Raw genomic sequence first — 288,358 nt, forward strand, 5'->3', positions numbered from 1 at the left:
GCAAAACCAGAAAACTGACACCAGAGAGTTGCCAAAACTAACAAACTTCAAGCCAAAATTCCATTTAAATTTGCCAAAAAAGTGGATCAAATATTGAAACTTGTGCTGTCAGCTAGTGAGCATAATTTGAACTAAACTTGCAACTACTGGTGTGTATATAGGGGTTTTAGAGCATTTAGATAATTTTTCGTTTTAAAAATGATCTTCTAAAAATTCTTAAAATTCTAACGAATGGTCAGACATCCAACAACAAAAAAAAAAAAAGAGTTCGAGATTCATTTCACTAACACATATTGTATAAATGCTCCTTTCCTACAATAGTTCACAAATTTTGGAGCCGTTTTGTGTGTGTGTGTGTGTGTGTGTGTGTGTGAGTGAGTGAGTGAGTGAGAGAGTGAGTGAGTGAGAGAGAGAGAGAGTGAGAAAATCGCGTTCGAAGTGTGTTCTGTTCTGCAAATTTTTACACCATATTTCATCTCTTTTTTCTCTCCGATTTCTAAAATATCTACTTTAGAGAGGCCGTAATATCCCCTTACGAGAGTATTCAATACACTCTCACATAATGAATTATATGTACTTTCTCATGAACGTTTTCAATTTGTCATTTTACACCTGTTCCTTATTCATTCCCCTCGGGAAGTAGCCAGAATTTTGTAAGAACATGCAATTTTTTTATAGGATCAAACATAAATAGAATACTCACAGAGTAACCAAACATTATTTAAGAAAGAGTGTATGATCATTTAGAAATTTTCATTGAAATTCCGTTCTCGATGAACTAACAGAATTTCACTAACAGATTCCAAGTGAATATATGCGAGTGTTATTTAATGCAGCATGATTCTCACTTTTCATTTAAGTGGAAACTTGTGCACTTTCGCCGTCTTTGTCAATGCGTACAATAAATATTTCGTCACACCAGTCGTTATACGCGCATCGAAATACACTTTTAAGAAGGAAGTCGCAAATATTCTTCCGCCCTTTGATCTGGGATCCCCAGAGGATTCGCAACTACGTGGAAAGCGAATCGTTCAATCTTGAAAGTGAAGGAGGCTTACGTTAGCTAAATGATGTGCATTCGAAGCCTTTGTATTCACAGTGATATCGCGAAAACAGTATCACGTTACTTGCGACGTTGAATTTCAGTTCTCGAACAAAGATTAGTGGTTAGTTATATCTTCCCCCTTGCATTTACTCTAAGTCTTACATTGAAGCTCCCATTTATTATTAAACAGTAAGACTAACATCACCAAAAGTGTATCGATATAAACCACAGATACAGACCTCGGAATAATGTTATGTTATTTCAGGATTGTTTCGTTTCGTTAAAAACTAACTTTAATGTCCAAAATCACTCATAATAGTAAGTGTTTGAAATTTGAATAATTCATCAGTCTCAATAGTCAGTTCGCAAGGTTGAATTAAACTTTGATCTAAAGATCTTTAGCATAACTTCCATAATTTTGAACGTATAAATTTTCTGAAAACCTGTCGATGGCGTATAACACATATTTATATTATTTGAACGTTGTACATATTATCAAAATGGTTAAATTGCTGTGAACAATGAGGAGCTTGTGATATATAGATATGTTACGGTGGATGTGATAAATCGGTTACTATACATAATGGCCGGTTATTATGCATACTTACCAATCGTCTTGGAAAGTTTGATAAATTTATCACTTTCACGGCCGAAATATGTATAATACCTAAACGTCATTGGCAAATTTGATTAATACTGAAAATGTTATAACATCCAACGGCTATTATATATAATAACCAAGTGAAATTGGTGAATTTTATAAATGTTAAACAAAATTCCAAATAAGTCTTATAGTATGTGTGATGAATATAGGAGACCTCGATATAATGATATAAAATATTACGATCGTATCGCAATATAATGATACAATATCTGTATGAATTAGCATGTGTAGTATATCATATAGTACGATTTATCATAGTTGATAAGGTTTTCGCTGCCATCATTTGATAAAAATTGTTTTTTCGGGTTCGAAGACCGTCGTCCGTTTGAGTTAGTTCTCAACGTTTCCCCAACACTAGTGGTTGGCATCATCAGGAGAATCTGAGAATCTTGATCCAGACGGACGACGGTCTTCGAACCCGAAAAAACAATTTTTATCACGATTTATCATGTTTGCCAATGACACGACGCTTGGGTATGTTAACTTCCAAGGACTAGCCGCGCTTCAAGCAATATATTCCAGGCTTTTTTCAAACGATAACAAAACGAACTTCATTGAACTTAGTATATTCAAAATGCGTAATCGCAATGCAACAGCTTCCTACGCCATTCTTTAATCGATAAATACTGCAGTCTTGCTGTTCTTCACGTTCTCCAAACAGTCACTCGAGCACAAAGTCACGATACATCTGTTCCTTTGTTCAATAGCTACCTATAGGCACTTGCATAATCACAGGTAAAAGTGATTGATTTAGGAAAATTATCGAATATACCAAAGAGTTCTCGGCGATCATGTATAGTAACCGATTATTATGTATAATAACCAATTATTATGTATAATAACCAATTATTATGTATAGTAACCGCATTTGTCACATATACCGTAAAAAATATACATATACTGATCGTTGGTCGGCATCCTTAATTCATTGTTTTTTGGTTTTTTATTTTGATTTTTGTGGAACAATAATTGCACAAGCCAGACTCCCAGAATTAGTACAGTAGATATTTTATTGGCAACAGAGAGAAAGGGGTCATTCAAGTATTACGTCATAATCGATGGGGGGAGGGGGTTTCCGATTTGCTGGCTTTTGATGACGGGGGGGGGGGGGTTTGATGATGCTTCATCAACCACCCTTTATGAAGATATGAAATATTCTTAATGGCGTCTTATTCGGTGCGCCAAAAATGCAAAAAAAATACCTTTAGATAGTTATTGGGCACCTGAACTAACACTTTCCCTAATGATGCGTCCTTTACAGAGCCACTTCAGCGATCTCTAAATGTGCTCAGGAAATGTGTCCGGGTTGCTTAAGTGTTATGGAAATGAGTCCGGGCCGCTAAAATGCTGTGGAACTGCGCTACGCATCACTCAAGTAATCCGTAATTATGCCGAATCACTCAAGTAATCTGGGAATGTTCCGGGGTAACTTGAGTGATGTGTAGAACCGCACTGGGGGGTCACTTAAGTGCTCTAAAACTGTGTCACACTGTGTCACTCAAGGAATCTTTAAATGTGCCACGGATCGTTTAAGTGTTCTGTAACTGTGTCGCGGGTTACTCAGGTGATCTTTGAATGTGAAAGTGATCTCTGAGGCCTACCTCAGTGATCTGAAAATGTGAACGGGCCACTTAAATGCTCTGGAATTGTGGCACGGGTAATTTAAGCGATTTGTAAGTGTGCCGCTTAGTTCATTTTTACAAAATTAGGGTTGAGGGGAAACAAGTCACATCAGATAACCTTCCGGTCCACATTTGGTCCGCGGGTCAAGGGTTTACCATATATGGCTTAAATGGTAGGTCGCAATGAGTTTTTTAAAGACAAATTTTGAGTTCTTACACTTCAAATAGCATTGAAGTTAACAGAAATCGAATATAATAACATATAAAGGTATTTTCTTTCGAAATTTTAATTTTTTTCTTAAAATTTATGCATTAAAAAAATATTCTTTTTTTCATCTGGGGGGGGGGAGGGAGGAGCACGAGCCCCCTATGCCCCCTCCCACGTATGTTTCTGATCCCACCAATATACGTTAGGAAATAGGGTGCCAGTGATAACGAAATTTTGCTGACGGGGGGAGGGTCAAAAATGGCTAAAAATTTGCTTACGTAATACTTGAACGACCCCAAAGGAAAAAAAAAAAAGGTGAAAAATTAAAGACATTAGTAAGTACATGAGAAAATGATTAAGTAAACAAAATGTTACATGGAACCTGGAAAGAGGAAAATAAAGACATTGTACTAAAAGAACTGACTGAACAATAAGCCAGTAAATAAGTAAGCCAATACTTACTTACTGGCTTATTATACATAAATACTCATAAGTAAGTGAAATAAAATTGCAAATAAGTATTGGAAAAATACACACATGTATAAATAAAGAAAATTTTATACAGAAAAAATCAGCTTTTTTGCAGACTAAAAATGTGTTAAGACAATATAATGTTTTCAATTGTAGTACCATCATAGCATACAATGATTCGAAATAAATATTTTTCAGCTACATATTTACTCACGATTTCGTGGAGAAAAGAAAAAGAGAAAGTACGGGATTTTTAGAGAAGATTGAATCAATTGTTTTTTTTCCATTCTAGCAACGTTATTTTTTAGATATTTGATTGCATAGCAGATTATTTCTAATTATGATATTTTACTAATTAATCGATCCTAAAAAAATCATTTAATGTATTTATCTTCAATAAAATACGATTGAAAGAGAAAAATAGCGTTTTTATTTATGAATAATAGTAACCATTTTTTTTTCGTTCAAGACCAATTAGCAATATGTATTTCAATTAGAATTTTCTTTTTCTTTTATCAAGTTCATTACAGGTTTCATGGTTTCGAGGGATTATAATGTAACTGCGGGAAGACGTAGAAAAAAGATGAATATAGTTTTGTTTTTATCTTACGAATTTCAGAATGGAAAGACATAATAATGTGGCATCGATGGGGGTTTTTGTTTGTGGATTTTGTGTGGGTTTTTTTTATATCACTTAGTACGGAAATATAATCGAATGGTTTGACTACACATCAGTACGTTATTACTAAAACAGCATAAATATTGTTACAGAAATTATGTAAACAGTCATTATTTATCATTTATTTTGCCACTTTTTACATGTAAATAAACATTATAATGCGTTTATCTGTAAATCTCACCAAATTAACGACAAACTTGGCACGTTTGGCAACAGAGCCGATAAGTTGGCAACGTCATGACAAGAAGGGAAAGGATGGGAGCTCGCGAGAATATGGAATAGAACTCTCCCGAACCTTTCTTCACCTGTATATTAAGCGCAAACACAGGATAACTAAAAAGAGGAGTTTTATTGAGATTTCTTTTGTCTGCGAGAGAAGCCGCTCTCTGTTTAGCGTATTTCGTCGAATCGCTGCTTGTGAATGCGTATACATAGCTTTTTTGTAAAATACGTATGTGTTATCCTTCGCACTGCTTAGTGCTTTGCAATCTCGAGGGCTTGTGAGAGACATAATCCGTAAAAATATTGATTAATTGAAGAAAAAAAAAAGCACACACACACACACACACACACACACACATTATTTTGTTCCCACGAGGCTGCACTCGTTGTATTTTTTTAAATTATCTCATCGTATTATCAACACAATTCCTCATTGAATTACTGAGCCACAATGCATAATGTTTATCAACGAATTCCTTTAATTTCTTTAAATTTTTAACAAGATGTATCACATCAGTTATTAATACGCCGTCAATCAACTGCTTGAGGATCCAGTATCGTTTAGTAAGGGAAAATTCCGGGTTTTGGTATCACAGGGAGTTTTCCCCTAATAATGCTGTTAATAAATGGAATAGCTTAACTCTTGCGGGTCGTTAATTCTAACACGGTTGGCACGTTTAAAAAGAAGTACGATAACATAGTGGGATAAATTGAGAAGCTATGCGTACTTAGAATAAGGCAACTATCATCTTTCTAATGGGCAGTGTATTACATAGTGCTGATTATTAGTTTTTTTGCTTCCGTGATACGCATATACTTTTAGATTGGGTTGCTTCATTTTGGTTATATTTGACATCCATATTTTTATACTAATCTTTTTTCAGTGGCCTGGTTGGGCATTTTGCCTGTTGTGGCTATATGTTTGTACTTGTATTTAAATGGAATGCATGTACAGGGTGACCATAAAATAACTTTCCCTATATAAAGGTTCCTACTGCGAAAACTAATGGATAAAATGAAGCCTATTTCCACACGCGGAACTGTGAAAGACATGGGGTGATGGATTCCGCAGAAAAATTAATACAGAAGGAGACGGTAGGAGAGATTTTAGTGCTGCTTTCAGGTAAGCGCTAGGAAATTTGAATATCAGGGTAGATTATGCAATTTGCCTAGTGCGTACGTGACAGTAGTGCCGCCACTCATTTCATTCAAAAAGGGAAGAACGAACGTTTAGTCAGCAGTTCTTTGAACTCACTGAGTTGGATGAATTTTTTTTCAGAACGAACATAGACTATAGCCTCCCATAAGCTTCGCTAATCGATACTGCTCCTTACACGCGCTGGGTAGTTCTTTGAATGATTGTTAATTTGTGCTTAATATGCGCCCTATTTTACCCCAACTTCTTTTACTTGTCAAGCTGTTCTACACCAGATAGGGTGAGCAGCCCACGAGACTTTTGACTGAGGGGGTACCGTAAATTCGTTTCGTATGCTGGTGACGTTGAAAACATGCATGCGTTGAAACATAACATATGACGGGCAGTTACAAATAATCCATATTGACCGTCAACATGCGGCAGTACATAACGTCATACACCGGTTGCAATATGTTGTACACCGGGAAGATCAGCACCTCGAAAATGGTGCACGTCGTTCAGGTAACCCTAATGTTGATGAATAGAAGATTATTTTCTGTGAGGTTTGTAAACTCATTCAAAAGTGTATGGTAGGTTCATTTTTCAAATACAAATACAAATACAAATGCAACGCCACAACAGGCAAAATGCCCAACGAGGTGGCTGATAAAAAGATGCCCATAAAAATATGGTTGTCATATGTTTCAAAAATACAGCAACCCAATTAAAAATGCAATTAACACAAATTACAAACAATATATACACATGATAAAATATTATACAATGCCCATAAAGAATACTTATGGTAGTCTTATTCTAAGAATGGATAGCTTCTCGATTTACCCCAACATGTTTATCGTATTTCTTTTTAAACGTATCAATTGTGTTACAATTTACTACCTCCGGGGGTAAGCTATTCCATTTATTAACAACCCTATTGGAGAAAAATTCCCTGCGACACCATAACCTTGCATTGTCCCTCACCAATCGATACTGGTGTCCCCTTGTAAAAGCAGTCGATTGGCGGTGTACTAAAAGTTCATGGTCCATCCTATCCATCCCATTGAAAATTTTGAACACTTCGATCATATCTCCTCGACACCTGCGTTCATCCAGTGTAAACATATTCAAAAAATGAAGTCTCTCTTCATACCTCAAGCCCCGTGTGCCAATAAGGACACGCGTAGCTCTTCTCTGCACCCCTTCAACCAAGTCTATGTCCCTCTGTAGGTATGGTCTCCAAAACCTTACAGCATACTCCAGTCCAGGACGAACTAAGCCTCGAAAAAGCGGAAGAATGACTTTAGGAGAACGCGAAGAGACCTTTTTGAAAATGAGACCAAGCATTCTATTCGATTTTTTGACAACCGCTGAACAATGTTCAGAAAACTTAAGTCGCTCGTCAATGAGAATTCCCAAATCGGTGACTCTAGTTGCATCCGGGATAGTGACACCATTCAACTCGTAAGAGAACCGTGGGTTGTTCGAACCAAAATGAGCGACCATGCACTTATCTACGCTAAACGTCATGCTCCATTCATTTGCCCATGCTGCAATCTTGTTTAAGTTGGTCTGGAGCAACTCCCTATCGCTTTCATTTCCGATTACCCCCATTAGCTTCACATCATCTGCGAATTTGCTAGTAATTCCATCGATACCCTGATCGAGTTTGTCGATAAAAAGTGAAAAAAGTATGGGGCCAAGGACACTTCCCTGAGGAACTCCACTTGTGACATCTGTCCAACCAGAGAATTCCCCGTTCACCATAACTCGTTGCGACCTATCTCTTAACCACGATTCTATCCAATTCAGCAAGTTGCCCCCTATTCCAATCTCATGTAAACGCTTCAAGAGTTTGCCATGTTGGACCCGATCGAATGCCTTCTGGAAATCAAGGTAAACAACGTCGACATTTTTGCTCTTACCCAAAGCCTTAGTCACGTAATCATAGAAGCAAAGGAGGTTAGTTACACATGACTTCCCCTTCCTGAACCCATGCTGATTATCCGACAATACATTATTCTCGTCTATCCACTTCACAAACTGCCTTTTGATGATAATTTCCAAAATTTTCGAGAGGGAGCTCGTCAAACTCACTGGACGATAATTAGACACCACTTCTCTACTACCCTTCTTAAATATCGGAACAACGTTAGCCAGTTTCCAATCTCTCGGGACGATACCCTCAGCAACACTACTCCTGTATATCTGTGCGACTGGCCCCAACAATTCATTAGCACCTTCCCTGAGAACCCTGGGATAGATATCATCTGGTCCTGGTGCTTTGCTTGCACATACATTTCTTAGAAGATTTAGGACCTCCACGTCTTCAACTTGAATATCGTTGAGCGTTTTATTACCCCATGCAACACCCGTATATCGAATATCATTATCTCCATTAAAAACCGACGCGAAAAAGTCATTGAAAGCACTACACATGCCTACATTGCTCTCTACTTTTGAGCCTCCTATCGAGAGGGGGCCAACTGTCCCCTTACATCCATTATTGACGTATCGAAAAAATGATTTTGGGTCAGAGCCAATGTTATCTGCCAACCTAGATTCAACTTGCTTTTTACTATCCCTTATCGCTTTCTTCAACAGTCTTCTTTTATCAGTAAACAATGATAGGTCACCTCGTCCACTTTTATACTCTCTGAATGCTCTTTTCTTTTCAAGATAAAGGTTCCGCACGCTATCCGTGAACCATAGAGGGTGTGATGTACAAACACGCTTTTTTCGAACAAAGGGTATGACGTCGTGCAAAACAGAGGACAGCTTCGTACTAAATTCTTCCCATTGACTTACCACCCCTACTGATTCCAACCGGTCTTTGAAAACTTCCGCTAACCTTCTTCGCAAAACATCAAAGTTAGTTCTCCGAAAACAAGGAACCAGTCTTTTGTTATCAACCTTACCCGAGGAAAAGTTACAGTGAAATCTGACGATACGATGATCACTGGAAGAAAACTCTTCCCCCACCGAAACATGTTCAACTAGATCCTCAGAACTAGTAAGAACTAAATCCAAAATAGCAGTACCCCTAGTGGCTTCTGATACATGCTGATACAAAAAATTTTCGAGCACCAACTTAAGAAAGTCTCTTTCATACTGATTTCCAGATGAAAGGTTCTCCCAATCAATACCCGGGTAATTGAAATCCCCTAGTATGAGAACCCTCTTTCGCTTACACATGTAGGAAATTTCATCATGCATTTTGGCGATATAGTTTTGATCCCTATTCGGTGGATTGTAACAAACCCCAACAATAAGCTTATGACGTCTTTTGTTCTCAAGTTCAACCCATATGGTTTCAATATCACTTCTCTGCACGTTACACTCTCTAGCCTTCAAACATGATTTCACGTATATCAACACTCCACCCCCTTTCCTATCAGATCTACTTCTCAAAAAAGTATCGTATCCGGAGATGTGTAAGAAAGATTCATCCCCATCGTTTGCCCAAGATTCTGTAATGGCTATAAGATCCAAGTCCTCCACAACTATCATAGCTTCTAAAAAATCTTTCTTATTACCCAAGCTCCTGGCATTTATTAACACACATTTTAATTTGCCCGGTGGTTTGTTGTCAATCGAGAAGCCATCCAAGTCAGAGGTGGGTAATTCCCCGTCAGTACTGTTGTGATTATCCTTAACTAACCCGCATTCCCGACTACGTGGTCTGGGAGTAAAAAACCTGACCTAAGACTATCGTAAACCTCCCAGACCCCTCTCTTATTTAGATGGATCCCATCCGAACGAAGCCACCTATCGGTAAATGCGGGAAGCTCCAAGAACGTGACCCCAAGTGAGGAGCAAATGTCCTTCAGGCCTATATTGAATTGGTGGATCCTACTCCTATATCCCCTACTACCCCTTGGCAGCACTGGAATCACTGCCACATCTGAACCCCCCTCCCTAGCGGATAATAGTAAATCCCGGTATTCTGACAGAGACTCACTAATATTCGCTCCTACCTGATTTGTTCCCACCCACAGAATCACCCGCAAGGGCAACTTTCGGCGATGAAAAACGTCTCGAACGTTGCCAATCTTCCCCCCAGGAAGACAACAGCGCTCGAAACCCCGAAAATCCCTACACACTCGGTTCCCAAGTTCCCTAACCATAGAATCGCCGATGATTAAACCCCTATCACTATCCCCCTCTACCTCATCCACGACCACCCATTCGCCCTCTAAAATGTCGTTGTTCGTGGAGATTGCTTCTTCATCAACAGGTGGCTCGACGACCAGAGGGTCCGTTATAACCGGGCCCTCTAGCACCCTAACTTTTTCCCGTAAAGCTTCGACCTCGAGTTCCAGCCTTTTTCTAACCAAGCACCCTTTACAATTGAAACTATCAGCTACTATACCCCTAGACCAGGGAAACCTCCCGTCGCAAGCTCTACACAACACTAGTCGAGGTCGAGGCATACTAACACTATTGCTAAAGCTAGATAATAATAATAATACTTAAAAATAGGAAAATGAGAAACGTTAACTGGAATTTAAAATAATGTAAAATACATTACTATGCAAAATATACGTAAGAGATTATACGAAAAAATTACGTAAAGTAGAATGCTCAGCACTAAATCACGAAGAATAAAATAAATATGTATATAAAGAATACAACACCCTCTAAAAAAAGTATTAAGCTACGAAGTACAATTTATACTTATTAGAATTAGCTAACTATCTCAAAACACTAACCTACAACAATAGGCCCAAATGGAAGGAAAACAACGTTATTGAGAGTACCCGGGAAAAAGTATACACTGTTTGCTAACACTAACGTCCAAAAACCTACGAACTTATATCAAAGAAGCGAGCGAACCTGGCGAAAAAACAACGAAAATGAAATGCGAACGAGAAAAATAAATATAAGTCGATCGAAAATACACAACGAAAATTTAAAAAAAAATGAGAGCAATATAAAAAAAAAAAAACACTTATCTCACAATCCAACGTGCGCTAAAAAAAAAAAGAAAATCACCGCAGAATATGACCCAACAATAAACAACACGCTAAGTAAAACTCACGAGAACGAAGAAAAACACAAAGAAAGACACAAAATGGCGCACTGGCGTGTCGGTGAGCGGAGCGCGATAATGATATTTGCCAATGATATTTCATTACTGAAATATCATTGGAATCATCTATACTCCCTATTCCGTGCGCAAATTATACAAATACAAATACAACGCCACAGCAGGCAAAATGCCCAACGAGGTGGCTGAGAAAAAGATGCCCATAAAAATATGGATGTCATATATTTCAAAAATACAACAATCCAATTAAAAACTAAAAAATAAACTCCCTATCGGAAACTTTTTGCATGTTTCCCACACTCTGTATTTAAAATTTATTTTAACTTTCTTCATTAGTTTTAGCTGCAAATGCTTCCAAATACGGAAATGTATTTTTATGGTCATCATTTTTGTATAAATTCAAAGAAAAGGGTAGGCCTTTATTTCTTGACCCTTTAAATGAATATAGCAGAAATCACTAAAATTCCTATAAATGTTCTATTTTTTCATGAAGTTCACTTTCTCCTGAGTTTGAGCAGGTGCAAAACAAGAGGGGGGGGGGGGGTAGGAAAATGTGATTCATAGAGAAATCAGTTTCATAAAACTTTTGGGTTCGTCACTGCTAAAATGAATGACTTTAAAATGGCGAGATACATGTTCGATTATCGGGAAGCGATATGCATTGCTCTGTTTTTTTTTGTTTTTTTTTCAAACCGAGCACAACTCAGGTCTATTGTCATAGGCAATTCACTACCTCGTGAGTTGTGCCGGAAGTGTGAGTGCGTGCACCCAACAGTCTGAGTGCGTATCTAGTGTTGTGTATGATTTTTCAGTGCTGCCATCTATGTCTCAGAAGTGAAGTGAGTGGTGTGTGGTGACTGAATATTTGTACTGTTTGTAGGACTGTTGCTCTCTGTGGCGAGACTTTTTAACGGGGAGATCGGCTCGCATTTGCGCCTCGAAGTTGGGAACCACAGAAAACCAACTTCAGCCGACCACCATGGTGGGGCTCGAACCCGGGTCCCCGCGATGCGAGTCCATCACTATGACCACTTGACCGCCACAGCGGCATGCATTGCTGTTGCAGAACGAAATTGTTCCGGCTCTGCAAGCACGTCACTGCCTTGCAGACATAATCTACATGCAAGACGGAGCTCCTCCACACATAGCAGTGTATGTTAAGAATGTCCTTAAAACACATTTTACAGAAGAATGTGGCATCAGCCGGTATTACTCTAATGCATGGCCTCCCCTAACCCCGGACATTAATCCATGCGATTTTTGGCTTTGGGGGCATTTGTAAGTCGAGAAATTCCAAAAACTTTACCTGACCTTGAAGAACTTTACCTGATTAAAGGCAGCAATTTCACGCTACAAGTTGAACATTTCCTCGCACACACTTCGGTCAGTTGTGGAACATGCCACCTTGCGATTCTACATGGTATCTGAAAATGATGGCTATCATGTGGAACATGTTTTGTTGCAGTAACAATTGTAAACGTGTGTAAATTTGTAAACGTTTGCATAAATGTGTCATTTCTTAACAAAACGTCCTCTGATGGCAACATGTTCAACTAACTTTTTCCCCCTGAAACAAATTCCCATCACTTTGTGAAGTCATCCACAAAATTTCACAATTTTCCGATGACTAGTTTCACCTGTAGGTTACTTTAAAATAGGGTCATTAAACTATGGACGCCCTGTATATATCGCATCAGCCAGCTGTTACAAAAAACCTTCGTGTATAGTCATGTATCACACGTTGACGATGAAAAAATGGATTTGGTGCCTACTGGACCGTCTTACATCAGCACATCGAACATTGTCCAGGGGAATCTCAAACCACTTCGCGAGTTTGCAGGTCAAAGCCCGAATCATTTCTGCAAACTCTTTGACAATTCGTGAAGTGCCTCGTCCCGTCACGAATTGGCTGCACTTTAGGATTTGGCAGTAACATATGCAATCATAAAATGTCCCATTAGTTCACCTTGAATTATGAATAAACTTAACAGTTTATGAAGAACCGCTTTATAAAATTAAATGTAATGAAAGTTTAAAACTATCGTGATACATCGAAATTTCATTTTGTATAATTGAATCAGCCAAATTAAGCACTGTCACATTTATCGCGATTTCACCAGTCTTTTATTTGCACTTCAGTGAAATGAATAAATAGTACTATTTGTTCTTGATGGATATTAATCACAAAATTATTAATCACAAAAGATATCATTTCCGACTTGCTGCTTCCTTCATAATACTCGTAATTCAAACTTCTTATAAAATTGCAAAATTTTTCTCAAATGCTTTGTACACGAGAAAAAATCTTGGACCAACTAGTGTTGACAAGTTATGTATACACTCTAACAATATAACACAGAATGGGGCTTATGTACCGGTTTTCCCTTGGAAATAGTGGGTGGTTTTGCCGTCTTTGGTAGGAGGGGTGTTTGCGTCTAACGATCTGTCGTGAGGATGTAATCCAGAGTCTGTTACACTACCGTTCATGTAAACAGCGATTTAAGCTCCTGACGTGAAGCGAAATGTTCGATAATCCTCGAATTGGAAGAGATGCTATGCCGTGTTGTGTTATGCTCAGGGCAGAGACATAGAATTTCTCGCTCCCTCTTCCAGCGATTCTCAAAGGCATTTCGCACAACGCGTATACGGCTCGGAGACATAGCGAAATGCAAAGTTTGGTAAGCCTGTATTAATCTCAAGGGTTCATTTGTGGGCTGGCATGTTTACTAAAGCTCCCGCTATAGTATTCATACCCCTGTGAAATTTACCCGGCAAGCTTTGTCTCAAAATTTTGGAAACTTGCACATTCTGACAAGAGAAACACGAGCGGATTTTTACATGAAAACTTCTTGAAACGTGGATGTCTTCAAATACAGAAGGATAAACCAAAATATCATATTATTAACCCAAACAAGCATCATGCGCGATGCATACGTAAAAAAAAGTCATGGTATACAGTACTTTAAAAACAAGCTTTTAATTCAGCCATTTTCGTGAGAAATCTTCATTACATTAATTTATTTCATTAATCTTTAGTTATATCTATTCATCAATAGTTTGATTAATTATGCCTACGTATGTTTAATAAAAAGAAAAGTAGAAATCGAGAAAAACGTTATAGACGCGGTAAACACGATTGGTTGCCATTTTCGTCATAAAACGCAATCAATGACATACTCAGAAAAACGTCCGAAAAAAAGGGAAAAAAAAGAAAGGAACTATTACGTGAAATGCAGTCAATGCGATGATCCGGGTTCGAACCCCAAAGTGGTGGTCGGCTGAAGTTTGTTTTCTGTGGTTCCCAACTTCAAGGCGCGAATGTGAGCCATCTCCCCGTTAAAAAGTCTCGCCACAGAGAGCAACAGGCCTACAACGTTACAAATATTCAATCATTACACTTTACTCACAATTTGAAGTATAGATGGCAGCACTGAAATATCATACACAACTCTAGCTACACACTCAGACTGTTAGGTGTACACACTCACTTTATTCAAGACTGCCACGAATCTGGGCTGGAAGAGATCTCGGCAACGGGATAAGTCCGGTGGCAGAGACCATGGCGTTCATTCATTGAGTTCATACCCAATATACAGCAAGACCCCTCTTAACGGCCACCTCCCAGATGCTGTCACCACCCCCTCTTTTACTGCCAAATAATGGTTTCCACTTTTATAATAAAAGCGTGTATTTCAAAACCTTGATTAACGGTCATCCCTCTTATAATTAGGGGTACGTACCCGCAAACTGCATTTATAGAAATTGTTAGAGTTATTTTCTGGTTTATCACTGCGACTTGCAGCCGTTTGGTTATTACTTTGCACTTCAAGGTGCTCCCACCAGCGGACAGGATATTCCAGTCGTCTCTGTGCCTTATGAAAGTCGGGAGATCAAGACATCGTGGCTCACGCTTCCACGGGGTGCCCCTGGATCCCTTGTTTACCTTCTGGAAATAGGGAACTAAAGCAAGTTCCGGTGCCACACCGGAGCCATCCAATTTTCATCGCAAGTTTCTCATATCAAATACCTCGGTGTCATCCGACCTACGTTGGAACAAACATGTTGACCACGTTTACCAGAAGTGTTTTAACAAACTTTTCTTCCTTCGCCGCAATCTTAAACACTCCACTCGGGATATCAGACTACTCTGTTACCAAACGCGTATATCTACCCCGTTCTTTCCTACGCTTTTTTTTTTTTTAAATAACGTGATCCTCACGTATTTCCAAGGGATCAGCATGATCCGTCCAGGGAATTTGTTAGTGGTTTTCAATTGATATTTTATAATCAATGTTTTATTTTTTTTCATTCCAAAATAAATCTTTATAACCTAGTGTTTTTTTTTAATATTTGGAATTATATTCCTAATTTTGAGTTTATAATCTTGATTGAAAAATGTTCTAGAAAGTACTTTTTAATTAACCCCAAGTTACTCATCAGTTGGATCTGTTTAAAAATTTGTGAAATTTAGGCAATATTACAAGTTTCCAAATTCGAGCTGATCTGCCAGTTAAAAAGTCTCGCAACAGAGAACAATAGACCTACAACTATACAATTATTCAATCATTAGACTTCACTTAGTTTAATTTTAGTCAAATTAAACTGAGAGTTCAGTCAAATCTTACGACAGATGGTAGATCTACACATTACAAGCATTACACAGAAACAGGCTTCACGTTAGGTTCACAACATATACAGCTTCCAGTAGGGCCTAGGTCTTCTTCGATCACCTGCTAACATTTCTTCATTGAGACAGAGCCATGATCTGACTAGGAGGAGCAGGAAATATCACAAACGAAATACATTGAATTATCATATTTATCCATTTCAAAGAGCTAATACCTCATAAAATTTCTTTTTCGACCTTTGTTCCAGAACGAGCCCTTATATTTACTTGAAAAAAAGGTGGGTTTTTTTTTCCTTTTTAGGTTGTTATTAAATAAATAGCTAAATAAATATACTCGTTTCACATATTTTTGCAGAAAATTACCGTGGTGCGGAAAAAAAAAGATCAATAATGATGATCAAATTGGCGTATTTTTCAACTTCAGCATTTGAATTATTGGTTTTCACTCTTTATATCAATCGATACAGATACATAAGAGAAAATGCGATGATATGGAAAAAAAAAAAGGTATACGCATGTGAATAAACTTAATTTGATTGGAACATATTTTGAATTGGGCACAAAATATTATGCGAAAAACGAGGATTCCACGTAACTCTTTGCTTTCCTTTTTTTTTTCTGCAATGATTATATTACTCCACAAAACTTTTTTCTTTTCTGCATGATTCATGATGATTGAACAGAACCTGCGATTCAAACCCATAAGAAATAACAAGAAAAGAAACCTAGAAAATGTTCATCGTCTCCAGTAAATATACTCAACGTGCTCTCATGGTTAAAGAAAAAGTACAAATACATATATATATATATATATATATAAAAAGAAAATAAAGCAAATAAAATGTGCTCTTGTGCGTATATGTCTTCCCTTGATATAAATCTTTTGTTGTACTTTGCTGCCTCTGCTGCCATTACTCTCCTTCTCCGTCTCCTTTTCTTTTTTACATTCTTTTCAAAGCTAACATTCATCAAACCTAACTTTATTTCTTTTCCTTCATAAGATGAATTACTCGTTCTCTTTTTGAAATTATGGTCTTATAAATCCCAGATATAAAATAAAAAATAATAATAATATTATAGAATATATTATAGATTTTGTCTCGTTTATTGGTGACATTTCGTGATGTAACATAAATGTTTTCTTCCTTGTATAAATAAATACAAGTTGACATATTTATGATATGCGTCGCTGATGTATTTACGTTGAGTGCATTCTTTTCTGTGTTAAACGGGGTTTTTTCCGAAGAGCTTTTTCATTTTTTGGTTGTTACAGTGTTACGATCGCTGAAATGAACTTTATCATCATTTGTAGAGTGTTTCTCGGTATGCTATTTCAGAATGACAGCTATTCCCATCATCCTAAAATATAAGATTTCCAGACATATGTCTGGAATTCATGTCCGAAATAGAGTGGAATAGAGTACGGAACTAATAGCTCTTTGAGAAGATGTATGTAGCACCAACAACTCTGCAGGAGTTGTGAAAAATATAGCCTACATAATACTCATGCATCAGCTGTGAAATTTTGTTCATTCTTCCATGTTATTTCTGTTTTAGAATTTGCTCTAATGATTATATTTGCTACTAGTAAAATATTATTATATATTTTTTACTTTTATCTCTATTTTTTTCTACATTCCATTTTCTACTAGAAATGATTATAATATATAAATACAGCAATACCTTTTTTTTGCGGACACCGGTGGGACAAAAAATTGGGGTTTGAAAAGTATTTAGTAATATTCACGGGGATATTATTATTTGGCCATAGAAGAGGGGTGACCGCATCTGAGGTGTGTCCGTTAAGATTGAGATTTTACTGTATGTTATAGTTTATATGCAGATACTATACATTTTAAATTTTATAAATCTATCAAAATTTAATGCTGAATAATTGTTGATAACCGATGTATGTCACGTTAAATGAGATAAATTCGGTTATTATGCATAAATGAAGATTATCTTGGAAAGTTTGATAAATTTACCACTTTTACCGGTGGTTATCATAATACTCAAACGTTGCTGGTAAATTTGATAAATAATAAAAAAATATATTACTTTTACTGGCGATTATGCCTGATACACGAGTGCTGCTGGTAAATTTTATAAATGCAAAAAGAAGTTATGCGTGATAATAATTTGATAAAATGGAACGTAATGTCCGGGTACAATAGAAAAATTTGTTAAATGAAAGTTCGTTGTATCAGGAAACGATAGAATTCGTTTAATAGAAGTTCGTTATATCGAGGATCGGATGTAGAATTTTTCAAATAGGAATTTAGCACATCGGGTTCTAATTGTAGAATTTTGTTAAATAAAAGTTTATTATATTGAGTTCCGATTGTATACGCACAAAAATTTATGAAAAGTCAAAGAATTTCTTAAATCAGAATTCGTTACATCGAGATAATAAAATTTTGAGGGTCATAAAAATTCTCAAATTTATATCGATGATCATCAAAATTCTTAAATAAGACTTCGTTATATTGAAGCCCGATTTCATAATTCGTCAAATCGGAATAATTTCGGCGATGTTCGGAAAAACTCGTTAAGTCAAAGTTTATTATATCAGGTATAGACTCTGACTCATAAATATGTACTGTCATCTAAATAATGAACCTTATCATGGCAATGGCTAGATTCATCATATTTACTAATAGGAAATGGTGATTATGCATGGCAAATGCCAAGAATATTGTTTTACGATTTATCATGATCGCCAGTGACGCTTGGGTAATATGCGCAATCACGGGTAAAAGTGATGAATTTAGGAAAAATTTATCAGACTTACTAAAGTAGTCGGTGATTACGTATAATAATTGGACATATCACATTTACCATAACATACAGGGTAATCATGAATTAATTCTGCAATTTACGAGCCCCTAGCCACCGCAGAATACAACTAATAGGAATGAAATTCATAAAATACCGTATTATTCTACGTCTCAGTCCCGAGCGCATACTCAGAAACACCTATATCTTGAATTTCATTTGTATTAGTTAATTTTTTCCGCCGCTAGGGGCCTATATATCGGCGAAGTTACTTCATGACCACCCAGTACAAATTCATTTCAACTATATACACTTCCAGGTTTTTCCCCCACTTGCTATTAAATGGGTTAATATTTCACTTTTACTCGTGTGAAAACCCATATGGAAATTTCATAAGAATGCCAAAGAAATTATTTACATTGATAATAAATATATCTATTCGTGTGCAGTGAAAGCGTTATGAATAATGTCATAGGTATATTAATTGATTTTTGCTTGTTATTAAATTACGATATTAATTTCTTCGCAAAAAAATAAAATAAATAATTAAATTCTCAGGCCGTATTGTGTCAATACAGTATTATCGGAAATTAATATTTTTCCCGAATGAAATATTATAATTGGATAAAAAATAAAAATTTTATTGTCCGTTTAATAAAAGCTATTCTCTTCGGATATAATAACTTATTTTTCACTTCAAATTGATTTTTTTTAATGTTTTCGAAAATACATTAAATGCTTCATTGAAACAAAATTTCTATGAAAGAATTTCGTTGATCGTTCGAAGCGTTTATCATGTTAAATGAACTCATTAATTGCTTGAATGAAAATAAATAGATTAGTACTTGTAAAATACTTCGGTATTTGCACATTTTTAATTTATTTTTACGGTTGCAATGCTGTTATGAAAATAAACACTTATATACGTTTTCAATTATCAAGATGAAGAAATAAATATTTAATATAATTACGTCTTTTGTAAGAATAAATTATTTTAAGATGGACACTAATCGGAAAAAAAGTTGTTTCGTGTAAATATAATTGAGCAAGATTTTTTTTTTAATCTTTTAAAAAATATATATGTATGAATAAACTCTATGAAATAAATAAGTAAATGATTATGTACATTCATTGAATAAGTATTTCAAATATTAAGATTTTTATTTTTATTTGAATTCGTTTATGCAATAAAAATTAGTCAAGCTAAAAACGGTATTTTTTTCCGTAAAAACTCTTAATTTACGGAAAGTGAAATTTTTCTTTTAATATATACTTATGTTTGCAATGAAAATTTCATTTTCATGTAGTCGTACGAAATGAAATTGGAGACGTCTGTGATACCATTTTCCATACTTACCTATACATTATTAAAATTGTGATTTTTTTAAAATATACTAACTACAATTTCCATTAGATATTTAGGTCATAGTAAAATATACATAGTAAATCACGTGTATATACATAGTAAAATATATACTATGTATATACACGTGCGTATGTATGTGTATGTGTTTATATCTTTATATTATATATACGTGTGTGTATGTGTGTATGTAACACATCTTCTGACAAAGCAGTTTGTGTAGATGAAATTTGTATGCGTGGAATTTCATTTTTAAACTTTCATACTTAATTCATAATTGTGAAAACTTTTTCTACGAAAAAAAACAACTAATTTTTAAAATATAATAAAATTACATTAGGTTAAATTTTCATGTGGGCAATTAGAGAAATAAGGACTAAAATTTTCAATTTTGTAAAACGGGGAGGAAAAATTAACAAGAATGTTTTTTACGTAGGAGTGATTCTCCTCTGGGAAAAATTGAAATAAAATATTCTTTAAGGAAACTCTTTAAGAATATTCAGAATAAATCTAAACTTTGTCCCTTTTCTTCACAGACGCACTTTTATTGAAAATTTAATGTTGCAAAAAATATAGGAACGTCGTTTTGATAAAGTACTTTTTTTGTACAAAAAATGTGTGTAAGAGTAATTTTGCTGTAAAAATTATATTAAAAATAATTAAATTTTCTTCACTAACTACACTTATGCATGCAAATATTTTTTTAGCAGACCTAAGAATTATTTCTCACTTATAGGATTATAGTGTTTCTTTTAATGAATTATTTACACAAATATAAAAAGGATATATTTTTTCATAATCATACTCAATATAATTAATGTTTCTATATTTATCTAAATCACCAAAGATAAGGAGGTTTTAATGTATTCGCGTAATTTTTCAAATTCAGAAATTAAGATGATCATGCAAGCTATGTAATGTTTAGATCTATATATGCATTTGAGGGGATCTCATACCTTTCAGACAAAAAGCCTTAAAACTATACTCTAATACAGGGGTTCTGTATTAGCGCATAGAATCTTATATCTTCCTTAACAAGCTTGAGGTGACCAGCGATAGATGGCGCCTTCATTTCTAGTCAAACCCTTAAACGACAGTAAATTGTGTATTGCGATATGGCTGGAGTTGGTTTGTGGTAAAGTAGTACACATTAAAAGGATCGCATACTTTTCAGCATGGTCACAAATCTTCAGAAACCAAGCTCAAGTAAAAAAACTCATTGAAAACATTATTTAATTGATTTATTTCAAATTTGGTACATATATTTTTGATTGTATGTACTATGCTAGCACAACGTTGTAGTAGCAGCATAGCATCTGAAATTTAAAATATGAATAAAAGTATGAATAAACAGTAGCGTGAAGCGCTGAGTGGAGTCGTAGTAGCCTCTGTTAACTACAGCAATTTCACCCCATTTTGCGTTTTGTATGAAGAGATGGTATATTCCCGGAGGAGACAAATCACTTTTCTTTCCAAATATCAGTTTCAGCATATATATAAATAACATCCAGAAAATTCAATTTCCAGTGTATTTCAGGCCGAAAAAATACCATTTCTTCAATAAATAAATTGTTAAATGATTTACTAAAGATATTTATACTAGAGCTTAGTTTTGGTACATTTTGACCATGTTAAAAGGTATTATACCCCTTGTAAATAAACGTACTGCTATACTTATTAGGAAAGTGTGAATGAAAGGAAATAACATTATATTTCTCTTGAACGTAAGTGAAAAAAAGGCCGGGATTACACTATAAAACGTTTTGTAAAAGCTCTTTAATAAAACTTGAAAAAAAAAGGAACCAACCAAAGAACCAACTAGATACATTCGTCCAAATGTAATCCAAGCTTATCGGTTGAATTTTTTCAAGATTTATACAAAATTTCATAAATAGATTTATACAACTTTTATAGTGTAATCGTGGCCTTAGATTCGAAAGGCAAAGTAAACGCCAATATTTTCCAAGGCAGGGATTGCACTATGAATGTTTGATTAAGTGTAATAAATGCTCTTTTATAAAAGTTATGTTTAAAGTTTAAAATATTCTTTCGATAAAAGTTATTTTATCAAACATGAAAAATGCACACGATAAATGCATCGGTTACATTTGAGCGAATGTAGCCGCTACGCTTATTGGTTGTTTTTGTTTTTTCAAGTTTTGTAAAAGATGTTTTATAAAAAATTTATATTGTAATTCTGGCCTAACTCAAGAGAAGAATCGAATAAAATAAGTGTCATCAGAAACACTAACGCTAGGGAGAAAGTTCGATTCCCAAAAAATTGATTTTCACCAGAGAAAAAATTTGTGAAAATGCATATATTAATATGCTTACATGTATTTAGGCTAGAATATCCGAAAATCAATGCAATTTCTTTGTTTCTTCAATGATAAGTGATTACACATTCATTATAATTGGAAAAGAATATCAACTGAAAACATATAATTTACATTTTATTTGATACAGTTTCCATTTGACTGATTTATTCTGTCTCACACAGAGATATTGTCTTAGATATTATTTGGCTATCTCTCATTTTTAGTATATATAGAAGCAGTTTTTGACATTTTCCTTCTTTGAACGTAGGACCTAAAACGTGTTTGAGAAATCTAGGTTTTTTTATCTCGTTTCTGGAATGTATAATGTAAAACGCAAACGCTTCGGCATTGAACTGGAAAATGTCAACACATTCTTCACCGGACATCTAACTTTCTCGTAAATCCGAAGAATTTCTTCTCAAAAGTCAGAAACGTCAGAAACATCCTTCTGAATCAGAGCGTGCTCAAAAGACGTTCAAGGTGGGAACGGGATATGATATTACATAGCGAATGACACATTTTTAAATTAACAAAAGAACACAGTAAATGGGAATATCCAGGAAGTATATTTCTAACGTTTTCCCGTAGGCAATTGAAATTTCTTTTTGCATTTTTAGGGCTCCAGAAGTACTCAGATATCAAAATTATATGCAAAAATCACAAGAATAGATACCCTATTTGTCAGTAATACTGAGGGTTTTTTGTGTTGCGAAAATACCAAACAGATCGAATTCGGTAAATTTTTCTGAAGTTTAAGGTATTTAAATGAGAAATTTGGGTAGTAAAAAAAATATTCGTGTTAACCTTATCTTTTTTTAATGTAAAATAACCCGATTTCGAATTTACCTTGTGGAAAATTGCGTACACATTTCATTCACGGATAATTAGTGTGGAATTGTGAAACATTTTCGCGAAAAAAAGAAAGGAAAAAAGGGTTTTTTTTTCGAGATTTGAGACGTAAGGTTTTTAACAGCTGGCTGATGGGAATATATCTTTTTGGAAAGAGAGAAGATTCACCTGCCCCTGCGGGGAATCGAATCCACGCCCTTCCATTTTTCGGGTGAACGCACTAGACTACAGAGGTAAAGAATTTCGCAATCTTTCCTTGGAGCTCGTGTGCACTGAACGGGATCGTACATGGACGGTCGGACACAATTCGGGCCAAAGCTCACAATTGCTGACGATGTCACCAAATGGCGACTTATCCGAGGATAGGCATCACTCTCCGCTATCCATACAAAACAGTAACTTGTTAAAAACCTTTGTATGGATAGCAGAGAGTGACGTCATCCTCCGATAAATTCTACTACTACTACTTGAACGTAACGGCATCTCGTAAAAATACCTCTGGAGAATTTCTAACGGATTAATACATGGCAGAATGTGTGTTCTGAGTGTATGTGTTGCCCTAATGCATGCATGTTGTCGGAGTTTCTCTTCGTCGGAGTTCTGATGGTGCTGTCCGATATTTTGAAGTGAAGGCGGTTAATTCTTCAATTTTCATGTTATGCATGTATCATGTTGACTTTTTTAATTCCCTGAAGAAAAATTTAGATACTGGTCTCGTGTAGGCTTTTTCAAATGGCAGCCCAACTCGCATTCGTGCCTCGAAGTTGGAAACCACAGAAAACCAACTTCAGCCGACCACCGTAACAAGTAAAGCTAGAGTTCTTGGTATTCGAGAACAATGCTTGGAATGCAATGATTTTGTAGATACAAAACTAGGGAAAGACGTTTTTGTCTGATAGATGATCAAATGGTTATAATTCCTCGCGTGAATGATAGGTGACACCCGCTGCTCAGAACTGTGCCAAGAGTAGTTATGTAAGCCGCATTGCCATAGACGAGAAAAATTCCATAAGAAGATTAAAGCGAACAAGTCTGTTTTACTTGCTGTGTACCGATTTATAATAATTTTAGTATGCTGATAAATTATTAATTCTATATATAAGCTAAGTTTAAATCTAGCTTTTAAGAATGTGGATATGTAGGTATATACTCAGGGTTAACGTGACATGTTCTGCCAAACGAAAGGAGATCATAAACGAGTCCAAGTGGAACATGAAATATCCTATCAATCTTGCCCTATCTCGAACCGCTTTGGAGTTATGGTGGATAATCCTTGGAATTATGAAGGGGGAAAAACGCATCAAGTCGGAAAAAAACTTACATTTGTAGAGTTTCTGAAAAGCCTACACTCAAACTAAGCACATATTTGAAAAGAACGGAATAAATCGTATAAAGTGACATCAATTTCATCGAAATATCTGGATTTAATGGTGAGCTACAAGTGCCGAAAGTGTAACGAAAGTGTAAGGTCAAAAAACAATTGTTGCCAAAAGTTTTAATCGTCAATTCTGCAAGCACCCTTCTAGCTGCAATCGGCAAAATTTAACAGAAACTTGTCTATTGCATAAGGTTCTGAAAGAAACCTACAATAAACCGTATCAGGAATTAATTTCAGGAGAAATTTAGTCTTTGGTTTGCAATACATCACTGAAATTTGCGTTCGTCAAAGTAATTTTAGTTGGGTTTGGCGACAATTCGATTCTCGAAGCTCGCCATTAAATACAGGTATCCTGTAGATAGAGGCGATGTCAACTTATAATATTTCTTCTGTAAATCAAATTGTCACCAAAATCTGTACAAACTATTTCCGAATTTTCATCGAATACCTACTTCGACAAACGCTGATTGCAGTGATGAATTGCGAACAAAATGCTAAACATCTTCTGTACCAGAAATCCGATATGATTTGTTGTCCGCTCTTTTGAAAGCTGATGCGATGAAAAAGATTTTGGTAAATTTGATAGATTGTAGCTACAAGAATCATTGCGTAACAATTCGATTTCGAACTTTGCGAATCTTTCGGCGCTTGTAGCTCGTCATTAAATCCAGATATTTCGATGAAATCGGTGTCAATTTATGATTTGTTCCGTTCTTTTCAAATACGTGCTTAGTTTGTGTCTAAGTTTTTCAGAAACTTCACCAAATGTTGGTTTTTTCAGACTTGACACTTTTTTTTTCCATAAGCGATTATCCACCATAACCCGAAAATGGTTCCTAGATAGGATAGGGATTATTTAGTGTGTATTCATTTTTTACACTTGGGCGTTCGTCTATCACCCCCCCCCCCCCTCCCATCTTCGTTTGGCAGAACATGCCCCGCTCGCCCTTATATGTTACTGCAAATATGGTAAGTTCAGTTATTTTGTTTTATATCGGTTTATCATAATAACTGATTATTATGTATAATCGGTGATCATTTTGGTAAGTTTGATGAATTTCCTGGAATTTATTACTTTTCGCAGCGATTGTTCATGGTATTTATTACCCAACCCTCATTGGTAAATTTGATAAATGCTAAAAAATTCATCACATTTACCTGAGGTTATGCGGTGTTGATAAACATGATATAACGTACTAAATTCATGACATTTGCCGGTATTATGCATAATCACAATTTTGTAATGGTAAATATGATAATTGGTCCCATTGCCGATAGATAAAATTTATTACTTAGATGACCGCACTTGTGAGCCAAATTCTGAATCGGATATAATAGACTTTGATTTAACGAATTTTTTCACAAACTCCCTCCCCCCTCCGAAATAACTCGCACGGGGGGGGGGGGTTGATACTACTCCCCTCCTCACTAAATATTAAAAAAAAATTCTGAATGTGAACTTCGATATAACGAACTCCTATTTAACAGATTTTACAATTGTACCCCGATATAATGAAATCAAATTTACCAAACGCACTTGTGTGTTATGCATAATTGACAGTGTAAAAGTGATAAATCTATTAAACTTCAACAGACGATTGGGGATTCGTCACATTCATCGTATCATATACAGCAGTTATTTAAAATTATATAGAAATTGATCACAGTGTAACTTTTATTGAATAAATACTTGTATTACACGTGTTTCTGATAATCCATTGACTTTCAATTGCATTTTCTTTTTGTCTCCATTTCAGACAGCGAGTGCAAATCTAATAAAGATCATTGCATCTGACGCATCATCAGAAAAATGCAGAAAAAATAGCAATGCAAAAAATATCATTAGGAATTACTGTATAAATTTAAAACAATAAAACTACATAATGATCAACGATCTTTCCTCTCAAATTTAATAATACTTATAACAAAGAATAATTTGAAATTTTTGTAGGATGCGAACTATATTATTTTTCTTATACGATTAACATTGGCTTAATTTCACTCTAAAAAGCAAAATGCGATTTTCTTATTGTATTGTTTTTTTCTTTTGTCTTTGTAAAGAATAAATTATTTGGGTTAACCTGAGAAAAAAGGACGTAATTAATTTTTGCTTTTGATTAATTGCCTACGAATAAGGATCCGCGGGGCTCGAGTGAATGTTTAATTAGTTTCCAATTACATTCGCGTGTTGCACATGTTGCCACCCGATACCTAGCTCAAAATCCCTCGTGAATTTCTATTGAAGAGTTATTTCAGGTTGATCTTGCCCCTTGTCTTTTCGTATTTGAAAATTGCCGATGCTAACGTTTTTGCTAATACTTTAATCCTTTCTGAAATGCAAGTTTTATTTTTTTTTCCGAAATTAAAATAGTAGATATATTACTCAGGCTAATTTTTTGTCTCATTTTTAAACAAAGACAAAGGATTTGAAAAATAAAACAGGAATTAATCCAATTATTCATTTCCTTTTTAAGCAGAAAAAAAATGCATAGGCTATTCGTTTTTCGTAAATAAATATAACGTACATTGTTAGTTTTATTCTGTTCTTCCGAAAAAAATACACGTTGACAATTTTAGTTACCGTAAGCGTGGACTATTGTGGCCATTTTGCTCTCCATTTTTTTTTAAAATTCAAATTTACTTTCCAATAATCCCGATATATTATTAATACTTTAAAGATTTGGGAACCTTTCTTTTTATATCGATAGACTATTTTATTTTATGTATGTGCAAATTAAAGAAATATAATAATAACTTAATCTATTTTCAATGATTTTCTTCTCGCTCCTCTTTTTCAATAGAAAGTGAGTTTTTTCCTCCCTAATGCAAGAATCCACCAAAAGTGAAAACCTGAGGTTTTTATGGAAAGAGCGCAATAGATTATACTACTTGGATTAATTTTTATATGCTTGCACAAAGAGGTTTTAGTGATCCATTAACAAAGGCCATGTAGTAGCCTACTGTACATAGAAACTGCGGTGACATCTATAATTGAATATCGGTCATTACAGTAGGTAGCGATTTTTGACTGAGGAACAAGTTTTTGATATCATGTTTCTCGTATTACAAACAGCCTCATTTTTCTTTGAATGACAGATTTTAAAAAACTTCTTACACATTAGGTACTGTTTATATAACTTCGTTGGTGAAACTGTTGCGATGGAGCCAGAGGTGCTCGAGCACCTTGAGTGTTTTTTTGGTATGCGTCCAAGAACACCAGAGTTTAATTAAAAATCAAAATGTTTACATGAAGCTCAAGCCGAGTACCACGGGTTCTGATCTCTCTCTCTCTCTCTCTCTCTCTCTCCCTCTCCTTCCCACGCTCTTGAATTTAATTCTTTCCACTTTATTCCTTTCATTCTTTAAATGATTTAATTGAGTATTTAGATCCCAGCACCATTCATGAATCATCAACGTCGAATGAATCATATTTCAAATAAAAAATTAAAAAATGATAAAATTGAAGTATGTAACATGTTGCTGAAAAAAAATATTGGATATAATGATATTATACCAGAACAGATAACTATAAAATCCCTAATAAACTGCTAGTGAACTTTATAATATGCCGAATCATAGGCTAAACTTGTATCTGGTTCATTAGCCTAAGTCCACTCAATATTTGTCACCAACTCGATAATACCTCTAGAAATATTGGGTTTGAGACCCCTCCTCCCCCCGCAATATTTTTGAGCCCTACCAATATTTTCAATATCTTCACACATTGTACTCGTTATCATTTTGAATTTTCGAATTTGATAATGCACTAGTCAATTTTAAATCCTCTCGACCCGTCAAGCAAAGATAAGCATGGGAAAAAATGGGAAAAGAAGATTTCTAGTGGAAAAACGTGTTCTTTTATCTTCTCACATAAAATATTCTCGAGGTTACATTTTCTTATCTAAAATCGGCGCAAATACTTGGCAAACAAAAGAATGGTGTTTGCATTTCTTCGGTAGAACTTCCGACGTAATATTACTTCAGAAACATTGTATGGGTTAAGCTGATTAAAAATGAATAAAAATGTATGTTCAATTATGGTTACCCCTTGCATGTGGGTGATTTTGTCTCAATTCATTTTTTCCTATTCTAAGGGGACAAGAGACGTTCAAATGGAAATTTCTTACCGCTGTAAATTTCTTGCTAAAATGCTTTAATGACATTTCAGAACCAATATAATACCAGTTTCATGTCTCTTAGTTTAAAAAATGTGTTTCATGTTTTTCAACAAACTTGTCCCCTTATTTAGACAGCCAAAGGTGCCAAACTGCAACGGTGATGTTTTTTGGTGATTTTTTGACCCCTGCGTCTCGAATTTCGCTGAAAAGCATCAATATTTTCATTTTGCAGGCATATATCGATGATTTGTTGTATCCATTTTACAGTGTGATTCTATTTCCATGATAATTTTAGGAAAAAAGTTGAAAATGATAAAAAAAATACGCAAATTTTATGCTACAAAAACAGGTTTACATTTTTTTCTTTGATGGTGTCTCAGAATAGAAAAATACTACAAATCATTCATAATTGCCTTAAGAGCAAAATAATGCAAAAACATTGATGCTTTTAAGTGAAATGTAAATGCGGGAACAAACAACCACCATTAAAATGTTTGTTCCAGTTTGGCGCCTTTTGGTTTTTTAAATAAGGTGTAAAGATTGTTGAAACACAAATTTTTCAAACTAAGACACCTGAAATTGTTATTACTTTGATACTGAAATGTCATTAAAGTATTTTTAGCAAGAAATATACAGTAATAAGAAATTTTCATTTGAACATCCATCTCTTCCACCCTTAAAGCATTAAATGAAAAGCTAGGGTATTTCTTGAATCCAGGCTCGTGATAACGCTTGGATTTCTAAAAGAAAACTTATATTTCAACTTGTATTGATCATTAAAACAGCAATATTCACATCGGTGATTCCCAACGTGTTGCCACACAACCCATAAGGGAGAAAATTTGATATTTTAAAACGAGGGGGCATTTTTATGTGTGTGTGTGCATAGATATTTTACTACCGCAACACCTTCCGAGGGCCAGATGAAATCCCTTGGCTGTGCCGCATTTAGTCCGTGAGACAGAGCTTGTTCATCCCTGTTTTAGGCCGGCATCACACTATAAACGTTTGATAAAATATCTTTTATAAAATTTGAAAAATTTCACCAATAAGATCACCGGTTGCATTTGCTTGAATGTAACCGATGCGCTAATTGGTTGCATTTTTCGAGTTTGATAAAATAACTTTTATCAAAATTTTACAGTGAAATGCCAGCCTAAGGGAAATCAAATGATGTGAGAATAAAAATCGATTCCATATGACTGGAATCCTATTCATTCGTTAATATCAGAACGAAATTATCTAAAAAAACGTTTTAATGCGGATAAAGCTGCAATTTTTCCTCCAATTTTACAACTTGACAGGGCAAAAAAAAAAAAAAATAGAAATGCGTCTATAACAAGAAGTCCGTGATAACAGCAATCTCCTTCGTGATTGTGAGCTGTCGCTATAACGGATTTTTACTGTTTTCAAAAAATTTATTTTTACATTTATTTTACGCTCTAGTAAAAAAGAATAAAAAGAATAAAAGAATAAAAAAAAGTATCATTATATATACTTTGAAGTTTTATTTTGGATAAATGTGTGAGCTCATCTATATTTTGTGGAGATGCCGCAATCTATCTCTCTCTCTCTCTCTCTGTCTATTTTGTTGTGATGAAAGAATGATACGTATCTTAGAACCATGTTATGTAACGAATAGTCTCAAAGATATCTTAACATGTTCGCTATCCATATTACTCCAGACGTTGGTGTCACGTTCTAATTAACCAAACGGCTTTTCATTGGACTCGGATGTAAAAGATAGTCCAAAACCGTTTCTTTAATACGTAGTCATCAATCATTAGGCATGATGAGAGTGCATTGGACGATACTTTTACTCAGAGTGTGCGAAGAATCTTATTTCGGAACAGAAAAAAAAACAGTTCAATCTTTTCTCAATTTAAATCTACTAAATATTATTCAACCGTGAGTATACTCCTCCGACCACGAGATGAATTTTCGCTGCGTCATGTCACGTCACGTCGTATATATATATATATAATTGTTCTTCACCTCCCCCAACCCCGGAAAAAGTTGAAATGAAGTCCCTGTACAAGGGTACCAAGCTTTTACCTCCTACAAAACTCCTAGAATCAATCTAGTGGGTAATTTTCCTGGTGTGGCTAGGAAAAGAAATTAATAATTAATAATAACATAATTATAAATAATAAATTAATTAAAATAACATAATAATTAATTAATAATTATCCGATTATTACAAATATGAACTTCAATAGCGACCCACAAGTGTGAGCCCGGTGAACGAGAGTTCGATTGATAATATTCACAAAAACACTATTATTATTGTACACTTAATCGGTTGTTTAGATTCACCTAATAGTAAAACCAGCTCTAATTGGAGTCCATCATTTTATATAACCGGGGTCTTGAACAAAAAATAAAGCTTTCCAGTGGCCCGTGTGGAAAACGGTTGAGCCATCGTTATTATTTATACCATTAGACATTTAGATGCACATTTAGTTTCATTAAGTTTAATAGCATACTCTATTTTTTCAGTGAAATTTCGAATGAATAAATGGTATCAAAAAACAGCACAGAACGAATCCGTGTGATTGTAATTCAGTAGTAGATGCGTACTATGCACAGCTGTCTGACTGGTTTTATGGTAGATTTAAAACAGATCGCCACCTACCGCATTATACCCACAAATTTAGACGACTTTATTCAATGTCGCGTGTATACGGTAAGGCCTCCGCGTCCTGAAGTCCCCCTAGGCTGAGAACTTTGTCGGTGAGAGCCAGACTTTTACGAGCAATTCCATAGTGCATTTATAGTATTAAAAAGTGATGGTAATTTACCCGGTCAGCCCCCCCCCCCCCCGCACCACCTTTGTGTGGGTCATGGAGTCTAATGTTGAGCACATGTCTTGAATAAAGTGCCGCCATCTATTTTCCAAATCGGAAGTTACAAAATGATCATGTCTGCATCTAAGGAATTGTATGTCTATCTTTGGTATCTAGAAAAAGAAAGCCGATATAAAGGCCATAATTTTTGTTTATTGTTGAAGTTTTTTTTTTATTTTTTTTCGTTCAAGATTGTGTTTGAGAATGGAATTCTTATTATAGAGATTTGGCAACACGAATATTCAGGATTTTAAATGTATCCCTGGTAACATTCCTACACGGAATTTATGGACGAAATCGTCTCTTATTTACGTTGCAGACTATGGGATGGCGAATGTTTTCGATAAACCCTTGGTGTTTCGGTTGAGAGAAGATTCTTGAGCAAAGTGGACATTCGAAAAGGTGTCATCGACATGACTGAACAAACTCTGTCTAAGCTTGAAGAAACAGCGAACCGCGTGAATCCATCAGTGCCCTGGGAACGTCGGTGCCCGTCATCCGCGCTGCTTCCGGATACTGACGCTATAAAGATGTTCGTCGGGCAGATACCGCGTTCTTGGGTCGAAGAAGATGTCAGAAACCTCTTCCGGGAGTTCGGACCTATCCATCAAGTCGAAATAATACGTGACAGGATAACGAGCGAGAGTAAAGGATGTTGCTTCGTTATGTTCTACGAGAGGAAGTCAGCCCTGGATGCCGAGAGCGCTTTACACAACAAGAAAGTCCTTCCCGGAATGCGCCACCCTATCCAGATGAAACCAGCGGAGAGCGAAGATCGCAACGGCAGAAAGATTTTCGTCGGCATGTTGAACAAGCTGTACGACGAAAACGACGTGCATGACATGTTCGACCCATTCGGAGCTATCGAGGACTGCACGGTTTTGCGTGACTCCTACGGTCACAGCAAAGGCTGCGCTTTCGTCATCTTTTCATCGAAGTGGTGTGCGGCCAACGCCATCAAACACATGCATCACTCCGTGGTGATGGAAGGCTGCTCGAGTCCCCTCGTCGTCAAGTTCGCCGACACGCCGAAAGTGAAGGACCTGAAGAAGAAGCAGAGACAGACTCTAGCTGATTTGTCGACGTTGTCGCAGATGTTCGCTCGTACCCCGGTGAATGACGCTCTAAGCGGCCTGCAATATCTACCTCAGCTGTTGACCAGCGTGGCAGCTCCTTTCGCCATGCAGAACATCATAGCAGCGTCCGTGGTCGCTTCGCAATCGCTGAGGCAGTTCCAGACCAGCTCCATCGGGAACTTGGGCTACAATCAACTACCCTCCGAAGCGATGAAGCCTTTCGGAAGCGTCGCGATGAATTTAAATAACCCACCCGCCTATCCACCGGGCTGTCTTTCTGCAAGAGGTTACGATCAAGTATTCGGCAGCCTGCACGCAGATTACGCGTCGTCCGAGATCGCGACCCAGACCTACGTCGGCCTACAGCAAGAGTCCCCGGTGTCAACACTTGCCCGCTTGCAAAACATGGCGGCATCCGCAGCGAGATCGCCAGCCACGAAACAATCCGTAGGACCCGAAGGAGCCAACCTGTTTATCTACCACTTGCCGCCAGAGTTCACGGATGTCGATTTGGTCCAGGCATTCGCTCCCTTCGGTCACCTCGTGTCAGCCAAGGTATTCATCGATCGGCAGACGAATCTCAGCAAATGCTTCGGTTTCGTGAGTTACGACAATCCATCGGATGCGGAGGCCGCTATAAGGGCAATGAACGGCACGACTATTGGATCGAAACGACTCAAGGTCCAGTTGAAGAAATCCAATTCCACGTACAGACCCTATTGATGAGTACATTTTTTTTTACCCTTAGCGCTATACCGCGGAAATAAAATGTTTGCGGCATTTAAGGCATAAATTGTTGTTTGTATTTTATAATGGATGTAAACCGTGTATTTTCATGTTTGAAATCAGTTGTGATGTGTTTTGGGAATGGCCAAATGCTCAACTTGAGCTCGATGGAGTCTGAGCCATAGGTTATGTATTATTTTGGTAGCGAAATCTTATGTATGTTGTGGAGCAAGAGCCCATGCAATGTCACGCAATGACACTTTGCTTTTGTTTAGCATTTTGGAGACTGTAAAGTGAAAAACCACGAATGTCGTTAAGTTTGTGTGAAAATAAATTGTGTGGTGACTTGATGCTTGTGTTGGAAACGTTTGCGTGTGTGTATGTTGTTAAATATTAATATATAAGTTAATTACAATCAATCATTTTACCACTTTTTTCAATTCATGCACTGATAAATACCATTAAGTAACTATTTTTCGTCTTTCGGTTGATTCGATTATGCATGAAATATAAGATAACATTGATGTATCTATAGCCGAGTGAAATTTGTGTTGAATCTCCGTTGATGTTAATTAATAGCTCATCCCTCAAGTTTTGAGTGTTTTTCGGAGGAGAATTCGCTAGATGGGCTACAATCTTTCTCTTTATCTCTATCTCTCTCTTTGATGTGTCTATAGTCAGTTGAAAGAAAGAAAAAAAAACATGTGGTAGTTTTTTCTTCTGCACACGAGTAAAAAGTGTACGTAAAAAGATTTAAAATCTGGTTTTTATTGTAATCGGTGATTTTTGCATATTTTCGCAGTATATTCAATATCATGTATAATGTTTTTATCATCTGTGGAACCTTATTTAACGATTCTTCAAGTGAATCAGAAAACATTTGGAAAGCTCTGCGAGAAGTTTCTGTTAATCTGTGGGAATTTCAATCTAGAACCGCGATTCCGAAAGAGCGGGCACCGCTATCTGAAAGGAGAAGTGATATCCAAAATAGTATTACGAGATATTTCAGTTGTAAACCATAGCGATGGATTGGCATCGTTCGAAACCTACCGTAGTGGAGGTCGGCTGTGTTCTTAGAGTCTCACCGCAGACAGCGACAGACCTAAAACGGTACAAATATTAAATAATCGCACTTCACTCACAGTTTCAAAACTAGATGGCGGTACTAAAACTTTTGCCGCTGTCGTGAGTGAGTGGTCATATTGACGGACTCGAATCGTGAGGACCCAGGTTCAACACCACCGCCACAGTCATGGTCAGTTTGATTTGGTTTTTTGTGGTTCCCAACTTCGTGGCGAGAATGCGAGCCGATCTCCCAGTTGAAAAAAAAGTCCCTCCACAGAAGGGAATAGGTCTACAAACGGTACAAATATTCAATCATTACACTTCACCCATAAAAGTTTATGGGAGATGACATCACTAGTTTAACTAGCATTGTACAGTAACAAACTTCACGTTAGCTTCACAACACGTACACGCACATACCAGTATATACCAATCCGTTAGAAATACCGCAGAGGAATTTGGACGAGGTGCATATATGGTTTAGTAGTAGTAGTAAGTAGTACTAAAATTCAGACACAATATCAGATATGCACTTCGGTAGTGAGCTCTACGTGACGATAGACCGGAGTTACGCTCGGCTTAAAAAAATGGTATTGCCGTAGTAGGCAATAAGGCTGTGTCTCCTCACCAGTTCGTCGTAGATGACAATTTAGGATGACGGAAAGAAAGATGGGGCTGAAGTGCCATTGAATTATTAAAACTCCAACTTGATTTTACAAATTCATGGTTTAGACCAGTGTTTCCCAAAGTGAGCAATATCGCCCCCTTGAGGGCGATGGGATTGTCTAATGGGGTGATAAAAGTCCTTGGTTTAACATAGGATCTTATTGATTCACTTGAAAAGGGGAAAGGGGTGCAATGAGAGAAAAAAAATTTATGAAAAGGGGAAATGAGAGAACAAATAGTTTTCCAACCTTTTTTGTCCCATCGCCCCCTTCATCAGAAATTGTTTTCTTCCATCGCCCCCAACGCAATCTAACCCATAGAATCCTATGTTATACTCGTAGCTTCTACCGCCCCCTGAAACATTCTATCGCCCCCCAGAAGGGGGGTTAAACCCCACTTTGGTAATCACTGGTCTACACTCTAGAGCAGTGTTTTTTCACCCTATGATCCGTGGAATCCCGGGAGTCAGTGAGTACTCTGTAAATGGTCAGTGGGATCATTTTCATTTACTCTCATTTCATGCATGACACATTTTGTGCGAAGTTGTAATTTACTTCGATTTCTTATGATGTGCAAGTTATATATACAAAAAAATATATGTTAGATTTTATGGGAGGGTGGCATCTCAAGCTAGAAATCGGACAAAACACAAAACTGAGCACCCGAAAACTGGAATAGATTCTAAAAACTCGTATATAAGTGCAATTCACGAATACTACATCGACCCAGTTCGGGGAAAAACTGTGTCGATCGATATTTCTGTGTTTGTGATATGAAGCTTAAACACAATGGAGAGCATCCATTCAAGGCCGTATATTTTTTCTTTAAGTCAGAAAAATTCCATGAGTAAGACGGGAATATGTTATAATATCTGACGACCTCAACAGCGAAACAATGCTATCGAGCTTTCATTTGCTTCACGGCATCCGCAGGGACGTCGGAAGTGTTTTGAACCTTTGGGTGCTCACCTTAAGCTCCTTATATAGAAAATTTTGATTCACGAATCAATTCTGAGGGTGCTCATTTCTGTTGGTACTCGAGAACCTACAGAACCCCCAGTCTCCGACGACGCTGGCCTTCTGAAAGTGGGAAATCATTCGCTGTCACAAGTGATATAGATGGATTTCCTCTTCAAGTGAGTTATATTCAATTTTGACAACTTCCCAAAAGTTGTTTAAAGTCGGGAAAAAATTGGGCTGTAGTTTAAAAAACAAATTATCGAACAAATTTTCCTTCACTACGAAAACTGCAATAACGTCTCTCAAAATATTCAGGATGACAAAATAACTATTGAAGTTCTTTTGGATGAAAAATGTTTAATGTGAACTGTAATTGGGTCATTCGGTGTTTTTCTTCTGCCTGCCGATACAATTTCAAACCTAGGAATTCAGTGGTTAAATAAAGAACTTTGTAAATGTTAAATGTTTTAAAATTGTAAGTGAATGAGGGTTTATAAGCAACTGACTTATGCGAAAATGAATTCAAGAAAGGAAATTCAAATGCCTTCGCTGGTAATCGAACGACCGTCCTCTCTCAAGCCAGGCGAGTGCATTGAATTACTACAGTACAGAAACAACGAATGTTTCTATCTTTTCCATTGTACGGCCCTGTTCGGCGTATGAATGATCTAGGGTAAAATAAAAGTATTATTTTCTTCTGCATGATAGTGGTCTAATAACACAGATAACACAGCGTTACCTTTTTCAGCCCGTGGCCTTCTTTGAATTATATTTTCCTTAATGTCCCCCCCCCCCACTACTTCCGTGTCTCATGTAGGGTCCTTTACCCTAACCCAAGAGCCAGATCCTTTCTACTAATCGAATGAAATTTAATCAAAACAAAATTCCATTAACGAAAATTTTATAAATAATATCGATCGCTGGAAGCCCGAACCAGGCGCGTATCCAGAAAGTGGGTGATGAACCCTCCAAAGAGCTGAATTACACGGGCAAAATAAATCGGTGTGAATTACATTGAACGTTGAACGATCCAACAGATCTACACAATAGATAGGCTCTCATGAGATATTCTGGGATAGAGTCCAGCCAGCTCCCTTGTTATGTGGGCTCTATGCATGGTCATTTCGACATCATGGGTCCTCGGGCAAAGTGATGTTTTGAGGCTCCATACTTACTTGGAGTTAATAGGTTACATATTCACAAACTAGAAAACCATAGAACCAGATCTTATCGTGTAGTCCCCTTTGGAGATATAAGGGCTTGGGGTCATGCCCATATAAAACTTGAATAATGCAACCGATAAGCTTAATGATTACATTTGCAAGCGAATGCAACTAATGCGCTTATTGGTTATTTTGTAAAGTTTTGTAAAAGATATTTTATCAAAATTTTAAAGTGTAACCCCGGCCTGATTCCATGATGTATTCGGCTGAGAAAAAGCCGTCCCACTTTCTATTATAATTATTAAATTTTAACTATTAGAGTCGGAGAAATACAGGGTGTTTCAAAAAGAATCACCCGATTTGAAATGCGTATATTACGAAAACATTGAATACAAGACATTTAAGATTAATTTTATATCGCATGGATAATCGTAAAGGTTTTTATAACCAAATTAAAGGTGATCAATATGTCCCACTTGGGATGCACGGCATATGTCTATACGGTAGACAAATTCATCCTAAACTTTTGCGAGCGTGTTTGCATCCTCTGCGACTGAATTTCTGTGAACTATGTGCAAAACTCTGTCGGATGCGCACCACATTTCCGTCTGGCATGCGGGGCCGGCCAGGGGATTTCCTTTTACACAGACAACCCGTGTCTCGAATCGTTCATACCATCGCCTAATGCTCTGAGCAATAGGAAGTTCAACACCAGGGTATTGTCGACAAAAAGCATGATGAACAGTTGTTACAGACACACTTCACAAAGCTTAGACCACAAAGCGATTTTTGCCGTGCAGTTGCCATATTGACAAACACTGAAGTGGCGGTTGAAGGGAGAGTGTTTGCGCTACCGTCGGGAACTGCGTGAAACTCGAGATTACACCTTTTTCTACCTATACGCACATTATTTTATCAAAACGGATTAAAAGCTCAATAGTTATGATTTTTTTTTTAAATCGGATGATTTTTTTCGAAACGCCCTGTATATTTTTAGGTTCCCTTCCTCGGTCATTTCCGCACAAGCTCCCGCGTCTGACAAGAGCAGAATTGACTAGATTATATTCTAACTAGTAACAAATTGATATTGCGTTTCAGTAGATTGGGGGGGTAAGTAAGATTCAGGGGAAAAACTTAAGAAGTTTCAGGTTATTTATACGACTTGGAAACGAGGATAATGTATTCGCCTGTCTCCTGCGCAGATAATTTACTAGAATCCGGTAGCATCAAATGTGACAAAGGCAAACACGGGTCGTCGTTTTGGAGTGTTTTCGTGTTTCTCGAAGTATAATTAGTACAATTGGAAATCACGAAGCTTCTAAGACTCACAAACAGTATTCGAGAGACAGGGGTCAAGACTTGAATGCAAAGGCCGTTCCCAAATGTATCCCGCCGTCAGTTCAGTGCGTTAGTTTACTGAATCGGTTGACGTAACGCCGCAGCCGAGCCACACACGCATACACAAAGGGCGTTCTCATCTTTGACATATACTCGTAACTCGTATATTCTATTTCATTGAAGCGGATATAGCATTTATGAAGCTGGTCTCTATGATCGGAGACCCTCTTTGTGAATCCTGGTGTCAGGTATCATCGAGCTACCAGAACTCAGGAATGTAGATGCGCTTTACAATCAACAATGTCGGTACTCTAATAAATGGCTTACGAATGAATCGAGAGATTCATGTTGTGTATTCTGATACGGAAAGTTCTGATCCGTTGTATGAAGCAAAGTCGCACATTTTTTATACCATGTCTCTGTTTTGAAAAGAATGTTGCTCAAAGATAAGCATCGTCCTTTATGTGAGAAATCCAATTGCGCGCGCACACGCACACACACACACTGGTATACTCTATGGTATAATCTGGTATTTAATCTGGTGCTCGGTATTGTACGTAGCACCTGCTTTAATGTTACTCTTTTATCATCGCTGAAATATGGATTACTTATATATTAGGCCTCTCTTAATACTACTTCATACTAAATACTACTTGATACCACTTCATACTAAATACTACTTGATACCACTTCATACTAAATACTACTTGATACCACTTCATACTAAATACTACTTGATACCACTTCATACTAAATACTACTTGATACCACTTCATACTAAATACTACTTGATACCACTTCATACTAAATACTACTTGATACCACTTCATACTAAATACTACTTGATACCACTTCATACTAAATACTACTTGATACCACTTCATACTAAATACTACTTGATACCACTTCATAGTGTAAATGCACTTAATCAAAAATTTCAAGTTGGCAAATCAATTCCATTGAATGTGAAACTTTCTACACTATCTGCATCTGGGATGATGCCATTTAAACCAATTTCTCCCACTTCTTACTTGAAAGAGGTAAAACCTGGTTCAAGAAGCAACGTTCAGTGGTTTTTACACGGACACCAGAAAAAAAAAACCCCTTTGAAGATGTATCTGAAGAAAAAGGAATAAGGCTCAGAATAAAAGAACTCCAGGAAAAGAAATTACTAAAGATACTTACAAAATGGAGAACAAAAACAACGAGAGAGTCTCAGAAAAAAGGGAAAAAAGCAAATTAAAGAAGACTATAATGCAAAGGTTAACAAGCCCCGAACCAGAAGAAAACAAAAAACCCAAGAAAAACTGTATCTAAAATCAAACCTCCCAATACGACTTGAAAAGTGCAGAACAAACATATCTTTTGAATCATCATCGAAAGATGAAGGTAATATTGATGAACCATTTCGTAATGGCAACGTCGATCAAACGACCTCCATTTAGACTCCTGACACTTCAAGAAAGGAGTCCAACTCAAACGGCATTTGCCTTATATGCGGCGAATTCGGTAAGAACAAAGAACTCTGGTTCAGGTATCGTTTGTGTTCTGAGTGGATGCACTCAGTCTGTAGAGACTACAGAAAATTTTATTTGTGATTTTTATAGGCAGCGTTAGGTTCAAAGCCAGTTTTAACTGGTTGTTATGTTATTTGTTATTATTGTTGTTATGTTAACTGTTGATGTTATTTTCGCAACATTTTTAAGAACATACACCCAAATGTAACTTAAATTTTTTAGAATAATAAAAGTATTAATATCGATAAAATATAATTGACAGCTTTATGTTCACCTTAGTTGTATATTTCCAGAAGAAAAGTTGATTCCAGAGTTGACTGTCATTTAAGTAATTAAATTAATTAACTTCAGAAAAAACTACGTAATTTATCCTTTCCTTACTTAGCTGACCCCATTCGGTATTCACCCCGAGGCCGTTTTGGAAATGCCCGGACCCGCGGAGCAATTCGGAAAAATTGAAAAAAAAAATTCTATGAAAACTTCACCTATATAAAGTCAAATGTTTTGTGGTTTTTTCAGTAGTTAACGAAATCAGGGTATCTACTTATAGTATACTAGCTGTTACCCACGGCTTCGCTGGCGTGGATTTAGTAAGCTGATATCGCTCGGCAATGATTTCTCTCATATAACATTTGAACCCATCATGACACCCTTGGGGGCTGAATTTTCAGAAATCCCGTCTTAGTGAGTTATATTTTAAAGTATAACACTGACCAAATTTCACATTTATCGCTTCAGTGGTTACAGCCTTTGAACCTCCTTATGATCCCCCCTTAGGGGTCGAATTTGGTAAAACACCTTAATACCGAGTCTTTACGTCATGAAAAAAATAAACTACTGAAATTTCATATTTATAGTTTCAATGGTTTTGTCTCGGCATTATGTCTCTATATAACATTTGAATCTCCCCTTATGAATGCCGGATAAAATTTTGAAAAACCCCATCTTGGCGAGTCTTTACATCATGAAATGAAACAACTGATAGAATTCCATATTTGTAGCATCAGCGGTTTCGGCTCGGCGATGATGAATCAGTCAGTCAGACAGAACATGTTATTTGATACATGTAGATTTGTTAAATGGACCATTACAACTAATTGAGTAATTAGAGATTTCCTTTGAGTATCCGGAATCACCCCGCTCACCCCTACGCTTGTTATTACGTCATAAAATTAATACATTCCATGTTTTTTAATGAACTAAAACCTTTAGTGTTATGCAGAGCCACCCTTAGGGACTAATGCTGTCGCACCGGGCCCCATACTTTGTGTCTCCACACTAACGGTAAACTATTGGAGGTTTTCACCAGTTCTCAAATTATCTCTTCCATCAAGTCTGAATTTTCATCAACTCTGGAATTTTTAATCACGTACAAGTTGCATACATATGATTTCAAGTTGATCAGACTCAACACTATCGTGATTCATTATTAGTTTATTCATAGCACAAGTATTATGGTATTATGAATAAACTAATAATATGGTATTATGGTATTATTATTATTAGTTAATGGACAAATTGATGAACTTTATTTCTGTAAAAATAACTAAATTCTAAGGCGAAATACATCCATTTAGTTATATGAATTAATTTTCAAATCGAACGTGTTCAATTAATGCCTCTTCCACGGTCGTTATAAGCCCAGAATTTCATCAGTAAACCAAAACGCGAGTGAAACAAAAAATAAAGGAAAAGATTAGATACAGCCTCTTCACACGTATTACGAGAATCTGGGAGGTTTGATTTGGTTCTAATACGTCATAAGACGTGTTACGTCAGATTGCATTATCACACACATTCCCAGGTCACTTCAGAACAGTGTTAACCTACCTACAGAAGGTAGGTGAAATAGAGTGATAGATAACTTCTCCTATATTTTTATCATCATATTTTTTCAGCCACCTATTGGATATTTTGCCTTTTTATGGCCTTTGTATTTGTGTTTGAATTTGTATTTACACAAACTTTGATGAATAAAAGCTGTGATTAAAATGGAGTGTCATAATGTTTTTTTATGTCAGTTGAACAGCCCAACAGATGTTGAGGTTGCTACCAAAGGCATTCGTGGACCAATGCATGTCATTGACACAGAACATGGTTATGAACGAAAATGAGGTTGGTACAATCTCACTTGGAGGTTACCTGTTTTTGTTGTGCCTTTCTTTTGTGTTCACCATGAAACACAGCATAACAACAGATGGGATGATTGTTAATGAGAACAATGGCCTCTGAGTTGTGTGCGTGCGTAGTGAAAAGCACGTTAGAACTACTTTCACACACATGCAAATTTCGGAAATTCACCATTGGTGTACTGTATTTAGAACAAAATGCCTTGCCACGCACGTGAAAAAGAAAATATAGAGAACGCGTTGAATGAGAGAATATTATCCACAGTGTGTTTGATAAAATTTCGTGTTATCTCATTGATATCTGCCGTTTGAATAACTTCGCAAATAGAACACATGCGATTAAGTTAGATAACTCGTTTAAATACGAGCTACTTACATATGTACAGTACTCAGTTAGTCAACCGTACATGTACCTCGTGCAAATTCCCCTACGGAATTTCTAACCAATTGCTACATGCCTCAATAGGTGTTCCTGAATAGTATGCATGACCCACTAACGTATGTATGTTGTCGGAATCGTGACTGTTTCATGTTCTTGCCGCTGATGCAATCTGTCTTCCACATTTTGAAGTAAACAAAGTAAATGCTTTAATTTCCATGTTGCATCAGTATCGTGTTGTAGGTCTGCCGACTCATGGCGAGAAGACTTCTTTATAAATGAAAGACTGACTCGCATTCACGCCATGAAGTCGAAAAGCCGCAGAAAACCCACTTTAGCTGATCACCACCGTGCGTCAAGGAGGTTCGAACCTTTATCTTCACGATGAGCACAATGCTCAGACGACTGCACGGTAACTAAGAAATGCTTACCGCAAACTCATGCAAATATTTTTATTTTGAAGTAATATTCAGTAGTTATGAACTCTTGAAATTGGTTTGTATTTTTTCTTGCCCAGCCATTACAGTAGTGATTACATAACTCTTACGACTTCAAGTCCATAAACCATAAGAAAAATGCTCAAGTAAGCAAAAAATAACCAATTTCGTAATATACATAATCTTTTTCTCTGCTAGCTTCACCATTTATGAGCTAGAAATAATACGTAGTGTACGTAGAAAGTGAAACGTATTTCTTCATTTCCGAAAATTCGACTATTTTCTGGGAAATTGCGTTTACACCTGAATTTACATGTAGAGGTCTTCACACAAGAAGACAGAACAGAAATATGTTCCATTTAAACAACAAAATAATAAGTATTTGAAGCACAAATTGAGTCACTTAAGAGGAGTTCTCAACTCTGTACATCTGTGCTCTCCGAAACAAATGTATATTAGGGTCTATTTAAATATTCATTTACGCAGCCTTCGTCTAAGATGTTGGGTAAAAAAAAGTTTCTCCTAATGATCTATGTCTTAGGTTACGATTCATATTCTTAAGACGTTGAGATTGCGGAGTAGTGTTATATGCATAATGAAAAGGTCCTCAAGTTTCATTTTCGCTGTTTTTTATTTGCTTTGTTTCTTTCGTTTTGGTAAACTCGATATGCAAAATTTGCAAATCTTTCGAGGGAACCTACTCTATACTCCTGATGCATTAGACGATTTAGTTGCCTACGAGGTTTTACGCATTTGCGTCATGCGTCTAATTAGACGTTAGGAAAGAACCACAACCCAAAACTGTATTTCTTCTTCATTCTTGTGTGTTACTTATTTTGCAGTTATTTATTTCTGCATAAGACCTCGTTTGTGCAAGACCAGCTAGAAATTAATGAGCGCTTCCAACCATATTTGAGTCCTCATTTCTTTCCTGCCTGAATTGCGGCAAATCAAGAACTAGACACGTGTTTTTCTTTTCTTCTTGCTGTCATCTAATAGAAGTTCCTGTTTCTTAAGAAATGTGATTTAGGTCGTAAGCTCCCAAAACAAAATTCTATGGACGTTAAGGAGCAAATATTCATGCTGTAGAGGAAATAGTCACGCTCGGTTATAACGATATTCATCGGAATAGTTTTATTAAAATGCATGTTCAGGCACTATACATAGTGCTATGATGTACATAGAGCACATTTTGAATGAATGTTTGCGTATTCTGAGCTGTTCATAGCCTTCACAGGAGAGTGCGTTAAAACTCGAGGACGCGTGTTTGGGTCTGCCAGATCCCTTTGTCAATTCAAAATAGGAATCAGAATAGGTTCTGAGCTAATTCTTGAAGTTGAGTCATATTCTTGAAATATATCAAAAAGTTTCATTATATGTTGCTGGACACAAAAATGTGTCCTTGATAAAAGAAAAATAACCGAAATGACAGAGTGTTGACGAATTTAAATTCGGACGCTGAAAAGAAAAAAAGCTCACGTGCCTTGGTTAAGAGGACGAGTCCATTTTATAGAAAATGAACTCTGTTGGACACCTCGAGCGCAATACTGGGGGAATCAAAAAATTATGAAACTTTGAAAGCGTCGTGATAAAATAACGAGAAATATATAAAGAGCGAAAGAAAATCAGTTTCAACTTTCACCACTAGAGGTTGTTTTTATTCAAACTGTTATTAGCATGTCGGGTATTATTCATTAGCAATTTATGAAATAGACACGCAGTAATGAAGAGATATGGGAAAAATCTAGGGGGAAAAAATGTTAATGAACGATAAAATATTGAAATATTTAGAGAAAGATGTACTCTTCCACTTGTTAATACAAGATATACAGAGAAACTGGCTAATTTTGTAGAGATACTCATTTTTGGAAAAATTTCATCTCCGCACCTACCGGTACTCAAACCCATATATGCGATCCATTGGTTAACTACAAATACAAATACAACGCCACAACAGGCGAAATGCCCAACGAGGTGGCTGAGAAAAAGATTCCCATAAAAATATGGATGTCATATATTTCAAAAATACAGCAACCCAATTAAAAATGCAATTAACAAAAACTGTAAACAATATATACACATAATAAAATGTTATACAATGCCCATAAAGAATGCCTATGGTTGTCTTATTATAAGAATGGATAGCTTCTCGATTTACCCCAACATGTTTATCGTATTTCTTTTTAAACGTGTCAAGTTTGTTACAATTCACTACCTCCGGGGGTAAGCTATTCCATTTATTAACAACCCTATTAGAGAAAAATTCCCTGCGACACCATAGCCTTGCATTGTCCCTCACCAATCGGTACTGGTGTCCCCTTGTATCCAATGTAAATATATTCAAAAAATGAAGTCTCTCTTCATAACTCAAGCCCCGTGTGCCAATAAGGACACGCGTAGCTCTTCTCTCCACCCATGTCTTCTATCTTCTATCTGTCACTAAAGATGATGGTAGAGCATTCGAGGGACCCTGGTTCGAGTCTCGGTAGGGGCAGAGTTGAAAATTTTCTGAAAATCAGTATCTGTACAAAATTAGCCAGTTTTTCTATATATCTTGTGGCAACTTGGAAGTCATTAGAATAACGTTTCATAATAAAATACGAAAATTACGATTAATTTGTTTAATCAACTTTCAAAGAAAATCAGACATTTTGTAAAAGCACACTAATCGTAACCTATCAGCTAAGTATTGTCTCTTACTGATTGAGTCTTCATTCATTATAAACCGTTCACGTAATTCATTCGTTTTCGTTCTAAATTACATATGCCATGAATGCAAAAAATGATTAGTGTAAACTATCATCCAAAGTACACTCGGCACCCTTATCATTCACCATACACCACAAAATAAAACCCACATCTACGAATCATTAGTCTTCTAAAAGAGAGAGAGAGACAGAAAAAATGATGTCTTCAGAGAATTTTCACTCTAGATTCAATGAGGGTATAAATGACGAGAAAACCATTACCGAAATTGGTTTTGAGTATCATATTCACTAGGGCCAAATAAAAAATAATGAATCAGTTACTAGTGATGAAATTCGAATTTCCCAGAGAAACGGGTCCCTTTTACAAGGCTGAAACGGGGTATTAAAAATGATGGGAAAGAATGGAAATATACATCATTTAATCTGTTTTTTATTCAACTTCCAGCTGCTGGTGAGTTGAGGAAAGAGTCTTTAGGAAACGGTAATTGCAACAATTTGTCGACCAATATTTGCAGAATTGACTTCATTATATTTCATCGTCACGATAGAATATATATGTAAATGGATAATTTTTTTTTCTCTTATTTCTCTTACTCTACTCTTTTTTTCGGTTTCCCATTGTGGTTTTCCGCTCGCGTGAGAAATGTAATCTTGCAACACGCATGCAATCCACCAATTGTCAAAAAAGAAGAAAAAAAAATTGATTTTTTTAATACTTTTTTTTTTCTTATTCGTGCTGTCTTTTTCCATTACACACAGAGAATAAGCGCACACACAAATCAACCAACAAATACAAGCAGCAGCAGCCATTCATCTGAGCTGCTTCTAATATATTTCATCTTCGTTAGCTTTTGTTTATAATCTCTAGAACGTGAACGATTTCGTAATGAGGAGCCATCGTGGGCGTAATACTGACTGACAACTACATTTTATTCGTATATATTTTTTTTCTGGCTCTTTTTCGTATTTATAGTGTTGCGACGATTATGGTAGGTTGGGTTTGATATTATTATTTTACTTTTCTCTCACATGTAAATACCGCATAATCTCTATTTGTTATCGCACGCAACGGAAATCTTCATTATTTTGTGGATTGTATAATATTTTTTTGAGTCATGTAAGAATTAAATCGGAGTGTTTTGTTCCGAAACAGTATACCGATATTTTCATGTACAGTAATACCCCGACTTGCGCGATTTCAAAGGTACACGATTTTCTCTGAAAGATGCTTGTTTCTGAAATTCAAGCATATCACGGAATTACTGCTGAGATAGTAAAAATCCTTAAGTAACAATTAAAGTAAGAGTAGTTTTATTCGATCGGAACACAATTTTCGAAGGAATTTAACCGATTTTTAAGAGAGCTAAACTGTAACTTTGCCGTGAGTTTTAGAAACGGAACACTAAAGCTGTAGTTATAGTAGAGCGAAGAGATGAGTGGTACAAAATTTCGATTAAGAAAAGAAAAACGCTTATAGGTGGAGGAAGAGACGTCCGCACACAGTAAAAGAGAAGGAGGATAGAGAAAATATATGTGGCCGGAAAAAGGTTCAGAAATATATGGGTGTAGTGATGATGCCTCCACAGAAGGGAGAGAAAAAAAAAGGGAGAAACGGACCAATCAGCAGATAGAAAAATCAGCACAACTGGGTGAAACCAACCGGATTGTTCAGGTTGTGCACATCGTTGAGTGCGTTCTTTCTCTCGCTGGTCGGTCATCTGAGGTGTAGAACAAAACAATACAATTGTTTTCGACTCTATTATGCACTTCCGTACCTCGTGGTTGCTCACTGTGTATTCAGCTTAAGCAATGAAGAATTTCTTGATGCACATCGTTGGCATACTGCAACTGCTTGCTTGCTACTCTCAACTAACTTCAATCTACGGAGCCAAAACTGCTATCTTGCCTCCCAAACAGAGGAAATTAATTTTTTTCTGGCCTAAGGTGTTATCAAATCATCACACTTTACATTCATGTCTATAGATTTTAGGCAATACAACCGTTTCTAAAGGCTCAATTGCATTGAACTAACCATTTAGCAGGAAACTTAATGTTATATAGAGATGGAAATTTTTTTTAAATCAAAAATCATTTTTTGATGAAATCAAAATACAGCTAAACCTTCATAAGTATAATTATTTGCTTTAAAATCTCCAGCAGTTGTAAATGGTACAAACATTTGGTAATTTCAAATGTTTGGCCACCTGGTAATTTCAAATAAAGGGCCTGATTTTGACTTCAAGGGGCAATGGACAGCGCAAAGCATACATTAGAAGTCCTCCTCGGCATAGTAAAGAAAAGTCTGGTTTGTAAAGAAATGCATGTTGCTCAAATTTGAAGCCCCCAAATAAGTGAGACTCTTGTTAAATGTCTCACTTGCCAATGCAGAAATCAGGTCCAGCTCAAACAAACACTAACGCTTCAAAACATTTTGTTATTTTGGTCTTCAAACAAGAACTGCCTCGGACTCACTTTCGCCACCTGAGCTGTTCGTTTTGATACATAAGGCGTTTATGACCACTTTTGAGCATATGACACAATGCTGTGTTATCAAGATCTTTCCAATTGAAGCATGGAAGGCTGGAAATAACTGTACGTTTTCTACGGTTTTTACCGTAGGGTGATGTCACGCGAAAGGTCATAAATCCGGTAATATATATAATAACCTACTGTTATGTATAATCACCGTGCATATTGTTAAATTTTATAAATTTACCTAAATGAATCACTTTTACTGGAGATTATGAATAGTACCAAAGCGTCGTTGGTAAATTTTATAAGTACAAAAAAATATCCCTTTCACCGGAAATTATGAATAATACCCAAGTATAATACCCTTGTATAGTACCCAAGTGTCAAACTAATACAAAGTACCGACCTAGTCTGTTATGTTATGTCGCGTCGTTGGTAAACGGTATAAATCATAATACATGACATATTATTACATGATAATTCATACATGCATATCCAATTATATTGGGGTAACATCGTAAAATGTTACCATTATATCAGGCGCCAACTATATTCATCACACATACTGGACTCATCAAATTCACCAACTTAGGTATAAAGCATAATCGCCGGCAAAAGTGATAAATTTATTTACCTTACAAAGACGATTGGTTATTACACAAAATTATTTCACTCTTTATTGTCACAGGTATTTAGAATTGATTCAAGAGAAATAATTGACATTGCACCATGTTACTTTAATGCTACGTAATTTAGTTTTTTAGTACCTCCCCGCTATTCCACCATAATTAGCATATTTGAAACAGTAAAATAAAGCGTTTTTTAAAAGAAAATCACTGAAATCATCATTCATAAAACTTCTCATAGAAAAATATCGAACTCCAATAAATATTAAACATTTTAATATATTCCAATTTGATCCCGAAAAAAAGAAACATGCAACGGTGGGGAAACAAATTGAATTGTAAATGAATATAATTAATTCAATCTGCTGTTTAACATGCATCAAACACCTGTGGTTAGCATCTTATTTTAAAAAAAAGAACGATATCTGAATCCAAATTCAAGTACAGTATTCACACAAATTCTTTTATCATAAAATGTCTAATTCTAGAGGACGTGGAAAGAAATATCGATCAGAGATCAATCGATTTTCTCGATGTTTTTATACCCTGATTCTTTTTCCTCCTATATGATCATCTGGACATCCAGAGACGATTTCCTTTCCAGTGATGTATGGATTTTGTCCGCATTTCAAACCACGACGGCAGCAGAAATGTTATAAAGAAAACCCCAAATACATTGTCTCGATCAAAAAATCTCACAAATACAGCTTTATAAAAATACAGAAATGTGAAATAAAAATACTGTAAAGAAAAAAAATGATGTACTTCAACATCTTCTTATATAATAACTCTGATATATATATATATTTTTTATTCCTCCCTACGTTAAAACCTTGGAAGTTTTGCTTCACCACTCTATGTACCCACCCCCCATCCCCCCCATGTTTATTTTATCTACCAGTCTCTGGGCAAAAAGAAGTAAATAGTTTATTTTTTATATATTTTTTGGTTTATTTTTCCCTTTTAGAAACACGATTGGGTGTCCCGTTTCCAACAAAATTTACGATGTTTTTCGGGGGTAGAGCCGAATGAAAAACGAAAAGAAATATATATATATATATGAAAAGAAAAAGATTGGATTTTTTTCGGCCCCTGTTGGTCTTACATATTATTTTTGTTTTCTGCTGAAAAAACAAAACAAAAAAAACAAACAAACTAATAATGTTTTGCTTTTGACATTCCAATAAATTACGTTTATTTATTTATTTAGTTTCAGTCCTTAAATATTTCTTGTTCTGTAGTGATATTACGGTGTTCTTGTGTGTATTTGGAAATTTGAAAATTCCGAATTCGATCATGATTTTTATTTTTCGTTGGTATGTGTGGGATATTGGTACCCTTCTATTACGTTTAATAATACTTTCAAAGCTCGGCGATAAACGATAAAATACAAGTTCTGTTATTATTTTCGGAATCGTTAATAAATTGCTGAAAATGGAGCAAAAGTTTTTTTTTACCATTTATTACTGCTTTTCTTTTCCAAATGGGATTGACATTTTGGGATAACTATTTTAGTCACTTGTGGTGTCTACACTGATGGTGGCTGCATTAATTTTTTAGTCAAAAAATAATGTCGTAATCATAGTTGATATTCAATCGGGAAAAAAACAATATTTGACCATTTTGCTAGAACAAAAATGCAATTTATATATTGTTGATCGAAAGAAAATGTATCTTATATGGACATATTCTTTTTTTTATGGACATATTCTTTTAATTTTTCTCATTTCTTAGTTGGAATAGTAGTTGGTGTGAAAGTCAATAAGTAATTGTATACATTATACAGACATGTTTCTTCAGTTGTTAAGCTTCGGGTGCGTATTAAACAAGCCTACTACTTCACCAAACACCGGCTTTATCGCTATATTGCAATTTACTGCCATCAATGAGATGGGTTAAATATGAAGGCGCTATCTATCAGCGGTCGCCTCAATCTCGTTATAAAAATCTCTTATCTATATCCTGTTTTGGGTTTGAACCTTAGACTATGGGGGCTGGCAGACGAGTATCTTAGCACCAAACCACACTAGGAAAACTAGACTAGCTGCCGAAAGTTGAGCACGCCACGGCTTATATAACAACGGCACCACTCCAATCTTCCCCCTCTTGATTAGATGGTCAGTGGAACACAACCACGTTGTATTCGGGCCTACAGTCCTTTCATGTGGAGCCTTTGGCGCACAGTAGTAGCAGATACATTGTCTTACAAAGTAGTACTACAACCACGGATGTAACTATTGCGGAGGTCACTAGTGGATTCTGCTTGGCTACTGTAGTCTTATACCAATTATTAGAGGGGTGCCAACCCTTGGTCTACCGGGCACAGGTCTCCGAAAAACGGTTGACTTGTTTCCATATATTCGGTATATTGCTATTTATTTATTTTTTTTTCTACATTTATTAATCTAAGATTAATTATGAATGCAAACAAATTCGTTAAACTGGTTTTTCATGGACATTCATTTTCAATTTCAAATAAAAAAATCATGATGTAATTTCTTTTATTTTCTATTCAATTTTAGAAATGAATTCAGAGACTTGGCACATGCTTCAAAACGTTTCTTCTCTTCCACAAATCTAGTCTTGGCACATTCAAGCAGGTATAACGAATACGGGTACGTATCCATGCTACAGAGAGGAAAAATAACATGGACCCAATCAAGTATGCCTGAGTGTAATCTTGAGATTTTTCACCGTGTTTATTTTTTGAGTGTTAATTCTCACTAAGAAAAGTAGCAAGAAAATAAAAATAAAATAATATGAATGTGGAAGAGATCGTGTTCATTTGGTGCATTTGCTACAATCATCTCCAGGAAACCCATTTCACGCTTCAACGAAAGAACCTTCCACGAAAGCGCAACTCAATTTCGAAACTCGCGCACCGAGCTCTTGAGTATATGATTCGTTCTTCACAAATAGAAAAACCGCTCCACCGTTCTTCCTCTCTCTCACCATCCCAAAGAAAAATCTTAAAATTTGTAAGATTTTTTTCAGTAATGTTATTTATCAAAACCTCTGAGAATTACTCTAGTTGCACCTGCTGTTTTAGAGATTGATCTCTCGAAGTCTTTGCTGCATCCTCATTTACGGCCGTGTCATGTTTAATTAAGAGTAAGCTCTTGTATTAGAATTTACGAGTAAGTTTTACGAGTTACCTTGAAGTTGAAGATTTCTTGTAAGACTCTATATATATATATATGAAATATAACTGAAGAGATTCCCATGAGAACAAAAAAAAAAAAGATGCTATAATGAAATAGCAATCAACATAGAATAAATATTTTGTAATTCCATAATTAATCATCCAACAATCAAAAATTAAATTGATAAATAATAAAATCACTCAAATCAAACCATGAAATATAAATCTATCGAAATTTTAAAATGAATCTACAGAAATCATTAAAAAAATAGACATATAAAAATCAACAGAAAGTCATATAAAAATGAATATAAAATCATATAAAAATGAATATAAAATCATATAAAAATGAATATAAAATCATATAAAAATAAATATAAAATCATATAAAAATAAATATAAAATCATATAAAAATAAATATAAAATCGCACAAAAAATCAACAGGATATCGTACGAGAAATCAAACAAATAATATTAAAAAATTTCATCCGTAATGAAAAAAAAATTGTCTACGAAAAAGAGGCCTTCCATATCTACTCCCACACTATTCATAAATGAAAAAAAAATTTAAAAAAAATATATAAGGATTATTTTGTTAATAATAATTAAGAAAAAAATGAAAGAATAACATTTAAAAGTTTATAACAAATTTTATTTATCATTTTGGACAAAACATCTTCAACATGGATCATTCATGTTATATGGGAATGTTTTTTTTTTTCTCTTTAATCTTTTTCTTTTAATTTTTCTTCTTCTTAATATGTCCGTAAATGTGAACGTAGATGTAGAACTGTATACGAAACATTTGGCAAAGTTATATTGATACCGATTGACAATCTGGGATGAATAATTATCTCTTCTTTTTTTTTTCATTCATTCATTCATTCATTCTCTCTCTCTCTCTCTCTGTCCCTCTCTCTCTCTCTTTCTTTCACATTCTCTTTCTCTCACAGCTTCCCATTAATGATGTCATCCTGGTGTTTTCCTGCAGCTGTTCCATTGTTCTGTCGGTGGACCGATGTCAGAATGGTTGATACTGCTCGAAACTGCTGGTCCTTGATGGTGGTGTTCTGATCCGCCTATTAACGAGAAAAACACGAAAACATAATATTTTCTTAGTTTTTCCTCCGCTTGCTAAACGAATAAATTGGTATTATAGCCATTTATAAGAACAAACTAAAAAAAATAATAAAAAAAATAGAACATATTATTCCATCGTAAACTTGAGAGTTATCGATTTTGGTATTCTCATAATGACAAGAATCGTAACTGAAATTTCGAGGGGCGGGAAACGCAGTAATGATAATGATATTTGTATAAATAACAGAATGGTTCTTCAATCAGTTTACAGCTGCAGACCGCTGTAAGATGTGGAACGAATTCGCGGACCGGTGGAAATAGAAAAAAAAATATACTGTGAACTGGCAAGAAAAAGTGTTAGATATAATAAAAAAATAATAATTGATTGTAGAAATAATATTTACGAATCAGTAATGTAAATTTTATGAATAATTTGCGGACTAGCAAAGAATAAATAAATAAGAGATATAATGTGGGGAAAATATCAATAAATAATTGATTGAGGACCGGCAGAGTTAAATAAATTGTAGAAAAAATTTGCTGCCTGACAAAAAAAAAAAATAAATTGAAGAAGTACTTTGCTGACCAGCAACACCTAAAGAAATGGATAAAGTGCGTAAATAGGATGAGTAAGTTGTGAACTGCCGGAAAAAAGGTCCGGCAAGTAGTAGAAACCAACTTGAACCGACAACAAATAAATATGTTGGAGAACTAATTTGCGGACCGGCAAAAAAATCCATAAATGGGAGAAATAATTTTCGGACCTGCCACAAATAACTCAATACGAGAAGTAATTTGTGAACCAGCAAGGAAAAAAAGTATAGGAGAAAAAATTCCAACTGATACGAAATTATTGAATACGAGATATATTTCAAGGATTGGCAAACAATAAGTAAATGGGAGAAAATATTTACAGGACTGTCCAAAATAAATGAGAAAAAATAATTCTCAGAAGGCCAAGAAAGAAATAAAAAAGAAATAAAAATGTATATTGAGACGGTATAATATGCATTTACACAATAAATCTAAAATTAAATATAAGTGTTAAAATAAAGTGCTCGAAATCGGATCGGCAGGAAATTCTCGCGTACCAGCACCGGTGCACGGACCATAAGGAAGCTGTTCAATATTACGTCTTGCAACTCATTTTTGTTTTTTGAATAACTCTTATTCTTATATGAACACCACCGTACATTCTCAAATGTTTGTTTGATTCGATCATGTATTCACATTAAAAAAAACAACTATAGCTGTATCGTTGTAGACGCTTTCATTATGATAATAGAGTTTTATAAGTATTACTACAGGGTGCATTACTACTATATTAATACAGGTGATTCAAAGCGTGTTTGTACATCACACCCTCTATGGTTCACGGATAGCGTGCGGAACCTTTATCTTGAAAAGAAAAGAGCATTCAGAGAGTATAAAAGTAGACGAGGTGACCTATCATTGTTTACTGATAAAAGAAGACTGTTGAAGAAAGCGATAAGGGATAGTAAAAAGCAAGTTGAATCTAGGTTGGCAGATAACATTGGCTCTGACCCAAAATCATTTTTTCGATACGTCAATAATGGATGTAAGGGGACAGTTGGCCCCCTCTCGATAGGAGGCTCAAAAGTAGAGAGCAATGTAGGCATGTGTAGTGCTTTCAATGACTTTTTCGCGTCGGTTTTTAATGGAGATAATGATATTCGATATACGGGTGTTGCATGGGGTAATAAAACGCTCAACGATATTCAAGTGGAAGACGTGGAGGTCCTAAATCTTCTAAGAAATGTATGTGCAAGCAAAGCACCAGGACCAGATGATATCTATCCCAGGGTTCTCAGGGAAGGTGCTAATGAATTGTTGGGGCCAGTCGCACAGATATACAGGAGTAGTGTTGCTGAGGGTATCGTCCCGAGAGATTGGAAACTTGCTAATGTTGTTCCGATGTGTAAGAAGGGTAGTAGAGAAGCTGTGTCCAATTATCGTCCAGTGAGTTTGACGAGCTCCCTCTCGAAAATTTTGGAAATTATCATCAAAAGGCAGTTTGTGAAGTGGATAGACGAGAATAATGTATTGTCGGATAATCAGCATGGGTTCAGGAAGGGGAAGTCATGTGTAACTAACCTCCTTTGCTTCTATGATTACGTGACTAATGCTTTGGGTAAGAGCAAAAATGTCGACGTTGTTTACCTTGATTTCCAGAAGGCATTCGATCGGGTCCAACATGGCAAACTCTTGAAGCGTTTACACGAGATTGGAATAGGGGGCAACTTGCTGAATTGGATAGAATCGTGGGTAAGAGATAGGTCGCAACGAGTTATGGTGAACGGGGAATTCTCTGGTTGGACAGACGTCACAAGTGGAGTTCCTCAGGGAAGTGTCCTTGGCCCCATACTTTTTTCACTTTTTATCGATAAACTCGATCAGGGTATCGATGGAATTACTAGCAAATTCGCAGATGATGTGAAGCTAATGGGGGTAATCGGGAATGAAAGCGATAGGGAGTTGCTCCAGACCAACTTAAACAAGATTGCAGCATGGGCAAATGAATGGAGCATGACGTTTAGCGTAGATAAGTGCATGGTCGCTCATTTTGGTTCAAACAACCCACGGTTCTCTTACGAGTTGAATGGTGTCACTATCCTGGATGCAACTAGAGTCACCGATTTGGGAATTCTCATTGACGAGCGACTTAAGTTTTCTGAACATTGTTCAGCGGTTGTCAAAAAATCGAATAGAATGCTTGGTCTCATTTTCAAAAAGGTCTCTTCGCGTTCTCCTAAAGTCATTCTTCCGCTTTTTCGAGGCTTAGTTCGTCCTGGACTGGAGTATGCTGTAAGGTTTTGGAGACCATACCTACAGAGGGACATAGACTTGGTTGAAGGGGTGCAGAGAAGAGCTACGCGTGTCCTTATTGGCACACAGGGCTTGAGTTATGAAGAAAGACTTCATTTTTTGAATATGTTTACATTGGATGAACGCAGGTGTCGAGGAGATATGATCGAAGTGTTCAAAATTTTCAATGGGATGGATAGGATGGACCATGAACTTTTAGTACACCGCCAATCGACTGCTTTTACAAGGGGACACCAGTATCGATTGGTGAGGGACAATGCAAGGTTATGGTGTCGCAGGGAATTTTTCTCCAATAGGGTTGTTAATAAATGGAATAGCTTACCCCCGGAGGTAGTAAATTGTAACACAATTGACACGTTTAAAAAGAAATACGATAAACATGTTGGGGTAAATCGAGAAGCTATCCATTCTTAGAATAAGACAACCATAAGTATTCTTTATGGGCATTGTATAATATTTTATCATGTGTATATATTGTTTGTAATTTGTGTTAATTGCATTTTTAATTGGGTTGCTGTATTTTTGAAACATATGACAACCATATTTTTATGGGCATCTTTTTATCAGCCACCTCGTTGGGCATTTTGCCTGTTGTGGCGTTGTATTTGTATTTGTATTTGTATAATTCCTTCTTGCCACATATTACTGGCGAACCGTTGATTCTAGAGTCATAATTTCTAATTAGGTTCATGAGCACAGCATGTCCACGTAAGGAGTTATTTTTTTTATTTTAATAACTATACAGATCCTTGCAACATGAGCGTGATTGGCGTATCTGACTACACCCGGCAATCAGAAAAAAAGTATCCAAATAACGTATAGTATTGGGGCGGATGCGTCATTCATGTTGCAAGGAGCTGTGTAGTTGCTAAAATAAAAATAAAACGATTTTTTTATACGGGGGCACAATCTGTTCTAAAAACCCACTTAGAAAGTCATTGTACTGTCTTTCTCGATGCAAATAAAAGAATATCCGCGTTTCTAAGTGCAATATTCGGAGATATATTTGAATTGACAAATCGGAGAAAAGTTGGGAAAGAACAGCATAAACTTACAGACAATGCTCCTCTTGCTCATTTATGCTGTTCTTTCCCAACTTTTCTCTGTTTTTTAGTTCAAATATCTCTGGGAATATAGAACTTGGAAACGTGGGATTTTAAGTTTTTTTTAAAATTTAAATAACTTTACAAGTCCTTGGAGTATGATTGACGTATCTGAGATTTTTACACGTTATTTGGATATTTTTTCTAATAAATCTTCGCTAATTGAAAAGTTTTCCTAATTGGAAGTATGCCTCTGGAATCAACGGTTCCTCAGTAGAATGCGACATGGACAGTTATGGAATCCCCCCTTGCATAGACGCAAAATAACCATATTTGAAAAATTAATCAATATTAATTTTGCCGGGCAATTTCCAAAGATTGTCTGGACAGAATAAACATGTAATGATTTATATGAAATTAAACTGAAAATATCAGTAGAGCGAGCAAAATTCAGCTTTGATAGCTTCATTCTAGTAAAATTAAAATACAGAGGAAATGAAAAAAATAATAATATAATAATTTTGTATTTTTATATTTCCTCCAGTGTCATTTTGACATTTTTCTGTCCATAGAGGATCAATGTTTTTATTGTATTGCAATTTCAGAAACGTAATTTTTTATTGAAAGTAATCTTCAATTATTAAAATTCCCTCTTTTTGAAGTATTAAGTGGTGAATGATATTCGTTGCAATACCGATGATTGGATTTCCCGATTTTCGCAAGGTTTTATGAACTAAGCCATTAAAAGTGGCAAAAATCGAGAAATTCAATCTGGATGTAATTTTTATTCAAATTTCGGAGTAAAATTTCCTTTGATGTTATACAGAAACGCACGAAAATTGTCCTTTTGTACACATTTTTTCTTTATTGGGATTATATTAGAATTGGAAACTTCTTAGAATATATAAATTTTCAATATTAATATTTTTCTTAATTGGTATTTTACGGAGTATTTATCAAACTGTATCGTTTTGCTGATCTTTTATGTGTGTGTGTGTGTGTGTGTGTGTGTGTGTGTGTGCGTGCGCGCGTGCGTTTATTTCATATTCATGATTATTCCATAAATCACTGTAATTTGAAAATCAATCATGTAATTTTCATTCCATTTCTCCGAAAACACTGCGCATAATTCACCAATAATAAGCTCAAAATCAACTTACCGGGTTTGTAGGATGATGGTGTATAAGCTGGCCTTGCTGGGCACCTCTTTATCGTGGCAAAAAGCCCATCAGAACCCTGCATGAAGTAAATGATAAGACCTCAGAATGAGTTGTGAAATTTGAAAGGAAGTGTAATTGATTTCTTCAACATTTCCAACAACTTAATTGATGAATGATTCCGTGAATTTACCTAGATCTGAATTCAATTTCGTATTATTGCAGATGAAGTAATAGTTAGACCAGCCAAAATGCTGCGTTCACTATTATTGTCCAACGATGACGAGTTTGAATGGAACTGAATAACTGAATTTTTTTTTACATACTGGGTGAGCCGGTTAATGTGATCACATCGGAACTCGGGGTTTCCGATAATGATAAACGATTCATAACTATATCCGAAAGCCCAAAGGAAATACTATGACCACAGGTCCCGATTGATTGATCAGGTGTAAGAAAACGGACAATTCAGTTTTTTTTCCATATAACGAAAAGAAAAACTTCAATCGTGCCGTTATTGTTTTTTTCTTGTCTAAAACAAGATATATTTGATTAAAACCAAAATGCTGCGTTCATTATTATAGTCCAACGATGATGACATTCAATGGAGCTGTCTAATGCATTCAAGCTTAACCCATGGCAGGCTCGTCATTTCGGGGTTTTGAAAATACACTAAAAATGGTAAATAAATATGTATGTATACATTGAGTATATGTTCTTTGCCCCCCCCCCCGGAAAAAGTTGAAATGACGGCCCTGAGACCCATGATCTACGGGAAAAATGTGGCCCGCGACAAATTACTAAACCACTCAAGTCCCACGAAAGATTATGAAACCATTTTAGTGGCTCGCGGCACATTCCCAGAGCATTTAAGGTGCCACGCCACGGTACGTATTCAGATCACTTAAGCGACCTCAAACATATTTCCAAATCACTTCAGTAACCCGCGGCACACTGTGAGTTGATTCAAGTGGCTGGTAGTGCATTTTTCATATTACTTAACTGCTGACAGCACGTTTCCAGGTCATTCGAGTGGCCCGCGGCACGCTTCTAGATCATTTGAGTGGTCCGCAGCACACTTACAGTTCATTTCACTTTCATACATCAATTTAGTGGCTCTAGACACATTTCTATAATTTACCCTCAAGTGCATGGGTCGTGATCTGTGAAACCCCTACTCATGCATTTTTCTTATTTACCGACAGGTGTTGGGAACTATTTTCTAGAGGTTTTCGCTATCTAGGGCTAATTATATTCATTTTGCGTTCTTAATATAGCGAGAATGATATGATATTTATTGAATCAAAAGGTTATACATAAGAGGTGTATAAATATTTTATATAAAAATCTATGAGACCCGATCCGCGCACTCACGGAACATTTTTTCGCCCGTGCACTCGAGTGTTACGCGACTCGAAGCACCTTTCCAGGTCACTTAAATTTGTCTACGGCACATTTCCAGATAACTCAAGGAACCTGCGAACGTTTTCAAGCAAATGAAGTGGCCCGCCGCCCGCATTCTCTAATACGTTGAGTACCCCTGGTCTAATGATTACTTGGTGTACCGAGTACTGAAATGCTTCTAAGCAGGAAGAGGGTATCTTCTGACCTCCTACAGGCCTTGCGGGTTGATAATAATAACGTACAGAAAAATAAATTACTGGTTCCACTTTAGCTTCAAAATGAGCGTAAAGAAAAAAACCAAAAATGATAACATAAACCATATAAACCTGATAGCTATAAACTAATTCTCTCCAAAGTTATGATATCGGTCTGCCCCATATTTTGCTTTACCCGTGACTTCAATAAGCGGCATTAACTGCACAGTCTGAAACACTAAGAAATTATTTCCCTATTTTTAAGAGATGCGAATTTTCTATGAGCAGAGCAAAGATTTCAATCACGATATACCCTAGCAAATGTCGATAAACGTTTTATCTTCATAGGTATTGGAGATTCGTATTAAAAGCTCGATCAAAATGCCTAATCTATATTTCACGTTCTTCCTCCAGATTAAAGTTTTGTATAATAAATAGTCGGAGCTGGTTTCGTGTGAGCGCGGATAGCGGTACTCTTCTCCAAGCAACGGCGAACTTGGCGTGATAATACTAAAGTTCAAGGCAGGCTCGTTATCTGCTTAGTTGGGTTTTCGCGAAAGTCAGCGAAAAATTAAATATCGCTCATCGCTCTTTGATGGCCATTTAAGAAGCAACGGACGATTGATAGTGCATCGATAAATTCATTTCCGTCGTGACCGCCCTCTTCGACCGGAAAATGCCAAACCTTTCTCTCACTTTGTGCCTCAAACAGCTGCGGGAGAAACGAGTATAAAATTGCGTAATTTATTTACACTCCCTCTGCTGAAATTGTTGCATCGGCAACTTTTATCAGGATAAAAGATCACAGTGAGCTCTTTCACATTCACGAATCGACAAGCATCCGAATTGAAGATTGAAAAATGCGTATGAGGACATTGAGGACATTAAAGATGCGTATCTTAAATATCGTGGTATAAAATGATTCGAGTTCATATAAAATCATTCAGAGACATGGATGTTTATCACTCGCATTTTAATTCAAAAAAAGTTTAAAAATGATATAAATGTAGTGTGTATCGAAATTGGAGTAGTTTTGAGTGATAAATTTCACCAGTGTTTCTCAACCAACCGGCCGCTGCCCAGACCTGGGCTCTTGCATCAATAAAACCGGGCCGTGAGTGATTCGCCGTTTCTTTTTTCCTCACTCATTTCTTATTAATCGTGTGTATGGCTGGGCCTTCCATTCACAAGACAAATAAACCGGGCCGCATGAGTGAATCAATGCACTATATACGACTATAAATTTTATTGAAGAGCTATATAAAGCACCTATGAGTAAATTGAAGTCTAGAATGATGATATGATAAAATTTCTACGTGATAAATGAGCATGCATTTGAATGAAGTATCTTTGAAAATTATGAGAATGCATGGAAGATCTGAATAGTCTATGAAATATTTTTCTCTCGGATTGAGTTCATATTTATATTTGATTGGATTTGCATTTATATTTGATTGGATTTGCATTTATATTTGATTGGATTTGCATTTATATTTGATTGGATTTGCATTTATATTTGATTGGATTTGCATTTATATTTGATTGGATTTGCATTTATATTTGATTGGATTTGCATTTATATTTGATTGGATTTGCATTTATATTTGATTGGATTTGCATTTATATTTTATTGGATTCACATTTATCTTTGAAAATTCACGTTTATCTTTGAAAATTCATGTTTATCTTTGAAAATTCACGTTTATCTTTGAAAATTCACGTTTATCTTTGAAAATTCACGTTTTTATTTATCTCTGAAAATTCACGTTTTTATTTATCTCTGAAAATTCTCGGTTTCACTTATCTCTGAAAGTTCACATTTATATTTGAAAATTCAGGTTTATCTTTAATTTAATTCATATTTACCTTTGAATTCTCTGTTTGAATTCGTGTTCTTCTCTGTTTGAATTAACATTAGCTGATATACCTATTTTTGATTAAAATCGATACATATTAGCGAATATCTTGATCTCTCTGTTTTGCATTTCTCTCTCCCTCTATCTCTCATTTATATCACATCTCTCTCTTATTGAATTCGCAATCGCTGATACTTCTATTTTTTACATCAAAATATATACAATATATAATAGCAAATATCCTCACCTCTCTTGGAACGTCGTTGTAAGTGTAAGGCTCTGCGTATTCTGGATTTTTACCTGAAATGAAGTGATCAAATTTTTAGAGTCTATGTATTCTGTTCTTTTTTTAATAAAAAAATCAACATTCAATTTTTACGCATCGTATAATACACATAATTCCAGATAAGAAATATTTTTCACCAATTTTTTATCATAGAAATACAACGATACTTTCGTGACGATAAAAATTTTATGCCTTATATTTTCAGAAAAAGTAGGAAAATTTGCTTTTGATATTATCATTTATCAATAGCTTTCACAACTGTCCATCATAAAAAATATATTTTTCCAATTTTGTGATTAAGGAAAGAAAATTAATAAATTAACAAAAGAAAATTTGTCATTTTTTTTACCGGGTATGGCATAGTGGGATGCTTTTGAGGAGGACTTGATTCCACCGATTGGTTTCCCAATATCATTCAGGACCAGTGAGTCACTGCAAGATTTCTGGTTCGCAAGATCTATTTAAATATGTAAAAAAACGGGCATTGGAAATATAAATCCGGTTTTCATATAAATTATCCACACATCGTGCGTTATTCCATCTTGGAATAACCCACGAACCGTTGATCTTTAGAAGCATACTTCCAGCTGAAGAAAGAGCACGAAAAATATCGCCATATGAAGCGTTGAATGGACTTGTCTCTTTATTTCTATGGTTCTTTCCCTCATGTTTAGCAATTTTCTAATGCACATATCTAAGCGAATATCACACTTAAAACGCTTGTTTTTGTTGGGCTCAGAACGGACAGGGAAAGAACTTTCTAATTGGGGTTTTTAGAAAAAGGTGACCAAATGAAGAATTATGTTTTTTTAATTTAAATAATTATACAACGCTTGCAATATATCAGGAGGAGTCTACACTTGTTTGGATACTTTTTCGAGCGTGTATGCATCCAGGATGAAAGGTTCGTGAGTTATTCCAGGATGGACGGACTATGATACGCACCCTGTATATGATTTCAGAAAACATGTAAAAATCAATGTAGAAGAGCTTGTCGAAATTGCGACAGCACAAAATAATTTTTTACCTCTTTCTCTCCTGCGGTCACTCGACTGTTTCCTAAGACATACAGCTATAGCAAAGGCGAGTATAACTAAGACCAATGACGACACAACGACTGGGATGACGAGGGACACGTTCCTATAAAATGGTTGATCCGTCTCCTGTTTCCCAAAAGCTAAAAAAGAAGTTACATAAATTGTATTACAAATCACAAACTCATTATTATACCATATATTGTGACCCCAATACACAGAGAAAATGTCTCAGAAACGATAATTAGAAACTTCGTTCTAAAATATGAAGTCAAGTTCGATTAATTTTATATAAGATCTCCTTCAGTACTTTGAAGTGAATTAATACCACTAAATCTTTAAAAAGTTATGCATTTTTGGAAATCATCCTTTTCAAAAATGCATAACTTTTGAAAAAAGCGAGATATACAATTTTTTCCGTTTTTTAAGAGGAAATAAAATGCATTACGATACATAAAATGGTACATCATATATGGGTCCACTCCTCCGACGGAGCTCTGAAGTCCTACGGGGCGAGGGGCGAAGCGCCTGTGGGAGAGAAAAGCCAAAGGCATCCCCTTCCTACCACGGGTTATACCTATTAACGTTGTACCTCAATGCTTACCTGAGGAAGCAGATTCTGATTTCGTTCTGAAGTGATATTCTCCTTGCGTTGCTCCGGCTTCACTGTACGCCGTGACGAGCACGACGTAATCGTTGCCCGGTACCAGATTGTTGATTAGGTATTTCTCCTTGTGTGGTTCCACTTCTTCGACGGACGACGACCAACTGTTCTGTTGTTTTGGACGGTACCTGATGGAGAATCCCACTATGGGACAACCCATATTCTTCCATCGATCCAAGTGTAGAGCAACCCAGCTGCTGTTGACCGTGAGGAAGGCTTCGATTTTCGGTGACATGGGAGCTGGTGTTTGAAAGAAAAAAAAAAAGAAAGGAAGAGAAACAAGAGATACAGTAAATAAGCGCTAGTTTTCCGATGAGAAGAACAGACAAGAATATATATATATACATAGGTCTTCAATATCAATCAATAATCCAGCAGCACTCTCTCCAGAGCAGAACTGCTTTCTTTCCCAAGATCGAGCGAGTAAAAGAATTCGATCTCTTGATTCTGAGCCTCTTGCGTAACTTGTAAGCAGTGAGAACATGTTCACGGTATCCCATTACAGAGTATGTAGGAAACTGTCAGCAACACGTCGGATTTATTCTTGAGAAAGAGCTGTTCAGATACTACGAGACTTGTATGTTGATGTCGACAGATGGTGCATGGATCATGAGCGGGAGTGTACAATATAAAATTGCGTTAAATTACATTTTCTGCCTCTTGCTCTTACGGCTTATTTTCCACTCGTTTTCTTCAACGTTAAATCATGTACAAGAATCTGATACTTGTTTTCAAGTTTGTATTTTTCTACTTTACCTCAGAGACTACGAATTATTCTTGTTACATGACCGCAACCAACTCAAACAGAGATTTTCATTCGATGCTGGGGAATCGGCGATTCATAACTCATGGGGGAATAAAAACTCCCAGGAGTGATAGAACACATCCGAACAAGCAATTTTCATCACGCAATTCTTAATAGTAACGCAAACGGTGATTTGCAAGACGACGCTGTCACTGTTATTGCTTTACCACTTTTTTCTTTCTATCCTGGATTGCAAAAGGAACTCCCTGATGGGGTCGTTCATTATATATATGGACGGGAATGCTCTGAAAGCTCAAACACTGCACTGGAAGTGTGTTTTTCCTACAACACCAATGGCAGATCTTTGAGCAATCCTACTAGCGTTAGTGCAAACAGTGATGACCGGCTGAAGTTAGTTTTACAAGTGTGAGGCATGAATGCAAACAGTTCTCTTATTTGAAAAAAGTCTATCCACTAAGAGCAGACAGACCTTCAACATGACAACTACATACCACGGAAATATAAGTATTTAACAACTACAGAACATGGTATATATATATATATAGATGACGACACCAGCAAGAACACGAAATAAACGCAGCTCTGAAAACACAAATACGTTAGGCCGATGTATATACATACACTCACGCAACACGTTCCAACATGTACCGATTCATTCGAAAATCCGCAGAGGAATGTGTACATGCGTAACCCTCGAAAACTGAGTTTTCGAGGGTTACGGTACAGGATGCATGTATGGTTAGGTATCAGCAGTAGCGTATGTGCGAAACAGGTTTTTTTTCCTGGGGTCCTCACACGTTCCTCTGACGTTCCCTGCATTGTGCATGCCGCTCAAAAAGGGTTATTTTTTGCAAAGAAAAAAAACCGTTGCTATGTTTTGAAAGTTTTTTTCGGTCTGGAACTCGTCTTACCTGGAAATACTTCATGTACAGTTTTTGGGATTCCAGAGTAATTTTTCTTCAACACCACCATACACAAAATGCATGTCAACCTTCTCATCTTTTCTGCATTCCACGATAACGATGGAGATAATGAGTGTCAAAACCAGTGTTTTATGCGTTCAGTTACAGCTCCGCCTACAGTTCGTCGCTTGTGTTACGACCTAACATTGCCTTACATAAATTGTTTGTTTAGATGTGTTATATCACTCCTTAAAGTTTTGCACATATCTTTTGAATCACACTGTATATCGACCTATTTATCGCATGGCGTTTATCAAATTAACACGTGCAATAAGTATTTTGTGGGAAAATATTCTTAGAGTACAGTGTTCTGAAATAAAATGATGTCTTTTGTGGTATAACACTTGACAATAAAAAAAAAACAAATCAGCAAAATTCACCTGATCCTTTTGTGCGGGCATTCACGGGCAGACTGGGTTCTCCTGTACCAAGGCTGTTGGATGCCGTGACGTATAGGTTATAACGAGTACCACATTTCAACCAGTTCAACGTGAAACTGTCCTCAGTACCACTCAACTTATTCTGTTGCCATTCGCTTTCTCCATCAGCCTTGTAATGTAAGGTGTACTCTGTATGGAATTGCGGAGGAAAAAGAAGTAAAAATATTAATGAACAATTAATAGTTTACAGAATATTTTAGGTCTAGTAAGTTATACCTATAAACATTGGCCAGTGCCTGAAAGCTGATTTCAATCAATACTTTTATATTTGCAAATACACATTAGATGACACGTACACACGCATTTAGAAATTCAAATTCATACCGGTAATTGCAGATTTCTCTTTGTTCTCCTTTTCCCATCTCACACTGATCGATGACATCGTCGTCGAAGTAATTTGTAGAATAGGTGACGTGGGAGGCGCTGTAAGAGCATATATGAATAAGAATATTTTATGTACATTATATCGTCCCTCTCTTTCAATAAGCGTATTATGTATTTTCAGTTCTCTCGAAGTGAAGAATGCATGCAAGCTGAACTTCTTTAAAAAAAAAACAACATATTTTCAGCATTTAGACTCGAGTAAATGTTTTCTACCGTGGTATTTTACAGTGTCCCACAATCAACTGACTGTTCACAAAATGGGATAGTAAGAAAACAGTATCATATGTTATTCTTATGGTATATAAATGTGTGAATTCAGGAATTTCAGATATACGCCATTCATGTTGGAAGGGGATATGTATAGCTATTCAAATAAAATAAAAATTATCTTTTTATACGGACACCCTGTGCTCAAAAACAAAATTAGAAAGTTGTTGCCCTGTCTCTTCTGATGCCAAAAAAAAAAACCATCACATTTGTAAGTGCAGAGAAATCTGAATTCAAAAATCGGAGATAAGTTTTGAAAGCATAGCAAAAAAATAACGGACAACGTTCCCAACTTTTGGCCGATTTTTGAATTTAGATTTCTCTGCGAATATTGTATTTAGAAACGTGGACATTTTTTTCTGTTAGCACCAGGAGAGACAGGGGCAACTTTATAATTGGGTTTTTGGGCATAGGGTGTCCATGTAAAAACTTTTTTTCATAGCTATATATCCCCCTGCAACATGAATGACGCATCTGAAATTCCTGACTTCGCACATTTATATTCCGCAAGAATGACATCTGACACGGTATTCATGCTATCCCATTTTGAAAACAGTCAGTCGATTGTGGAACACTCTGTATACAGTATACCCTGTGTGTTGTTGGTGTACCCTGTGTGTGGTTAAATGGTGTACGAGACGTGCAGGACTCTTCGAGATCTCAACCAGTAGATATTATCAGAGGGAAACCTTTGGAACTTGAGATCAAACCCCACCTCCGTTACCCTTCTGATTCCCCAGCCAATTGAAAGCTCGTAAAATTGAGAGGCAACTCTATCAACAACTGCAATAGTCAGTAACAACTGCATTGGTCAGTCAGTTTCTACCACCATGATTGACGAATGAAAAAGTCTTTGTGGTGTACCGTTTAAAAGTAAAAAAAAAAATCCTATCTTTCCCAGGCTGCATCTGAACGGGTGTTTTTTCAGCAAATTTAAATGTGGTAGTTTAGGTTACGCAATTCACAGAAAACACTAATCATTATGCACTGTTCATGTTGCAATTTATGTGTTATGTAGAGGTTTTCGTAATACAGTGCCATATGGGAGAGACATTCTGAACTATTTTCATTATTTAGACAAAATAAAAGAAAGAAAAACTCCACGCAGTATGATAAATATTTTACTGCGGAAAACACTTTTCTGATGTTAATGTTTTGAATTTTGATTAATTTTTAAAATGTGTCATGGACTTTTTGCCCAACCTGTACAATATCTACCGCATTTGTTGCCCAAAAAAGCACGTGAGCATTTGTGGCCGGAGTCTTAACCCTTACAGAGGTAATGACGAGATATATTGCATAAATTGATGTCTTTCATTTTGCAATTATGAATTTGAGTTTATAGCGTTTACAAAACCCATCAAAATGATTGCTCCGGCCGTTCTAGTGTTAAAGAATCATCCATCATTCTCAATGAAGCAGGGATTGTTTGCCACGAAATCATCATGCATTTTTTCAATAATCCCAGGTGTCCTAGATAAATTTAGTTTTCCTGTATGCACATAATCGAGTATCTCTTCCTTCTAAAAAACATTTGTGCCATGTATATATATATATATAGTGACGACCCACTGCGTACACCAGAGACACATAGGTTCTATTTCACTCTCATAAACTTCCCTCTTGCATTCATTTTCTCTTCGAATAATTTCCTTTTTGTATATTGTTTTGAACGCACAAGTGAGCAGCACTAGCGCGTTTGTCATTCGAAACACTGTTTTTGCTATTTCTTCATTCTATAACTTAATATCTCTTGAATATTATTGACAGAACAGAACACGTAACAGAGTACATAAGATAGGCAGAAAACAACACCAATAAGCACGAAAAATAAACAAAAATAGACATACACCCACTTCGTGACCTTGAAGGGGCAAATTAAATATAAAACTGATATTAAAACTGATTAAAACTGATAAGCTAACTGATATTAAAACTGTATCAAATCGTCATCATATAGCAATTATTTTCTACTTTTTTTTTACATCCTCAGTTTACGCAAGAAAAATATTGCTTTTCTGTCTATATTTCTATTTTTTCTCGTATAAAAACAAGAAAAATGTAACTTTAGAGCCGAATGCGATTCGTATTGATATTTTTTGCCCTCTTTCAACGAAAACGAAACAAAAGAGAGAGAAATTGACAAGAAATAGAGCAAAAAGAAGGAGGAAAAACTAAATCAAATCAACGTGAATCTTACGCCGTCAGGTGCAACAGCAATCAAGTGGAATAAGGTCCATAAAACAATATCGAAAAGGATGGGAATAGATACAACTTGTAAAAGCTAGAGACGCACGAAATTTGTCGAAAATCGAAAGTTACCATCCTTTTTATTATTATTATGTTTTTTTTCAAGAGATGGTGTCGGATTTATCGGAAATCGTGAACAAATACGAAAGAGAAATTATCGATCTTCGGCATTTTTTTTGTTTTGTTTTGTTTTCGCTGGAACGTCTCGGAAGAATTGGTTACTGGAGAGAGTTATTATTATTATTTTTGTCTACCGTTTTCCAAAGGAGCGGTATGTACCTGCGGCCACGTTACGGACGTGAACTTTGGCAGATATTTCTAGATCTAACGATACCATGGTGCACTCGAGCGTACAAAGAAAATGTTGACCAAATGCTGATCGTGAAGTTATTGATCGAACGAGTAGCGTGAAGATAGATCATGTTCACCAATCGATTTATTTCATGATTGCGACCGTAACTCATACATACTTAGCCCATGGACCGTGGGTCAATTGTGGCCCGTGACAAGAAAAATATTTAAAAAAAAATATTTAAATAAATCTATTCCGAATTGTACTCCTTATACAGGGTCTTAAAGACGACGTACAGAGGACGTGAAATAGAATATAAGATAGATGTATTGAAGTATTATTACTTTCCAAATTTATACACAACTACCGCCTTTGAGAAACTATAGAAAGAAAAAAAAAATTGGGTGGCAAATTTCAACGTAAAAAAACGAAATGCAAATAAATCATTTCAGGACTTCAGTGCACGATTTTCTTTTTTGACAGGTTACAGAATAATTACATTTCTTTTTTTTATTAAGGAGTTTTACTGCCATCCATGAATAGCTTTCGGAAGAAAATGAGAAATGGGAATGATGAATGTTTCAAACATGAAGTTGCCAATAGGCAACGGGAAACAAACATGTTTAAAGTAACTGTTGCTGATCGGCAACAGTGTGCACTGTAGGGTTAAATGGAATGCGAACACTATATTGGGAGATCGCTATATCCAAAGTTGAAAAAAAAAATATTGACTTCTTATGATTTCTTCATAGTTAGACGGAATAAAGGAAATTAAAGATATCCTTTATTTTGTTATGATGTAAGTCGGCGGCTCTAAAAGTTTTGTCACTGCGGCTTCCTTGCCTTGGTCTACGTCTTGTATTGGTAACGACTCCCCGCGACAGTCTAACAAAGAATTTCCGATATCAAGAAGATACCGATATCGAAGTACCGATATCAATATATAAAACAGTAACGCACATATCAATATCGACAGCTCACTGCGATGCCCCTGACAATGATTGACGATCTCGAAGAATCGCGAAGCACAGTTTGAGAACCACTGATGTAAGCCGTTGCAATCAGAAAATGCATCAAAAAATAATAATAAATCGCCATAATTTATTCCGATTACAAACACTTCATACACCGAATTCTCCAAAAGTCATACACACAGGAAAAAGATTTTGTTATTTCTTTGAAAAAACGGACGTCGCAGAGCTACTACTACTACTACTACTACTAAACCACACATGCACCGCATCCATCATATTCCTCTGCGGAACTTGAAATGAATTACCACATGTTGGAATGTGCGTGTACGGGTTATGAACCTGACGTGAAGCTCGTCCCTATATAATGCTTGTTTATGTGTAGTGCCGCCATCTGCCATCAGTTTTTGTAACTATGAGTGAAGTGTAACGATTGAATACTTGTATGGTTATAGGCCTGTTGCCCTCTGTGGAGAGATTTTAGCGTAGCAGGGCATAGAGTTCCTTCGTTGTAATGGATTGATTCACTCCTTTGCAGGTCGTTAATTGTATGAAAAATGACATGGAAAGAATAGGAAAACATTTGGGACGTACCGTGCGGTCGTTATAATGAAACGATAGCAATAACACATGGTAATTGTAACCAGCGTCGACTCTTACGAAAAAACTTTCCCTCTTCCTCCTTGTATTGATTCATGTGTGACATTATTCAATGAGCATTGAATGAAACACTTTGTTCGTGCTCTGATGGGGGAACGTAGTCTGAATTTGAATGGTAATTAAATAAATATCAAACTCGATTGCATGCTCTTCTTACCAGTTTCGAGGGTTTTCTCAACAACTCTAGGTGACTTTGGTCCTGTACCAGCTGAGTTATAGGCTCTGACTACTACGTCGTATTGTGTAAACGGTTTCAGTCCAGTAAGATAAGTGGAATGCGTTTCAGCTGATACTGAAGTTTCGACTTTCTGGAAATGGTAAGGCTCCGTGGAAGCTGATATCCTGTAGCCGACAAAATACCCAATGATTTTTCCGTTTCGTCCACTTTCGACAGGTGGCTGTACGTGAGACATCAAATAAATGATATCACTAAAAAATAACAATTCTCAAAAACAAGCAAGTGAATATGTTATTATTAATTGTTCATGCATTAATCTGTGACGTAAGAAAGGAAGAGACAGGTCGATATGCTGCATGAAATGATTTATGGATATGACTCATAATTTGTTAAAAAAATGTCTTCACTCGACAAACTCTCACTTTAAAATCGCTATTGGCGAGAAGTTTAAGTTTTACTGCAAATTGTGGTAGATTAAAATGAATCTCACGAAATAAAACTTTTGAAAACATGACACATACGTGAGATGAATATGATTATTTATAATTGGAATTATGATATGAGTTGAAAATCCCTGATACATAAAAAGTATTTCTGTTTAGATAATTATGTAAAAAAAAATTACCTTCCAAGTAACTTTCATTGACTGCGCTCCAGTGGAATGGACCTGGACTTCCATTGGAGCCTCTGTAGGTGCTGTGGAAGATACAAGTGATTTAGAACTAGCTTTCCTGTAAACATCGGTTGTAAAACACTCCACATTTATTGATTTACAAAGATCAGCTAGAATTGCAATGGCGGATAATGAATATCGACAACTCGTTTACCTTCTTCCAGAGTCGTGATGTTCGTGGCATTGCTCGGAGGACCTCGCCCGATAACATTTTCAGCGAATATCCTGACGTGATATGTCGTTATTGGTTTCAGACCTCTCAGCGTTGTGCTGGTTTCAGACCCGGATACTATCAGCTGCAGCGTGTGGCTGCTCGTCCAGCTGCTGTCTAGAAGACAACGATATATTAGATTTAAAATGAAGCGAAATATATTGTGATGCTATATTTAATCGGTGCATCTCAAGCTCCTCTGAGAGATTACTCAGTATCAATACATGCCTTTATCAGTCTTGTACTGTAAGACGCTGCCAGTGATATGGCTGTTACCGTCATGAGGTATATCCCATTTCAGTGTGAATGATCTGCTTGTGATATTTCTTGATCGGATATTTGTCGGTGCATCTGGTCTCCCTGAAATTATTACACGGGCATTAAATAAAAAAAATTGAAAGTAGATATTTCTTTATTGACATAGTTATTGTAGCGGCAAAGGATTCTCGCCTTACCCCTTCCCATTTCAAAATTCGTGAACATTCAATTTAATACAGGGTTAAAATTTAATAAGTTGACCTATCCATAAACTTTTTATTCTTCAATGAATCGGCACCAAAAGTTTTACACACACACTATTCAAATAATGCACTCAACAACATCGCAATTAAACTAGAAATAACTAAACAAAATCATTCGGTAGAGGACGTTTTATGCCAGTGTGGTGTGTGGTATGGATTCACATCCGAATTCATTTTCGAACTTTCGCTAAATGTCTTCATGCATGTCCTTAAATACTAGCTGTCTTAATTGCTGCCGAACTTTCTCCAGAATTTATACCACAACTTAAAAATAAACAGTTTACGCAGAATGATGCTCCTCCTTTTATTGAATTTTTTCATCAGCGTTGAGTAATTAGTTTAATATCAATCACATTACCGAGCTCTAAATAAATATTAATTATATGTTGAGTAAGACTCCAAAAAAGATATGTATCGTGGAGCAAGTTGAATATCAGCTGAACTGAAAGATTACATCACTCTAACATGTTAAAAATTGATGGTCAGTGCACTGAATTCAGTCCAATTAAAATATATATGTTTGTGTGTACACATTCAAATGTCACAAATTTATGACAGAGCACATGATTCGCACAAGCATGTGAGACAGCGAGTTCAAGAAAAATACGGAAAAATCCGAACTGTACATTTGGGAAAATACGGGACCACCAATTATCGCAACAAACGATGCCAACCATTTCTATAATCACTTTAAAATCGCTATTGGCGAGAAGTTAAGCTTTACTGCTAATTGCGGTTGATTAAAGTGAATATCCCGAAATAAAACTTTTGTAAACATGACACATACGTGACATGATTATGATTATTTATAATTGGAATTATTATATGAGTTAACAAATTATTTCAATCCTGATTTCAATAAAGAATAAAAGCTCAAGTAAGCTTCGCTGAAAATACGTGAAAAAAACAAGATGCATTTTTACAAAAAAAAAGAAGTCATGATGGCCGAAATTATACATGAAAATACGCAAATACCTTCCCTGGAAATTAAAAGACGAATGTGAAATGTGAAAGAATATGCTTTTCATACTCGGGCTGTTGCATATGTTACCAGCATGAATCCTCTACCGGGTGGTTTTACAACTATTTTTAATTTTTTTTTACCATCGTGAAACTGATGAGCTAATACTCTGACCAGAGAAAGCTTGAAACTATATATGTGGGGTTTGCACAAATAAATGACGCGATTTGAAATACATATATATATATCTAATCTTTGATGCATAAAAACAAAGGAAAGCATCCAAAGATTTTTCCAACGTTACACAATAGATGGCACCACTTCTGTAAAACGCAGCGTGTAAATAGGAAAGATTGAGGATGAGAGAAAATAGGTTTTTTTTTTTTTTTTTGCATTAGCATATGCAAGGGCTGTTTTCACTATTGCTGTGCATCATGCAATAAAAATTTGTAAATGAAAGAAAACAAATGAATGTTTTTTGTGAATTTCAGTCACTGCGTTCTACGGAAGAGCTGCTTGAGCAATTTGGAAAAAAATTTTTTCTTCATTCTTATGTATCACAGAATATATTATGTGTAATAAATAGTTTTGAAAATATAAAATTTTAAAATCGTGCTATTCATTTGAGCAAACCCTGCCTGTATATATTACAATAATCAACAAAAGCAGCAAAGGCTCTTGGATATATGAAATTATTTTCATGTCTATCATATCCAACTGAACATCATTCACGAAGCGGCAATCTCATATTAGTCAAATCCGACATCAATTAAAAACGTTTATTTTCATCATCAAACTATTCCAATAAGTTTATACTTCGTATAATTTCACGAAACATGGAATTTGTTTGCCCCGCATTAAAGATTTTCCGCAACTTTAAAACTAAAGTTTCAAACGAATGGCACAGCACAGAAAGGGAATAAGGCCATTAAACTAGGCAAACACTTTTCGAAGGAAATTTCAGAATTTTTAGAAGGAAATAAATTTTTCGAATTAGGCTTTTGCAGCTCAGTCAAGGAAATTTTCTCCCTGGAGGAGAAACAAAAAAATAACTAACAAGGCAGTCTCGTCGTAGCTTTTGTGAGAGAAGCTGTAACTCCTTTTTGAAACATTCGGAATTGGCGGCGCATGTAGAATCAACGGTAATTGAATTTGTAAGGGAAGAAAGCGCAAGAAAACTTTTGAAATGCGAACAGCTTGGCTTTTATTTAACTCTGGGGCTATTTGTTCGTATTTTCTGTTTGCAAAGCAGCAGCATGGCGTGTGCGTACTTTTACCTTTTTAACATTTCACCCTGCTGCTGCTTACACTCGTCTAACACGTAGGTTGTTATTTTTTCTCAAAATTACCACAAATATAAAATCCCCGAAATCCGAAGAAGCCCTACTTTTGATTCCAGTCGACACCCTCAGACGAAAAATGTTATGCACTGTACATATTAATTTTAAATTCTCTTACAAATAAACTGGGTTAATTCCGAAGTAATCATATTTCAATTTAGAGAAACGAGAGTATTTATACAGAAATGGAAACGAACTGAAAGTGACATCTGGACACAAGATTTATTTTTCACGATAAAGTGTAGGACAGAAAAATGAAATTTTTAGGCTTTGATTCTAAAATTTAAGTGAAATACGACAAGGTACAGGGAAAAAATGAGGAATTGAGCTGTGATAGTTTCGCTCACGTCAAATGATAATTGGGATACAACTGCTCTTTTTGGATTTTTTATACGGCTGAAATCGAAAAATAAATAGATAAAATTTTCGTCGTTCTTTGTTTTGCTGGAAGAAGTTTGATCCGTAAAAGTGTGGAAATTGAGGGTATCGAGAGTAGAAATCCTTGATTTCAACCAGTTTTATGTCAATCGTAATTTTCTTTATGAGGATTCATAAGTTCTGAAAATAATTCTGAAATAGGTGATCTAATTGCTCGTGATAACAAATGCATTGCAGTGTGTATAAAATATAATTGAATATCCAAAAATGTAAGTTATGTAAGTAATAATGAATAAATTGATCCCCAAACATAACGTGGAACACATGATGAATCTATGATATGATTAGTTTACGATATAGTTTACGAAATGTATTGCAATTTTCTTCAATCTCGTGGAATGTTAGGTGGTAAACGGACTGATTTGCTTCCGTATATTTCTGCAGACCTGATATTTACAGGGTTTTTTTTAATGTTGAAAGATTTAATGATTGTCGGACTAATGCGATATGTTTTAGCCGGCTTCATATTTCTATCTTATTCATGAGAATCGAAATAAAGATAATAAAAAATAAGTCATAGACTAATAACGTAGCAGAAAATGTTAAAGAATTTTGAGAATATATATCTGCAAATAATTATTATAAACCCCGGGTGCACTAAATTACTGCTGGCGAGATGGTAATGGTACACCCTGGGGTAGGATGTAAATTTGACTCCCTCCGAGGAACCCCGTATGGCGAACTGTATTTCCATGTCCGGGGGTTAGTATTTATTTATGATATGTTTTCATTTAAACCTTCAATATACATTTCCCCCGTATGTTGCTATAATAAAAGTTCCTTTCCTTTCATAAACTCTTCGTGAAACTCATTTGTATAAAACTGTTTTATTTGCGTATTTTGTTAATTGCAATCCGAAAACCTTAGACTTATCAGGACAAAATTTTATATTGGTATGTCAAGAGGAATCTAACCTGGAATCATAGGATATTTTAAAACACGGAAAAAGTCAAAATGTTTCAGAAATTGATGAGTGTGAAATTGTGAATACGAAAACAATCATCAACTTGGCTTCAACATCGATGTTCAAAATACCAATGTTCCCAACGAAACAGTCAATATGATTGCCAATAACAGTCAGCTCTCAACGAAACACCACTCAAAATATTTTTTTTCAACAATGCTGATGCCTATTTATCCCTTAAAAATTCACTGTTAATAGTATTTGACAGAAAAACCTCAATTAAGTAACAATGGACAATAACACCATAGGATGTATCTGATACTTGTTAAATTAAAAAATGAGCACTATAAAAATAAAACTATAGTTATCTTGTTAAGAGAAAAAATCGAAAAATACTGACCATACCACTAAAAATATATATCTGGAGTGCTGACACATTAAATTTTGCTATAATGTTCTTGAAAATAAATCGGTTCAGAAGCCATTGTGTTTTTTTCCCCTTCAGAAACTGAGTTGAAACAGTCTCAACGGCCACCTATGATTATATGAGACCCTCTATGTCTAAGGTATAAAATGTAAGTTTATATGTTTTATGACTTTTAGAGAATTGTTTTAGTCTCTGAAGTATATTTTTATGGTTGTTTTCTGCTGGCTGGATACGGTGAACTAAATGAAATAAAGTAATCCTAGTCATTAATTCCGTAACTTGTAGTGAGCGAAAAGTCTAGTTCTACGTCAGTTTTGATTTTTTTTAAACAAGAATTCATGTGGTTTAAAGAAAACAAGGCAAGATGGATCACTTTAATTTCTGCACTTACTTCTGTAATGTTGAGGAGACCGCAAACAATCTGATTATTATTTCTTCACGGTTTGTAACAACCATAAAAAAATAATAATGAAATAAAATCTCGTCCTCTTATATGTTTCTATGCGGCTTTAAGATTTTTCACTCTTTACTCGAGAAAGGGTAAAAAATAATCGTTACTGCTTCCGATGCGTTTTTTTCTTAACTTCATTTAAAATTTTTCATTTTAATTTATTTATTAGGTACTTCTTTCCTGGTGCTCGCACTGTATAACTGTTTAGTAAGCTGTTGCTGTATTTGTCATTTTACGACTCATTTGTAGGCAATTTTTTTCTTCATTTTTGAAGTAGAATTAATTAAAGTCACTGTGACGAGCTGAAAGTCATCATCACATTACAAAACAATTGACAACCTATTGCTATAAACACTTGTAGTTGAAACATTTTTATACAAATACAAATGCAAGGCTACAACAGGCAAAATGTCCAACGAGGTGGCTGAGAAAGAACTCCTGTTATGAAGCATTGTTGAGAGAAGCTCTATTAAGTGACATTGTTGAGAGGAGCACCGTTAAATGACATTGTTGTAAAAACATTGTTGAGAGAAGCACTGATAAATGACATTGTTGTAAAAACATTGTTGAGAGAAGCACTGTTAAATGACATTGTTGTAAAAACATTGTTGAGAGAAGCACTGTTAAATGACATTGTTGTAAAACATTGTTGAGAGAAGCACTATTAAATGACATTGTTGGGAGAAGCACTGCTATAAAACATTGTAGATAAAAATATTGTTGGAAAAACATTGTTGAGAAAAACATTGCTGTTGAATAATTGTGGAAAGAATGTTGAAAAAATTGTGGAAAGAATGTTGAAAAAATTGTGGAAAGAAGCTCTGTTACAAAAAGTATAAAATATAAAAATAGTAATCTCCTATGCGAAAACACGTGTTACTTTGTTACAAAATACTTTTCAGAAAACTCCTGTAGTAAAACATTTTTGAGTATAACTAACTCTGTCATAATAAATTATTTAGAAATCCCCACTGCGAATGAAACATTGTTGAGAAAAACCAATCTTACGCAAATGTTTTCTCAAAAGCATGAGTGCAAAATACAAATGAAACTATTTTTTTCGGTTTCATTGATACAAAACTACTTCCTTTCTGGGAAATATTGTAAAAAAATGTACTGCTACAAGATATTTCTTGAACATTTCATTGTTACAAATATTCCTTCTTCAGAAAGTCATTGTTAAAAACTCCTTTTCTAGAAGATCGTTGTTACAAAATACTTTTTCTGGAAATTCATTGCTATAAAAGAAATGTAGCAAAATTCATTCCTACAAAAAAAATATTGTTTCAAAGTCCATTCTTAAACAATTGTTTTTGAGGATTCATTGTTATACGCAATAATGTATGAAGTGTCATCTCTACGTGAAGAATTTTCATAAAGTTTTGATTGTAAAGAGCTTTTTTATGCATTATTAAACAGAATTAACTTCATGACTACGGGAAGAAAGAAACATTGTTACTTCAAACAGTATGGAAAGTAGCTGAGGTGTATCATTTAAAAAGATATGACTAGTTTGAAAGTCATCCGTAATTTAAGTGATTAGCTAGTTTATCGATCCTGGATGCATTGTATACCCTAAAACCACACTAGTAACTCGATTTTCAAAATCTGCTTATTATATTGTGCACAAAAAAAAGTTTGATGCCTCGTTTTTGAACAGATTTCCTAAAAAAATATTTTGGGTTAAAAAAAGTCAGTGATAAGTATAAAAAATGAAAAAGATGGCGAATTTTTTACAATTTATGTATTTTTCAATCGAGGAGCTTATTCTCGAGATAACATTTTACTAACATTGCGGCACTCATTTATTTTATCAATAATCGAAGTGGTGGAAGCAAAAAAAATCCTGAAATCGAAAAAATTGCGTCATCAAAGTCATACCTTGAACGGTGAGTTGTCGCTGAGCTTGGTCATTGCCGACTTTACTCATCGCTATACAAGTAAATATTCCGGTGTCTTCTGATCTCGAAGCATTTTTTATTCTGATCTCTAGCTCGGTCTGAGATTCGTTATCAGTTTGTTTGACACTATACCTGTCATTGTTGAAAAAAAAAAATAAAGTATCCGTTCATTTTTTTTTTAAAGTTCATGTTATGTTTTTTTACAAGTAAATGCTAAAAATAACATGGATCATTCGACTAACTATTAAAACAAACCCCTCAGAATAGTATTACCACAAATAATTACGATTGATTATATTTCATTGAAATATATCAACATAAAAAAAATAAAACATGCATACGATTTTTTTCATAATTAGTTATTTTAGGAATAAAAAATAATTCGAATCAATGATGTTAATCAACACAACTTTTTTTTTCAAAAAATATCTGCATGGAAATTTACCTTTGTTAAGAAACTCTCTTGAAAGTCTGTAAACAACGTTTAATTGCATTAACGTTAAAAAATAAATAAATAAATACTTTGTATGATAACCATCTCTTTTTCGTTCTTAATTTAGCCAATTTTCCCCCTTTTTTGCATCTCATATCTATTTCTTAAGCTTTTTTAGCTCCTCCTAGACATCACTTAACTCTAATGAAGATTGTATATTTGTAATCAACGCTAAGAAAAACTATCGCCGTTTTGCTTATCTGTTTATGAAAATATCCAGTCTGTTTACCACTTATATTCAGACAAAACTGAATTTGTTTTGTTTTTTTGACAGCCCGTGTACTGTATTTCTTATTACTTCCAGGGAAGATGTCAGAAGTAATTTTTCTATTATTTTTTGTGTGTGTTAGAGTTTTATTATGCGACTTCACTAACTTATTAAGCAGAAACAAAGCTGGATGGAGTACACGATAAAAAAATAAAAGATGGGAGACCTATTCTTTGCCGCTGGGGCGCCTTCAGATGGTAAATTAAATTATTCCTCGCTCAACTATCGGGAATCGATGTCGCAAACTTCCGGATAAAGTAAAGGAGTAAGGAAAAAAAAAAACACCAGCAAAAAAGGGGAAAAAGCGGGAGGAAAAAAATAAATATAATCCCAAAGGATAGGAAACCTGCAATTATTTCGTGGAATTCTAGATATTTCCTAGAGTAAGTCTAGGTTTCTTAAAGAAGTATAAGGAAATGATTGATCCCGAGTTCTTTTCCTGATATCCTCTTTTTCTGGTTTTACCGTGATAACTATATGATTATGAGAGAGAAAAGTAGTGAGAAGAGCATTCATTATCTTACCAGGGTGAAATGAAATTTTCGAAAAACCGTTATTTATTATTATACTTCGAATTCGGTATCGAATTCAGAAGTTAATTCCAATAACTTCAAAAAAAAATTGATCGTTTCGTTTCGATCTCATCGAATCATTTCGCCGTTTACGGGAATAAGAAAACAATAGAAAATTACAAGCAGGAGAAGAAATTAAATGTCGATAAATGAAGTTTTTTTTTTGCTTCTGAACAATATCCGATTGAAAACTTTTCTTGTTTTTCGTAAATTGTTATTAGTACAGGGATCATTCACAGAGATGTACACGGTTTCGAGATTCTGTGAAACAGTAACAGCTGATAAGACTGATCACAATTGCGATGTTATCATCCTTTGGAAGCCAACGTCCCGGTTAATTTCTTTGTTGCGAGTGAAGCCCCGTTCATACAAACGACTAATGGGAAATAAATGAGTAAAAATGAAACTGTAAGCCCGGTTTGACTGATGTTACGCACGGCAGTTGAGAAGAAGTGCATTATACTACTTCTTTAACGGACGTGAACACCGACCACATCGCCATAGGACAATTTATTAAGGATCCAGTTGTGTCGGAAATGAAGGTGGTATTAGTGGTCGTTACATGTGTGGTAGGGAAAGAAATTCTTAGCCACGGTTTTTTCTCGGACCGAATCCGTGAATTTGACGGTAGCCTTCATGGTGCTGTAGACGAACATCTCACCATGTACCACTTGGACATGACTGATTAGGTGGATGTGCTCATAAAGTCTGTGAAGGAAGAGACGTAAACGATAGTGTGTTTGTCACGTGGCCAGTCAGTCGAAATGACATTTTTTGGGAGGGGGGGGGATATGTTTCCTGCATATGAAAGCCTTTGGTTTTTTATTTATTTGTCTTTGCACGGTTATCAGGACAAATTGTGTGTTGCTCAATTGTAGAAGACCAAACGCTTTCCTCCAATGCACATTCTGCCATTTTGAATAACTAATCACATGACACAAGCGCTATCACCCTATGCAACTTTCCTCAGCAGCGGGGCATAAACTTATTATCTAATGAATCGCAGTTATGGTCTGCGTCTGCAGTTATGATCTCCAACCGTTTGCTTAGGAAACTATACTTTTTGATGAATGTATGCGTATAACCCAATATACGAGTAGCACGGTTACTGTAGGCCATTGGTGTAGCTAGGTGACAGTAAAAAAAATTCAAATGGACTGGCAATTAATATGATCCGAGAATGCACTACTAGAGTACCGATTCCTTTGTTTCAGGTGTTTCCTCATTTGATGATCTCTGTCGCTCTCTTTTTGAAAAATGTATTTCTCATCGCGAGGTTGTACTTGAAATTACAATGTCTTACAGACCAAATGCGTCTCAGCATTGTCGAACTATGCTTGTGCAAGTTGGACACCTGCTTTTCTATCGGATGATTCCATGTTCTGTCAAGTATTATGTTTAATTCGTTCCGGAACGACCAAGTAACCCCAAGTAACCATGAATGAAATTTAAGGACTTGCATTCATCACTTAATGGCATCAAATTTATTTTTATCATTAAAGGATGATAGCAGCAGGAACACATCAAATATTTCACACGAGTCACACGTTGCAGAGTCGATTCCACAGTTATGGTGGGCCACAGAGCATCATACAGATTATAACAAAATGGCACGATTTTGAGAGTAAGATTAAAGCCGAAAAACAATATTTTCACGCATCTAATTGTAGGCTCATGTAAAAAACTTTAAGTTCATGTATTTTGGTACTGTAGTCTAACCTGATTATGTGCGAGAAAAATGCAATTGTATCTTAAAAATGTATTAACTGAATTCATAGTAAATGGAGGTAAATGTGGTTTAGTGCAGAATGAATTTGTAACCTGGGGAGACACAACAAAGAAACCATATATTTGTTGTTCTAGATCAGCGTTTCCCAAATTCGTCAATTTGAGATCCCTAGGGAGCGACGTAATTGTCCAGTGGGGCCGTAGAGACTATTTATTTAATATATAATTCTATGGGTTCACCTCAGTTGGGTGGCGATGAGAACAAAATCAATTTCGAAGATGGGGGCGATGGAACAAAAAGTTTGGGAATCTCTAATCTAGATTACGGGATATTTTCCCGACAATAATGCTTTGAAATTTATGTAAATTTGACGAAAACTTAAAATACGGTTATTGAATACATATCATTAAGTTGAAATTGATATCACCATATGAAAAAATATTGCATTCGTACTTATGCTTTTGGTTCTTATCCAACGTTGTCATATTTTTTTGCCACGTGATCTCGATAGGTTTATCACCGTAGGCTGCGCATCTCAAAGTGACGTTATGCCCTTCTACGACCACTAAACTACGATAGGCTTCTGTAAATCGAGGGGGAACTAAACAAAAAAAAAACCAATGAGATATTCAGTCAGAGTAACTTATTTAGAGAATAATATAAGAGAATAATAATAAGTTTTTTATCATAAGTTATTGCAGGTGAGAAATGAATTCCAATTAAATTTATCAAGTCACAAATTGATTTACTAAAGAAATGACTTTTTTCTTTTTGCATGATCAAAATGACGAAAAATGAAATTACTTTTTATTAAACGGTGCTTTAAAGCACAAGTTACCCACGGAGTTCAGTTAACAGTTTACCCCTTGACAGTGTAATTATTTCTAAAATATACAATAAATGCAATTTCCAAAAATGAAAAACCTTTTATTTTCATTGTTTGATGCTGTGCATTAGGTCTAGATTACACTGTAAAAGTTATTTTATAAAACTTGAAAAATGCAACCAATAAGCTGATGGGTTACATTCGAGCAAATGCCACCGATCAATTTATTGATTGGATTCTTCAAGTTTTATAAAAGCACTTTTACAAAACTTTTAGAGTGTAATCATGGCCTTATATCAAGAAAAAATATAAACGAACTCAATTAGTGCTTCATGGGGAAAATAAAGTACAATTTCTTTTGTAAAATAATGTTTAAAGTATAATCATCCGAGGATGATGTCACTCTCCGCTATTCATATGAAGGTTTTAACAAGTGGCTGATGCGAAGATATGTTTTGGAATTTGGAAAGAGGAAATTCAACTGTCCTTGCGGGGAATCGAACCTACGTCCGTTCACTTTCCGGGTGAACACACTAGACGACAAAGGCAACGAATATCTCAATCTTCCCTTGGAACTCGATTCCCCGCACAAGAGGGCACAGTTCAATTTTCTCTCTTTCCTAAATACATCACATTAGCCAGATGTTAAAAACCTTCGTATAAATATAACCATCAAAGCCAAATTTAAAATTTTTACGTTGTCCGAACTAGACTAGATTGTCAATGTCAAGTGATTAATTTTCTATTTTCCAAAAAAGCACCATAAAATACGTAAATCGGATTTAGTGGTACTCACTTTCAACTCTCAAATTGATTATTTTACTGAGGCCGGCACCGATACCATTCTGAGCCTGACACAGATAGGAGCCTGCATCTTCTTCTTCGACTTCGGATAAGGTCAACGTGCCGTTGTTGAATCTGTGAGCTCTTGGACTCGAATGAACCCATGTGAAGTCTCCTGCGTTACTGTCCGCTGGAAAAAGGCATCAATCCAAAACAATGACATTATCATTTCCAACTTTTCTTCAGAGATTTCGCTATACGTCAAAATGCATATTTCTTGCAGATAGAATATTTTCTCACCTGTATATATCAGCTTCTTCCATAATATCGTCGGCGTCGGGAACCCTGTAGCAGCGCAATCCATCCACACCGATTTAGCCAAAACTACAGAGGCATTGCGTGGTTCAACTGTCCACTGAGGACGCACTAAAATTATTAAGACGCGTAAAAGTGATTGTAATTAATTATGGAAATGCAGTTTTGTGAAATATATATCATCGTATCTGAACTTTCTCCAGCTTAACAAATATGAGGAAAATTAAATGTCATGTACCATTAACAATGAGATTGAGTGTTCTGTTTGCAGATGCAGCACTGTTACTCGCGATGCACGTGTAGCGCCCTCTGTCACCGGCCGTCACTTTCTTCAGAGTGATGATGGAAGAGTCTTCGTATGTGTGGACGGTCGCGTCACCGTGCGCGAGGAAAGGCTGGCTGTCCTTTGTCCACTGGAATCTGAGCGGGATGTCACCGTGAGTCGTAACGCATACGAGCTTTGCTCTGCTGCCTTCGTCCATTGTTAGTGTATCGGGAAGCAGCACGGCATTTATCTCTGGTGCAACTATAACGATAAAGAGTACGATCATTTGTCACCAACACTAAAGGAAATATTTGTTTAAATGCAAGTATAGAGAGAGACAATTTCATGAATAATTATGCTCAAGCGTGCCATTATTTTCGTATCTATGCATCTGACAAAGTTTATTTCATGATTATGTTCCGGTAAATGGGATAAATCGGTTATTATACATAATAAACTGTTTTCATGCACGCTTACCAATCGTCTTGATAAGTTTGATAAATTTATCACATTTACCATATACATAATACCCAAGCGTCGTTGTTGAATTTTATAAACGCTAAAAAATGTCATTTATATCGGATATTATGCATAATACCCATGCGCCGTTGGTCAAGTTGATAAATACTGAAAACATTATCACTTTTACCGGCGACTATGCATAGTAACTTAGTGCCGCAGGCAAATTTTTTAAATACTTGAAATTTATCACCTTCATCTGAGATCATGCATAATACCCTAGTATAATTGGTGAATTTGATAAATGTGAAAAAAAATTCCAAATGCGACTAGTCTAGTATGTGTGATGAATATAGTCGGGCCCCGTATAATGAATACAAATGTTACGATCGTATCCCGATATAACGATACAATATATGTATGGATTACCATGTATATCATATATGTATATCATTTAGAACGATTTTTCATGTTTACCATTGACGAGATGCTTAGGTATTATGCATAATCGCCGGTAAAAGTGATAGTTTTTTTAGTGCTTATTTAAATTTACCCATGATGCTTGGGTACTGTGCATAATCGCTGGTAAAAGTGATAAATTTAGGGAAATTTATAAAATCTACCAAAAGCGTTTGGCAATCATGCATAATAACCGGTTTATCATCTGCAATAACCAGGTTCATCCCATTTACCTCGTAACAATAACATTAAGATCCTATTTTCATGAGAGCTTGTATCTCGTGAGTAAATTTATAAACAAAAATTTTCTAATAAGACCCGCCTTCGGCTAGTTCACCTCTTGAGGAGCTTCTATGCAGACTTGTCTCAACACATCATGGAACCCCTACAATAAGTGATGTTCAAGGGTCCCGTATTTAACAGGTAACTCACAGCTGACAGATTACATATTTACATACTTACTTCCGAAAATCGTACTACCCTATATCATAATATGGGCCCTGTATGGATATGAGGTTCCAGGCCATGCCCTGATGGGCTCATGCATTAAGATGACCCTGGTTCTACTCGTAGTTCCGCTGGATTCCGAAACTGGCCACACGTTTTCCACACCATATTTACTTAAAAAATCTTGATTTTTTCACAACCAGGATTCATTTTTCCACAGTTATCAATGCTTCCAAACCCCTTGTCATGGCCCCTTCCATTTAATTTCCACCCATGGCCACCCTCAAATATCCCAGAAAACCCAATTGGGGGACCATATGACCCCCGGTTGAGAAGCACTGCTCTAGAATAATGCTCACGAGGATCATGTGCTATGATAAGCCATTAAGTAATTTAATTTCGATTCCTCTAGGAAAAGAGAGAAAAAAATGACTTTTTTTGCGCAATTTTTGTTGACGTAATAGCCTAAGCTTCATAATTTTCAACTCCCGCTATAACCAATATATAAATACATTTTAAATTTAGTTAACACTTACAATTGTGCAAAATGTGAAATGTTCATAGCACAAACCTACTTGAATCAGAAGTTTTAGCACTTGAACTAAGGCATGTCTATGTGCATAAATTGATCATTTCTATGGTTCAACATCACAATTTATTTTTCATAAATAACAACGATACAACTGCAAATATGTATAATTTCTTTATTCAACATCGAAAACACAAATACCTCATCCAAAAGGTATAAATCACCTGGGAAAAGCCATTTGTAACAAATTCCGAAAAAAAAATTGTCCAATGTAAAAGTTAATAAACCTCTCATGGAACAAATTTTTACATTTGCAAATTGCATCTCAAATTTTGAAACATTCATTGAACGTAGAATAGCCCTCCCCCGCACATAGACAAGTTCTGGACTAAATTAAAAAAAAAAAATTCTGAAATGTATTTACAGTGTTACACATAACATAATTACTGTTGCTTATTGAGTACAGAAAATTTTTATTCACTCTGGCTCAGTTTGGACCCTAAGAGTTGCAAAGAGTACGTTTTTGTTTTTATTCTATTGTCTTTATTTTCTGCATTATTTATGCTCATGTACTGAGTTGTTTGCAAATTAAAATAAAAAAGTATTAGCTATTTAACCATGTTACAGTGAGCTTCTCATTATGAAGTCGCACTCGTAATATCACACTTTCAATGCATTGACGAATTCATGCTCACCTACAACTGACAAGTAAGTTGTTCCTGAAGCGGACTGCCCAACCGGATTCTTGACTTCACATTTGTAGCGCCCTTCGTCAGACAAACGCTGGACGTTCGAAATAGTCAAGGCCCCGGAATGGGTTATTCTCTGCCGTGGATCCAAAGGCAATAACAGCTCTTCTGTTGGGTTTCAAACACATTTAAAAAAATTATTGAAAAATAGAACCACATAAAAATATTCACTTTCATATAAAACTCTTCGACTGAAAATAAATGTTCTCCATAGCTAGAAAATGTTGAATTAAACGAATAATTTCTACTTCTAAAAAAATACAAGTACGAAAAGAAGCTTTCAAAACGCAGAAACCAAAAATTTCGTGAAAAAAGAGTAAAAGAAAGATGAATCTGATGCATAAATCCGACGAAAACGCTAAAGTCATTTTTGATGCTTCTCCAAACTTACAAGTTAAACCTGCGTGAATAGGAGAGAAGATTCACCAAAGATTAAATACGTTCCATTACCTCTTCTCAGTCAAGGAACGCCACTAATGCGAGTTTCGACAGCAACTTCCATTTTTTTCCCCACTTTTTACCACACATATTTTTTTTTAATATGCTCATTTTTTTTATGTTATTTCAAACAAAATCCATTAATGTCAACTAAATCAACGATGGTCATTACAAAGTCAATGAAGTAAGATTGCACGGTTCTTAAGAAGATCATCATTCATCTACACGTGCCATTTATTGACTGGAAGGTATTGATCAACGAATGTGCACTTTTTAAAGTAGGGAAAAAATAAAGAGAGTGAAAAGGGAATTCTTGGGAGCTAAAGAGGATGCGTTGAGCCAAAAAAGGAAAAAAAAAAGTGAGCAAAACACGTCAGGAGTGAAAGATTCAACTAAGGTAGGAGAAAAACATCACCACATGTGGGGAAAAAGAAAAGGAAATGTGGCAAAAACAAAGTGGAAAAAATGTAAATAGGTTTTTCCCCTCGGTCTTAATGGATGCCCCGAATGGAAGAAGAACTTACCGTGTGGCTCTTCCAACTTGGTTCTGGTAAAGCATGTGTTGAAGGAACAAGAGGGTAAACATACGTTTCGGCCCAAGCCGAATGAGAGCCGAATGGATGTTTTCCCTTGATAACGGTGTGTGTTTGTTTTCCTCGAGAGAGGAAAGAGAAAGCCTTACGATGAAATTCACACAATTTCGTCTCGTAAGTGTTTTATGCACGCGAGGATTCCCCACTTTCCACATTGTCTCCATGCTGGAAGACTTGAATTCATTTTCTTCGGGGAAAACGGAACTGCACTTGAAACATTCAACTTTTCGGTCTCGCAACTCTCCGTGTATGGACAGACGCTGCGTGCAATTAAACGAGTATACTGGAATATGTTTCCACAAACGAATCCTCAAATTTTCCGTTTTCATCTCGTTTCATGAATTCACTATTTGTAAGAAAAATTTTCAACGTGAGAGGATGGGGAGTTCTGTTTCTCCCATGAAACAGTTGGAGGATATTGAGAATTCCTATCTACTAAGTTCTCTAGTTCATATCGTAGAAATAATGCTCAGATGTCGATTAAAATTTTTCATTAAATAGTATAGGACAAAACTGGTTAATTATACATAATTAGTTCCAGGTCTGTAACTATATTTTCAGTCATCCGGAGGAAGTACGCATTTTGGCACCCCGTGTAGCATTGAAGGAAAAGAGTTGAGGATCGAAGAATATCACGCCCCCTATAGTCGACTTTTAAAAAATGGCTTAACATTTTTTTTTATTCAATTGCAAATCAAAGGCGAAGAAAATTAAATAAATAAATAGTGTCAATCGATTAGTTTGCTCTTTCAGAATAGTAATAAAAAGATTGAATAAATTATTAAATGTCTACAAGAAAAAACACTCTCACTGCAGTTCTCTCAGATTGCAGTTTTTCAGCTCATCCGTAAGATTACAGACAAAAATTGCAACAAAAATTCCGTAGAAATGTTTATTCGACATGTATTAGTGAAACGAATCTCCAATTTAGCAATTAGGTGGAAAGTATTTTTAAAAAAATGTTGGATTCTATAATTTTTGAAATTTATATATATGTATATATATATTTTAATTATTTTTTTTTAAATTCATAAAATTCTAGCGAATAATCATATATATATACACATGCCGAACGGACATTTCTGCAAATCTGCAGAACTTTTGGTTTCAGTACTTTCTACTTTTTTTTATCCTACGGTTGAGCTAAAAACTGCAATCTGAGAGAATTGCATTCAAAGTGTTTTTCCTTTTATACATTACACTATAATTCATTAATTATTTCCATTATTTTTAAAGTAATATTAACCGTCTGGTATGGTTTTTATTTTCTGCATTTGATTTGCAATTGAATCAAACTTTTTTTAAAGTCTTTTCTTTTAAATAAAAAATTTTAATAAAAAAAAGTCAAAGTCTTTTTTTTTATTAATTGGGCGTGGTAGCTCAGGTCGATACACACTGCATAAGTGGTGCGCACTCGCAAGAAGTACTTAAGAACAGCCAATACGCCGGACCACGATTGAATGCTTTGTTGCTTAAATCTCGTAAACCTTCTGACTTTATGTCGGATTGGTTCTACGTGGTCTGCGTTTCTGGTCTTATCCTGTACAACAGTGTTTCCCAAAGTGGACAATGTCGCCCCCGGGTGGGCGATGGAATCGTCTGGGGGAGGGCGATAGATGCTACGGGAATAACATAGTATCCTATGCGCACGCTTTAGTTGGGAGGCGATGAGAGCAAAATAATTTCTGAAGAAGGGGGGGGGGCAATGTAACAAAAACATTTGGGAAACTATGCTGTACAATCTCCTGATTCACTTGCAAATAGCGTACGGAGGTCAGCAAGTTGACTCTTAGACAACGCTCTTCCTCTGAAGTATGCAGCTCAGCCATTGTGTGTATGGCTTCAGCCATCCAGGCAGGAACGAACTGCCGGTATTGGGGGCAAGCTGTCGCATAGTGAGGAGATGTACCCACCTCCCCGCATGCACATCTGTTGGAAACTATCCTGAATTTTTCGAGGTAGGCAGCGAAGGGGCATGCCTGTTTATGAACATGATAACTTCTCTCCTCCATTAGATGTTCTGGGTCTTTTCGGTAGAATGGCCTCTGTGGATCTTCCGGAGGCCTTGGGGACATTCCATCTTCAATCTTTCCAGAGCTCTCTCCGCAGTCTGTTTTTGGTTGCTGAGGCTGGGGTAGAAGATCATTATATTGATTCCCATTCATGGTTGCCTCTTTGACAAGTATATCAGCCTCTTCGGGCCGGCATAGGCCTTTAAGCAAGCCAGAGTACATGAAGCTGTTGCCCATGTTTAGATGCTCAATTTAACCTACCCCCCCCCCCCCTTTCTAGACTTTCAAGTTTCAAATCCTTCACATTCTAACAAAGACCATAAGATAAAGAGAGAAGTGTATGTAATGTAAGTAGTAAGCATTATTTATTCAGTGGATCCCTTCCTTCGCTTTATCGGCAGATACTAAACTCAAGAGTGTCAACAGTTCTGTGGTTCCTCAACTTCGAGGCGCGTGAGCAGACAAACCTTTAACATGATACTTACATAACATGAAAAAACAGGCATTCGCCATTTTCCCTTCCAAACATATATGAGAGATCGCAGCACCAGTAGAACACGAAACAAGCGCAACTCTAACAGAATAAATTAGTTATATCTACGGATACATACACAACACGAACCGGCATGTACCAATTCATTAGAAATTTCCCAAAATATATATTTATCAGATACATGTATGGTTAATTCAAAGTAGAATTGTCAACTTTATTCGAGACAATGATTATGGCCACATCACAAAATACTCAAAAACTTAAAATTATTGAAGGAAAATAGTGTTTCCCATTAGTATGCGATAATTTATTTCACTTAAGAACGTTAAAAAAAATTCAATTATTTTATTTGCCTTTTATAAAGTCATAATTTGTCGTTGTAAGTAAAATAAATCATCACTATGTCTTCGGTAATTATGGGAAATAAATAGTTGCCTTTCTCATAAAAAAACAACTCACGTGATACCATATAACATAAAACACGCAACAGTGTTCCACATTACAGGAAAATAGAATTCATAAAATAGCCAACCCTACTTGAACAAAGCGCTTGTAACAAACTCACCGACTATCCAAAAATAGAGGCAATATATAACTCGGCAATTATATTTCCCAAAAACACCAAACACCTAATGATATTAGTTACCTTTGAACCACCGTATCCTTCGTATCGGATATCCACCGTACGGACAGCGTAGAGTCATTTCTGATCCACTTATAGCGGTCGAGTTGAGCATTGGGCGAACAAACGGTGGGCCGTGTACATTCAATCTTGCAGCGTGTGAGGCTGTACCGACATCGTTTGAAGCCTGAGAAAATTCCGAAATGGCAAAAAATATATTAAACAAAACCAATTGTATAAAAGCGAAGCAATAGAATAATAATTGAATTCAGAAATCTCTTAGTTCATAGCAAACTTTGATCGTATTACAATAAACTAACTCCCTAGTGGTATCGGACATGGCGATGTACCGTCTGTTGTTATAATGAGATAAATTGGATGGTGAAAAAAAATATATTTCTGATTTTTACTTTTAAAACAAAAATGGTTTTTATTGCATCTTATATATTTCGTAAATTTATCAGCCGTAAATATTTGGTGAGAGGAAAGAAAATTGTTTGATTTTCTTCAAGCTTTACTTCTTTTTTTTTTTATTAGCTGTACAAGATACATATTTTGATAAGAATATTGTGTTACTTTATTCTCTTATAAATTTTAACAATAACGACATTATTGTTATATGGAGTACTACGTTGATATAGTCCATTTTTTATTAGAACAACCCTTCACTTTATATGCAGTGAACGGACCTTAAAGTATGTACACAAACCCTTTTAATCTGAAAACACAATATTTTAAAGTCCCAACTACTGTTCTTGTACAAAGAGTAACATTCAGCATTCGCCTGAAAGGTGGCATTGCATCTTGGAATCGATGTATGTTTTTGAAATAGACACCACCACCAGCTATGATCTGCGTGTGCGTGTGTGTAAAATGTTGAAAATTCCCCGGAGGAATGTTGAACAAGAGGTAACAGAGGAATGTTGAATGAGAAACAAGAATATACTATGCCACAAGAGGAAGGTGTGTTCGTGCCCCCACCTCCCAGTAGTAATTTTTTCGGAACTATTGAATGAAAGGAAAAATTCGGCTTCTCATTTGTCCGGTCTGTGGAGTACCAGAGATGTCTTTGAAATAAATTTCTTAGCAAATGTTGCCTCGTTATATACTTGATTTTTAAACCTTATCGCATAAGTTCAGGTAATGATGGTTCATCAATAAGAGCTGTAGTGTAGATTAAGTCATCTGGCACAATAAATAACAATAAAATAATCCTGGACGGAGCAAATTCTTTAAATACTGGTGTTCCGCTTTATACCTAAAAAAAAACAAAAAAAAAAAAAACAACCCAGGTATATTACATTGTCCCCTCAGGCTGAAGGAATGCCACAACCCTCCTGCCAGGATAGGGGGCGCACATGAATCTTTGCACCCGTTCGTTTTCCATAGAAACTCATGGGAAATCGCGTTTCGGCTGATGAGCGTGATTTCGGTACGAATCATCGTCGTTAGCCGAGATATCACTGTATAATGGTATTATTTCCATTATTAATTATTCCATTATTACAATCTGACCCCGAAGTACTAATTTAATTTCAGTTTATAATAAAGTTAATGACGAATAAATTGGAAATATTTTTTTTCGGTCTCTGTGTTATATATACATTCTCTAACGCAAACTATAGAACTTTACAGAAAAAATTCTATTGGAGATACCTTGATTTATATACAATAGAAAATATCAAAATTGTGATTATTTACCTCGCACACATATTCTCCGCTGTCATCAGTTCTGGCATCGCTTATGTTCAGGTGGCTGATGACGTGACCATTTGGCTCCACAAGCTGATGGTCCATAGATATCCGATTAGTTGAATATACCAAGATATTATCGAGCATCCATGTTATTCTCGGAACCGGATTTCCCATCGCCATGCACTTCATCGAGACAATCTCACCGGGATCAGCTCTTTGTTCGGGAAATACTGTTATCAGAGAAGGCGGTGCATCTGCGTGGAAATTACGGTGATGAGAGGGGCAATCGACGCAAGAGAACAATCAAGTGATTCTGCCCAATGTTTTCAAATGACGTCACTCATTTTAGAGCAAAAAAATACTCATCTAAATACGTTTTGTTTTATCTGTATAAAAAGCACAATATCGCAATTTTAAAATTCCAACAACAAAGCATTGAAATTCGAACCAGATAATAATTGCTTCTCACAATATTTCATGACAGCAGCATTAAAGTAGAATGCTTCAGAAATAATTATTATGACGGCATTGATTTTTCCCCTATTACTCAACAAAATCTTTATGTTGGTGATATCGTACTGTGTAATGAAAATATTCACACATTTCACGCTATAAACGCCTCATCTCTATTCGCTAACTAACTGTGTGATCACACAAACTTACCAGCTTCCCTTCGTATGTATGTAACTTAGTTTTTTATTAAAGAGAAAATCAAGAAATAATATACACTGAAGGGGATGAGATTTTGATTCCTGTCAGAGGCGTACGCCGAAAGGTGCCCAGTTGTCCCGTGTTCACACCCCCACCCCGAGATGAACAAAAAATTTAAAATATTTTCAAATATATATCTTTGTAAAATTATTAAAATTTTTAAAGATTATAATTTTAAATGCTATATTAATCAATAAACCCTGTGTGCCTCCTGCGAAAGTCAATCCAGTGCATGATCCTGATTCCTGTATGGTATTGGATAGATAGATGGCTTTTTCCCAGCCCAAGATATCAAGGAAAAATTTTATTTTCTGGATATTATGCTATGGTGAACTAGGAAAGAAAAATCATCTTGTCTCCGCCGGGACACGAACCCAGGCCCTCTTGCATACCGAGCAAGAGGGACTGGTTCGTGTCCCGGCGGAGACAGAATGACTTTTCTTTCCTAGTTCACCTCAGCATAATATCCAGAAAATAAAATGTTTCCTGTATGATATTTTTTTGAATAAATTTTCTGTAGCAGTGTTCAGATATATGGGCTTATACGAAAACTATATATAAATCAACATCTAATCTAAGAAAATAATTTCCTATGTCGTAAAGACACTAAAGATTGAGGGCAGAAAGTTCCTTTTATCCTCAAGAGATGAACAGAAAGACGACGTCCGCTACCGAATTAATATTTCCTTGGCTTTTTTTTCTTTCCTCTAGCAAAATACATGGGAAAAGTTTTATGGATGTCTACAAGTTTATCCATCTTATATCACTAATCCAAGACCTCTCTCTCAAGGGGCCCTTCCTGCTCCTGATGCATTCCTATGTATTCAAGGATATCTCGAATGTATTAGTGACAGCTTATTAGTTAGTCAATAAAGTCTTTGACACCTTATTTCCTGCTTTAACTGATGAAGTCTAGGCAACGGACCCGTGCATTTGTGTAGTTCATTTGGCGATGCTTTTATTATGTATTAATTTCACTTATAAGTTACGTAGATGTGCTCGATATTTATTTATTTCGTTCAATCAGTTCAGAATTTCACAGGGTAACTTAATGGAAATATTCCACATCGTAACATTTATGCATATGGTGAAGAAATTGAAATTATGATAGCCATGGAAATTTATGGGAGCATACTGGTATAATGGTGCAAGGTTTCTCCTTGATTAAACCAGATAATAATTCTGTGGTGTTTGGCCAGAACAGGATAACTCCGAAACCACATTTTTGAGATATGAGTATTTTCATTGCCATTTAAAAATCAAAAATAAATCATACAAGAAAATACAAATGAATATATCATACATCAACATGTTGTGTAGCAGTACGCTCGTGTTTGTGCATTTATCTCACTTCCAATTAGTTATAATTAGCAGGACTTTCTTTTAGATCAAAAAACCATTTTTTTGAGATATCATGTTGTGACCAAACACCACAGAATTGCTTCTCATAATATTTCCTGGCAGCGGCATTAAAGTAGAATGCTTCAGAAATAATTATTATAACAGCATTAAATTCCCTATTATTCAACAAAAACTTTGTCAGTGACATCGTACTGTAATGAAACGATCTATCAATTTCTCTTTCATCAGGAAACCGAAATACCACTCGCTGTTCCGAAATTGTAAACCAGTATTTTAAAAATGGCTCTTGGTAATTTGATTGAAGAAAAACATCCGTGTTCTTTTTATTATCTTCAAGAGCATAATTTAAAATGCACCATTGAATTCATTTCATGGTGTATCTTTTGATATATGTAAGTTAATTCAACGCAATGACCCAAATAATGATTGATCAACTAACTGATAAATTACGTGGTAACAATACAAAATTATTTACTTACTATTAGTGACTGAAATTAAACGTAACATTTTGGATGTGACTGATTAAATCACAAATTCGTAAAACCCATAGATCGATGTTATTTTTCTCTTAATTTGTGAAAAAAAAAATATTATCCCAGAGACTTATGAAAGGTTAACTCATAAATCAATTTGTTTTATAAATTGATATTTTTATTTATAAAAAATCAAAAAAATTGATATATTTAAATTGATATATTTAAATTGATATATTTAAATTGATATATTTAAATTGATATATTTAAATTGATATATTTAAATTGATATATTTAAATTGATATATTTAAATTGATATATTTAGTACAGAAAATAATAGTTCAAACTCTCATCGACAGAGAGCGCTACTCAAAAAAATATCATCGGCTTTTTTTGACCGGAGCTTTTCTTTAATCTTTTTGAAACGTTCTTAAAGTTTCAGCTGGATATTCGTTGCTGAGGGGAACAAATTCAGCAATAGTGCCTCGATCATGTCAACATCACAGTGAAAACCTCATGTAAGCACCATTAATAGGAAAATTCAGAAATTACCTGTTAATTGTACGCCCTGTATTATGACTCTGATTTGCATATTTCCAATTAGTTGCTTTGTGACCGACAAAATTTTGAACTAATACTTTTTCCTATACGAAAAAAAAGACCCTCTGATGAGAATAACTTTTTCGCATACCGCATTCAAATATACCAATTGCTTTTATTTTTTGTTAGGGCTGGAATCGATTAAAATATTTAACTGGTAGATCAAAAATTTTTAATCGATTAATTGAATTTTAATCGAATATGTTTTTGTGACCATATAATGTTAATAGCTGCTATGAATAATATATATTTCATTCATTTCACTCAGTTATTCGGTAGATGTGAACAAATATAGGAATAGGTAAAGAAATTGAGACTACCTGCTTCAAGAAATTTAATATGATTATCATAATTGCCCCATAACCTGTAATTTCTTCATTAGGATCTTGTCGTTTTTTTTAAAAAAATCAGTTATTTTTTATTATTATTCACTGGTTTTGAAACTACTTACGATTACACTGTTGCTTGTATTTTTGGAAAGTTTTCCGAATTGTACTTGTGAGATGAACTAATGCTTCCAAGAATACTAAAAGCTAACGCACAATGGAGACAATGAAGTTTGATCGTCTTCTAAAACTCCCATCAAACTTAATTTGAAACTGAAATCATGTTTTCGTTGAATCTAATTTGATCAAAATATTGATTCAAATATTTCTAAATATGGTCACTTGTGTGTGCATAAATGTTTTGCATAAAACATGATTTAGAAGGCATCCAATCGATTTTTTTTAAATTAAGTTAATTCACAAACTATTAATAACAATTTTAATCGAATTGATCGACTCGATTAATTCAACTAAAATTTTTAACTGCGGTTGAAAATTGATCGATTAACCGATCCGATAAACCGATTAATCGGACCACCCCTAATTTTTATGAATTTGAAAATTATATACAAATCTATGAAACACCCTGTATATATGAAGTTAACATTTACAATAATCTTAAAGAAAAACTACATCGATATAACTGATTCCATTCAATCCGTAACCAACCAGCGGAAATAATCACAATCGATTGAAAATGTGATCGTGTCTTTCTATGCCAAGCAAACTGATGGAAATAATATCGCATAAGACGGATATGTTTAGTATCTTTACTCAATTTGTTTCCAGATGCTGTTATATTAATATGCATATCTACCTGCGATGAGTAGCTCGGAGGTTCCTTGAGCAGAATCCAGCTCATTATGAGCAAAACATTGGTACATCCCTTTATCTTCCCTTCGAACTGAAGATATGTGGAGAACATCTCTCGAGAGTAGTCTCATTCGAGTAGAATCTAGCGCAAGGATCGGATGCCTATCCCGTAACCAGGTTATTCTATGCAATGGGTAACCGGTAACATTGCAGCTGAATGTTGCTTCTTGTCCGACGTTAAGTTCGAGCTTGTGTGGGATAACATTCACCTCGAGCGGAGCTGCAACAGAAATTGAAGAACAGTAAAGCACGGAAGGGAAATGACAAATATGTCAACATTTTTTTTATGCTGATTTAGTGGAAAGAAACTTACCACTAACCACCAAACTAGTTTCGACTCTTCTTTCGCCGATACTGTTTCTAGCTATGCATTGATAAAGCCCTCCGTCTGATTTGACGACCCTTTTTATTATGAGCAATCCGTGGCTGATGAAAATACGGTTCTTATCTTCAACTGGACGCAAAATTCCAGCTACATCTTTCATCCACCTGAAATTAATAAATTGTGAAGCTTATATTGTACGCCAGTGTTTCTTATTTTTGAGCGAAAAAAAACCCATCCTTTTTTCGGAGTATGCTTTTTCTCGTTGCTCCCTTGTGTCATCGAGCAGCCTCCAGCAGGGAGCAAGACCCTCCCTACTTATTGAACTCACTGTGTGAGCAAATTGATAGCGAGCAATAATTCCGTGAGTAAAGTTGATTCAGTAGGGTTCTTGTTGAGATTCTGTGATTCCGTGCAGTATCGGTCACCCCACATCCTGCCACCGGGCTCCTAGGCCATGGTCGAATGTTTTACGGGGCCCCTACACATAAACGTCATAGTGAGAAAAAAACACAGAATAATAAGGATCGTTCCGGGGCCCCCACGTAGTTTGAGCCCTGTCAGTCGCATCCTTGTGGGGACCATAAGAGTGTCGTTTCATCACACGGGCCCTCAGGCAAAATGATATTATGGGATCCCGTACTTAGCTAGCAGAAAGAGTAAGGTTGTGTCAGAATGAAGTTAGCTACAATTTATAGCAGTGGCTCCCTTTCCCTGTGTTCGCAAGTGTCAAACCACTCACGTCGTTCTCACCATGAAGACAGCTATAAAGTCGATGTACGAGCCATTTGATTAAAACTGGGTAGCTGAACCCAATGCAGGGAGAAAAGTTGCACGTGCGATCAGTGGTGCATACGGGCTGGAGACCGCAAAGAAGAAGTGTGGGAAAGACTTGTGGAACAATTAAGAATAAGAAGTTGGCATGTTGAAGATGTTTTTCGGCGGGTATTGTTCATTTTTAAAGATTCTGCGGACTTTTTGCCCATCCTATATATATGGGCTTATGGAAACGATATATAAATCAATATATAATCTAAGAAATTAATTTCCTACATCATCATAAAGACACTAAAAATTGACACAGAAAGTTCCTTTCATCCTCAAGAGACGAACAGAAAGATGACGTCGGTCACCGAATTAATATTTCATGGCTTTTTTCCCCCTTTCCTCTACCAACGTACATGGAAAAGTTTTATACATGTCTACAAGTTACATTACTAATCCAAGGCCTCTCTCTCAAGGGGCCCTTTCTGCTCCTGGTGCATTCCTATGTATTCAAGGATATCCCGAATGCATTAGTGACAGCTTATTAGTCAATGAAGTCTTCGACACCTCATTTGCTGCTGTAACTGATGAAGTCTAGGCAACAGACATGTACAGTTGTGTAGTTCATTTGGTGATGTTAATATTATGCATTATTATTTTTTAAATAAACAAATCACAAAAAGACAGACATACATACAATTACACACACACACATAAGTACAAACATAAAAACACATAGATACATACACTCTGTGAACCCCAAGGGACTTAGAAAGTCCTTCCAGCAGGTTTAAACACATATGGTTCAGAGAACAGCTTAATACAATGATTAGACATGTTATATTGCATTTTTATTTATATATTTACGATTACGATATATATTAAAATGTTAGATTACTCATTTTGAGAGTCGTAATCAGTGTTATATAATTAAATTAGGTATTGTGAATATCCATTAGTACATTACAAACTATACATAAACAATATATACCTATCTACACCAGTGGCGTACGCAGAGGGGGGGATTTTTGGGGTTCTAACCCCCCTTGAGCCAAGATTGTAGTGTTATTTTGCAGGAAAAAACGTAACCCCCCCCCCCAGAAGAAAATAATTTATCAAATAATTTATTTCTCTAGCTTTATACATAGAATAAACGAGGGAGTATTTTAATTCATGATAAAATATACCTTTCAAAATAGAATGATCAATTAAAATTGTTAGTGTATTTAGGTGGCATTTTGAAATTATTTTCATCATTTTAGGGGTAAGTCCATCATAACCACTTGCTTTATTTTCCTTTAGGACCCTTGTTACTTGTTTCAATTCGTATTGGTCTATCTCAGTACAATACGTAGAGTTGGTCAAACTGGTTGATATATTATTTTGTTCAATAGAGTACATGCAAAAACTATTTTGTTCATTAGTGTCTAAATTCCTATTAATGAAGTTATTGAAATCTTATGTGTACGATGTTGTTATTTAACATATTTTAATTAATGTATTTCAATTGTAAACGTTTATTTTACCCAGTTTTTTTAAAGGTATTTTTAATATACTCCTACTTAATTTTTTTAAGTATTTTTTAAAATTAGTTTTATATTCTTTGTATTCTAATTTGTATGAGATTAAAAGAGGATTTTTTTTGTATTTGACTTATAAGTTACGTATATGTGCTCGATATTTATTTATTTCGTTCAATCAGTTCATAAAATCATAGAGTAAGTTGTACAATACGGTAAAAATTGACTTTTTATCTTTAATCTCGCACTCCAAAAGCATGAGCTAGAAAGCAATACTGTCGAAACTGTTCCATGGTTTTCCGTATATGATAAAGAAATTGAAATTATGATAGCCATGGAATTTTATTGTAACATACTTGTAAGACGGAGGAGGGTTCCCTTGAGCAACACATGGTAGTTGAGCGTATGTGCCTTCTTCTGCTCTTATCTGAGAACGGCTGAACGTGATCCTGGGTAATGTTGAAACGTGAGGCTCTGAAATCATATTATTTTACAAGAATTAAATAAATATTCATAATACCAATCTATTAAGCATCTATCTACTGTATTTATGACATTGAAAATACAACTTATACCTGCCTATTTGTTTTAATCCACGTTACGAATATCAAATGACGAAGAATATTAAATGACAATAAAGAATATTTGTTTATTAAAATCACACACACACACAATAATGCACGACGATATATTTGATGATGTACCATTCGAAGAACTGGACATTAATGCAATTTTATTTTTGCACTCTATAGGTGCTGATATTCTGGTCCAAGGAAAAATCCAACAGGTCCAAATATTTCTATTTATCAGTTTTTTTGTGTGGTTTATATATATATATATATTTTATTTACCTCTAAAGAGGAAAAAAAAATACGAAAAACGTTTTTTTAAAGGAAAGGCTGAACAAAATAATGTCAGAAAACCAAAAGTTATAAAAAATATATTTCGGCAATTATACATATAGAAAGTCACAAAACCATTTTGATGCACAACTATACAAAGTTTTTCGGATTACAGGATATACACAGCCACGATCTAGCGCTAAGTAATTTCTTCGGCGGCAGTCAATTGATATTGTTCCCACCGCAACTGCCTCCGTCAACCACTTGCACAGTATTTTGTGTTCCCCCACTTTAATTTATTACGTATAATAATTATTATTATTTGTTATAATTTTGTGCTGAAAATTTTCTGTAAATCTACAATTTTGTGATTGCCAGTATGAGCAAATTAAGCCTTTCCCCCCCCCCCCCATTCTATTTCAGTCACAATTGGCAAATTCGCTGATAGTTTTTTTAGATATAATTGGAGAAGTATCCTGTATATCCTTAAAATGTTCTCTATTATACACGGGAAACTTAAGCTTAAATAGTCTAAACGGATACACATGGAGAATTTATCCTGTACGTCCTTAATTTTCTCTATGATATATAGGAAACTTTAGCATAATTAATGTATTTTCTAATGTTGACTATCAACTTAAGGATAATTTCCTACAGCTCTGATCCGAAAAAAATACGGATGTCATAAAATACACTCTAAGATGAAGACGCTATGTCATTTTGCCATCGGAAACAATTTATACAGGGTGTCCCCTGAAGACCGCCCAAAATCTGCACAGCCAGATTCCTCGTTTGAAATACATAAAAAAAATGCCCAAAGAACTGTACCAGTACGCATTTCTCTCGAAAACTATGGGTCGTACAGGTACAGTTCTTTGGGCATTTTTTAATGTATTCCAAGTGTGGAATCTGGCTGTGCAGTGTTTGGGTGGTCTTGATGGGATATCCTGTATAAATGACGCTTGACGCTTCAATTTCCACACACGATAAGATCATATTACATTTTCTAGTGCGTAAAATACATGCACGTAAATGAAATGAACATAAGCTTGAAAGATTATTTCCACAATGATCAAGAAAATATTCTCACCGTCGTAAAATATGCTCAAAATGATACAGCGAATTTAAATTTTTACGGAAGCTAAGCGAAACATTTTTGTTATCGTTATTATTTTTTAACACGGTTCAGTCCATTAAAAAGCAATCAACAGACTCAAAGTTGGAAGCGACCGTGAGCTGTAATATGCACAAGAGTATGAATTAAGGAAATAATTAAAATTCATGCTCAAAAGAATTCACGAAAACAAAAGAAATTTCTGTGAAATTATGCAATTATTAAGTTGGTTTTATTTTTTCCCCTTTATTTCTCTCTCGAGATATTTCAAGGTACTAAAAGGGGGGGGGGAATTTTACTAAAACATAAAATTTGAATGAGAAAAAAACTGTTCTATTTACTTCATATGTATAATATTTGTGTAGAAAAATATTTTCCGAGGGCAGAAGTTCATTTCTTAAAGGAAAAAATAGGGAATAAATTACATCTAATTTCAACTAAATTTGTTCCTGGGCGTACAAAACAGAAGAAAAAAAATGACTTTCTTAGAAAATTAAATTATAAAAATTTTTCCCCTTCAGTTTATTCCTAACATTTTTTTTTCAATTATAATTTATCAACTTTGTTGTTCGTGAACGAATATTTAAATAATCTCATTAAGATATAATTTCAGTATTAAAAACTCTCAGCACATCAAAAGCAATGAATGATATATATATATATATATATATATACACACACACACACACTTTGTATTTGCAACTTTTATCCCTATATATGGAGACTTTTCTGAAGTAAAACGTCTCATAACGGTCATCCCTGAGATGAGGTCAACCCTCTTTTACGGCCAAATAATAAAGTAATACTCTTTCTTTTGTGGACACACACACACCGGCAGGATAAAAACAATTCGTCCGTAAAAGAGAGGTGACCATAAATAAGGGGTTTGAATTGTATACATTTACCATGCAAGAGGAAATTGTTATTTGGCCGTAAAAGAGGGTTGACCGCATCTGAGGTATCCGTTAAGAGGGCTTTTATTGCAATTTTATTGTAAAGTATGCATTTGTAATCCCTAATTGAAAGCCACCCTCTTTTTAAGGGACGGATATTTTTGCCCCGCCGGTGACCTTAAAAGAGGGGTTTTAGTGAACACTGTTTTATATATACACTAGCTATAATACCCGGCGTTGCCCGGGTTTTCTTCAATGAGGCTTTATGAACCACGTGATATCTCCCTCTTTCTTTGAGGGACATGCAAACCGTGTCTAAAGATAGCCAATATGGCGACGTCCTGCGCGACTCATGAAATAAACAAATCTAAATTTAAAGAAACATAGAAATGAATAGTCCCCTCCCCCTTTTTTTTGATAAGTGCTAGGTATTTCGATTCCCTCCTCCTGAACTTCAAGTTATCCATCTCTGCCTGTTTCAGCTTCCAAAAATGCTTAATTAAAGCTGTGGAATTTTTTTTGATGCACTTTACGGGACCCAAAACTAATTTTAAAAACATCCTAAACTATATGAATTTATGCAAATAAATATCAAAAGACAATACGGAGAACTTAATTTTCATGCTTGAGAAGATATAAATGAAAAGTTGAAATCAATGTTATTACATGGATATCCAACTCAAAAGTAGATCCGGCTAATTACTTCATACTTAATTTTCTGGGCTTCGTATCTCCAAGTGAATTCCATATTTCAAAAATCGAGAATTCAATTTAATTTTTAAAATTATTGATGTGGCAGGAACCCTCCCTCTTCCTCCCCCCCACTAAATTTCCGTATTTATGCAGTTAAATCGGCAATTTCAATACTGATTTCTATGAGGATCACCCTTTTCCTGATCATCAAAGCGATGATGGTGATGATTATGACGTCTATTCAAAAAGCCTCATTACTGAGAGTATATTTAAAATGTGGCAAACCATTATAAAGGCATAAACTATTATACATATACTAACAGGATTAAAGAAGTGACAAACCGTTGTAAAGGCATACACGCGTCTGAAACGCATTGCTAGGGAACCACGGTAACCAAAGTAAACGTTCGGAAAGTGATTGTTGAGGCCCAAAAACCATTGTTGCCGGACAGTTTTTTGCCCATTTGGGGCATTTGCCCTGGGCTGACGAAATTTTAAAGTAGCCTATCGTTCAAGTCGGGTCACATTTGGTATATATGCAAAATTTGGCGACGATCGATTTAAAATTGTAGATTTGTATAGAGAACATACACACACACACACACACAGAAAATCAATTTTATATATATAGATATATATACTATTTACAAAATGTGTAAAACTATATAATGACTTCGAAATAACTGTACAAATTTATTCTTTATTATCAATTTTTTTTTATATATTTGAGTAGTCAATGCGTATGGTAAATTTGATAAATTATTGCAATAACCCCCCTCCTCAGACGCACCTAAGGTGCAGTTACCCCTCTTTCACGGCCGAATAATAATTTTCCATTGAATAATAATAGTATGTATTTCACACCCCTGATCAACGTCCAACCCCCTCTTTTACGTACGAATGTTTTTGTCACACCTTAAAAGACAGGTACTGAGTATTTCTTCAAATGTTACTATCAAAAGCTAAACCAGAGGTCTTCAACGCATGACCAGCAGGCTACATTTGACACGCCCACGAGCTTTATATTATCGTGTCCCGCCGAATGTTTAAAAAATGGTTGGGTCATCGGAAGACGATTGAGGGGGAGAGAAAAGATTTTGCACGCAGACCAGTGAGAAAAGTAGCACGAGGCCCAAACAGTTTCTGGGGTCCCCCGGATTCCATACATTTCAGACGGAAAAGTCGGTTCCTTAAAAGGCCTACCTAATTAAAGAAATTACAAGAATGATGGAAAATTCACATTTGAACGAAAAAAAATGACGGAAAGAAATAACAAATGAATATGATTTTGAATTTACCGAAATCATTCCGGAATTAACCGAAAAGAAAATTAATAGAGTAATAATTCTAAAATTACTGAAAAAATTTATTCCAGAATTAAGGAAAGAAGTAATTTCAAAATATATTAAGGAAATAATTTCGGATTTAACGGTATAAATAATTCAGAATCATTCGAAGTAAATTCAGAATAATAAAAAGAAATAATTATTCAGACACTTTTTTTCCAGAATTGCTGTAAATAGAATTTCAGAACTAATCTAAATTAATTATTAATAAAATAAATAATTTCAGAATAAATGAGATCATCAATAATTAAGGTCAGATGTTGAGTGTCACGTGTATGTACATCCCACCCTCTATGGTTCACGGATAGCGTGCGGAACCTTTATCTTGAAAAGAAAAGAGCATTTGGAGAGTATAAAAGTGGACGTGGTGACCTATCATTGTTTACTGATAAAAGAAGACTGTTGAAGAAAGCGATAAGGGATAGTAAAAAGGAAGTTGAATCTAGGTTGGCAGATGACATTGGCTCTGACCCAAAATCATTTTTTCGATACGTCAATAATGAATGTAAGTTGACGGTTGGCCCCCCTCTCGATATGAAGCTCTAGGTTAGAGAGCAATGTAGGCATGTGTAATGCTTTCAATGACTGATTCGCGTCGGTTTTTAATGGAGATAATGATATTCGATGTACGGGTGTTGCATGGGGTAATAAAACCCTCAAAGATATTCAAGTAGAAGACGGGGAGGTCCTAAATCTTCTAAGAATGTATGTGCAGGCAAAGCACCAGGACCAGATGATATCTCTCCCAGGGTCCTCAGGGAATGTGCTAATGAATTGTTGGGTCCAGTCGCGCAGATATACAGGAGTAGTGTTGCTCAGGGTATCGTCCCAAGGGATTGGAAACTTGCTAATGTTGTTCCGATGTGTAAGAAGGGTAGTAGAGAAGCTGTGTCCAATTATCGTCCAGTGAGTTTGACGAGCTCCCTCTCGAAAATTTTGGAAATTATCATCAAAAGGCAGTTTGTGAAGTCGATAGACGAGAATAATGTATTGTCGGATAATCAGCATGGTTTCAGGAAGGGGAAGTCACGTGTAACTAACCTGCTTTGCTTCTATGATCACATGACTAAGGATTTGGGTAAGAGCAAAAATGTAGATGTTGTTTACCTTGATTTCCAGAAGGCATTCGATCGTGTCCAACATGGTAAACTCTTGAAGCATTTACACGAGATTGGAATTGCGGGCAACTTGCTGAATTGGATAGAATCGTGGTTAAGAGATAGGTCGCAACGAGTTATGGTGAACGGGGAATTCTCTGGTTGGACAGACGTCACTAGTGGAGTTCCTCAAGGAAGTGTCCTTGGTCCCATACTTTTTTCTTTTTTTATCGATAAACTCGATCAGGGTATCGATGGGATTACTGGCAAATTCGCAAATGATGTGAAGTTAATGGAGGTAATCGAGAATCAAAGCTATAGGGTTGATATAGGGTTATAGCTATAGGGTTATATTTAGCGTTGATAAGTGCATGGCCGCTAATTTTGGTTCGAACAACCCACGGTTCTCTTACGAGTTGAATGGTGTCACTATCCCGGATGCAACTAGGGTCATCGATTTGGGAATTGAATGAGGTCACTATCCCGGATGCAACTAGGGTCCTCGATTTGGGAATTGAATGGTGTCACTATCCTGGATGCAACTAGGGTCATCGATTTGGGACGAGCGGCTTAGGTTCTCTGAACATTGTTCAGCGGTGGTCAAAAAGGCGAATAGAATGTTTGGTTTCATTTTCAAAAAAAAAGTCTCTTCGCGTTCTCCTAAAGTCATTCTTCTGCTTTTTCGAGGATTATTTCGTCCTGGACTGGAGTATGCTGTAAGGTTTTGGAGACCATACCTACAGAGGGACATAGACTTGGTTGAAGGGGGTGCAGAGGACAGCTACGCGTTTCCTTATTGGCACACGGGGCTTGAGTTATGAAGAGAGACATCATTTTTTGAATATGTTTACATTGGATGAACGCAGGTGTGGGGGAGATATGATCGAAGTGTTCAAAATTTTCAATGGGATGGATAGGATGGATCATGAACTTTTAGTACACCGCCAATCGACTGCTTTTACAAGGGGACACCAGTATCGATTGGTGAGGGACAATGCAAGGTTATGGTGTCGCAGGGAATTTTTCTCTAATAGGGTTGTTAATAAATGGAATAGCTTACCCCCGGAGGTAGTAAATTGTAACACAATTGACACGTTTAAAAAGAAATACGATAAACATGTTGGGGTGAATCGAGAAGCTATCCATACTTAGAAAAAGACAACCATAAGTATTCTTCATGGGCATTGTATAATATTTTATCATGTGTATATATTGTTTAAAATTTTTAATTGCATTTTTAATTGGGTTGCTATATTTTTGAAATATATGACATCCATATTTTTACGGACATCTTTTTCTCAGCCACCTGGTTGGGCATTTTGCCTGTTGTGGCGTTGTATTTGTATTTATATTTATATTTATATTTGACCAGACGTTACTGTGACATTCCACATAAATCTAGATTCCATATCATAATTCTAAATACCTCAATAATGAGTTAATGGCTCTCGGACATCATGGAAATTTGGCCGCCATGTCTGAAAGGTTGAAGATTCCGCAGCTAAACATCCCGATTATTTGTAAGTTCGAAACTGGTTCAGTCTCATTAGAATCTTTCCCAACCAGAAATACAAATTTAAATTGTTGAAGAGAAATGGCGCCAAGGTGGTGCATCGCATATACGAATATCTTGCGAAGTGTTAGAATGTCAACCCTTCTGCCAAAATTAAGGGAGAATGTCCCGTTAAATAAATCATATTGTTGCCCGGTTTCTCCAGTTTCTAGCCCGCTGCCAGTAGCGAATGTATGGCCCACGGAGTGTAAGGTTATGGACTTTTGGTGTACCATACAATGCTGATGCTGAACCCATGGTCAGCGTATCAAATATTGTCCTCGGAATCATCTGATGCAACCCGTGACATTACAACCAAATTACTCGAGTGACTCACAAAATAATATCAAATCACTTAAGTGGATATGATTTCTGAGAATACTTCAGTGGCTTGCAGAAAACATTTCCTGACCATTTAAAACAAACATCACATATCCAGATTTATCTATCCCAAGCACAATTCTACTTAATCGATCCACGTCATCGATACCTCCAGTTTACTCAGTAGTCTCGTGGTACATTTACAGATTGTTTAAGTGATGGCGGCACAATTAAAGATCCCTCGAGTTGCTCCTGATACGCTTCTAAGTCACTTGAGTGACTTCCAGCACACTTAAACGACCCGCTGTATTTTTATAGATCACTTAAGTGGTTTGGCACATTTCTAGATCTATTAAATTACCCGTGACACATTTCCAGATGACTTAGGTATGCCGCTGAACCGCCTGAGTGGCTCAAGGTCAATTTTCAGATAACTCGAGCGACCCCCCGCACTACCTAGAAAGTTGTGCACGTTTGGTGTACGTGATACCATGAAGATGCGACAGAATGTTCAAATGAAGGAAATCCTTGCGTGCCATTATAATTTCCTTTGGAGTATTCCACTGGTAACGTATTTTCAAAGCGTCGTGAAAGACTGTCTACGAGCTACAGTAGACAGAAGCTAAATAGCGCATCAATTTTTAATTTCGAAAAAAAAAATCGTATCTAAAATATTTTGAAGGAAACCTGAAACATCAATCTAAACTTTTCTCACGGAAGATATTAGCTTGTATTTTGTCGGGGATCAATATTGTCTGACGCATATGTTGTGTTAAAAGTTTTGCTTGCATGCTACGAACTAAGTGATATTTAATGGCTCAAAGGGGTTCAGTTCTCTCCAACTCGTAATGGATTTCTGATCCTAAATTATTATTTATTTTCTCTTCATAAGTTCTTACAGAAAGTTTACGTGGGACACGACATTGAACCTCGAATCGAAAAACATTTATTAATGTTCACGAAAATGTATTATAATTCACAATATGGTGGCGTGTAATGGATTTTTTAATTTTAAGATTTGATAATTGTTCGACAAAAATGATTACACGATGTTAATCTTTTTATTGAAAAATTTTAGCATAAATAAATCTGTCGTTCTTTCGAAGCACACACAATGAAAACTTTAGAATTACATCTTTATAAATTTTTATAGCATGTGTGTGTATTGAAGTATATATTTTTTTTAATGACGCTAAATATAATAAAGTGTGCATAATATGTCCTCTAAATGGCAATAACGGGATATCTCGCGTTCTTGAAAGCCTTTTATTTTAGCAATGTTAATGATACAAGACGGTTATTTTGTATGTAAAGCTGATTTCTCGATGAAAAGCATTTTACCCCACAGGTAACCGACTACGTTGAAAAACGTCCTTTTGGAAGAAAATATGGATTTTCCTTTTTTTTTAATTTTTTTATAAAAGCCCTATTTGTTGTGATTCCAAAACGGGCCTTGTTTTGTTTATATGATGCTTAGAATCAAAGTTACGTTCACTTTAGTGTTGCGTTTTTACATACAAGTAATACGCGAATAAAGACTTTAAACGTGTTTTACGGAAAATGCTACTTGACTTTGTGACATGATTTGTAAAAATTGGTGCATTGCATTCTTACGATATTTTAATGTGATATTTTGCTATATATTTTTAAGGTTATGAATCAAAATCTAAGGTCTATCAAATATATATTTTTTGAATTAAAGTGTTTTATAGACAAAATGGATGAAATTTTAAAAAATGCATATACGTACTTAAACATATTTTGGTGTAACTTATGAAAATATCATGCAATCCTTTGAATTTTGGTTCATAAGCTGCAACATTACTAGCTAAATGCACTGCGAAAAATCACAAAGCATTTCATTAATAAAATTGTTTGCAATCGTGTTTCGAATATCACATGAATTTTGCCCAAAATTTGACATAAAAACGAATTTTCCATATAAAATATAATAGATAGACCAAAATTTGTCACTTTTCACCATTTCGGGACACTTTCTATCAAAAAATGTATTTAAAGTTCACTCCAGAACCATTTTAAAGAAAAGTGACAAGAAAGGTAGTCGGATACCTTAAATTGTTCTCATAATCTATTTTTCTTATATATATTGATAGATGCGGTATTTTAGGCGTGAAAATTATAAAAGTAATGAAATAATAAATGTGACTCCTGAGACTGTTTAACAAATATACTTGAAACCATTTCTCTTTAAATAAAACATAAAATCTAGACTAAAAAAATTTAAGATGGAATTTTTTGCGCTGTTAGGATTTGCATGTGAGGGAATCAGCGCGAGGTTTCGCAAAAAGTATAAAAAAAAAAAAGAAATATTAAAATGAATGAAAGCAAGTATTCAGTTAGATCAACGCAGAGATATATTGCGTAGTAGGGGATAATAACAAGTATGCAAAGAAAACGCATAATTGATACAGATAATTGTCATTCCTGGATGTTTCTCAAAATATTTTTTTTTCATATTTTCCGCCCTGATAAATACTGTCGCGTAAATAACGAGGTTGTTACCACATTATAATGTTCCATTCCATTAACGAAAAAAAATCATTATTTTGATTTTTTTCTATTTGATTCTTACTTTAAAGCCGAAGTTATCGAAGCTTTCTTAATTAGAGAAAATCTACACACGACGAAGTTACCTTTTTTTTTTTCATTACAATAAATTTTAAGATTCAACAGAGAAAACTTTATCAAGTAAGTAATCTTTCTCAGTCATTATAAAGCTTTTTAATCAAAGAAATCAATTAGAAGATACGCGTTACAGGCAAATGAACAAATCTTATATTACTTGAATAATTGAATAAGAACTTTTTTTTGTCTTTGAAAATAAGAAATATTTTGTTACACGTAACTTGAAAAATTGTCTTTTTCGCGAACGATTTCATTTAACGTTCCGTTTTTCCTCCTTTTCTTACAAAGCAAATATTAACTGAAAGATTGAATTCGTAGTTAATAAAAGGTCAGAAAATTCGAATTTCTGACAAACGGAATTATGTAAGCTGAGAGTTAAATCGCTTATCTTTTTAGAAAAATCAGATTTAAATAATTAGCTAAACACGATTTTCCAAGCGGTTCTTTTTCCCTTCGTTATTCCTATCACGTAGCTGAAGCTTTAAAACGGTCAAAATATTCTTTCAAAATGAATGTATTAGTTCGAGCTAATGACTCTTTTCTCCGTTTAGTCGCAGAAAGCAAAAGGAGAGAGGCGAAAGAAACTCAATTTCTAAAACGCTTCGCTCAAGTGGTTCCGGTTAGTGTTTTGGGAGTCGAATTTCGAAATTCAAGCATCTCTCTCTTTTCGTCGACTTTTTAATCACGATGTCGTTTTCCCTCGATGGGTAATTTGCTGCTCGTGCCTAATTAGCACCTGTTCGTTGCCGAGGCGAAAACCAATTTACGGATCGATTCATCATCCTGTCGCCGAGAAGTTTCTAACCTGCTGATATGTATTTCCAAGAGGCTAGTCCCCACCTCCAAACGATCGACAAACTCTACAGAGTGAAACAACTAACTTCAAAGAGGGGAATTGAGAAATTTTCTTAAAAGCCAATATCTTAGGAAAGGAAGAAAAGATCGTCGAGAAGGATAAGAGTAAAAAGAGGGGATTTTTAAATATACTCCTCCCATAACTTCTAACACAATTCAGTAGAGATTGTTCCGTGAGAAGAGCCTATTCTGTAATTTTCGAGCAAGTATAGGACAATGCCCGGGCGTCATAACGCATGTATGTTTCACAGAATCCTCGCGAGACACGTTCTCACGGCATGCTTTGAGGTATTAGCGGTGTAGTAGTGACAATGCCAAAGTGATTAATATGCTCTCGGCTAAGTATGGAGGATTAATATTTCTTCGTCGGAATTATATAAGAGTTTTATGCAAAATGCTTCTTGAGATTTCCGCACCTGTTGAAATTTCAAATTCTTACGCGCATTTTAATTGGAAGGGAACAACGAATACATAGTGCCTAATTGAAATTTATTTCCCAGTCATGCCGTCTTAATAAATTTTGATTGCTTTTCCACCCGTCTTATACAGATACAGAAAACTGGATTAGCCCATATTCGAAGAGTCCCGCGTTTTTACCCTTGAGAGATCAAATACAAAATACACGAGCAGTACTGAGCAAAATGCTAAACTTGAATGAATTTAGAAAAATTATTCATTGATTCGAATTAAGTTTTTATAGTGGAGATGGCAATAAAGCTTTTTAATCCCACAAATGCAGCAGCCTCGATGCATTTAACTCTACAGAATTTACCATCACGATAACCGGTGAACGGAAAATTGATAAATTTACGTCGTGCCATTAGGATGATGCACGTACATCGAGTTCCATGAATTTTACGACGATTGTGGTTCACATCTAGACATTACTTGCCGTTGCTTCAAGTTATCTGGGCATTCATAATGTAATATGAGCTTAAAAGCCAGAATGAGATGAATGAAGATCCTTCGTATAACACATGTATCATACCTAAAATTCTCTAATTAGCTATTTGAGGTACAAGTGTCTACAGATGAGATTTTCCTTGAAATTGTATATACAGTATTATAATCCGAATGCCCCAGCATATAATCTAAATCTCCATCCATTACAAGGACAGCGAATGTCACAAACGCAGTATATTTCAGTATACTATTATGAAAATGTTTTCAGTATATTATGAAAATTTAGATATTTCGACACTTTTCACAGTAATTTCTTAATCAGTAAATAAGATCTCTCTATCTGTCTCTCATGCGTAGTCCTAACATTACGAGTCTTTTTGATGAATAGTAACCCGTCCACATTAGTAGCATAAAGTAATCCTTTCATTGTTATCAATATTTTTGTGAGATGAATATTTTCAAATAAAAACATTTCCTTCTTCTTTTTCGAAATTCACTTTTCAATGGTTTCTGAATCTTTGAGATGAGGTCTGTCAAATCATGTAACAGGGATTATTCAAAGGTGGATATTTTTGGATGAAATTGCAATGTAAAGTTAGTCGTTTCTATCAAAAGAGAACATATCCATCCATTTTGATCATTCATTTTGGTATTTTTCATTCCAAAAGAAACATAACAAAGCGGTGTTCCCATTGGCGTAGAGGGATTTTTTTTTTTCAAAACGGCACATCTTCAAAAGCACTTTTAAAGTCACATTCTACAGAAGAACATCTCGGTAACGGGCACCCATGGGACCGAAAATTTCACTGATGAGGAGTGTCCGTTATTGTATAAGATAAAAAATACATTAAATAATGAAATACATTGAGCCCGTCGATGTAATTCAAAACGAGTGGTCGCTAACGGGAGTGTCCGTTATGGAAGTTTCCAGTACAAAATTGCAAAATTTCATTAAATGGTATCGTGAAAATTTTTTATCAGGGTGGTGCATATTAATACAACTCAGATTTTTCCACTTTCACAGGTAATTAATTACAGTTTGCTGATGTGCTGCCATGCAAGCATCGGGCTGGACTCTGGTCCTGAAAATCCAGGTTCGAACCCCGTTGACGACGCAGTGGTGGCCGGATGAAATTTATTTTCTGTGGTTTTCAAACTTTGAGGCGGGAATGCGAGCAGATCCCCCATTTGAAAAAGTCTCTCCGCAGAGAGGGACCAACAACATGATACGGGCATAATATGAAAATATAACAAGCATTTCCATCTTTACTTCACTTATTCCATATTCTTATATGGAAGTGCTAAGCAAGTGCAACTGAACAACATAGATACGTTAGGGCACATACGCTCAGAACACACATTCTGGCATGCGTCGATTCGTTGAAAATTCCGTAGAGGAATGTGCACGAGGTGCACATACGGTTAAGTAGTAGTAGTAATTGATTGCAGTATTTCAGTTAGGCTAAGCTTATGAAAAAAAGTGTAATTTACACGAACTGCTAACACATCACAAACCTTCATTTTTTAAATAAATTAATGAGACTAATGATTCCTCCGAATTAGCGTCGTGTAATTATCATAAAGTTGCCATCGAGATTCCGTAAATTTCCATTAGCATCCACTGAAATTATTATTAAAAAAAGAATTGTTGAAAAATCACATTCAATATATTTAACGTTGTTTATTTTTATATGGCCATTTCTTGCTACTGAGCAAAAATTCATACTAAAATATACTTGCATTGATGGGTTTTTCAATATATACGAGGAAACATTTTCAATACTTACTATCGCAAGCACTGTTGTCAAGTTCCTACTTACTCATTATTACAAAACAATATTAAGTACCCATTATTGCAAAACCTATTGTTGGATACCAATTATTACAAAACCTATTGTTGGATACTAAATATTGTAGAAATATCGTTGCTTACTCATTATTGCAGATGCTATTGTTGGATATTCATTATTGGAGATGCTATTGTTGGATATTCATTATTGGAGATGCTATTGTTGGATATTCATTATTGTAGACGTTATTGTTGGATATTCATTATTGCTGAAATATTTTTGTATAATCATTATTGCAGAAATATTTTTGTATAATCATTATTGCAGAAATATTTTTGTATAATCATTATTGCAGAAATATTGTTGGTTGCTCGTCATGACAGAAATATCATTGGACACTCATTATTGCAGAAAATATAGTTGGGTACACATTATTGAAGATACTATTGTTGGATTTTCTTTATTGCAGAATCCCCGTTAAATTTGTCATTACTGAATAAATTATTCTATGTGCTCATTTTTGCAGAAACTGTTGATGAATACTAGATATTGAATGAACTGTTGTTGAATACTAATTACTAATTACTATGTATTAACTTCTTTGAACTTCTGCCGAATACAAAATATTGAAGACATTATTGTACACTACTTATTGAAGAAACTATTTTTGAATATTAAATTTGCGGAAAACATCGCTGAATATTCATTATTGCGGAAAGCATTGTTATGCATTCATTATTGTAGAAACGTTCCTTATTATTGTCATTATTCCAGAAACGTTCCTTATTATTGTCATTATTCCAGAAACGTTCCTTATTATTGTCATTATTCCAGAAACGTTCCTCATTATTCTGATTGTTGTAGAAATCATGTTTTAAATCCCGTTGCTGCAGAAACTAGTATTACCAAGCAATCACTTATGAAGAAGCTATTGTTTAAAAACATGATTGTGTGTAGAAATGATCATTGGGCACCGATTGTTGATAACACTTTGTTCCAAAATAAGTATTTAATATCATTATCGTATGAGAAATTTTGTCCGAAGAACTATTATTAAAAAGGAATTGTTTCTAATTGAAAGCCAGAACTCTGCCCCCGGACTTACCTGTTGCTGAAATCTCTTCCAGCCCAGCATTGTGGCAGTGCCCGGTTTCCATTACTTTTAAGCAATATTTGTAATGTATGAAGTTTTGTTCGAAAACTTATAATTATGTATTCTAAATCTATTGTTATTACTTTAGTGACCAAACATAATTCAAACCCGTATTTCAAAATTGAAATGGTTTTTCCTCTTTCCTAAATGAGCTTCAGTTTAAACAATAAGTTACCAAAAAAAATTTGAACTCAGTAATTCATTATTATGAAGTCAGCAATGTCTCCTGAAATCTCATTTTTATCGGTCAAATCGAAAGCGATTTTCTAATTTACTGATGATATTGAAATGCTTAAATAGGCTTGATGAGGTTTAGGGGAAAAAATTATCCCGATAATAATAATTATCAATTTAATCATGGTTTGTCGAAAAATTCCACTGATCAATAACAGTTTTAGAAAAGCACTTGAAGTAAAATATATAGTGTTTCTTGATTTTTTTACGGAAAATTCACCGAAGGAATTATCACCGAGGGGAAAATTCTCCGACAGCAGTTCGTTACCAGTGAGTGAGTGGGTAAGTTACCAGCTGAGTGAGCAATTGAGTGACCGTATGAGTGGGTGAGTGAGTGATTGGGTGTCAGTATGAGTGTGAGCGTGAGTGATTGGGTGACCGTATGAGTAAACCGTCGAATGGATTAGAGTGATTCAGCTGGCCAGTGACCATGTTAGTGAGAAAGTTAGTGGGTGAATTACCGAGTTGGTGACGAAGCGAACGAGTTACCACATGCGTGACTAAGTGAGTGAGAAAATCCGCAAGTGAATGACCGTATGAGTGTCTAGCTGACTTACTAATTTTTTCACCTGCTCACTATCTCACTCACTTGCTCACAGGCTTACTCACCTGCTCATCCACTCACTCACTATGTCACTTTATCGATAACTTGTTTGTTCGTGAATTTCCCTAGTGGCGAAGTCGGTGAATTGCGTGGTGGTGAAATGCCATGTTGATGATTTGTAATCGGTGAATTTTCTGACGGTGAATTGTTGCCGATGAATTTTCCGCACACGATAATTTTTCCGCATCTCATTTTTCCAGTCTTCAAGATGCTGAACAGTTTAAATGTTGTTTAAAACTGAAATTGGACGATAAAATTTCTTCCACGGTCGTGTTCTACGCACGAGGGATAATTAGAGCGTGACCTACAATTTACTGCAGATTCCTAATGGCACCATTTTTTTTTTCATATACTCACCGAGAGGTTGGTGCGTTAACCTCTGGGTGTGGGTCTTCATGACGTAGCAATATTTTTCTGTTGTCATGCAACACTACCTAGAGAAGGTCTCCGCACTCATCATACATAAAGTCATCTCGCCTAAAGCCATTGGATTTTCCCTTTATTTTTAATATATCCAATGGCTATATGTTAGATGTCTTTTTTTCAGTGGCGTCACAAGCTTAGCGCGGAGGCCTTTTTCTGTAGGTGGTGTTGAGTCATATCGCTATTTCTGTTATGTTCCCCGCGTCAGGAAAGTTTGTGACAAGTACGAACCGAATATCGAACTCACGACACTTTGGTACTTTAGGCGAGTATCTTATCGACCTGAGCCACCACACCCAAAATTTCTTCTACAACAAAAATCTTATGTAGGACTTACGATGAAATCATACTATTTTAGAATTAATAGAATAGCTGAATACGAAACTGTATAATTTTTCGACATGCAAAAGTCTTTGGCGACAGTGTTTCCGTTTAAATTTGCTTCTCATATCTCATTAATGATTCTATCTTCTAAAATTCTGATGAAGGATGCAGTAAATCCCTATGTACACTAGAGTGTATACGTTTGAACTACGTTCTAGCGATATGTATCAAGTGCTTCATCTCATGGTGTCTAAGCGAAAGAGCTTTTCATGTTGACATTCTGCCATTAATATGCAAGCTTACTAAACCGACTGACATATTCTCTCATAGTCCAACCATAAGCCCCCTTCCGACAAAGTTTCGCTGGATATGTGCATGTGTTATTTTCAATGTATCATGTGTTAGTCCGAGGGAGTCTTAGAAACTTGAAGCAGTGAGTAACGGTTTTCCGTACAGGTAAATTGATTGCGCATTATGAATTATTCTCTAACTAAATTTAATGCCTCTTTCGAATAACGAAGGGTTTATCCTCGAACAAGGGTTTGAATTTAATTAATCATGCAGGAGTACTGTTTCGAGGGTCTTCAGAACACACGCAAATTTGTTTGAGATGTCTGAGATTTTGGGAAGGAGCTGTGAAATAGTCTTGTACGAGAGGGGGGGGGCGAAGAACGGTGTACCAAGTGCGTATTAAATATAGGCATGATGAATTTGTTTTGCCCGTTGGACATTCCACGCATTCACAAATGTTGACGTAGTAAATCAAATTACTGGAAGAAGCACTAATATTTCATCATTCCCTCCATCGCCCTCCCCCCCCCACCAAATTAGTATTCGTTAGTTTAATATATTTTCGAAAGCTAAACACTAAAAGTGATGAATTAATGCATGGGAATATATTTCAACACAACGTATTTCAGAACAAGAATTTATGAGAATGTTCTCGATCTCTCGTATCCGATAATTCAATTAAGGCGTTTCCGAAATTTTGGTTTTAGTTTCTCTCAGTATATACAAACAAGAAAACCCACATGATGTATCAGAGAGTGCGCTTTTGGAATATTATTTTGAATTATAATTTTGTTCGACAATGTAGTTTTTTAACAATTTATTCTGTAACAGTTCCAAACGTTTTATCGTAGCATGGAGAAGTCAAAGTACCAACCTCCCCATCTCTTCTAGGATCACATTTATCCGTATTTGAAATTATTTCTCAGTGTTTCGTTAAGAATTATCAGCAGTCAGTCTCGTCCATGTTTGAAATGGTATTAACTTCATATAAAACAGTACTGCAGAACGCTGCTGAAAATACATGAACAACATTTTAAATAATGAATGGAATATCAAGTTATTCTAAAACTTCAAGAGACTTTCTGGATATTAATTTCGAGACGGCGGTAGTCTCAGATGGGAATCGGACACCGCTCCTTTTTGGAATTCGGGCAAGTACACTCACCCATTATATTGCGCGGGGAGGCATGGACTTCTCTCTTCCCTTTAAAATACCGTATTAATTAATGACGTTGAAGACGCTTTTCATCTGCAGCAATTACCCCCCTCCCCAGGCGGTCAGATGCGAGAAAGAGAAATGGTATTTTATTAGCCCATGCGTGAAGATATTGAAAGTATTGGGGGTGGCTCTATTCCAATATTTTTGTCTCATCGAGGCGGTGGTAAATATTGAGTGCGATTGGACTCATGGACCGGATACAGGTATACAATATCGCACTATATACGTAGTTCATTATGCATTATATAGTTATCTGCAAATTACATTATACGACACTTAATAAGACACTTGAGGTTCAATTTCTTACTCAGTATTTTTGATTGATATGCGTTTCATTCACTCGCTGATTGATACGTGTGCTAGGATTTAATAATGCTCTGTTTAAGTGGGGGGATTAAATTCACGTGAGCGTAAAAGTTCTACTACTACTAAACCAGACACATGCACCTCGTCCTTATTCCTCTGCGGAACTTCCAACGAATTTGTACATGCTGGAGTGTGTACGTATATAGTGAACCTTCCGTGAAGTTTGTTTCTGTGTAATGCTTAGTGCTGCCTTCTGCCATCAATTTTCCTCACTATGACAGAAGTGTAATGAATGAATATTTATAATGTTGTAGGCCTGTTGCTCTTTGCTGCGAGGCTTTTGATCGGGGAGATCGGCTCGCATTTGCTCCTCGAAGTTGGGAACCACAGAAAACCAACTTCAGCCTATCACCACTGCGGGGACGGTGGGGTTTGAACCCGGATCCTCACGATGCGAGTTAGTCATTATGACCACTTGACAACCACAGCGGCACGTAAGACTTCTGATTTTTGGATAAATTCTGGGGTGAATGCCGAAACAATACTAGGGCGTGCTTGTTCACTGATGGCTCCAACGCAACAGTTTTGCCAACGAAGTTATATATCTGTCCCTAATCTAACGTAAGCACTTTTAAAATCTGTCGATAGAAAACACACACACACCGAGGCTTATTTTAATACGAGAAACAAATGAGATATCAAACACTTGTTTCTCGGCCGAGAAAGGTAAAATGACTAATATTCAATCATAGATGTTCCACCTAATCTCCATACATAGTTCGACAGAGTATTTGTTATCGAATTACTAACACCTGTTTGCGCAAGCACATTAAAAAAATAATATAACTAGAGAATTATCTTTTCTCTCCCTCTTTTCACAAGAACTCCAGGTTTCCACTTTTGGTGGATTCTTGCATTAGGGACGATAAAATACATTTTATTGAAAGGAGAGAGAACAAAGAAAAGTATAAAGAGGTTAATATTGTTTTCATAGTAAAAACAATACCTGTCAGGATAACTTTCCCAGCGCTTTCACTGGTTATCATTTCACCAGTTAACCTGTGCCGCGTCTGACAACTGTAGCTCCAATCGGCGTCTTTTTCTTTGACATCATGAATCAGAAATTCGCCAGATCGTAAAACGACGTAAGACTTTCCTGAAACAGAAGTCCATACATATAACAATTTTAATCACAAATATTAAACATGTGTATAACTTCTTTCTCATTTTAATGCCACGACATATTTATTTAGAAGTCCTTTATATATAAGAAATAACATTTTTTTAGAATAAATCACATTACAGAAAAATACTCTTATCTCTTTTTTGTTGTTTATTATTTAATTGGCTAATGAGCACGAAGTCGAAATGTTCGAAAAGAGAAGCTTCTCGAAATCGACATTTCGTGTATCTCGGAATTTTATGGTTTAAAGTTCGTTCCGAATCGCAAACCGAGTTTTAACCTCGTTTTGGAAATGGGGTTATTGTCTGTTTACGGCACGTCGTAATCCCTGTTTGGAACAACTTCCCGAGTTTCGACTCATTGGGGGTAATAATGGATTACTGGTACGCGCATCGTGAATCGGACAAGCATCATTCACTTCGCCAAAGCCTGGCAGCTCTATTCTGATAATTCAATCAGGCTCAAAACTCCTTCATAAGTATCAAAGCTTGTCCAAGGCCACACATTTGTTTTCGGAGTATTGAATTGTATTGTGCGCATATGTACATTACGCATACATGTACTGAGATATAATAATGCGAAGCATATATTTATTAGCAGGGACGGCGGTCCATCTCAACTAAGTTGATGCTTCGTCAGCTCTAACATAGGTTTGACGAAATTAATTTCTAATCTATTCAAAAACCGATTATCATTGAATTAGGAAAGGAAAATTGAAAAAAATAGCATTTTTCAGAATTTGTGACAAAAACAAATAACATTGATTGAAGATTTTCTGATGGTTACAACTTTTAATTGAGGAAAATTTTGAAACGACATCTGAAAATGATATGGTTTCACGGCACCTTCAATATAGTAGTGTCAGAACTATAAGGTGATTGTAATTAAAGTATAACCGTGCATGAATACTCCTGAAGAAATGGGATTTTGTTTAGCTAAGGAAAAAGAAACCTATAAATTTATCGGTAGGTGGCACTGTTTTTCGTGGAACAGGAAATTTGCTCGGATGATTAAAGCAATAGCCAGTCTAGGCAGTATGACAATTCAATTAACATCGCAAAATTGCATAATTCATAAAACTATCACAAAAATAAAATCGCAAAATAAATACTTACGACTGACATAAGATATGTTCAATGTTTTTTACTGTTTTCTGCTACGAGTTATGAATGTGAAACTATATGTTCCACAACAGATCAGAGTTTGTTGGTACTAATTACTGCGGTGGGTAATGCGGGACTTCAACTCATCTAAGATCACAATCTGGCCACGAAACACATCATTTTTGAGGCACCTCCGCAGCATTACTACCCGAACTGTTGTGGAACATGCATTTGCAGTTCTTACTTTAAAACTTGCAGTTTTGATCTTCAAACTTGTAGCAGATTCACGTTGGACATTCATATTGAACATTTCTTCCGTAAATCGTAGGCGTTTGTTTTGTGACTTCAATTTTGAGTTGCTTTCCGATGGATTAAGGAATTTTGCAATGTTTATGAAATTGTCATTTTACCTTGGCTGGCCATTGGTCCGATTATGCGAACGCATTTCCCATATTTCACGAATACAGCACCAACTATCGGTAATTTTTGTCACCGAAAAAAATGCTATTGCTTCAGGAGTATGCAAACAAATTTTCGAGCCATTCTGACCAGTGGTTCTTACTTTACAGCGTTTTGAAATCGCAGACTTAATTACATCCACCCTGTAGTTGGGAGGTTTGTTATTACGTCCAGTATAATACATTTTTCATCCAAACTTTCTTGTGACACCCTTCACCGAACTTAAGTGCAGTGTCCCACCTTTTGAAAATCACTTTTTTCTTCGAATGTTTATTGAAAAAAATCTGTTTTGATGCATCTATTCTTACCTCTTCCTTGTTCATCCAGAACTGACTTGTATACATGTCCGTCACTTCTTAGCCAGGCGTCGACAACAACGTGTTCTTTAGCGAACGATGGCAAATGGCACTTCAATACCGCGGTATTGCCACGGGTGACATACTCGTCATACACTTGAGGCGCGAAACGTTGTTTCACAACTGAAAAAAAGAATATATATTTATATAAGAATAAAATTACTCGGCCGAGATTATTTATTTAAAAATATGAATTTAGCCTGGTCAGTAATTTTTTTAATAAGTAAAAACTTATAGCAAGATAATAATGATTTATAGTCGTTCCGTTGTTATTAATGCCTTAAAAATGTTAATAATTAAATAATAATTGAAACAAATCAGGTCCACTTTCGGGCATATGATCTTGAAGATATGAATGATATATTAATATCAGTGTGAAGCTAAATCGATGACCGTTTTTCATAATGAAGCAGATGTGGCAACAGAGTTTTTAATAAAAATTGAATGTCATCACAATTTTATGTGAAGCCGAATGTGATCACAATATTATGCGAAGCTGAATATGACCACAGTTTTGCATGAAGCTGAGTGTGACCACAGTTTTAATTGAATGTAAACATGACCACAGTTTTAATTGAATCACAACATGACCACAGTTTTAATTGAATCACAACATGACCACAGTTTTAATTGAATCACAACATGACCACAGTTTTAATTGAATCACAACATGACCACAGTTTTAATTGAATCACAACATGACCACAGTCTTAATTGAACCTCAACATGACCAGTTTAAATTGAATCTGAACGTCGCAAAAGTATTGAATGATGTTGAGTATGATCAGCGTTTTCTATAAAGCTGAATGTGACCACAGTTTTACACGAAGTTGAATGCGACCACAACGGTATATGAGCGATAATATGACAACATTTGTGCTCTAATGATAAAGTAACCAGACTTTTAACACAAGGTTCATCTAAGCGTTATCATTTGGTAATGTATGGACTTTATTCATCGTTAATATTACAAAAAAGTGATGCCACTCATTTATATTATTGAAATTACATCTTCAATCACTGTTATTTAGTCACTGCAAAATTCAGAAAATTTGGGAGCAGAATTTCTTGCAGAAATAACCTAGCAAATAACAATAGTTGTTTTGTTCAATTAAAAATAACGTGAAATTCGTCAATTTCAGCTGAAGAAACCGGATTCTCAATGTATTAATTAAGTGAAGTCACGAAACAGAAAATTTGAATACAGGGAACACGAAACATCAAAACGAAAAACATGACAATAAAAATGACAGAAAAAAATTCATGAAATCATAATTTTCTCAAAGGGCGATCATAAATATTTCCGGATAAATGATATACACATATTCGTCGTGTATGTGGGAAATCGATATGTGTTTCGAAAACCAGGAAAATATATGAAAAATGCAAATACTGTCTGTGCCGCTTAATGTGATCGCATTGGAACTCGGGGGTATCCTATAGCATTAACCAAATGATAACTATATCTAAAAAGGTCCCGTTTGACAATACATGATCGGACGGAAAGTGTGGTAAACGGGAAATGGCAAAACGGGACACCTTTATTTCTTTTCCCACATAATTGGTTTTTTGCAAAATGTTCAAAAATCGTTCCATTTTTTTATTTTACTGTAAAACATGAATTTTCTCACTTTGAGCTATAAAATCCTGCATTTTTGTTGTTCTGTTATTGTGAGGTGTTAGAATTGAAATATCTAATATATCACGAACTACGATATATTTTATTCATGTACAATACCGTTTCACAGATCCCTTGAGAAAGTCTCTCGCAAAAAGAAATTTAAATCTGGTTAACAGAAATAAACTGATCAAGAACTGAAAGTAGATTTTTTTTTTTCGTCTTAGCATTCGCTTTCGCTACAGGAAGGCCATTGCAAAAGCACCACCACGGATTGATTACGACATTAAGTACGGAAATGTTTATCCCCAAAAGGTGGGGGAATGATCATTTGATCATTTTTGTCGCACCACGGTCATTTTCTGCACACGAGGGCTAATTAGACCGGGACCTACAATTTATTGCCGATTCCGAACGGCAGGCTTGTTTTTCATACTCATCGAGAGGTTGGTGCGCTAACCCCTCGATGGGGGACTCCCTGCGGTAGCAATTTTTGCTGCGGTCAAGTCGCCGTTTTTTGTTGTACCCCTGTGTCAGGAAAGTTTTCTGACAAGGACGAACCGGGTATCGAACTCGCGACACCTCTAAACATCCTTTGGTACTTTAGGCGAGCATCTTATCGACCGGGCTACCGCGCCCCATGTGGGGGAATGAAGGGGGAGGAAACGCCTTATATATCCTCCTACACATTCTTGTAGTCTGATAACGATAACTTTCAGGGAAAGAAATAAGTTTGGGCAAATCTTAGCTTCAGCAGGCGCAAAAAAAAAAAATTCGACGGAAAAAGAATTGATAACATTATCCGAAACGAATTTTTCCCCCTTGACATGATATCGGTCCGTTCCGTTCTTTGGAAAAGTGATAGCAATCCCCGGATGATAACATTATCCGTGATTTAAATTAATGGCGTCGACTGTTTTCATAAAATGCATTCGTGACCCGATTTTGGTGCTTATGAATACGGAAAAACCAATGATAATGTTTTCGTTACTAGCTTTTCAATGAATTTATGTTACATTGCTTATATGAAGCAGCAGAGTCTTATATGAACAGCATTTTTAATTATCCTTTCAACGGAAACCTATATGTATCTATGGTACGGAGGCACGAGCTCACGCAGAAGAATACCCGCGACTAATAATTCTGTCATCAGTAGCACGTCGTCAGGATCATCAATGTGAACATCACAGTAATTTTCACCGTTGGGGGAGAAATAAAAGAGATCAATACCCTCGGGACGTCACGCTACATGTTACCAAACTATTAAGATGGTTTTTTTTTCCCAGAGTAAACAAAGTCATGCTAATCAATAAATATTGATGGGTAAACATCAAAGTTTATAGTGTACAGGTACCCAAACCAAATAAAACTTGTTTTCAAACATTTTTGCGGTATTTAGCTCCTAAAATATTGAATTTACTTCAATAATTTATAACTAAAAAATTGTCATGGTCGTCTTTTTTGGTAAATGTGGAAAATTTTAATGTTAACTGAAGAAAATTTAAATATCTTTTTGGTATTGTAATATATATATATATTTTTAAATCCTAAAATTGTGTTATAATTCGTTTATCTTACATTTACGTTGCTAAACACACACACAAACCCACACGCCAATTATTCTTTTACATTTCCTAAATCCATTCTTTTGGCCACTTATTCCTTTGAATATATGATTCCTTTTGATTCAAACGTAAATGACTCCATTCAACTTTGTAAATGATGAATCCGGTCGTTATGAACAACCGCCGAGTATTTTGGTATGTTTGATAAATTTTCACTTTTACCGGTGATTATGCATAGTACTCAAAATCATCGTTGGTAATTTTAATAAATAATAAAAAAAATATCATTTGTACCGGTGATTATGCATAATACCCATGCATCGCGTCAATGGTAAACATAATAAATCGTACTACATGACGACAATTCTTATATTTATTGTATCATTATATTGGAGAACGGTCGTAAACTTTTTTATCATTATGGTGGGGATCCCACTATTCTTCATATATACTACTACTTCACCAAACACCAACTCTGGCCATATCGCTATTTACTGAGATGGGTTGGAAGTGAAGGCGCTGTCTATCGGTGGTCGCCTCAAGTACGTTAGGGAAAATATCTTATCTATATTCTCCCATGGGTTCGAACCCGGGACCCAGACAACAACCTTCACGACGGTAGACGAGTATCTTACCACCATGCCACTCGGGCACTCTTCATACATACTGGGTTCCTCTGGGATTTTTTAATAATCATCAGATTAACCAATTACACTATGCATAACCACACATAAAGTCAATACATTTCAAGTATTTATCGCATTTCCTAGCGACACTTGCTTATTATGTTGTGATGATGTTTACGTGCATAAAAGCGATAATGTTTTCACTATTAATCTAATATAACATCGACGCTTGGGTATTTTGCATAACCTCTGGTAAAAGTGATAAGTATATATTGCATCTGTTTATTTATTAAACGAATAAAACTAGCTTATCTTAAAAAAAATAAGTATAAATGAGAATGTTGAGTATGGATATAAATACAAATACAACGCCACAACAGGCAAATTGCCCAACGAGGTGGCTGACTTAAGAACATCATGGATCCCCGAGCCCCTACCTACTACTGCTACACCACACACGCACCCCCTCCCCCCCGCGGAACCCCCCAACGGATCGCTAAATGAGGGAATGTGCGTGTACGTGTAGTGCAACCTGACGTATAGTTTGTTTCTGTGTAATGCTTGTTATGTGTAGTGCTGTCATCTGCCCCCAGTTTTACTAACTATGAGTGAAGTGTTATGGTTGAATGATTTACCGTTGTAGGACTGTTGCTCTCTGTGGCGAGACTTTTAACGGGGAGATCAGCTCGCATTTGCGCCTTGAAGTTGGGAACCACAGAAAACCAACTTCAGCCGACCACCACTGTGGGGTTCGAACCCGGATCCTCGCATCACGAGTCCGGCACTATAACCACTCGACCACCACAGCGGCAGACGGTATATTTTCGTATTGGTTATTGTTTATTTGAAAAGAAGCTGTCCGATAATTTACACGTTGGATTTATAATGTTAAAAATTTTCTCGTTGGACAAGCTGCGTTTCAAAGGCCGAAAATATGTTGGTTCAGGTAATTTGGGGATTTTTTGGATGAGAGATTGGCTGAGACTGGCTGAATGCAATCGATCAATTGAAAATGATCGACCCAACGGAATCCATTGCATGAACATCCTCAAGATGTCAAGAGAGAATTTTTTCTCAATTCATTCACAGCCTCGGTGAAACTTTCGCGGTAATTGTAATTAACACCCGTCGATGCTGCCCCGTTATCTCTAGAAACCGTGATATGTATAGGCAACTATAACTGTCATTATTGCTTTCCTAGTGTAAGTGCAGTGCTTGCATTCCGGGATATAGTTGTAATATAAACTAACCGCATATGCACCTCGTTAATATCAGTTTAAGGAATTAGTAGTGACTTGAAGCGTGTGCCAGAAATTTTTGTGTACGATGAGTTGTGGTGTTTGAGAAGAGCTTTCATCTGTCTTGCAGTTCGTAGGTGAGAGCAGCAGGTGCCTAGAATATTGTGTTCGTGTAAGTATCGTGTAGAACACGGGGTTTCTCCAACGTAAATTTTCTAGTGGAATCCTTGATAGTTATGAGGCTGCTCCACGGAACCCTTGGCGATAAATGGCGGTTTCTACGGAACTCAAACAAATTTTTGAATATTTATACAAAAAGTGTAACCCTATTGCCGTCTCAACAGCGTCGAAAGGGGGTTTAGTGTCACCACCTCTTAATATGCATATCTACATATTGTCATGAATCACACACACATTGTGACAGATCTATTCAACTGAGGTCCCAGCATGGCCCTCGCAAAAGAATGGGGCTGGCAGAGCTCCAGCCCAGGGGTACCGAGAGCATTCTCATAATTTTTTTTTGGTTTTTCCCTACCATAAATTCGTATTAGCGAGGCCCGTGAAGTGCCTGACCTGGTCCCATCAAAGATCTCACCATAGTGCCCTACCGCAGGATGTGGGAGGTCATGGGTCTGTCTATATGCCGTGCCCGAATGAGCTCATGGTTGGGTCTCACGAGGTTGGAGCTCTGTGAGCTTATAGGGCACTCTCACGAATCAAGAGCTTTGATTACAACCACCACCAGAAGAGAAAAGTTCCCGTACAAGACGTTTGACATGTCTTAAAGTCATGGATACACTCATGTCAAGGCTAGCCCAATACGTCCCATGGGCAAGTGGTGTGGCCGCTCCAACATTGGTAATTAATTAAATTTGATTTGAACATGTTACTTTCTGACACGGTACATTCTGAATTTCTTATATTACACCAAAATCAATTATTTATTATTTGTTATTTAATCATTATTATTTAATTATGCATACATATTAAATTTAATTGCATGTCCTAAAGTGTATTTTTAAATGATGTACTATTGGAAATTGCTTCGCAGGGTGAATACTAGGTATATTCTGTACACGGGCCGGGGTTTGTATTGTACACCTAATGATATTCCATAAATAACGTTGTGATACATTTGAAAATTATTTTTTTTCAAATGATCTCAAACAATATATTCATTTGCGATAATTCATGAACCGCTGTGACCAACATAAATCTATATCAGAGAGATTTCTGTATAGTGGATCCCAAAATATATATATATTATTAGATACATTTTATTAATTTACTTAATTCACACAAACTCTATCTCAGTATTCACAAAAATTACTTTTTTCGTCATTAAGAACATAATGAACATGTTAAATCGTTGCAAAACAGCGCATGTAAATTTTATTCAGGAACAGGTTTTTAAAGAGTTCAAATAAATGGAGGAAATTTCCTTAAACGTCTGATTTTTTTTTCTTTTAAAAAGAAGTACTGACGCTGTACAAAGCTAAAGAAAGGGAGGAAAAAAAAAGCACGATATTTTTAAGCGAAAAAGAACGTTCAAGCTACATTGTAAACGCATTCCACGCTACTTTGTAATTAAAACTTTAATGTACAAAGTTTAGACAAACGATAAAACTGACTGAGAAGGTTTCTGTCGCCAGCCCTCTATCATTTACCTCCTCATTCCTTTCAAAAGCTTGAGCTATTTCCCTTCCTTGATGGCGTTTTCCCTTATGCAGGCATTAACGCTTATGAATAATTCAAAGAAATTCTATGAACTTGCTCCAGCTGCGTAGAGATGTCAATGTGCCAGAAAGAGAAAAGGCGGTAACGGGATGGAGAAAATATTTTAAGCACACAGCTTAATTTTATCAACGAAAATAGCAGCCTTTTCTGATGATTCAAAACTAATTCAAAGAACGGTAGGGAAGATTTTAAAAAAAAAATGTATATTGCATGTATGTTTTATTTCTCATAAATGAAATCATCAAAGATTATGTATGCTTTAGGATAGCGTGAGGTAATTTCATATTTTGATTTTTTTTAATGGAAAGGCATTTCCTTGAAAAAAAAAAGGGAAAATTGAAGTTTGAACACGGAATTGAAATACTGATTTGTGTTTAGGTAATATATATTCCCCATGCAATCAAATCTTTTCCTCTTCTTGAATGATTGAAAATTATTCATTGGTAATGTTAAAAACGGGAATGGATTTATTAACCTCGTGTAATGGTTCTACGATGAAAGTTGCCGTGAAGTACCTTTTGAATGTCATGGGTATTTTCGAAGTTTATGAATTTAGATGAACTGGGATCTGAAAATATTTCCTCCTTTTTAAGCTATCATTGCAAAGAAGTAAAAATAATTTCTTAACCCTTGGATACATGATTTTTCTTTGAGCTGAGATTTTTTCATAATTAATGACACGTATATTCAGTGTGTCCTGTAAGTGTTCGCACGGCCTTTATCTCATCAACCGTCCAAGCGGTATGCGACTTTAATTTCAAAAAATACTCAGAAGGCATTTAAAAATTACCCTGTACCAGTTTTAAGATTTAAAATACAGGGTGTAACAAAATAAAAAAAAAATTACCATGTTTCTAAGTGCAATGCTCACAGATTCAATCCAATTTGAAAAAAAACTGGAGATTTCAAAATTTGACAGCGTTAAATTCGGGTAAATCTGTTCTTTCGCATGTAACTGGAAGCATAACTTCCACGACGGACGGTTGATGAGATAAAGGCCGTGCTAGCACTTATAGGACACCCCGTATACACAAAAGTGGGAAAAATAATTTAATAATGCATATTTGTATAATAATGCATGAATTGTACTGTTTATACAGGGCCTTATTGAAGACGTGCAAAGCCATAAAAATCACACATAAAATAAATGTATTGAAGCAATATTACTTTCTAAATATATAACTACATTTTTCAAACTATAGTGATAAAAAAATATTCCGGTCGCCAATTTCAAGGTACAAAAAAATGAAAGAAATGAAAAAACAAAAAAATTTTAACAAATTAGCGAAATCACAGCGACATATGCTCTGCAAACAACAAAGAGTTGTTATAAGTGATTAGTACGTCTACCAGCAAATTCAAAACATGAAATGGGAATAATATGATCTCCTCTTAAGTGATTCGGACTTTATCCGATCGGATTATCTTCAAAATATAGCTGCAGTAATGATCATTTAAAGGACCCTTTGCGCATGTGCAAAGCTATGCATTTAAGGGTTAAAATTGACTTTATGAAATTTTACTTCAAACTTCAAAATTAATTTAACTGTTGAGCGTAGGCTCACAGACCAGGGATTCAAGTGGGGCTTCTTTTAATTACATTTTCTACTCAGATTACATTGTGCAAAATTAAAAATGTATCCAAAGTTAGAGCTCTTTCAGCCTCTCTCTTCTGTGGACTAGATGATATGTATATTGCTTGCTCATCACATGCATTACAGGTTTTGATTTAAAAATTGAAATACCATTCATAAATTTATTTTTATTACCAGCATGAAAAATGAAATTTTATAATGATAATATTCATTTTTTTATAGTAAGATATTTTTGCAGAATATAGACGTATTTGATCCTATTTTATGGAAACGAAAGCAGCAGATTTTTATAAACGGAACGTTTTCATCGCCATCTTTCATGAGGATTATTTTTCAATTAGCTACCAAATAGCTATAAACCAAAACTTAATTACTCTCAAATAATTTCACAAAAATTTCCAAGTGTTTTGGATAAGGTCAGTTCACAAATATTTCTTTGTGTCTGTAAATATGCTAATTATTCTACCTGACGGGTTGAAAATCATTGAGTATATAATATGAGATAATTTCACTGCAGTGCGGAATTGAGGTAAACACAAGGTGCCACCAATAACGGGGTTTTTTGGGTATATTAGTGATTATCAATCCTAAAAAACAAATATTCTTGAAAATAAACAGATAAACAAATTGTTACTTTCAACAGCGTCACGAGTGTGCCAGAATATATATGACAGCATTTTTGTCCTATTCAAAATGAAACGTATATCTACCATCATGTTTCAATCATACATAACATAGCCTGTCAATTAAGCGTTATGAACGAGATTAATTATGTAATAGTTGATGATTTGTGCCGCAAGGATTTTAAATAGTTCATGTTTCGATCTATGTGAACAATATCGAATCAGACTGCATAAAACTAGTATGTTAAATAATAGTTGGAATCGAAAAAACCATATGTACGGATACCTGAATATTTTATGGTGATACTATAAGGTATCAATAAAATTACAAATATTTAAAAAAAATCAATAAATGTAATATTAAGCACCTTTTTTGTACCGGACAGTCCGTAAATTCGGATAAAATCATTGTTTTCCTTCGGAAAATGTTTTCAACACCAAAATATAGATATGTTAAAAAAGGAATATGTTTTTTTTTCGATGCAAATTAATTTGCAAGGAAAGCCACTGTTCAGGTAAATTATGTTGCATTAATTACTTAGTTTAACACTTTCAGACTATACACAAACGTGAGGCTCTTTTTCGCTAGTTTCAGGTATTTATTTTTAGCCTCAAGGGAAGTCCTGACTTACAGGATTACGGGTGTTTCACTGTTGTAATCAGGACTGAACTCTCTGAGGTTATTAAAAATACATCTACAGCTAGCATAAAACGACCCCACGTTTGTTAATACTGGGTCAGGGAGGGTTAAATGAGAATTATGGCTTAAATTTCTTTAACGAGAGATTAGTATCTTCTATTCCTATTTTTTTACTGCAGATTTACTTCTTAAAAATGAATCGCAAGTCACGACATCCGAAAAACCAGAAAGTGTCGCGTATACCAGAGAATATAACACAAAACCCGAAACAAAATAAAAGAGAAAAAAAAAATCTAAGAGTAAACACGAGACAGGGAGTAAGAAAAAAAATGAAGTTGTAATGGACTGTGAAAGAAAAATGGGTGACAAGTATGTGACAATTTAACAGCAGTCTCACGCGGTAGCTGTGCGTAGCTAGGCACGCGATGGTCGATCCAACCAACAACACAATCTATAGCTCTTTGTAGATCACCAAAATAAAATATAAAATAAAACAAGAATTGAGAAACTTGGATATTTTGTCTCAAGCTCTTGGAATTAATGGGTTTGAAATCGGTGAACCTTACTGTGGTGAGCTTTACAGTGAACCCCACAGGAAAAGTCACGCAAATCGCATTGCATCAATTTGGTCATATGCACGTGTATGTTCAGTATCGTATTGTCGCTCACAGAGATTAAACAAGACTTGTATAAATAGTTAAAAACGAAAACTATATTTGTCGTCGTGAAATGCTTAGCCATAGAAATATAATAATAATTGACACTGCTGATTCCAATTCCATTTGGAGTCTTATTTGGAAGTACATGAATAAACGGGACATTATTACATACTATATTATGTCTGGATGGCCAAAATTAATTGAAAGTATGGGAATGTCGACAAAATGGGCCGTGTGGTCACCCTGTTTATTACCATCACCAAAGAAAAATACTCTGAAGAACCAGATGGAAAAGAACTCTGACCATATACTTCAACTAAAATAATCATGATGATAATCATTGAATCATAGGGTGATCGGTGAATATCTCCTGGGCATATGAAATCAATGATAGTTTCAATCATAGATCAATAGTCTATGACATGAATGTCGCTCTCCACTTGTTAATACAAGATATATAGAAGACTGGATGCTGTGAAGATATTTATTATTTGAGATGTTAATTTTTTAAGGAAGGAAAAAACTCATCTCTGCCTTTACCGGGAGTCGAACCCGGGTCCCCTCGATTGCATATATACGCTCTAGCGCAGGAAAATCTCTATCTCCTCTGTAGCTTAGTGGTCAGAGCACTCGTCCGGCAATCGAGGGACCCGGGTTCGACTCCCGGTGGAGGCAGAGATGAGTTTTTTCCTTCCTTAAAAAATTAACATCTCAAATAATAAATATCTTCACAGCATCCAGTCTTCTATATATCTTGTATCAATAGTCTAGTTTGATTCGAGGAGGGCATTTATCTGTACACTAAAAATTCTCTCCACAGAGAGAAACAGACCTAAAATTATACAAATATTCAATCATTACACTTTGCTCATGGTTTGAAATTTATATGGTGGTACTAACTACGCGCAAAACATCATATACGCACGCATACTCTTAGGTACAGACCAAAATAATTGTGGCATAACTCACGTAGTAACTATTTTCTGTCGCGATAAACCGCAGCTGTGCCCGGTTTTGAATGAAAATGAAAGAAAAACCTGTTGGTGAACCATACCGCATTCTTGATGAAAGGCCTAGATATGAAAATGTATAGAACTGAAGTAGATGTGCACATGTTTTATGCATAACATAATGGACAAGGAATATATTATTCTAAAACAATTTCTGGAGTTAGAGAAAAATATAGTGTATATTCCATCATTTTTTGATTTGATTGTCATTTATAACGACACCTCAATTACATCGTCAGTAGTTGATGGTCCGAATTGTATACCATAAGTAATAATGCTGATTAACCTTGTTTATAGGGTCGATGAAAAGCAACCAACTCGGATTTAATCCTTAACTGGATTGGTGGTGTCATTTGGACCCTACGCATTCATCTCGCCACCCCCTTGAAAAATAAATGCATCTGGACCATCTTATTTCAAGTACCTTTCAAGCTAGTTGTTTACAAGTGTATGACAAAGTTATGATGCTATTCTACTTTTTCTTCCCTTCATCCTATCATTGATCAACGTTTCCGTGGGGTCAAAATGACCCAACCACACCACTTGCGTAATTTTTGTTTCTGTCTGATGGCAGGAGTGTTCAGATTGAAATGGCATATCGGAAGAGCGTCAGTTTTCTCGATAACATTTTCAAATTAGTCTTGAAACATCGGATATCCGAGGTGAGTATAAGAATATTGTTGTTAGGGAATTGTACAACAAAATCTGTGTGATCAACATGTCATAATGTTGTTAACAGGTACTGTGTTACAGACTTAGAATAAGACTAATTTAGGTGCTTGTTAAAGTATAGTAATTTTTTTTTCTGAATATATTTCAATCATATTTGTTAATTTTTTAATCATTAAAAGTTGCGTTAAAATGTGTTTAATACATAATTTAATTTTTTTTCAAAAGTCACGTTTTCTTCCATTTTTTTCGAATAATTTAATATTCGCTGGGGTCAAATGATCCCACGACGCCAGTTACGCACAGAATTTTGACAACGCCCGTTAAGAGTCAATGGCAAAAACATTTTCCGTCTCTTTTGTGTCCGTTTTAATGATATTTTCCCAAGAAATTTATAAGATTAGAGATGATGATATTCATAGAGAATGTTCGACTCTTGTTCTATTTATAACCTACATTGAAAAAAGTTTTATTACATTTTTGGTATTCCGACTTCTCATTGCCATGACCACTATGTTGGAGACAGGTGTACCTGAGGGCAGTGGTACCTACGCGGATATTTCATTTTAAAATTCGGATGTAAACTAGTGGTAGGCAGTTGATAACGGGAAACTTGTTCAATGAAGACTCAAGCTAAGTAAATATTATATTTTACTCTTTTTTGAAGGTCAAAGTAAAAAAAAATGCGCATCTTTATCTTTTTTCAGCTTTACATTTTTTTACGATTAGTTGTGATAGTCATGATTTATTATCAAGGTTTTATTGATTTATTTTTGATTTTAAATTTTTTCAATTTTGATAAAAAAATAGAAAGAAAAAACCCTTTAGGGAACGAAATAGCTTACGTCGTACGGTACCTTCGGACATACAGTAACAATACGTGCTTTGAGCTTTAAAACATGTAAAGTTGTTTTCTGTGTATATTTTCTTATATTGCAGTGAAAAAATCAGTTCAATCCATTTTTTTAGTTCATTTCTGGAAAATTACCCCATTACGCCATTTACGCCGGGATACTTACGCTCTTTTTTCATAAAGAGCAGGGGTGACCCACTAAAATAAAAACTACGTAAATCATATCTACGAACCAAACATTATTATTATTTTTTTTTTTTACTTTAATCCAAAATCCGGAATGAAAATTTTTAATTTCAATTTTAGCAAATTCAATCGCTTTGACAGCATATGGTATAATGAGATGCCATTCTTTCATACGTATACATGAAAACTTTATGAATTAATAAAATGTATTTACAAATTGTGCAGTTTACAAATGAAAACTGCACTTTTAGCATTTTATGTCCGCATGTATACATCAGGTTGTTTTATACCTAAGGACAAAAATTTCATTTTCATTTCATTTCAAATTCAATATTTAAATAAATATGAATTTATTCACAAGGGTTTAGAGTATAACCTGAGCGTTTTACTAGTTTAAATTATGTTTCCCAGTGGCTGAAAAATATTAAAATGTAAATTTTGCCAGGGTAAGCGGCCTCCCCTGTGAAATATTTCCGTATTTTGTATTCCTCTTCTCTCTCTCTTTCTCTCTTACGGACTTCCTCTTATAAAAAATCCTGTTCCTTCAACGAAGCTTGCTGTAATTCAAAATCTCTACTGGAATCGAAAATAAAGGTATTTTGCGTGATTTATAAATTAATATAATGAATGTGACGAGATAAATAAACATCTCACTGCCTCACCAAGTTAAATTTATTTTTTGCGTGAAATGCATTTTAGCATATTTTCTCTAGCATTTTTTTTCTCACCAAGAGTTATTTATAGACAATACTTGGTAATTTCGTCATCATTTGTGGGAAATGTTTAGTGGGAATCGTCGATGTCCCATATTAATTATCCCAATCCCCCATATTTTTCAGGACCAAAGTGGCCATCTGAATAATCCAGAAAAAATATTTCATGGATTTTTCATGGATATTTCATGGATTTCATGTTTTTCGTCAAAAAAGATCTTAAACACATGAATTTCGGCTGTAACGGCAAACTTTTGTGGAATACTTGATTCATGTCATTATGACTGAGTTTGACTTTAAGTGTAAAACAAGCTTCTATCAAATATGAGCTTTTAGTGCCATAAATTTCTTATCTTTCAAATATAAAAAGTCGTAATATTTATTGTCAACATCTATATAGACATGTGAATAGTTAAATACCACCGCAATACACGTGCTTCTTATCCAAGCGACTGATTTACAACACTGCCATTGAATGCTAACAAGAGAAATGCATTAAAAAAGAGTGTGCGTTACGTGTTCAGTCGACTTTTGTTGGTTTTACGCAGGAAACCATAAAGTTATACTGCAGGGATTTTCCTTCCATAAAACACTAAATGCCTTTCGAGTATAAGAAGAGAAAGAAGGATATTACGTATGTATTGGAAGAAAGTGACAAAGCAATTACTGAGCCATTTTTATTAGCACGTTCAGCGATTGATTACTCAGCGATAGCGCGTGCTCCTCTTTTGGCACCGCAATGTACGAGTCACCGGATAACGGGAATTTTTCTCTCTCTCACTCACATACAACTAAATGAGACCACATTTTTTATTCAGACATATCAGGGTAATTAAACCTGCGGCAGGTGCAAAGCTTGTCACGCTAGGAATCGTGGCACGAAAAGTACGTTTTCGTGGCGTTCACTTTATACCTTCCGCTGCACCAGGTTTTTAAGACAAAATTAACGATACCTGACTCCCGAGCTTTTCTTCGCACTTGTTTGTCGCGTGGTTCTTGGAGATATTTTTGTAATAATTTCGAGGAACTCGGCTATCAGTCATTTTGTGCTGTTCACTAAACACGAATCAACCCTTTTTTGTGAGTTGTTCACGGCAATTACGCTTGGCGTGATGAGAACCACGTTTCATGTCTCCAACTATTCTTGTTACTGGGAAATAAAGTATGTATATGAAAGAAATAAGAAAGAACACAGGAGAACATTTTTTTTAAAGTATTTTTATTGTTTTTGCAATTACTTTACTTCTTTCATAATACATTAGACATGTGTGATGGAAATCATTAACTATTTGTCTCCTTTTTTTCCCGAGTCATTGATATTTGGGACTTACGAATAATAATTTGAGTCGAGCATCATTCATTATATTGTGGTCACGACTTCTTAATCTCAGTTGAAACGGACATTTCCGCATACGTAGAAAAAAAAGAGAAAATTATCGTCTCATCAGGATTTCACCTGACATGCAGACATATGAATTAAGAGTTAAGCTAGACTCATTTTTCAAAGTTGTTAATGTGTACGAGATACGCTTATAAATTGATAATTACCTGAGTTGATGTAAGTGATTTCGTTCACACTTTTTTTCCATATATTTGTTTGTCGTTTAGTATAAGATACATTGTGTAGTTTTTTTTATACACATTGGTTCTAGGAAAGTATCAATGTTAAATAATGTTTCTATGCATTTATAACATTAAAAATATTTTATTTTTCTATGTTTGCTTCCAAGCAATGACGTACTTTAAAGACGGCGTTGATCAACGTGATCTCGATGGACACATCTTGTGTACTCGCTTGCTTACACCAATTTGTTCTTATTTCTATTAAAAATTCTTTCACACATTCCAGTTATTTTAGAAGCAAAATTAATAACTAAACATGGACTTATAAGTCCAAAGCAATTTTTAATAGGTTCTGAAATGTTTTAAATCATGTCAAAACCGAGGTCAGTGTACTAATCATGCAAAAAAGTTCAGATCTCTTTCTACCTATTCCTAAAACGAAAAAAAAAAACCGGATTTTTCTTCTTTAAATACTCATCATCTTCTTTGAATCATCTCATTTCGTTAATGGTAAAATGTACATAGTATATATATCCGAGTGATATTACAATATTTCACAAAGAAAAAAACTATTTGTACTGTACCTGCAGAGCCATTATAACATTAAAACCTCAATACTACGATGTTCGACATCGTATTTGCATCGTTTGCAGTTTTCTTCTTCTTTCACTGTCAGTGCAGTTTTTTTTTAGTTTGGGGGGGAGGGGGCATTTTAAGATATTTTTTTTTCACTTTTTTAATTTTTTAACAATGAAAAAAGTTATATGAATACAGATTGCACATTGAGTATTCATGAGTACTCATTGACTACTCAGAATATGCTTGAATTTCGTGAATATAAAACAAAAAAAAATGTCTTTGCTTTTTTAAACCATAGTCATACAGAGGATATTCTCAGGTGGGGGGAGGGATATCTATTTTTTACTGGAAAAAAACTCTATTGCCCGCTTCCCCCAGTATCCCGGCCATCTAGCAACAGGGCACTCCGATCAGATTCTTCACGCGAATCTCAATAATAAATTTCTTGTGAAGAACAAAAAATTATAATAACCTTCTCAGGACTCTGAGTCTCACTCTTGTAAGGGCCGTAACGACAGCATTCCTAACCGATTCATGAATTATAAATAACTACTCGTTTATTCGAAAAATTGTCATTTTTAATGAAATATAAACGAGAGAGAAAGAAATAACTCTTGACAAAAAATTTGCATATGATTTTGATGCTGTCAAAACTTTATCTTTCGACTTTCGAACATATCTGATTTTTCAAGAGAACTTTGCTTTTTTTATTTTGATGGGTATTTTTTTTCAATTTTAGGACTTTTTTTTGAAGTTTTTATAACATTTCTTAGTCATTTTTCAAGGTTCTTTTACGGCAACAACATCTGGGCCTTGATGATGACGCTGCCTCTCGATGTAACGATAATCCGTATACAATAGGAGTTGCCAACTTTTCTCTGTTCGAGGGCCTAAGAATGGGCAGCTGCAGCGCTATAGACTACAACAGGGGCACCACTCCGGCGTATAAGTCGCAACCGAAAAACTCGAAAGATGTGTATTCCCCATAAGTTATATGGCGAAACACAAGCAATTTAGTTGTTTAAATCTTTTTGCCCAGGACTTTGTGTGTTTCCCCTCCCCTTCTTCATGAACTTTCGCTTACCTAGTTGTGTTTTCAGCTCATTTGCGTATTAAGGCCCCCCTCCCTCCCCACAAGTCAATATTATAGTGTTATTTTGCAGTCAAAACGTAACCCCCCCCCCAGTAGGGAAAAAATTAACCCCCACTCCGAGAAAATTCTTCGTACGCCTATGTTTTAGCTAGATGTAATTCATCAAACAATTTCAGTTTCTCCTTCACATTATCCATAGTTTGAATATTTTACAGAGTGAACTAGTAGATATGTGATCAGTGACACGTGTGCATGCATTTATTTTACCTGAGCATGAGCGTCAGATGTATTTTGAACCTGTGCGTGCGTATTGAGCTTTCAGTAGGGAATTTCGATTTCTGAATCAATTTGGAGAATGAGGATTGTTTTCATCCATGCTACATCCGCGGTTGCTCGAGCACCCACAGCACCCCCGTCCCATGAAAAATGGTATCTTCCTTAGTTACTTTTGCTCATTACTGTCATATTGGTGGAAATAAAATTTTATCAGCAAAACATGCTGTTATTATATTGAGAAACATCATTAAACTAGAACCCTTTCTGCCACCTATCAAATAAAAAAACAACTGTCGTGATTATACGATTGGGATCTACAGCCAGCTTTTAATTAGTAGGCCAAATGAAAAAAAAGTGGTATAGTATAATTGATATTAGTAAATAATGTTTAACTAATAATATATATTGAATTACCAAGTTTGCAGCAAAATTTAAACAGTTGATGTTTTTGTGCAGTAAAATAACATCAGTAGTCAAGTCCTTAACTATCATCGCAATTTATTTCGCCTCGGTTATGTTTTTTTTTATTAAAAACATAATATATATTGATTCATTAATTGTGCGAAAAAATTTAAACAGTCGAATTTTGTATCGAATAAAATGACATTAATAACACGCGTAAAGAGTTGGGCTTTTAAGTTTACACTGCTTTTTTCTCATTTGGCAGACCAATCAAAATATGGCTATCGATTCCAACGTAAAATCATATTACGTAGTTATTTTTTATTTGATTGGCAGAACGGGTTCTAGTGTTTAATGATGTTTCTCAATATAATAAAATCCTGTGCTTTATACTATTTTCTAAAAGGCATGTTGACGGATAAAATTTTATTTCCACCAATTTGTTAGTAATGAACAAAAGTAACTAAGGAAAACGCCATTTTTTCATGGTTAATGAGTTTATAAATTACACATTCAGGGTTTGAGAATGACTGAGAATTGTGAGAATTCTTCAGTGCGCATACTATTTTGATGCGCAGAAGAAAACTCAGAGAAACATCATGTCTATGCACGTGAAATTAAAATCCACTATCTGGAAAATATGAAGGATGCTTGGTTACCCCACCGGAATAAAGATATTTTATTCAGCCAAGCAGGATTTTTTAAGCCGGCAGGAAGTTCAAATGTATATAAATATTATTTATTATTTATGTACTCAATATGCGAGAGAGAGCGTGAAAGTAGTTTTACCAGAAATTCTTGGACATAAGGATGCATGCTCACGCATCTTTGGCTATGTTCGTTATATATGTTTACAAGAGATAACGCCACACAAAACCAACAATGAACAACAATTTTTTTCCAACAAAAACAGAACCACACCTCCAGTGATTTTCACAACCGAGGGTAAGTATTAATTATCAAGCGCTGAGAGCCGTTTCACTCACTTGGTTAGAAGAATGATATTGCGCGATTTTTCAATAAACTACCCCAGGGTTGTCTTAACGCATGGGCCCACCATGCACGGCCCTGAGGAGCTTCTCTGGTGCATAAGGCATTCCACGATAACGGGATCAGGTGCCGCTTGGGCAAATACCTCATGGGAAATTCGAGCCTTTGCTAAGAACCACATAATTTTGAGGCCCTCCGATGAAATTTGTTTTCGGGGCGCACTCCGAATTCATCGTTTTGCGGTCTGTGCACTATACAGATTTTACCGTCATTCATCCATTCTAGCCTGATTTTCTTGACCACTCATTCGTCCAAATTAGCCGCCTTGGAACACAGCCTGCTTTGTTTCCCCCTCCCACACCGTAAATATGCGTCTGTGTGTATTGCGCGATTCACGCCCTTTAGGTCGCTGTTTTCGTCCCTCGCTCACCAGGTTATTCTTTTGGTCACTCACATGCTTGCATACCCCTTAGGCCAGTCCTCTTTAAGTGGGCTGGATTTTCTCCTCGTTAAAATTCAAAACAAAGAACATATTTGTGAATATCATAAACAAGAAAGTTCTCTTCTTTGAAATCTTTCTCCGGGATCCGATATTTTTAAGAGTTCCGTGTTGTTTGATCATGCGGAACCCCAAAAAATGTTGTCATGGAGCCCCAGGGTTCTGCAGAGTACCGATTAGAAACCAAAGTCCTCTAGGCCATTTCTTGAAATGGCCGCACTTCGGGATTTGGCAGCAATAGCTATTTCTCTACTCTTTTAATACCCTGCATTTCAGCAATGTAATCCGAACGAACGAAATACACAATAGTTGAAGTAAGTCTCCGACACTCTTGAACATTACAAGACAAGACACGGAAACTGCTGTGTAGATATTACATAGGGGGGAAGGTTTCAATTGATTAGGACATTAGGGATGTACGAAAACACTTCTGGGAGCTCATATGAAAGACCTCGCGGAAGTGGACTAAGAAATTCCCGCACCGCAAAGGACTTTGGATGACAAATGCCTGCGAGTTATGTCGTCCTAAAAGGAGAAATATATATATGTATATATTTTTTTTCTTTTCCACATCTCTCTTTTTTTTTACTTGTTCTCTTCCCTTAGGGTTAAGGAGACAAATCTCATTCAATCCCGATGGTGTCGTTCTTTTCCTCCAGCAATGCCATAAAACTAGGGGAAGAATGCCTGACATTCCGCGTTTCTCATCTTTCCCGAAAGAGTTGCTAACAAAAGAAAAGGAAAAAAAAAGCAGGAAAAAAGACAAGGAAAACGGAGCAAGAGAGCCCCCAGCACACATTAACTGCGATGTGATATTTCACTTCTGAAGTATGTCATAAAATCTTTAGCGGGGGTTCTTTCTAGAAAAAAAAAGGAAACAAGAGGGTATATCTTTCCCTAGTAAGTTACCAATTACTCTGATTTTACAAGAAAATACACCAAAAAATGAACAAAACTGAGTTCCGGGAAACTACAATTATTGGAATGCACTCACATTTAATTGTACGATAATTTTTTTGTTCTTTTCGAATGTATGAGTAAATACGTAGGGATTTGTATATCCCGGTTTTTGGAAAGAACGATAATAAAATTTCTCCGAAGAACGCATTTATTTACGAATAACGTGCAACTTAAATATTTACCGAGGTATTTTTTTTAACCAACGGATACAGTAGCTGTTATTTTTCCATTAAAATACAAGTTTATTCATTCATTTGGTTGAAAACTTCTCTTCATTCCATTGAAGTCGCATCCAATAATTTTAATTCAAATATATCTGTTAATTCGCACTAGTTCGTGGAAATAATGTTCTGTTTCTATGTGGTATTTCACTTCTAAAGAAAATCATAGTATGTCATAAAATTTTAAGCCGGTGGGAGCGGGGGGGGGGAGGTCTTGGAAAATAATGAAACAAGAGGGCATGTCTTTCTGTAATAAGTTACCAATTACTGTGATTTCACAACAAAAAAAACACCAAAAAATTAACAGAACTCAGTTCTGGGAAACTGCAATTATTGGAATGCACTCAAATTTATTGAATGCCACTTTTTGGTCGCTTCCGATTTTTTTCTAATGTATCAGTGAATGCGTAGGGGTTTCATTTCCCCAGTTTTCGGAAATAACGATAATGGAATTTGTCCGAAGACGAATTTATTTACGATTAACGTGCAACTTAAATATTTATCAAGATATTTTTTCAACTACAGCAACAGTTATTTTCCATTCAAGCGAAAAATTATTCATTCATTGGGTTCGAAACGTCTCTTTATGCCATGTAGAAGTCGTATCTAGTGATTTAATTTCAAATATATTGATGTTCACTAGTTAAAGGGAATAATGCTCTGTTTTTATTGTGCGCTGAAACACTGATTAATCGATCACGTTTGTACGAAGTCATCTGAAATTGAATTTGTCGTATAGTACCACAAAGTAATTTAAAAATGTTGATATCGTAAAATATACGAACTATTTCTCGATTATTCTATAGTTTATGTGGACATACGCAGGGAATCATTATATTTTAGTATGACGCCTCTTCTAAGTAAACAACTTCACTTATTATGTTGCAGGAAATTCAAAAAAATAGTAATGACTTGTGTCAGCTAAAGTTTTTTTTTTTTTTTAGTTTGTGGTTTTCCAATTTCGAGGACTGATACTGGCATGACATGAAAATCCAAGCATTTACCATCTTTACTTCAAAATAGGGAATGCAGATGGCAGCACCAGCAAAAAACAAGAGACAACCTAAATACGTTAGAACCACGCATACACTCAGGGCACACATTCCGTTGTGTGCCAATTCGTTAGAAATTCCGCAGAAGAATTTGTACGAGGTACGGGTGCGGTTAAGTAGTAGTAGTAGATTCCAACGATGGCTACATAATTGTGGAATCTACGATTCATTTGCAATATTATGACTACTATCTACCAATACTGAATTCCAAAAAAAATAGAATAAAGTGGGTATTCTATGCCAGAGACACGGCCGCAAGTTTTGACGTGACTTCGGATTTTGTGCCTTGAATCGCGTAGTGGATGATACTGTTATAATGAAATTATGTCATCACCATCTCATTTTCCTTTAGAATAGCTAACAATCGATAGCCATGTCGTCTGTTTTCATTGCGAACTGCTCGAGATATAGCGGAAAATAATTTGTTATTGTGCAATTCGTAACTGCTGCCTTGTACAATGCAGAAGGCAGCAGGCCTGGTGCCCAGACGGAAAGCCATGTGGAAAGTATGATATCATAGGATGCGCCTTTGCAATGTGCATCTGAAGATATCATTGCTTTTGACATGCGTTAAGTACTTACAGAGACATGAGAGTTTAGAGAATTTCGTCACGCAACTTTTTGCGAAATCTCCTAGTATCATCAGGCAATTTCAATGACGTATTCACGTCAAAAAAAAAAAAAATGCTCATGTATTCCCAATTACAATCTTGTGAAACGAAACTAGAATAGATACTTTAATGAACCCCGTTCTCATAAATATTCACGTCTTTACTCAATATAAATTGAAAATTTATTTGCGGAATCCAAATGTATGCCTCATCTATAACACAAAAAAATGTTTTTCTACGCTTCTGTAAAAAAAAAAATGTTTTTTCATGTTTGTAGAAAGAGACATGAAAGAATTAGTATACAAGAAGTTTATAGCTATTTATACTATGTTTCAAGAAATACGTAAAATTTTTGCATCCACCTAATGTTTACCTTCTTGATTGAAATATAAGTGATATCAAAATGTTTTTCCCTACGAGTTTTGTCTCTATAAATGTCTCGATAAAGAATACACAGTGTGTGTGTGTGTGTGTGTGTGTCTTCTTTTGGTTTGTTGGAATGCAAAAAATTAAAGTTGAGCACACTCTCATGATATCACCATGAAGAATTTTAATCTTGATAATGGCGAAATATTTACGTTATTCAAAAATAGAATGAAAAAACCTGCGATGGAAAAAGTTATATTTTCTTTAAGTTTCTGATTTTTTTTTTGAATTTATCCATAAGCGAACCACGAAAGTATAATAAATGAGAAATATATCTATGATTAAACTGACTTCCGAGTGATAAGATCACCGAGAAATGCAGCTTCTCTTTTTATCCTCTACAGTCAATTTACTCAGATATTTCTTTGGTCATGAATTCTACTATCAGAGGATTTTCGAAAGCCACAGATCATAATGAACCGTATCCACAGAGAGCAATAGTTCAAGTCATCCGATGGCAACGTTATAGAAAAGTAGCAAAAAAAAAAAAAAAACACCGATGAAAGAAGTGCACTCTTACTTTAAATCAAGAAAAATGGCAACAGATATGTGTTTAAGTAATGTCTATTTGCAAGTCCTTTTCGTCCCGACACACGGATATACAGCATCTATCACTTTGAAACCATCAATTTCCATTTACTTTTTTGAAACTACTTTTCTTACCGAATTCTCGATCCCACAAAATAAGCAAAAGGGCGGAAAAAAAATTACTGTGGTATTACTCTGAAATTGATTAAGCTCGGTTATATTACCTAGGAGAAATAGATATTTGTTAAGAAACCCCGTTGTTTGCCTCTCTCTCTTAAACATAAATGAAGTCATTGAGGCAAGAAATGGTTTCTTAGGGATTGATGTTATTAAGGGTTTCCCGAGACATAATTTGAGAGGAATGGAATTTTGATGCAAATTTATGGTGATAATAGAAATCAAAACTGAGCACATAATACGGAACTCGGCTATTTCTAGTAAGTTCTAAACTGCTCTATATTTCAGCAACGGGATCCGAGTGCAACGTAATAGCTAATAGCTTTCACGTTCGAAGTATATCCTCGCAGGGCTTTCTCAAAACATTTAGTTTTCATTTAATAGTTTCTTATATAAAATGGAGATGCTGAACCCATTTTGGATTTTAAAAAAAAGAATATCCAAAATGTGAATATTATCAAAAAATGTGGAGTTCTAAAGCTACTTGCCTGAAAATATGATTCCATTATTACTACAAATTTGAACGAATCTATCAGAATTCTAGGGTTTCCTCTAGAACCTCAGAATTCTAGGTCCTCTAAGGAGTATTTCTTACATTATTTGACATTCTGAGACCATACGCATCTCTAAATATGTACATGGTACAATATTTTTTGTTAGTTTTTCCGCATAAAGGTGTTTTACTCAAATTACTGCAACTAGTTAATCTACTCCTGCTAACCAGATCATGGTCGGCCGCTCTGTCTTAATCAAAAGATTTGAGCAGATGGCCCAAGAAGACTTGATCCATACTAGGAAAATGTGCGTGTACATGCTGTGAACCTTACATGAACCTTATTTGAAGTTTGTTCCTGTATAATGTGTGTTATAGTGCTGCCATCAATTTTTCTAATTATGAGTTAATTGTAATGAGTGAATAATTTTACCGTTGTACGCCTGTTGGTCTCTCTGTGGCGTGACTTTTTAACAGGGAGATGGGCTCGTATTCGTGCCTCGAAGTTGGAAACCACAGAAAGCCAACTTCAGAAGACCACCACTGTGGCGACGGTGGAGTTCGATCCCGGGTTCTCACGATGCACAGTGTTTTTCAACGTTCTTTTTTCCTAGTCGTGTTTTGTATCCCTTTGCACTGGCATAGCGTTTTTTGTTCTGCATTTTTGTCTTTTTGTGATTGTTGCATACAGCATTGTGTGTGTCTATATATATACATATAGTTATTCGTAGGCCCCCTTCAAGGCCTGCTGGCGACGTGCGTATCTCTGTAAGCACCTGCCCACTGTAACCTTAATTTTGTGTCTGCTTGCCCACTGGCGGTGCTTGGTGCTCCGGGCATCGCATCGCTCTTCCACCATGCCTTCGAGCCCTCTTCGTGACCAGCTTATATCCCGTATGGGGACAAAGCGGGAGATATGGTCGTTTCGGTCCTCGCGATGTGAGTCCGTCGTTTCGGTCCTCGCGATGTGAGTCCGTCGTTTCGGTCCTCGCGATGTGAGTCCGTCGTTTCGGTCCTCGCGATGCGAGTCCGTCGTTTCGGTCCTCGCGATGTGAGTCCGTCGTGACCACGCGTCTACATAGTGGACAGCTACTCAACCATACATGCAAGTCACAAGTCCTCTGGAGAATTTCTAACGAATTTGAGCATTCCGAAAAATCTGAGTGTACGTGTGTGTATATATATAGCCCCAACGCATTTACGTAAGTTGTTAGAATCAAGCATGTTTTGCGTTCTACTAGTGTTGCCATCTGCTTCCCATATTGAAGTGAAAATTGCAATTTCCCTGAATTTTTATGTTCTGTAATTGCCCACCTACCTATCTGTGGAAAGACTTTTATCTTACTACTATGGAAGACTTTGCGACTTAGAATGGGAGAGGTGCTTGCATACGCACCTCGAAGTTGGAAAACTACAGAAAAACTTCTTCCGATCACTATACTGCCTACGAGGTTCGAACCTGAATTCCCGCGATGCAAGTTCATCACAATGCCTTCACGAAAACATTGTGGCTACTCGAATTGCTGCCGGTTTCTGAGATTATTCAGTTGACATCACAAGTTAATCTTTGGATGATTTTTTTCTATATCAAATAATATTGACATAAAATCGGTATGGGGACTATTTTTTTATGAAGATCTTTCTTTTATGTTAATGAGCGCTAAATTTACACAATCCAAAACATAAAAATGTAGATATGTATTTAGAACTAATTAAAGTAATTGATATGGTTCGAGAAATTATTTACATTGATGCTAAATTTGATTAAAATATGCTCGTTTAAATAATTCAAAATTATTGTATAATATTCTAATAACAGGTGTAACATAAGATTATTTATCAAAAAAATTATCCTTTTTATCATTTTTTCTTTTCTCATAATAATTTGATTTCATCGTTATGTGCATGTGTGACACCTTTTATACATGTATACTATATAGTAAGGATATTTTAACGCATGGCTCGCTCGCCAAAAGTGGTCCTCCAAGGTTTTTTAAGTCGCATGTTGACGAAAACGCTTACGTATTTACAGAACTTATATAAATCCGGAAAAGGAAAACCTGAATGAGAAGAAGTGCATTCCAAAATTGATGAATGATGTTCAAAATTGCATTCAAAAAAAATTCCAGAATTAATAAGAGAAATAATTCCAGAATATTACTGAGAAATACTTTCATAACTTTTTCTTCAGTTTCACTTCATTGAATTCATTTCTTACATAAGATTTAGATGAGAAGCAAAAATCAGCCAAGAGGTCAAGAGGTCAAGTTCATCACAATGCCTTCACGAAAACATTGTGGCTACTCGAATTGATGGCTACTCGATTTGAAGCTTAGTTCGTCCTGGACTGGAGTATGCGGTAAGGTTTTGGAGACCATACCTACAGAGGGACATAGACTTGATTGAAGGGGTGCAGAGAAGAGCTACGCGTGTCCTTATTGGCACACAGGACTTGAGTTATGAAGAGAGACTTCATTTTTTGAATATGTTTACATTGGATGAACGCAGGTGTCGAGGAGATATGATCGAAGTGTTCAAAATTTTCAATGGGATGGATAGGATGGACCATGAACTTTTAGTACACCGCCAATCAACCGCTTTTACAAGGGGACACCAGTATCGATTGGTGAGGGACAATGCAAGGTTATGGTGTCGCAGGGAATTTTTCTCTAATAGGGTTGTTAATAAATGGAATAGCTTACCCCCGGAGGTAGTGAATTGTAACAAACTTGACACGTTTAAAAAGAAATACGATAAACATGTTGGGGTAAATCGAGAAGCTATCCATTCTTAGAATAAGACAACCATAAGTATTCTTTATGGGCATTGTATAATATTTTATCATGTGTATATATTGTTTATAATTCGTGTTAATTGCATTTTTAATGGGGTTGCTGTATTTTTGAAACATATGACATCCATATTTTTATGGGCATCCTTTTATCAGCCACCTCGTTGGGCATTTTGCCTGTTGTGGCGTTGTATTTGTATTTGTATTTGTATTTGTATAAGAGACCCATGCTACTACTACTACTACTTAACCGAACATGTGCCTCTTACACATTCCTCTTCGGAATTTCTAACGAATAGGTACATGCCGGAATGTGTGTTCTAAGTGTATGCTTGGCCCTAACGTATTTATGTAGTCGAGTTGCGCTTGTTTCGTGTTCATGCTGCCATCTGGCTTCCATTTTCTGGAGTAATGATGGAAATGCTTGAATTTGCATGTTTTGTGAATATCGTGTTGTAGGCCTGCCTGCTCCCTGCGGGGAGCCTTTTTTCAAATGGGAGATCGGCTCACATACTGGTTGATACATTGATAAATGTATAATGAATATTAATGAGCACAAGTACATAACAATGAGCAAAATAACAAAACAAAACGAAAATAATATTGAAAAAAAAACTTAATTTTTACCAGAAACAAACAAAAAAAGTTAAAAATTAATGTGGTGGTTAATATGGGAAAAAATCGAAAATGTCTATTTGGTACTTTTTCGTGATTCATAGTATTTTTGGCAACAGCAGGCGTTGGAACCATTATGAACTATTTATCATACATTATTTTCTCGGATTACTTAAAATAAAAATCAGTATAACGTTGCAATGTGTAAGATAGAATTGATTCATAATTTAACTGAGTAACGAGCACGAAACAGAGCACGGTCAAAATGGACCCGATGCCACTGATTGACAATATATACTATATTAAAAGGTAATAAATTAGTAATGTTAAGAATATCAGCTGGTAAACAGTTGCAAAATTTTGGGATGAGGTAAAAAAATTGGGATGAAGTAAGTGATGAGAGAAATAATTTCAGGAATATTGAGAGGAATCATTTTAGAAATAAGAATAGAAATAAGTTAAAATTTATGAGAGATTATTTTAGACTTAATGAGAGAAAGTACTTCATAATGCAATATGTTTGCACGATAATTGAAAGAAATTACTTTACGAAAAAGAAATTTGAGAATTTTATTAATGAAAAAATAAGTATTTAATTAATAATTTCAAAATAAATGAAAATTAGTATATAATACATCTCGATTAAAGAAAAATCTCAAACAATATAGGGCCCATTAGATGCCACTGTAAGTAAGTCTTGTTGGCCCTCGGGTTTCCTGGAAAAACAAATTGGGCTCGCAATGTTTAAAGATTGAAGGCTCCTGCTGTATAATGCATAAAATTAATTCTGTCTAATGTCTAGATTCAGTCAGTTATCGCTATGATAAACGAAATACTGATGTGAACTACTTTCAATTTTTACAACTTTTTATGAGTTAAAATAACTTTGTGAAATAAGTAATTTCATGAAAAAAGTAATGTACATTCCAAGGCCAGTTATTTCTTTCAGGTATTACAAATTTAAGACGAAAAATGCATTCATTATGTCTAATTTAATAAACTGTAATTCTGATTATCTGAAAAAAAAAAGAATATTTCACTGAAAAGAATTCGTCGAACCAAACGATTTTGTTTCTTAATTCCCCCATCGTACGACGAAATTTTGAATTTACTTCAAAAGCTGTTTTTTAATGTTATGTTTTTATACTTTTAGCAGCGATTTAGGAAATTTCTCGTAAACAATTTACCTTTTATTTGGTATGCACGTGTGTGAGCTTGTATGTGTATGCGACAAGCGCATACACATACACAAGTATAAAAATCTATTCATTATTTTTTATGCATTCGCCGAATTCCAATTTTTTCAGGAATTCAGGTACAAACATTTTTTTTTTCAATTATACAAATGAATAATTTATTTTCTTTGTACGAGTTTTTCCAGCTTTTTTCTAAAAATAGAACGGTATTCCGAAGAAAATCGTGAATACATAGGATTATTCGAACTCATTATAAAAAATAGGCCTGCATATCACGTTTTTTATGTGCATTGTATAATATTTCATCAGGTATACAGTCTTTAGTTTTTATTATTGCATTAATTTGGTTTGTGTATGTTTGAAATATGACATCCATATTTTTGTTATGGGTGCGTTTTTCTCAGCCCCTCGTTGGCATTTTGCCTGCTATAGCTTTGTATTTGTATAAATGGTCAGTTATCCAAGTGAAGCAAACATATGTTTGCTTCACTTGGAGTTCTGAATATCATCCATGAAATCATCCGATGTTTTCAACATTATAATTTGTGTGCAATGCATCTGTAACTGTTTCTATATTTTATTGGTCATTTTTTGCCGCACCACGATAATTTTCTGCACACGAGGGCTAATTCAACCAGGACCTACAATTTATTGCCGATTCCGAACGGCAGGCTTGTTTTTATACTCATCGAGAGGTTGGCGAGCTAACCCCTCGATGGGGGGGGGCCCTGCGGTAGCAATTGTTTCTGTGGTGATGTCGCTGTTTCTAAAATTAATAAATAAAATAAAAAATAAATGTGCTTTCTTGCTCCAAGAATGTGCGGAGATTTCCATGTAATTATTAGACAGCAGCAATCATTTCATATGTTAAAAAAAGCTTTAAATGATCGCATACTAAAAATAACAGATGTTGAGCAGTTCGTTTCATTCGAGTGTTGAAATTCTGAGGAAAAAAAAATGTATATATATATATTTGGTGTATGAAAAGATATGTGTTATGTCACACATGTAACACATGAGTGTCTAGTATAACGCATGAATGTAATGTTTGGTGTCGCTGGCTGCAGCTATTGTTGCAGAACACTCTTTCTCAACCTTTCTGAAGAAAAAGACCAGTAATAACTTAGATAATTCGACGGACCTCGTACGGCAATGAGTAGCGTGACCATGCATCCCGTATTTTACGGGACATTAACGAGGTTTTATTTGTTTCGATTACGTAGAATTATCCCGTGTTTTCAACGAAGCTTATTCGAATTTCTAATCTTTACTTAAAGTGACGAATGAAGATAACGTTCATAACAACTGAATTATTCTATGATAATTATGACTAAAAATATAAGTACTCATCTTAGATATTACATATTTGGTCAGGTTATTTTTTTTCCGTGAACTACATTTCGATTTACTACGAGTCTTAGTAGACCTTCACCTTCACTTTACCACTGATTCATAATTTTCAGCGATTTCACTGTAATTTGCTGCAGTCCTTTATTTCTAGACTCTTCAGCAATTTTATCAAATTTGTCATAAATTACATTTGTTTGGTTACGATTTACTTCATATTTAATGTGATGATTTCCAGTAGATTCTTCAATTAGATATGGTTATCTAAGTATGAAAGTCAATCTTTTGTTTGAACCCATACAATATTTCAATATTACCAATAAAATCCTTTTTAACTTTTGTAGAATTAAAATAACCAAGTCTGCCTGAGCACCACCTGTAGCATCAGACAATAGGTTGAGAAACGCTGTTGTAGATATACCTTAGTATCAGGAAACAGATATTTTTCCTGGATTTTATGCTGAGGTGAATATGGAAAGATGGTGGTCTGCACCGGGACTTGAATCCAGGCCCTCTTGCGAATCGGGCAAGCATGCTACCATCTACAACACTAGAGTGCCCTGCATATCCTTATTTCACGCACTGTGGTGTGAGGCACTGAGGTAGCGGTATTATTACCCTCTCTTAACTTAAGCAAATGGCCCCAGGTTGGACGGTAGAGGAATAAAGTGGCGACAAACTCAGAAAGGTGATATAAGGCATCAAGAGGAACAAAAATCGTCACAGAAAATGGTATCGCAAACCACGTTTAGTCGATGAAAATCGAAAAAAAAACAACATATGAAGGGTGGGAGGTCGAGTGGGCCGAAAAAGCCAATATTAATTAGAAAAATTATTTATTTTACAGCGTGATTATAAGACGGCCTGTGGGGTATAAAATAAAGTACAATAAGTACATGAAATAAAAATAAATAGGTACGAAAACCATTTACTTTTGACAGCATGATTACAATACAGCCTGTGGAGTACAGTTCAATGTCAGAAAGTAGACGAAGGGAAATAATCACAGGATATTTTATACTCATTATTGCACTTTATTTTGTACACCACCGGCCGGTTGTATATCTCATATGTATCGATATCTCATATGCATTTTGTCCTGTATCACTGCCAATTGATATTAATACGGATTTTTACCTATATTTAGGTGAATTATATTTTATGCTCGGTGATAAGGAGTATAATTACCTTTCGTCAATTTCAACACTCGTGAATGCGAACTAAAATAAGTTTTTTGTGATTCTCTCTGGTGTCAGATAAAGTTCTTGAATGGGCTTCTATATAAAATGTAAGTCCCTGGAATAGGGTACGCGTATAGCTTGAGATACAGGACGCGGGGTTTGGGGCAATTAAGGGTAATTCACCAATTTAAGAGAGAAATATTTAAGGGATAAGCAAGCTTCCAACCAGAAGCGGATATTTATGATTTTATTATAATCCATTATAATCATATCAATGTCACATATTTGTCAGAAAAATAGTTTTTCCAGGAATTAAATTTCGACCCATATCCATTTCTGACAATCTTATATTTCCCATCACTGCGCGAATTTTCAGCAATTTCAGCGATAGTTGACAATTTTATGATATGATAGGCTTTAATTTAGCATATGACAATTTTTAATTAACATATTATTTGCCAATTTTTTGGCTGTAATTGGCAATTTCACGTGCCTTTGACAATAATTATTCCTGGCTGTTATTGAAAATTTTACTTGCTTTCGACAACGTTTTTGTTGATAATATTATGTTGTCTGCGTAATGAATTTTGATTTCCTGTATTTTTATAGAGGACACAAGGTCAGCCTAGGTATATTATATTGTTACTTTTCTACCCGAACAGCTTTCGCAGGCAGGAGTTTGTGCACCCTTTGCTTTAGAACATTCAGTTTGTCTTAATCCTCTATGTTCACCCCTATAAGAACGTATTGAAAAAATAATACAAAAATTCCATGTAAAATGGTGCTGTTAGCAGATTTTTAATTGAAATTATACATCAACACAGCAATTTTATCTGAGTTATTTTTTTAATTAGTTAAAGTTGACAATTAAGAGTAAAATAGAGTTTGCTTTGATTTTACCGTTATCTATGAACAGATAAAATCAAGTTCAGCAAAGTTGAATAAATGTTACCCCTTGAATTTTATTTGAAATTCCTTCAATTTTTGGTGCGATTTTATAAATTTCTATATGAGAACATGAAAGCACAAATAAAATTTCAGCAGCTCTCAAAAAATGACAGCGATAAGGAATCAATTCTTCCTAGAAAAATAGTATTTTACTTATACAATACTTTGACATATTTCTAGTGCAATGAGGCACTGAAATGTATACTTTCTAAAATATCAAAATAATAATAGAAAATAAATTGATAAGAAAAAATTTGTAACCATGTGTTTCTCATGTATATCCAAATATACACAGGAGCATAGAGGATTTCATAAATACAATTGGCAACATGATTTTATATGCTTCACAACTAATTTATTTACTTTTTTTCATGAGTAAAACTATTTTCGGAGTAGGGAAGGGGGAAATAAAATACTTTAGAAATATCTTCTAGAGGAGTTTACTTTTCCACAGAAAACGCACATTATGTGCATGTCTTTACGTTCTAACGAGAAATTTATGTTTTGCATCACGAACGAAATATTTGGTTTCGGTTACAGACTGTGGTTTTTTCTCCCTCGAAAAACAAACAATAATATTTACTTTTTCAGAAAATATTTTCTTTCGCTAAATCGTATCCATGGCCACAAAATAAAATGATATGAAATAAGACATTTGTTGAATCATTATGACGTATTTCGCGTGTGTTTATATTCTCTTGTATCATACACTCGTGATGACCATGTATAATGGACCAATGGCAAATCGCATGCCCTGAAGCTTCTATCCATTACATCATGATGTTACGCACTCTCACTCGCACACAAATTTCACATTTCTCTGGGCGATGCCAAAACATGCCATGTTTCAGAAATCGCTATGTTGATGCGAAGCTGGTGAGGTGCTCTGCATCATTGCAGCAAATGCGGGGGGTAATCGATTAGTATTGCCTCATTCAACTCATGCATTTGTAATCACTTTGGGTATATGGTATTTGCAGCAAATGACATCGGTCCCTGTTTAGTTATACAGGCGTGCAGTATAGTTACGCGTCGAACAACTGCTATGACCGCCATGGGAAATCAACACCGTTCGCATTCGCCCCTTTCCGAAAGCTCGGTAATAAACCTCTATTGGCATTAATTCTCCAGATATAACGTGAAGACTCCCCCTGCCACTCACAATCAATGCACACAATGCACCTGTGGCATTGAACAGTTATTCCTCAACCGGCACGTCTAGTTAAATACTCTGCGTATCTTCAGGCGCCTCCAGGTTCACGGAATATCTGCTAGGCACGACTGATTAATTTGCCGGCAAAATTATATCAGTATTATTGCTAATTGGAAGTGCCAGCGCACTACCGTTGTATATGTACAGGATATATACATCTATATACATCATTCTATGTACTGACCTGCTGAGCAGGTTTCCATCATAAATGATTATGACAATGCATCAGAAATTGTTGTGATTGTATTTTAGGAAATTTCACGCATTAGAATTTTGCAGAAAGTGATAATTATGTTGTTTATAATACGAAAACGATCTACTTAAATATGAATATTCAAATGCGTGCGTTATAGCCTATAGTATTGAATCCCAGGAATTGTGTGAAGAAATGTTGTTGCCTTGAATTAGTGTGCAAAAAAATCGATTGCAATATACGCTGCGCAAAGAGTTTGCACAGAATATATTGCTTTAACCGTTGAGAATTACGAAAAGTTTTCAAATGATGTGCAGTTACTCAAAATTAAAAAATTTGTTTGCGGGATCGTATACATAAAAATATAGAAATTACCTTTACTCATACAGTCCCCGTGTGATAAAATTGACAAAATATTCAAATGCAGATCTCGTTCTGAAAAGTTATTTGCAAATAATTTTCAAATGAAATTTTTTATCGAAGTATTAAATGCATGACACCACTATATTTTGGCAATTAATCGTTGTATTACCAAGATATTATAGGCTCAAATGATGCTATTTTTAGGGGCTGTAAGTAAATACAGTAGCCACCGCTTATAAGAATCAAATCGGTAAAATGAAATCTAAACGCTATTTTAACGTAGGAAAAATCATCGGTTATAATAATCAGATTTCGCCTTAAGAATCAAAACATTTTTTTTTTCTTCTGCAAAACTGCCATCGTTTATCTCAATATGTGAACTTGCAATATACTTTTGTTGTTCACAAAATTATTTTTTAGGACCACTTACAGTCACTTTTATTAATCATCCTATATTGAACTCCCCCCCCCCCCACCCCCAAAAAGTGAGGATTATAGCTTTGTAGTAAAGTGAGTTTCCATGAAACTTACCAGCAAAATGTTTATGGTAGAAAAAGGAAAAGAAACATACACCTGCAGCTCCTATACCTTCCCCTGGACTATTATCACTCATTTGGAGGAAACACTAATTAGTTATGACCTCGGACAACAGTACAGCAGCAGTAGTACAGTTACTGCGCAATATTTTCGTCAGTCTACATTGATATTTAGAGAATTAACATTTTATATTTAATAAGAAATTAATAAGAATTTTTTGTTTTTTTTTTACTTCAAAAACATCATAATCTTGGCTCTGCAACCCCCCCCCCATTCCTTATTACTCCAGTGGTATGTTTCTAACAATGTAGGAGAAACAGAAAAAATCTCTGGATATAAGAATCAACAACTTTATTATCAAACCACTTACACAACAACTTAACAATCAAACTTTATCCTGAAAAGCAGCGGCTACTGTAGAAAATGAACTCTAGACCATTTTATTATTTTACTCACAATAAGCAACGAAGGACTCAGAAGCCAATCACAGAGCAAGTAAATTTTCTTAAAATTACTTTCGTATTGCCAAAGCATTCAAGTCGCTATCTTTATTTTGCAACAGCAAATAGCACCATTTATACTGACCACGGAATAAAAAGTTCATTTCATCTCATTTGTTATGTTTATTGGCTTACACTAATTGGTTTCTGAGCCCTAGAACTAAAAATTACATTTTTTGACAAATACAGAATTTTGAATTTACTTTGAATTTAATTTGCATTTCGCAATTTGTGAAATGCACCCCTCAATCATTAGTAATAAATGGTGTGAACTTCAGAGTCAAATATCTCGTTTAATATTGCAACTAAATTACTTCTTAGAGTCGCATTTCCATTCATTTCATTAACAAAGAAGTTTTAGCACTCGCGGTCTACATAAAAAGTTGATTTCCCTTTATTTCTATGATACGACCCTTTGGGAAATATAAAACATTTCGAGTAAACTCGCGTCATTCGAAAACTTTTTGTCACTGAAACTATGTTTCTGAAGTCACCGCATACAGAAATATCCACGGTGCAAACAATTTGGGGGCGCCTAAATAATCTACGCATCAGTGAAATTTCATAACAAAATTTCAAATTGATTCAATTTGATTGATCTAAATTTCTTACCTGCTCTAATATGAACTTCCCGACTGAGAACAGATCCGCACTCGTTGGTTGCGACGCATTGGTACACTGCATCATGTACCTGCTGTTTGTACTCCGCTCTCGCGAAAGGTGGGAATTCCAGCGTGCTTCCGTCTCCCGTGCTTCTCTGGTACCTAAGCCCTGGTACATCTGCCGCTTGATTTCCTTCAGAAGTTTGCCATTCGACCTTCGGTGTTGGATTACCTTCTGCACCACACATAAGTTCGGTACCAGCTGTATTTGAGAATTCAACCCTCGACTGTGGTTCTGAGCGGAATTTTGGCCCCCGGACACCCTCTTTTCGAGTTCCACTAAAACCTGTGAACATAAAATACGGATGATAAGAATGCAATTTTGTCTTGAGTGATTCAAATCACTAGCAAAAAATATTGAATAAAGAAATAGATGACATTTTTTGGGGTATTCACCTCATGAATGAAATCAATCAATTGGCATAAAAAAGTGCTATTTACACGAAACTACAAACATTGCCTAGAGTGTTTTTTTATATATTAAAAGGTAGTTCAAATTTAACTCACCAGTGGAACTATAAAATGAAAAACTCGACATAGCAGCATAAAATGCAACACAAGCAGTGTATAATTAATGTTTATGACAATTTACGTTACATAAAATTACCATATTTCAAAATTAGCAGCACTCTTTCACCCGTTTAGATGTGGCCCGAGCTAACAAAAATCACTCATATTGAAATGCAATAGTTTTAGGTAACATAAATTTTCATAAACATTAATTATGCAATTTTTGTATGAATACTATGTTCATGTCGAGTTTTTCGTTTGGCAACGTCGCAGTTTCAAATTTAACATGCAATTTTTTTTTTTTTTTTTTTGTAAATAAAGAAGGAAAAACTCTAGACCGTTGTAAGTATTTTAGTGCCACACCCCTTTATAATATGTCAATTTGTTATTTTTTATGAAATTCTAAAATGTGTGTCCAGGAGTCCTAGTCCGCCCTGTACTTTTTTCCCGGTTTCACTCGCTGTTGCACCATTGTTCAAATAATTCATGATGAGGAGTTTTGGTTGGAATTATTGCGATAATAATTCTAAATAATAACTTCTTGCGATAATAACTTCTTCAGAAATGAATTCAGATTTTAACTCGGAGTAACATCGCATTTATATAATGGATAATACATAAGACGCTTATTTATACAAATACGAATGTAAAGGCCACAGCAGACAAAAATGCCCAACGACGTCGCTGAAAAAAAATGGCTATAACAAATACGGATGTCGAATATAAATACCTAAACTATATATAAAATACAGCAATTCAATAAGTGCAATAAAAACACCAATAATTATGATAGATATAACATATGAATACCGCCCAAAAAAATCATGGTTGTCTCATTTAAGTAGAGGTTGCTTCTCAATTCATCCCAATATGTTTATCGTATTTCTTTCCAAACGTGTCAATTCTGTTAGAATTCACGACCCCCGAAGTAGGCGATTCCATTTATTCCCAACCGTAACCTATCTAAGGGCCACAGTTCCGGACCTGTAACGATGGGGCTTCTTCAACCCCCCCCCCCAGGTCGGGGCATTCTGACGAGCAGCCCTGGTCGTCAGTTGCTTCCTGGGGGGGGGGGGGGATCTTGCCTATCATATTCTTTCAGGCAGCCTGAAGTAAAATTAGAGTAAGTACAGTAACTAAAAATTATGGATCGAAGATTTCTTAATTATTTTCAGGGGAAAAACAGCGAAATTTCACCGAGAGCCACCTTCCGCTTCTCTTTTAAGGATTCCCTCAGAGAGAAGGCTTCTTAATAGAGATCGAGTAATGTGTCTGGGAAATTTCTGACCCATATAAAATTAGCTCTATCAAGCACCGGTATTTTAATTTGTAAATACTAGAGATATAAAGAGGTTTTCATTGCGTTTCGAGCTGCTGATCGATACCTGGAATGAAATCGTCAGAAATTCCTGAAAATTCACAACTAAACGAAAAGGAAATGCGCTGTGACACAAACGCGACCAGACACGAAACCGGACACGTTTTCAGTTGGGAATATTTATTTACTCATCCGTGCGTGCAAATTCTCCTTCCCACGACAAAAATAAAAATACATTAAAACAGGGACATAACTTAAGATACACGACAACGCAAGCATTACAAGAAGCCGTGCAAAAATTCTAGAGGGGGGGGGGGAAACAACACCCCGAAATGTATAAAAAAACATTCGATTTTATCTTTTATCAAAGTTTAGAAACATAAAAGAAAAGAAGAAAAAAAACCCTAGATTATAAAACACGCAGGTTCCAAACAGCAAACATTTGGGGAAGAAAGTACAAAAATCCTATAAAACACGGCTCGGATGAACAGAAACGTGCAAAAAAAGTTGGAAAATAAGAGGACACAAATTATAGACTTTCTCCCTTGTTTTTTTTCTGTTTTGGAGTATTTTCTGGCCGTGTGTATGGCCAAGAGCTAAGCGATTAGTTTCCGAGGCGACACACAATTGCCATTCGAGTCGTAATTTACGTGACAAATGGCAATCACAGTAGATGTTTGAAGCAATTACCGGTTAGCTGTAGGGTCCCCCCCCCCCGCGCCATGGTTTTGGGACGACACTCTCCGGAACTAATTACTGTTCGTAATGAACCTGACTCTGTAGGAAGCTCCCGAACACAATATAAAACTTAAGGCGGTCCCTTTTTTTTTCTTCCTGTCCGGGTCGAACTTTACCTCGCGCAAAGACACGTGATACCATACAAAAAAATAGACAAGAAAATACCACTTGTACTTTATTATTCGTAATGATCACGCAACCAACCGTTGTCCCACAGTATACGGTATTTATGTAACCAGAATCCTTGATATAATTGGGAAAAAATATATTGCGCTTTCTTCTCCCGGTTGGGTATACACTTATTTGAACAAATACGCACACAAACACACGGTCCGATTCGTTCTCAAGTCACGATTCTTCGACTGTTCGACCATTCAACTGTAACCATTAACTTACATTCGCTGTGTATTATTATCGCACCGTAGAGAAGTGGAAAAACGCCCATTTATATGTTTTCAGTTGAATCCCCCTCATCGCAATATCTATATGTGTTTTCGCTATTGTGTGGGTATTCGGGAATATAATAGAAACACTTAATCCAAATCAATATAAATTTTTCCGATTACTTTACTACTTCATATTATTACGACCCATTCATCGTATAAATCTGATTTCCACTAGATAATGGAAGGCACATGCATGGAATATCGTGGACTTATAATGTAGAAACATCTTTAAACATCATTCACAACACCCACTAAAAGATATTATTCAATAATGGAACTGAATTGAAGTCATTAGTTTTATTGAGTTTAGTATTATGCGGTTTCTTTTCTGTATAAATGTATTTTAAATTCATCTCACGTTTTAAGGGATATAATATTCTAACGAGCCTATATTGTTAGGGGAGTAACAATTAATGGTTCAATCAACTAACATATTCACAATACTTTGCTTAAAATTTCTCTGAAGTAATTTTAATACAAAAATAAAATTTATGGGAAATATATGAATAAAAAGAAATGTCTAATGAGCGTCACAATATTTTGTTTTTCCCGAAGAAATTCAATTTTTATTTCCCTCAAAAAAGTGAACTTTTAAAAAAAATTCATCCTGATTTTCGATCTAAATTTTTTTTATTTGATCATGAGCATAAATAAAATTCCTAAAAATACTATATGTATGTAGATTTTGTATTAGGAACTGAGAAATTTAAACGAAGTATTCTTATTAAGAAAAACAAAAATGCTGTTTTTGCTTTTCTTAATTCGATCGTCCCGTTTAAAATTTTCAGTTCTAATATTATTTTCCGTGCTATTTGCATTCTGCAATCACAAGCGCGCTTTACTTTAACAATGAATTGTTTAATGTAATTTCATTTTTAACAATGAATTTTGCAATGTAGTTCATTATTTTTTCATATTGCTTTACATTTTTATCTGACTGATGTTTTGAGCATTCAGTGGAAAGAAAATTTCCTTATAAAATATTGTTTAATTGAAATTTTATTCGAAGAAGTCAATCAGTTTATGCAGTGAAATCTCCACTTTTCGGGCATTGGTGGGGCAAAATATTTTCTCTGTAAAACAGTATTGACCGTTTTTTCAAGGGTATGAAAAGCATAATTTTATTATGCACGGGGAAATTATCATTTTGCCGTACAAGAGAGGTGATAGCAGTTGATGGTGTCCGTTAAGAGGGGTTACACCGAATTCATCAAAAATGTAATTAATAACAAATTAACATCAACTAAAAATAAGTATAATTTTCTTTAAATTCCTCAAATATGCTATTTAAGCAACCAACAATTATTAAGCACGGAAATTGCGATTCTGTCGCGGGGATTGAAAGAATTCCCAGAAATTAGATTAAAAATATAGGTAAGTCTTCTCCAACTACAAGCCAAAATTGAAAATGTTAACCTTGAAATTCCTGTATGAATTGTGCCACTGGTGGAGTACTAAAATTAAAATTTCATATCCATTCCTTGGTAAACTGGATTTTTTTTTATGGGACCTGGAATTTTTCAATACGCATTAGCTAACCTCTACAAAAGGGTGAACTCTGATGGAGCGGTATTCTGAGACACGGAAGGTGGCCTGTTGCAGAGGTTTTCCGGTATTTTGATATTTCAAGTACCCATGTAATTCTTACTCAGATAAATACAGTACATGCATTTTTTTCCCCTTATAATGACATTTTGTTGCAACGAAATTCAATAATGCAAAATATGCAATTCATTTCAATTAATAAATAAATTACAGTTACTTTGTGCTTGAAAGTGTTCAATCGTGCCTATTGAATTTTTCTGGGGAAAATTGAATAATCGAGAACCCATCCGCTTTATGTATTCAGATTCGTTCGTAAATGGTAATGCTTTGATAATTGTACATTATTATTTCTTTCTTGAAATTCATTCATATAAAAGATGAAAAATCAATAATAGCAATAGCAGTAGTATCATAATAATAAATTTCGGCGAATTTTTGAAGGTGGTTTTTGCTTTCATAATCCGCATTTAAAGGAGAATCACTTGAAAAAAAAAATTCGAACCAGTTAAATAAATTGTCCTGCGGAATCGGAAAACTAGTGGGAATATCGAATGCGGTAGAATGGACATGAAGTAATATTTTTCTCTCGTGTATTGTATTTCCATCACAATCGCATTTCATTTCATGGATTCGAGAATTTGATTATTTGAGAGATTCGAGTTTTCTCTCGAATACGAGCTTCGAGGAAATATAATTTAACGTGAGGACAGAACTCATGGCATAACCTCATTCGATTTGTATAGATGTGGGAACATAAGGAAAAAAAATCGAAAAGGTGAAGTTCGGTTGGTGGTTCTGGGCGTACACACGCTTAAGCGAAATTGCAGTTTCGCACGCCAACCTGAAGAATTCATTATGAAGACAACACATCTCACGGGAAAACTACTTGAATGGCACTCAAAGACTTGGAAATGTGTTTCTCTTACTCTAACTCATGTTTTTAGTTTTTCGATTTCTTTTCACACATGTTTTTCCTTCTTTCATTCCCTTTAAGTTATTGGAAAATCTAGGCATGTTGTTGTTGTTCAAGCGCTGATGCAGCGCTTGTTCATGATGCATATATGAATCTGAAATTATGTTCAAGAAAAAGTCGAGATCTTAATCACCATTGATTTTTCAAACGTTTGAGAGATTGTTTGCAAAATGTTTTTCTCCAAGTTGAATTTTCCTCTGGATATGAGTGAAAGAATATGTTTTGGTATATTTATGAGGAAGTATCTTCTTTTTTGCAAACGGATTTGATTTATGGTAGTATTTCTCAACCATGTTTCCTCGAGACATCGCTACAGTTTTTGCGAGATATTGCAGGCATTCAAAATAACGTTGAAGAGAGCATTGTATTATTATAATGATTTACTTGACCACGATTATTATCCAGTTGATTCACACACTACGATTATTCTCCATTTGAATTCTTCTCACCACGGTTATTCTCCAGTTGAATTCTTCACTACGATTATTCTCCAGTTGATTTACAAACCACGATTATTCTCCATTTGAATTATTCATCACGATTATTCTCCAGTTGATTTGCAGACCACGATTATTCTCCAGTTGATTTGCAGACCACGATTATTCTCCAGTTGATTTGCACACCACGATTATTCTCCAGTTGATTTGCAGACCACGATTATTCTCCAGTTGATTTACAGACCACGATTATTCTCCAGTTGATTTACAGACCACGATTATTCTCTATTTGAATTATTCACCACGATTATTCCACGATTATTCTCCATTTGGATTATTCCACGATTATTCTCCATTTGGATTATTCCACGATTATTCTCTATTTGAATTATTCACCACGATTATTCCACGATTATTCTCCATTTGGATTATTCCACGATTATTCTCTATTTGAATTATTCCCCACGATTAATCTCCAGGTGTCTTGATCTTTTAATTGAATACGGTGATCAATCTCCAGTTGACTCCTTGAACTACGATCATTTCCCAGTTGACCGCTATTCTTCTGTTGATTCTCAGATCATGATTATTCCCAAATTGTTTCCTAAACCATGGTTACTTTCTATGTGCTACCTGAGAGATATACTGTTTGAAGAGCCTTCTATAAAACGAGGATATTATTTCAATTATTAATTTGAACATAGATATTTATTGAGGTCTCGTTTGAATACGGATATTTTATCATGGGTTTCCTGTAAGATGGTAATGATATGCATATTTTAAAGGTTCCGCTGAGGCTAAATGATTCAGAAACGCTACTTCTTCAACGGAATCGCAAGGGACCGAGATATTTTTCCGGTGAACATAGGTTTCCATTTAATAGAGGTTCAATTGCCATAATGTGTGAAATTATGTAACGATCTCGGAAAAGGTGAAATAAAATAAAAAATTAAAAAAATGAATAAAATTAAAAATTAAAAAATGAATAAAATAAAAAATTAAAAAATTAATAAAATAATAATTGAAAATGAATAAAATAATAATTGAAAATGAATAAAATAATAATTAAAAAATGAATAAAATAATAATTAAATAATGAATAAAATAATAATTAAAAAATGAATAAAATAATCATTAAAAATGAAAAAATAATAACTAAAAATGAATAAAACAATAATTATAAATGAATAAAATAATAATTATAAATGAATAAAATAATAATTATAAATGAATAAAATAATAATTAAAAATGAATAACATGATAATTAATTAGAAAGTAATAATTAATTATTAAATATTCATCACTTGATATGATACATTAGTTAATGCATTTACTTCAACATTACACTATATACTGTCCACAACATGCATTAAGTAATCGCATATCCAAATAGTGAGTAAAAAATTTAAAATAGTACTGTAAATATTTTTTTCCAGTGGTCAATAACAGAGTATTTTCTGTATGCAGTTCACACCCTTTTCTACCCGACTTTCAGTAAATAGTTTTGTTTCAGAAATAATGCGAAAAATGTCCGAGTCATTGTGCTGTATATAAAAGGATCTGCAGTTCTTTGAAGGTTTTGACAGCATCTGTGCATAAAACTTCACCCTACATTGTTTTCCCTCCTGAAAATGCCGACATTCACCTCATCTTCATCCTCTTCTTTTGGCTTTCTCTAAAATGTTTAATGAGGGTGTCTATATTAATCGTGTCAGGTTCAGTTTGTACGTGGTCGTCTAGGTTTCGTAATCCTCAGCACTGCGTTCATGGCAAGCAGCCTGCGTACGGCATTTTTTGTACGGCTTACATATCATACGGAAATTCATCTTTTGCGCTAATTTCTCTCGTAGAAAATCCTACTTGTCTGAAAGATTTTGTAACAATTTCAGGAAGCAACTTCATCACTACATACGGCTTATCAAAATCACAGCATCAAGTACGGAAACAGTTTTTACTAATGTAGGGCGGATAATGCAGAACTCATATTGGCAAGCAGAGCGTGTATTTGCCTTATTCGTTGGCGTCTTCCCAATAAGCAGAGATTGCATAAAACAATTTTCATAAAGCACTTCAACATTTTGTGTGATTTCCTTGGCCTATTGATTTGGGAAACATTCGTAGTGCTTGTATGAAATTTTTCATTTTAAAAGCATCAATTTTCCTTTCCGTTTCCACGTTAGACAGGTTCCGTTCAATGTAGGTTTTTTAACGTGCATTTTAGCATTGAAATCATCGGATCAAAATTTTTATCCTTTGAAGACAGTTTCCGCTTGATGTAGGTTTCAATAAAGACGGGTTTTACTGTATATATATACATATATATATCGAAACGTTATACGGATTGCGAGAAAAATTTAAAGAATTTGGATTTGCCATGAGCGAATGAGTGGATATAATGTTTTCGGTCGCAACAGTATCTACATAGAGAGGTTCGGCTGCATAGTGTTACTGCATACAGGGTGCATAACTCTTCGAACAGCAAATTACTGGTGAACCTTTGATCCTAGAGGCATACTTCTGATTAAGAAAAGTACCCAAATAATGCGTAAACCTCAGATATTTCATTCATATAGAAAGAGGGTTGTGTAGTTAATAAAAAAAATTAACTTTTAATGTCATCAAATACCCAATTAGAAAGTTATTGTCCTTTCTCTTCCGGGAAGAAGAAAAGAATTCTACGTGTACAAGTGCAATATTCACAGTGATATTCGAATTCAAAAATCGGAAGTACAGCATAAATAAGGGAGGAAAACGTTGTCCTATATAGTTTGCTGTTCTTCCCCAACTTTCCTCCGATTTTTTAAATCAAATATCTCATTGAATATTGCATTTAGAAACGTAGGATTTTTTTTGGTTACTTTCAGGAAAGATAGGGCAACAACTTTATGTTTGGGTTTTTGAGGATAGTTTGTCGGTATAAAAAATTAGTTTTTTTTTTTAATTCTAATAACTGTACATCCTCTAGGAAAATAAATAGCGTATCTGAGTTCTGCGATAATTGTTCTAAGTGGAAGTATGCATATAGGATCAACTGTAAAATGCGACAAGGCAAACTATGCAATCACCATGTATTATATTTTCGTTTAATTGAATATTGAATAGAACTTCTGTGAATGTGTATTATTAAAAAAAATACGTGCCCACGTATTCTTTAAAAAAAAATAGATACGCTATATAACAGAAGCCATCTCAAAACAGCGCTCTTTGGTTGCATTTTGGACTTTAATAAGTTAAAAAGCTGGAGGTCTCTCGAAGAGAGTACATATTCCGCTATTCTCAGAGTTTGGTTCGGCTCTCGATTGGAAGAAATCTCTCGATACCACATACTGATGGAAACAGTAAACCCTTTTATTACACTATTTACGCGCCATTTCATGGGATAATAAAATAGCGACGTGGTTAATCCCCCCCGCAATATCCTTTCGGGAGTCAAAGATTTCTTGACCGTCGTAAAACATGATTTACCTCAATGGAAACTTCTGGAAACTCGGAGCTTTTCAGTGACAGGAAATTGCGAGAGCATTTCCCAAGTGCCTTAGCTCTTCGTTTATAAATATGGTCTTTTCATGAGAGGAATTCGCTTTCCATTCAACTCCATAAAGATATAGTCGGTTTCTCATTTACATATTTGATGGCTTTACTCTGCTGCCGAATCTCTCATTTAATTAAATGCCAAGGTCGAATCCACAGAAACTTCGTTTGCTCGTGTGTGGTGAGTGGAGAAAGTCCCTCTAACATACTATCGAAATTTCACATGCATATAATTCAGCTCAGAAAAGACTATTTCACTTTGTTGAAAGTGAATTTTACAAGTAAATAGTTTCAAAAATGAATTATCTTTGCGTAAATTCTTTTGAAAAATTGTCGTATTATCAGCTCATCATTTCTACTCAAGAGAATATACAAGCTAACTTTCAGATACCTAGGATTTTTAACACTAGTATATTCGCGTTTAGGCGATTGTTATAACTTTACATTATCCAAATGGAAAAGGTATTTTTGATTATATTAAGGCAATAAGGCATTATGTTTCCTGAAAACAGTATCTCTCTCCATCTTATGTTAACAAACAGATTTTGTTTTAGGTCATGTCAGCAGTGTGTGAATTTTTTGAGGAAAGATGGAAATTTGTAAGAAATCTAAGTACATCATAAAATGTATTTATGGCGGCAAGGTTTCTTGATTTGGAAAAGGCTGTTTAAAAAAAGTCGCAATAACGCGAGAATCATGAGTACGCTATAGTTGAACTTCATTTATAGGGCTTTCAAATTTATACGACGCTTGGCTTGGTCGCAATTGGTTGCTATTCATTTTAATGTCAAAATGTATGTTACTGCGTGTAAGGTGATGGTTCACAGGTGGCTATGCATAATCAAAATTCATCTCGATAAAGAAAGTTAAATATAAATCGATTAAATTTTACTACACTTATCACTTTTACTGGTGATTATGCATAATTCCCTAATAAAGTTGGGAAGTCTAATAAATATAGAAAAGTTTATAACCTTTCTACTCTTCATTAAACTAATTAATAAATTTTTCCCGTGCATAATAAGTACACTAAAGGCGTATTTTGTAATAGAACTTGAAATAAAATAAGTGTGAGAAAGATCTAACATAAAAATCATTGTCGATTTTGTTATGTGGACAAAACAAACATTGCCGTTCTGAATTAGCATCCTGGACCATAGTTCAGTTTAGATCTTATGCTCAGTTAATTAAGTAATTAACTGACGGACCATCATATTTACCAATACGAGCTTGGGATTATGTATAATCATCGTCGAATATGATCAATTCCTGATTTATGAACAAAAATTCATTAATTTAAAAAAAAAAGATTTTGCCTGATTTTACTGCCCACTATCGAAGGTGCCCGCTAACGAGGAGTAAACTGCATTAAAGTCATATAACACGGCACCGGGATCAGAAAAGTGTTCGCTAGCGGAAGGTATCCGCTATTGGGGAGTATCCATTTGGGGAGGTTCTGGATAGCAGAAAGCCTCCGCGTGAAGCTTGTGACGTCACTGAAGTCGTAACCTATAGTCATTGAATATGTTGCAAAAAATCGGTCTGCTATATCCAATGGCTACAGGTGAAATGGACGACGTCAGTGACATCAAAGCTGCGCGCGAAGGCTTTCTGCTATAGAAAGATTCCCACTGCATAAAACTTGAACTATCTGAACTAGTTCGTAGAACAGAAAGGAATCCTTTCTGTTCTACGAACTAGTTCAGATCAAATGCAGAAATTAAATAAAATCAGAGCAGTCAATTCAATCGAGTTGACACAATATCAAGTAGAGATATTCAGCAATTACCCGGAATCTGTGACTCGAATATCCCGGCATGCTGAAAAATAAATACTAATATTCCCTGCAAATACAAATACGAGTATTCCCTGCATGCTGGCTAAGGCGAGGAATGCGACGCATTTCACAGAACTGGCGATTCATGCATGCCTTCTAATTCCTTCATGATTCTAATGGTTAGCCAGTGAATTACGGACCTTATCGGATATAGGGCAAGTCGATTTCTTAAACATTTCCAGCATACCTACATGAATAAATTTATTGAATAAAAAGAAACGAATATTCTTTTGTTGTTCTATAAATACTATAAATAAACCATGTATGTGAACCGTACTAGAATAATGTTTTTAGTTGAAAATAATCGTGTTAATGTAACTGAATTCTTATTGGATATGATATAAATTTACTTTAGATCGCCGTTTGGTACATTAACCGTATATCGTATCAACATGGGCCACCGGACATTGCTTTGAAAATAATAAAAGGAAAAGTTATCCATGCGAAAAATTTATTTCACGGGGAATATAAAATTCAAATTATTCCACCAATTTAAAATGTTTCCACTCAAATTAACTAATCAGATAGAGTCGAATGAAATGCACATTCATTTTTTGTGTGTTCTCAGACTTTTATTTCTTAAACAATAATCACGGAATTTTTTTACACGATGGAGGAAGGATTATTTTGTAAAAAAAAAAAAAAAAAAAAATTCTGCTTTATGATCTAATAAATCTGAGTTTTTCTAAATGTGTTTGTATAAAGAGCCGTTAATGAAAAAGCATCTTAAGCGGAAAAAACACAAATGAACGTTCCAAAATTAACACCTTTTGTTTTTCCTCCTCTATTCATTATCAAATGCTTTCTTTATTTTGCCCATTAACCACTGTTCTGGAATATAATAAGATAAAAAATAAAGACTTCTAATTGGAATCAACCGAATTGAAAAAAAAAAAATTGATTGCTTGAATTTTGAACTAAGAATGTTGGATCACTAAATGCATCCGCACGGCTATCTAATTAGCACTGAATATCAAAGACTCATTTAAGACGTGCCCCGCATTTAATACGCTTCAATATCTCCTTTACTAATCAGCAATGCTAATTATGAGATACATCAAACGCCGAAAAACATTATTCCGAGAGCAAATTAAAAAAAATATATATATACTTATATAAATTTCCGTCATAATCCCAGAAATAAATTGAATTAATGAACTCAGTAATAAGAGGAAAATACATAATTTATAAAGAAAATATTTCAGGATAATTCGTTTTATTTTGATTTCTCCAGCGATTTTCTTTATAAAAAACGGAACGAGTACTGGTTGCAGGGAGCAACGTGGAGGGTTCTTCATTATCTATGTGAAAATTGTAAAAACTTATAATTAGTTTACATTTATTTAATGATATCTCCTTTCAAAGATACAATGGAACCGTATGAGTTTGATCATTTTTGTCGCACCACGGTCATTTTCTGCACACGAGGGCTAATTAGACCGGGACCTACAATTTATTGCCGAATCCGAACGGCAGGCTTCTTTTTTTATACTCATCGAGAGGTTGGTGCGCTAACCCCTCGATGGGGGACTCCCTGAGGTAGCAATTTTTTCTACGGTCATGTCGCCATTTTTGTTGTGTACCCCTGTGTCAGGAGAGTTTTCTGACGAGGACGAACCGGGTATCGAACTCGCGACACCTTTAAACATCCTTTGGTACTCTAGGCGAGTATCTAATCGACCTGGGCTACCGCGCCCTATGAGTTTGAAATTATGTAAGTTGTAGTATACAAGGTATCCTCTAAGTACTGGCACGGTCTTTATCTCATAGTAGAGGTAGGATTCAAATTTAGAAGGGCTCAACACAGGCGTTCAATAATTAACATGTACCAGTTGCGAGAGCAAAATTACAGTGTCACAAATAAAAAAATGTTAATTTTTATACATCCCCTGTGCTCTAACTGCAAGTTAGAAAGTTTTTTGTCAGGCCTTTCCTGATGATGACAGAAAAAATGTCATATTTCCAAGTGCAACATTCACAGAAATATTCGAATTCCGAAAAATTATGGAATTTTAGAAATATATTTTACATTTCACAAATTTGGAAAAGAACAGCTTTAAATGCAATGCGAGTTGAACGGTTTTTCGCCATTTCGACCTGTAATTTCCCAAATTTGCTACGCTTACCGAATTCGAATATATCTGTGAATATTGTACTTATAACATAGATTTTTTTTCCGTATATATATTTAAACTGAAGAGCCATAAAAACTGGTACAGGCATGCATGCGTATGCAAATAAAGAGATATGGAACTAATCAGAGTACGGTGCTGCGATCGGCAACGCCTATATAACACAACAAGTGTCTGAGATAGTTGTTAGATCGGTTACTGCTGCTACAATGGCAGGTTATCAAGATTTAAGTGAGTTTGAAGTGGTGTTATAGTCGGCGCACGAGAGATGGGATATAGCATCTCCAAGGTAGCGATGAAATTTGGATTTTCATGTACGACCATTTCACGAGTGTACCGTGAATATCGGGAATACGATAAAAAAATTAAATCTACGACATCGCTGCGGCCGGAAAAAGATCATGCAAGAACGGGACTGACGAGAATCATTAAACGTGACAGACGTGCAACCCTTCTGCAAATTGCTGCAGATTTCAATGCTGGGCCATCAACAAGTGTCAGCGTGCGAACCAGTCAACGAAACATCATCGATATGGGCTTTCGGAGCCGAAGGCCCACTCGTGTACTCTTGATGACTGCACGACACAAAGCTTTACGCCTCGCTTGGGCCCGACAACACCAACATTGGACTGTTGAGGACTGGAAACACGTTGCCTGGTCTGACGGGTCTCGGTTCCAATTGCTTCGAGCTGATGGACGTGTACGGGTATGGAGACAACCTCATGAATCCATGGACCCTACATGTCAACAAGGGACTGTTCAAGCTGGCGGAGGCTCTGTGATGGTATGGAGCGTGTGCAGTTGGAGTGATATGGGACCCCTGATACGTCTAGATACGACTCTGACAGGTGACAGGTACGTAAGCATCCTGTCTGATCACCTGCACCCATTCATGTCCATTGTACAATCCGACGGACTTGGACAATTTCAGCAGGATAATGCGACACCCCACACCTCCAGAATTGCTACAAAGTGGCTCCAGGAACACTCTTCTGACTTTAGACACTTCCGCTGGCCACCAAAACCACCAGACATGAACATTATTGAACATATCTGGGATGCCTTGCAACGTGCTGTTCAGAAGAGATCTCCAACCCCTCTTACTCCTACGGCTTTATGGACAGCTCTGCAGGATTCATGGTGTCAATTACCTCCAGCACTACTTCAGGCATTAGTCGAGTCCATGCCACGTCGTGTTGCGGCACTTCTGCGAGCTCGCGGGGGCCCTACACGATATTAGGCAGTGTCACCAGTTTTTTTGGATTTTCAGTGTATATATAGATACACTGTAACTTCACTCTGAAAACTGGTACATGTTAATTTTTGAACGACTGTTGAGCACTTTATAAATTGAAATCATACCTCTGTGACGGACGGTTGATGTGATAAGTGGCGTGGGTCGTGGTAGCACTGACAGGACACCTTTACACCTTTTATACTACTATAATGTGATTGTGAACTCGTGGAATAAAAAGGACTGGTGAATATTTTATTTCACTTGTTCTTTTTATTCCACGAGGATTTTCCTATATTGTAAATTGAAATCGTGCCTCTCGTGGTGTACTGGTAGAGCACCTGCCCAGATTGCAACAAAACTGATGCTCGATTCCACAGGCGGAGAGAGAATATTGTATCTTTCTGAGTATATACACTCTGGCATAATATACAAAAAGACTTCAATCCTTATTAAGTTAATATGTATATTTTGGGGAGTTAACTTCTCAAAGATATTTCTAGTGAACATACGCACCTTTTTGAAATTAATGAAATACAACGGTGAAGTTCAAACGAGAATCAGAAAAACGAACTGCATCCACGTGAGAAAACGACAGAGGAAAAAAAAATAGAAAATACCACTCAACTTTGTAATGTAAAAGTATCTTACTATGAGTGACGTAATGGTTCATCACTCATTGCGATCAAACACGATCCGCTAAATTCGTTATAACGTACCTAGGAATGGAAGGTTTGTTTAAACGTTGTCCTGGTTTCTCAAAACGAACAAAATTGAAAAAATTTATACAAATATTTTTGTAAAATTATAATACAATATCGAAAGAAAATTCCTTTGTTCCTTATCGTAACAAACACACATAATCATTGAAAGCAACCCCTCTTGTCGCGTTTGTACTTGCAGGTTCTGAGAGGTTTAATCAATTTTTGTCAAGTTGAAAGGCTTTCAAAAAGAAGATAATTAACTCAGAATATTTTGGGAACAAATTTCTTGTGCTCCTCTCCCGAAAACTCGATGTGCCTCCCGCCTTCTAAAGCCGATCCTTAATACGCTTCTGTTTTCATGCACCCTATATTAGTGCCGATAGCAAAACCTCGTTGGCACTGTTATATAATGTCATATCGTTCAGATTTTGTTATCCAGGTGAATTATCGATTCAGTTGCAGACACGCATTCTTCAATGGCAAATTCCCGTCTTGATATTGCTTGGTGTTTTAGCCGCCACAGAAAGAAAGCACTGAGCTTGCGGGCGTGAAACTGAGTTCTTTCCCAATTTTAAATGCGCTCTAAATTCACTAAAAAAAATCAATGAAGTGGGCAAATGGACTACCAAAACCAAAGGAGAAGTCTACAGGTTGTGGAGGTCTTACTTGTCGTCCTTCAAAGACTACTGCAACCTGACCCTACATGCACCTCATACACATTTCTCTGCTAGATTTCTAACGAATCGGTGCATGCATAGCCCTACCATATTTATGTTTAAACCATCTGCATTCGATTTTTTGAAGTGAAAATGATAAATGCGTTTGAATAATTTTCATGTTATGTAAGCATCATGTTGAAGGCCTGTCTGATTTCTGCGGTGAGACTTTTTTTAAATGAGTGATCGGTTCACATTATCTCCTCAAATTTGCAAAACTACATCTTTTTATTGAGATATACTACGCCTTTTTCATAAGAATGCCATAACCCCGAAAAGCAACTGCCTAATACAACACACCTTCCGCGGTTATACATCAAGTGTTGACATCAAAATATTGTTACTCACAAGAAAAATATTAAAACAAAAAAACCAATGAGAAAAAGATTACAAGAGTTAAGAAACAAAATAATAAGAAGTTTGAACAGAAACATACTTATATATAAATATATCTTGTGCCCTTTATATATATATATATACAATAACATGATATATACAACAATAACATGAAGCAACCTAATTACTCAGTGATTCATAGGAGCACATACTAATTACACTCAACATTTAAAACATACTTATTCAAATGTACATGTAGTTACTCAAAATTACCATGTCCATAACTACCCACAAGTACTAAATTAATTATGCACCCATATTTCAAGTGATTAGAAAAATAACAAAAATAATACGTGCAAAAAGAAACAATACATACAGAAAAATAAATACATAAATATCCGACAGCCGACCACCACTGTGCCGCCAATGGGGTTCAAACCTGAATCCTCACGACAAAAGTGCGCCCGCGCGAATACTCACGCGATCGCACAGCGGGACCCTTCATGAGCTAAAATTCGTAACGATGGCATTCTCCATCAGATTATTAGTTTACTCATTTTTTGCAAATGTTTTCAAAAATTGTTTCCTGATATGCCTAGAGAAAGAATAGTGATACTCAGATCGGATACCATTTAATGAATTTAATCACAGAAAACCAAAAAATTCAAAAAATCAATGTCCGTTACCTTTTGAAATGATTTTGATACATGGAAATCATAAAATTTATCTTCTATTTTATTTTTTTATTATTTCGGAAATGAAAAAAACGAGATATGTCTGAAGAGGAATGGAAATCCGGGTAAATTCGAAACAAATTCCGGTGCAATGAAGTGGAAATAGAAAGTCTGAAGCAAACCATCTTTGAAATTGGCATCGTCCTCTTTGAAGCATGGATGAATCGGTATAAAACATGTCGGAAATCTCCTTGGCATAGCTACAGAAGCTAAGAATAGTCGAAAACAAGATATGCAGCAGCAGCAGCAGCAACACACAGATGTCATGCGGGAAGACACCATTTTCGCTCCGGGATTGATTCATGCAGATCTGGTGTTCTGTAGTTTCCGGAGGACAAAAAAAAAAAATAGTTACATCTTTGCTCTAACAGGATACGTTACTTCAGTGTCTGAAGAAGAAAAAATATAATACTATACCCTTTTTTAGTTTTATACTTTATTGGGAATTCTATGCTGTATTTCAGACACAAGAAAAAGAAGATAAGGCATAAGTATCTGACACTTGTTATCGAGTACTTACGTCTTGAATTTAGACAAAAACATTGAGTTTCTCTAAAGTAGTTTCCGTGGGAATATTTCATATTTCTATATTGAAATAATGATGTCATCATTTTAAAGTCATGAAAGTGAAACACAGCATAACATCTCTTACCTCTGAACCATTTTTGGATATCAATATCTCTGAAGAGTTTTTTTTTTAGTGATAAACATATCAAAATGATTAACACCACGATGATAAACATTGGGAACCACGATTCTAATAATCATTTCCCCTTTGACGGGGTAAGATTATGATATATCTGCCAAAATTTTGGTAACTTGAGAACAATTTTATTTTTAGTTTGTTCTGATTTTGCTCGTTTGTTGTGGCCTTTGAATCCGAAGGAAATAGTATGCAGAAGACAGAAAAATAAAAGTGGCCAAACGAGAAGAAAACAAACTCTGCTACCCTGCTCCGAATGTGATATAAAAGGAATTCCTGTACCCAAAAAAAGTAAAGGTGATTTAACTTTTAGACGCCATGAAGAAATGTTTAAAATTCAATCTTAATTAATTAAAATCTACACAATTTTCACCCATTATTGCGTTTAAATGAAATGTTCTACATAAGTAAATAATTTCCAGTCTTACACTACTTCCCATCACCTGTATTTAAAAAAAAAAATACTGACTTATTGCCATTTAGTTTTTTTTATTCAGGTTCATGTAAGGTACCCGACTGCTTTTCTTGTCACTTTTATTTAAACTGGTACTGGAGTGAACTTTAATATCATTTTTAAATTGAAAGTGCCGCAAAATGTGAAATCAATAATGAATTTTGGACTTTCAAAGAAAAGTCATTTTTTTATGTCACATTTTTTAAGCAAAACTCATGTGATATTCCAAGAACGATTGCAAAAATTCTATGAATGAAATATTTTGTAATTTTCACAGTACATTCAGCTAGTAATAATGTAGGATAAGAACCAAAATTTAAAGAATTGTGTGGTTAATTTACAGTGTTTTACAGACGAAATGTAGAGTGAAGTTTATAAAAATTCACATGTGCGTTAACAGATTTGATTGTAACTTATGGGCATAGATAAATACATGTGATATACCTTAGATTTTAGTTCATAACTTCGGCAATAGAGCTATATACAAAACATCAAATTAAAATTTCTCAATGAAACAATGGATAGATAAATCGTGTTTCAAATTCAAGTAAAACATAAAAAATAGACTTCTTCGTCTAACGCGTTTGAAATTTTTATTTACGGATTACTTGTATGTAGAAACGCAACAGTAAAGTGAACATAACTTCGGTTCTGAACGTCATATAACCAAAAAAAGTCTTCTTTAGGAATCACAAACAAGAAAGGAATTTCATAAAAAAATATAAAAAATAAAAATTCGATATTTTCTTCCGAAATTATTCAACTTATTCAACTCCGAATTAATCACCAACGCTGTCGGATACCTTAATTGATTTACTTAATTATTGAACGCTGTTTAAAAGCAAAATTTCTAGTTCTTTTTTGATTTTAAAACAACAAAAAAACTCAACTGGGAGGTAAACCTTAAAAAACTTATTATTGAGAAACAAACTTAAAACACGCTCCGACTACTACAAATGTCCGAATTATTCATATACGTGCCACGAACGAGCATTCAAATATCCAAGTTACATTTAATCAGGCTTGAAAAATAGACTAAATACATTGACTTCTTACAATGAGCTAATGTATTTGTAACAGTTTTAGGTAACAATTAATCGGAAGCACGGTAACAAAATTGTAGTAATAAAATGTTCTGCGAGTTTAATGCACATTTTTTTTCAACCAACATAAGAAAAAGAAAAAAACCACTTTTCGTGATTAAAAGTAACACTATCTATTAATCAAAAAAGTGAATAGAAATTCTCAGGATAAAGTGTTAAGCCGTTAAAAACCTAAAGTAAGGTGCTTTGAAGTTAATAAAAGACTATACCTAATGAAATTTGCTTGTTCTCTTAATATAAATTAACTAAATCTAACAAAATTAGTTCGCAAATTACTTGACACGAAATTTTTAAACCAACCGCCGAATAAATGCACAGTTGCTTTAAGAAATCAAAAGAATGCCACATTCCTATACATAATATGCGTGAAATGGTTGTACTGGCTGAATTTAAATTCGTAGAAATTCACGAGCTGCCTCACAAAAGTTCAAGGAGTGTCACGGCCCTCTTGAAGTCAATTTTTTAAAAATAATTAAAAAATATATATATTTCTTTCAACAGCAAATCAAATGCAAAACAATTCGTGTCAATCGGTTAATTCGTTCTTTTAAGATAGAATAAACAAGTAATGCATTATAGTGTAAATATATGTGTAAAACAAAACAAAAAAACTCTTTGATCGTGATTTTCTGAGATTAAAGTTTTTTATCTACTTCGTAAGATTTTAGAGAAAAAAGAACTAATGCAAAAAATTCTAAAATTTTGCAGAAATGTTTATTCAACATGTGTTAGCAAAATGAACTTACGACTTTATAATTGACCAATGGGAAGTATTTAAAAAATTAAATTCATATTTTTGAAATTCATATTTTAAAAAATTCAATTTTTAAAAAAATATTCTAATGAGTAGGGGTAAATTCAATTTCGAGGTATATTTTACGAACACATGTCGATTAAACATTTCTGTAAAATATCTGAATTTTTAGTGCAGTATTTTTTTGTTAATATTACGGATGAGCCCTTGTAAATCATAATTCCCCCTGTAGTGTTGGCTGTTTGTTCAAGCTATAGTGCTCAAACAAGTGGCCAATATAACGAAAGGTAGGATAATAATCTTTTTTTTTTTAAAATCATCTTATTACCTTATTTGCAATAAATTTCATTAAAACTGCATTCGTTTCTAGAAAATAATATTTCAATCTTACTTGGTAAACACATAAAACCTTTCAGCTTCACAATAAAGTTTCTTAAACGCTAGGTCCAGAAGTCCCACTTTCATTATTGTCCGATTTATTCATGTACATACCACGAATAAAAATTTCAAATACATAAAATAAAATGTTTATATTAAATGAAATGCAGTGCTCAAAACAGTTAGAGGGAAATGTAGTTTCAATATAATTGTGATTTTTAAACATTTTAAAAATTGATAAAATATTGACAAGGAACATTGTTCGGGATTCATAATGAGTTGTGTCACAAGAAATAATCACCAGCTAAATTTTAATGAATTTAAACAAATAAATTTGATACTGTTCAATAAATAATACGTATCCCCTAACTATCTTGAGAAGTGTAAATTTTAATTTACGTTAAATAAAAACTTGAAAGCGCTGTATCACTCACTTTCTACAATGAGCTGATGAAGTTGTAATAATTGTGAGCAACCATTGCCAGAAGTTTAGACACGATAACAGAATTCGGTAATTCTGCGAGTATCATATTTAAAAAGGGGGGGGGGAAGAAAACATTTCCCATGATTAAAAACAACACTACCTATTCATCGAAAAAAGTAAATAGGTGCATGCGAAATAAAATGTTAAGCTATTAAAAAAACGTATAATAAGAGGATTTGAAGTAAATAAAGGACTAAACCTAATGAAATTATTTATTCTTTAAATTCTGTTTTCTCAATATAAATTTAACTACGTCTAACAAATTTCGCATATTATTTACGCTTTAATATCTCATGCTGTCATCCAGTTCGTGCAAGTGCAACAAATTGTTCTGATCGTTCCGGATATGAGAGATGTTACGATAGTAATGAGATTTATTCAATGTATGTTTGTGATCAGATACGTTTGACTATCCTACATTGTCACAGTAAATTTTGAAATTTAAAAAATGTTTTTATCCTTAATAATGTCATACTGCTGATTTAATAATCAACGTAACCGTTTCGCTTCTAAACGACTCGCTGATTAATACCAAATCTATTAGGATGTTTCTGACAGTTGTCAGATTTATGAAAACTAGACAGATTCAGTAAAGCGTGATATTGTAATGCAAACAAAATTGTTGGAAATTTAATTCCATACAATAAAGGCTTAGATAAAATCTCTGAAAGTTTTGTATCTCTATAAAGCAGCACTTCGTTATAACGGACTAATAAGGGCTGAAAGTTATCCGATATAACTAAAATCCGGTTTATAACAAATAAGTCTTACACGGGTGTGATGCTGCTGGGTTCTACATCAGTGGAAGTGCTGTAGTTAGCTGTTAATAGTGCTTAGTATATACCAAATAAAGAACAGGCTTCAACGAAAAAGATAGCATGTATTGATCTTAATTTTTCTACCTGGCGAGCGGTATGAGTCATGCACAACATCCATATGTACTCAGAAAAATACAATGGTCGGTGCTTAATGACTTGCTTGGAAATGCTTTTTAAACGAGTTAATACTTCTTTGATACTTAAAATGAGTTTTAAATTCTTCAGATAAGAATTTTTCAATTTTTTTGTCATTTTTTTCAGCTGTCCGTTATAAGCGATATATATTATAGTGAGGTCCATTGGGAGGCTCTACTGTATTTGCGAATAATGTGTCAGAAATACGAGTAACATGATCAATACATCAGAATTAATAAACGTTTTTAACACTTTCATTTTATTCGCCTTGATATCCAGGAAGAAATATCCGACATCGTGCGACCATCACCTTGAAACAAAATATCATAACTTCCTGAAGTTTTATGTTACTATTTCTGTTTACATCACACGAAATAAAACAAACTAAAACAATGTAAAAAAAAAGAAACACTAAAGTCCTCAAAAACTTCTCTTTTATTGCCCACGTTCTCAAAAAATGGAATTCTCTGGTGGCACGTGTTCAGCGGAATATTTTGGCCCACTTCCAGGAACATTCTTTTTTTCCCTTGCATTTCTTTCAATTTATAGCGTAAAAACGTTCTCATTTCTTTGCTCGGAACGCCTATGAGAATGTGGAAATAAGAGGAGACTGGATCACGTCGGTATCTGTCTTAACAGCGTATCAGTACGAGAGGATACGCTGGGAGATTATGTGTACTGTCATCTTTCATTAAAAATTCACGTATTTAATTTTTTTAATGCATAAAGTAGACGTTCTACTTCATTTGATCATCCATAGCAGGGGTACACAACTTCCTACCCGCGGGCCAAATGCGTGCCCCCCCCCCCCCCGCCATGGTGTTCCGTCCGTCCCGCGATAGGTTTACGGTAGAAACGTTTACGATAAATATCTATGACCATGACCATGTTTCTCCATAAAAACGTGGAAAAGTTGGATCCAATCGGAACGTTACTAATTGCTGCCAAATATTGTCAAAAGCAAGTAAAGTTACCAATTGCATCCAAAAATTTCCAAACGTATGTAAAGTTTCCAATTTCAGCAAATATACCAAAAGTCAGTGAATTTGTCACTTACAACCAGGAAGGTTCATAAAAGCCAGTAACTGTTAATTACAGCCGGGAAAGTTCTCAAAACTGAGTAAAGTTTACAAAGGCAATTAAAGTTGTCAATTTCATGCGAAAAGAAAATTGTCAAACGCAAGTAAATATGCAAAAAAAAAAAAAAATAAAAAAAAATAAACTACAGCTAAAATTGCTGTAAAATCGACAATGACGGAAAATAGAAGACAAGTTGCCATGGATAAAAATGTAATTAACTAAAAAAAAAAGTAGACGTTTAACAAATATGTGAGATAAATATTTTTATATTGTTACTAGCTATAATACCCGGGGCTGTCCGGATTTTCTTCTTTGAGGCTCTTTGGATCACGTGTTACCTCCCTCTTTCTTTGAGGGACATACAAATCGTGTCTAAGTTAACCAATATGGCGCCTTCCTGCGAGATTCATGAAAGAAAGAAGTCTAGATTTAAAGAAACCCAGAAATGAATATACAGGGTGTTTCAAAAAAAAATCAACGGATTAAAAATAATCATAACTATTCAGCTTTTAATCCGTTTTAATCGAATAGTGTATAGGTAGAAAAAGGAAAATCTCTAGCTTCACGCAGTTTCAGGTAGCGCTAACCCTCTTCTTTCGGCCGCCACTTCAGTGTTTGTCGAGATTGACTTTTCCCACAGTTAGATACCGATTCGGGTGACTATTTTCCAGCAGGACGGGATACCACCACACTGGAGCTTGGATGTTTGAGAACTTTTGAACAACCGGATTCCTAAACGATATCCGCACGGGACCTGACGATTCGGTTAAACATCACTGGCCTCCAAAATCGCCGGACCTCACAGTGTGCGATTTCTTCTTGTGGGGGTTTATGAAAGACTGACTACGTTTATGTGCCTCCCCATCCTGCTTTATCAGACGAACTGAAGATACTGATAACAGCAGCAGCCATGGAAGCAGTGGGTGCAAACATGCTCGCAAAAGTTTTGGACGAATTTGACTACCGTATAGATATATGCTGTTCATCCCCAGGTGGACATATTGAGCCCATTAATTTGGTTTGTAAAAAAACTTTACGATTAGCCATACAATATGAAATAAATCCTAAGTGTCAATGTTCAATATTTTTCGTAATGTACGCATTTCAAATCGGTGATTCTTTTAGAAACACCATGTATTTATTTTCTTTTTTAAGGATCGCTGGTATTTCGATTTCCACTCCTCCCGGAACTTCAAGTTATCCCTCTGCCTGTTTCTGCTGCACAAAAATGCTTAATTAAAACTCTGGAGTTTCTCCAATGTACTTTACGGGCCTATAATTAATTTTAAAACAACCTAAATTATATGAATTTATACAGTTCAATATTAAAAGACAATATGGCGACATTAATTTTCATGCTTAAGAAGATATAAATAAAAAGTTGAAATCAATGTGTTATTGTATGGATATCCAACATAAAAAAGTAATTCCGACTAATTACTCCACATTTAATTTTCTTGGATTCGTATACATATGTAGATATTTCTAAGTGAACTCAATATTTCAAAAATCGAGAATCTAATACAATTTTTAAAATTACTGATGCGGCGGAACTAAATTTCCTGATTTCTACAGTAAAATTGGCAATTTTAACACTGATTTCTATAGGGGGGGATCATTATTTGCACGATCCTCAAAGTGGTACTGATAATGATCAATATATTCAAAAAGCCTCATTACTGGGAGGATTGAAAAAGTGGCAAACTATTATAAAGGCATATCCCGGCGCTTCCCGGGTTTTCTTCAATTACTGGAAGGATTAGAAAAGGGACAAACCATTATAAAGGAATAAACTGTTATAATGACAGCATTAAAGTTGTGATAAACCATTGTAAAGACATATACACGTCTGAAGAAATGCATTGCTAGGGAACCCCGGTAACTAAAATAAATAGTCCGAAAATGATTTTTGAGGCCCAAACCAAAAACCAATGTTTCCCGACAGTTTTTTGCCCATTTCGGGCATTTGCCCAAATCTCACGAACTTTCAAAGTAGTCTATCGTTCAAGTCGGACCCCGTTTGCTATATATGCAAAACTTGGTGACGATAGATCTAAATTGTAGATTTGTATAGAGAACATACACACACAGACAGAAAATCAATTTTGTATTTATAGATACAACTAGCTATATCACCCGGCGTTGCTCGGGGTTTTCTTGAATGAAGCACGTGCTATCTCTTCCTTTCTTTGAGGGACCTGCAAACCGTGTCTAAGTTAACCAATATGGCGACTTCCTGCGCGACTCATGAAATAAACAAATCTAGATTTAAGGAAACGTAGAAATGAATATATATTTTTTCCCCTTTTTTTAAGAGCGCCAGGTATTTCGATTCCCCCCACCCCTCGACCTTCAAGTCATCCATCTGCCTGTTTCAGCTTACAAAAATGCTTAGTAAAAGCTATGGAATTTCTTCAATGTACTTTACGGGCCCATAATTAATTTTAAATATCCTAACCCACATGAATTTATGCAATTGAATATTAAAAACAATACGAAGGCATTAATTTTCATGCTTGAGAAGACATAAATAAAAAATTGAAATCAATGTCATTGCATGGATATCCATCTCGAAAGTAGGTCCGGCTAATTAACTCATATTTTATCTCCTGGGCTTCGTATATCTCTAAGCCCAAAAACTCAATATTTCAAAAATCGAGTATTTAATACAATTTTTAAAATTATTGATGTGACAAAACAACATCCAAATTTCCGCATTTCTACATTAAAATCGACAATTTTAACGCTGATTTCTATGAGGATCATCCTTTTCCTGAACCTCAAAGCGATGCTGATGATGATTATGCCGTCATTCAAGAAACCTCTTCAATACTGGGAGTATTGAAAATGCGGCAAACCATTATAAAGGCATATACACGTCTTAAACGCATTGCTAGGGAACCACGGTAACCAAAGTAAACGTTCGGAAAGTGATTGTTGTCAATTCGCGCAAAAAACCATTGTTGCCCGACAGTTTTTTGCTCGTTTGGGGCATTTTACCTGCTCTGACGAAATTTTAAAGTAGCCTATCGTTCAAGTCGGGTCTCATTTGGTATATATGCAAAATTTGGCGCCTATTGATCTAAAATTGTAGATTTGTATATAGAACACACACACACGCACGCACACACACACACACACACACACACACACACACACACACACACACACGGAAAGTCAATTTTATATATAGATTAACTATGATAATTATATTATACTATTAAAGTCCCGAAAATAATCTTAATACTGATTTCAAAAACTGATCATGCCTCGTTGGAAATAAGATGGAAAACGGGAAAATTTGAAAGATGTTAGGACGACCGGAATTATGGAAATGTCCCGTAAAATACAGATCATATGGTCGTTTACAGGGTGGGCAAAAAGTCCGTAGAAACTTTAAAAAAGAATAAAAACCGGAAAAATAACCGAAATGAAAAACGGTTTGCAGGGTTAGCATTCCTAGGTCACGGAAATTTTTTTGACAGGAAAAAAATATAACTAAAAAAACAGCCGAAAGGTGGCGTTGGTACGTACGACTTCGGTGGAAATATGCAAATGAGACTGTTATAAGAGCTTGCGCTCCTAATAAACAACCAGTTCACCGTTGTGAACAGTGTATGTGGGCCTGCTGCACTCTACCGTTGCTGGATTTGTGACTCGCCTGCAATGTGTCGCCTTGTATAAAACATACTGCTGTAATAAACGATTTGGAGGCATTCTGTTCTTTATTTCCGTATCTTTCCTTTGACTTGTGTACGTCAGCGCCACCTATCAGCTGTTTTTCCTGTGTTTAAAAAACCTTCCGTGACTTAGAGATGCAAACCGTTTTTTATTTCGATTATTTTTCCGGTTTTTATGAATTTTGAAAGTTTCTACGGACTTTTTGCCCACCCTGTACAAGTTTCTGGCCCACAATTACCGCATATCTGGCCCGCCGACTAGAAATATTGCCGAAGATGATCTCCCTCTCCGCTGATCATATAACGGTATGAACCAACTGCTGACGGATGCGTAAAATGAATTCAGGAAAGAAAAAAGAAAATTCAACTGCCTCTGCAGGGAATCGCACAAAGGTTTTCTCACTAACCAGATGAGGCGTTAGACCACTGTGATAAAAAGACAACGGGCATCTCTCCTTAGAGCTCGTGTGCGCTGAACGGGGCTGTACTAAGGGGAGAGAATCGCTGCGTTTGTGTAGCGTAGAGGTCTAACGCACTCATCTGGTGAGTGAGAGGATTCCCGCAGTTAGTAATAGTTTACCATTGAAAACTTCGTATGACCAGCGGAGAGTTACACCGTCTTCCGATAAGTCGTCATCTAGTGCAATGACAATAATCGTTCGCTTTAGAGCAGTGGTTCCCAAACGGGGGTGCGAGAGATTATTTTCAGGGAAGATGGGAAAAAAAGCTACAACTTGCTGAGTGATTATTCAGAAAAATTGAAATGATAAAAATTAAATTTTTCTATTCTTAAATAAATATGAATCATGCCAATATTTCGACACCTCATCTCTTGGCTTTCGCTTGCAGAAATATGTCATACAATATTCGGGTTGTAAAATTTGAGCGATCGTACCTTGTTTTCCATTTCGGTTGAAGAAAGATGCAATTATTTACTTAAAGTATTTCGTGGTTTGTTTACGTTGGTACCTCGTGCCGTTAACATATGCTTAGATTTGATACCGTCGTGAACACACGACTCAAGAAAAACTTTAAAAAAATTAAATTATGTTTGCTGTGGTTATAATCAATTAGTGAAGAACTATTTAATATTTTTTCCGAAATCTCAAAACAAAGTATTTAAAAAAATAGTTCGTTTTTTATAGTTTCGTTTGTGAGTTGTTAAGCAAATAAAATAAAGCTAAAGTTAAATTTTAGCCATAGCCATAAAAAGGCAGTAAGTAATAAGTAAAATTATTTATAGAAATTTATTAATGGATAATTAATGTAATTTCTAACTTGCGTTGTCGAAGGGGGTTAGGGAAGGTAAGTCGCATTTCACTGAGGGTGCGGGAAGAGAAAAAGGTTAAGAACCACACTGCTTTTGTGAAAACGGTTAAACGTAAAAATAAATTCGTTCTAATTATCCACAATTGATTGAATAATTGGTCGTGTTTTACAATTTCTCTCTCTCTCTCTCTCTCTCTCTCTCTGTAGTTATAGCATTTCTTTGATTGGGACTTTATTCTTCGGACGGGTCCTTAACCTCGGTCGTCCATACAGTGAAAAGATTAGTGTATCCCCTTTCACATTTCTGGCACATGTTATTTAAGCTATACTGGTTGAGAAATACTTTGGGGTTGCAGAGCATGATTTTATGGTGTTAGTAGGGAGCTTAATTGAATGAAAATTCAATTTGCCCACATGTGTGTATGCATATCTTTCTGTTTGTGACAGTCCTAACCATTTGTAATGTAAATACCACGTGTTTCTCGAAGAGCTTATCTAGTTGTCAGTATCACTTTCGGGTACTCACTTTTGGTGGTTTATTTCTTAAGAGTATTTGCTGGATTATTTAAGCGATCGTTCGTCTTTTCCATGAGTTCATTGATCTGTGTTGAACCCACTTGTGGCCCTGGCGTAATGAATGTATTATAAACTTCACGCGCGTAACATTCAGTTTTGTGTTTGGTTGTACTGCACGAAAATTTATTAATATTTCAGTGGAAATTGTTTACAGGTTATAACAGGGGTCTTCGACCCATGACACGTGGGAAAAATGTGGACCTTAGAGCATTTTTCCCATAGCTAGCCGACCATTTTGAGCAAATTGCTACTTTACACAGGAAAACGATTAAATTACAAACAAAAAAATTGTTAAAGAGAATGCCACTGAAATCTCTACTTCTGCATTTAGAGCTATGAATTACTATCCAGATTCAGTGGTAATGTAGTGCGTGTGATATTTTACGCGGAAAAAGGCATAAATCCGATTATTGCACATAATTACATAATAATCGGTTGTTTATTTATAATCGGCTAGCATTTTGGTGTATTTGGTAAATTCCCCTAAAAGTATAACTTTTATCGGCGATTATGCATAGTACCCAAGCATCGTCTTCAAATTTAATAAATGACCCTAAATTAATCACTTTTACCTGCGATTATTCATAGTACCTTAGCCTGGCATCTTTAGCGAACATGGCAAATTTTACCACACGATATACAATACATGATAATTCATACATGTCAATGCATGTAATTTAGGGAAATTTATTAAATTTAAAGACGATGCTTGGGTTATCATTACATCGGGGTACGATCGTAAAATTTGTTATTATTATATTGGGGGGTCCGACTATATTCATCACACATACTAGACTCGTGTACACTGAAACGGACCGTACATGGACGTCCGGACCTGACTCAGGACAAGCACACAACTACTGACGCTGCTAACAGATGGCGACTTTATGAAAGAATGACGTCACTTTCCGTTATCCATACAAGGTGTTTAACAATTGGCTGTTACGAACATGAATTTTTTTTTATGGAAAGAGGTGGGAGTGGGTTCGATTCACCGCAAAGACAGTTGAATTCCCCTTTTTTCCAAAAAAAATCATCTTCGCAACAGCCAGTTGTTAAAAATCGTGTATGGATAGCGGGAAGTGACACCATCCTTTCGTAATAGTTTATCACTGCAGTATTATGTTTTACATAGGAATTTGATAGCCATAACAAAAGTACGATCATTTACTTATCGCTCTAATAGTTATCTTTTTTTCCTCACCTTCCAAAATTTTGATGAACGAGACTCCAAGATGCGACAACTCATTTTTTTTTAGAAAAGTGACTTATGACATTTTGCCATCTGAGCACAGAAATATTAAATCATTTGGTTTCCCCTCTATGTTTCGGGCCATCGGCATATCGGTGAAGGCAGGGAAAATATTCACTCAATATACACTGCATAGTCTCTTTTATAATTTGACAGAGTATTCTGCTACCTTTCCGATTTGAGACGTATGCCTTTTTTAATTTCAAAATACACCAGCCACTAAAAAAATTAATTAATAAACACCAAACACTAAAAAAAATTGATTAAAAGTCACACTAGCGCACTGACAACGCATCACGCTACCCAATATTCTAACGTTTATATTCGAAAGGAGAAAATCAATTATGTAAATATATTGAACAAATCAACTGTTATTTTTCATTCAGTCAATATCGTAAAAGATAAGCCTGTGTTCATTCGCGACGAAAGAAAATGGCTTTGAAATTTTGATATAACTACAGATACTCTTATTTTTATACGAAATGTCACAAATTAAATCACATAGGAGCCAAACTAATATATTCCGTTGTCCCAAACAATAATTTTTTGAACACATTTCCGAATGAAAGCAACATATGTGCTGTGGGAGTTTCTGAGAGTGATTATAATTTACATGAAATTTGCGAGAATGAACTCTAGTATCAAATAAAAAGTGCGCTTACTTTCAAAACTTATTAAAATTCAGGGTCCGAATATAGAAATTAAACTGGCTGAGGCAATCTAGAACCTTTCTGATGTTGTTATTCACGAATTTTTCACCCTGATGCCAGCATTGATAAACTTCAATAAAAAAAACTCATTTTTAATCATTTTCTATTCATTCCTTGTGAATTTCATTAGTGTTTTATTTCAATATATATATATTTTTTTAAAATGACAAGCGCTTAGTTCCCAATTTCTTCAAGAGAGAGTGAGAGAGAAATGCTTCATATTAATTAAATATATCCATCTAAAGGTCGCGCATCCGCTATCTTTTCTCACCAATTTCATTCATGAATCATTACAACGACCTTTTCCTTTTCCTTACATCGAGAAATTAGTTATTATGTTGGTGGAAAAATGTATATTAGTTTTGATAGTTTTTCTTATATCTTTCAACGTGTGCGACAGGAAATGAATTTTATATTACTTTTCTTTCCGGTGATGCAAAGGAAGCGCAATACCAACGAAACTGGGGGGAAAAATGAAGATGTGTGAATTAAGTGTCGGTAAATTTTATATGGGACAGAGAAGTAATTTCAATTCGCTTGTCTCGATCCTTAATTATGCATCACCACTTATTCGTGAAAGTAATGAAATGGCTGCTTTCAATTTGTTTTAATTTTCATTTTTTTTAAATTCAAGAAACGAGTACGGTATCTTTTCTTGTGAAGTATTTCTTCTCTTACAAAAGTAGCAGATTCTCAATCGATGGCAGTTGAAAATGCAATTTAAAATCACCTTTTACATCGGGATGGGGGGCAAACTTCTTTCTGTTGAAAGGCCAACTGAGCATAACGGCCAGCTGCAGCGTTGAGGACCGCATTACGTGTGTCACTCCGGTGTATAAGCCGCATCAGTTAAACGAGACCTGGAAAACTCGCACATTTGTCTACACTATAAGTTATATGGTAAAAACGCGGGCAATTTAGTCACTAAACTTATACTTTGGGAATGGTATATTTCCCTTAATCTTCATACTCGTATTCATTGTTTGTCTGGTTGCGTTTCCAGCCTATGCTCTGGCTTCTCTTCAATCTTCGAGCTAATCTTTTGAGTTTCCAGCCAGATGTAATGCATCAAAAAATTAGTTTATTCTGCAAATTATTCCATTCAATCCATTCGTAGCTTGAATTTTACAAATGACACATTTGTTGCAATTTTTCTTCAGTTGTTATTTTGGTAGTATTGACAATTTTCCAAACGAGGTGGTGGAAAAAAATAAGAAAAAAATATCCTATGACAAGAGCTTCATGTGCCATTTGTGTGTTTGAAAAGGCAGTATGGTGATAACTACCGCTCCGATTTTTATGACGTGTCATATTTTTTATGGCATCATATTTTGGGCATTTTCAGCTATTGGGCATATTATAAGCATTTTTGAGAGATCGGTAATATTCTAGGTATTTTGAAGCAATTCATCATATTTTTTGGTCATTTATCGCCGAAAAGTTTGATCTGCAGGCCATAGGTGCCAATTCACAGAGTTTATAATACACAGCTTATTATCTGAAGTATTTCACACCGAAGAAAACATGTCATACAAATGAAAGGGACAACTCTGGATTTTGTTTAGGATTTCATGGGTGATCATATGACCAGTTTTACGTTCCTGTATATTTCGCCGTCCCAATTATTTTTGTAAAGTAAAAAAATGTCAGTTTTTTTCTGTATCTTCAATGAAGCCTACCAGCATTTTTTATCCTCCACTGAAATAAGGATTGGAATTATTTTGCCAACTTATGAAAACTATGACACACATTTGTTAACAAACGGTGAATTTGTTAACAAAAAATGTGTGACAAAAAAACTTTTTTAGCGAATAATTCATTTTTGTTCATTATGGTTTGCAGTCTATCCCCCTCCTATCATTGGCGAGTTTTTCGGTGAATTTGGCAGTCAAGGAAACATATATTTTCTGGATTTGTGTGGCGAGATGAACCACACTTCCTACAGATAGAAGGCTCCGCACAGGTTGCCAAGCTCATCTGTAACGTCATTAAGACACCTAGCAAGTTTGTCACATTTTTAACTACAGCATCCTGTTTTGTTTCTTCTTATTTTGGCGTAGAATCATCCTGATTGGCTCACAAATACCGCATAGTGATTGGATGAGGGATATAGGAATCGCTACGTCTGAGCTCGTGAATTTTTCTCCCTGAATATTCTGAGGGAAAATAGATTACTTGCTGACGTCACAAGCAGCGTGCGGAGGCCTCTATCTCTAGGAGGGGTGAACTCGGAAAGAAAAATCGTTTGGTCTCCGTCGGGGGATACGAACCCAGGCAACTACTAATTTGGCAATATTTGGCAACTTTTCTTACTTTTGGCATCATACTTGGGACAGTTGCCGATTTCTTCTACTTGTAATCCTAATTTCCAGATTTTTCAAGAACCAGAACAGTATTTTCATTAGGGACTTTTCATTTAAGCGAAGCACAATTTTACGATTTTCAGGGATTTTTCCCTAAAGAGACAACAAATCTGAAGAATCTGGTTTCGGACGGGGAGGTAAAAAAGACAAAAGACACAAACAAACATAAAAACAAACTTTAAAAAACCTCGTTACAACATAAATTTGTTGCTGAATTCATATAGAACCCATTTCCGAATAATTTTGTTAGAGTTTGATTTGTCAAATCACTCAACTTGATTGATTGACTGATGATTGATCAACTTGTTTGATTCACTCAAATGCTATACGACAAATGTTCATGCTTGATTTCCTGAAATTTTATGTTTTGAAAGATAAACATTGAATTAAAAGGCGTGGGACCATGAAATTCATTTTTGATAAAGTAAGTACTATGACGCACATGCCAGGATTTAAACAATAAGCGGAATGTAATAACATTTTGTTCCTGAAAATTCCGAGTAAACCAAAAAAAATGTTATTTTATATTTTAATAAGAGTCAGACTCTTTTCCAAAATGACTTCATGAAAATAATTATGTTTCCAATTCTTATTATAAGAAAATAAATTTATTTTACAATTTTAATAAATACCATCAGGTAATTTTGCAATATTGAAGTGATAATATAATTTAAAACAGCGGTACTTGAAAATATCGCTTTATAGTAAATGTACGGTGAAAATCACCAAATGTAATATTTTTCACATCCAAATCTTCATTTAAAAAAATGAGTGCTTTATTAGTCATTATTATCATGAAATTTGTTATATTTTTTTATCAATTTATTTTGACATGCATATTTTTTATGGTCATCTTTTTTCAGACACCTTCATGGGAAATTTGCCTGTTGTAACCTTTGTAGTTGTATTTTTATTCGTATATGTTACGATAAATGTGATATAGATCGGTTTTTATACATAATACATAATCACCAATCGTCTTGGTAAGTTTGATAAATTTATCACTTCAACCGGAGATTATGCGTGTATTACTCAGCTGTCGTTGGTAAATTTGATAAATGCTAGAAAATTATCACTTTAATCGGTGATTATACAGGATGATTTATAATTAACTTCTCATACTCTGAGTAGTTTTTCTTCAAAATCTACTCATTCGGATAGAACGGTGTAGAGAGATTTATGAAATAAAAATACTTCACATTTTCGCCATCAGTTGAAAAAGTGGAGCTTTTTTAATGTATTTTATTTTTTCGCATGGTCAGTCCTATCGTATAATACTAAGTTTGAATGGAATTCGTCCACCAAAATGGGTGCTACATAAATCGGAATTGTTTGAGTATACCCAAACTACTCTCACTACCGATTTTGAATCCAAATACCTCAGCAAATATTTCAGTTAAAAACATGTTTTTTTTGGCCTCAGGAGAGCAGGGTAACAATTTCCTAATTGGGTTCTTTGAGTACAAGAGGGTCCGTATAAAATCTTAGTTTTCTAAACTTTATTTTGTAACACTCTGTTTTTTCACTCTCAAAACTTGCGAAGTGTGATGCTTTTGCACACATTTTGAGAATTTTTCAAATTAAATCCAATTTCTAGGACGAACAGTTAATGAGATGAAAGCTGTATTAGGACTATAGAACACCCTGTATAATTGACGTGGGTATAATATTTCACGTGTCTAGTAGGTTCTGATTATTGATAAAGCTCCACTTTGAAACCTCTCACACACGTTTGAGCTATCATTTAGAAGAAGCACTTCCGCTAGAAAATATACTCGTAAAATATGCTTTTCTCACGAAACACTGATAAGAGAGAAAACAGCAGCTGAGTGACGGTGTTGGACTAAAAAAACAGATTTTCTTTAAAAGGAAAGACAAAATTGTGGAATATTTACTGATCATATATTTTTTATTTATTTTTTCAACGTGTTTAGGTTTCAAGGGGAGGTTGGGGTGAAGGGCATCTACTAGCTCCAGAGGGGAAACGACCAAAACGTGACCTGTTCAAAAGTGCGGTCACGAAGTTTTCGATATGAAAGTGCTCAAGAACTTCTAAAAAGGGTGTTTTGGTAGAATAAAGTTGTTAGGAAATGGAGAAGGCCGCTGGACTTTCCAGGGAAGTGTGAAAAGTATAAAAAAAAAATATATATATATATATGAAACACAATCTTTAAACTTTCTCGTGGAATTATCATACGATGATAATCTTAGAGGAAACGAACTTCACTCACATGAAATATGTTCTCATTTCCCTTCATGAACCTGAGAATCATGAATGAACATTGAATGTGAAAATTAATGTACAATTGAAGATGATGATTTTTAGAATTTTTTTAATCGGAGCTTAATAAATTTTAAATGCATTCGTTTGGAAATGTTTTTTAAGTTGTTTGAATGATTAATAATTCAATCGTATCTGTTGTGCAACTTTTCTTTTATATTTATAACTAGCCACAATGATCGGCTCTTCCCGGGTTTTCTTCGATTTGCTGGGAGGATTGAAAAAGTGACAAACCATTATAAAGGAATAAAATGTGATACATAATACTCGCAGCATCAAAGAAATGACAAAGCATTGTAAAGGCATGTACATGTCTGGAACGCGTTGTTCGGGAACCACGGTCACACAACCATTGTGTGTGTGTGGTTTTTGTTTGTTTTTGTACTACAAGAGAAATTTGTAGGCATTATAATATCATTTGCAGCATAATTGATTAGGCATTAAAGTGAAATAGACCGTTCTACATACAGAATTTCAAATGAATTTACATCCTTAATTGACCAAAGAAGTACGATCATGCTTTTGTAGATAATCGCTAATGGCTTACACCTCACGGAAACCCAAACGCTTATATCTACGTAGAATTTCACCTCACTATCATCATAAATTATTCAAGCGATAAATTGAAACATATGATCTAAAAAATATGAGTACATAAGTTGAATCATCCTATAATTTTTCAACACTGTAATAAATGACAACGTGATAATGGCCACTCGATAATGATGATAAAAATTTTTTAGTGCGAAAAACAATTTTCGCAGTAACTGAATACCATCATCGATATTATAATCCATAATTTAATTGAATTATGATAACGTCTTTGGGAAACACATGTTCTCAATGGCGTTGGGTTTTCTTCGCAATCTTAAGTTACCAAAGAAAAAAAAAAGGAGATATCGAGCTAAATTGCGCGATAAATAAGCCTTTTAAAAGAGAAAGACATTAAGGTGAAAACCTATGCAAAGTATAAAAAGAGAGAAAAAAAAAGTTGAATGGCATGTCCTTGCTTCAGCTCAGAAATCGATTCTACATCGTTGTAGAGAGAGCATTTTCATAGCAGATAAAAGAAAAATAGAGACTAAAAATCCTTCTTTTTACCTGTAGAAAAAAATATGAGAAGCTTTATGATCGCATTTATGATAAAACAAGAAAAAAAGTAAGAAAAAATGAGAAGCATTTTCCTAGACGTCAACACATTGTCACGAAATGTTGCCACCCATTTGGTGGCAGCATCAGATTTTCTTTTGCAACTATAAGAAGAAAAAAAACACAATGTTGAAGCTCCCGGACGTATTTTGGACACTTCAATAACAGCTGCTGGAAACGATTTTCCGAAACGTGTCGATAATTATATTCACGGTAAACTTAAGAGTGGAAATTACTAGAGACGAAGGTAAACTCTTAAAAAATTCATTACATTGACAGAGGAAAAAGAAATAAGAAATCGCAAACATAACAGCATAACATGAGCATGAGAGACATTAACTTGAAAAAAAAAATGTTTTTTTTTTTATGTTTAAAATTTTATTCTGTTGGGAACAAAATGGGGGGAAACCAAAAACATGTCGTGTTCCCAACATTAATGAAATTTTCTCTCATCTTATATATTATTTATTTTTTTACTTTCCAGTGAAATCTCCAGTGTTAAAAATAATCGTATCCTCAATTTCCCTTTCTCTTTTTTTTATATTATTTCTATCTACAACGTTAGTCTCCGGTTCTTTTACCTGGTTCTGAAAATTTCATGTTATTACAGTCAGACAAACAACTCCTTCATCGTAGACGAACGACCTAAGACAACATTTCGGAAAAACTCTCGTTTAAGAGATACGTTAGAAAAAAAAATAAAACATGTACGAAGGGGGAAAAAAACACATTTCCGTGTTTCCCAAGAAAATCAAAAAAATATATTTATCTATAACAAAATAAGAAATCGGGTTTCAGGATTAAAGAAAACTGGTACCGAAGAAAAATTCACCTTGTCAGCAGTTCCTTATTTGATATATTTTTTGTCTTATGTTTTCATTCTTTGACTTGTATATACATTTCTTTTTTCGAGTATTTTCCGGAGGATTTTTTTTCCGGACCCGGTTCTGTCGGACGACGCACGAAACAGTAAACAGTTTATCTCTAAATTCTATAGTTTTTGAAGAGTACAAAGCATTGTGGGGGTCGGTCTTAACAAATGAGTTTCCTCACGCCTCCTACAAAGTACTTTTTTTGAGATATTCTAAAAAAAAATGTTATTGATGAAAGTCAAGGTCAATGGAAGAATAATAAATTTACACAGCGTGGGGGCAAAATAAAAACCATTTTAAAAAAATTCTTGGAAAAATAACACTACTCGAAACTAATTTTGTTCTCAAAGGTATTTCAGTGATTTTAAAAATATATTGATTCTGCCGTGTCCGAATCTAGCATTTGGTTTGTCAGATTTGCTGATTCTAGATTGTCAGATGAAGTGAAAATTAAATTTCAATAATAATACCGTAAGCAGCGTACAAGTAACATTGAAACTTTGCGTTGTACATCAATCCATATATTTCAGGGAATGATATTTAAAATCTTTTAGGGTGATTTGGGAGCACCAATTCCGAATCTGTCATTGGCTTTGCTGAATTGGATCTAATTTTTGAGACATTGCACACTATCTCAGCTATGTGTGCTGCTTATGGTATTGCTGTTGAAATTTAGTATGATCTTTATCTCAAAAAATAGGGCCAATATGACAATGCCAGTCCCAGATTGTGAATCAGCAACCCCCAATATACCCCAAAACCATTAAAATTTCCGAAAGAACATGAAAAAATATATGTTGAGCAGTGTAATTAATATTTAGATATATGAACTACATATAGAAAGAAATAAATAAATATATATATATATATATATATACATATATAAGAGTATGGAATACGTCACTTCACTTTAAGTTTGGATTTAAAAAATACTACAGTTAGGCCACGGTTAACAGAGGTGCTTAAGTGGGAGCAGTAAAACGATTTACAAAAGCATGGCGTGTAGCAAAACCTGAACGTGTTATGTGAACGCACTCTTTTCAAAATCTCTGTTTCTCAAACAGTTGTCGCACTCTTTTCAAAATCTCTGTTTCTCAAACAGTTGTCGCACTCTTTTCAAAATCTCTGTTTCTCAAACAGTTGTCGCACTCTTTTCAAAATCTCTGTTTCTCAAACAGTTGTCGCACTCTTTTCAAAATCTCTGTTTCTCAAACAGTTGTCGCACTCTTTTCAAAATCTCTGTTTCTCAAACAGTTGTCGCACTCTTTTCAAAATCTCTGTTTCTCAAACAGTTGTCGCACTCTTTTCAAAATCTCTGTTTCTCAAACAGTTGTCGCACTCTTTTCAAAAGAAAGAACGATCTGTTTTAATTTACTTAATAAAGTAATTTTCTTAATATCGTACATTACATCTGCAATACAGTGCTTTATTTAATATAATTTTATACTGTGATTTACACATTTTATATGGTTATTGCATTTATGGAGATTAGAAATAATTTTTGCACAAATGTGCGATTTTCTACATCTACATTTAGCTTATTTAACTTTGCAATATAAAAAGGGTAGTATTATTATCCGAGTAGGCTGTTCTACATTATCTCGGATAATTAGAGCTCTTTTGTATCAACATATTTATTGGAAGTAGTTAGGCAAATTATATCATTTATAATGTTCCGTGTTCAAAGTCTTAGTGACTCACCAGATGGTAATGCCGTATCCAGTTCTTGTGAAAAGCCTTTATATACTATCCACTATGGGACGTGGCACAGAAGCTGTGATTTGTGTTTCAGCTTGGTGAAGCTTAGAGGGATTTAATGAGGAGAAAAATATATTTTTTGAAGGGAAAGTAGTTTTTCAAAAAAATGATTCGCAGTAGGTGGCTAAGACATCCTCACGATGTGTTTTGAACTAAAGCAGAAATGAGAATGGAAATACGGCACTTGGCTGTGCATGGTTTCTGGTTTTCTCGGTGTTTGACCAAGTTGTAAACAAGTCTTCGGCTGGATATCAGTTTAAAAATACAAAGCGCCACCTCTTATTAATCAAATATAGCATTAACTTCGTATTTTCTGAAAGTTTCAAAACGTTAGCAGAGTGACCAATTCAATACCGACGCAGATTATTGCCTACATCTTGGAGAAATCTTTTATGCCCTTGTCAAGGAGCATCACATTAAATAAAACTACGTGCACTGATATGATACGTTAGCTAAGTCCGCAGATTATCGTTATATCGACGTTTCACTGTATCTTGGTCCTGTCTAACTATATTTCAGTTAAAATGCGTATTTTAATGAAAACCTCCATATTTTTTTCAATAACTCAATAGTTATTATGATCCAATAACGATGATGCATTGGAAATCTTCGTTTCTTTATTTTAATGGGAAATAATTTGTTATATGTCTTATATAATGGATGTAATTTTGACATTTTAATGTACTGTCAATTCGCGATAAGTCGAACTCGATAGCTCGAACAAGTCTAAGATTTCACTCAGCCCCAGAACTTTTTCCATATTTTAGTGTTAAAACCATACTCTTAATTCAAGGTTGTCTTCCTATAAGTCGAATTATTTCACGAAAGATTAGCAATGCATAAATCATTTAGCACTAAAATTTTGTATTTGGCAATTGAATTCAGCAATTAACAATAGAGTTTAGCATTTAACAATATAATTTAGCATTTAACAAATATAATTTAGCATTTAACAATATAATTTAGCATGTAACAATATAATTCAGCATTTAGCAACAGCATATAGCAGAGTGATTTAACGGATCTATTTATCTGCTTGCAAAAAAAGAATGGCTTTACCACGAAAGAAGGACTAAAAAGATAGACAGTCAAAAATCACTTCATTTTTTTGACAGAAATAATCTTGTTTATCCTCTAGTTATAATTCGTTTCAGTTATAAGTGTATCATGTGTATACGTCCGTTTTCATAATATAGTCTAGTTTATTGCTAAACATTCTCACTCACTAATTAAATATGATTCAATTAGAGTAACTTTTTGAATTAATCTACAGTAGCTGGACATGTTTTACCAATACGATATTCGTATAAATAGCGCTGACATTTTAACAAATCTTACTTTTCCCCCACTTTGAAATCGGAATTTCCGATAAGTCGAACTAACGATAACTCGAAGTTTTTCGTCGGACATTCTGCACATTCGAATTATCGTGATTTGACTGTCGTTCATTATAGCTGAAAAAAAGAATTTGAACACTTTTTTTACACGTATAAACACATATGATAACATACACAGTGGAGAATAACTAGAGGTCATTGTTATTCCGCGGAGGGGCATTAAAATATTAGTGTATATTTTTACATGTTGATTCGAATTTCAAAAGCATCGAATGAGCCTTCATCCTTCTTATTATACATGCAGTATAGGTAGATGTATGGTGTTTAGTTTACTGGAAAATGAACTGCCTGGTATAAAGCTTTGGAATGTAGTCATTTAAACAATAACCCTCCATCAGTTCAATTTCTCAATCGAATGAGTCATTTGTAATGTGAGGAGAGGTCGTATTTATAAGCCACGAATTGATATGCTCTCATCTTTGCATAAATATTCCGAAAAGGGAGGGGGTCGTTGAATTTTCATGTCTGTTCGAAGTGCAAATTTGCATCGGATCTCCTTTCACAAACCATTGCTTTGGCTAACACTTGGTAACATAAGTTCTCACTTAACGACAGACACGAAACTCCACTTACGACTTAATCGTCGCCCGTAACAGTTATGTGATCGGGTGGCGATACACCATATCGTTGATATCTTATCGCCTTCCGCCCTTACGGAAACTATCACGGAATATTCACCTAAAATTCGCATGCGGTTTCTACTTGAGACAAAACTCAACATTGTGAAATATTAAAGGTTCCGCTGTATCAGTAGATAGAGCTGGAAGCTTCTCTAATGAGCACGTTGGTTTCTACGTGGCTTCATGCTAACTCACGTTTGAACGCGAGCGGGATTCGCCACACGCTGACGTGATCACCGGACATTAAATCGCTCCGAAGTTTGCGAGATTTCCATCCAACTTCCACCCCCCTCCCTCCCTCCCTCCACCCTATCCACAGGCTGACTATCTCGTTTTGGAACTGTGTGTGTGTGTGCTCATCCTGGCATTTGGCGCAGTTCATGCTCGCGTGGATGCGAATTCATCTCGTAGACAAATGTTTCTATCTTGGATTGTCACGACATAGCCAACGTCTTGTAGTTTGGGATTAATTGAACTTGTGCATCAACTGGAACGACAATTGACGCAGTTCTGTAAACACATTACAAAAAGATACTGATGAAGATCCGCTCTTCAATGTCTTCTTTCATTTCTTATATAAGAAATTAAACCGAAATGTCAACCATAACTGAAGATAACACACATAAAAACTATTTTTCTTTCTTATTTTTACATTCCTAAAAGTTCTTGATTCATTGCCAAGTTCTAGCTTATGTTACTTTTGTGCTCTACAGCAGTGATATATTGTGTTTGCTCTACAGCAGCCATTATAACCACATCGATGATATGGTATATAGGTTTATTGCTGATAATAATGGCTGTTCGGATTTCGGAGTTTTTGATTAAAAATATTTCCATTTCTTTTTTGTTCAAAGTATTTTCATTTCTTATTGTTCGAAATATTCTTATTTATTGAAAATTATTTCATTATTTATTTTTAACTTATCTGAATAAAAATTATTTAATATTTTTTGTATAAAATTTAATCTATATTAAATTCAATTTAACTTCAATTAATTCAATTTAACTTCAATTAATTCAATTTAACTTCAATTAATTCAATTTAACTTCAATTAATTCAATTTAACTTCAATTAATTCAATTTAACTTCAATTAATTCAATTTAACTTCAATTAATTCAATTTAACTTCAATTAATTCAATTTAACTTCAATTAATTCAATTTAACTTATAATTTAATTCTAATTTTGTTCATTTTTCAATTCCCAATATGTAGATTGTTTTTCAAAGAATACTAACATTTTTGTTTTATCAGTTTATTTGAATAGTTTTTAATTAATTTTCATTTTCATTTTCTGTTCAAAAATTTTGATATTTTCTGCAAAAGTAACGTTTTTTTCTTTATATTTGTCATTTCTTCAAATATTTATGTTTTATTGTCGGGCGAGAATCATTTCAGTTTTGCCTGCAGTAACCAGACAAGAGTATTTCGTACGAACAATCATGTACTCGTGTCTGGTTACTTCAGGCACTTTATATATATAACGTAATTTAACATACAAATCATTTCCGTGTCCGTACCGCATTCCAATAAGGAAAGTGAATTTGTGATTTTTACAATTTCAAATACAACGATTGATTTTAAATAAGAACTTAGTTCTTCATGCAAATTACAGAATTGTATGACATAAGGTAAGGAAAAAAAAAATACGGGAACTCGTGTGAAAAGTTAGTTCTATGCATATTGAACCCAAACTAAGAATGCATTTCTTGACACGGTTTTTTTTTTTATTTAAGCAACTGTTGAGCGATAATTGTATGATTTTTTTTTTGACTGATCAATGTCCCGTTTCTATCTCAATGGTATTTAGTTATCTGCAGGTAACCATACTATATGAATTGGAAGCAATCGGTAATCCAAATTACAAAAACAACAGAGTGCTCATAATGCAGAAGATCTTTAAAAAATTTAGTACAAAACTACATTGGGTTAAAGCACACCACGAAAACATTAAAAATGACTATACTGATACAAAAGCAAAACAAGCCACGCAAAAGGATGAAGTAGACATCAACAACAAATATACAAAATCATATATTCGACAAGTTATCAAGAAAGACATCGTCAAAGAGTGGCAAGAATATTGGGATGATAGCAACAAAGGAAGGGTCACATATGCTATCTTCCCTAAGATTAGCACCACAAGAATTCAAGGAGACTTTTATATAAATCAATTACTCACGCAACATGGTGCCACAGGAATTTCTCAAGCTAGGTTTCATGGAAAGTCTCCGATGTGCATTTTCTGCAACAAAGATAGTGGCACCACCCAACATCTTATATATCAATGCGAATATTGGGAAAGCCAGAGAAAGAAGATAAACTTCACAAGCACTAACATTCCAATTACGGCACTGATTAAAAACCAAAAAACAAGAACCCTTCTTTCTGGTATAATGGACTTGGCAGTGCAAAGGTACTTAGGAACAGAGTGAAATGTTCCCGAAAGAAACAAATAGATTGAAAAGTGGTAATCGGGAGCAATTCGGGAGAAATTCCTGCTCGCGGGTTGTTAATGGTGTTGCCCGAGTTTTGTAAGGTGAATTGTTAACCTCGGACCACTGGTACTCCGGGGATATAGAATGTATATATTTCAACATGTAGATTGAGAAGTGGTAATCGGGAGCACCAAATCCCTGCTCGCGGTTTGTTAATGGTGTTGCCCGAGTTTTGTAAGGTGAATTGTTAACCTCGGACCAATGGTAGTCCGGGGATATAGAATATATATATTTTTAACATGTAGATTGAAAAGTGGTAATCGGGAGCACCAAATTCCAGCTCGCGGGTTGTTAATGGTGTTGGCCGAGTTTTGTAAGGTGAATTGTTAATCTCGGACCAATGGTGCTTCGGTGATATAGAATGTATATATTTTTAACATGTAATTTTTTTTTTTTTGATTGAGAATGCTCCCTTCGGAGAACCCCCGTATGGCGAATCACATTCGCCGGGTCGGGGTAAGTAACTCATATGAATTGGAAATCTGATATACCGTGCAACATAGATTCCGAGTACGTTTCATGTTTCAAATAATCTCTATAAACGCAAGATATGCATGCTCATCCCTCTAAATGCTACGAGTCTATGGTATCCTCCTAGAAATAAGTACATGTAATTTCTAAGATATTTCTCTCTTACGTATATAGTGTGAGGAGCTATAGAGCAGCTGCTGAAAAGTAAGAGATGTATCGTTACTCTGTGCTCGAGCAACTTTTGAGAGAACGTAAATTTGAACAGTAAGAAAGGGCAGTGTTGATTCATTGAGGAATGAGGAATGACGTAGGAAGCAGTTGTATTGAGAATTCGCATTTCTAATATACAAAGTTCAATAAAGTTCGCTTTGTTGTCATTTGAGAAAAAGCCCGGAATATATATTGCTCGAAGCCGTGGTCATTCCTTAGGAGTTAGTAATGCCTAGACATGTGTCTTCCATACCCCCAAGAAATAAAGGAGTAGTACCTCTTGAAATGCGTAAGAATCTTTACCATTAAATATACTTCTAAAAATTGGTTGAAAAAAGTGAATCCATCTAAATATCCGTAGGAAGCGTGCACACCGCGTCTTATGCATCGTGCCCTAGCTAAAGTTTTGCACTTTTCTGTTATTTAATTAGTTTTTCCCACATTGCTAATTACTTTTCATGTAATGCTGATGAACTCTCCATAGACACGTGTATCTGATATTGAGGACCTCTGCTCTACAGCTACACTATTCAGATATTGAAAGAAACATACCGGCAAGTTGGGAAGAAACTTTCATCAACGCAATTAATCACCTCTTGTATAAGTCGGTATAGTTTGATAAAATTGCATGTTGATAGGTGTTAATTCATTCATTGTTCATGTTTTTCTTAACACCAGCAACGCGGTAGCGAACATATTCACCGCTGCAAGAAAAAATCAATACAAATTATATATTTTTTCACCGAAACTTCTTTTACCGCAGTATCTATTCAGTCTTTTTTGACTTATTTATGCAATAAGTCATTCACTCACCGATTTTTCTGATAAAAATTCTTCTTATGGAAAAGACTAAACCTCTGTTTTCGTTTTGTTTTATATATATACTTATATCACAGATTTAAATATGATCTTTTGAGCTAGTGTGATTCGCGGCTTTATTTTCACTTGGCAGGCCACTGCCAAGTTTTGAAGTATAGTACGCTTGACAAATTGCCCAAGAGACTGCATGCACGAATGAAAAAATTGTGAATAGCCGACAACAGCAATGCAAAATTCAAACGTACAGATTTTTCAATGCAGTGAATGAGTTGACTTTATCGAAAACATCAACGACAATCATTAGTGGAGCAACAAAATTTCATAGTTTCAGGCAGAAATTTCCATTGTCCGAAATTTCAATTTTGTGTGTGTGTGCATGGCACTCGAGAATTCGATTTACTCTGCTTACCAACTGCAGAATTATTTTCTCCTCAGTTGAAAACAGTAGTAAAATAATGACTATCCCATCATCCATCAGGAACTCTAGGCTGGGATCTTTGGTGAGGCCCCAGGGGAACCTCTATAGTGAATATATAGTGTGGGGAAACAAAAATGATAAGATACTCCCCTGGGGGTGCTGCCCTGTTCATGGGTAAAAGTGCAAAGATCCACAGAAACGCGAAATAAATTGGATAATGCACGATGAAGAGCTTGTTCAAAAGTGTACCTTTAAATGTTACAAAATAGTTACTGGAGAAAACCAAACACAAAGACATAACATCGGTTCCCTCAATATTAATGCCCGCATATATAAAGCCATTTCATTAAGCACGTTTTGCAATACCGCTATAGCGATAAAAATTACCTCTACCGTTGTTGTAGGTAGAACCTCATTTCACCGTTACTGGGCCCGTTCGTAACCCCACAATCAGCCAAGAGCTGGGCATGGGGGGTAACAATTTGATTCTGTTCTGTTCTGTTCTTTATGTTTTTGTAATTTAAGAGCCTTAACAAGTTGGCAAAAGCTATGGAATGTTAACTCCCTTAGACAAACCATTTGGGCGTAATCGTTTATCAAAGTAGCCTTGCGGACAAAACGACCGCATCCGTCGTTGTAGTGTTAACTATCGTAATGTCAGCGTTTCACTTCGTACTAAAAATTGCTACATTGTGCGCATCGCTAACTAAAGTCACAATCAAAATGGATCCGGACCCGATTCACAAAAGCAATACATGTTGACATAACTGTTAAAACAAATGAAACGGGCAAACGATACTATGTTGATGGAAGGAAAAACTTCTCTTTCATATCGTCTATGAGCAGTTAACGTTAATGAGAACAGAGACGGGGAGAGAAGATAGAGCGCAGTGTATATTGGAGGAGTGAAGCACCATTCGGTATATTGCGCTGCAGTACACGTCTAGATCACTTTACAAATAGGAGCCGACCTCGAGTCATTGGCTGTACTCCGCAGGGGATATTCCGTAATTCGTTCTGCACCGACTGGTCGGCGTCAGTTAGCGGAAGAACGATCAAATATCGGTGGGGGCTTCTGATGGCTTTCATTTACTCCTGAGTGGGATTCATGCTTTCCTGCATTCACTCAAACGCATTTCTTCCGTTCTTTGATTGCACTCGTCTCTTCTTCTCTCTCCTTCTCTTATTATTATTATTATTCTTTTTTTTTTCTACAGCGGACTTCATCTTAGAACATTCCTGAAGATATCTCCACCAATGAGTTTGTCGTAATCATCCTTCTTGTTTTTACTTTCCTCTGCTTGGTCTGATCGCAGTTGATATTGATTGTTCTCCTGGCAGAAGAGTTTTCCCCCATTGCTAGGTGTCCATTTCTTTCTGAGTGGTCGCTCCGTCAGGTACGCATATTATTAGCACATCTCTTCAAATCGACATCTATGCAAAACACACTCCGAAAGTTTGCGTGAGTTTTTTTTCTACGAGCATTGCTCATAAATCTTGAATGTCATGGGAGGAAAAGAAGCGTGCAAAATCCATTCGAAATATTGGTGAATAATAGAGTGTCCTAAGAGTTCGTAAATTATTGAAAAATCCATTCAAAGATTGGATTGTAATTAGTGCATTTCAATGCAGTTTGTGAAAAGTTATTCTCGCTAAGGAGGATTTTTTTCCCCCTATGCAGGAAAAATATTTCAGATTTTCGTCGATAGAGGGCATTGCACGAAAGCAAAGCACTGGAAATATGAAGATCAGAGTCCTATAAAATGCAGGGTGTACGATTTACAGCTAATTTCTAAATTTTCCTGTTTCTGACGATTACATAATTATATAGTTGTGATGTTGACTCTGGTGGATAAAACAATACTGTTTAAGTAATTTTACCTCAACAACGAATTGCCGACTCACGTTTTACGAATATTTCAGACGCAGAAGCGTTTGAAGAAAGGTTCAAGCCCACTCACTACTCAAGAACTTTCGTGTAACGCCCTCTATCGACAAAAAAAGTAACTTTTTTTCTGCCATAAAAAAACAATTCCCTGTTGTTGGAATTACTTTTTTTTTCTAACCCCATTCAAATGTAAAACTTGTTCACTTGAACTTCTTTTATGAGTTTTCAAACTATTTGCAAAGTTATGGGACTACCTGTAGAAGCTCCCTTCACTTGGAAGATACGAAGAATCGGAGTTATCAAACAGTGCGGAAAAGAACTGAACAGTTTTTACGAAGTGTGAGTGGTGTATTATGAGTGGTGTATAATCCTCTCGTAGTGTAAATTATCATTTTCTATACCATTGTTGAAGTTTTCATGTTTTATTTCTAGAGAAAGTGTGATACACATTACTCCGTTTTGAGTTTTGTCAATGAAATCAAAACAAATAATGTTATTCATACGATGTGAAAAACGTAATATTTTGCTTATAATATTATTTTGAGTAATATTTTTCTAAAAAAACCAACGTGAAATATTTTGATGCGTTTCTAAAAGGAAGATGAAAGCTTTTAAAATGATGAAAATTTTACGATGAAAAAAAATCAATGCTTGAAGATAGAGGGTCAGCTTTCACGATCAAAGTTGATGAAAGCATGATACTCCACCGGTCATCAACTGGAAGTACTCAACCGTACATGTACCTCGTACATATTGTATTGTGGAATTGGTACATGCAGGTGTATGAAGGAGTCGATTTTTCCCGCAAAAGCGAGACAGTGCTGTTCCGATTATTCTTTATATTCTTCGAAATACTACTATGCCGACTGAACCATAGGACAATAGAATTTTGAAAACATGTGGAGAATTTTAGTAGAAAGAAGGGATACTATGCTCAAGCAAGACATATACACCGAGCTCTACAAAATACCAAGATCAAGGCAACAACGAAATCGAATTATTCAAATCTACATCTATATTTCAGGACTTCATCATGTAAATAAGAACCATCATAGTTCTACTAGCCAATCAGAAACAACCACACCACACGACGGTCAACATGCCACTCTGCCACGGTTCTCCCACTAAAGGACATCCTCTTTTTGATCACAGTCAATTTCACTGAAGATATCCAAAGATGTCCCCAGCAGCAGTGGACAAAACATCTGGCAAAAAAAACTGTCACGGAATGGCATGGAAAATACAACACTCTTACTGCTGCTTGAGCTTATATCTCCTCAACCGCTTTACGTACAAGCTTTTAGCAACAAATTTTGATGATCTCGAGGAATAGATGATAAGTATGGTATCATATCTAACCTCATATTAGAAAAATAAAGAAGGGGAAAGAAAAAATTGAAGAAAAAGAGGAAAAATATAGGAGGAAAACACAGTATAATTAATAAGCAGAAAATTGGGGAAAAACTTACTAAAATAGTATAGAAAAAAAGAACGAAGAGGAATAAAAAACAACTACGGTTGATAGGATTGTTACAAAGATCTGCGATGGTGAGGAGAGAGGAAAGAAAACACAGAGAATTGGATTGAATATATTCCACTGGCGTTTGGACGGAATATTCCGTCCGTGATCGTAAACGGGTTAAGAATAATTTCAGGAGAATGGTGTCCCAAGGAAACAGTCACTGTAGGTGAAGAAAACACAAAAAAATGTATGAAAACTTATAAATGAATAAAAGCTAAAAATGAAATAAAGCAATTTTCATAAATATATATATATATTAGTCTCAGACCAAAATTTAAAATTCCACCTATACAAAAAATGAACTAGATATTAAAGAAAAATAGAATTTGCCATATTTACAGTAACAAGAGAACGTTTCTAAGTTATTCATGATCTCAATGCAACGCTTAGAACCTACAAAAGTGAAATTTCTTTTCACTCGTTCCGCATTTATAAGATTCAATGAATTTAAATTTGAAATTTATTCCAATATTTTTTTTTTTTTTGAAAATGTGATCTCTTCTTACGTTTCTCTCATGTAGAAGATCCCCTATTTCAGAAGAAAAAAAAATGTAGAAACCTCGGAATATATGGACTTGAAAAGAAATTCTTCTCGGAAATCTACACTTTCAGCGTGAACAAATCTATCTACTATATATTTCGAAAAAGATATTCGAGAACAATCGATCTGCGTTCGGAAATTTCTCGAAAAATTTCACTTTTCTTAAAAGTAAGTCCCCATGTGTATGTATGTGAATGCATTTAAATATACAGTATAAATAAATACATGGTCAAATATTACCTCAGAATAAATAACGTCTATTCAAGATTCTGCCACTGATAGGATTTAGTTCCGGCTAAACTTTTAGAAGTGAGGCCTCATTGTGCTATCGAACGGGAGTTAATTTCCATAGGATCTACTTTCCTCTGAATTTCCGCGGACCGGGATCTCTTAAGTTTCGAAATCGATTACCGTTCTGCATAAATCCAATAAGCCTCTCAAGTATAAAGTTTCCTGCTGGTCCGCATATTTCGATAGAGAATTTCTAAGCTCTAGGCTATTGGATCGAGCGATTTCGTTTCACAGGGTGCAGCAAAAAAATGTTTTTTTTTTTTTAATATCTTCTTTTGCAGTATCGTAAATAAAATCCGAACGACTGTATTACAAAAAATTCAGATCTATATATATATATTCCAGCTTGAAAAAGTTGAGTTTATCCATAGAGAACGTTTCGAAATTTATCGCTATTCTTCGAAGAAATTAAGCTATAGTATAAAAAAAATATATTTTTTATTCTGTGAATTTCTCTGAACTTGAAATGAATTTAAATTTGACTGATTCAAAAGATTTTATTTTTTTTATACAAAATTTTAATGTAACTATAGAGTTTTAGGAAATTGGTTATTCAGGGAATAGCTGATCCCCCCTCGTAGTCAATTTTGTAAGATTTGCAGTGTGCATTTTGTGGTGTGTTTTGCATTCAGTTGAAAGTCAAATAATTCAAAATAACTTTATCGAAATAACTTTGACCTGACATAAATTTTAACTCGAATGAACTTCTACAAATTTTTTTAAAATATAATAATTTCTAAAAATCCATCGGTATCTGTATGAACATCTTATATTTACACCTTCTCACTTATACGTTTCTCTCAGTTATAAGGCGATTTTCTGCACTCACACAGTCAGATAGCTAAATTTTTTTTTTTAATTCTAAAATTTTTATCTGATGCGTTCAAAACTCGTTTTAAGTATTCAAAAGTGTATCAACTCGTTTGAAAAGCATTTAATGCACATAAATGCAATGCAAATACAAAAGCCACCGCAGACAAAATGGTCAACAAGGTGGCTGACGAAGGATGCCCATAAAAATATGCATGTCGAATATGTATCTAAACTATATCAAAAATACAGCAACCCAATAAGAGCAATAAAAAACAATTAATTATGAAAAATATATGAATACTGCCCATAAAAATTATGGTTGTCTCATCTAACTATGCATAACTTCTCGATTTATCCCAATATGTTTATCGTATATTTCATTTTAAACTTGTCAATTGTGTAAGAATTCACAACCCCCGGAGGTTAGCTATTCCATTTATTCACAACACAATTACAGAAACGTCCCTGTGACACCACTCTGGAATTGTCCCTTATCACTCGATACTGGTGTCCCCTTGTCGAAGCAGCTGATTGATGACGTATTCATAATTAATGGTCCAATCGTTAATTAATTATTACAATCGTTAATTAATTTGTGTTTGAAATTAAAAATCAACTCGTTAAATTCATATCGCAGCAAAAAGGTCGGAAAATAAGGAGGTGCTAAGAAAAAGCCTATTAAACGCCAAACTATGTTATAATTTTTTACGAACCTAATAATTTATTAGTAATAAGCATGTTTTAGAACAAAACAACCGAAAAAATGAACTTACATTTACAGATTGTTCTAAAGATAAATACAGTACTTGGAAAATTCATTCCTGTGATGATTTAAAGATGTTTTTGTGATCGTAATCTGCTTTCCTGACAAGTACCGTTTCTTCGCTGCCAAGTCTCGCCATCTTTGCAGCTCATTACGTCGATTCCTGTATAGCTTCTTGTTGCCGATTCAGTTCTAGAGCACCTTAACTGCGTCGTCAGGTGAAATTCTAAGAGGCTCGACAGTTGGTGCCCGATCTTGATCTTCAATTTCTTTGTTAATGCAATTGACAAGTAAGACAATTTCTCCATCAGTTATTTCATACTAATAATCATCCTTCATTATAGTGTAGACGGTTACGCCACTGTATAGCCGGAGTAACTAAATAGCTGGGGTAGAGTCAGATGTAATAAAAATTAGACTACGCCCCCCGCTTGCAACTTGCAATTCTTGTTGCCGATCGATGCGCTTTTTTTTTTGTTTTATTTTTTTTTCGGTGGAACGTCGGATAATACGGAATATCGGATAAACGAGACTCTACTGTACATTAACTGAGGTCTAGCTATAGAATAAGAGATAAAGACTGCTACTTGAAACAATTTAATTTTCGTATGCTGAAAATATTTTGTTAAAACGTGTAATTTCTCTATTTGGATCTCGTGTTTTTTTAATCGATTATTTTAGGTTAGTCAGATTTCGAAGCTACTTTTGATCATACTGTTACTTATTTCTCTTCAAACTTTTCCCAAATATTTATTGTGTGGAAAGGAACTGATACCTCCAAGAATACAAACAACTACTGTTCATAGAGGAGACAATAAATTTTGGTTTTGCCTTACAAAACTCCCATCAAACTCAATTCGAAATTGAAATGATCACAGTTTTTCTTTCAACAGACTCACATTTCTCCATCCCGAAAATTTCGATCAAAATATTCATTAAATATATTTTTAAATACCACCACTCATCGAAAATGTTATACTATATCGGTACATAAATTCAAGACATTTTAATCGGCTTCGTTAAATAAATCAAGTCAAATTACTAACTTTTTACTCAAGTTTAAACCCGAACTTTAATCGGAGATGATCGAGTCGATTAATTCAACTAAAATGTTTCATTGCAATTAAAAATTGGTCGATTAACCGACCCAATTAATTGATTATTTGGACTAGCTCTAATTATTACTAACGTGGAACAAAATTATTTTGCAAGATGAATGCTCAACTCATTGAAATGAACCTGAAAAAATTTCTTGCAACGAAAGTTGATTGGCAAAAACTCGCTTCGAGCAAATTCTAATCGAACTTTCAAAAGATCCGAGTATACGCAATTATTTATTCATATTTTTAATTTTTTTTTGATTGGATACACTAAATCATGTCTTTTCTAGACCTTTTGACAGCGATTATTAATTGTCAAAGTAATTATTAAGTAATTATTAAAAAAGCAATCAATCTCGCGGAAATCTTTCATTACTTCAGCATTCTCCAAACTCTAAAAACGAGTAATGACGATGAAAAAATTTGAATTTTGTTCAATGTAGGAATAGTTTTCACTCGTTTTAGAAGGCTTCATGCTTCTCTTTGGTATTAGAAGGTTTTGAACTTTCTGAAGCACAAAATACGCATAGTTTCCAAGAAAACCAAAATATTGAACGCATATTAATTACTTTGTCTTAATTCTGGATTAATAGCCGTTTCTTAGGGACGCATCCGGAATTAATACTTAATAAGGTACGGGTATACCTCTGGTGGAATTCCAAGGTTAGCATCGATCTGTACAAAGCATCATGTCGACATTAAAAATGCCGTAGCTTCCTAAGACCATGTGAATATTTTTATGGAGCTCTAGTATTTTCGTTAAATATCGTTATAAATCACGTTTTTAGCGATTCTTTTACGGGTGAATTTCAGCCTCCTCAATGTGTTTTATACGTTATTCAAGACGACAATAGTTTCGTGATACTATATCGTATCCATGTCCAGGACAATATGTCAAATGCATATACACACAAAATACCACCTCGTTCTTTCTTTGCTTCTCTCGCTGATAAGCTTTTTAACCACTTTTCGCGCCTTGGTTTATCAACAAATTAACCCCTTCACGTACAAGCTTTTGAAAACAAATTTGAATTACTTTATTTGACAAATCCGCGATAAATATGGCAACGTTGTTCTAACCTAACCGCACGGCAGAAAAAGGGAGAAGAAGGGGGAAGGACAAAACGTTGAAGAAACAGAAGAGAAAAATTAATAGAAGAAAAGGAAAAATATTATGATATATACGTAGAGATAATAAAGTATACAGTTCTCTGTTCACCCTCATCCTACACCTTTAGCTTTTACATGTATATAGTAGAAGGACACAACTTCGGTTCATAGGGGTTACAATAAAACTTCACAATGGCGAGAAGAGAGGAAATAAAATACGGAGAACTTAATTTGTATTTATTTCACTGGCGTTTGGGCGAAATGTATCGTCCGTGATCATAAAGAGGTTCAATTGCTCTTGGCAATATAGCTCTTCACATTGCAGATCTTGTGATTCTGATCATTATCCTCTTTCATGCACTGATGATGTTATCCGCTAACGTTGCGAATTTTTTTGGCGGATGAGTTCATATATATATATATATATATCTCAATGGAAGCCTTTCAGCCCAAAAAACTACAAATCTTCAATTAAAAAATCAAATTGTTACAAAAGAACTAAAATAGCGGAAGGATACCGAAAGATCCTAGGAGATGTGGAAGTTGTCACTGGCATGTCGTTTCTGATCCCTCCAGGTAGTACAGCGATGGTCGGCGGAAGTTGGTTTTCTGTGGTATCCCAATTTTTACGAGCACAAACAAGCCGGTCGGATCTTAATGTACCCGACTACGTTCGAGAGCACTTTTCCATGAAATAGTACTGGAGTGAACTTAAATAACATTTTTTGATATAAATTGTTCGAAAATGGTGAATAATTAATTTCGGACTACATATGTCATTTGCTATGAAGAAGTCATTTTTCACCTAACATTTTAAGCAAAATTCCTGTAATATTCGAAATACGATGAATGAAATATTTTGCTATTTTCACAGTACATTCATCCGGAGTAATGATGCAGCTTATGTATCAAAATTTAAAGGATCCTCATAAGTTACACTCGAATCTATTAATGTGCGTGTGAAATTTTTGAAAATACATGTGATAGACCTTAGGTTTTGGTTTTTAACCTCAAAAATATATAGCGCAATATCCTATTAAAATTTTGTAATGATGCAATCAGTAGATTTTTAGAAATAATATTTCAAACTCACGTAAAATGTCAAAAATAGCATTCCTGGTGAAACGCGTTTGAATTCACTGTTTACTAGCATGTAAAAATGCAGCACTCTAAATTAAACGTTATTTCAGTTCTAAGAGTTATAAATATTTAATTGATTTAATTTCTGTTCTAAATATTCAATGGATTAGTTGGTAAACAATACTGAGTCAGATGTTTTTCCCGGTGAAGAGCTTTATCTTAGTACTTTTTGGTGTACCCTACAAAAAGTAGCGATGCGATAAAGAAAACTTCATCAAAACTTTCGGTTATCAGGTGGTACCAAACACGGATGTCTCTAGATGCGCTCGGAAGGACAAGGATAATTAACGATATAAGGACATCTTTCGAGCGAATTATGAAAAGAAATATCGTTGTAGAGCTATTTAAAAATATTTTTTTAAATAACAACATTATAGAGTGATTTATCGTATTAAAGGATATCGTTGTGTCGGAAGTTTGACATTAAAATATAGACGAGATTCCAAACAAGATTTGAAAAAATATATCATTGTAGAGGGATTTATCGTTATATCGAGTGGTGTTGTAGCGTAGTCTCACTGTATTATGAATACTACAGGTACCATTTTTACCACTCTGTGTATAGCTTTTATTTTTCTGTGGCGTTTCTTAAGCGCATGCATTTACTTCCAGATTACTTCCCCTAATGGCATCGATTCAGCATTCGGATCAGGTCCACTTTTGTTTTTTCCTTCTTTCCATGTTCATAACGCGGTACTGGCAGAATTCATGGAAAAAGCCAGGCTTGTCTCTCTATCATAATATATAAATGCTATTTTCGGGAGCTCTCTAGGAATAAAAAAAAAATGTTTTTCCCCCTGCATTCTTCCGTACACGTAGTGGAATGGAGAAATATAGATATAAGGTACCCTCACTCTCATCTCGTTTGCCTATCCACCTGGGGATACTATACAGGGTAAGAGAGAGCTCATTTATCTACGCGAGATTTTTTTTTTCCTGCTCATCTTCTTCTCTTTGCACATTCTCTCGTATGCCCGGAAAAACTTTTATGGACCTCTGCCCTATAATAAGAAAACTGTATTTGACTTTATTCACCAGCGATTTCTTTATTCTCTGGTTATTTACGTTCCATGAATAATAAGAAAGGCAAGGATAGAGAAGAAGAAGAAAAAAAAGATATAGCCCCCTCCGAATGAGAATCGATTATTTCGTCCGTTCATTATTTGTATGAATGGAAAACTGCCTATCAGAAGCAGTTACGATGGCTCATATCCTTTTAATATAATTACCTATGCATTATTTATATACACTTTATTTCTTTCGCGTCCCTACCGAATCGTCATATTAGAGCTTGTGCCAAACAGACCTTGCTGTTAATGTCAATAGCCTAATAAAATAAAATATATAATCGTATCTGTTAAGGAACTGCAGAAGTATTTTTGTCAGTCGTTAACTCTGTCAGAATCGTATCGACTGGACTGTACGTATTGACATTATTTTACGAATAGGTAAATGAAGAAAGAACGCATTCAAACATCATTTTTATTGCCACTTCTAGAATTTTCGATATTATGAATAAACTTGATGAAACAGAAACTTTGTTTAAGGGTCACGAAAAGGCGAGCACGTCGCGCGTGATACTACAGTGTAGTGCAAAATAAATAGAGTATGCTGATAGAGAAGAAAAACGATATACAGGGTGCATAGCAAACAGAGGGTATGACAATTTACTAACGAATCGTTGATCCTAGAGATAAATTTCCAATTAGAGAAAGTATCCAATTAATTGTCATCCAACTAATTGTCATCATCTAAGTTGTCATTAGTGTTGCAAGGGCCTGTATTTTTATCAAAATAAAAATCTTAACTTTTTATACGGACACCCAGTGCTCAAAAACCCAATTACAAAGTTGTTGGTCTGTCATAATGATGCCACCAAAACGTTTCTATGTTCAGTATTCACTGTGATATTCGAAATGGAAAAACGGAGGGATTTGGAGAAAATAAGTGTTAATGTGGGTAAAACTGCTTTTTCGCATTTAAAGTTGCGTTCTGTCCCCGATTTTCCTTCATTTTTCGAATATCTCAATGAATATTGCACTTAGAAACGTGCCATTTTTTAGGTGGAATCAGGAAAGACAAGGCAACACAACTTTGTAATTTAGTTCTTGAGTACAGGGTGTCCGTATAAAAAGTTAACATATTTATTTTGATAAAAATACACCCCCTTGCAATATGAATCACATATATGAGTATGCAGTACTGCACGTTATTCCAAATTTGTTTTCTAATTGAAAATATACCTCTAGGATCAACGATTCACCAGTAAAATGTTATATCTCCCCCGTTGGTATGCACCCTGTATATATATATATCTAAGGCTGAAATCACAAATTAATGTACGTGCTAGGGCATTTTTTTATGTACCATGAATCCCATAACATTAAACATGATCCATGAATCCCGTAAACATTCCTTTGGGAAACTTCCAACTTATTTTTGCTTGTGTGTCACCGGTATTTGCCTTAGGGTATTAATGATCTCAGAGTTATGCATGTTTTGTGTAAGACAAGTGCAGCCACTCGTTTTTCATATTGCACGGGGAACTCTCAGATATGGAAGAGTAAATAATCCTTCGTCTAATATAATCACAAAAGAATATCAACAAAAAGGGCAAATCGAAAAAATACGAATTCGAATTTTTTTCAATGTATCCGCAATTCGGTGGTCTTTTTTTTTTTTTTTTTTTGAAAAATTACAGATGCCTGAATTTTCGTGTTACGGAAGTATCGTGTATGTAGGTCTGTTCTTCTGGGACAGAGCTGAGATTTTTGTTGTTGTTGGTCTGTCTGTGGCGAGAATTTTAAACGAAGACAATGGATTACATTCTGGCGGGACGTTGGAAAACCAACTTTTGCCGACATCGACTATACCGCGAGTAGGGTTCATACCTGGATCCTGGTGAGGCGGATTCATAACAATGCGCACGTAACCGCACACAACGACTATAACATGTACTATACGACTACTATCGCACTGACCGAGCACGCTACTTGAATCGGTTATCAGGCATTGATAACCAGTTGCTCGGCGAAAATATCACGTCAGTCACTCTGGTAAGGGTGACTTGTATGATGTTTTACCGCTGAGATACAGGGAGTTGAGATGACTTGGTAAGCGTGAAAGTGGATATATGCTCTTAGACGAAATCCATACTACGCCGAAACGCTGTATTCGTGGTTTTTTTTTATGCTATTTGCTTTTATCTTTGGTTCTCCTTTATTGCGGCAGTGTCGGGTGAAGAATTTGTAAAGGCAATATTGAAAGAAAAAGAATATGTGAACTCTGGAACAGAATTTCATTTTAGATAAAATGTGATGTCCCTAAAACGAGGGGAATAGGGATAATAATATTGTACTACAGAATAATTATATAATGAGTAACTACAGAATAACTAAATAATTCTTAACTAGAGAATAATTATATAATGAGTAACTACAGAATAATGAAATAATTAATAACTAGAGAATAACTAAATAATTAATAACTGCAGAACGATTAAATGATTATTAACGTTAGAATACAGTAAATGACCATTGTTTCAGTAATTCCTACAGCAAACATACAGCGACTTCATCCATGATAAAGTTTTCTTCTAAGATTCTCTCATAGATTTATATCTGTTGAACGAATTTGATTTCTCAACTCAGTTGAATTTCCAGTAGATCAATATGATCAGACTCTTATTCAGTATCCGTGAGGGTATCTGACTGAGCTTTGTATTGCAAACTTGTCTTTATCTGAATATAAGTCACAAGTCATAATATAAAACGCCATAACAGAACACTTTGAGCTAACACTGAATTAAACTCAGGAAGCCCTCTTAACATTAACCATGAAGAAAGCGCCAAATTTTACCTCTCTTTTGTTCTGCTTTTCTTTCAAGTTGAACACAACTGCAGTCTATCGCCATGTGCAATTTACTACCGAATGAGTTGTGCCGGAAGCTCGCATGTGTACGTAACAGTTTCAGCGCGTATCTAGTGTTGCGGGAGAATTTCTAGTGCTGTCATCTGTTTTTCAAATTATGAGTGAAGTGTAATGATTGAACACCTTTGTACTGTTTTATATAATATTACTATATATTAATATTTGTTCCTGTTGCTCTCTGTATCGAGACTTTTTAACGGAGAGGCTCACATTCGCATCTGGAATTTGAGAACCAGAAAACCAACTTTAGCTACCACTATTAATAATCTCTTTCTAACAACTGAAATTCCACGGATGACTTTCTAAACCCCTAACTTGCGCAAAGAATTTTCTTACAGCAATAATGAAATCATTTTAATTCACGTCAACGAGAATAAAATCGTCATTATTCTAAACGTATAATTTTAAAAAAGGATTCCACGATCCAAATTTGCATCTCGTTTCCAAAATATGGAAATAAATGTTCTTTTTTTTGTTATCTGTGGTTATAAAAAATAACTTACTTACTCAAGAGAATATTGAAAAAGAAAGAAAAGATAAAATATGTACGTGCTCAGCACGCACCAAAACAAAATTTATATCATAAAACTAATTCCTAATTTATTATTAAAAAAATATGTGTAAAGTTATTTTTCTAAAAAAAATTATAAAATCATTTCTCATTCGCGTGCCATCGTTCCTCACAATTATACGGTTTTTTTTCCTAACGGATTCCTACTTGCATTCTTAATTATCTTTTGAGGGTCATCGAATGACTTAAAGTAACTTAATAAAATACGTTTGTTCCGTGACTAGATAAATACACAAATAAGAAATATAAAATATAAATAAATCTATTTCTCAGAAATATTATTTTGGAGTAAATCGCTATTTCCTCATAATAAACAACTTCAACAAGTTCATCTTAGCATTGTGCATCGCTCAGTTTGATTTAATCTAATTACAAGTCTACTGAATACATAGCAAATTAAATTTCACTAATGAAAATAGCTTCTTGACGAATGCATTTTTTGTGAAGTTGAGGAATAACATCAATTACGTTAATTAAATCGGTATTTGTATTGACCTTTAAATATTACTTCTTAATCCTCTTAACTCTTATTATATTAACTTTTAAATACTCAATTCAATTTTTTTTTGAGCTGATAATTTTTTCGTAGCTAATGACACGTATTTAAAGCCGGAAAAGAAATATTAAGAAAAAAATATATTTCTAATAGTCCTGCTTAACCAGGGCCTGATTGAAGACGCGCAAATCCTGAAATCATACATAAAATAAATGTATTGAAGTAATGTCACTTTCTCTATATAACTACCTTCTTTGTGATTGAAACTATAAGGAAAACAAATTCGTGATGGAAACTTCAAGGTTTAAAAAAGCAAATGTAAGCAAAACATTATAACAAATTAGTGAAGTCACAGGAACACATTCAATGCAACAAACAAATGAATTGGAAGAAATGAAATGGAAAGAATATGACCTCACCCTTATGTGGAAGGTAATTTTGAATTTTTATATTTTAAACTGGCTAAACAGTAATGAGCATTTAACGAACCCGTTGTACATATGCAAAGCTACGCATATAAAAGTTAATTTGACAAATGTGAAAGAAAAGCACATGAACTCCCGGAACATGAATAATAGAATGTTACGAACCATGACATATAATATATTCCACAGTAATCAGAAGAGTGTTTCACAGTTTCTAAAAATTAAGAAATCTACAGTTAATTCCTAATATTAATAATAAATCAGAAAAGATCAGCAGAAGGATTCAATTCAGCTCAGATATTTTGACTCTCGTAGAAAAGTTGGAGGAATATAAAGATCAAAATTTGCACATTCTTCTTTAATCAAAAAATGTCATTCATAACACCTATTACAACGCCAAAAAACACGCATATTATTTTTCCTTGAAATGTATTTACCCTGGAAGATGTATTAAAAAACTATATGGCTAAGAGATAACGATGATCGAAATTCTGGATTATTGACTATTTTCACGACAATCATTTTTTTTTCAATACTTGGTACTAGTGCGTAGGAAGTGGTGAAAATCAAGGTTTTTAGTCATCAATAGTCTATGTTGTTAATTACTTACTTTTACTTTGAATGCCATGGAGTGAACTCCTTCCGGTAAATTTAGAGACATGCATTATTTAATTATATATTTTTTTCTTTTTTGAGTCGGATCCGTATAATTTATTTTTTCATTTGCTTCATTTATAAATTTTCGAGGATGACACTAGAACAGCCAAACTTTTTTCGTTTGCTGATTACGCTTGATTTTCAGAATCAACTGTAGAGTTGTTGTTTTTTTTGGATACTGCATGCGAAACAAACATGCCGCAAACTGTAATAAAAAAAATAGAATCCACTTTATCTCAGACAAATCAAAATGACAAGTTCTATAATTTCATGGAAGTCAGATAAAAAAATGTAATGCAATTTTTGAATCTATTCTTCTATACAGCCATCATAATTATTTTATCCAAACACGAGCAAATAGGGAACTTCTGTTAAATCATACGTATTTTCTTCTTCATAGAGACTATTCCCAACCAGTGTTGATACTCCAATTTTTTTTAAAGGAAAAAATTATCATTTTCTTTTGGAAACAGTAATTCTGAATGGAAATATATATCATCACATATACATAATCGGAATTCCACAACTATCCAGAAATGAAGACAAGAAAATCAATTCGGAACTTTCTTTGTAAACGCAATCGCAAACATTTGCAATCGGAATGAAACAAAAGGAAAACAGAAACTAGAATTTTGGGAAATATATTGAAAACTCGTATTAGCGGAAACTGCGGTATTTACATTTTCGCCAGATTTAGTCATCGTTGACTACACGCATTTTATATGCAGTCAGAATATGCACGATCGGCAAGTCACTGAGTTTTTGTCTTTTTCTTTAATTCTATTTTTTTCTGAACGTTTTGTTTGTTTATTTAAATTTTCCGTTATCCTCGTCCCGTATTTTGAATATTTCGCCGGCGAATTTCCATTTCCGTTCTGTGCTTAGATGTAGCTTTTATCTTTCCATGTTCTTACTTTTCTTGTGTACATATATTTTCGCTTGGAATGATGATTCTTTTTGAAGATAGCATACGTTCTCTTCTTTTACCCAATTTTACATCTTTTTTTTTTGTTTACTTTTCTTTTTGCCACGACGAAAACAACTGATAAATTGATGACGTTTCGTAACGAAATAGTAGTTTTTAAGCTTTCTCACGCATCGAAATTTGTATTCAAAATACGGGTTAGTATAATCCGTAGTACCAATACTTATTCTTTATTCCCTAGGGTCAGTAAATTGTAACACAAGTGACACGTTTAAAAAGAAATACGGCAAACATGTTGGGTAAATCGACAAGCTATCCATACTTAGAATAGGACAATCATTAATACATTTTACGGCCATTGTATATTTTATCATGTATATATATATATATATGTATTGTCTATAGTTTTTGTAATTTCATTTTTAATTGGGTTGCTAAACTTTAGAAAGATATGGCATCCATATTTGTTATGGACATCTTTAACCCAGCCACCTCGTTGGACATTTTGCCTGTTGTGTATTTGTATTTGTATAAAAAATATATATTACTGCAATCATTCTTAACAACATATGTGCTTAAATTTTAGAGACGCGAATTTAAATTTCTATTTGATCAATCGAATTTTAATCGAACATTTTTCATAACCATATAATATCATATAATATTAGTAGCAATAAAAATTAACTTCATTCATTCCACGCACCTATTTGCTAGATGTAAACAAATATAAGAATAGAAAAAGAACTGACTCCGGCTTAAAGGAATTATATATGATAAACATAATTTGTCAAAATACGTATATCTGGAATAACTTTCCATTTGGATCTTGCCCCCCCCCCCTAAATTGGTTACTTCAAGTTAGTGCTGATTTCGAAAATAGTTTCGATCATACTATTGTTTGTTTCCCTATTAACTCTTCCCCAAACAGTCCATAGTACGTGTGCTACTACTTATAGTGGCGACAATACATTTTTAGCCTTGTCTCTTTTCAAATCTATCAAACACCATTCATAAGTAGATTATTAAATTTTACATGTTATGGCAAAAAATTGCATATTAAATATTCATATATTTATTATGTTAATATTTATTGCACTCCACTTACTTATATGTACAACTACATTCTCCTAAGGGAGGATAGCGAATCAAACCGAGGTATGAATATACCCAGCCGCCTATGCGAATATAATACAACTTTTTTCACTGAACGGGGGGGGGATGATTGTCCCCTCTTCGCCACCATCTGTATTCACCTCTTTTCCTCTACACTTGATAAATAGTTTTAACTGGCGGTTTTAGAAGAGATTTCGGTTTTCCACTGAGTGATTTGTATGATAACCAACTCTCATCAAACCCGATTTGAGGCTAAAATCCTCTGTTTTCGTTGAATCGACTTGTATCACCCCATTCCAAGAAAATTAGACAAGATATTGATTCAAATATTTTTAAATATGGCCAGTTATCCAAAATGTTATACATTGGTAGATAATTTAAGACATCTGATTAGTTTCGTTAAACAAATCAAGTTAAATTACAAACTTTTTTTATGCAAATTTTAATCATTGATCGAGTTGATTAACTCGACTAAAAATTTTAACTGCGATTAACAGTGCATCAATCAATTGATCATATTAATAGATTAATCGGATCAGCCCTATAAAATTAATGCTCGGTGCACGTAAACTTTTTGTATCTGCCTACCTCTACCTATACATATCATGATGCATAACCAGCGTAGTTTACGCTTTTGGATGAAACAGTGGGCTTTTCAACGTCTCGGTACGTAAATTGTTAAAAAAATATTTTCAAAAATATATACTTCTCAAACTCATCGACTTTTTTTACGAAAACATTATATTATGATTGAAAATAGAGAATATTTTACGCCTAATAAAATTTTATGAGAGAATTCATAGAATACGCATGAGTGATTTGAATGAATATTTTGATTTTTTTCACTCTATCTTTCGGGAAATCAAGCATGTACAGTTTATTTCAACAGATTTCGCTTGAGTTATAATTTACGACTTCCACGGTTCACATGGGCTCTATTCTCATTTCATTATCTTGAATGTCATGTTTTTTTGTAGTTCAAAAGAAAATCTCTCATTTCCTTTCACATAACACCTATGTTTAGAATTTAAAAAAAAGTTTACACAAAGAAATATTTTTCTTTTTTATAGTCAGTTATGTAAACTAAATTGCAGAGTGAAAACGGATAACTAAATTGGAGGGAAAGAATAAGCAAATTGTTATCTTCTCTAGAATTTATCTCCAATTCGTATTATCCATACAAGATGGAGATCACATGCTGAATTGACCCAATAACGGAATTTACTACGGATATTTATTCTTGAATGTCATGTGATTAAAAACATTTGTCTCAAAATTTCCAATCTTACTGTTGTTGATGATTTCTGCTATTTATAATCGACAGAATGCCACAGATCGCAATTATAATTAATTCTTACAACAATAAATAACCATTTTGAAATGTCAGTTAGAGTCGAATAAAAGTTGTTTTTCGCTTACCCTAAATTGTTAAACGGTCTCGAAAGTAGTCAATGAGATGTTAAATTACTTTTAGGCAAAGCGATAAGAGTGTAATGAAGTTTGTAAAACAAATATCTCGATTTATAATTATTCATCTAACTGTAGTTATAATATATTTTACGTCTTCCAGTTATTCGTAACTCAATTACAAATTATCCTACTCGTAAGTAGATTTCGAATCATTCTAGTGTCCTGAACTAAATTTCAAATAAAATATTATCCTTACGTTTTGATAATTACATATTTCTACTGTGAATCGGTAGAGATCGTAATGGGGGTGCGTAGGAAACGCACCCTTAATAATTCCATATTTGTCCAACGAAATGAATTATTTATGAAGAATAATTTTGAGTAATTTCCCCAAGACCGATTTTCTATGAAACTGTTTGAAATTCATGTTGAACTTAGGAAAAAAAATACATCTTAAAATACTGTGGGAATATATAGTATATATTGATCATCAACTGATGACTAATAATACCCTGTTACATCACTATGGATTCAAAAGATAAAGCCCGATCACCCTCCTCAAAATTATTATTGCCTGCAATAAGATCAGAAAATTTTCTATGCACTTTCTGATTTACACATAATTGTAGTAAACCATCGAAGCATAAGTGATTATTTTGAATAAAATAAACGAAAATTAATCTCAATTAATATAAAAGGTAAATTATTTTAATTAAAATAAACGAAAATCCATCTTGAATGAAAGAAGATAGATAATTTGATTACATCTTCTATATCGTGTTTGAGAAATTTTTCTATAATGAGATAAACTAAAAAGAATCAATGCTCTGATACCATAATTATTATTCAAGATCATTTGCTGATAGAGAATAGAGGGAGTTCAGTGGCTTTCATTTTAAGGAAGAGATGAAATAAATTGATTTGTCAGTTGTGACAGGATAATGGATAATATATGACTAACTGTTTTTCTCTCGTTACTCATTGTCATCAACTATTGTAATGCAGAAACGCTGGCCCATAAAAATACGATATTTCTAATTACTTTCCTCTTTTAGTTGAGGAAACCGGTGAGTAAACCCAAAATTTATTTCGGAATTTGTATTTTCTTTCAATAAAAGTCATATTAAATGTACCTGCATTTGTTTTGTGATTCGGAAAAAAGTATAAAATATATTCTCACCATTACTGAATGAATTATACTTGTACCTAAAACTATATAGGTAAAAAAAAATATAAAGAAATTACCTTCAATGATTAAGCACATAAATAACAAGCTCAGAAGACGTTTATCCATTATCAATTGTTTTCTCTTTTTTTTTTAAAGAAAAGAGTTTTTTTTGTTTCGAATCCTTTTTTGTCAATTCACAAACCTTCAGATAATTTCACTTCACGTAAATCCCATTGTTATAAAAGCCACTAAAAACTGTTCGCGGTTATCCATTCTGAGATTAATCCTTAACGATTGCGCAAGTTTCATTACCCTTGATTCTATCGAGTTTCGATTTCACGGGATATTGTTGCGCTTCTCACTGTCTCATTCTTTTTTAACCGGTCGAAGTTTGAAAACCGTGTTTACTTGACAAGTATACACTCATTGCAATTTTTTTTTTAAAAGAAGCACGTCGAGGATTATAACCCAAGTACTTTGTGCGATTAATTGCACGCCTTCTTTTCCGTGCCACGTGGGAAAAACGTTTCTCAGTGTTCTGATTGTGTTTTGCAGTGAAGTAGCACTTGTGTGTCTAGCCGCCGCTGCCGCCGCTACTGAGGGAACAAGAGTAGAGTTAGTGGTATCTGCCGAATCTTACTCCATTCTGGGAGATGCGAGCCACTCGGCTTTCGGTTAAGAGTCATGGAAAGGATCGCCTATAGAGGGCGCGTGTGCACGGGAGACGAGTAGCCGGTTGAGTAACGACGAGTAAAAAAACAATAATAATAATAGAAAAAACAGTGAAATATCAATTTTTTTCACATATTGGTTTTTGGAAATGACATAAAATGCGAAATTCGATTATTTGCTAAAAGCTTATTGTAGAAACGCCACGCTGTGAAAAACCTAATTTTTCTCTAAAACCGCTAGTAAAAATATTTACCAAGTGTAGAGGAACATGGAAGAATGTAGGTGTATAAGTTGTATTGCAAACTGAAATACATAGTAAGCATAATAATAAATTGGTGTTGTGGAATTAATATATAAAGTTTAAATATATAAATTTATCATTACTTTTTTTTGCTATAAAATGTAAAATTTGATAATGTGATCAAAAATTATTGTGGAAACTCCATGCTGTGAATAACTGAAATCTTCTTAAAAGCCCCCATTGAAAGTGCAGTAAAACCCTTCTTGACGGTCACCCTTCTTTTAGGGAAAAACGTTTTCCTCCCACCGCTGTTCACAAAAGATGGGTTTAACTGTATTTACTAAGTGTATAGTAATGAATAGAAATATAGTCGGTGTGCATGTGTTGCAAGTAAATAACAACAAATATTAAGATAATTATTTTTTAAATTGACGTATGAATAACTGATAATTCATTAATATCTGAAATTCGATATATTTTTATTATGATACATATATGTCAAATGTATGATTTGTTTTGCCACAAGATATATATATATATATAGAATAATTGTTGCAAGCAAAGTGAAAAATAAACATTAAAGCTTGTAACGTAAAACATGAGCTATGAATCGTTTTATACACTGTCGTTTTGTTATGCAATCGTTGTAATACTGTACATATACATACACATAATTTTTGCCCGTGAAATGAACTTTTATTATCAATTGTAAAAGTATATTTTTTACATGTATGCAATTGTTTCTCATTGTTTATGCAATTTTGTTTCCGATCACTTCGAACTGTTTTTCATTATTTTTAACCCCCAATTCTATATTACTGGACTATTCCATAATACCTCACGAAACTGACTTTTTAATGTTTTTTTCTTAGTTATAGCATTTATTTTTAATCACGTTGCACTATGGTTAATGCAAAAAAAAGAAACCAAATTTTATAGAAACACATCATGCTCTGGTTGGCGATTCAGGTTTTTCCATGTTACAAATTGGAATAGTCGAAAACATAAAAGTGGTATTTAATATTACTCGAATGCGCATGTGTATACATATATATATATACATAAAATTTGGTTTATATGCATATACATATATATATACATGATTCCTTGTTGGGGCTTTCGAAACTATACAACAATAGCACATTTCCAAGGAAAAAAGAGAAAACAAACTAGTTGTTTTTCCTCTCTTGTGTATGTGTGTGCACTTTCGAAATCTTTACGCGATCGGTTATACCCAAAATATATATATTTTTTGCTTTGATCGAAGTTGCGCAACGTCTATGTTCATTTGATTTGTATCGTCTAAATCAGTGATTCGCAACGTGGGCGTTAACGTCCCCTTGGGGGCGGCAGAAGCTAAGTGTATAACATAGGTTCCTATGGGTCAGATTGCGTTGGGGGGGGGCGATGGAAGAAAAATATTTCTGAAGAAGGGGGCGAAGGGACAAAAAAGTTTGGGAAACTGGTTTAAATGAATGAATTGCTAACAATTGTGAGATTAGATTTTTTTCCAGTTCCAAATTCGAGGTTTCCGAAGATTTGTCTTCAGATGGGCCTTACAAAAAATTTGATATTGTTGAAATTTTCGAGTAGTATGCATGTAAATTTGCCTGATAGAGGGCCTCAGAAACATCACTTAGCTGAGGGGGGGGGGCAATGGTGCTCTTAAGACGACCCCGCATTCATACCCCCACGAGTGAGGCTGACAGGACTCTCGGCCTGGGGCCCAGGGCAATTATTTTTTATGGTATAAATCTATTAATTCACTATAGATTGGCCGGTGAAAATTCTGGTTTGGTGACCCGCCACGTCTAGGGGGGACCTGCCCTAGATGTTGGGGCAATGGTTGCGTCACGGCCTTGATTGCAATTTTGTAATATAATTAACTTGATTAACACAGTAAGCTTGTTGAATGAAATCGATCAGAAATCGACAAATAGTCACGATATGAGTACTATCAAATACAGTTCAAAATTTTTACGGCATGCCATTTATGTTATGTGAGTGTATAAAACAATACTCAAAACCATATTTAGAAAAACAAACAGCAAAGAGATGGCTTTCATTTTGAAAATTGAGAGCCGAGGGTTGGGAAGGGCATGATTTTTCGGGAAAGAAATTAAGAAACGAAACTTAAGAACACGTCATAGTAGCGTCAAAATTAGTAGTGCCTTGACCGGTGAGATCCTGAAGTCGCATTCTGTTAAAAGAGGCAAGCACCACGTTATAAATACGCAGCCGAATCTTGTAAGAAGGTAAAGTAAATTTATTAGCATTTCAGTGCGATAAAAATCAATTGCACTCGAAAGAAAATGGAAAATCTTCATTGCAACATGTAGAATTTGGTATGAAAATGTGATTCGATAAATATTCAATATATAAAAAAATCCAAAGGCACTAATTATTTTAAATACGGCAATCCACATAAAATCAGTTTGATTATAAATTTTTTATTGAATTGATGTTATCATTTTATTGAATTGATGTTATCATTTTATTGTTTCCAACAGTGTCACTTGCATCTTACCCAAGCTACCATTTCCACACCCTTCATCCAAGCTTTTTACGCTTGAAAGTTTTGATAAAATTTTAAAATAATCCAAAACTATGGCCCTGTTTCATCGATTAACTTATGATCCAACTCGAAAGACAGGGTAAAAAAAAATAAAGAAAGAAAAACGATTTCGCACACAATAAATACATACGCACTGAAAATGCACCTTCCTTCAAAAAAATTCACTTATCAGTGACGGAGAGCAAATTACCATATTTTAGCAAAAAAGTTTTGATTTTCGGAAAACAATTTTTCAACTAGATCTGACTTTACAAAAATCGTGATAAATTTACCAATATAGTGGGGCGAATTTGTTACGTAATAACAAAGTTATAACATTATTCTTCGCAAAGAGAAAATAGCGCCAATCGTGGAAAAAGATGATCGAACTTGGCTTCTAACGGGATTGAATATTTCACAGACACACACACAGTCCGTTTTCGAAAACTGCCCCCCCCCCACTTAGGCATAAATTTACTTTGGTTTGCCGTTTGGCGTGTAGCTGACCCTTAAAAAAATGACGTCTCATAACTCTCTCAATATTCGTCCGGTCCTAAAACAGAAAATACTTTTCCATATATTAGTTTTTCCGCAGGGAATAACATGTTTAAAATTATTTATCTCTCGGTAGTTATCAACCTGAGTTTTGCAACATGGATATAAAAACAGTTACGATTTTCGATCTTTTAAAATCTAAAACAAATTTTAGTAACGATTGAAAACTCAGTTACATTAAATCAATAAGAATGAATCGAATTTAATAACATCTGTTTCATCGTCAGAAATAATTCATGCAATCTTTCTGCATAACAAACACGCAGATGATTGTACGAGTTTAGTAAAATAGTTTTAACTACTGTATTTTTACTGAATATACAAAAGCTCTCATTACTACTCAAGTGATCATATCACAATTTTGAAAATGATCCTCTCGGTCTCCAGGTATCAGATAATTTGCTGAATAGAAAATGACAATGTGAAAAAAACGAGATAGTTCGTTATACGCTAAAATATATATTTCTTTAATATAAACTTGTTATATAGCAAAAGCAGGAACGGTTTTTCGTTTCTTGAACTCCGAAATCCTCGAGATTCGTTTTACTATGAATAAAAGAGGTAATCTATATTATTCCTCAAAGACGATATCTTTTCATATACATACACGATCTCTTTAAATTGCGATAATCCCACTTCTTACTGAACAGAAATTTCAATAGAGGGAGCGAAATGAATTTATTCAGTTTCAATGATTCCTTATTTTTCTAAAAAAAAAAAGGAAAAGTACAAATGTATGAGTTATTATTTTCTTTAATATGGTTTAAAGGTACTTAAGAAATGTTAATATTTCCTAAAAATTATTTTTCCTTTAATTTTTCAGTAGTACAAATAATGGACGTGATTAAAATTTGAGCCTTTATATTTATCGAATGGATATTTTTATCCTCTGTATCTTAAGTACTATATAATAATAATTCTAAGTATAGAATGCCATCATTATATGATTGTTTAAAAATATTTCTTATTTGAAACTTGAACGTTATTTCTGCACGAATTTCCAATTATATTTCGAAAATTAAAATTCTAAAATTTGTGTACACGTAGATAGTTATGGTTGGGAAAAATGAAAAAGAATGTAAAGCTTTTTTTTTTTAGTTTATTTCTTCTGAAACATTTTATTTTAATTACCTGGCATTCAACTTCTCTAGTTTAAATTTTTTTTACGGTTTATTTACATCAATATTTCCTTTGTGTTTTTACGTACAGTTAGTTCTTGTAAAAAAGTTTGAAGTAACAATTTTTTTTACTGCAAGAAAACTAGCATTTATCTTTTCTATAATGAAAATATAGTAACCAATGCATCTTATGTACATTTTTTATTCATCTATCTTATACAAATTCACATTAAAAATAACTTTAAAAGATTTGTGATTTATTTAATGTAGACGTTATATTTCATAAGAAATATCTAATACACGAGATAATGAACAAAATGACATATTTCAATCATAAATATTTCATTTCTTTTGTGAGCTTTAAATTTACATCTTATAAATTTTCTTAAACTCCCTATGGCAATAATATTACAAATGCTTCAAGTAACTACACACTGGGTCATGGGAATTTAATTAAAATATTCTAGAAATATCTTTAAATCAATATAATTCATCAAAATAAATTACTAGAACTGAAATATATTTCTTATTGTTAAACATAGTCACAATAGTGTTTTTTGTATTAATAATTATTATTTTTGATCGGTAAAATGTTGAAAATTCTTGTATCTGATGTCTTTTTTTATGTATCTTTTATGAGATGTATACATAGATACCATACCTTTATTTTTTACATATGTGAGACAATCTTCAAGTAAAATATGAATATTTTAAACCTATGAAAGCAATTACGAACGAAATTTTCCCTTTGTATGCTAATATTTTATATACATTTGAAAATGTAATTTATTTTCGTAAAATATTCACATTTCAAAATGAAATAGGGAAATGAAAGTAGGAAATTTCGATTACGATTTCATTTTAAAAATATATGGTAACGAAAATTTGAGGAAAAAATTATTTTTTTTAACATATCTGGTTTTTAAAGTGCAAAAACTCAATTTCTTTAGTAATATTGTTCAGAATCTTTCACAAATAAAAATACAGTAGAACCCCGCTAACCCGAACTAATTGAGACCTGGACCTGTCCGGATTAGCAAAAATTTCGGATCACCGGGGTTTGTCTTTTGTGAACATGACTTTTTTTAACTATAACAATAGTGAGTATCTCTACATGTGGGATAAGAGTTAGAGACCAGTAATTCCATTTATCAGTGATCAAAACAATTGCGGGAAAAAATAAAGTGATTTTTTCGCTCTACAATATTACGTCTGCGCTTCAGTAATCGACCATACACTTGGTAAAAATATTTACCAAGTGTAGAGGAACATGGAAGAATGTAGGTGTATAAGTTGTATTGCAAACTGAAATACATAGTAAGCATAATAATAAATTGGTGTTGTGGAATTAATATATAAAGTTTAAATATATAAATTTATCATTACTTTTTTTTGCTATAAAATGTAAAATTTGATAATGTGATCAAAAATTATTGTGGAAACTCCATGCTGTGAATAACTGAAATCTTCTTAAAAGCCCCCATTGAAAGTGCAGTAAAACCCTTCTTGACGGTCACCCTTCTTTTAGGGAAAAACGTTTTCCTCCCACCGCTGTTCACAAAAGATGGGTTTAACTGTATTTACTAAGTGTATAGTAATGAATAGAAATATAGTCGGTGTGCATGTGTTGCAAGTAAATAACAACAAATATTAAGATAATTATTTTTTAAATTGACGTATGAATAACTGATAATTCATTAATATCTGAAATTCGATATATTTTTATTATGATACATATATGTCAAATGTATGATTTGTTTTGCCACAAGATATATATATATATATAGAATAATTGTTGCAAGCAAAGTGAAAAATAAACATTAAAGCTTGTAACGTAAAACATGAGCTATGAATCGTTTTATACACTGTCGTTTTGTTATGCAATCGTTGTAATACTGTACATATACATACACATAATTTTTGCCCGTGAAATGAACTTTTATTATCAATTGTAAAAGTATATTTTTTACATGTATGCAATTGTTTCTCATTGTTTATGCAATTTTGTTTCCGATCACTTCGAACTGTTTTTCATTATTTTTAACCCCCAATTCTATATTACTGGACTATTCCATAATACCTCACGAAACTGACTTTTTAATGTTTTTTTCTTAGTTATAGCATTTATTTTTAATCACGTTGCACTATGGTTAATGCAAAAAAAAGAAACCAAATTTTATAGAAACACATCATGCTCTGGTTGGCGATTCAGGTTTTTCCATGTTACAAATTGGAATAGTCGAAAACATAAAAGTGGTATTTAATATTACTCGAATGCGCATGTGTATACATATATATATATACATAAAATTTGGTTTATATGCATATACATATATATATACATGATTCCTTGTTGGGGCTTTCGAAACTATACAACAATAGCACATTTCCAAGGAAAAAAGAGAAAACAAACTAGTTGTTTTTCCTCTCTTGTGTATGTGTGTGCACTTTCGAAATCTTTACGCGATCGGTTATACCCAAAATATATATATTTTTTGCTTTGATCGAAGTTGCGCAACGTCTATGTTCATTTGATTTGTATCGTCTAAATCAGTGATTCGCAACGTGGGCGTTAACGTCCCCTTGGGGGCGGCAGAAGCTAAGTGTATAACATAGGTTCCTATGGGTCAGATTGCGTTGGGGGGGGGCGATGGAAGAAAAATATTTCTGAAGAAGGGGGCGAAGGGACAAAAAAGTTTGGGAAACTGGTTTAAATGAATGAATTGCTAACAATTGTGAGATTAGATTTTTTTCCAGTTCCAAATTCGAGGTTTCCGAAGATTTGTCTTCAGATGGGCCTTACAAAAAATTTGATATTGTTGAAATTTTCGAGTAGTATGCATGTAAATTTGCCTGATAGAGGGCCTCAGAAACATCACTTAGCTGAGGGGGGGGGGGCAATGGTGCTCTTAAGACGACCCCGCATTCATACCCCCACGAGTGAGGCTGACAGGACTCTCGGCCTGGGGCCCAGGGCAATTATTTTTTATGGTATAAATCTATTAATTCACTATAGATTGGCCGGTGAAAATTCTGGTTTGGTGACCCGCCACGTCTAGGGGGGACCTGCCCTAGATGTTGGGGCAATGGTTGCGTCACGGCCTTGATTGCAATTTTGTAATATAATTAACTTGATTAACACAGTAAGCTTGTTGAATGAAATCGATCAGAAATCGACAAATAGTCACGATATGAGTACTATCAAATACAGTTCAAAATTTTTACGGCATGCCATTTATGTTATGTGAGTGTATAAAACAATACTCAAAACCATATTTAGAAAAACAAACAGCAAAGAGATGGCTTTCATTTTGAAAATTGAGAGCCGAGGGTTGGGAAGGGCATGATTTTTCGGGAAAGAAATTAAGAAACGAAACTTAAGAACACGTCATAGTAGCGTCAAAATTAGTAGTGCCTTGACCGGTGAGATCCTGAAGTCGCATTCTGTTAAAAGAGGCAAGCACCACGTTATAAATACGCAGCCGAATCTTGTAAGAAGGTAAAGTAAATTTATTAGCATTTCAGTGCGATAAAAATCAATTGCACTCGAAAGAAAATGGAAAATCTTCATTGCAACATGTAGAATTTGGTATGAAAATGTGATTCGATAAATATTCAATATATAAAAAAATCCAAAGGCACTAATTATTTTAAATACGGCAATCCACATAAAATCAGTTTGATTATAAATTTTTTATTGAATTGATGTTATCATTTTATTGAATTGATGTTATCATTTTATTGTTTCCAACAGTGTCACTTGCATCTTACCCAAGCTACCATTTCCACACCCTTCATCCAAGCTTTTTACGCTTGAAAGTTTTGATAAAATTTTAAAATAATCCAAAACTATGGCCCTGTTTCATCGATTAACTTATGATCCAACTCGAAAGACAGGGTAAAAAAAAATAAAGAAAGAAAAACGATTTCGCACACAATAAATACATACGCACTGAAAATGCACCTTCCTTCAAAAAAATTCACTTATCAGTGACGGAGAGCAAATTACCATATTTTAGCAAAAAAGTTTTGATTTTCGGAAAACAATTTTTCAACTAGATCTGACTTTACAAAAATCGTGATAAATTTACCAATATAGTGGGGCGAATTTGTTACGTAATAACAAAGTTATAACATTATTCTTCGCAAAGAGAAAATAGCGCCAATCGTGGAAAAAGATGATCGAACTTGGCTTCTAACGGGATTGAATATTTCACAGACACACACACAGTCCGTTTTCGAAAACTGCCCCCCCCCCACTTAGGCATAAATTTACTTTGGTTTGCCGTTTGGCGTGTAGCTGACCCTTAAAAAAATGACGTCTCATAACTCTCTCAATATTCGTCCGGTCCTAAAACAGAAAATACTTTTCCATATATTAGTTTTTCCGCAGGGAATAACATGTTTAAAATTATTTATCTCTCGGTAGTTATCAACCTGAGTTTTGCAACATGGATATAAAAACAGTTACGATTTTCGATCTTTTAAAATCTAAAACAAATTTTAGTAACGATTGAAAACTCAGTTACATTAAATCAATAAGAATGAATCGAATTTAATAACATCTGTTTCATCGTCAGAAATAATTCATGCAATCTTTCTGCATAACAAACACGCAGATGATTGTACGAGTTTAGTAAAATAGTTTTAACTACTGTATTTTTACTGAATATACAAAAGCTCTCATTACTACTCAAGTGATCATATCACAATTTTGAAAATGATCCTCTCGGTCTCCAGGTATCAGATAATTTGCTGAATAGAAAATGACAATGTGAAAAAAACGAGATAGTTCGTTATACGCTAAAATATATATTTCTTTAATATAAACTTGTTATATAGCAAAAGCAGGAACGGTTTTTCGTTTCTTGAACTCCGAAATCCTCGAGATTCGTTTTACTATGAATAAAAGAGGTAATCTATATTATTCCTCAAAGACGATATCTTTTCATATACATACACGATCTCTTTAAATTGCGATAATCCCACTTCTTACTGAACAGAAATTTCAATAGAGGGAGCGAAATGAATTTATTCAGTTTCAATGATTCCTTATTTTTCTAAAAAAAAAAAGGAAAAGTACAAATGTATGAGTTATTATTTTCTTTAATATGGTTTAAAGGTACTTAAGAAATGTTAATATTTCCTAAAAATTATTTTTCCTTTAATTTTTCAGTAGTACAAATAATGGACGTGATTAAAATTTGAGCCTTTATATTTATCGAATGGATATTTTTATCCTCTGTATCTTAAGTACTATATAATAATAATTCTAAGTATAGAATGCCATCATTATATGATTGTTTAAAAATATTTCTTATTTGAAACTTGAACGTTATTTCTGCACGAATTTCCAATTATATTTCGAAAATTAAAATTCTAAAATTTGTGTACACGTAGATAGTTATGGTTGGGAAAAATGAAAAAGAATGTAAAGCTTTTTTTTTTTAGTTTATTTCTTCTGAAACATTTTATTTTAATTACCTGGCATTCAACTTCTCTAGTTTAAATTTTTTTTACGGTTTATTTACATCAATATTTCCTTTGTGTTTTTACGTACAGTTAGTTCTTGTAAAAAAGTTTGAAGTAACAATTTTTTTTACTGCAAGAAAACTAGCATTTATCTTTTCTATAATGAAAATATAGTAACCAATGCATCTTATGTACATTTTTTATTCATCTATCTTATACAAATTCACATTAAAAATAACTTTAAAAGATTTGTGATTTATTTAATGTAGACGTTATATTTCATAAGAAATATCTAATACACGAGATAATGAACAAAATGACATATTTCAATCATAAATATTTCATTTCTTTTGTGAGCTTTAAATTTACATCTTATAAATTTTCTTAAACTCCCTATGGCAATAATATTACAAATGCTTCAAGTAACTACACACTGGGTCATGGGAATTTAATTAAAATATTCTAGAAATATCTTTAAATCAATATAATTCATCAAAATAAATTACTAGAACTGAAATATATTTCTTATTGTTAAACATAGTCACAATAGTGTTTTTTGTATTAATAATTATTATTTTTGATCGGTAAAATGTTGAAAATTCTTGTATCTGATGTCTTTTTTTATGTATCTTTTATGAGATGTATACATAGATACCATACCTTTATTTTTTACATATGTGAGACAATCTTCAAGTAAAATATGAATATTTTAAACCTATGAAAGCAATTACGAACGAAATTTTCCCTTTGTATGCTAATATTTTATATACATTTGAAAATGTAATTTATTTTCGTAAAATATTCACATTTCAAAATGAAATAGGGAAATGAAAGTAGGAAATTTCGATTACGATTTCATTTTAAAAATATATGGTAACGAAAATTTGAGGAAAAAATTATTTTTTTTAACATATCTGGTTTTTAAAGTGCAAAAACTCAATTTCTTTAGTAATATTGTTCAGAATCTTTCACAAATAAAAATACAGTAGAACCCCGCTAACCCGAACTAATTGAGACCTGGACCTGTCCGGATTAGCAAAAATTTCGGATCACCGGGGTTTGTCTTTTGTGAACATGACTTTTTTTAACTATAACAATAGTGAGTATCTCTACATGTGGGATAAGAGTTAGAGACCAGTAATTCCATTTATCAGTGATCAAAACAATTGCGGGAAAAAATAAAGTGATTTTTTCGCTCTACAATATTACGTCTGCGCTTCAGACAATCGACCATGGGACGTTACAAAACACCAAATAGGTGTACAAAAAATTTTGCTTTGATATCTTATTGCAGCTGAGAATTAATCCTTCTCCATTCTCCAAAAAATGAAAAAAAGTCTGTCAAAAATGTCATTTACTGGCCTGCAGAAGCATACGTGATGGAAAGAAATACAAACACATGGCCACAACAGGCAAAATTCGCAAATAGGTGGCTGAAAGAAAGATGTCCATAACAAACATGGATGTCATATGTTTCTAAAATACAACAACCCAATTAAAAGTCCAATTATAAAAACTAAAATACACCCATTGCCATAAAAATTTGCGCACCAAGAAATAATTGTGGGATCGAAACGAAAGTTGGCCTGAAGGTAGATGTCGGGCAGATATGCAAATAATTAGAAATGCAGCGTGATTGCGCATTGCGTAATGCCACTAGAAGGCGTTGAACTTCGTTCTCCTTGGAGTATAAAACAGGTAACCAGAGCTTGCTGGAGTGTATTTAATCGTTTGCAAAGGAAATGCTGAGGTAGACATGCCGTTACGCCGCCGTCGAAGACCATATGAGCAGTTGTCAGAGTTCGATAGGGGAAGAATCATCGGGATGATGGAAGCTGCGTGGTCAGCTCGGCGAGTAGCTCGTCAACTAGGCCGTTCTGATTTTACTGTGAGGAGGTGTTGGGACCAGTGGACAGAAGAGGCGACCAGGCGACCAGGTTCAGGACGCCCTCGACAGACCAGTCGTCGAGAAGAACCATCTTCGAAGAACCAACGTCGAGTGTCTTCCCGAACCATCGCAAGGCGCCTGGCTGAAGGACACCTGGTATCGCGGCGCCCATTACGTGTGCTGCCAATGACACCCACCCACCAACGCCTCCGTTTGGAGTGGTGTCGAGCACGACGGGATTGGACTGCAACGGAATGGAACCAGGTCGTCTTCCGCGACGAATCGAGATTCAACTTGAGCAGTGATGACAATCGTGTTCGTGTGTGGAGGTCCCGTGGTGAACGCTTCAATCCTGCCTTCGCTTTACAACGACACACCGCTCCCACAGCTGGTGTCATGGTATGGGGTGCCATTGCTTACGATACACGGTCACCCCTAATATTGATCCATGGCACAATGACAGCCCAGCGGTACGTCAATAACATCCTTCAGCCACATGTGTTGCCACTCATGGCAGGGCTCCCAGGAGCCGTTTTTCAACAAGACAATGCTAGGCCACACACAGCAAGGTATGCCACAAGACTGCCTCCGCCACCTAACCACCCTTCCCTGGCCTGCTCTATCCCCAGATTTGTCACCAATCGAGCATATCTGGGAACATTTGGGACGGCAAGTTGGATACCCTACGAGGTTGGTCGAACTAGAGGCGCATTTACAGCAACTGTGGAACGAGATGTCTCAGGACATCATACGGAACTTGTACGCCTCAATGCCCGCTCGTATCGCATCGTGCATTCGCGCTAGAGGGGGTCCAACAGAGTACTAAAACTTCTGATCATCTGTACTTTTTTCTGCAATAAATGATCCTTTTTCTTGGATTTTCTAATCACTTACTTATATCAACGTAGTACTTACATGTGTAAAATTTCGTTTCCTTTTGACAACTTCTTCTGGGTGCGCAAATTTTTATGGCAATGAGTGTATATATATACATGATAAAATATAATATCCATAAAAATAATATTTATGGTTGTCTTATTCTATGTATGGATAGCTTTTCGATTGACCCCAACATATTTATCGTATAACCTTGCAAAAGAAAATCTTGGAAAAATTATGACCAAGATTTGCTTTCGACGATAATCAAGGAACAACGAAGGAATCTGATGAAATCATCTAGCTTTCAAAATGAACCCCACTAGAAAAGCGGTGGGTGAAATGTTATCATTAGACTTCAACATCAATCAAATTTTCACGGATGCAGAAATCGCCTCCGAAGTTTCAAATGACTCATCATCAAACGATGGGTTAGACCAGTGGTTCTCAAAGTGTGCGTCGTGTCTCAGAGAGACATCGGCAAACATCGGCAAGGGCGTATCGGTGAGCTGCGAACATTGATCATTGCATATTCAGTGCATTGGAGTGGTTGTTTCTTGGACTCGTCTGAGGTGTCGCGGATAAATGTTGTCATAGCAAGGGAGCAGCAACGCATTTGAAAACCACTGGGTTGGATTATGATATTCCAACAACACCAAAGACTAATTCAAATGAAAACTGACAAATTTTTCAGGGAGCAATGTAATTCACCACTATGTGGTATGATCATGTATTTATTTCCCATACGTGTAATGTAACGTGAAACAATATGCAGAATTTATGAGTGTTTTATCGTGTCTTCAATTTGCACGCACGCACACAGCGGTTTTGACGAAATACGACAGACACTTTGTCTGAGTCTTGTCTTTCTGTGTCACACCTTGTCTTCTGACTAAAATTCAACACATTGCTCTTATATCTCAAGAGCCACTACATACATAACCGAAAACTTCTAAAATAATCTCGATTATTTTCGCGTGATCTTTACACCTCTCTTCGTGCTAAAACCTCGCCACATCATCGTTATCGCCAGACTAGCCAAGTTTGTCATCAGTTTGGCGAGATTCACAAAGAAATGGATAAATGATTATTTACAGGTGAAAAATGGCATAATACATGTTAAAAAATGACTGTTTACATAATTTACATAACACGTTGACGTTGGACTGAGAACGCTCACAGAATCTCACGACTCCCAAAGCCGAGAAACGATTGATGAGTATTTTATGGGAGATTTTTGGATAAATCATTGTTAGTGGGTCAGATTGCCCTAGATTTATATTTACACTTCGAAGTTTAAGATTTTATCATATGGATGATTGTTGAAGGCACTAATCAATTGACTTTTCTTGCCTTTGTCAGAAGCGGCTCTGTGTGTGTGTGTGTGTGTGTGTGTGTGATGCTTGTTATTTAGTAAAATTTCCGGAGACATCCATCCTTCGGGAACACTTTGATATCTCACTGGGAGTTGTGAAGTAGGGGTATGTCCGGGCCCGGGCACTCAATGCCCAATGTCTTTCCTGAGACCAACAAAAAAAATAATGATTTTAAAGTGCAAAATTCGCTTAGATATTTGTATTCGAAAAATCACCAAAGATGAAGGAAACAACTTCATAAGCTAACAAAAAAGCTCATTGTGTACGCTTCGTACGCTATTATTTCCCTCATATTTAGCTATTTTTGAATTCAACTCTCTCAGAAAATATTGCACTCAAAAACATTATATTTTTTGTTGGGCTGAACAGAGGCAAGCAAACAAATTCTAATTGGGCTTTAAGGATAGGGTGGCAAAAAGTAGGGTAATTTATTTTATTTCCATAACCATGTAACCCCTTGCAATATTAATACTGCATTCTGAACGATTATATGGATGGGTTTTTTTCCCTCAGTGAAGGTCTGCTTCTAGGATCAATGGTTCCTTAGTTATTCCAAGATAAAGTGACTTTCCTATGCACCCAGTGAATTGCTACCCATTGATGTTCCCTACAGCTTTGGATTTCTAATCATTTCATTATCTGTGTATGAATCTTTGCACATATTTAATTTCGATAAAAACAGACACTCTATTAATGATACTTCGTGTCTGTGTGTGTTTTTGCAAAAGAAGAGAAGAGTGTGGAATATTACAACATCCGTTTTTCACTTTCGGAAATTCTTTTCAAGTTTACACATTTTTTTTTTCAATTGAACCAATTCCGAATCTTCAGACTACGTAACAAAACGAACAATGGCAGGTAAGAAAGCACGTAATCTATACCTTGATCGATTGAGCTGCAGATATTCTGAGACAAGTCCAATTCAAACAGGCGAGATTGTGAATGCCGAGAATGGAATAAAAAAAAACCCATTTCCTTTACGCAGCATTAAAATCAAACTTGCTATCTCAATCCTATCACGAAACATTACATAAGAATTAGAGTGCAGAATTTATTGAGTGAATAAATAAAAATAAGTGGCAAAATCGATTTAGTAATAAAACAGTCACCTCAGACATTCGCTCAAATATTGAGTTCTGATTCCTAAAAAATACAGATTATAACCTTGCATACAGGGAGTCCTGCAAGTGCTAATGCGTCCTCTATCTCCTCAACCGTCTGTCGTAGAGGTTTGATTCCAATTTCAAAAATGCTCCGAAGGCGTTCAAAAATTACCCTATACCTGTTTCAAAAGTGCAAATACAGTGCATAACAAATGGGTGCGGTCGCCAGGTCCTCTAACTTCCAATTAGAAAGTTGTTGCCCTGTCTCTTTCTCTTTCTCTCTCTCTCTCTCTCTCTCTCTCTCTGAAGGCAACAGAGAAAATTTCAAGTTTCTAAGTGCAACTTTCCCTGAGATATTTGAATTTAAAAATCGGAGAGAAAAATATGAAAAGAAGCAGAAAAACCAAAGTGTCAATGCTCCTTCCTCTCATTTATGCTGTCCTTTTCCAACTTTCCTCCGGTTTTTGAATTCGAATACCTCAGTGAATATTGCACTTAAACATGGTATATATTTTTCTCCTCAGGAGAGACAGAGCCACGACTTTCCAAATCTTAAGTTTGACTTAATAGTGGCACCGTATAAAAATGTAGATTTTTTAATTTTCTTACAGACTGTATTTTCACTCTAAAAACTGGCAAAGGGTATTTTTTGAATGCCTTTTGTGCATTCTTTAAATGAAAACTATATCTCTACGGTGGACGGTTGATGAGATAAAAGTCGCATTAGCACTTACAGGCCATCCTGAATGTTTTAGTGAAACTAAGCAAAAATATTTGCGTTCAATTTCCGATCGCAATTAACCAAAAATAATGATAATAATGATAACAATAGTTGAAGAGATTGGTGCAAGAATCACACACACACAGCTCCACTTGTTTTTCTTTCTTTTCACTTTTTTTTCATCCTGTAATGCAAGCATCTTCAACGTTCAGGATGCGGCCAAATTTTGAAACTGTCCATGAAGCCCGCGAGCCACCAACTCATGTAATTTAGAATCATATTAATAGAGGCCAAAGGGCCTCGAGTTAAACAGAGATAACTATAATTGAAGACTTATTCATTCTAAAATTATTTCTTTAACTTAATTAACAATTTCAGATCAGTTTTTAAATAATTTTTTCACTAATTCTGAAAAGATTTTTGATTAATTTGACTACTTCTGGGATTAATTTTAATTTGAAATCACATTAAATGGTTCTGTAATTATTCATTTCGGTAATTCTGAAATTATTATTTTTTCTCAATATATCTTGAAATCATTTCTTGCAATAACTATGCAATTATTCTTTTGTTGATAGTGAAATAATTTTTATAAGAAATCACGAAATTGTTTCTCTCTTTCATTAATTTATAAGTTATTTTTTCACTACTTCTGGAATTATTTGTTTCAAAAATTCAAAAAAAAATATTTATTTCAATAATTCTAAATTTTTTTTATCAATTCTGGAATTATTTTTTTTTATCAATTCTGCAATTATTTTTTTTATCAATTCTGCAATTATTTTTTTTATCAATTCTGCAATTATTTTTTTTTATCATTCCTAGAACTATTTCTTTCATCAATTCCGAATTTTCATCAATCTGTTTCGGAATTATTTTCCGCGTCTATTGTAGAATTATTACTTTGCCATAAATTCTGAACTTATTTATTTAATTAATTCTAGAACGTTCTCAACCATTTTCTGAAAATGATCGGTGGGTCACGACAAAAATCTCCGAGAGCCAAATGTTCCTCGCGGGCCATACATTGAAGGCCTTTACTGTAAAGTAGGAGAAAAATCTTCTACCACAACTGTTGCAAGAAACACACAACTCCAAGCAAGAGATAGATACAATGGAAAAAGAGCTGTGTAGTGGTGTCTCATGCAGTACAAGAATTGGAATACGGTGCACCGAATAGGTTCAACACGTGGCCACTTGGGGGACAGCGCTTCTTACGTTGTATCCGCAGGTTGTTGGCGTCCAGTCATGTTGGTGTTAATAATGACGATATCTGAGCAATTTTTAAATGCGTCAATGAGCAGTGTCAATAACTTGTTAATTATTATTTGATTAATTTAAACTTTTTCCATAAACTTATAAGTTACTTCTTGTAACCATACAATTTTAATAATGTTTTACCCGAATTTTTTAGGTTTTAAAAAACGCAAAAGTATTTTTCAAGGTGTTGTTGTCGGTCCTGACAAATTTACGAAACTGAAGCTGTCTGGTTCTTGCACCCATGTCTTCAATTGGTAAAATGCAGAAAAGCTTGAAAGACGTCTGATCTCTAGGCGATTTAGGATTCTTTCTGTTTCACGAACTATGCTCAGATAATTCAAAAATTATGTTTGCCTTTTGTTACTGGAAATATTGATTAAAAATGCTGGTTACTAGATATATTCCTCTCGTGAAAACACTCCGGTCAATCGCTATGGGCTACTTATCACCGAATGGAGTTGTGTCAAAAACGTGCATGTGTACCTAACAGTATCAGTGCGTACTTGGTGTTGTGCGTGAATTTTAGTTCTGCCATCTGTTTTTCAAACTATGAGCGTAGCGTGATAGTTCACTATCTGTACCGTTGTTTGTATTTGACTCTCCGCGGGCAAGACATTAGAACTGAAACATCTGTTCGCATTCACGCTTCGAAGTTGAGAAGTTGAGAACCACCGAGAAGCGACTTCAGCCGACCATTGCTGATATATATATATTGGTAAAGTATTGGCATATATATTCGCTAATGTGCAAATTTCGGGAATATGTCAGTTCGGAAAGTTTCCAGTGAACCCTGGCCAAAGTTAGCACTAGACTTGCTTTGGGATCATCGTCAAGTTGGCTTTTTTTTCGTGATAATTATGCCCACAATTAGTAAATGCAACTCATCAATCCGCAGTCACGGTTTGATTAAAAAACAATTTTCTTTCCAAAATTTTTACAAAAAAAATTATGTATGTGTAGTTATTTTTATAATTTTTTTCTGAAATTTCCCATTTTTTTTGCCCATGGAGCTAATCCATACAGCTGCTATACATAGACATGTACCACACGTTGGAGATATAAAAATAAATGAATTTGGAGAATCGTCTTACATCATCAGATCAAGCTGAATGGACACGTCGGCCACGAATAGCCGGCCACGTCGTGAATTTGGCAGTTACATATGCATATCAGTCTTTTGATTGTATTCCATGGTATTTATAAATCCCCGCTTCACTCCGCGAAGAACCAGGCTCTAACACTCAAAATGCTGTTGTTATTAGATTTTTATGGCATGCGGAGCTCTGCGAGAGGGATACTGTGTGTATATATATATCTATATAAATTGTACCAAAAATTAATTCAATATATTTAGCTGTTATTGAGTGGGGGAATATTGTGTTTAACTAAACGCGATTCATATTCATCGAATAAGTATGGAAAAATGTGGCTCTTCTTTTATACCTAGCTTATATTTTTATTCAAGAAGCAGGTCGATAAATCACATTTGTCAAGCCGTTGCGATAGATGTTTTCAACGAGAATAGCACGGTGAACACAACTAAATCTCTTTATGTCTCACCACGATGCACGCTCTGTTATTCGATTTCTCTGTTGAAAAGCATGAATCTACAACCAGATCAACTTAATGCACGAGTTAATATCGCGTGAGAGATTTGACTCTTTTGAAAATGATAAATATTCAGTGGAAAATACATACTCGCATAATCTTCAACAAGATTGCAGCAGCAGCAGCAAACACAAAAGCAACAACAGCGGTGCTTGATTTCTCGCAGATCATATATTCAGAACTTTATCATAATTATCTTCGCGATTCGTACTTTAATATAAATCGCATTACTCTGGTGCCCGTGGATAGATCCATATGACATCGATGAATGTTTGAAAAGTTTGTGTTATTAAATTTTTCTACGAAAATATTGGATTACTTGATTTCGATGTTCCGGGCAGCGACTCGAATTGTCTCTTGTGTTTCTGATATTTTTCAAATCCTGTGAAATTGGATCTTCAAGTATTGTATTCCATACACATGGAAAATGAATATTTATTAACATTGCAGAGTATATTGTAAGAGAAAGAGAGGTACGGCATTATATATATTCGTATTTCATTGAATTTTCCCATATTATACTACATAGTATACGGAATAAGTAAATACAGTTAGATAATCTATTTTTTTATATAATAAACAAATGGAAACGCATGTACTGAAATGGCGCGAGTGTAGATTTTTGCTAAAGTATTTGAGACAAAGTTAATAAAATTCAAATCATACATCATTTCACAAATCGAAACAAAACGACGTGCGTTGCGGCTTACTTTTCATCTATTTGCTAAATTGGATATTCGAAAGGCGAATAGCCAATATAAAGATGAATAGATATTTATGAATAGCAATTTATTACATATTGAAATGCTTTACCATTATTCTTGAAATTGTAAAAATCCAGCTACGTTACAATTAAAAAAACGCGATATCATGATACAAAAAGAGGGAAAATAATAAAATGCAATCAAAGGAATCAGTGTCATTAAATAGTTGAGCTTAAGGCAAAAATTAATAATCTCAAGCAGCTCTAATGAGTTTTTTTTTAATAATTAGGATTTTAATAACTAATCTCATACAATTAAAATGACAACAGTTTTTTTTTTATATGTAATTTATACATTCAATAACTCTGTTTAAACAACGAGATTTTTATCTTTATCTTAATAAAAAAAAAAGACAATTCAATAAGTTAGGATGTTATCAGAAATTTCAAGTGTGTGCTAATTCCATATGGAATAATTATAAGAACAAAAAAAGGAATTTTTCATTATGAGAAACGCAACAAATAAATTAATAATAAAGCTCCAGGAATTTCGTTATACATGTCAGAATTATATGCTAAAATCACGTAACACCTATGATTGAAATACGTGCAACATGGAAAAAAGAACAGCTGATAACTGATTGTAATGGATTTTTGGTTCATGATTCCACGCTCATAAAATTTTTGTTCTTCGCTGGCAAAAAACTGATCCAGGTGATTTTTGACCTCCTCATTTGAAGTAAAGGTTTTACCGTCTAAAAAGTTGTAGAGACCGGAACAAATAATAATCAGAAGGTGCCAGATCTGGAGAATATGGTGGGTGTAGCCGCATTATCCCATCCAAGCCGTAAAAGCTTTTCGCGAGTTAACAAACTTGTATGAGGTCTCGCATTATCTTGGTGGAACACTACACCTTTTCTATTGATCAATTCTGGCCTTTTCTGTTTAAGTGAATCATTCAATTTGTCCAGCTGATGACAGTACACTTCAGAATTGATCGTTGCGTTGTCCGGTTTGCATCAATTAATGCCCTTATTGTGTCTTCATCAGCTTAATACAAATATATACAAATACAACGCCACAACAGGCAAATTGCCCACCGAGTTGGCTGACTTAAGAACATCATAGATCCCCGAGCCGTTTTTTGGAGGCCCTACGTACTACTGCTACACCACACATGCACTCCGCCCACAATCTATCTGTTTCATGGGCATAATTTTTTCAAGCTCCTCGTAAGACAATTCACTTGTTGTGGCCATTGTATTTGCTTTAGTTTTTCGACGGTAGTTCATAATGATTCTGTACATACAGTGCATTTGAGATATTATGTAACGTGCATTTTATGTAACGTAAATTACTGCTCAATACTTTCTTTTCATTTATTGATTTCAATTCAGTTAACTATAGGAATTCAAAAATATTAAAATTGTACAATAGAGAATCAAAAAGAAATTAGTATATAACCGTCAAAATAACTATTTTCATAACTTTTATAAAGAGAATAGTTTTATAAATAATATATTGACCAATTTTTACAACTATAGATGCGAGAGTATATGATTGAATGTTAATAACAAAACATAATTACCCTAAACGATATTTTCGATTGAAAATTTAAATTAAAAAAATAAATTATCATCATTTTATTGTTATATAAATGCAATGTTTTCCTCGCAAGTACTTTTTAACCGGAATACTCAGCTCTAAAATTACTACAAGTTTCAATGATGCATGCACTAGTCTGTTTTGAAATATCCTATCGAATGCAAGGGAACTATAAAATGTTCACTCTGTGTTCTATCCGCATTATTGTTTTATGACCATTGCTCGGTCCCAGAAGTGTTGTATCTTTGTATCAGCTTCTGTATTTAAAGGAGAAAACTTGGCGATCTGTTGCAAAAACGTACGAGAGTTATTGTGTTAGCTGCGCTCTAGTTTGGCCGCATTTTACGAGCATTTGCGAGAGTTAGTAGCTTTTACATGCATTGTGAAGAGTTGCGTTATGGAAAAAAAGGAGAAGGAAAAACCCCGAAGGATTTGAAACATTGAGCGAACAATTCTTTGTGCCACACTTTTTACGGCTCTTTTGATGTATCCCTACATGAAAGCCTGCTTTCTAAGCTCTCTTTTCTCAGTTAAAGAAGCAGCGTTTACCAAGGAAATATTGACGAATAAATGAGAGTGTATTTATTCGTTAACAAGGCATAAGAGCTACGGGATGCATTTATTAATGAATAATTATGGTAGGTAGAATACATTCTCGTGGACTAGAAAACATTATTTACGTAAACTTTTGCATTTTTGGGTTGGAAAAAAATGTAATGATATACACAACTCTAAGCGTCATTAGCAATTATTGTGCATATCCGAGAATAAAATAAATATTTATAGTACAATATCACAAAGCATGAAAAAAAAATAAAGTTGAAGAATTATTTGCGTGAACGCTGTGCAAAAAAGGGAACTTATCGGAAAAATACTCGTGAGGAATGGGAAAACCACATTCACGCATGCACTGCATGTTTTGTTTCCAAATCTTTCTCGTTCAACTTTATAGACCTTATTTTTTGAAGACACGCGTACCATCACGTCACTGACCGATTGAAGAAACAAGTTCATTCTTCTCTCGTCAAATCGAGTCTATTCCTCGCAATTGGATGGAACAATATGATTTGATAAAATAATAGAATTTCGGAAAAGAATACTCTCAGTGAGAGAAGAAAAAGAAATAGATGAAAAAAATAGGCTTTCGATTATTTACTTGTTCTCGCCGCTCATGTGATACCGAAAAAAATAGGTTTTATTATTCTTTTCTTTTTTTCCCGTGAATACGTCTTTTAAATCATGTGACGATGCTGGATACATCCAGCGAAAGCTGCGAAACGAAATGATTTAAACCAGTGGTTCCCGACCGGTGGTGCGCACACCCCTAGGGGTGCGGGGGAGACTTTTTTGCTGTGCGAAATGGAAAAATAAATCACAACATGTTGACTGCTTAAAAAGGAAAATTATAATGGTGATAAAAATTGAATTTTTCAATTCCTAAAAAAATTTGAATCATACAAATATTTTGACTTCTGCTCACAGAAATGTGTTATGCGAAGTTTGCGCTGTAAACGTTATTTTTCGGTTAGCGATCATATTTGTTTTCTATTTCGGTTGAGAAAAAATACCATTATTTACTTAAATTATTTTGTGGTTTATTTACATTGGTACCTCATGTTATTAGTATGCTGTGCTTAGATTTGGTACTGTCGTGAACACACATGACTCAGAAAAAACGTCAATAGATTCAATCAAGTGTCAAAGAAACATTAAACTATAGTTGCTGCAGCTGGAATCGATAAGTCAAGAACAACTATTCGATGAATCTTTTAGTTAGAATGAAAATAGTTTTTAGTATCGTTTACTTATTAATTTTCAAAAAAGGAAGCCAAACCTAAAGATTAGCCATAGCCTAAAAGGCATTACACAATGAAAAAAATAAATTAATTATTGCATAATTAATATAATCAATTACAGAAAAAAAAAAACCCTGAATTTTTTAACTGACAAAAACGTATTATCGAAGGGAGGTCATGGAAGGAAAAAAATTGAGAACTACTGCTGTAAACTCTCGTACCTCAGGAAGTATTCAGAATATATCAGTGACTTTGATGTCTGTCGGTAAATCTGGTTAAGACAAATCTATTGATATTTATCTGGATAAGTTCTTTTATGGTCTCGGTACAAGGCCCGTTGCCAGATTTCATAACGAATTTTTTTTCGAAATACCTCGGGACAGTCAGCAACGCAAATATAGTAGAACTTGATTGATTGGAATATTGCATTTTGGATAATTTAAACTTTTGCGAACTACCCTTCAGTTTTCTGTCTAATTTCACGCTAAAATTTATTGGTTTTTTGCCGAATGTTTTATATAATTCGAAGTTGGAGGGAAAAACTTTATTTTTGATCGAGCAAATTTAGTTTGTGAAACCACAGGAAGCCGCATTTTGCTTTCCTCGACCAGGTTGTTAAGCAACAAATTTTTAAAGGCTGGAAAAGTTTGAAATTTCTTAAAGTTCTGTTTTTCTCTACTCTTTTCTGATCATTTAATGCCCACTAAACATTGTTCAGCTGGAGTACATAAAGTATGTGTACCATTTAATAACAATATGCTTTTGAACTGATGAATCAAGGTGTAACATTCAATATCTGAAAACCTTTGTTTGTCGTCATTAAGAGTACGGAAAGTTCTAATTACAATACGTTAATTAAGATATACTTCCTTGATAACATAATAATGATAAGCAAAATTTGGGAAACGGATGATCACACATAAACTGTTTCCGTAAATCACACTTTAAACATGGTCAAGAAATTCTACAGTGATGTCGATTCCAGAAGAGTGAAATAATATAGCAGATAAGATCAATTATATTATAGTTATAAATTATTAAAATTTGGGAAACAGTTTCGTAACCGATGATGAAATTTTAGTAATTGGTAATTACTATCAAAACTTGCTGTCGTGCCTATGACACAGCCTACTCCACTCCTTATTTTTATTTCTTTAGTGTTATATGTTATCAAATGAATAAAACAAAAGCTGATGTCAATTAGCCCAAACGTGCTACAAGGCAACGATAATTACGTAGAGAATATGAGAGAATGAAATTAAATTTACGTGAATTTCTCTTTTTTTTTAATCAAAGGAACTTTTTCACGAGCAACAAAATATTTATTAATTTTTATTTGTCTATGAAGACATCAAATGTACATCTACAGTCATTGTGTGTGGAATATGTAATAACAATATGTATATGTATGTAAGGGACATAGACTTGATTGAAGGGGTGCAGAGAAGAGCTACGCGTGCCCTTATTGGCACACAGGGCTTGAGTTATGAAGAGAGACTTCATTTTTTGAATATGTTTACATTGGATGAACGCAGGTGTCGAGGAGATATGATCGAAGTGTTCAAAATTTTCAATGGGATGGATAGGATGGACCATGAACTTTTAGTACACCGCCAATCAACCGCTTTTACAAGGGGACACCAGTATCGATTGGTGAGGGACAATGCAAGGTTATGGTGTCGCAGGGAATTTTTCTCTAATAGGGTTGTTAATAAATGGAATAGCTTACCCCCGGAGGTAGTAAATTGTAACACAATTGACACGTTTAAAAAGAAATACGATAAACATGTTGGGGTAAATCGAGAAGCTATCCATTCTTAGAATAAGACAACCATAAGTATTCTTTATGGGCATTGTATAATATTTTATCATGTGTATATATTGTTTATAATTTGTGTTAATTGCATTTTTAATGGGGTTGCTGTATTTTTGAAACATATGACATCCATATTTTTATGGGCATCTTTTTATCAGCCACCTCGTTGGGCATTTTGCCTGTTGTGGCGTTGTATTTGTATTTGTATTTGTATTTGTATATAATAACGCATCAAGAAAGTGTTATACTTTTGCTGCATCTCTTGCGCGGTGTGCAGTTATTTTTCAAGTGGGTATGCAAATGATTAGAGAACCTAATATGATTAGATGCTCCCTTTTTTTCTTCATTAAAAACCCTCTCACAGACTACTTGCCTGTTTAGAGTGACATCAGACATGTAGAGTTATTAACGGTTTTTTTTTTCTACGATACATTCGAAGAGAAAATACCCAATTGACATAGGGTTTTTTGTTTCGGAGGTGGGTGGGGGGGGGGAGTCGGAATCAGCACCTCCTACAGATAGAAGGCCACCGCAGTTTGCTTGTGACGTCAGTAAGTAGACCATTTTCCCACAGAGTATTCAAGGGAAAAAAATCCCTGCTCATGCCAGTATCTCTCGTTGTGAGGAAAAGAAATTATCGGGCTCAGAATTGGCGATTTCTATGCCTCACATCCAATCACTATGCGGTATTTGTGAGCCAATCAGGAAGATTCTACGCCAAAATAAGAAGAAATGAAATAGGATTCTGTGTTTCAAAATGTTGCAAACTTGCTAGGTAGTCTGAATGACGTTTGTGGCAAACAGTACAGAGGCCGCCTATCTCTAGGAGGTACTGATAGAATCCCTACAGAATAGAGCTGGGTTTTCTTCCACGACGAATATAACAAAAAAGTGCTGGATACCGACGACGGCTGTGTAGGTAGCTTTAGTTCCAGTCAGCCATTTAATTCTGCGTAATCATCAGCTGACACATTGTCGCACCTGATGGTCTAGTCGGCCATTCCTAGATTGACCAAAGGGGAACACCATAGTTTCCTAATTTTCAGAACATCTCTTACACCCTCCACGAGATGGTTCTCTGAAGCATAAAACCAACTGAATAACGCTTAACCACACACAATAAACGGCGCACAGGCGTGCCCCAGCTACATTTCTCAATTTCAATGCCTATGCAGTTACTAGACCTGTCTTCAGTCATATGTGTGACAATTAGGACATGAGTGTGGGATTATTTAAACGTGCAGTCGAAACAAGACTTTGATGCCTCTTTTGATTGCCGTACTTGTTATTCAATACAAAGGTGTTTCATTGTGAAGATAGATCCTCCTTTATGGTACGTCTACGTATGGTTATTCGCTTTGGCCGTAGATGTGCAAGACGCATGCTTCTTCTCTTCTCTTTTGCCCTTCCCACGCACAGCATGGCTGCGATAGCAGTTTCAGTCTTTGCTATACAAAATTCTTTAGGCGCAACTACACTCCCTTTGATAAACCGATAAGTGTATTAAGTTCATTTTTTCCTAAGGGGTCATCAAAATGTTAAAACTAGATCCAACTTTTCAAAGTTTAATGGTAACCCCATTTTTTTCTTCCATATTTGGATTCAGTATCTCAAAAAATGCATGAAATATTTTCGTAATCGCTCATATCAATACAACAGCCTTATAATCGCGTATTTAATTGAAAAATTCCTGACATAATTCTCATGAGCAAACACTAGAGCATAATAAAAGTTCTTCATACTGGAAAAAACATATTTTAAGTATCTAATATTTTTTGTATAACAGTATAATAAATGATGAAATTAATCACAATGTTATTATCATATTTTTATCATATTTTATCATATGTCTCTGAAACTGGAATTTTCATAATCGTATATTTTCCTAGTTTTTGGAATGGCATTGGCTTTTATGGCTATTTAAAGAGGATGAAAACAATGGCGGCTATGCAACCAAACAAGTTTAACTTTGAGCTAGATTCTTGTTGTTTTCTTTTCACTGCTGTACAAGAATATACGTTCAAAGAAAAACAGAGGAAAAAAGCGGACTGAATATATAAAACATCGATTCCATGAAATAGCTTTTCGCATTCGAGAGAGGTTACAACGGGTGCCGTTTCATCCGCTCATTCCAATTTTATACTCCCCATCCCCTTCTCCTTTCGAAGTCAGTTTCTCTGATAAGACCGTAGATTCAAAACTTTTTGCATTCTTGATATGACGTTGAAATTTAGAGCGATGCGAATATAGAAGAATAGAAAGAAAAATTCTTATACCATAAATGCACAATGCGCCTGAGTATACGGTGAACAGCGAAATGAGCTATTCCCAGTGACAGGTTCTGAGAAGTAATCATAAAGAAAGACAGGCTTCGAACTTTGCTGAAGTAAGAGTCAAGTTGTTGAAAAGAAAAATACCAATGAGTCTGTGATGTATTCGAAAGATTCATATCGACTTCGTATATTACGAGGAGAAATATAGAACATAAAAACACACATTTTTCTCGAACAGTTAAATCAGAAAGTCTGGAAATACCTTTATTACCAAAGAACTCCCTCTTGTCCGAAATAAAAGCGGTTGAACATATTTCGGATATTAGTTAATATCACCGGAGAGGCGTTAAAGCAGATGAAATAACGTACTATGACTCTAAAAATAGTATAAATATTTTAGAATTTTTTTTCTTGATTAATTTATATGCCAATTTTACATATATTTATCAAGGCTACCTCGTAAACTATTTGTAATATTTCATCGAATATTGACTTTGCACTTCTTTCTATGTACAATCAGCCAGAAATCATCTTTGAATCAGAGTTTTATCTCTCTGATTTTTAGTTTTAACATATGGGAGGTTTTACCTTATTCCCATGCTTCTTGTGCATGGATACGCTAGAAAACATTATCACTTATTTTCTGAATTGTTTTGAACTAGAGAGCTTATAATAACTAATAATAACTCTTCACATATACAAGGTTAGCATAAATAAATGACCCAAATTGGATGATTTATTTTTTTAAACAACTATTACTCATAATTTAATCAGTGATACATAATAATAAAGAGGAACATTTCACTTTTTTCAGTTACAAATGTTCGATTTTGAACCTTTCGTAAATAAACATGCAATCTGCGTAAACAAGTTCATTCCACCGATTTTTCAGTTTTACCCTGCCAATAATTATTAATGCATAACTGATGAATTATAAACCGTCTCGTTCACGAAATCACTCAATGAACGCATTAGAACCCTTAACAGTGAGGAATTTATATTTCCAACTGCAAAGTGTGTGGAATGAATTTTATTAAAGATTAGACGTTTGTTGTGTGTTATGAAAGTTTCAAACATCGCACATTTGTAATTGAAAAAAAATCTTGGAACGTTTTTCTTCATGTTAATGTAACATTAATTAGATGATGTGCAATAGTTTTGAAAATATAAATTTTGGAAATTCGGTCATTCCTTTATGCTAATCCTGTGTATCCACACGCTTATAAATGTCATGGGGCATAAAGTATATACTTCATGTTATAGTATGGAATTTCTTGAATACGAAATTGGAAGAATTTCCATTATCGCAATTGCATTATCCTTCCCAAACCTGAGCCAAAACTAACCATAGCTTTTTTTCATTCATATGTGTTCATTGTATATCAAAATGCTCTTATAAGGAAAAATAAATTTTTTGAAAAAATAAGTAAATTAATTATGTTCGATATCTTTAATAATGTCATTGACATCAGGTGTCCTTACCTCATGTCTTTACTAGAAAAAAAATGAATCAATAATACCCTTCAAACCACACAAGACGAATACAAGTATTATGAATACAAGTATAGTGATGATAATATTATTTTATCTGAGAATTTTGATATCGCTTTACTTCTTTCAAACCGAGCAGAACTCCGGTCAATCACCATTGACAATTCACTACCAAATAAATGTAGGGAGGTGTGCATACGTTGTATATGTACTTCGCAGGTGACATTGCCTGGATATGCGGACAGTTCAGTTGAATGGTTTCACTACAATTTTGAATACACCAATGATTTTTTATTTGCCATCAATAAATCTTTTCTTTTCTCATTAGAACGGTAGTATGCATATCATGCTGCCCTCGTCATCGTCCTCACCATGGACCTTTCAGCTGCTATTGAAGAAACTTCAGCCTGCCTGGATCTACATGTATGTAAATATAACAACCTTCTAGCGTCGTATTGTAATACGGAAAGCAAATGGAAGCACCATTAAAGCATGTAACTCGGATAACTCTTACAACACAAATATATTAAAGGCACACATACACTCAAAGCACACATTCTGGCATGTACCAATTGGCTAGAAATTCCACAGAGGAATATTTTTGAGGTGCATGTACAGTTAACTATTACTAACTAGCCTCATTGTATCACTTCCAGACCATCTTGCTGCTACTACTTAACCGTACACCCACCTCGTAAAACTTCTGGTTAACTTCTTACGATTTGGTACGAGCCGAAACGTATGTTTTGATTGCACGGGTATGTGTGGCCCTAACGTAGATATGTTCTCTGAATAATTCATGTTATGTAATGGATCGATTAATAAGAGACAACTCCAGTTGTGGTGTTCTTTTCTCTAACGTGGTTGTGAATAAATGGAATAGCTTACCTCCAGTTGTCGTTAATTATAAGATACGACTGAGCTTGGTTAATTCATAGTCCCAAGTCACTAAAACTAATTCTAATTATCCAATAAGTATATCCAGGATCTGTAAAGTTACTAAAAATTGCAACTTAACACTTAGACTACCGGCAGCTTTCTATACCTTTCAGTACTGATGGGGTAAAAAGGACCAACACTAAATATTTACGTATTTTCCTCAATTTACTAAAGCAAAGGTGTATGAAAATGATTTAAATAGTATAATAAACTAAATAGCAGTTTATGACATTCATTTATTAATACAATAGAAACCCTATTGTATATATTTTAATAATAAAATTGCAATATGTATTGCATAGTCTTTATATGACTCCCGCATTTCATACAAAACCTCGGTTTTTCAAAAAAAAAAACAGGTTTATACCGTTTGAAACAAGTTTTGAAGCCCATTCAATTACTGTTTAGCAATGCAGTCGAATGTCGTTTTAACGAATACCGTTATAGCGAAAAAATCTTGTTTTAACGAACAATTTTCTAATTCCCCAGATCAGCTCACATACGAACACTGCAAAAACCTTTAATTCCCGTAAAACGAAATTTCGTTATAACGAAGTGTTTTCTCCGGCCTCTTGGAGTTCGTTATAACGGTATTCGACTGTATACATTGCAATATGCTCAGTGCATATGTGAGCATTACATTTCTTGCAACAGGTCTTTGTCTTCCAGCTCTTTTTGATGAACACATTCCATGTCGAGCTTTCTTCTTCGGTGGCTCATCATCATCGTGGCTGTCTGATGGATCGTCTTCGGAAAGTGTCAGCTGTTTTCCAAGTGAAATCAGAAAGCTTCTTTGTTTCTGACATTTTGTTCTACCTTCTTGAAATGATAGTCAAGCAATATATGCGTTGCGATCACTCACATCGACTACGTTGTGAAAAGTGCCATTGGTCACATTTTTGTCTCCATTGGTCACATTTTGTCCATGGGTCATCGAGGCGTTTGATCGATGGTACCTACACAATTTTTTTTTGTTGTAACGCAGGATTATATGTGGCTTTTCCCCTGGTGTTGAATTTTCCACCTCGGGTTGATTGTGCATTGTGCTGAGAAGAGTGACCGTTTCATTTTCCTTCGGACAGCTGGCCATTGAATTCGGACCAATTACCATTGAACCTTTCGGAACAGGAATACAAAAATATTGATGTTTACTGCCCTTGTGTGCATTGATCTACTTTTAAAGAAAACAATTCGAAGTGCCAGGTCTTCCAGTTTTTTGACGATTTCGACATATGTGAGCTGTCGTTGCTTCAATTCACAAGCTACAAATAGGCTTGTGAAGAAATTACTGGCAGTAATATTTCCACCAGCATCTATATATATATATTGTCAGTTTCCAGACTACTCTCACTTTGAATGGTTTCCCTCCCTTGTTGTGATCTCTTTCCAGTGTACATCTTCTGTAAGTTGCACTTATTGATTGTTGTGCTGTAGCAAGTAATCCAGAATTTTATACCATATTTTTCTGGTTTACTGGGGTATGTATTACCTGAAAGGACAGCGCCCTTTGAAGCAGCGCCAACTTATTTCCATTAATACCCTTTGAATGTAACCAACTGCTCGTCCTCCATTCCGTTATAGTTGAAATTCCTCTGATTTTTTCATTGGACTGACCAACACGTGTTATTATCTGCAAAACAGGACAAGGCCCCATTCCTACTCGCAAAAAAAAGCTATTTTGAAAAAAGAACTTTTGTGCTTTGAACAAGCACAAAACGTAGCCTTGTCCACTTGAAATATTGACTTGCCTCAGTGGCACCACCTACATTTTTGCTATGCAAGAATGCGAAATAAGGCTTTAAAGGAGGAGGAAACGAAAAACTGTACTATCTCTGGTGAAAAATCTGATCTTCCATTGCGTTTTTATATATCCCCAAAGGGGTACAATGGACCCAATTGGTATTGAAAGCTACGAGTTTGAATAAGTTAGGCTTAATTTAAAAAATTGAGAAAAGGATGGATCCCCATTAAATAAGAACGAAATATAGAAAACGTCAGTGAAGCTTGGCTCTTGGAAACGCACAGTTTACTCACAAATTGAGTTTTAATACATGATGTGGGTCCAATGGACCCCATCGGTAGTCTCTAAGGGTTAATCATTAGTATTCACATAGGATAATAGTTAACAGTTATTAAAATTTTTATCATCAGTTATAAAACTGTTTCCCAAAAAAAAATCCTAATATTTTTTTATTATAATTATTGACATCAGCTGCTACATCATTTCACTACTCTGGAATCAGCATCATTGCAGAATTTCTTGACCATGTTTAAATCCTGACTTATGGAAAAGTTCATGATCGCCCGTTATGAAACTGTTTCCCAAATTTTGCTTATCATTCTCATGCTATCAAGAAAATATGCTTTCATTAAAAGCATAATCGGTATATAAAGTATATCAAGTGGTACCTATTTTGATGCACTCCAGCTGAACAATGTTAAAATCTATAACCGAAATCCTCATTGATTTCAGTTGCATTGTCAGTTGCATAAATTCCACGATTCACTAATTTTTTTCGAATTATATCGATAGATACTGAAGAAATTCACGCAACATATTTTCAACAAAATGAATATGAATGGATTTTACGATGTGTGAATGAGACATTTATGTATTATAAACACGTATAAGCCTGGCGATTATATGCATTGCAACTATGCACGAGGCGCAGCCATACTCTTTATAATAATACCGATATACCTAAATTCAATATAACAGCGTCGGAAATGAAATCACTAGAGCCGAATAATTATACTAAACATAATAACATCCACAAAATCAATTATTATAAACAGTTTGGTCTGACACTATGTGATATGCATATGGATAAACCGCCTCGCACTGAGTGGTAATCTACGAATTTGACGGTATTATGCTACGAGAGATCACGAGCAAAATTAAATTATGTGTCACACGGCTTTCCTTATTCATTATTGTGTGCTGTTGGGGGACTGCTGCATCATCATTTGAAATCGACGTAGCATCGCATATGTTTCGGTTCCTCATTCCATGTTTTCCTAATTCGAAAACGTGATCATAAAAATATCTTTCATTATTCCAATCAATAAAGTATTATTGCCATATCTGATTACACTCTGGTTGAAACGTCAATAACTATTGGTCCCGGCTGATTTTCTTAACGTTTCAGATCCAACCTTTTTTTTTTTTTTTTTTTTGGATTTTCAAATTTTTTTGAATTTTTAACATTGCTAAAATACTTAAAAAAATAATTATCAGCAAATCTTCATTGCTTTTTAAATTTATTAATTTTACTTTTTTTTTGTAAAGAAATGATTCACTTCGTGCAATTCTTTCAGCCACAATGACTCGGAGTATATTCACCTGAACATAGATTTTTTTCCAGAATTTTACTACAAAATTGTATGTCATAAATCGCACTTTTCCCGGAAGCACTTTCTCTTGGAAGCCATCTTAAAAAAAAACCTCGAACGTTCAACTTTAAGGAATGCCCTCTAATGAAAGCCCCCAGTGTTAATTGTCACCATATTTCTAACTCGAAGTCTTCAGTTAAAAAGGAGGAATTCCACAGTGAGAAAAAACAACCCACGCATTTGTGGCACCAGGCGAGAATCTGAAAGGGACAGAAAAAAAAATGTGTTAATGAATCTTGCTTTTACAAATTTGATGAAAACGCCACTAAATCGGGTATAACGACATATTTTTCATCACTCTCAGATATGTTTCTTTATCGTTTTTACCCAAGGAATTCTTAGAATTAGAGCTCATCGCTGTTATTCTACAGATAACAAACGATGAAAAGAAGATTTACCACATGCTTGACGCTTTAACTTGCTCATTATTGATCCAGGCATTCCTGTATTTTTCCGTATATTTTCTCTTTCCGGACTTTTTTTACAAAAATGTTCCGTTTTTATCTTTTTTTTAATGAATATTTCGATTTGTAAAACTGGTAAAATTGGGTAGATATGATTAGCATAATTGAAAAATTACATTATAATATATATGACTATACCTCGGGTGTTTCAAAGACCCTCAAAAAACAATCCTTTCCAAAAGATTCCCTAACTTTTAAACGACATCACTTCAGTAATAGGTGGTAAGATGGGGGCGCCCGAGTATCATAGTGGTAAGATGCTCATCTACCACCGTGAAGGTTGCTGTTACGGCCCCAGGTTAAAATCCAAGAGAGGATATGGGTATAATATTTTCGTTAACGAGCTTGAGGCGATCACCGATAGACAGCGCCTTAATTTCTAATCTCATTAATGACAGTAAATTGCAATATGACCAGCGTTAGTATTTGGGGAAGTAAGATGGAACAAGTATAGAGCACGTTTGATTAGCAGACATGGAATTTTAAATGCAAAGACTTGAAACATTAATTAGAACTTCAACTAATAGATGGAAAAAGAGTCATTGTGCTTCACGACTGCTTTCTGTGAGGTAATTTAAAAGCTATTATTTATAGCAAGAGTCTCCACAAACGCTGCATCAGCGTGCAGCGTTTGTATCCAGTGCTGTTTTCTTCTGCGATTATCTAAGTGGATTTACAAGCATGAAAAAAAACCATCAATAATGTAGCAGATACACACTGCAAACGGAAACATGATGCTTTATATATATATGTCACTGCCAAAGCCAGAGATGCGGTGCCCTATGTTTATGACTTCGATGTCCCACAGTTTTATCGACAAAATATTATCACTACTTTTTCTTTGTTATTTAGAATATCTCGAAAAAGCCATCTTCGGTTGCAACACTTTGATCCATAACATCAAAATTTCAAACAATCTTCGATGTGGCGTTATAACCGAATTTCACCGTATTTAAATAAAAACAAAAACTGAAATCAAATATGTGCATTCGGATACATACATTGAAACATAAACGAACGACTGAAAAGACACAATATTTGCCATTCTATTGAACTCAAAAGTTTTTGTTTGTGTGACAAGAGCGAGCAAAGGAAATCGTTAGAGGAATTAAATAAATTGGATTTCGCGTTATATACATATACGAGAAGATTCAATTTATCGCTTCTCTCTCCTCGTCGCTCTATTTCGAGTAAATTTAATGAAAATCCACGAGTGTTCTTACGAACGACTTCGAGTGGTTAGTCTCACTTCATTAACTTGATTTACGACATCGAAATACTGAATTCTATCAAACACCGATCGACAATGAAACCTCGCGATATATACTCGGTGATGGATTGCGGATGAGGGAAGGGAGGGGTGGAGGGTACGTGTATTTGGATGGAGAAGTATACGTGGACGTTCCAATACTCACACGCAACAAATATAATTTGGATTTCGTGATCTCAGATGGATATTTAGGAAACGCCTGGTCGTCCGAAGTATTCAAAAGCCAGATTTTCGTGATTAATTAATTCCGAATCAACTCCACAGACTTTCCAGTAAACTACGCTGCTACCAATTAAGGAATTGGACGGGTAATTTATAATACTCTAATTCACTACTCCTTGTGTGTTTATAAGTGCTCAGTAAGAGCTGTTTCCTTTAGCTATATGTACTTATACTGTTATTCTTATTGTTTTATAATCATTAGACTAATTTTCTGACGCGTGATATCTTTCAATGTACTTAGCATGGATAATTATGTTTTCTAGAAGAATTATATCACAGTGACGATAGCAAATTTATGTCGAAATTGTGGAATAAACATTCAACAGGCTGCCTGATATTTCACCTATTATAACACCTATTAGCGTTAAGAGGTTTTCTTTTTGATTTTGTCGTGGTTCTACTCTGTGAGAAAGCTTATGTGTTATATTTCGAAACTACCGTTAAAAGTTTTGTGTGATGGTTATTTTGTTAACGTTTGTTGTTAAACTTCAGTAAATAGGAGAACTTATTGACTGAAAACATATATTTTTAACCACTTTAAGATCAAGGACGTAATATTGCGTCCAAACTCCTTTGGAATGAAGTCAAAGAAGCTCTCCCTGTTTTCTTTTCCCTCTTACCTCCGTCAGGCTTTGTTGTAACAATACGGAGTTGTTCTTTTTACCTACCTTCCTTTTTATTTTCCCCACACATTATGTATCCTACTATATACATATAAAAGCACAATATAACCGATTGAATGAGGGTGAAAAGAGAAATCTACATCGTATATAACTCTACACTCTACTACCTCTCTATCTCCTCTCTGCACTCTTATGTGTATTATACCCCCCCCTTCATTTTTTTAATTCAATTTCTTTACTTTACTCTAACGTGTGGTGTTAGGTTAGGACGAAGTTACCATATTTTTCCTCCATTCGTCAAATAGAGATCTTTGAATATACACTAAAAATTATATATATATATATATATATATATGCATACATTGAGTACATGTGCTTTGCTCTCACCCCCCCCCCCCCCTAGTTGAAATGACGGTCCTGATGTAAATAAAATTTTCATAATTTCATCAAAATGAAAAAAAAAGAATAAAAGAACGAAAATAGCAGATAAAGAACAAGATTTTCTTGCCACGAGAACCTACACACATTTACATGACAGAGTTCGCATACCACACGCGGCTCTGTATGAAAAACAATAAAACAACACATACATACATTTATAACTGTGGTAATTTCTATATCAATTGTGGTGAAGGATCACACCGATATTTTATAGGAATACGTTGAACATGCACATAACCTTCTTAACCATGAAAACGCAGAAAATATGGAAGATATATTTTCCATTATTATGCATAGAGAGAGAGATAGTCTGCATTAGGTGCATAGCACCAACCTAGAGGCCTCTGGGGAAACGATGTAGTGATCCCGATTCTCTCAAAATTATCATATATGGCGGATTCCACTTATAACGTTCCCACTTAGAACGTCTCTTCTCTTTTTTTTCTTTTAAATAAACGTGATCAGGACGTATTCCCAAGGGATCAGCATGATCCGTCCAGGAAATTCGTTATTGTTAGTACGCATCCATGCCCGAAACCGGGATTCGATCCCAGACCTGCACAGTGAGAGGTTAGCTCCCTGACCACTCGACTGCCAGGAGACTGCCGAGTCTTATTTACGGCTAATTTTCGTGACCGCACTATATATATATTTGGAAACTTCTCAACACTTTACTATTTGGTAAAATTTTCAAAGTTTATACTTGATAATATTCATCAATATTATATAATTAGTAGTATTTTCTCCTTGTCCGTGATCATTTATTGCGCTCTCTCTCACAGAACTAGTTTTTTTTTTATGTTTCTTGATTTTTGAATACCCCTGTATATTGCAAAAACACTTTGTGACGAGGGTGCAATGTAATTTATTTACACGACAAAAAAAATATTTCTCTTTCCCAGAAAATAGTCTAAAAGTTATTTCAGGATTGATATCAAAGAATACAGAGAAATGTATCTTATTTGTTTTTTTCCTGGCATTCCATAAAAATAACAGAGCTTACCCTCCGGATGGCTTATCTTGATTGATATCACAGAAATGTTCCAAAAGAAAATATCTCCGTAGATATCGTTTTCAGGTTCGGAAGATTATCATGCAGCGCCTTCAGGTAGAGTACAAATCCTTTCCTTTCAGCAGGCAGCGAATATATCTATCGTTGGTATGTATGTAGTACATCAATGATACTATGTGGAAGAAAAATAAGTTCTGTCTATTATGCTCAAAAGGAGTGAAATAATCAGGTAAGCCTACATATGCATTAACAGTTCAAACAAATAGATTCATAACGAAAGAACTTTGGAATAATGGAAACAACTGTAATATACAAGTACTCAAATTTTGTTTGAGCGTAGACATTTACAGGGTGAACGGGAAAAAGGTATCCAAAAGTAATGATCTATACTGAAAACCACACATGCTGAGTTATGAAATCACTGCACCGTCGATTAACGATTGCTCAAATTTTTTATCCAAGTTTCCTAACAACATCGCGTATGCGCACTGATTTAGGACTGCTTTATGGAGCAATTCTGCTGGCTGCCAGCATTGAGGTATACAGACAGACATTCCTGCTGACCGCCCAGAGTGATCATCTTGGGTTGGTTTGCCCTCTTTCGCAAAGGGTAGGACGGTCTGCGGGAACCCCGCTAGTATTCACCAGAAAACAAAGCAGTGCGTTTATTACAGACCACAACAACGACAAACACAAGCAAAAAATCACAGTACAGATCACTGTCCTCCGTGGGTGTCTCTGCCATATTTTCGGCTTCCTTTCTTCGCTGTATAATATCTCGGTTGATGTGACTCGGCGTCGTAGTGCTCGTTTCTTGGAATTCCAAATCACCTCAAGCAGTGATGGAAACTCGCGGGAAATTTTCCATATCCATGGAAAAAATTGGTCAAAATTTACCCACGTAGGAAATTTCATAGAATTTGTGGAAAGTTTCATCACACAAAAGAATTTATTGAAAAAATAAAAAAAAACATATATGCAGTGCAATACTTAAGGAAAGGGGAGAAATATGGTTTTTTTTTAGAAACACCTTTTGTCGTTATAACGAATTTATTCTGAGTTTCATTCATAAAGGACTCGCTATAAGCAAAGTTTTTTTTCTTGATGTTAGCTCTTTGGCAATCCCTTTTGAATTGCTGGTAACAGTGAGATTCTCGTTATGAGCTGTACTCGTTATAACGGACTTTTACTGTATGAATCATGAAAATTTTGAAAATATATAACTTTTGTCAAGAATAATGATAATAATCTGATACGAGTAAATCTTGAAAATTCCCGTTTACCGAGAAAATATAGATGAATATACGCGTGAACTGAATAATTTAATTTCATCGTCATTCAACTTTGAACGGTGAAAAAATTTCGCCGATTCATAGTATGATATTGTGCAACAACATTATTTTATATATGGTACGCATTCACATCAGTATATATATATATATATATATATGGAAACTCTTCAAAGTAAAACTTTATTTCTTGTGGAATTTTCATGATCACACACACATATATCTTGAAAGAACAGGGGCCCCATAAATAAAGCGAAGATGCGTGATGGTGAGATATCCGAATGCATATGAAAGCATTTCTTATTCATCTCTTTGGATATATCTTCAACTGGAAATGTTGCGTTAAAAGAACGCGTTTTTTTCCCTCTGTTTCTCTCTCTATACCTCGAATAAATCTTATTTCTCAGATCTGAAAGATCTGGATGTTTCAGTAATCCTTATGTCTGGAATTTCAGATATCCAATGCGCGAACTAAATAAAGCAAATAAACAAATAGTCTATGGCCTAAAGAACTGTTTGTATAACGAGAAGATACTAGAATTTTTCTGAGTATAGCTCGCTATCGCCGGATTGTTTGTACCAGAATAGAAACGTCTACGAGCAGGAGTTTCTAAATACCCGTGAGATAAAACGAGTGCACATATACAACTATGTGAAAATAAACATGATGGTTTGATTGTACGCATTGTTCCCATCAACTTTCTGTTTTTTATGTAAAGAAAATGTTTCGATATCCACCTCATATTTCACATATTCTGTTTCATGCAATACCTTACATTTTTACTTTTCATCGTCCCGCTGCACGACGCTGTGTGCACTTGAAGCTCTGTATGATTAATACATATATGAGAAAAATACTTTATTTTTGACATGTATACTGTTTCGATTCATGGAATGGATTCGAAATCTTCAAAGATTCGAATAAAAATTTCAAAATAATGTGTCATGAAATGCGTGTTTATTACGTGTAGAATAATACAGGATGTTTCAAAAAAAAATCACACGATTTGAAATGCGTATATTACGAAAAATATTGAACACGTAGACGCTTAAGATTGATTTTATATTACATGGATAATCATAAAGTTTTTTTTACAAACCGAATTAAATATGATCAATATGTCCACCTTGGGATGAACGGCATATGTCTATACGGTAGTCAAATTCGTCCCGAACTTTTGCGAGCATGTTTGCATCCACTGCGAGTGGATTTTAGTGTGGACTAAAACTCTGTCGGATGCGCTCCATATTTTCGTCTGACATGCGGGAACGGCCAGGGGATTCCCCTTCACGCAGACAACCCGTGTCTCGGAATTTTTTATACCATCGCCTAATGCTCGCCATAAATACCATCGTCTGAAGATTAGAATACAAAACGATTCCTGTGGTGCAGTCGCCATCTTGAGAAACACTGAAGTGGCGGCAGAAGGGATGAGCGTTAGCGCTATCGGTCAGAAACTGCGTGAAACTCGAGATTTCTCTCTTTCAACCTATACATTAATCGATCAAAACGGATTAAAAGCTGAATAGTTATGATTTTTTTTAAAATCGGATGAGTCGTTTTGAAACACCCTGCATTATACAAGGTACCCTGTAGTCCTAAATCGGCCTTTGTCTCATCAACCGTTCGTTGTAAGAGCATGGTTTCAATTGAAAAGAAAATGTTCGTAATGTGCTTTGAAATTACTCAATACCAGTTTCGAGAGTGAAAATACCGTGTGTCACAAAAGAAAAAAAATCGAGATTTTTATATAATTCCCCTGTTGTCTAATTTCCAATCGGAAAGTTGTAGCCCTGTCTCTCCTGTGGTCAACAAAAGAGTTCCACGTTTCTAAGTGTAATATTTGCTGAAATATTTCAATTTGAAAATCGGAGTTGTGAAAGGGCAGCGTAAATGAGGGAAAAAAAAGCGTTGTGTGTCGGCTTTTGGTTGTCATCATTCACGCGTTAATAAATTAATAAATATCTTGTTGTACTCCTGTTGGACCGATACCCGTTTCTTTTATCTTTGTGTCAGATCACATAAGAAGATATGATAATATGTGCGTCATGGGTCGAGAGCATTTTAGTAGCATTAGTTACTGCTACCAACTTTCCTCCGACCTTTGAATTCTGATATCTCTGTGAACATTGCAGCTCATAACGTGGAATTTTTCTTTGTTGGCCTCAGTAGAGACAGAACAACAACATTCTAATTGGGTTTTTTAGCACAGGGTGTGTCCGTATAAAAGTTAATTTTTATTTTTCTATTTTAATAACATTACAACTCCTTGCAACATGAATTACAGATCTGAGGTCGACAAGTTGTTTGGATAATTTTTCTAATTTGAAGTATGATTTTCTAGAATGGATCAACGGTTCACCAGTAAAATGCGACAAGGGGAATTAAGTAATCACCTTTTATATATTTAATATTGAAATCGATGTGCACAAAAATGAGGAAATATATATTTTTCTTTACAAAAACATAACAAAAGAATGCCTTTCCATTCCTTGAGGTTTCATTTTTGACTAATGAAATTTTCACGTGTTATGAGTATTCACTAAAAGTTGAAGAATTTGCATCTGCGGAATATACGCAGGAAGTTACGGTAGTAGCATCTATTATTATAAACCTTTCGATTATTTATGTGCAGTAACCTTTTTTTCCTTGCGAAAAAACAATTTCCCGTAGTTTATTAACATTGATGTGGTATCGCATATTATTCTCTACAAATTCAATACCCAAAGAAAACTTCAATATAGATTCCTATAATTTCGCTCACGTTTCTTTGCATTCTTATCAAAATGAAAGATACTGAGAATTATCTCCAATTTTCTTAATCGTATTACCATACCTGCGAAATGTCTCTCAATAAAGCACACACTCCTACAAGTAAAGCCTGAACGGTTTTCTTTCCCATACTGAACATAATAAGTCAGAGAAAATACATTTCAATCATATAATCTTTTTCTGGATACGAGATTAGATTAATATTATAACATGCGTTAAATATATATATATATATATATATATATAAATATAAATGAATATCTCAAAAATAATCTCAAGAACGAAGAAATAGGTCAGTATCAAATTTTCCGAGTTAATTCATCTCATCTGAGACGTTCTAATTCTTATGCTAAACGCGTCAGCTCATTTATGCTAATTCCATCAACATCGAGAAGTGGAGGCGTTCATTTCGAGAGTATCAGATATCAACGAGCGATAGAGATGCCAGAGCGTAGGTTTAAAATGCAATTTCCAAAACTCCCTATCGGCTGTATAAACGCCACAATGGAGATGCGATATGCATCCATACCAACGAATATAATGTTTTCCCAGACAATGCGAATGCTTAACGTAATATTTACAGAGAGGATGACAGCTCTCATACACATAGTTATATAAATAAAATACGTTCATATGAAACGCGGAATATAGATCTGGAATCACACAAGAAGGAATTCATTATGTCTATGAACATGAGTGATACTCTGAAATTATTTCATTTGTTTCGATGATATATATATATTTCGAAAAATATTGAGTTAATTGCATCCATTGTAATGTCGAAACCGAGCTGAAATGAAGCACGATGTTACAAAATTATATTGACTGATTCAATTTGTCAATCACGTGAAAAGAATCATAGGAATCAAAAGGAATCATCACATAGGAATCAAAATTTCAAATAACGTGGTACTTCGTAGAAAGACGACACTCTCCCTTGTTAATACAATATACAGGGTGATTTAAAACTCAACGTACAAACTTTTAGGGGAAGTCAAAAACACAAAACAGAATCACATGGCAAAGTATGACTGGAAATCCTAACCTGACCAGCTGGAGGATAAACAAAGATGCAGAAATGACAAGCCAATAATGGGTGGAAAAACTCCTTTTCCATCCATTATTGATTTATCTAGCCTGGGTTTCTTCTTGTGGGGAGACCCTAAAAGCCATGGTCTACGAGACGCTTGTTGACTTTCACACCGACGTCGTTGCAAGATTCTCCGTCGCCGCTGCAAACGTCCGCGAAATGCCAGGTATTTTTGAAAGGGATCGACAATCAATGCGTCGGGGATGTGAAGTGTGTATAACTGTTGATGGTAAGAACTTCAAGCGCTTGTTGTGAAACTTAACGTGTACACGTACTGTCTTCGTGTAAAGTATCGCTAAATAAAGAGTTTTACCATCCTTGTTTTCTGCATCTTCGTTTATTCTCCAGCTGATGAAGTTGGGGTTTACAGTAATACTTATCTATGTGTGATATCGTTTTGTTTTTTCTGCCTCCCCTAAACCTTTCTATTTTGAGTTTTGAATTACCTGTATACGGAAAACTGGCTACATGGAGAGCGAAAGGAAAATTCATCTCTGCCTTCACGGGGGAACTCGAACCTTGGTCTCTTGTTTGCCGGACGAGCGCTTCACCAACTAAACTATAGAGACAGATAGAATATTCTCCCTACTTAGGGCGTATGAATATGCTGAATGGTTTCGTGCGATGTACGGCAGCAACATTTTGCAAATAGCTTGCAAATGACGATACGACCACGAGATGGCACTACCAGATGTATACGTCACTCCCAAATGACGTGAGGGCAGATATGAATTTTACTTTTTCCTCAAACATCAATATCTCTTCATGCAACTAGTTTTCCGTATATATATTGCATTATGGTATTTGTTCTTTTGGTGAATATGCCTTACATATAGAAATTCAACACACCTGGCACTTTAGCAGTCACTTTAGTTGTTCCGATGAGATAGCGGTAACAAGGTGAATTCTGTGACTGATTAGGACTGCTTGCCCACTTACATGATTAACAATCACTCAAGGTAAATAATTCATTCGTGAGCTCCGTTTTGTATGAATTATGTAAAAACAGTTTCACTCGTAGAGAGAGAAAGCATGAGATTACTTGCGATTCTATTCACAGGTCCTCATGAGAGGTACATAAATCACCATGACGGAAGACAAATTATGACATACATTTCTTTATCTTTTTTTCCCCATTTTCGTTTCACATTGTTAAATTAGTGCGTTCGTACAGCAAGATACAAAAGTCAGTTAACATTAAAAAAAAAATTCATGTTTTACCGGATAATAAACTTATGCTAACAATTATAACAACCACAAACACATGAAATTTTAGGCGATATTTTTATTAAAAACAATAATACTTTTTCCAATGATGCACAAGATATGCCGCATTACGTCAATCACGTAGAATGCAATTAACGTACCTGCTACTAATACTTAACCGTACATGCTACTCGTACACATAATTCTGAGGAATTTCTAATCCTGGTAAATGCCAGGATTTATGTTCTGTGTGTTTGTGTGACACCTAATGCATTCACGTTTTCAGGTCTGTGCTTGACCACCCACGCACACAGCTTTAGTTTTGTGGTTCTTTTCTACAGAGTTTTGCACAGATTCCTACATTGTATACATCTCCCCTAATCTCATTTTATGTGAGGGACTTCTCTCTTCCTCAGACGAGATAGTGTTCATGAACTCTTGCTGGTGCGTGCAAAAGAGATCCATCACTTTATCTACCGTCAACTTCTAGACATTTTCACCACTGGTCCTTGAATGCCACCCTCATGCACCTCCAATCCATGGTCTTCCCAAGCACAAAATATCTTAAACAAGCAGTGGCTCTTGTTCGTGAGCGAGCCCCCTTAAAATCACGTTCAATAATGCAGTCAACACAGTTTTTCTCCAAGCAGAATTTAAAAAAATAACTTCAGGTGAACATACGCATCGCTGCTATTACATCTAGTTTCATATCGTAAATATTCACACTCGCACGTGTGTTACTTTTCCGACTTAGACACGCTTACCGGAGACACCAGGGAATAATATTACCCAAAATTCTATAACACGCGTGTGGGCGAAAGCAAGAAACCATCAGCTCAGTTGTGATAACGTGAAAATAAATAAAAAAGCTCAAAATTTTTGATGTAATACGAACCATCGCTCGATAACCGAGTCAAAATTTATTCAAAGTTTTTGTTCGTTAACCGAAGTTACACTGTATAATGGTTTCAGTTTTTGTGAATGAATAAAGGCAGACAGTTGTGTTATTAAAGAAACACTTTTTAACCTATGAATGAAGCGTCACCTTTTGAGCATTAGTGAAATTATTTGAGCAAATATTCTCAAGTTTGAACTCGCGTCAGTTCACAAGTTTGTGCTTATTTCCTTGTTGCAAGTTCATCATTTCATGAAATATGAATTTTTCAAATGTTCACTTAATTTTGAATCGACCAGGAAGTTATCAGTTATAGTTATAATAACAAAAAAAACATTTTTCATCGACAATATTTTTTAAAGAAAGTCCACACTAATTAAATCTTTAACTAATTAAAATCGTTGTGTATGCCATTCTTCAATGTACACCAGTACCATAGGTGGCAAAATGATGGTCGGCTGAAGTTTGTTTTCTGCGGTTCGCCAACTTTGAAGTGCGAGTGCGATCATTTAAAAAAAAAGTCTCTCCATAGACAGCAGGCAGGTCTTCAACACGGTATTTACATAACATTAAGATTAAGGAATTTGCCATTTCAACTTCAAAGAGAAATTGAACGACAGTATAAGATCAAACCTATAGAGCTAATCAAATAGGTATTACAGTCTTTCTAAAGAAACTGGAGTAGGATGTGTCGTAGACACGGCTGTGAGTATTGACGTGTATACGTTCTTTGTGCCTTGAATCGCGTTATGGATACTGGCTAAATGAAGTATGTATTATAGGATTTCTCTTTGGAATGGCTAACAGACGATACCGTTGTCTTCCACTTGCGTTGCAAACTCTTGAGAAATATCATAAAACAATTTCGTTATGAATGCGGACCATGAGCCTTTTACACAGACCAGAAGAAGTGCTGAAACTGGAGTGGTTTCGTTGGGTTAATCTCAGAGACCTCTATCAGATGACGCCAATAGCTTTCATTTGCGTTGCGAACTTCTCGAGATACAACGTAAAACTATTTCGTTACGAAATTGGGCCGCGAGCATGGTGTCCAGACAGAAATTAAAACCAGAGTAGTATCATTAGATTTGCCTTAACGAGATTCTCCCGTAGACATCAAAATAAGTGATATGTTATGCGACCATACATCCTGAGATATGAACGTTTGAATTATTTCGTTACGAAACTTTTTGCGAATGCAGCTAGTATCGTCAGATGATTTAAAAAACGTATTCGCATCAAAAACACTTAGTGGTTCTTCAACAAATTCACTATCATGATTGTTATCATTAAATTTAGCGATTAAACAACGAAAACGACTGATTTAGGTATATGTGTAGTCTACCGCACTCTACGAATCAGAGACCTGGACCATAAACAAGAGAGACGCGAAATGACTAGAAGCACTGGAGATGTGGCACTGGAAGCACATGGAGAGAATAAGCTAGGCATTGAAAAGGTCAAATTCACAAGTATTTACATAGGTTAGAGAGATTCACCAAATCCTGAAAAGGATTAAATATAGACGCATACATTGGTTGAGACATATTCTCCGTCACGGCGGAGATGTAATGCAGGGCAGGATTGAAGAGCATAAGCGCAGGGAAAGGCTCAGAGTCACCTGGATCTCAACGCTACTAAACAACACAGAATGTATTAGCTAAAACCAACTAAAGAACACAATGTCCAAGACAGACATGACTGGCGGCTGCTCAGCATGGCGGCGAACAAGTCTCAGGATTGATGTGCCATTGATGATGATTCGAACATTGATGATGATGATTATTGTCAGAAACGACATCATGCACATCAATCTCAATAACAGTGATGATCTCATTATGGCTCACATAAAAGTACTTAATGTAACGGAAAATGCCCGAAATTCATTCTCTGCCCTAAATCCCCCCCCCCCCTAATTCAGTGGCGCAGTTGCTTTTCTGTCTTCATTTTACGCTTTATTTTTTTTCAAATATAGTTTCTGTTATAAGTTGTTACAGTGCGAAACGATCTATAAACAGTTACATTTACGCTTCACGGTAACTTTTTCATTAGTTAGCGATTGATTGTAGATATAGATGTATTGAATACTGAGTTGAAATTGTCATAATCGTGTAACTTCAGTTGTTTAGTCGGCAACAGTCAGTTATTGCTATACCTGAATTCCTAAATAGGACACGCATAATGTACTGTTCTTTTGTGTTATGTTTTCCCCTGACTGATTAGACTCATTCGATCACTTGTCGACCTTTTTGCATTATGATGAAAATTGTTTGTTCGGGTTTGATGACCGTCGTCCGTTTGAGTTAGTTATCAACGCTTCCCCAACACTAGTGGTTGGCATCATCAGGAGAATTGATAAAACTGGATCAAGTTATCGATTCTCCTGATGATGCCAACCACCAGTGTTGGGAAGCGTTGATAACTGACTCAAACGGACGATGGTCTTCGAACCCGAACAAACAATTTTCATCAAATGATAGCCGAGAAAACCTTATCAACTTTTTGTATTATGTTTAACATTTCTAGCCTTCCACATCTTTCACACCCGGGACCTCATTGTTGGTGACTGAAAATCCCATGAAACATCTCTAAAATATTCTATGGAGAGAAAAAAAATGATAAAAGAGTGTAAGGAGAAACAGATTTAATTAAACGCCAAGAACAGTCTCATCATTGAAGGTGAATATCAAAAAAATGAAACAAAGAAACATGACTTTATAGATACATTATACCTGTAAAGTGTGGTCGGAATGCTTCAAGTGGTACCACGAGATCTGTTCATCATCAACAAAGCATTTTTAAAATTATTTTAACGGTTTTTAAATTATTTTTAACTCTAAACAAATTTCAGAATTAACGCTTTTGCTCGGGGTGGGGGGGGGGGAAAGACGGTATATGATCACTTTCCCTTAATATTTATCTGTATTTTGTGGTTGAGTGGTCTATGCCCGATCTATTTCTCAAGTAAAAGCCTAAGTATGTTTCTTATTTGTTTTCAAGCGGAAGATTCCGTGTTTAAGGGAGAGTTCAACAAGAAGCCAAAGAAAAAGGAGAAAAAAAAAAGCACCTCAAAAGTATCTGCCAGACGAACCGAACAACGAAAAGTAATTACTCTTCGGAAATCCTTGATGAGAAATTTGTCAAGAAGTAGAAAAAAAGGAAGGAAAGGAGACAGACTAAGAAAAGGGAGATATAAAAGAGTCCGGAGGAAAAAGAAGTTTTGCAAAGATAAAATTGATGAAGACATGTTCTTTTTCTCTCTATTATTTGTCCTGGACTTTTTCCCTGCTAAGCTGTGTGGTGAAACTATATTTTCGTTCTACTGAGGAGAGAGAAAGAGGCATTCGTTTCTCTTCCCCCTCACCGTAGTGCGTTAAAGATAGCTTCAAAATTTTACTTACCTATAGAAAGACGTTTACATAAGAATTTATGTTTTCGATTAACTACTCAGAACCTCAGAACTTTCAAGAAAACAATTATTCTAAATACATTAGCTTGAAAAATATATATTTCATGGATAAAAATATTATTTTTTATCAAATACAGTGAAACTTATCTACATCGATACCTTGCAGATCAAGAAAATATATCGTTGTAAAGGTTTTATCGTTATATCGAGGGGTAGTAATATCATCAGGCACCGCCAAATTTATGTTAGTTTTTGGCACCTCTTCTAAATTAGAGTTGTTACTACCACCGTAAAATACATTTATGAGTTTTATTTACAGCAAAAAGTTGAAAGTTGATAAATAAAAGTCAGTTTGTTGTTTCATCCTGTAAAGGAGTTTACACTTTTGTATCTATTCACAAAAAAACACACACACACAAACGTTGTAGAAGCTTCGAAATCTCCCCAAAAATTATCGTTATAGAGCACTGTTTCCCGATCTTTTTGGAAACAAGGGCCAGTGAAATGTCTGAAACCACTTGTGCCCCGTATTCGCGGGATATTTGATATTCCTGTAATTTTCGTTGTTCCAAGTTTTCTTATACATTTGTCCTGTTTCTTCAACTATGATTATTTGAATTTGTAGCATTTACTAAAGTTAAAAAGGGGGGGGGGGTGATATGAGTTCAACCACCATCATAATTACTAAGGAAGAGTTTTAGGAATAAATTACTGATTTTCATATTATTTCAGGAAACTTAAACGGGTTTATTTAACGCAGAAACTTAGAAATAAAACAAATTGAAAAAAAAGCATGTTATAGCGGAAAAAAAAACCCAATACATCGAATATTTATAGAATCGAGTAAGTTACATCACAGGTACATTATCAGATCTTTTCTACTTCTGACGATGTTTTTGATGGCAATTAGCAATGTCCCGCATTTTACGGATTATTATTTAAGATCCCAGTTTACCGTATTTTATTATATGAAATATGAACATCAGAGATCATTTGAATACTTCTTTAGTGAAATACATTTTCGTTTAGTGTGGTTCGTAGCAACCCTTTACTTCCCACACCGCTTCAGAAATTTTAGCAGTAATTATCCAATTGCATTTATAGCAATAAATTGGAATTTTTGGCTAAAATCAGCCATACTCCGGTTGGTCAACTCTTTAGCCATACCCATGTTTAGCAACGATGCGACGCTTAGGTATTACGCATAATCGCCGGTAAAAGTGACAGATTTGTAGTACTTATTAATGTTACTAACGACGCTTGGGACGTTCCAGAATCACTGGTAAAATTAATAAATGTAAGGAAATTTATCAAATGCACCAAAATGCTCGGTGACTATACATAATAACCAGATTTATCGCATTTTATGTAGCACATATATATGTTGTGGGCCCGGTGCTCGTTGTGGCAAGAATTTTCGAACTGAATTGAAAGCTGGTTTGTCTTTACGGCCCGAATTTGGAAACCATAGAAAATCAAACTTCAGCATACCCAGATGAAGTGACATGTGTTCATATGTCAAGTAATACCCGTTCACGAGACCGAATGCTCGGTCAAACCTATTATACCTTGGACTATGTTGGCACAATGTTGGGCACCGTGAATAGGTAGTCACCGATATGCCTCATGCCGGTAGCGGGGAATGACAGGAAAACCTCATTTCATCATAGAATATCAATGGAAATAATGATGAAAAGACTCAGAAAACATCTAAAATTTTTGAGAAATGTCTTGTTTTAAATATTTTCGATTAAATTTTAATTTTTTGTAGTTAATTTCGCTTGTTGTTTTTAATGTGATTCGATAGGAAATATGAATTCATTTTTCAAAATAATGGTGCAATGCGAACCAGAAAACTGCAAGAAGTAGTATAAATATGCATACTTTTCCCTTTATTCCAAAAAATACTAACACATTATACAAATACTATACAATAATAAACATAAAAAAATAAAAAAGGCATATACAAAATACGAATATACGCTATGAAGCCGAAAGGAACATCAGGTCCTTCCAGGAGGCCAGAAAACATTTGCATTATTTGTTTAGCCGCCATTGTGATCCAAGTATCCAGTGTAATATATATGCTTCCGATACTCTCTCTCACAAGTCCTTGAAATGATCAGAGGATGAAATAAAATACAGGACAACACAAATTTATTGCACAGAACAGCCACTCACACGTATCTACAAGCGGTGATTCGACGGAGCGTGACCTGAAAATAGCGAGAGCGATCTACACATCAGACCTTATTTTCCGACTAAAATTTAACAACTGCTCTATTTCCGGAAAAGCGGTGCCACTTTATAAGCGTGAAAGGGCGTTCGGGTTATTCTTCCTATTCTACCTTCTACCCTTCCCCCATCTTCTCGGAACATCTTCACATTTCTATTTTCGGCATCATGACATTCCCGAATCGGAGCTGTCACCAAACGTGCCAAGTTTGCCGTTAATTTAGCGATATTTACAGAGATATTCGCCACCGCTTATTTACAGGTAAAAGATGACATAATAAAATAATCAATATCTACATAATTTTCGTAACAATTTAAAAGAACATATAAAAAATTCAAGACACGTGATATGACAGTTCACAATATATGACATTGGAATAAGTGATTATAATATAAAATATTAGGTGAGTATTTAATGGGATTGCTTTGAGTATTAATACACACATAACACTATACAGGGTGTCCTGCAAGTCCTAATACTATCTTTATCTCACCAAATGTTCGTCGTAGAGGTATGGCTCTTCCAATTTAGGAAAAAAATCGTTCAGTTCATAATGTATTCAACAATCACCATGTGCCAGAGTGAAAATATAGTGTGCCAAAAAATAAAAAATAAAAAAAAATTATGAGTCTTTTCTTCAAACTTCCAATTATAAAGTCGTTGTCCTGTCCCTCTTGATGCCAACACAAGAAAATTTCATGCTTCTAATTGGAATATTCGTGGAAATATTTTAATTCAAAAATTCGGGGAGACGTTGGGAAAAAAACAGTAAAAAAAGTAAGGAAAGAAGCGTTGTCCGTTAGTTTCTGCTGTTCTTTCCCGACTTTTATCTGAATTTTGGATTCAAATATCTCAATATATTTAATTTTTTTTTTGGTTGGGCTCATGAGAGACAGGGCAACAACATTCCAATTGGAAGTTGGATTACATGTGGAACGTATAAAAAATTTTTAAAATACTATTTTTTTATTTTGTGATGCACTGTAGTTTTACCCTGTATAGAAGAAATATCTTGTACAAAAAACATGCATGAAATCTACATCAAGGGTGGTCAACTTCTCTTTGTTGGAGAGCTAACATAATGATCAGCAGCAGCGTCACGGGCCGCATCAGTGAAATGATGTGGAAAACTCGCAGTTTTGTCTCGTCGTAAGTAATATGGTGAAAGAGAAAATTATTTCTCTAAGTTTAATAGTAATAAGTTAGTATTAGAATAAAATTAAGTTAGTATTAGAATAAAGTTAAGTTAGTATTAGAATAAAGTTAAGTTAGTATTAGAATAAAGTTAAGTTAGTATTAGAATAAAGTTAAGTTAGTATTAGAATAAAGTTAAGTTAGTATTAGAATAAGTTAGTATTAGAATAAAGTTAGTATTAGAATAAAGTTAGTATTAGAATAAAGTTAGTATTAGAATAAAGTTAGTATTAGAATAAAGTTAAGTTAGTATTAGAATAAAGTTAAGTTAGTATTAGAATAAAGTTAAGTTAGTATTAGAATAAAGTTAAGTTAGTATTAGAATAAAGTTAAGTTAGTATTAGAATAAGTTAGTATTAGAATAAAGTTAAGTTAGTATTAGAATAAGTTAGTATTAGAATAAAGTTAAGTTAGTATTAGAATAAAGTTAAGTTAGTATTAGAATAAGTTAGTATTAGAATAAAGTTAAGTTAGTATTAGAATAAGTTAGTATTAGAATAAAGTTAAGTTAGTATTAGAATAAGTTAGTATTAGAATAAGTTAGTATTAGAATAAAGTTAAGTTAGTATTAGAATAAGTTAGTATTAGAATAAGTTAGTATTAGAATAAGTTAGTATTAGAATAAGTTAGTATTAGAATAAGTTAGTATTAGAATAAGTTAGTATTAGAATAAAGTTAAGTTAGTATTAGAATAAGTTAGTATTAGAATAATATAACTTAATATTATTATTAAGTTTTATTATTCGGATGAAAAGCTTACTTAAATCCAGCCGCACGGTTTGCATTGAATGCTTCTCTGTTTTTTGCACAAATAATAATCTTACTCGGGAGGGGTATCCGTTGAAATTATTAGGGTATGCGTAACCTATATATAATCGGTAGAAGTTTAAATATGCACCAAATATTCATTCAGATAAAAATACAGAGGCCTTAAGAGGCAACTTTCCAAACGAGAGAAAAAAATGTCTATAAAAACTTCACGAGCAATCTGTGTGTTCTAAAAGGCCAGTGAGAACATTGTAAGTTATTTTACAAATTATTAATGTTAATTCTATAGATAGACGGCTTTTTCTCAGCCCTATATATCAAGGAAACAGATATTTTCTGGACTTTATGTCGAGTCAACTCGGAAAGAAAAGTCATCATCAACAAAATATCTGTATCCTTGACATATTGGGCTGAGAAAAAGCTGTCTATCTCTCTCTCTACCGTCTCACTTGGGGGCTATTTGCTGAAGTTAAGAGAGGCTACTGATTCCTCTACTTCAGCATCTCACGCCACAGTGCGTGAAATAAGGACGGCAGGGTCATGTCTCCAGCGGTGTAGGTGGCAGAATGATTTCCCGATTTGCAAGAGGGCCAGGGTAATTGTCCCCGTGGAGACCAGATGCTTTTCTTTCCGAGTTCACCTCGGCATAAAATCCAGGAAACATCTGTTTCCTTTAATGTCAATTCTGTTCATAGAAAATGCAGTTGTTACCGATAGCTCAAATTAAAACACCGCTCAACACACTGATTTTGCTCTCAAAGATAGTTCAATGATTTTAGGGTGCATTGGGGGGGGGGGGGGGGGGTGCCGATTCCGAACCTGGAATTAGTTTTGTCAGATTGAGTCTAATTTCCGTGATAAAGTAGAAATTCAATTAGAATGGTAATGCCATAAGCACAGTACAAATCATATTGAAACTGTGCGTTATGCAAACAAAAATATTAAATCATTTCCAAAGATATTTCTGTGACATGAATTTTATTTTGGGGAGCGGATTCCGAATCCAGAATCAATTTCGCCGAATCAGCTCTAGTTTTTAGGATAATGCATACTCTCAACAATGTTATTTGTGTGATACTTATATATCCCATTGAAATATATTTTTTACTTTATCTCGAGAACTATAGTCAATCTGACAAAACCAATACCAGATTTGGAATCAGAAGCTCCAATATATCCCTAAAACTATCGAAATTTCTTTAGTAACATGAAAATATTTTTTATTGTTTAGCAATGTAACAGAAATTCAATTTGATATACAGAAATTTTACTTAGTCTGAGGGTCGCACAAATCCACGAGCCAACTGTTGGCCGCCCATGTTCTATATAAACACATTTATTTTATTTATAAATTTTATTTTTTTTAGTTCATTCGTTCATTTTATTTATTTAACTATTTAATGAAAAGTTTCAGGATGATTTTTTATTGGCATCTTTAATTCAGCCACCTCGTTGGGCATTTTGTTTGTTGTGGTCTTTGTATTTGTGTCTTCATAACTCTGTATGTTGTTCTCACATATTCGTAAATTTTATAATCATTTATGAATTTACTTTTTAATTTATATTGTTGTTCACTCAGATTTTGAAAATTTACAGAGACTTCCCCAAGTAATTCGTACACACAGTGTATTCTATTTTATCTTTGAACAAGGATTCGAATTTATTCGATAACCTATCGAGAAATCCAGAAGTCACTTGCCTATCAACCTCGCCGACGTTATTTGATTATCCGTCAGACACGTGTTTCCCCACTCAAATTCTCTTAAAGCACGTTTTAAGAACTGATGACGATGGCGTTTCAAGAACAGATGAAAATCACTCAGGATTCTCGAACGACAACAGCTCGTTTGATGAACTATATAATCAGACAAAACGCTTGATGGATTCTTTCCATTAAGACGATTGGGTTTAGAAAGAAGTGCTCCATCTTTTGAGAATGCACTCATACAAATGAATCCTCTCCATTCATTCGATTTATATACACACGATCCATAATGAAATGATAATTGTTTGTAAGAGTCAGACGAATTCACTAAAACTGTCTGATGAAGCAAAACGGATTTCCAAACGATAAATGCTGTTTTATGATCTACATTCATGTCCATAAATTAAAGATAATTCGGAATCACACGGAAATCGAAATCTAAAGTAACAATTTCACCTGTAGAGTTATCACACACATCTGCAAGAATGAAATGCAAATTTCAGGAAGCCACCATATGACGCCGATAGTACGTCACAATCACGAGAGTGTAAGAGGGGGGTATATAAGGAATGGTGGCAAAGAAGTAAAATTGTTCACAAGAGTTCTTTAAGGCGCTCAGTGCCATAAGCGAATAGTTATGACACAGAGGACGCATGTGGATGATTTTTTACGTGGTAGAATTATCGGCCGTCTGGAATGTGGGCGTACTCAGATGGAAGTATCCGAGGAACTTGGAATCGCCCAATGTTTCATCTCTAGGCTTTGGCAACGATTCCAAGATAACGGAAACGTCAGTAGACGTTACAGTACAGGTCGCCCCCGAGTTACAACGCCGAATGAAGACCGGTATTTGGCAGTAACTGCCAAAAGAAGCAGACGGAGCACAGCGTCCCACCTGTCTCGTCAGCTATCTGCAGCCACGGGTACCACAGTTTCAAGGCAAACCGTGTAGACAGACGTTTGGGAGATATTGGTCTATATGCTCGCAGGCCTGTCAGATGTGTTCCACTCACTGTCGGCAGCGATTAGCCTGGAGTAGAGAACATGCAATGTGGACATCGTCACAGTGGGCTTGTGTGATGTTTTCCGACGAGTCCAGGTTTAGCTTGCAATCTGATTCACGTCGGACTTTCATATGGAGAACGCCAGGTACCCGTTACTACCAAGACAACATCATTGAACGACACCGCTACGGTGGAGCAGCATTGCTCTTTTGGGGTGGAATTATACTGGGTTCCAGAACAGATCTGCATGTTCAAACCGGAACCATGAAAGCCCAAATTTATCGGAACATCATTCTGGAACAACATGTACGTTTGTTTAGGGATGCCATGGGCGCAGAATTTGTGTTTATGGATGACAACGCCCGTCCTCACCGAGCAAACATCGTAAACGAATGCCTTGAATCTGAGAATATAACCCGTATGGAATGTCCAGCATTCTCACCTGACTTGAATCCGATAGAGCATGTGTGGGACATGCTTGGCCGACTAGTTGCAGCCCGTCAACCACCTCCTACATGTGTACCGGAACTTCGGAGAGCATTGCTTGTTGAGTGGAGTGATATTCCCCAAGATCAGATCGATAATTTGATACTCAGCATGCCTAGGCGTTGTACGGACTATATTTCATCGCATGGGAGACATACAATGTATTAACCATCATACCAACCATGTAATAGTAAGTTTTTTTAAAGGAGATATTTTTTACAATTGGTCCAGGGAGCAAAAATCGTAGTTTTTATGAATGGTATTATACATACACCCTGGTTTTTGTTCTTTATCTTTTGATTAATAAATGGCCTTTATGAATAAGTAACGTTTGTTTTGTTTCTGAACCTTTATTTGCCGGAGCTGGCATTTTCCTTAATTTATGGACATGAGTGTAGAAGATCCTATGGAACATAATTCACAGATAATAAAAAAAATATCTCCTACATTCACTACTTTGCATCGGGAGACTTGATCATTTTACATAAATACATGAATGATTTTCTAAATATAAGGATGATTCCCATATAATTTTTTTTCACAAAAGTCACGTTGGGGTTTATTTTAAAAGGCCTCTCATTTTTGCATGTACATCAATATGGTTTTATTCCGTATATAAAAATATACATTTATTCAAATACCATCAAGAATCAAATACCAAGAAGAATCATCATAACTTTTCGATACCGAGATCCGTGTCTAAATTTCTTGACTCCATTTCCTGTAGAACCATTTGCTCCCATCGCTTATGTTCAGCAATAGGAATTATGCCATTATACTACGACGCGTCCTCGTTCTTCATTGGCAATGGACTGTTGCCAGCGGCTTCATCCCTTAAATTTTCCACATTAGTCATGACAGTGGTAAGTCATGCTTGCAGGCCAAGCTCTAAGAAGTTCCAATGATGATTTACCCCTTTCTATTTTAGATGGACTCACAGAGAGCGAATGGTGCTCGAATAGTTATTTATTGCAGTTGCAAGTGTCTGGAAATACACAATCATTTCTATGGAAATCACAAATAGAGTTGTTTACGGCACTTTGGGCATTCCGATAACTCGCATTATAGATTAGAAGTTATATAAAAATTCATTCCAATTACAAACTTGAATATTATATTACCGCATCAATTTATATTTGGAGGGTTCGGAGGAATATATAACAGTCTATGTCATTTTTTCAAACTTAACAGGAGACGCGATTAGAACCATCACTGAAAAAGATTTTTTTTTTTTTTGCTTGAGAGTAACGTCGACCATTTTTACGACTGAGACGTAATGGTAACACAGACCGTAGTCCCAATTATAGAACTTACGATTGCAGATGTTTAAAATGGCATAGCAATGATACAAGTGGTCTTCTTCATAACTAACTTAAGCGAACCTGTAACGTCGAAGCTATATGGAACATTATTCAGCCAAAAAAACCGATTTCGCAAAAATGTAACAAAGACCGTTATTCGTCCAAACACTCCATTCATGTGTTCCGGTAAATGTGATAGATCGGGAATTACGCATAATCACCGAATTTGATGAATATGCAAAAAAACTGTCGCCTTTTTATACACCGTAATCATTTTCCCATCAAAACTAAATTAAACGAAAATAAATGTTAAAAGTATATTAAAAAAAAACATAAAAGAGTATTATGTCATTCGAATTTTGGCTCTTTTCTCACATCAATGTGTGCAAAAACCCCATGTACCCAATTCCAATATTCGCTGACACATTTGAATTAAAAATTCGGAGGAAATGTGCGAAAGAACAGCATAATAAGATCGTCCGTTAAGTTATGCAGCACCTCCTAGAGGTAGAAGGCCTGGTCGTGACGTCACGCTGGTCATGACATCAGCAAGCACTCTACTTTCTCTCAGAATATACAGGGGAAAAAATTCCCTGCTCGTGCCAGAATGATCGTTTTGCGGAAAAGAAACGATCGGGCTCAGAATCGACATTTTCTATGCCCCACATCTGATCACCATGCAGTATTCTAAGCCAATCAGGAAGTTTGTAAGCCAAAATAAGATGAAACGAAATAGGATACTGTGGATGACAACCAAGGCGAAGGCCTTCTATCTGTAGGAGGTGATGGTTTATGTCGTTCTTTCCCACTTTTTCTCCAATTTTTCATTGGAGTAACTCACCGAATATTGCAGTTAAAAACATGTATTTTTTTTTTGTTCAGAAGGGACAGAACAACAAATTTCTAATTGGAAGTTAGAGGACACGGGAAACCGTATAAAAATTTAGATTTTATTTTTATTTTGTGACACTATAATTTCACCCTCACAACGACTGTTACAGGGCGATTTCTGAACACATTTTAAATTAAAACTATACTTCTACGACGAACGGTTGATGGGATAAAAGTCGAAATAGGACTTACGTGACACCCTGTATAGTCGCCTAAGCAATTAGGTGGTAGAATATTGCATGACTGATCAAATTCTACATAAGGTTTGGAAAAACGATGACCTTGAAACTTCGCAATATATCTCAAAGAGAAAAAAAAAAGTCATATCAGAGCATAAAATTGCTGAAAAAATCAAAATTATACAGACGCGAAATGGAACGATAACATTTTCGCCCCACAATGGAATTAGGATTTCATTTTCTTGCCCCGATCGATGCCCTCATCTCTCGAGATCCAATCTCTGACGATATTCTCCCGATCGGTCGTTATAATTACGGTGTCATTCATGAATTGAAAATTAATTTTTCAAACTGCATCGCGGAGCTATCTATTTACTTCCTTTTCACGCAAATTTATCTCTCAATTACCAAAGACTTATTATCGTATCACTTTCAGGGAATTGGAAACTTCTTTGAAAATACAGTAGGAGGAGGGGGAGGAGAAAGAGAGTAGTCTACCCTTCTATCTCTATACAAAGAATAACGATCATTTTTTTTAGAAACCGATGCAATTGTTAAAACTAATTCTAGAAGCACTTACATACAACAACAAAAAGAATGTCTATGGTAATTATGTCTTTCCAATTTGCTGACCGGACAAAATTTTTATCATTTACTCCATATCATTATTGCTGAAACTTCAGCTTTGGAAACAATTATCTCCTTTTGAAACTGTATCGAGAGCATCCATTTTTCATGAGTACACCTCATAGTCATCCGCATATATTCATAACTCGTTGGGAATATTTAATGCAGAATAGAATGCATTTTATAAATATCAGTATAGCAATAATCTTCTTTAATGAGAATCTTGGTTTTTGCCAGTCAGCAGAATTTAAAATTATTCTGTTCTTCTGAATTTCAAAAGTTTCATTATGAATTTTTGAAGTGGTGTCACGACCCGTGGAGTAGATATTTAAAAAAAGGATTTTAAATATATATATTCGTTGAATTGAAAATCAAATTCAAAAACATTTCATATGAATTGACTAATTTGTTCTTTCAAAATGAAAGATAGAAATAGCCTATTGAAAATTATGGTGTGAAACAGTAGTTCTTAAACTTTTTCCCTTCCCGCACCCGCCGTGCGTTGCAACTTGGATAATGCGTTTGGTTGCGACCACACCCGCTTGGATAATGCGTTTTTTTTTTCTCGATTATTCGTTTTTTAATTGTTAGAAAATTGAGTTTCTCCTGAAATTTATTGCATTAATTACTATCCATTAATTAATCAATACGAATTATTTTACATATTATTAAATGACTTTTTTAGTTATGGCTAACATTTAATTTTCAATTTATTCATTCATTTTCTTTTTTTAATTAATTCAAAAACGAAACTAAAAAATTTTATTAAAAAACTATTTCTTCATACTTTTTGAGATTGTGAAGAAAAAGAGGATTTCTTGAATAGTTTTTCATTCACTGATTTCAGCAGCAACAAATATGAATCGATGTATACTTGACTAAATTTTCTGACGTTTTACCTTAGTCATGACGGTATCAAATTTTAGCACAGCATGCTATTAACAGGAGGTACCGATGTTAAAAAAATCGTGAAACACATCACAACCTCGATAGTTCGACAACCCCAGTAACTGACGACATTTATTATTCCAATGTTTCGAACAAAACTAAATTCAGCGTGGAAAAACATCTTTAACCCGAGCACATGGTGACCAAATCCTGCTCAAGTCTACTACGATTTACATTGCGTTATCATAACCGGACGATTACGGAAAAAAGTTGTAATCAGTTCGAAAACTTTTACGACACTACTTACAGTGTGTTTCAAAAATTATGTTCCATTGTTTCTGCCGTTTGTTTATTGATTGATATGAGTCGAGGACATTTTCCTTCACAATTTTTGGTAGTTTTCATCATATTAATGTAGCAGTTCCTGTGTTTAGAATCTGAAAACTGTAGACATGGTAAAGCCACAGATTGATATGAAACTGATCGAAACTTTTGAGCCAGATATGGCCGAGATAGATAGATTGAATGATTTAAGTCAGAGGAGAGTTACATGTTGGACAATTGCACTGCTAATTTACAAATCACAGATCTTCCGACAGTGAAAATATTATTTTTTCCTCGTACTTCGGAATTGTTCCCAACACGAAAACTTTCCATAGAAAATTGCAGCTCAGAACATTTTACGAATTTATAGATGATGGAATATGCAGTCCGTCTCAAAAGTTTAGATGAAGCATTTTTTTTTAAATAACAAAAAAAAGGTGAGTGAAATTAGCATCCTTTAATGGATAATGCCTGAAGAGCATTTGCACATTTGTAGAAAACAAAAATTCTATGAAAGAACATTTAGAATGCTTATAGTATCAAAAATACAAAATAAGGTTGTCTCAAAAGTGTAGAGAAATTTCAGATTTACAAAAATTGCAGACTTTTCATCTTTTACTCCTCAAACACACTATGCTCTATGAATCTAATTAAGTTCTGTAAGGGTTTCAGCATCAAACCGTACCATGCTTCCTCGATAGTGCTTTTCAAGTCATCAACAGTCAAATATTGTATTTCATTTGCAAAGGCATTTATCGTATGTACGTCCCATACATACCTACTAGTGTTCAAGTCCGGAGTCATTGATGGCCAGTCTAAAACCGATAAATTTTCGCGATCAAAGAGCTTTTTTGCGGCTGCAAATCTTTGAATAGACACATTATAATGATGAAATGTCAAGTTTGGTCCTCCTAAATCTTCTCCAATCAGTAGCAAATTGTCATCGAGGATCTTCTTTAAGCATTACAGTTTTGATGACCATTTTCAAAAGTTAAGGAAATCTGGCCATTAGAAGCAAATTCTGTCCCTACCATTACCGAAGCACTGTCTTACCGTCTGCTGAAAATATCCGTCTGGAACATGTGAGCTCGTTTTTTTTTTATGCACCACTAAATACGATACCAAACTATTTATCTTTATAAAATATACGATTTCGTGTCAATTTCAGTCACTTTTCTCCACCTCTCTTTGGCACTTCCTTGTGACAGGCGACTTCCTAACCGCTCTTTTATGAATGAAATACAAGCTTCACTGTTACTTTTATCTGTTTTAGCTGGTTGGTTCAGCTATTTGATGTTTTATTCCGTGATGTAATAACATGGTCAACAGTTAACAAATAATTAACATTTATTTAATTAACTTTTGAGAGCGAGAATCAAGCGACCGACTGATACAACAATAACAAGAAGACTCTACAATATTATACAGTACATCCGAGAACATCGGTCAGAAACGTGTGCGCGTTTTAGCTAGTAGAGCCGAAGAGGGCGCGCGCGACACGACTGCCATCTCGAGGAATATTCGTCACCACAATACTCCCCCCGTAGACTAAACGCCCGCCTGAAAACGGACTACGGGCTTAATTTTGCGGCCAGATTTCGTGTTACATGCATTAGGTATGGGCACATTAACAACACTGGGAAAGGGAGACGTGTTGGCTTCTTGGTGGATATATGCAGGCTTTACCCGATCAATAGAAACATAAACTTTCTTATTGTTAATTAGTAAGCAAATATTTTTAGAGTCTCTAGATATGACATGATATGGTCCTTGATATGCAGGAACCAATGGGCGTCTCACAGCATCAGTTCGTAGAAAGACGTGAGAACAATCCTTCAAGTCCTTTGACACGAATACTGCTTGTTTGGCATGGTTAGAAGCTGGTGTTGGTCGCAGTTTGGACATGTGTTGGCGAATCCTCTCGACGAATACAGGTGCTGGATCTGGCAGTTGGTCAGAACTTTGGATGAGTTCTCCGGGAAGTCTGAGGACAGATCCGAAAACTAATTCAGATGGTGATGATTGTAGATCTTCACGAACTGTTGATCGAAGAGATAGCAACACCAAAGGTGGAGCCTCGCTCCAATGCACTGGGTCTACTGCCATCAGAGCACTTTTCATGGTTCGATGAAATCTCTCTACCATCCCATTGGCTTGAGGATGGTAAGAGGTAGTGCGAATTCGCTGAACACCGAGTAATCTTGACAAGTGCTGGAAAAGATGAGATTCGAAATTCGTGCCCCGGTCAGTTGTGATGACATCAGGAATGCCATAACGGGACACCCAGCAATTGATGAACGCTGAAGCCGTAGTCTCGGCTGTTTGATCCGGAATAGGAACGGCTTCAGGCCAGCGTGTGTATCTATCGATGCAGGTGAGCAAGTAGGAATTCCCATTAGATGGCAAAAGGGGACCGACAATGTCAAGATGGACATGGCGAAATCGGTCAGGTGGAAGCGGATACTCTGCAAGAGGAGACCGCGTGTGCTTGTGAACCTTCACCTTTTGGCATGAAATGCACTGTCGACACCATGCAGAACAGTCTTTTCTCATGGATTGCCACACGAAACGTTGCTGCAGGAGCTTCAAAGTGGCCTTAGCACCAGGATGTGACAGTTTATGGATCTTGTCGAAGACAATCTTGCACCAGTTGCTTGGAACGTAAGGTCTAACACGTCCATTAGAAACATCACAATAGATGGGTGTATTGCCAGTAGGGAAAGTCACAAGACGCAACTGAAGATTAGTGTCTGATGTTAGCAGATTTTGTAAGTCCTGATCATTTTGTTGATCAGCAGCCATGGAATCTAAGTCTAAAGAATCGGATAGTTTTATTTCGTTGATTCTTGATAATGTGTCAGCAATAACGTTTTCTTCACCTGATACGTGCCGAATATCAGTGGTGTACTGACTAACGAGTTCTAGATACCGTGTTTGACGAGCAGATGATTTCTCTAGCTTTTGATTGAACACAAATGTAAGAGGCTTGTGATCGCTGAAAATAATGACCTGTCTGCCTTCTAACATATGTTGGAAGTGTTTAACGGCCAAATAAATTGCCAAAAGTTCACGATCAAATGTGCTGTATTTTGTTTGAGTGGGAGAAAGTTTTTTAGAAAAAAACCAAGAGGTTCAAGTCCTTTCTCAACCTTCTGTTGCAATACAGCGCCTGCTGCAAAGTCAGATGCATCGACCATCAGAACCAATTGAGCATGGGGCTCTGGGAATGCTAAAGCAGTGGTATCAACAATTAATTGTTTGCATGATTCAAAAGCTTCTTTAGTAGTGTCGGTCCAATCGATAGGGGTTTTGTCATTCTTACGTTTATTGCTTACGAGAGCATATAAACAAGATTGTTTTGTTGCAGCGTCCTTCAAAAATCGGTGGTAGAAATTTAGAACGGCAAGAAAATTTCTGAGTTCTTCAACTGTCTTAGGCAAGGGGTACTCGACTAAGGTACGAACTTTGTCAGGTAAGGGAGAAACTCCTTTTTCTGATACCAAGAATCCTAAAAAAGAAATTTCGGTAACTCCGAAAACGCATTTGTGCAAGTTGATTACCAGTCCAAAGTCCTGGAGTCTCTGGAAGAGCGTCTCTAAATGTTGCTTATGGGAAGATTCATCCTCAGAAAAGATGAAGATATCGTCCAAATAAGCGAAACAAAAATCGAGATCGCGAAGAATGTTGTCAACAAAACGTTGAAATGTGCTTCCAGCATTTCGGAGACCATATGACATCTTCAGAAATTCGAACAAGCCAATTGGAGTGGTTACAGCGGTTTTTTGAATGTCCTTGGGCTCAATGGGTATCTGCTGATAAGCCCTGACGAGGTCAACTTTTGAAAATATCTTCTTTCCTCGCAATCCCAGTATGAAGTCGTGGATATGGGGGAGCGGGTACTTATCAGCTACGGTAACTTTATTGAGCGCTCTGAAATCCCCACATATGCGCCAAGTACTGTCTTTCTTTTGCACAAAATGAATGGGGCTGGCCCATGGGCTTTTTGATGGCCTCAAAATACCTTGATTCATGAGCATTTGAAATTCGGTTTTCAAAGCAGCGAGTTTTTCGGGGTTGAGTCTCCTCGGTTTCGAAAATACGGGAGGTCCGGTTGTTTCTATACAGTGACTCAGCACGTCATAACCTGGCTTGATTTGGGGATTAGAGCCCAATAATTGGGGGAATTTACGTACAATGGTATCGTAGTGTGATTTCCCATTGACAATAGATAAACTCGTATGTGGGCATTCAGCAGATGAACATACCGCTGATAAGGATGTTTCGTTATCGCGAATACACTTATTTTTGACGTCGACTAGTAAGTCGAATCGTTCAAGAAAATCGGCGCCCAAAATTGGGGTAGAAATATCGGCAATAACGAAATTCCATGTAAATATTCGCCTCAACCCAAAATCAAGTTCTAGTCTGAGCTTACCGTAAGTCCGGATTTCAGAACCGTTCGCTGCATACAGCTTGAATTCCGTAGGAAGACATTTCGAGGACGTTAGCCGTTTGGGAAAGCAACTAATAACTGCACCGCTGTCCACTAGAAATCGTGTTCGAGTTTTGCGTTCGAAGACGAAAAGTCGGCTTGTTGTACCACAGCCTGCCGCCGACGAAGCAGCTGCGCCGACTAGTTTCCCGTAGACCAGTTGCAAGGAGTGACACACTTGCGAGCCTTCTCGCCGAAATTGTTGTGGTACCAACACAGCCCTTGAGAACGTGGACTGGATCGGGATCGGTTTCTGGAACGGTTGCGAAAGCGAGTGCGGCTGCAACTCGAATGAGATGAATTGTTGCTGCCAAACCGTTGAAAAGCATTTTTCAGTTCGGCAATTTCTGTACGGAGGGTGCTGACCTCGGAATGAGAATCGACAGTCGCGACTACGGTACTGTTTCTGGATACCTCACAGACTTTATCGGCGATTCCAGCAAGCTTCCGAATATTTGTAGATTCATCACTACAAGCACTGAGAATCTGTTGTACATGCGAGGGTAACCGTTGGGTCCACAACGTGCAGAGTGCGCTTTCGTTTAGTTTTCCACCATTGAGACTTTCCATTTCACAAAGCAATTGTGATGGAAGTTGATCACCTAAATGCAAATCGTTGAACAATAATCGAAGTCGTGAACTTTCCGATTGCTCGAAATATGCAAGCACGCGTTTTTTGAGCGTGTTATAGGCATCAACGGTAGGTGGCTGAACGACAATGTCACGGACACATTTCAAAACGTTTGAATCTAATGACGCGACAACAGAATGGAATTTTGTTAAGTCATTAGAGATGCCAGAAACTAAAAATTGTGACTCCACTTGTGCAAACCACACGGCAGGATCCGTTTCCCAGAATGGAGGTGCCTTGAAAGCAACACGGCACAAATCGAAAGCACGTGCGTTGACATCAGCTTGAGATGATTGATCCTGTTGTGCATTCGGATTTGCCATGATCGATTAAGAGCAGTTCAGTTCACTAAATTGTTGAACGTGAAATAAAAGTTTCGCCTACCTGAAAAATATTAACGGCAAAAATCCGTGCTAATGAGAAGACCACATGGTGCTGATAAACGAAAGTGAAGCAGGTGCGATAATATCCATATTGAACGGCCGGTTGTCACCAGTTTAGCTGGTTGGTTCAGCTATTTGATGTTTTATTCCGTGATGTAATAACATGGTCAACAGTTAACAAATAATTAACATTTATTTAATTAACTTTTGAGAGCGAGAATCAAGCGACCGACTGATACAACAATAACAAGAAGACTCTACAATATTATACAGTACATCCGAGAACATCGGTCAGAAACGTGTGCGCGTTTTAGCTAGTAGAGCCGAAGAGGGCGCGCGCGACACGACTGCCATCTCGAGGAATATTCGTCACCACACTGTTGAAATTTTCACTCCAGAATTTTTCATAATTTTACGCACGGTCATTTTTTGCGTTGAATCCAATCTTCCAACGGTTTTGTTTTCTCGTGAACTTGTACTGCGATGCCTACCACAACCTGGTTCTGACTTTTGGGACACTCTGGGTCAAACACTTCACCTCGACCTGATCAAAGAAATAGCAATGCCTTTAACAGCCTTCCTTTTTGCTTTCAAATGAAGTACAAGAAGGATTTTTCATCGTACAAAACGACGACTTTTCATCGACGACTTTTCTTTGTTAATGAAACCAATCCCATAAGATTCCATTTTTATACTATCACGTCTCTGATGCACCATATAGACGCAATCTTTGAAATTTGCATGTAATCGGAAGTTTTTCTAAACTTTTGATAGACCTATTTTTAAAATTTTAGAGTTTAAAAAAATCCTAAACTTATTTTCCTTGCCAATGACCGAAGTTTGAAGTAGATTTTTGCATTCTGGTCACAGGCAAAAAAGAAATGAAATCAAAATTTGAAATGGTATCCATTTCAGTTAAAAATCTATGGTGTCTAAATTTTTGAGAGGGACTGTAGAATTGTTCAATGATATACAAACACGTGTGCATACAAATACGGATTTTAAAATTTTTCAACGTGAATGACATGAAACTTCGAGCTTCACATTCGCTTAAGTCAACATGTTTTTTGATCCCCTTGGGGATGTTGAATTATCGAGGTTTCACTGTAGTTCAAGTAAATAATTTTATTTTTTTCTCAAACGAAATGGAAAATAAGTGTGATCGCTAATCGAAAATGAAACTTTTACAACGAAAACTCCGCGTGGCATATTTCTATAAGCGTAAGCGCATAGAAGAGTTGCCAAAATATTGACAAGAATTGAAAAATTCAATTTTTTACACCTTAATTTTCCTCACTAATCAGTCGATTTTCTCAGATTGCAGTTTTTAAGCTCCTCTGTAAGATTAAAAAAAACTACTACACGAAAAAATTTCACTCCAAAATAAATTTTGATTCATCCGTGCTTTGTTGTCACTTTTTTTTCAATTCAGAGAGACGGTTTTAACTTTTATTTGGAAAATTTCTTGATGGATCTGTTTTTCTTTCAATCTAAGCCTTCATTACTTCAATTGAGATACTTGTTGATGTCCCGTATTTATTTTGACCATCGTTTTCGTCTCAATGATATATGGTCACACACTCTTAATTTATTTTGATCTGAATTCCAAAAATTCACACAATCTTGATTATATTTATAAATGAACATTTATCCTTTGTGGTCCAGAGAAATTTTCGGTAATTCGTTGGTACGGTTCGCACTTAGAAGCACCTCCCCTGCAATGAGAAAGGTCACTGGATGTTTGCCTGAGGATTAGCCTGCCAAACATGACAAAGGAACCCTCTCCTTGGGTACGGGCACTCCTCAATAATGGGATTGTGCGGTGTGATAAATAGTGGGTGACGCTTTGGCAAGTGATTCATTTTTCCAAGCAGAAATTCACGCAATTGGCGTGGGC

At 35.1% G+C, this 288,358-nt stretch overlaps 1 protein-coding gene and 1 pseudogene across 1 annotated transcript; one reads left to right on the plus strand and one right to left on the minus strand.

Moving 5' to 3' along the window:
- The first annotated feature begins 31,783 nt into the window (after nt 1-31,783).
- Nucleotides 31,784-33,169, plus strand: LOC149082961 (CUGBP Elav-like family member 2 pseudogene; annotated as a pseudogene).
- A 19,280-nt stretch (nt 33,170-52,449) lies between these two features.
- LOC149082962 (cell adhesion molecule Dscam1-like) lies at nt 52,450-221,830 on the minus strand. Its single transcript, XM_089236010.1, has 27 exons — nt 221,276-221,830; nt 155,842-156,177; nt 120,696-120,866; nt 118,649-118,798; nt 99,393-99,510; nt 96,743-96,918; nt 96,374-96,649; nt 92,090-92,337; nt 90,413-90,575; nt 86,177-86,338; nt 83,561-83,848; nt 83,308-83,433; nt 83,021-83,197; nt 81,852-81,999; nt 78,317-78,468; nt 71,622-71,753; nt 71,337-71,510; nt 71,135-71,205; nt 70,489-70,729; nt 65,832-65,930; nt 65,448-65,636; nt 63,280-63,579; nt 62,669-62,818; nt 61,991-62,098; nt 61,603-61,655; nt 57,905-57,980; nt 52,450-52,853 (listed from the first exon to the last, which is right to left on the minus strand). Exons 1-27 carry the CDS (start codon nt 221,322-221,324, stop codon nt 52,744-52,746), a joined length of 4,443 nt encoding a protein of 1,480 aa, XP_089092136.1. The 5' UTR covers nt 221,325-221,830; the 3' UTR covers nt 52,450-52,743.
- Between the last annotated feature and the right edge of the window lie 66,528 nt (nt 221,831-288,358).

This window comes from Pholcus phalangioides, unplaced genomic scaffold (assembly GCF_987345545.1).
Source record: "Pholcus phalangioides strain wild (caught in Gottingen) unplaced genomic scaffold, Ppha-v1.0 ptg000009l_1, whole genome shotgun sequence".
Classification (NCBI taxonomy): Eukaryota; Metazoa; Arthropoda; class Arachnida; order Araneae; family Pholcidae; genus Pholcus; species Pholcus phalangioides.

Bases quoted from the DNA above. Each gene is read 5' to 3' on its own strand.
- LOC149082962 (XM_089236010.1), bottom strand. From the start codon at position 221,324: ATGGATAAACGTCTTCTGAGCTTGTTATTTATGTGCTTAATCATTGAA. The intron at 156,178-221,275 runs GTAATTTCTTTA...TTATGTTCACAG, and splicing joins TATGTGCTTAATCATTGAAG to GTTTTAGTGGAACTCGAAAA. The intron at 90,576-92,089 runs GTAAATAATCAC...GAATTTTCTCAG, and splicing joins GCGGAGAATATGTGTGCGAG to GCTTCAAACGATGTCGGTAC.